Genomic DNA, 261074 nt, shown 5'->3' on the forward strand with positions numbered 1-261074 from the left:
TTAATTCACTCTATTTTAGAGCTTTTCAGAAACATCTTAGTGTCAGTGTAAATCACAATCTGACTATTGTTTATGGTGTTTGTAGGTGACTTATGTAAATAAATATTGATTTTCATACTCTGCAGTCTATACCTACACAGATCTTGTTTGAGTTCTTAAAGAATTTTTCAGATTAAGTTATTTTTATAAATCATTTTTTTGTATTGGAGACACTGTGATTAAAACCAAAAATACCTCATTAAGCCTTTAGATGACGCTAAGCATCCTAGCAATTAGCACCATCTAGTGTCCAAAGTGTCAGGGAACACCTGAACAACTGATTTAGTAAGCTAAATGGTGCTAGATGGTGCTAATTGCTAGGATACTTAGCGTCATCTAAAGGCCAAATGAGGTATTTTTGGTTTTAAATCAATGGTTGGTTTAATTCTGTGGTTTTATGTAATTTTTATCTTCAATGTTTGAAAATATATGATCTCAGGTAATTGTACAAAATTACCCCTAACATAGTAACCTAAGGGGTCTATGCAAAATATATATTGGGGGAGTGTGACAAGCATGTGTCCAGCTGTGACAAATTCTGGCCATATTTTAATAAACTCAGGGACTTCCTATAATCATCAGCTCCCTCTAGTGGCCATAATGATGTATTACTTCCAAAATACCTCAATCAGGAAAAACAGTTTAATACCGCATTATGGCCACTAGATGGAGCCAATGATCATAGGAAATCCCTGTATGAAAAGATCCCAACATGTGACATGGCTGAATGAATGCTGGTCATATAATAGTTCATCTATTCTCTAAGTGGGGTGGTATCTATTGGGCCAATCCCTTTTACAAACCACACATAATATCACCCTTCAAAGTGAAAACAGAAACAATCTGCACAAAATCAAAGAGCAGAAATATTTTCCGGTGGATCCCCTCTACCCAGACCCCATATGTAGACATAGAACAACAAGCTGTGTTCCCTCTCGTGCCAAACTCCTCCAACCACCCAAACCCACACAGAAGCCAAGGGAAATAATGAGAGGAAAGTTCCCCCCTAGTTTGGGGCGGAGTTTTCCTTCCCTCCTGTTGGGGGATGGGAGAAGGATGGACTGAAGACAGAGAGACGCTTCGGGGTCACCACTGTTCTGTAGAGCCTTGAAATGAAGGACATCAACTTCAGAAGTTCTTGTTGTCTGTGTAAAGTTCCCCGATAACGAGATCTGGGCTCTCCCGGCTTCTAGCTCTGTAACCCGCTATATCAATATCAGGAAACGCAACTCCGACACCCAAGAAGGGCTGAAGTTGTGTCCTTCATTTCCAGGATCTACTGACCACTCTGCACCCCGACATTTACTGCACTTCATCCATGTCTTTGGGGGCTTCTCATCTCCTTATCAACTGTTTCTTCCATGATGAAGATCAGCCATGGAGTATATCTGAGGTGTATATCAGGGTGTGCTTCTTCCCCACGAGAGCTGGGATGTCCAGCAACATTCATCTAGAAGACATTTCCCACACTCAAGGCGCTAATACACCTCCAGGGTTGTGTGGGACCCCTGATGTACAGGAAGACAGGACTTCAGTGAGGAACATTTCCCTCACTGAGGACAGGAAAGTGGCTTCTGCCCCGTGTGAGATCTCTGATGTTTGGAAAGATTGAAGTTACTTGAAAAACATTTCCCACACTCAGGACAGGAATACGGCTTCTCCCCTGTGTGAGATCTCTGATGTTTGGGAAGATGTGACTTGTCTGAAAAACATTTCCCGCACTCAGGACAGGAATACGGCTTTTCCCCCGTGTGACATCTCTGATGTGTGAAAAGATGGGACTTCTGTGAAAAACATTTCCCACACTCAGAACAGGAATATGGCTTCTTCCCTGTGTGAGATCTCTGATGTTTGGAAAGATGGGACTTATCTGAAAAACATTTCCCGCACTCAGGACAGGAATACGGCTTTTCCCCCGTGTGATATCTCTGATGTGTGTAAAGATGGGACTTCTGTGAAAAACATTTCCCACACTCAGGACAGGAATACGGCTTTTCCCCTGTGTGAGATCTCTGATGTGTGTTAAGATGGAACTTCACTGAAAAACATTTCCCACACTCAGTACAGGAATATGGCTTCTCCCCCGTGTGAGATCTCTGATGTCTGTAAAGACTGGACATCTCTGAAAAACATTTCCCGCACTCAGGACAGGAATACGGCTTCTCTCCCGTGTGAGATCTATGATGTTTGGAAAGATGGGACTTGTCTGAAAAACATTTCCCACACTCAGAACAGGAATATGGCTTCTTCCCCATGTGAGATCTCTGATGTCTGTAAAGACTGGACTTCTCTGAAAAACATTTCCCACACTCAGGACAGGAATACGGCTTCTCCCCTGTGTGAGATCTCTGATGTTTGTTAAGATGGGAGTTGCTTGAAAAACATTTCCCACACTCAGGGCAGGAATACGGCTTCTCCTCTGTGTGAGATCTCTGATGTGTGTAAAGACTGGACTTCTCTGAAAAACATTTCCCACACTCAGGACAGGAATACGGCTTCTCCCCCGTGTGAGATCTCTGATGTTTGGTAAGATGGGACTTCATTAAAAAACATTTCCCGCACTCAGGACAGGAATATGGCTTCTCCCCTGTGTGAGATCTCTGATGAGTATAAAGATCGCACTTAAATGAAAAACATTTTCCACACTCAGGACAGGAATACGGCTTCTCCCCCGTGTGAGATTGTTTATGCACATTAAGTTTAGAATTATAGTGGAACCCCTTCCCGCACTCAGTACAGGAGAATCTCTTCCCTGTTAGAAGGCCGGCCCGGTCCCGCACAGTCTGAGGTTCCTCAGCATACGAGGAATCCGATGGTCCATCTACACTGGGTGGTGCCGGATGGACATTGGAGGGAGCCGGGTTTTCTCCTGGACTATACTGTGTGATGTCCTCATCTTCTACTTTCCAGTCTGGAGACAAAGTGAGACAATCCTCGGAGGTTTTCCTCATCTCCCGGCCATGGACTAAAATACAAAGACAAAGAGGATTACTAGACAGGAGCTGATTGGTTCCCCCAAACCAGGACTCCACCCACATCAGGCAGCTTGGTCTCTGAGGAGCTTACAATTCCACCCTCAAGGGAACTAGGAAATGGCTCCTCTGATCTCCTACCAGGTCATTTCTTTATTCATGGACCTTAGTCAGAGAGTGAGGAAACAACCAGAACTGTCTTTTATAGGAGGGACAGTGATGAGGGGATTATAGGACGAGGGTCCCCACCCCCTCTATCACTCATCGCCATCTTCCCAACACAAGAAGTACTGCACTTCCTTATTTACTCCATGATTTAGTCATGAAGAACAGCGGGGCTGAGCCCCACCAGAGGTCAGAGAGTGAGGATGGGGGGAGAACAACCAAGATGAAGACTGGACTGATCCTGAAGACCACCATCATTGGGGTATTGACTCCTCCCTCATTATCACTTTCTGTTTAAGGGTCCAAAGTTGGAGGATGTTATCACATTATTATCACCATGTAAAAGTCTGTGCTCCAATCACATCATCCGATATAAAATGTCCAGCTGGGAGGAAATGGGGGGAACAAAAGAGAATCCATATTATGTGTATATATAGCAGTGGGGGAGGGGGGAGAGCAGAAGTCAGGACTATGGAATGTACAACATAAAGTATATAGTGCAGGGGTCAGGAGTATGTAATGTACAACATAGAGTATATAGTGCAGGGGTCAGGAGTATGTAATGTACATCATAGAGTATATAGTGCAGGGGTCAGGAGTATGTAATGTACAACATGGAGTATATAGTGCAGGGGTCAGGAGTATGTAATGTACAACATAGAGTATATAGTGCAGGGGTCAGGAGTATGTAATGTACAACATAGAGTATATGGTGCAGGGGTCAGGAGTATGTAATGTACAACATGGAGTATATAGTGCAGGGGTCAGGAGTATGTAATGTACATCATAGAGTATATAGTGCAGGGGTCAGGAGTATGTAATGTACAACAGAGTATATAGTGCAGGGGGTCAGGAGTATGTAATGTATAACATAGAGTATATAGTGCAGGGGTCAGGTGTATGTAATGTACAACATGGAGTATATAGTGAAGGGGTCAGGAGTATGTAATGGACAACATAGAGTATATAGTGCAGGGGTCAGGAGTATGTAATGTACAACAGAGAGTATATAGTGCAGGGGTCAGGAGGATGTAATGTACAACATAGAGTATATAGTGCAGGGGTCAGGAGTATGTAATGTACAACATAGAGTATATAGTGCAGGGGTCAGGAGTATGTAATGTACAACATAGAGTATATAGTGCAGGGGTCAGGAGTATGTAATGTACAACATAGAGTATACAGTGCAGGGGTCAGGAGTATGTAATGTACAAGTTATATAGTATAAGGGTCAGGACTCTCAGTATTATTATTCTGTATTCAGTGGAAGCTTAAATGTTTACTGTGGACAACATGTAGCGGTGAGATGGGATTAAACCCATCATGAAACAGATTAGATTGGAGGTGAGCAAATCCTTGGACAGAGGGGTGGAGGTGGACGTTGTGTACTGGGACAGAGGGGTGGCTGTGGATGTGGTATACTTGGACAGAGGGGTGGCTGTGGACGTGGTATACTGGGACAGAGGGGTGGCTGTGGACGTGGTATACTTGGAAAGAGGGGTGGCGGTGGACGTGGTATACTTGGACAGAGGGGTGGCTGTGGACGTGGTATACTGGGACAGAGGGGTGGCTATGGACGTGGTATACTGGGACAGAGGGGTGGCTGTGGACGTGGTATACTGGGACAGAGGGGTGGCTGTGGACGTGGTATACTTGGACAGAGGGGTGGCGGTGGACGTGGTATACTTGGACAGAGGGGTGGCGGTGGACGTGGTATACTTGGACAGAGGGGTGGCGGTGGACATGGTATACTTGGACAGAGGGGTGGCGGTGGACGTGGTATACATGGACAGAGGGGTGTCGGTGGACGTGGTATACTTGGACAGAGGGGTGGCTGTGGACGTGGTATACTGGGACAGACGGTTGGCGGTGGACGTGGTATACTTGGACAGAGGGGTGGCGGTGGACGTGGTATACTTGGACAGAGGGGTGGCTGTGGATGTGGTATACTTGGACAGAGGGGTGGCTGTGGACGTGGCATACTTGGACAGAGGGGTGGCTGTGGACGTGGCATACTTGGACAGAGGGTTGGCGGTGGACGTGGTATACTTGGACAGAGGGGTGGCGGTGGACGTGGTACACTTGGACAGAGGGGTGGTGGTGGATGTGGTATACTTGGACAGAGGGGTGGCGGTGCACGTGGTACACTTGGACAGAGGGGTGGTGGTGGATGTGGTATACTTGGACAGAGGGGTGGCGGTGGACGTGGTACACTTGGACAGAGGGGTGGTGGTGGATGTGGTATACTTGGACAGAGGGGTGGCGGTGGACGTGGTATACTTGGACAGAGGGGTGGCGGTGGATGTGGTATACTTGGACAGAGGGGTGGCGGTGGACGTGGTATACTTGGACAGAGGGGTGGCGGTGGATGTGGTATACTTGGACAGAGGGGTGGCGGTGGATGTGGTATACTTGGACAGAGGGGTGGCGGTGGACGTGGTATACTTGGACAGAGGGATGGTGGTGGACATGGTATACTTGGACAGAGGGGTGGCGGTGGACGTGGTATACTTGGACAGAGGGGTGGCGGTGGACGTGGTATACTTGGACAGAGGGGTGGCGGTGGACGTGGTATACTTGGACAGAGGGGTGGCGGTGGACGTGGTATACTTGGACAGAGGGATGGTGGTGGACATGGTATACTTGGACAGAGGGGTGGCGGTGGACGTGGTATACTTGGACAGAGGGGTGGCGGTGGACGTGGTATACTTGGACAGAGGGGTGGCGGTGGACGTGGTATACTTGGACAGAGGGATGGTGGTGGACATGGTATACTTGGACAGAGGGGTGGTGGTGGACGTGGTATACTTGGACAGAGGGGTGGCGGTGGACGTGGTATACTTGGACAGAGGGATGGCGGTGGACGTGGTATACTTGGACAGAGGGGTGGCGGTGGACGTGGTATACTTGGACAGAGGGGTGGCGGTGGACGTGGTATACTTGGACACAGTTCCCCACACACGGCTAATGTGTAAGGTAAAGTCTACAGGCTGGAATAATCTAAATGCAATTGGATAGAAAACTGGCTAAAAGATGGTATTCAGAGAGTAGTGGGTAATGATTCATACTCTGAATGGTCTGGGGGTGTCAGTGGTGTACCCCAAGGTTCAGTCTTATTAGCTGGTTCCCACCCAGCCTATGGCCAGATGGTGGCCGGGCGAGCACCTCATTCCTCTGGGTAGAAGCCATATGGCATCCTTCCAGGTAAGCGCAGTTTGCATGCCTGCAGAGCCGTGCAGCAGCGTGATCTGTCACCGGCCATGTACCTCGGACACGGCCAATGACAGATCTGTGTACCTGCCCCATTGTCAGTACCAAGTGACCTGCTGTGACAAATCACTGTAGGCCAGATATCCCCCAAATTTTAGTTTGGGCACAGTGTTGTATGATCGCGCAATTGTCATTCAAAGTGTGAGAGCGCTGAAACCTGAAAATTGGCCTGGGCAGGAAGGAGGTAAAAGTGCCCGATATGGAAGGGGTTAGTGGTGTACCCCAAGGTTCAGTGTCATTAGTGGTGTACCCCAAGGTTCAGTGTTATTAGTGGGGTACCCCAAGGTTCAGTGTTATTAGTGGGGTACCTCAAGGTTCAGTGTTATTAGTGGGGTACCCCAAGGTTCAGTGTTATTAGTGGGGTACCCCAAGGTTCAGTGTTATTAGTGGGGGACCCCAAGGTTCAGTGTTGGAGAAGGATCTGGGGGGGGGTCAATGTTGGGGGTTCTGGTAGATTAATAGCATGCAATGCAAGCTGCAGGTTCTAAAGTGAGCAAAATCCTCTCTTGTATTAGGAGAGGTATAGACTCCAGAGAGAGAGATATCACCCCCCCCCCCCCCCCCCCGGGTACAAATCATTAGTAATACCTCATCTGGAATATATAGTTCAGTTTTGGGCATCAATTTGCAAAAAGAACATTGGGGAACTGGAGAAAGTACAGAGAAGGGAAACCAAACTGATACGAGGCATGGAGGAGATCAGCTATGAGGAAAGATTAGAGGAACTGAATGTATTCTCTACTGAGAAGAGGAGATTAAGGGGGATATGATCTCCATGTATAATACATAAGGGGGGATATGATCTCCATGTATAATACATAAGGGGGGATATGATCACCATGTATAATACATAAGGGGGGATATGATCTCCATGTATAATACATAAGGGGGGATATTATCTCCATGTATAATACATAAGGGGGGATATTATCTCCATGTATAATACATAAGGGGGGATATGATTCCCATGTATAATACATAAGGGGGATATGATCTCCATGTATAATACATAAGGGGGATATGATCTCCATGTATAATACATAAGGGGGGATATGATCTCCATGTATAATACATAAGGGGGGATATGATCTCCATGTATAATACATAAGGGGGGATATGATCTCCATGTATAATACATAAGGGGGATATGATCTCCATGTATAATACATAAGGGGGATATGATCTCCATGTATAATACATAAGGGGGGATATGATCTCCATGTATAATACATAAGGGGGATATGATCTCCATGTATAATACATAAGGGGGGATATGATCACCATGTATAATACATAAGGGGGGATATGATCTCCATGTATAATACATAAGGGGGGATATGATCTCCATGTATAATACATAAGGGGGGATATGATTCCCATGTATAATACATAAGGGGGGGATATGATCTCTATGTATAATACATAAGGGGGGATATGATCTCCATGTATAATACATAAGGGGGGTATGATCTCCATGTATAATACATAAGGGGGGTATGATCTCCATGTATAATACATAAGGGGGGGATATGATCTCCATGTATAATACATAAGGGGGGATATGATCTCCATGTATAATACATAAGGGGGGATATGATCTCCATGTATAATACATAAGGGGGGGATATGATCTCCATGTATAATACATAAGGGGGATATGATCTCCATGTATAATACATAAGGGGGATATGATCTCCATGTATAATACATAAGGGGGATATGATCTCCATGTATAATACATAAGGGAGGGATGTGATCTCCATGTATAATACATAAGGGGGGGATATGATCTCCATGTATAATACATAAGGGGGATATGATCTCCATGTATAATACATAAGGGGGGATATGATCTCCATGTATAATACATAAGGGGGATATGATCTCCATGTATAATACATAAGGGGGATATGATCTCCATGTATAATACATAAGGGGGGGATATGATCTCCATGTATAATACATAAGGGGGGATATGATCACCATGTATAATACATAAGGGGGGATATGATCTCCATGTATAATACATAAGGGGGATATGATCTCCATGTATAATACATAAGGGAGGGATGTGATCTCCATGTATAATACATAAGGGGGGGATATGATCTCCATGTATAATACATAAGGGGGATATGATCTCCATGTATAATACATAAGGGGGATATGATCTCCATGTATAATACATAAGGGGGGGATATGATCTCCATGTATAATACATAAGGGGGGATATGATCTCCATGTATAATACATAAGGGGGGATATGATCTCCATGTATAATACATAAGGGGGGATATGATCTCCATGTATAATACATAAGGGGGATATGATCTCTATGTATAATACATAAGGGGGGATATGATCTCCATGTATAATACATAAGGGGGGGATATGATCTCCATGTATAATACATAAGGGGGGATATGATCTCCATGTATAATACATAAGGGAGGGATGTGATCTCCATGTATAATACATAAGGGGGATATGATCACCATATATAATACATAAGGGGGGATATGATCTCCATGTATAATACATAAGGGGGGGATATGATCTCCATGTATAATACATAAGGGGGGGATATGATCTCCATGTATAATACATAAGGGGGGATATGATCTCCATGTATAATACATAAGGGGGATATGATCTCCATGTATAATACATAAGGGGGATATGATCTCCATGTATAATACATAAGGGGGGATATGATCTCCATGTATAATACATAATGGGGATATGATCTCCATGTATAATACATAAGGGGGGGATATGATCTCCATGTATAATACATAAGGGGGGATATGATCTCCATGTATAATATATAAAGGGGGATATGATCTCCATGTATAATACATAAGGGAGGGGGGGTATGATCTCCATGTATAATATATAAGGGGGGATATGATCTCCATGTATAATACATAAGGGGGATATGATCTCCATGTATAATACATAAGGGAGGGGGGTATGATCTCCATGTATAATACATAAGGGGGGATATGATCTCCATGTATAATACATAAGGGGGGATATGATCTCCATGTATAATACATAAGGGGGGATATGATCTCCATGTATAATACATAAGGGGGGATATGATCTCCATGTATAATACATAAGGGGGGATATGATCTCCATGTATAATACATAAGGGGGGATATGATCACCATGTATAATACATAAGGGGGGGATATGATCTCCATGTATAATACATAAGGGGGGATATGATCTCCATGTATAATACATAAGGGGGGATATGATCTCCATGTATAATACATAAGTGGGGATATGATCTCTATGTATAATACATAAGGGGGGATATGATCTCCATGTATAATACATAAGGGGGGGATATGATCTCCATGTATAATACATAAGGGGGGATATGATCTCCATGTATAATACATAAGGGGGATATGATCTCCATGTATAATACATAAGGGAGGGATGTGATCTCCATGTATAATACATAAGGGGGATATGATCACCATATATAATACATAAGGGGGGATATGATCTCCATGTATAATACATAAGGGGGGATATGATCTCCATGTATAATACATAAGGGGGGATATGATCTCCATGTATAATACATAAGGGGGGGATATGATCTCCATGTATAATACATAAAGGGGGATATGATCTCCATGTATAATAAATAAGGGGGATATGATCTCCATGTAGAATACATAAGGGGGGATATGATCTCCATGTATAATACATAAGGGGGGATATGATCTCCATGTATAATATATAAAGGGGGATATGATCTCCATGTATAATACATAAGGGAGGGGGGGGTATGATCTCCATGTATAATATATAAGGGGGGATATGATCTCCATGTATAATACATAAGGGGGATATGATCTCCATGTATAATACATAAGGGAGGGGGGGTATGATCTCCATGTATAATACATAAGGGGGATATGATCTCCATGTATAATACATAAGGGGGGGATATGATCTCCATGTATAATACATAAGGGGGGTATGATCTCCATGTATAATACATAAGGGGGGTATGATCTCCATGTATAATATATAAGGGGGTGATATGATCTCCATGTATAATACATAAGGGGGGTATGATCTCCATAAGGGGGGATTGCTGTAGGAAAGTCCTGGATTCTTTCTTGGATACACAGAATATAACTGGATATAACATTTATAGGGAAAGTTGATCCAGGGAATATCTGATTGCCTCTCGGGGGGTCAGGAAGGAATTGTTTCCCCTGCAGGAGCAGATCGGATCGCGCTTTGCTGAGTTTTTGCCTTCTGGTGGATCAGCTGTGGGTGTCGGATTATAACTTTTATTTTTAATGGTACAACTAGATGGACTGTCTTTTTTCAGCCAGACTAACTATGTAACTATGTAGGTCCCACACCGCTGCCTCCCATCTCCTGAGACTGCACTCAGTGACTTGGGTCTGAGACACTACAGACATATCCCTCCACCCGGCACAGCCAGCAGATAACAGAGAAGGTCCCCTGGAGGAGTCAGGCACAAGGCAGGAGACCCCAGTCACATGTCCTGGGTGCCTACATTATGCAATGCTTAGAGTAAAAATCTACATTTTGCTGCCAGCTGAACCCCAGAACCTCCATAAATCCAGTCTAGATACATAAATTGTGTCTGCAGCACAGAGAAGGAAGATTATCCGAGAGAAATCCAGGAATACAGGACGGGGAACACAGCTCAGGAAAGTGACCAGGGGATTACAGGCTGATATCACCCAGTCCCCGCCCTACTCTGGACCAATCAGTGAGCAGTATGGGTGGAGGAATGGATTTAGTGTTCATGACCCACCTGTGCTGATCTCTGTAGGAGTGTCCTCCTCTATAAATGTCCCCGTTATTCCATCCTCCTCCATAGACTGCTGATCATCCCTCACATACGCCTCTTCTTCTTCTGCTTTCACCTCAAATTCTATATCGATTGGATCTCCACTCTAAATCAAGGAAATGAGAGAAAATATCATCTGTAAAATGTAAGTTTGCATAAAATATCCACACATTGTCTGTATGAGTCCATGTTCTAGATTCTCCATCCCACCAACCTTGCAATAGTGAGGGATGGTGTGACCTTCCTGTGTGGAATCCCGGGAATACAGAGGACGGGGACATCTCTCTGGTGGGTTCCTGGTATTAGGTGGCTCCATCATATCCTTGTGTCCTTCTGAAAACTCCTCCATCACTCCATACTCCTCATCCTCCTCTTTATACTCTTCTTTAACATCAATATTATCATCCCCGAGGATTCCACTCTGAAAGATATAATAAAACATTCATTGTAACAAACATGCTGTGTATAAATCACAACTACCAATAATTGTTCCTCATCTACCTGATGATGGTGAGGGATGGTGTGACCTTCCTGTGTGGAATCCCGGGAATACAGAGGACGGGGACATCTCTCTGGTGGGTTCCTGTAGCTGGATGACTCCACCATGGTGTCCTGGTACAGATCTTTGTGTTCTTTTAGAAGCTGTGACTCCTCCATCCCGCCATCCTCATCCTCCTCCTCTTTTATCTCTTCTTTATCCTCAACTTTAGGATCTCTCAGGTTTCCACTCAGAATATATATTAAAAATGACATCAATGGTAACAATGCAGATAATGTACAGATCCTAATGATACTATCAGTGATAGTTCCTCATCTACCTGATGATGGTGAGGGATGGTGTGACCTTCCTGTGTGGAATCCCGGGAATACAGAGGACGGGGACATCTCTCTGGTGGGTTCCCATGACTGGATCCATCTGTAGGAAACACACACACTGACTGAATCCATTGTTTCTATGTGTTTATCAGATGATGGGGGATCTAGGTGGATCCTCCGTACTGCTCTCTCCTTTACAATAAAGTCTCCTCTTACCCGGTGATGTGAGGGGCGGCTGATTGTCCATCATGACGTCCTTGTAGAGATCCTTGTGTCCTTCTAAATAGTGATGTGTATCCTCTGCTGGAGATAAAAGATGTCACAGTGACTATGGAGGAAGAGGACAGACATGACAATGGAGGAAGAGGACAGACATGACTATGGACGGAGAGGACAGACATGACTATGGACGGAGAGGACGGACAGGACTATGGAGGAAGAGGACGGACATGACTATAGAGGAAGAGGACGGACATGACGGGGGGTTACTGGGTGTAAATAGAACATAACATCGTATTACTGGTTTATGACTGTAGTCTGTGTCTGGTCTGTGTTTGAGAATCATCCCCCCCATTCATGTGATCCGTATCAGTTCCTAATTGGGGCGGAGATGAGTGCTCATTTGGCCATCTCCCTATAAATTTAGAACAGCTTATGGGGGAGATCACTGATGGGGTGCTGCATTTGAGTGAGTTCTGCGTTGATGAAGTGCTAAGAAGCAGTTGAACTAAAGCAGCAGGAAGATACAACAACAAGAAACTCTCCTGCATGCTGGACAGACTGCAAGCAAACACCCCGGGAAACATCTCCTACAAGTCTGAGTGCCACTCCGTGTACCCTTCATATGTCCCCTCTACTCCTCCTTTTCATATTACTTTCCTGCGTTCCCAAAATCTCACTTCTTTACCCCTCTGCTCCACCCCAAAACTTGTACATCTCCCCCTCACTGCTACCATCTCCCTACTACTGCTCTCATCACCTCCTGCTGATACTTCACTTCCCTGCTGACCCAAACACCAGGACTGGAAGGCATGTGCGCTCGTGTACATCCCGCTCCCATTTTACTTTCCTCACCCTCCTTCTCCGAACATCTGGGGATATCTCCCCAAACCCTGGTCCTCCACTATCTCACCCCCACACCAGGCACCCTCCTTCTCCTAACCTCTGGGGGTATCTCCCCAAACCCTGGTCCTCCACTATCTCACCCCCACACCAAGCATCCTCTTTCTTCCATGGAATAGCCACAATCCCCTCAATTTAATATCAGCCCCTGTGCTCCCAAAAACCAGGCTCCCTTTTTCATAAGCGCTCTGGAATGCCCGCTCTGTCTGTAATAAGCCTCTCTCCATGACCTTTTTGACTCTCCCTTAACCTACTAGCAATTACAGAAACCTGGCTCCAAGCAGCAGATCCTATTTCCCCCGCAGCACTTTCCTATGGAGGCCTCCTCTGGACCCACTCACCCAGACCCAGTGGTCAGAAAGGTGGTGGGGTTGGTTTGCTTCTATCCCCACTGAGCACCTTTCAAGTCCTCCCTAACCCTCCCTCTCTATCCTTCTCTTCTTTCCAGACTCACTGCATACGGCTGTTTTCTCCCATTTCTCTGAGGATTGCAGTGATCTATCGGCCTCCTGGACCCGTGTCCCGCTTTCTTGATGATTTCTCCACCTGGCTACCCTACTTTCTCTCCTCTGAACTACCCGCTATCATTCTCAGAGATTTTAACATCCCTATTAATGTCAACAACCCGGCTACATCCCAACTCTTCAACTTAACCTCATCTTTTGCATTAGCACAATGTATACCGTCCTCCACTCACTCTGATGGGAGAACATTAGACCTTGTTTTCTCCCATCTTTGCACTTTCCTCTCTCTGATCACAATCTCATCACCTTCACAGTCTCCTCGTCTTCAAACACCTATCCCTCCAAGCAGCAAACAATTACCCGCAGAAACCTTCACAACTTGAACCCGGCTCCTTTCCACTCTGCAACTGACCGACTCTATGACAGAATCTCTCCCCTGTCCTGCCCTGACCTGGCCACTGCTGTCTACAACAGTTCACTATCATCCACATTAGACTCACTTGCTCCTCTAACAACACGAAGCATCCGGCCCCGACCATTACAACCTTGGCAGACTGAAGACACCAGAAATCTTAAGTGACATAGTCGTGCGCTGGAGCGATTCTGGCGTAAAACCAAATCTCAGCAAGCATTCACCCGATGTAAATCTGCTTTCTTCATATACAATTCCTCCCTCCATGCTGCCAAACAAGACGACTTTGTCACTCTCATCAATACCTGCTCATTCAGTCCTCGTTTTCTCTTCTCTACTTTTAACTCTCTACTTTCTCCACCTCCACCCAGTACCTCACTCACTGCTCATGAGATTGCAAATCATTTAAAAAACAAGACTGATGCAATCCGTAGGGGCATCTCCACTGCACAGACATCCATCCCACTTAGCATACCTTATACTAAACCTCCCTCACCACTTTCCTCTTCTGACCTCACTACTACTGAAGAGGTCACTAAGGTCTTCTCAGAAGCCCGTCTCACCACCTGCCCCCTGGATCCTGTCCCCTCACAGCTACTATGGTCACCCTCTTCTTCCATCCTATGATCCCTCACTCACATCTTCAATCTTTCCCTCTCTACTGGTGCCTTCCCCTCCCCTCTAAAGCATGTGCATATAACTCCCATACTTAAAAAGCCCTCCCTGGACCCCATCAACCTGAACAACTTAAGACCCATCTCCCTGCTGCCATTTACCTCTAAACGCTTAGAACGCTTAGTCTACAATCACCTGAGCTCCTACCTCACTGACAACAACCTTCTCGACCCTTTACAGTCTGGCTTTCACTCACTACACGCCACTGACACCGCCCTACTAAACCTCACTAATGATCTACTAACTGCTAAGACCAATGGCCACTACTCCATACTCATCCCAACCAATGGCCACTACTTCATACTCATCCCAACTAATGGCCACTACTCCATACTAATCCCAACCGATGGCCACTACTCCATACTAATCCCAATCGATGGCCACTACTCCATACTAATCCCAACCGATGGCCACTACTCCATACTAATCCCAACCGATGGCCACTACTCCGTACTCATCCCAACCGATGGCCACTACTCCGTACTCATCCCAACCGATGGCCACTACTCCGTACTCATCCCAACCGATGGCCACTACTCCCTACTCATCCAAACCGATGGCCACTACTCCGTACTCATCCCAACCGATGGCCACTACTCCGTACTCAGCCCAACCGACGGCCACTACTCCGCACTCATCCCAACCGACGGTCACTACTCCGTACTCATCCCAACCGATGGCCACTACTCCGTACTCAGCCCAACCGACGGCCACTACTCCGTACTCAGCCCAACCGACGGCCACTACTCCGTACTCAGCCCAACCGACGGCCACTACTCCGTACTCAGCCCAACCGATGGCCACTACTCCTTACTCATCCCAACTGACGGCCACTACTCCGTACTCATCCCGACGGCCACTACTCCGTACTCATCCCAACCGACGGCCACTACTCCGTACTCATCCCAACCGACGGCCACTACTCCGTACTCAGCCCAACCGACGGCCACTACTCCTTACTCATCCCAACCGATGGTCACTACTCCGTACTCATCCCAACCAACGGCCACTACTCCGTACTCATCCTAACCAATGGCCACTACTCCGTACCCATCTCAATCAATGGCCACTACTCCGTACCTATCCCAACCAATGGCCACTACTCCATACTCATCCCAGCCACTGGCCACTACTCCCTACTCCTTCCAACCAATGGCCACTACTCCATACTCTTACTACTTGACCTCTCTGAAGCTTTTGATACTGTTGACAATCCTCTCCTGCTCAAAAAACTCCACTCTCTGAGTCTCAGAGACTCTGCTCTCTCCTGGTTCTCCTCCTACCTATCACAGCGCTCCTTAAGCATTACCTATAATGCTGCTTCCTCCTCTTCACTCCCTCTTTCTATAGGGGTGCCTCAAGGATCTGTCCTTGGACCCCTTCTCTTCTCCATCTACACCTCCTCCATTGGTCACTTGATAAACGCCCATGGCTTAAAAGTACCATCTCTATGATAATGATACACAAATCTATCTTTCTACTCCTCACCTCACCCCTTCAGTCACCTCCTCACCTCACCCCTTCATTACTAACCTACTAAGCGACATATCTGCATGGATGTCACTCCACTTCCTCTAACTCAATCTTTTCAAAACTGAGCTCTTAGTATTTCCTCCAGCCCGTGCCCCCTCCCCTGACTTCTCCATCAAGATCAATACACAATCATCAGTCCCTCCCCTCATGCCAGGGTACTAGGTGTAATCCTAGACTCCCATCTGTTCTTTCAACCCCAAATCCAATCGCTGTCCAAATCTTGTAGACTTCACCAAGACAACATCTCCAAGATACGCCCGTTCCTAACCTCGGAAACCACTAAGCAAGTTATTCCCTCCATTGTTATATCTCGCCTTGACTATTGTAACTCCCTCCTCATTGGCCGACCTCATCACAGGCTATCCCCTCTTCAGTCTATCATGAATGCTGCTGCCAGACTCATCCACCTTACTATCCATTCTGTATCTGCCACCCCTCTATGCCAATCCCTCCACTGGCCTCCACCCAGTGTGCTCCACCCCTCTCTGCCAAGCCCTCCACTGGCCTCCATTCACTGTCCTCCACCCCTCTCTGTCAATCCCTCCACTGGCCTCCATTCAGTATCCTCCACCCCCCTCTGTAAATCCCTCCACTGGCTTCCCGTTGCCCAATGGATATAATTCAAAACATTAACAATAACATATAAAGCCATTTATAACTGCCCAAAAATACATCACCAATCTTGTCTCCAAATATCACCCAAACCGTCCTCTCCGCTCCTCGCAAGACCTCCTACTCTCTAGCTCCCTTGTCTCCTCCTCCCATGCTCATCTCCAGGACTTCTCCAGAGACTCCCCCATCCTCTGGAACTTTCTACCACAATTTATCAGACTATCGCCTACTCTGCTCACTTTTAGGCGATCTCTGATAACCTCTCTCTTCAGGGAAGCCTATCCTGCCTCTTCTACTCTTCCTACCAGTCCATCCCCCACAGTTACTACCTCTTGTACCACTAGCCCCTCCCTTTTAGATTGTAAACTCCCAGGATCAGGCCCTCCTATCCCTCTTGTATTGAACTGTATTGTTGCTGTATTGTCTACCGTTATATTGTAAAGCGCTGAGAAAACTTTTGGCGCCATAAATCCTGTATAATAATTACCTCCTCTACACGTCCACCAACCTCTCCAATCTCCTTCAGACCGCATAGAACTTTGTGTCTTTATTCCAAATGACTTCTTGTCTGTTCCTGACATCACTTCCTGACTGTATTCCATAGAGAAGTCCTGTCTGGGTAGTAGAAAGGAGATCACCATCTTGTGGCATTCAGAGGAACTGCAGCCCCGAGAAATGTCCCTTAATCATCATTCCTGTATTGTATCTACCTTACAGAGATACCAGGGAAGTTCCAAAATAACTAAAAAAAGTAAGAAACAATAAACCTAACTCTTATGCAACCAACTGCTTAAAAAAGATATTTTACTACAGATAGAAAAGTCTTAAAGACACAGAACATAAGATAAAAACAAAAGGTATACATAATAAAACAGAGACCTCTAAAATCAGACAGACTACCCAGAATGTCCAATCCTTCATATCAGAGAGAGACAGACTACCCAGAATGTCCAATCCTCCATATCAGAGACCAAGACAGACTACCCAGAATGTCCCGTCCTCCATATCAGAGACCGAGACAGACTACCCAGAATGTCCCGTCCTTCATATCAGAGACCAAGACAAACTACCCAGAATGTCCCATCCTTCATATCAGAGAGAGACAGACTACCCAGAATGTCCCGTCCTTCATATCAGTGACCAAGACAAACTACCCAGAATGTCCCATCCTTCATATCAGAGAGAGACAGACTACCCAGAATGTCCCGTCCTTCATATCAGAGAGAGACAGACTACCCAGAATGTCCCGTCCTTCATATCAGAGAGAGACAGACTACCCAGAATGTCCCGTCCTCCATATCAGAGAGAGACAGACTATCCAGAATGTCCCATCCTTCATATCAGAGACCGAGACAGACTACCCAGAATATCCCGTCCTCCATATCAGAGAGAGACAGACTACCCAGAATGTCCCGTCCTCCATATCAGAGAGAGACAGACTACCCAGAATGTCTCGTCCTTCATATCAGAGAGAGACACAGACTACCCAGAATGTCCCATCCTTCATATCAGAGAGAGACAGACTACCCAGAATGTCCCATCCTTCATATCAGAGAGAGACAGACTACCCAGAATGTCCCGTCCTCCATATCAGAGAGAGACAGACTATCCAGAATGTCCCATCCTTCATATCAGAGAGAGACACAGACTACCCAGAATGTCCCATCCTTCATATCAGAGAGAGACAGACTACCCAGAATGTCCCATCCTTCATATCAGAGAGAGACAGACTACCCAGAATGTCCAATCCTTCATATCAGAGAGAGACAGACTACCCAGAATGTCCAATCCTCCATATCAGAGACCAAAACAGACTACCCAGAATGTCCCGTCCTCCATATCAGAGACCGAGACAGACTACCCAGAATGTCCCGTCCTTCATATCAGAGACCAAGACAAACTACCCAGAATGTCCCATCCTTCATATCAGAGAGAGACAGACTACCCAGAATGTCCCGTCCTTCATATCAGTGACCAAGACAAACTACCCAGAATGTCCCATCCTTCATATCAGAGAGAGACAGACTACCCAGAATGTCCCGTCCTTCATATCAGAGAGAGACAGACTACCCAGAATGTCCCGTCCTCCATATCAGAGAGAGACAGACTATCCAGAATGTCCCATCCTTCATATCAGAGAGAGACACAGACTACCCAGAATGTCCCATCCTTCATATCAGAGACCGAGACAGACTACCCAGAATGTCCTGTCCTCCATATCAGAGAGAGACAGACTACCCAGAATGTCCCATCCTTCATATCAGAGACCGAGACAGACTACCCAGAATGTCCCGTCCTTCATATCAGAGAGAGACACAGACTACCCAGAATGTCCCATCCTTCATATCAGAGAGAGACAGACTACCCAGAATGTCCCGTCCTCCATATCAGAGAGAGACAGACTACCCAGAATGTCCCGTCCTCCATATCAGAGAGAGACAGACTATCCAGAATGTCCCATCCTTCATATCAGAGAGAGACAGACTACCCAGAATGTCCAATCCTTCATATCAGAGAGAGACAGACTACCCAGAATGTCCAATCCTTCATATCAGAGAGAGACAGACTACCCAGAATGTCCAATCCTCCATATCAGAGACCGAGACAGACTACCCAGAATGTCCCGTCCTTCATATCAGAGACCAAGACAAACTACCCAGAATGTCCCATCCTTCATATCAGAGAGAGACAGACTACCCAGAATGTCCCGTCCTTCATATCAGTGACCAAGACAAACTACCCAGAATGTCCCATCCTTCATATCAGAGAGAGACAGACTACCCAGAATGTCCCGTCCTTCATATCAGAGAGAGACAGACTACCCAGAATGTCCCGTCCTCCATATCAGAGAGAGACAGACTATCCAGAATGTCCCATCCTTCATATCAGAGACCGAGACAGACTACCCAGAATGTCCCATCCTCCATATCAGAGAGAGACAGACTACCCAGAATGTCTCGTCCTTCATATCAGAGAGAGACAGACTACCCAGAATGTCCCGTCCTCCATATCAGAGATAGACAGACTACCCAGAATGTCCCGTCCTCCATATCAGAGATAGACAGACTACCCAGAATGTCCCGTCCTCCATATCAGAGAGAGACAGACTACCCAGAATGTCCCGTCCTCCATATCAGAGAGAGACAGACTATCCAGAATGTCCCATCCTTCATATCAGAGACCGAGACAGACTACCCAGAATATCCCATCCTCCATATCAGAGATAGACAGACTACCCAGAATGTCCCGTCCTCCATATCAGAGAGAGACAGACTACCCAGAATGTCTCGTCCTTCATATCAGAGAGAGACACAGACTACCCAGAATGTCCCATCCTTCATATCAGAGAGAGACAGACTACCCAGAATGTCCCATCCTTCATATCAGAGAGAGACCGACTACCCAGAATGTCCAGTCCTTCATATCAGAGACCGAGACAGACTACCCAGAATGTCCCGTCCTTCATATCAGAGAGAGACAGATTACCCAGAATGTCCCATCCTTCATATCAGAGAGAGACAGACTACCCAGAATGTCCCATCCTTCATATCAGAGACCGAGACAGACTACCCAGAATGTCCCATCCTTCATATCAGAGACCGAGACAGACTACCCAGAATGTCCCGTCCTTCATATCAGAGACCAAGACAGACTACCCAGAATGTCCCGTCCTTCATATCAGAGACCGACACAGACAACCCAGAATGTCCTGTCCTTCATATCAGAGAGAGACAGACTATCCAGAATGTCCCATCCTTCATATCAGAAGACCGAGACAGACTACCCAAAATGTCCCGTCCTTCATATCAGAGAGAGACAGACTACCCAGAATGTCCCATCCTTCATATCAGACAGCCATCCAGCTCTTGAAGGCTGGTAGGAAAGAACCCTAAGGTACCTAAGGGCTTGACTAGAAGAGGAAAAAGTGCCAAGACACCTCCACAGGGGTAAGCAGAGAGAAGAAATATGGGACAACCCATATGGGGCACAAAACACCAGCAGGTCATAAGGACGCACAGGGACCCATGTGCCTAAACACCCACCGCTGCCTCTAAGCAAAACTGCCTACATCTAATCACGGAGCATGGTCCAACAAAGCATCCTCAGCTGAGGAGAGGGGAAGGGGGAAGGGATCCTAGATTGTCTACCTGATTAGGAACAGGAGCAAGTGAAGGAGTCTGGAGGAACTGCACTTTGGTCATCAAATGAGAACTTAACCTCCAGTGACCAGGTCCTACAAAGGTCTCCAGGCAGACTCCCTATCTGCTGGGGGAACTAGCAGAAGGACCCCAGCATGATCTTCTTGCTGACAATGTGGAGAGCACAGGGCCATCCTGTAATTAAGTATTCCTGCCAGTTGGGAAATCAACAGCTTTCAGGTACTGAATCAGATATATCAGTATGGTGAAACGTAACACTCTCAGTGCAGTACAGCATAGGGACTAGGACACTAGACCTACCACAGGGAAAACTCCCAGACCGTTCCATAAGGAAGACTCTTCAATACGTGAGGGATTTCCAGTGGAGCTCAGGTCAGAGTACCAAGTCATGAATGGGATGCTTGATGAGATGGGAACTGTTCTCAGGAAACAGATTGGAGCCCCAAGACTTTCATGGTGAAGGGAAGAAAGTACCCCTTTCAGACAAAAAGGCAGACAGGTAATATCTGGAAGTACTTGGTCTAGAGAGACCATTTGGATGTTTCACCCCATGTTCAGGCTCCAAGGCATGAGGGATTGATGACAAGAACTGAGTTACAATTGAAAAAGGGAGTCTAAATTATGAGTGTAATCCCTTGGCACCCTACACACCCTGAATGATGAGGAAGGGAGAATGATCCTGACTTATAAGGGGAGGAATTAAAACCCTAAAGCACAGGTGTAAAACTGGTGACCCTCCAACTTTTGCAAAACTTCAAGTCCCATGAGGCATTGCAAGATTGACAGTTACAAGCATGACTCCCAAAGTCAGAGGCATGATGGGACTTGTAGTTTCACAACAGCTGGAGGGCCGCCAGTTTGACACCCCTGCCCTAAAGGAAATGAGCAACCTTGCCCAACAGTGACCTTTAAAAAAAAACAAGGCCTGGAACACGAGTCTGATTCTACAGATGATGGGTAGTACATCTATAAGGTTTGAAACAACCCCAGTAAATCTGTGTCCACTTCAGGAGACTGTAATGACCCCAACCAGAGGTTGACTGTTGGAATTCTCAGAGACAGTGACAAGATCAACATGGCCAGCATGAATAGAAGTTTTAGGCCAATCACAGACAATCTGCAAGGGACCATGTGGAGCCTTTGAGGGTAGAGTGCTCCGATATTTGAGCAAAAACAGCCATAAAGTCCAAAATGGAGACTGAGGCCCCTGTAGACATGGGGGATACCTTGGCGACACACGAGAGAGCTTTGGTAGACTGCAATAAAGATGATCCAGTAACAATAGGGGTCCAAGGTTCTGAATTACAGGTGACAATTCCATCTGGGAAGGAAGCACTCTAGGACTATAAGCCGTGTTCATACTTGGCAGTGGGACAGTCCTGGCTGTCTTAATGTAGACATGTTGTGTTTGCACAGTGGTAATTCAACTAGGCCCAATGTGAGGCAATGTTTTAAGTCTCATAAAACCAGGCAGCTTGGGCTCAGGGTTTTAGGTGGCCAGGGGTGACCAAGTCAGTGTAGGAAGGGAGATCCATGTGATGCTTCAAGAGCAACGGCAGAATGATGCTTCCTCCAAGCTGAATAGAGAGAAAGAGAAGTCAGAGCTCCACCCAGTGAATGCCATCAGCACTCGATTCCTCAGCCTTAACCCTTAAAGACAAATGTTATATATTTTGCTTTAATGTTTGAAGCCCATGGTCAAAATGGCTGCAGTAGCTTATGGGCATAATGGAGCCATCCTAACACATATGCCTCCTTTTTTGGCAGGAAAGGGGGCCCCTCATTCTTGTGGCCCCTGCTCCTGAGCCTTACCATTCCTCTTTCTACTCCCTACCAGTCTCCTGGGCTGTGGCTGCCAGTGTCCTATTTGTCTGGATAAACTGGAGTGAAGAACATACCAATGAGCAATCCCTCAAACCTTGGTCACAAATGTCACATCATACATACAGCCTAACTAGTATCTGTTACTAATCATCATCTTGAACTCTATTTGCAGATCATCTTTTGCCCCTGGAGGCCCCAGCTGTTGGAGTGGGAGAGGAATCTGCCTCTGATGTTGGGGTACGGGAACTGCTGTAATGGGGTGGGGGATGTACAAATATATGTTACATGTGTATTTGGGAAATGTCATTTTTTTTTTGTTTTGTGGTGCAGGGAAGTTCAGGCACTCCAAACTTGTGTGAAATGCCGTCACCTCCACCTGAGTTGCCTGAACCTCCGGTAAGAGATGCTAAAGATGTTCTCCCTAATGAGTCACCCATTTAGAGTATAACTCCGTTCCTGGCTGGGCAGGATTTGGCAACGTGATGTGTAACTTACTTTTTTCGGATCATTGCTTAGTCCGGAGCTGGAGGGAGTGGTGTGCATGTGACAAATCAGCATTTTAGCATTTCACTTTGTCTAAATCCAAATCTGATCACATTTCAGAGCAGGAAGGTATCAGTCTGGGTGAAGATGCCAAACCATTCATTTCGGTCAAATGTTCATCCAGTGTAATGTGTCAGGGAAAGGTATTCACCAATACCTGGTCCTAGGGGTGGGACAAGAACATGATCTAGTGTTTGGTGTCAGACGAGCCCCCTGTCCTACTGTACCCTTGTGCTGTGTGTTAAACACTCTTTCATTTTTTTGTTTGTTTCTCCTTGCAGCCAACATTGGATGCCGCTGGATCGGCACCCCGTCCACCTGGACTCAGCCCCCTTCTCAAGCTTGAGGAAAGGCTGGTGTTCAACATGGAGAGATTATGCGAGCAATGGAGGCTTTCTAATACATCCAGTAATATAGAAAGGTTACTGGGGCTCCAACATGAAGCCCTGCTTGGACTTGTCACCTCGGTCAGGGAGCAGACTACAGTGCTGCAGGACCTTAGTCATGATATCCGGGCCTTATGTCAAGCAGGGGCTGAACAAAATGCACCTTCGGCCAGGGGATTCCAACCCCTGTGCAGTAGTTTGGGGCCAATGCCAAGGTTACCACAGAGTTCCCCTGTAGAAAGTGCTGGGGAATCAGCAGGGGAACAAGCCTTGGAGGTGCCGATTCTGGAACGACCCACTCTGGAGCAGCCCCCTCAAGAAACCTCACCCGAAGACCAGTATGCCTCCTTCCCCATGGATCCCTCTTCTGCACCTTCTTCACACTCCACTTTGCCCCTTGACCACACCCCCACTTTCACACCCCTTCCCCTTGTTTCTACACACCCCTCCTCTCAATCCCATTTCCACCCTTACCTTCCACGTCCTGCCCACTCTCCTCAGCCCTCAAACGCCTCTCCCCACATACTCTCTCCCCATCACTCTTCCGTTCCCGCCTTTCCATCACTCCAGGTTCAACCCCTTCCCCAGCACTCCCTCCCAATCCATCTTTTCCCAGCCCTTCCCTGCATCCTCCCTGCCTTCCGTTCCCACCTTTCCTTCACCCCCCGTTCAACCCCTTCACCAGCCCTCTATTCCCACCACTCTTTCCCAGCCCCTCCACACACTGTAGCTCCCCAAACCTCACACCCACCCTCCTCTGCAGCAGCCGCCTCTTCCTCCTCCCCATTAATTTTGTATTATGTTTGTGTTTGTAATAAACATTATTTGGAAAGTAGCAGAACGTGTCTTTCAAATTGTCAAATGCATTTGGGGTAATAATGGTGGCTTGGTCATGTCGGGAATCCAACACAGGTGCTTTTCTGAGTATGGCTACCAATAATTCCAAATAGCGAACACTAAAAAAGCAGCCCTTCAGAAAGAAAACTAAAAGATGACCCTTCCAGAGGCATTGGGGGTTAGACTCTTTGGCCTTTCTGCTGCTTTCACCTGGTGGTCTGTCCTGCAAATAGTTTTAGCTGTTCCCCATCACACAAGTTCTCTGGCACATGTAGCGGTTGGCCATTATCTGCTAATATGAAACATGCACGCATCACCCCCATACTTAAAAAGCCCTTCCTGGACCCCAATGACCCGAACAACCTCAGACCCATCTCCCTGCTCCCATTTACATCCAAACTCCTCGAGCGCCTAGTCTACACCCGCCTATGCTCTCACCTCAATGACAACAACCTCCTCGACCCCCTACAGTCCAGCTTCCATCCCCTACACTCCACCAAAACTGCCTTACTCAAACTCTCCAACGACCTGCTAACCGCCAAAGCTAATGGCCACTATTCAGTGCTCCTACTCCTTGACCTCTCTGCGGCCTTCCACACAGTCGACCATAACGCTCTTTCAGCGTTACCTATAATGCTACCACCTCCGCCTCACTCCCCCTCTCTGTTGGGGTCCCTCAAGGCTCTGTCCTCGGGCCCCTTCTCTTCTCCATCTGCACCTCCTCCCTTGGCCAACTCATACACTCTCACAGCTTCAACTACCACCTCTATGCCAACGACACACAAATCTATCTCTCAACCCCCCACCTCACCACCTCAGTCTCCGCCCGAATCACACACCTACTGAGTGACATATCAGACTGGATGTCACTCCACTTCCTTAAACTGAACCTCTCCAAAACCGAGTGTCTTGTCTTCCCCCCCAGCCCGGACACCACCCCCCATTGACTTCTCCATCATGTCCAACAACACCACCATCAAACCCGCCCCACAGGTCAGAGTACTTGGTGTCATTCTGGACTCCAACCTATCCTTCCAGCCCCAAGTCCAATCACTAACAAACTCATACAGACTCCACCTCCGCAATATCGCCAAAATCTGCATGTTCCTAACCCCAGAAACCACTAAACAGCTCATCCACTCCCTCATCATATCACAACTCGATTACTGCAACTCCCTCCTCACTGGCCTGCCTCGCCGCTGGCTATCCCCGCTTCAGTCCATCCTGAATACGGCTGCCAGACTCATTCACCTTTCCAACCGCTCCATCTCTGCCACCCCCCTCTGCCAATCCCTCCACTGGCTTCCGATTGCGCAATGGATCAAATTCAAAATCCTAACACTGACATACAAAGCCGTCCACCATACTGCCCCGAACTACATCACTGACCTAATATCCAAGTACCACCCAACACGCACACTCCGCTCCTCACAAGACCTCCTTCTCTCTAGTTCCCTGGTCTCCTCCTCCCATGCCCGCCTCCAGGACTTCTCCAGGGTGTCACCCATCCTCTGGAACTCCCTGCCCCAACCCATCAGTATATCACCTACTCTCCTCTCCTTTAGGCGCACCCTGAAAACCCATCTCTTCAGGGAGGCCTACCCCACCCCCTGCTAACTTGCCGACCTCCTCCACTCTTCCTACCACTCCATCCCCCACAGCTATCTCCTCCTGTGCCACCATCCCCTCCCTCCTAGATTGTAAGCTCCAAGGAGCAGGGTCCTCCATCCCCTCATGTTTTGCATTGTATTGGTATTGTTCTGTCACATGTTCTGTCCCCCTTTGTAATGTACAGCGCTGAGCGAACTATTGGCGCTTTATAAATACTGTACAGTTGTGGCCAAAATTATTCAACCCCCACTGAAATTGAGTGTTTTGGCCAGTTTGACATTGCTTTTGATCATTCAGTCATCTTGCTTACATTTACATTAAAGAGGCACTTGTAGGTCAGACAAATATAACATAACAGTTATAATGAAATAACCACAAATGTCTTTTCTGTGCTCACAGCATTATCAGTTTTATTCAACCCCCAAGTGACATTCAATCTTAGTACTTAGTACAGCATCCTTTTACAGTTATAACAGCTTTTAAACGTGAAGCATAGCTTGACACAAGTGTCTTGCAGCGATCTACGGGTATCTTCGCCCATTCTTCATGGGCAAAGGCCTCCAGTTCAGTCACATTCTTAGGCTTGCGCACTGCAACTGCTTTCTTTAAGTCCCACCAGAGGTTCTCAATCGGATTTAAGTCTGGTGACTGCGATGGCCACTCCAAAATGTTCCAGCCTTTCCTCTGCAACCATGCTCTAGTGGACTTGGAGGTATGCTTGGGATCATTGTCCTGTTGAAAGGTCCAACGTCTCCCAAGCCTCAGGTGTGTGACGGACTGCATCACGTTTCCATCCAATATCTCCTGGTACTGAAGAGAATTCATGGTACCTTGCACACGCTGAAGCTTCCCTGTACCTGCAGAAGCAAAACAGCCCCAAAGCATGATTGACCCTCCACCATGCTTCACAGTAGGCAAGGTGTTCTTTTCATCATAGGCCTTGTTCTTCCTCCTCCAAACATAGCGTTGATCCATGGGCCCAAACAGTTCTAATTTTGTTTCATCAGTCCACAGAACACTATCCCACAACTTTTGTGGTTTGTCCACATGGCTTTTGGCATACTGCAGTCGACTCTTCTTATTCTTTGGAGACAGCAAGGGGGTACGCCTGGGAGTTCTGGCACGGAGGCCTTCATTACGCAGTGTGCGTCTTATTGTCTGGGCTGAAACTTCTGTACCCACATCTGACAAATCTTTTCTCAGTTCCTCAGCAGTCACACGGGGACTTCTCTCCACTCTACGCTTCAGGTAGCGCACAGCAGTCGAAGTCAGCATCTTCTTTCTGCCACGACCAGGTAGCGTTTCAACAGTGCCCTTTGCCTTGAATTTGCGAATGATGCTTCCTAAGGTGTCTCTTGGTATGTTTAACATCTTTGCAATCTTCTTATAGCCATTGCCCTTCCTGTGAAGAGAAATCACCTCTTCTCTTGTCTTCCTGGACCATTCTCTTGCCTTCACCATGTTTGTAACCACACCAGTAAATGTCTAGAAGGAGCTGAGTATCACAGTCATTTTAAAGCTGCCTAATTGGTGCTTATTATGCTTGATTGCTGCTCGGTGACATCCACAGGTGTTTTCAATACCTGATGGAAAGCACCTGTATGAACCTCTGTTCTTCAGAGTGGTAGTCTTTAAGGGGTTGAATAATTGTGGCAATGAAGAAACCACATAAGAACCATTTACTACTGTATTACATAAACAATTGATGTCATTTTAGTTGCATTTGGGTAGTTACAACGTCCTTGTAGGATTTGATTCTGAATACAATTCCAAATGTACACTATAGTCCCTAAACCCCTTTACAGCATTGGGGGTTGAATAATTTTGGCCACAACTGTATAATAATAACCATTTGGCTGCCCCAAGGGAGCTTAGAATTATCAGTGGACTCTGTGGGCAAGGCTAACGTTCCCCAATATGGGAACACACAATATTGCAGCTTGTTTTCTAGGTGTCGGCTAGCTTTTGTCTTTTTGGGGTGCTGATTTTGGCCAAGACTCCTGCATGGAACACTCACCTCCCCAGAGACTGACACTGCGGTCCAAATATGTTCCCTGTGCTACTTCATTGACACACACTATACAAGAAGTGTGTAATATCCAGGACACCAGGCGTGACACCAGGACACAACTTACACACAGTAAGCCTGCCAAGGAATGCTAGAGACACAGAAAAGTTGGGAGAATAAGAAGAAGGCCTTCTGTTGTTTGGACTATCATTATGCTGGACTAACTGGACCCAGACTAAGTTTGCTTTACACACCATGTAACATCTTGCCCCGAGATTGGTTGGGGAGCATAGGATCTTTAGCTGCCTGATTCTAGATGTGTGTGCCTATGGAATTTATGTGCCCAGTGGACACTTGTTCCTCACTTCATTCCCTCCCCACCTCTTGTTGTCAAAACACTGACATGTGAATGAGCAACACGTTGGATCCAAGTGGTATGTGTGGAGCAGATAGACAATTTGCCCATTAGGGCCCCTTCTTTTCTGGGGGACATTGCATGTAACTGGTCTCATCCATAACTGATAGTCCTTCCAAGAGCAGCTTTCAAGTCATGTGACTTCTGTGTAATGCCAATCCCAACTAGAGATGAGGTGATGGGAGACATCTTGACAGAGTTGGCCCACAGGATCCCCCCACACATGGTCTACTTGGCTGCACCCCCCTTTTGGCAGTCTGCACAACTCCACTCCACCAAGCTATGTAGAAGTCCCTGGATGGAATGAAGAGCTACTCCAAACGTGAACAATGTAACGTGAATGGAGTGTTCTGTGTAAACTGTTGCAGCATTTCACAAGAGGAAGCAAACCAAGATTGGGAGTAGCTGCAGACAGCAAGCAGACAACTTCAATCTTTATGTATCCCAGCTTAGGATGGAAGGAGCTGGTTTACCTCTCGGAAACATGCAATCCTATCTGCTACAGTCCTAAAGCTGGACTTGCCAGAAAACACTTCGTTTGGACATTACCAGAAATTCCAGGTAAGCAAGATTGTCCAGTGCAGCTGGAGCTAGCAGAGTCCTGCAATGCTTTAGGGACATGCAGATCAGCTCCAACTGCAATGAAGAAGATTGCCGACCTGCAAAGGCTGAAGAAGGCCACAACACAGGGCACTGTCCAAGAGAAATAGAACATTTATTACCAACAATCAATAGAAAACTATAAAACATCATAAAAAATTGTAACTAAACTAAAATTGCTGCCTGAAATAGGCTCCAAGGCTGGGCTGGTCCTCGTCTGGTTCCACCTCCAGGGCTTGCTCCAGGGCCTGGATCCAGCGGCACATCCAGCCCAGGAGGCCACGAATGTCAGGATCGGGGAACAATGTAGAAAAAGCCAAACAAAATGTATTATCTGTAATAAAAAAGGAGACAGACTTGCTTCACACAACAACAGCATGCAATGCTTGTCTACCTTTGTCCATTATCCTGAAAGCACTCTATGCTGTTGTCACCTCATAATTGGAACACAGAACTTACATTTCTTGCCTGGATGATATCATGGCCCAAGGAGTGAGCTTGGAATCCTTAGTCCTAGATTACCCGCTTCCCACCCGCAATGTACTGTGGCCAGGCGGCAGCTACAGGCAAAGCAATGTACTTGTACGTCACTCTGGCTGTACTAACACAGGAGGCACACCACACACCCGAGCCGGCACATAGCGCTCCCCTCCCCCGACTGCTGTGTCTGGTGGATACAGCGGAATGAAGATCCCAGTGATTGTGACCCAGTGATCATGTGATCTCTAGGTGATCCCAATGTAAGCAGTTATTATGAATCAATCTCATTCATAACAGCTCTGCTTCTCCTCTTAGTGAGCTGTGATTGGCCCACAGCTGTCACATGATATATGGGGCCAATCACAGCACCCTGTACCATGTGACCAGCTCCAGCCAATCACAGATCACTATCTTGAGCTGTCAAAAATCTAACTCACTGATGACAGTTGATGAATGAGTTCGGTTCTGACAGCAAGCTTTGCATTGCAGGAGAAATGACCATTATTTCTCCTGCAAAGAAAAGTGTGGAAACAAAATCCCTGATCACCCCCCTCCCCCCACAGTAGTACAATGGTTACTATGGTAACATCCTACTATTCTGATAAAAGTATTTAAAAAAAAAATGTTAAATACCATATTGAGAATTTAAAAAAAAATGTTTTTAAGGTTTTTTATTTACTTTCTTAACTACTTGCCAACCACTTACCCGCATTTTGTGGGCGAGCAGCAGCTCTTGGCAAAGTGGTGTAATCTGCATTGCTTCCTGTTTTGGGGTGTCAATGCGCCTGCACCCCCCCACTGCCCCCCCGGTCAGTCCAGGGAGAAGAGAGAACACGGCACCGAGTAATAGCACCACTACATTGTACACACACGTTAGATTAGCACATTTAACCCTTTGATTGCCCTGTCACCCAGCCAGTGCCATTAGTACAGTGTCAGTATATAGAATGTATCACTGATCTCTGTATTCCTGCCACTAGTGACATCACATAGTGTCAGGGTCAGTAAGCCCCTCCCAGCCAGGGTCAGCTGGCGTTAGATTGGCCGCACACTGTCGCACTCACGCTATAGGTCGCTGATCACCGCCATTACTAGTATAGTGTTTGTACGGATCAATATATTGATCATGAACAGAACTATACTAGTGCCGGCTTTGTATAGTGTCCCCAATACTCAGTGTTAGCCGGATCGGCCCGGTCACTGCCAGCACTAGTGTTCAGCCCCTCCACTGTTCTTCACAGAAGATTTGTACCAATTGTGGGCCAAGGCAATTTATACACCACAATACATGGCCGCCCCCCAAATTCAGCTCTTGTCACACAATTCACATGGAACTCTATCACCGTTTATGAAATTAAAACTTATTGGGCCGAACCCCCAACATGGACATTACAGAAAAGAATGAATTGCAGTCATATTGGTCCGCAGACCCGATTCATCGTATGTCCGTGTTCTCTGCTGGTACATATATGTCCAACATGGACCAGCAATGTACTGGAACGTCGCTGGACTTGGAGTGGTTATACCGGGAGGATGCTTGCAGCTACAGCCATCATTCTAGTGCTGGTTTATTAGCTGGGGGTCGGCTTTCATGTAAAAGTAATCCTAGTGGCCAATTAGCTGCAGAATTGTTTTTACAAGCAGTGAGATGGGACATCATTATAAATGATTTCCTATAGCAGCAAATCTGATGAGATGAATGAAGTGGGTGTAAAGTGGAAGCAGTGGATGTGCAGGGAGCAGCATCTTGAGCACAAAGCACTTTATGTTGTGGATGGATTTGCACACGGTTCAGTTTCCTTCATTTATTGATAAACCTCATAAGACCAATGAAGTGGGTGTAAAGTGGAAGCAGTGGATGTGCAGAGAATAGGATTTGGAGCCCCGAGCTCTTTATCTCTGAATGTCTCCACATATTTGTAGTGTATTTGTGATGATTTCTGTGCACACACAATAGGACAGCGCTGTGACACATAATGCTCTTCTAGATGACAGGGAATCCTTCCCTTTGTTACAGCAGCAGTCCGCTAGAAGGTTTTTGTAGGTTTGGAGTTGTTACACATAGCGCGGGTTTTATCCATTTATAGTGATGACATCATTGCCCAAATCTGGGGGTCACCAGCCATTTCCACCCTTTACTCCCAGCTGGGGGGCTTTGTATCCATATACCAGATGTTCTACAGGACTAAATCTGCAATCAATGTTACTGCAAAATCAAAGGGGCCAAAACCCCACCCCCGAGAAGTCATATATTTCTGTCCCCCTTGGTGGGAGTGGAGGTGACCCCTCTATAAGGATCTACAGTCCATACACACCCAGCACAAGGCCGGAGTCACACTACCAGACGCTTCTCGGGGCTGCAGTTCCTCTGAGCTCCACAAGGTGGGGATCTCACTTCTACCCAGACAAGAAGTCTCTATGGAAGACAGGAAGTGATGTCAGGTACAGACAGGAAGTCTCTATGGAAGACAGACAGGAAGTGATGTTGGGGACAGACAGGAAGTGATGTCAGGTACAAACAGGACATTCCATGCGGTACAAGGTGATATTCCTGGATGTGGCAGCGGAGGAGGTAATATGTAGATTAACCCCTTCAGGGGGAGGAGTTGATGATAATATATTTGCTCCCAAAGCTGGCCTACATGGTTCAGTTTTATCGTTCAGCCAGCGGGATGACCATAAAAACTGAAGTGATTCCCCCATCCACACATTGGAGGTGGATGGGGGAATCCTCCCCGCTGCACTCTTGTATTCTGACAATGGGGGGATTCCTCCGCTCTCAGAATACACAGATCAGCACTGAAGCTATTGGCTGCAGCTGCTGGGGGAGTGGCTTTTATCCGGCAGTGGCCACACATGGATGGAAATGTGAGCGATCCCTGCTGAACCAGCTGAATTTCCATGGATCTATGGTCACCTTCAGTGACTTCCTCCCCTCCCCCTCATCTCCTTCATGATGGAAGTCATGCTGAGATCATCTCCCATTGGCTGAGCAATATTCTCATTTGTCTCTCAGCTCCTTCTTGCTATTCCTCGTCCTGCCTGTTGTTTCCTTGGATTGATTTTCTGTGTAGTGACCCCGGCTTGGTCTCTTGGATGCGCTCGTCTGTTGCTTGCCCTGACCTTTCTCCTGATTCCTGGATCTCCTCCTCATCTCTCCTCCATATCCTCTTACACAGCTTTTCTCCACACCTGCAGTGACCCTGGGGGGTGGAAACATCACACTGACCTGACAACTCCTCCTCCCAATCTCCCTCCATCCAGAGTCAGAGAATCCTATGACATCACACTGACCTCACAGCTCCTCCTCCCAATGTCCCTCCATCCAGAGTCAGAGAATCCTATGACATCACACTGACCTCACAGCTCCTCCCCCCAATGTCCCTCCATCTGCCTTTTCTCTGATGCTCTTAGGATGTGGGGTCTCTTGGTATCCTCACATGTAAAGTGGGACTGTTTTTTTTTTTTATTAAAATTTTTATTCATTTTCCATGTATAATACATTTTTCATCATTCTCATACATACAAAAAAAAGAAAAAACACTATTTCCATATCATTAATAACATTTCTTACTATATTTATTCCCATTTACCTCCCCCCCTATATTTCCCCTCCCCCCTTAAGTGAAAACCTCCCTCCCCCCCTATGAACCCACCTACTCTGCATTATTCTATTAACTCTTTTCCCAACTAGAATATGGGGTATGTAAATCCTTTCAACTTTCTCACATTTCTACTTCATATATTTCAGCATAAATTCTTCCCATTTTCTCCACCTCCTAGAGAACAACCCCATCCTATCTTCCTGCATATAACACAGTCTCTCCATCTTGCAAATTTGATTCGTTCTTTCCACCCAGTCCTCTATCTTCGGCACCTCTGGTCTATACCAAAACTTAGGTATCAAACCCTTCGCCGCATTCAGATAGCTCCAAATACCCGAGTCCTTATATTTATTTACCGATAACTCTGTACTGTGTAGTAGACATACATCTGGGTCCAGTTCTAACTTTATCCCAGAGATATTCTCAATTAGTTGGACAATTTTTTCCTAGAAACCTTGGATCTTCGGGCACTCCCACCATATATGATATGACGTGCCTATTTTTCCGCAACCCTTCCAGCACTATTGTGAATTTTCCCCACATATCTTATACTCAACCTTCGGTGTGATGTGCCATCTCGTTAAACACTTATAATTTACCTCCACCTCTCTCATACTTATATTCTCGTGTATTAATCTATATATTTTCCTTTGTTTATCTTTATCTATCTCTATTCCCAAATCTCTTTCCCATTTTATTATATACATTGGTTTTGTGAAAGTGTCTAACTCAGTGAGGGTCTTATAAATTTTTGCCGTGCCTCGCCTCCCATCGCCTCGTGTTTCTAACAACCTCTGAAACAGGTTCCAATCCTTTCTCGATCTCAACGGTTTTGGAAGGTCTCTGATAAAATGTTTTAATTGGTGATATTTCCATTCATCTATTTTAATAAAAAGTTCCCTTTTATCTTTTTTCAAATCCTTAAGTGTTCTCAATTCCTGTCCTTCCATTATATCTCTCAGTTGGATATCTTCTTTTTTAAACCATTTTCCTGTGCTCTCCTCCTTACCTGGGGGAAAATAATCCGTGTTCCTCAGTGATATTAATTGTGAATTAAAATCCCATTTCATAAGTTTATGCAGCTTATCCCAAACCTTTAAGACATTTAATGTAAAAACACTTGTGGTATCTTTTAACCCTCTATACTGTGCTGGTGCCCATATAACTCTATTCAAGGTGACTCCACTTAATTCATTCTCAATCTGAACCCACCTTTTCCCCTCTTGGTTATGTGTCCAATCATAAATTCTCGCTAGGACTGCTGCTCTATAATACCTCTTAATATCTGGCACTCCCAAACCTCCCTTCTCCTTTTTTCGACTTAACAAGTCATATGATATTCTAGGTTTTTTATTTTTCCATATGTATTTTGTTAACATCCTTTTTATTACTTTAAAGAAAACCTCCGGGATTTTGACTGGAATCATCTGAAATTTATAGAGGATTTTTGGTACAATTATCATTTTTATCAAGTTTATACGGCCTATCCAAGACGGATTGCCTCCTCCCAATCTCCTTAGTTCCTCCTTGATCTCATTTAAGAGTGGGATATAGTTTAATTTTTTACAGGTTCGTGTATGAAGCAGAAAGTTTAACCCCCAAATACTTTATCTCTCTATTTTTCCATATAAAGGGGAATTCTTTTTGTATTTTTTCTTTTTCACTATTTGAAAGGTTTACATTTAAGATCTCGGTTTTTGTTGGATTGATTTTCAGGTTTGATAGCTCCCCATAATCCTTTAAACTCTTCATTAGATTTGGGAGTGTTATCCTAGGATTTCCTACATAAAACAACAGGTCATCCGCAAAGGCAGCTACTTTATGTTCGACTTCCCCTGTCTGCACTCCTTTTATATCTATATTCTTCCTAATAGTTGCCAATAAAGGTTCCAGTGTTAAAACATACAACAATGGGGATAATGGGCATCCCTGTCTAGTTCCATTTGACATCCCAATAGGTTCCGACCTCTCTCCATTAACCATGACCACCACTGAGGGCGCTCTATACAATTTTCCTATCCATTCTCTCATTCTTACTCCTATTCCTAGAGTTTCCAGGGTATCCATCATAAAGCCCCAATCTACTCTATCGAATGCCTTTTCAGCATCGATAGCAAGTACTACTACCGGAGTTTTCCCCTTACTAGCTTTTTGGATAAGAAACAGAGTTCTCAGCCCATTGTCTCTACCCTCCCTCCCTGGGACAAATCCCACCTGGTCTCCCTGGATCCATTCTGGCATAAAATTCTTTATCCTATTTGCTAGGACCTATGCGTATAACTTAGTGTCAATGTTCAAGAGTGATATCGGTCTATAACTAGAGCACTGAGAGACATCCTTCCCTTCCTTTTGTATCAGTACTACATGGACCTGTAAAGATTCCCATCTCATCTCCATCTCTCCTCCCAGGGCATTCATATATTTCTTCAATTTGGATATTAACAGGTCGCTGTATTTTTTATAGTATCTTGCTGTATAACCATCTGGTCCCGGGCTTTTCCCCGTCATAGTACTCTTTAATGCTCTTATTATTTCTTCCTGTGTTATTTCCAAATCAAGGGAATTCAGTTGGTCATTACTTAACTTCGGTAATCCAGCATTTTTTAAATATTCCCTCCTTTTCTCTCTTCTCTCATTCTCAATTGTATTTACTGGGTCTTGGGGGCAATATTATATAGTTTACTATAATATTCTTTAAACACCTTAATGATCTCTTTAGTAGAATAAACCAATTCCCCCTTGAGGTTTTTTATTTTCTCTATATAATTCCTATTTTTTTTTTCCTCAAGGCTCTCATTAAATATTTTCCTGGTTTATTTCCCCATCTATACCTCTCACTTGCAACTTTACTAAAGACTCTTCTCTTCTCCTCCTCCATCAGTGACTCTAGCTCTTCTTTCTTTTTTATTACCTTCTGTCTTATCTCTTCTGATCTTCTACTTTTATGTATCTGCTCAAAGTCAGATATTTCTTTTAGCAACCCAGTAAATTTTTCTCTTCTTTCCCTTTTCTTTTTTGCCTCGGCAGCGATCAGTATACCTCTTATATAGGCTTTATGGGATTCCCACACTGTAGCCACCGACACCTCCCCTGTCTCATTCTCTTGAAAAAATCTTTCAATCTCTTCTCTGATTTTTTGATCCACCTCCTGATCCAGGAGAAGAGCCTCGTTCAACTTCCAACCTATCCCACCTGTCCCTCGTCTACTCCACCTCACTTTCAGTGTTACAGGGGCATGATCTGAAAGGGACATCACCTCTATTTCTACTTTCTCCACCAATTCTATAAGTTGATGATCTACCAATATATAATCCAGTCTGGAGTACATCTCATGTGCTTTGGAGAAGAAGGTATAATCTCTCTCTTTTCCATGAATCACTCTCCAAATATCCACCAGTTGACACTCATGTATCACCCTCTTCAGGATTCTCAGAGCCCTACCTCCCTCTCGTTGCACAGAAGAGGTCGTATCCATTTGTGGGTCCATACAAAAATTCAAATCCCCTGCCACTATCAAGCGTCCCTTCTTAAAGGCCATCAATTTTCCCAAGACTCCCTTCAGGTAAGCTTCTGGTCTTTTATTTGGGCAGTAGATATTAACAATTGTACATTCCTGCTCTTGTATTCTACCCCTCAAGAACAAAAATCTCCCCTCAGGATCTACCTCTCTCTCTTCTATCTCCAACCTTATATTTTTTGCAAACCCTATTGCTACTCCCTTAGCTCTCTTGATTGGGGAATCCGCATAAAACCATGTTGGGTAATTTCTAGAGTACAACTTTATATTTAACTTAATCTCTAGGTGTGTCTCCTGCAAAAATACCACCGAAGCTTCTCTATGCTGTAGCTCTTTGAATAATTTAAATCTCTTCCCAGGACAGTTCAATCCCTTTACATTATATGATATAAATCGGAGATCTTCCATCTATTTTCTTCCTTTTTTTTCTTTTTTTTTTTTTCTATCATGCAGAGTATTGCCTCTAAAACCCATCCCTCCCTAACCCTCCCCCCCTGACACCTCCTCTCCCCCCATCCTCCCACCTCACTACCCCTCCCAGGCCTCCTTTGCCTTTGATCCCTCTATAGGAGTTTGACTCCGCCTATGACCGCTCACCTTCCCCCCCTCCTCCCCGGTGTCCCCTTATCTATTGTCTCTCTATTTCCTCTTTTAACCAACTGCCATTATCCTGACCTACCAATGTCCAACTCTCCCTCTTCCACTTCCCAACCCGGTATCACTTATCTCTGCAGTCCAAGTTTATCACAGAAATCTTCCATATCTTCCGGAAATTTTAAGATAGCTGTAATTCCATCCCTCCACCCGATTAAACTTGTATCACGGCCCCATCTGTATTTCACACTATGTTTTTTCATCACTTCTAATAGGGGTTTCAATGATCTCTTCCTTCTCAGAGTCTCTGGTGTTAAATCTGCAAAAATTTGAATATTTTTCTCTCCATATGTAATATTTGTTTTTCCTTTTATCTTTTTCCATATCTCTTCTCTATCTCCGTAGTTATGGAATTTAACAATTATATCTCTTGGTTTTTCTATCCCTTTTTCTTGTTGATACTTCCCAATCCTGTATACTCCGTCCAATTTAAACATCTCCTCATCCGCTTTATCCATTATGGAGTTCAAAATTTTGCCAGTTAGCTCTTTTAAGTCTTTTATATCTTCCCCCTGTGGCAGTTCCGGGACTCCTCTTACTCTGAGATTATTTCTCCTTTCTCTATTTTCTTGTTCTTCCATCATATAAAGCAATCTCTTTTGTTCTTTTCTATCTTCTAGTATCCATTTTTCTAATTTTGGGATGGTTTGGGTATAAGTTTGAACTTTTTCCTCCATTTCCTCCACCCTAGTTAACAATTGTCCCATTTCTTCCCGAATCATCCCCATTTCATGCTTCATTGATTTTTCCAAGCCTTTAAACATCTCCGCCATTTCTTTTTTATTAGGTATTTGCATATCTCTTTCACGATCTCTCGGGTCAATGCCTTCCATTAATTGTTGACTATTATATACCGGGCCCAGGGAAAGTCTCGGACTATTATCCATACTTATTTCCAATTCACTTTTTTCATTTATTCCCTGAGTTTTTTCTGGGGTAACATTTCCCTGTGACACATACTTCTTAATCGTACCAGTTTGGGAGTTCTTAGGCCCACTCCCTTTAGTGTTTTTACCTTTCATGTTGTTTTTAAACCTTTTACTCTTATTTCCAGCTCTCCTGGACTCTTACTCCTCCCAATCTTCAGACCCGCCCTAGGAATCCCCTATTTCTTTTATTTTCAGGCATCTGAAAAGTCTAATACGAGGAATCAATGTATATAAGGCTCCAATATACAGATCCAATATATAAAGAGTGTAGAAGAGGACCTGCAGGGAAACCCACGGTCATCACTCACCCTTCACGTTGGAATATCACTCCAGAAGCAGTCCTCTTTTGTCATTATATCTTCTTAAGGGGATTCCTGTGGGTCTAATATAGCTCAAGTCACTTATCTTCCCATCAAATATCTCCTTATTTTGGAGGTGATGTGCTGGCAAATGTTAGGTTAGAGATTGGGAGAGGTATAGAGGTTAGAGGGTTAACCGTATTGTAGCGGTGGTGTAAGGCTGTAGGGATGGTATGGTGTAGGGATGGATTAGAGGGCTCAGGAAGATGGGATGGAGATGGTGTGATGTGGAGGCAGTATACTGGTTTACCTCCCCCACTTCTCATACTTGTTTAGACGCCAGGCAAGCTCTCCCACACCCGGATCTCCCAGGACTCCTCCGCGGCTGCCCACGTGTCGGCGCCGCTCCACTGACTCATCCGTCTCACTGGTGTCTCCCTGGCAACCCCACTCCTCCTCCGAAGCCGGCTCTCTCCTGGCTCCAGGCAATCTGACCGGCAGCCCGACCATCTCCCCGGCAACTCCACTCCTCCTCCGAAGCCGCCGCAGGACGTCAGAGGAAAACCCCGAGGCGTTCCTCTCCTGGCTCTCTCCCAGCTCTCTCCCGGGTCCAGGCAGCCGACCATCTCCGGGACTCCGTGAACCCTCTCCAGCCGGGTGAGTCACCGCACACCCTCGGTGCAGCTGGTCTCTCTACCGGGGCCTCATGGGGAGGATAGACGAGGGGAGGCTAACGGAGAGTGCTTACTGCACACTCTCCCATGCCGTCATAGTCAGGCTCCACCCCCGGCTGAGTTGCTGGTAAAGTGGGACTGTTGGTCCTGCGTTGTATGTAATGACATCAGAATGCTGCAACAAGCCTATACCCTGCGTAGTGTGGGGGTCCTGTGGGGGGAATTATACCTCAGCCTGAAGTGGGGCTTTAATAAAATGGAGACCTGAATGGAGAGGTGAGGAGGATTCTGGGAATATCATTTGATGTGACTATTTGTGTTCAGATGTAGAGTTTTCCTCCTGTGAAGTCTGGAGATCATATGACATCACATTGCCTCCACCTCCCTCCCTGATAGAAGAGAGAAAGAAGAAGAAGATTCTAGAAGTCACCAGAGAGATCACTGAGCTGCTGACAGGAGAGGTGAGCGGTGCCGGGAATTCTGGGACATTCTCCAGTAACAGACAAGGGATGTGTCTGGATGGTGACTGTATCATTGTGTGTGTCAGGTTCCTATAAGGTGTCAGGGTGTCACTGTCTATTTCTCCATGGAGGAGTGGGAGTATTTAGAAGGACACAAGGATCTCTACAAGGACGTCATGATGGACAATCAGCCGCCCCTCACATCACCGGGTAAGAGGAGACTTTATTGTAAAGGAGAGAGCAGTACGGAGGATCCACCTAGATCCCCCATCATCTGATAAACACATAGAAACAATGGATTCAGTCAGTGTGTGTGTTTCCTACAGATGGATCCAGTCATGGGAACCCACCAGAGAGATGTCCCCGTCCTCTGTATTCCCGGGATTCCACACAGGAAGGTCACACCATCCCTCACCATCATCAGGTAGATGATGACAATTATTGGTAGTTGTGATTTATACACAGCATGTTTGTTACAATGAATGTTTTATTATATCTTTCAGAGTGGAATCCTCGGGGATGATAATATTGATGTTAAAGAAGAGTATAAAGAGGAGGATGAGGAGTATGGAGTGATGGAGGAGTTTTCAGAAGGACACAAGGATATGATGGAGCCACCTAATACCAGGAACCCACCAGAGAGATGTCCCCGTCCTCTGTATTCCCGGGATTCCACACAGGAAGGTCACACCATCCCTCATCATTACAAGGTTGGAAGGACAGAACATCTAGAACATGGATTCATAGAGACAATGTGTGGATTTTTATGTGAGCTTCAGATGATATTTTCTCTCATTTCCTTGATTTAGAGTGGAGATCCAATCGATATAGAATTTGAGGTGAAAGCAGAAGAAGAAGAGGCGTATGTGAGGGATGATCAGCAGTCTATGGAGGAGGATGGAAAAACGGGGACATTTATAGAGGAGGACACTCCTACAGAGATCAGCACAGGTGGGTCATGAACACTAAATCCATTCCTCCACCCATACTGCTCACTGATTGGTCCAGAGTAGGGCGGGGACTGGGTGATATCAGCCTGTAATCCCCTGGTCACTTTCCTGAGCTGTGTTCCCCATCCTGTATTCCTGGATTTCTCTCGGATAATCTTCCTTCTCTGTGCTGCAGACACAATTTATGTATCTAGACTGGATTTATGGGGTTCAGCTGGCAGCAAAATGTTGATTTTCAGCACAGGCATTACTAGACCTTATCACCTGACATAAGTGTCTACAGTCTCCTTCCCCATGCCCAGGTCTAGTAAGATCTCTGACAGAACATTTCTCCCAGGGTTCCTTGCTCTGTGGTCTGCTGGCTGTGCCGGGTGGAGGGATATGTCTTGTATCTAGACTGGATTTAAATTGATTCTGGGGTTCAGCTGGCAGCAAAGTGTTAATCTTCTTCATACGTGTTGCTCTACCTAGGCACTTGGGGCATTCGTCTTGGGGTTCTTACCAATGCCCGGATCTATCAAGGTCTGCTGGTTGTGCCAGGTGGAGGGATATGTCTGTAGTGTCTCAGACCCAAGTCACTGAGTGCAGTCTCAGGAGATGGGAGGCAGCGGTGTGGGATCTCTGCAACTTGTCTACAGTAAACATTTAGGCTTCCACTTATTACTGAATACCAATATTATGAATCCTGACCCTTACACTGTATAATTTATATTGTACATTACATACTCCTGACCCCTGCTGTCAGGGCTCCGGGTATGACCAGAGGTATGTGAACTGACACAGGGAAACGCAGGCTTCAGATATGGTATAAATAAGACAATTTATTAAGACTAACAATACAAATATAAACGCAGTGCACCAAACCCCAAGCTAACACAAATACATACAACAAGGTGAAACAAACCCAAACCTAAACTGATACAGATACTCAGGTACATACACATATAGAGCACAGCGTAGTCAGGCAGGCGATAACTATCGGGCAGGAAGGTACAGGAGGAGCAGGCGGAGAGTAGTCAGGTCACAAGCCGGGTACAGCAACTAACGGCAGGTAGGTACAGGGGGTCAGGCAGAGAATGGTCGGGGTCACAAGCCAGGGATCAAACAGGAGAAGTCAGCAGAGGTCAGGATCAGGCAGGGTCGGCAACAAGTCAGGCAGAAACAGGAACAGGAATGCAGGTTACAAGATACAGGGGCCCATGGAAAAACACACACCAAGGCCCTGACTGTGAGTCTGGCCATTCCTTAAATACAACCCCTGCAATCAGCTTCAGGTGTTTTGGCTGACTGCAGGGGTGAGTCTCTGATTGCTGAAAGCACCCGCTGGCCAGCCCTGGTATTGCAGCCCACAAGCCAGGTGAGTCCCACCGTTATTGGCAAGTCCATTCCTGACCCCTGCACTATATACTCTATGTTGTACATTCCATACTCCTGACCCCTGCACTATATACTCTATGTTGTACATTACATACTCCTGACCCCTGCACTATATACTCTATGTTGTACATTACATACTCCTGTCCCCTGCACTATATACTCCATGTTGTACATTACATACTCCTGACCCCTGCACTATATACTCTATGTTGTACATTACATACTCCTGACCCCTGCACTATATACTTTATGTTGTACATTACAGACTCCTGACCCCTGCACTGTATACTCTGTGTTGTACATTACATACTCCTGACCCCTGCACTATATACTCTATGTTGTACATTACATACTCCTGACCCCTGCACTATATACTCTATGTTGTACATTACATACTCCTGACCCCTGCACTATATACTCTATGTTGTACATTACATACTCCTGACCCCTGTACTATATACTTTACGTTGTACATTACATACTCCTGACCCCTGCACAATATACTCTATGTTGTACATTACATACTCCTGACCCCTGCACAATATACTCTATGTTGTACATTACATACTCCCGACCCCTGCACTATATACTCTATGTTGTACATTACATACTCCTGACCCCTGCACTATATACTCTATGTTGTACATTCCATAGTCCTGACTTCTGCTCTCCCCCTCCCCCCACTGCTATATATAAACATAATATGGATTCTCTTTTGTTACCCCCATTTCCTCCCAGTTGGACATTTTATATCGGATGATGTGATTGGAGCACAGACTTTTACATGGTGATAATAATGTGATAATATCCTCCAACTTTGGACCCTTAAACAGAAAGTGATAATGAGGGCGGAGTCAATACCCCAATGATGGTGGTCTTCAGGATCAGTCCAGTCTTCATCTTGGTTGTTCTCCCCCCATCCTCACTCTCTGACCTCTGGTGGGGCTCAGCCCCGCTGTTCTTCATGACTAAATCATGGACTAAATAAGGAAGTGCAGTACTTCTTGTGTTGGGAAGATGGCGATGAGTGATAGAGGGGGTGGGGACCCTCGTCCTATAATCCCCTCATCACTTTCCCTCCTATAAAAGACAGTTCTGGTTGTTTCCTCACTCTCTGACTAAGGTCCATGAATAAAGAAATGACCTGGTAGGAGATCAGAGGAGCCATTTCCTAGTTCCCTTGAGGGTGGAATTGTAAGCTCCTCAGAGACCAAGCTGCCTGATGTGGGCGGAGTCCTGGTTTGGGGGAACCAATCAGCTCCTGTCTAGTAATCCTCTTTGTCTTTGTATTTTAGTCCATGGCCGGGAGATGAGGAAAACCTCCGAGGATTGTCTCACTTTGTCTCCAGACTGGAAAGTAGAAGATGAGGACATTACACAGTATAGTCCAGGAGAAAACCCGGCTCCCTCCAATGTCCATCCGGCACCACCCAGTGTAGATGGGCCATCGGATTCCTCGTATCCTGAGGAACATCAGACTGTGCGGGTCCAGGCCGGCCTTCCAACAGGGAAGATCTTCTCCTGTCCTGAGTGCGGGAAGCGTTTCAGTTCTACATACCAGCTTAATAGGCATAAAAGATCTCACACGGGGGAGAAGCCATATTCCTGTTCTGAGTGTGGGAAATGTTTTTCAGTGAAGTCCAGTCTGAACACACATCATAGATCTCACACAGGGGAGAAGCCATATTCCTGTCCTGAGTGTGGGAAATGTTTTTCAGAGAAGTCTGCTCTTTATAAGCACCAGAAATCTCACACAGGGGAGAAGCCGTATGCCTGTGCTGAGTGTGGGAAATGTTTTTCAGAAAAGTCCAGTCTTCATACACATCAGAGATCTCACACAGGGGAGAAGCCATATTCCTGTCCTGAGTGTGGGAAATGTTTTTCAGAAAAGTCCAGTCTGCAGAAACATCAGAGATCTCACACAGGGGAGAAGCCATATTCCTGTCCTGAGTGCGTGAAATGTTTTTCAGATAAGTCCAATCTTTACAAACATCAGAGATCTCACACGGGGGAGAAGCCGTATTCCTGTCCTGAGTGCAGGAGATGTTTTTCACACAAGTCCCATCTTTCCAGACATCAGAGATCTCACACGGGGGAGAAGCCTCTCTCCTGTCCTGAGTGAGGGAAATGTTCCTCACTGAAGTCCTGTCTTCCTGTACATCAGGGGTCCCACACAACCCCTGAGGTGTATTAGTGCCTTGAGTGCGGGAAATGTCTTCTAGATGAATGTTGCTGGACATCCCAGCTCTCATGTGGGGAAGAATCACACCCTGATATACACCTCAGATATACACCATGGCTGATCTTCATCATGGAAGAAACAGTCCATAAGGAGATCAGAGGCCCCCAAAGACATGGATGAAGTGTGGGACCGGGTTGGTCATTGATATCAGGAGAAGAATATAAATGGAGTGTGAAAAGCTCTGTAATGATGGAGAACATTCCCCCGGCTCAGCAAATCTCCTAATGACATCGGTGTTTTAGCCCCATTCACAGAGAAGGAATGGACAGGAGATACAATCTCTCATACAGACAGAATGGTCATGTGACTTTATAAAGAGGAACGCCAGAAAATCCCATCAATCAAATCTTCCAATGTGTTCTGTGCAATCTGCGTACACATGGGGGGAGGGGCAGACCCAGGGGCATCCAGTGAGAACACAGAGGGGGGCTGGCTTACCATGGTAGGCAAGAAGCGTCATAGACCCGAGCACCAGCATGTCCATCGGCCACCATAAACAAGGGAGCTGGCCCAGCACAGAACTCCTGGGAAGACGTACCTGATGCCACTTTCCTGCTCCATTTTCCATCCAGCCAGTGATGGTCCTGCCGCCATTTGTTTTATTATTGGTGTATACTCTGATCAGCAGGAATCATTTCTCCTGAAGAAGTGAGCGCTGCACCACGAAACGCGTGGAGATGGATGACGCTGCTGGATCCTCCTTATGGTGCTCAGAATTCTGTCCCACGGTGATTGTTGTCCAGGAATTGTCCATTGATGGACTTTGTGAGAGATTTCATGGCCTTGTACACCTGCTGGGAGGGTTGTATGATTTCTACGCTGATTGGGAAGAAAACATTGGAAGATCTTTATTGATATGTTTTTCTGGAGTTCCTCTTTATAAAGTCCCATGAGTCCCATTGTGTCTGTATGAGAGATTTCATCTAGGGTAAGGACTGACCTACAATCCATCCATGCACACTTACCTCTCCGGATCTGCTAAGGAATGGACATGCACTTTCACCAGGTGAATGGTTCTACACATTCTATGAATAGACCCCCAAATATCAGGAGACGTTTCTATAAAGACGGGAAGTATGGAGCAGAGAAATGAATAGACCTCCCAGCAACGTTATTGTAATGTACACCAATAATAATGACTCCGCCCCCACATTCCAGACAAGGGATCATCCTGACCAATCGGATTTCTTCCTTTACTATTTCCTGATTTTTTTTTTTTTGCAATCCTGTTGAAAGTGAAATTATAATAAAAATGTATTGAATGAAAAACAAAATCCTGTGTGTGTGCAATGATGACAAAGCTGTGTATCCAGAAACGGCTGGTCGCTGACACTTCCATATACAGCCCAATGAAGTGACAAGGAAGCCCTAGAACCCTTTGGAGGAACCCTGGCTGAGAAAGGCTGGACTAGGCAGTCACATATCTCTGCCCCCCTTGCAGGGTTCCCAACCCTCCGGGACTTTTATTACTGACACAACATGAAATAGAATAGAATGGATAGATAATGTGGACATTGTAGTCAATGGAAGGTGATGAAGGGACGGGCAGAATCAAGCTCCTTGATAGTAGAGGCAGACCCGATCAGTCCTCATGGGGGTCACATACATGTATAATAGACCCTGGTGGTGTCATGGAGGACAATCCTCAGGTATCCTCATATGTAGATGATAGTCACTGAGATATCAGATAAAGCCACACGCTGCTATCTCACACTTGGCACAAAGACAGCCAGTAGATGGATGTAAAGAGATGACGGAACGGGGCACTTGTAGAGTCAAAGGAGGCAGCGGTCACCATTCACTTTCAGCACAGGAGAGTCCCTCAATCCTCAGTGAGGTCATATACATACATGGCAGACCCATATAGATCCCATAGGGGGTAATCCACGTAGTCATCCACGGATAATTGTGGTAATAGCAGTGTTGCCAGTATATGGATGGCGGGTTATAATGACAGGATAGATAGTGCAGTAGGCAGTGGGTGAGCAGAAATATGAGACTGATAGAGCCCTGTGTGCCAGCGATAGGAACAAGGACATCAGACAGGTGGAGCTCAGCCCAGCAATTTCCATGAATGGGGACTCCCGCAGTGTATTAGTGCCTTAGTCCAAAAAACAGAGTCCGCTCACCCATCCAAGTGCCGTTTGCTAATGCATTGTCCTCCCGCTGCATAGTGGAAGTGTAGAGGCACGCCGTGTAATCATCTGTGGATGAGGAGGTCTGCAAAGAGGTCTAGTGTGTCCAGAGTGGTGTGGCCAGGTGGTGAGGCTGTGTGGAGAGGCCTGGATGCCGGGGACGCGGGCGTCATGATGTTGTGATGTCAACGTGTTTCATCCACTGAGTCACGTGAGCTTCTTCAGCCCACACCGCACTGGACACACTAGACCTCTTTGCAGACCTAATCATCCACAGATGACTACACGGCATACCTCTACACTTCCACTATGCAGCGGGAAGACAAACAGCACTTGGATGGGAAGCAGAAGGAGCCTAGAGAGAATGGGGAGGAGAAGAAGCCTAGAAAGGATGGGAGGGGATGGAGCCTAGAGAGGATGGGGAGGGGAAGGAGCCTAGAGAGGATGGGGAGGGGAAGGAGCCAAAAGAGGATTAGAAAAGAGAAAGAGCCTAGAGAGAATGGGGAGGAGAAGGAGCCTAGAGAGGATGGGAGGGGAAGGAGCCTAGAAAGGATGGGGAGGGTAAGGAGCCTAGAGAGGATGGGGAGGGGAAGGAGCCTAGAGGATGGGAGGGGAAGGAGCCCAGAGAGGATGGGAGGGGAAGGAGCCCAGAGAGGATGGGAGGGGAAGGAGCCTAGAGAGATTTGGGAGGAGAAGGAGCCTAGAGAGGATGGGAGGGGGGTAGAAACCTAAGAAGAATGGGAGAGAAGAGTGGAAAAGGAAGGGAAAGAAAGTATAGAGGATGGGGAAGAAGCCTAGAGAGGATGGGGAGGGGAAGGAGCCTAACGAGGATGAGGAGTGAAAGAAGCCTAGCCTCCCCAGTGGTATTCCTGAGTGTAGCTCGGGGTAAAATTTCAGTATCAAGAGAGGTAACCCCGAGCTACACTCCAGATAACCATGCGGCGTTGCTCAGGGAGTCCCTGCAGTGCTTACCTTGTCCTTCACTCCCGCGATGTGTCCCCTGCAGCATCCCCAGCCATCTCCTCCGGCCGATACTGGCTTCCGGCTTCGGGACGTACGGGTGTCGGAACCGGCGGCAAATTTAAAAAATTTCATTTTTTTGCAAATATTACATAGTAAAACATTGCTGTTTCAAACCATTTCACATACATTTTGTCCCGAGTGCTTTGTCCGGCGCCCTGCCTGCATTTTTACTGTTCTTTCTGCCTGTAAACAGAAACGTCCATGGCGTCCAAAAAGCGTCCCTTTAGGTCAGACGCGGTTTTAGAGCGGCTAGAGAACAGCGATAGGAAATCAGAACCACTTGCAGAATTGAGTGATAATGATTCATGGGGGAAATATGTCATCAGACACTGAAAACGATTTTGCGACTTTGCTCAGCAATGTGCAAACTTGGCGCTCTATTTCAAATTTCAGTGTTTTTGGTTTGATTATATTATTGAATTACATTTATTATTATTATTGTCACGGACTGCCAGTGCCTCTCCCATCCCCCGCCATATCCCTCCACCCCTCCCTTCCCCCTGGCACATTCTGAAGTCTGCTGGGCCGGCCGTTGCCGAGGCAACCTAGCCGCGTCCCACTTGATTTTCAAAACTCTTGCACAGGAAGTAGCCTCTCTCTCTGTTCCTGGCCATGCGGCAGGAACCATCTTGCTCCCAGAAAGATGCTGGGAGGCTCAGGTGAGGTGGACTGAGCCTCCCCAGCCATCCCCCCTGTACACTCTGCAGACCCCAAAAGGTCAGGACTGTAGCCCTCTACAATACCCAGGGTTGGGAGTTTCCACAGCTCTGCATGAGCCTTCTCCTCAAAGGTCAGTGCCCACAGCTGAGACCCTGCCAGTCTGTAAGCCTGTCTACTGAGCACCCTTGCACCCTGTCTGCTGCTGAGTGCCCTGGGAGCTGCTGCTGAGGGAGCCTGCACACTGTCCGTGGCTGCGTGTCCCTGGAAGCTGTCTGCTGCTGAGTGCCCTGGGGGCTGCTGCTGAGGGAGCCTGCACACTGTCCGTGGCTGCGTGTCCCTGGAGGCTGTCTGCTGCTGAGTGCCCTGGGAGCTGCTGCTGTCTGCTGATCACTGGTTGTCCCTAGAACGCTGACCGCTGGTCGTCCCTGTCTGGAGCCGCCTGCCGCTGAGGGTCTGCAAGCTGCTTACCGTGAGTGTCCTGAACTGTCCCTGCTGTGTGCACCGACCACCCGTGTCCTGAACTGTCCCTGTTGTGCGGACTGACCACCCGTGTCCTGAACTGTTCCCGTTGTGTGCACTGACCACCCGTGTCCTGAACTGTCCCTGTTGTGTGCACTGACCACCTGTGTTCTGAACTGTCCCCGCTGTGTGCACTGACCACCTGTGTTCTGAACTGTCCCCGCTGTGTGCACCGACCACCCATGTCCTGAACTGTCCCTGTTGTGTGCACTGACCACCTGTGTTCTGAACTGTCCCGCTGTGTGCACCGACCACCGTGTCCTGAACTGTCCCTGTTGTGCGCACTGACCACCTGTGTCTTGAACTGTGCCTCCTGTGTGCACCGACCACCCGTGTTCTGAACTGTCCCCGGTGTGTGCACCGACCACTCGTGTCCTGAACTGTCTCCGCTGTGTGTGCACTGACCACCCATGTCCTGATGGCATGCCCGGAGTATAGCTACCTGTGGTGCCCCTGAGTGCTTGAGCCATCGCTACCCGTTGAGTCCCCGTGAACCCAATGACCCTAGAAAGCTGGGTGGGAGCTGTGCTGTGGCCAGTCTCCACAGCTAGAGTCCCGTTGAGTCCCCGTGAACCCAATGACCCTAGAAAGCTGGGTGGGAGCTGTGCTGTGGCCAGTCTCCACAGCTAGAGTCCCGTTGAGTCCCCGAGGCCCCTGCCCAGTGGTAGGTTGCCTTCTGTTGCCTGAGCCCCTGTCCAGGGGTAGATTGCCGTCTGTTGCCCGAGGCCCCTGTCCAGTGATAGGTTGCCCTCTGTTGCCTGAGGCCCCTGCCCAGTGGTAGGATATAAGGGAATACTTCTCTTACTGGTCACTGATATAAGGGGGTCTTTCTCCTACTGACCACTGATATAAGGGGGTCCTTCTACTGACCACTGATATAAGGGGGTCCTTCTACTGACCACTGATATAAGGGGGTCCTTCTACTGACCACTGATATAAGGGGGTCCTTCTACTGACCACTGATATAAGGGGGTCCTTCTCCTACTGACCACTGATATTAGGGGATCCTTCTCCTACTGACCACTGATATAAGGGGGTCCTTCTACTGACCACTGATATAAGGGGGTCCTTCTCCTACTGACCACTGATATAAGGGGATCCTTCTCCTACTGAACACTGATATAAGGGGATCCTTCTCCTACTGACCACTGATATAAGGGGTCCTTCTCCTACTGATCACTGATATAAGGGGGTCCTTCTACTGATCACTGATATAAGGGGGTCCTTCTCCTACTGACCACTAATATAAGTGTAGCAGGAGATATTAATCCTGTCTCATGGCTGTGATCTGCTGACTGGCCTCTCCTGTGTAACCTGACACTTGCCCTGACACAGACAAAGCAGTGAGGGATTTCAGCCCCCCCTTCTCCTCTCAGACTGTAAGAGAGAGAGAGCCAATTATGAGAGCCATTAAAGGAGCCAATGACAAGGACTCTTTCAAGCAGGAAGTGCAGCTGCAAAGCATTGTGGACGATGGAGTTTTGAACAGAAACGGCCTTATAGGCTAATATGGAGATAGAATTAAAAAAAGAACCACGAAAGCCATCATGCTTAGGGAGAGCAGAGTGAAGGAGCCATCTGGGGTTTCTCCTGAGGGAGAGGGAGATTGCATGTGGCAGGAGAGAGATTGGACCTGGCAAAGAAGTGCTGATGGGCAGTGCACTGCATGCTTGGTGATCTGCATCAGACAAAGGAACATCCAAACTGAGAGAAGTGGTCTACAGTACAGTGCCTACACTGACAGTGTGAAGTGCTCATCGTGAGGTGACCAGAGGAACCTGTCATTTCCAAGACGATCGTTTGGGCCTTTGTCACAGGATCTGGTGAGAGGGATTTCTCCCACTGTCAGATGACAGGAACATTGCACACATACAGAGACATCATACCTTGCTCATATTCACCAGGCACTGGGTTGTGTAGATGGCCCTGCTGAACAGACACCGTGTTCACTTTGCTATACAAATACTGCCACAGGATTACAATTACACTTTAAGTGTTTAAGGAGTTTAAGTGCACCAACGAAAGTGTCTCGCTGAAGATCCCAACATTCATCCAGTTACAAAGAGACTAAAGTTACTGGTGCCATACGTGCACGCGCATGCGTAGTCAGGCCTCTATATTGCATGGTGTGTGAGGGAATAGCTTTACCTTGAAAGTAGCTATTAAGCATCATTTGGGTACAGTGTTTTCCTATTGGGGTCATGGTGTCGGGGGTTGAGAAGGGAGAAGTCTGACACAACAGAGAGTCATTCTTCTGCTCTCCTCCTGCTTGGACATCATGGGGCCAAATTTATGAAGAGGAGTTAAATCCACTTTGAGGTTGCCATTTAAGTGTTTCCTCTGCTCTTGGGGTTATTCATGGTTGGAATCCCCTGAAAGCAGCCCGAGTGTAAAAGTGAGTTATATTGCTTTCCGTCACAGTATTTGTTGTTCTCTTGATTCTCCTAACATATACTGGTTGTTAATGTTTACTACTTCCCATAGAGGTCTACAGTAAAGCTGATCTCTGTGTTTTATTATAAAGTGTGTGCTTTTCATTGGTCCTTGCACTTACACTATTGCCAGGTGTGCCAGTTGGGGCTGAGACAGTTCTTGGGGTTGAAAGGAAGAGTGGCGGAGTGAACAAACTTAAGCAGCCCCTTCGGGGGTATCGCTACATAAGGGAGACCTTCCTCTACTTATCACTGATATAAGGGGTCCTCCTACTGATCACTGATATAAGGGGGTTCCTCTCCTACTGACCACTGATATAAGGGATCCTTCTACTGATCACTGATATAAGGGAGTCCTTCCCCTACTGACCACTGATATAAGGGGTCCTTTTCCCACTGATATAAGGGGGTCTTTCTCCCATTGGTCACCAGTAAGGGATTAATAAACAGACCACTTGGAATGAGCTCTGGATTTGGACTGAACCCATTGTGACAGTGTGGCGATCTGTCACCCTGGATTCTCAACAAGGCAGGTTGAGGGGCTCCAGGGTAAAGGTTTGATATGGAGGAAAGTGGCTTTTCACGTTCCTCCTTTGTTTGTAAGGTCCTTTTTGGGAGCTGGAGCCTGGAGATTTCAAAGCGATTTGGGAGGGATGAAATCTCCAATCCTGGGACCAGGTTTTGGAATAGGCCAGGAGACTGATTTCACAGGTGTGTGCAGGCCTTTAGAGAGAGTCAGGACCAGGGTTCTGGGCTCCACTGGGAAGACAGGAGGTCACTGCCTGGAAGTCAGGTGGGCTTCACCTAGGAGAGGTGGAGGCCAAAAGCAGCAAGGGGCTGCTAGAGACTAGCTGTATGCTAGTGGCCAGCGGTGTGCAAGAGCCGTGTCTTGAAGAAGTCTGCAGGAGGCAGATATCAAGCTGAGTATAAGCCAGGAGGCTGAATTTTGTTTTGTGTGATGGTGGATACCCCTGCGTGGGAACCTCTTATGTTATGGGACATTCTTTAAATAAAAGTGGGCTAAAAAGGCCCTTGAAAAAGAAAGCGAGTAGCTGTTTGCGTTTCAAAGCTCTACCACGTTGAAGCGAGTTCCCACACCATGTACAGAATTTGGATTTTTGGGGGTCGGAGAATTGCTGAACTAAAGGATATTCAGCCAAGTTTTACCTCCAGTTGCAGTATTACTATCACTGTGGCAGCTTCCCCCTCAGGCCGGTTGATAGGGAGTCAGGAGCTGTAGGTGCCCTAAGACCGGGTGATATACAACACTCTCCACCCCCCTCCTATTTAGTTGTCAACTGGGGAATCCCAACTGACTGGTGAATGTAAAATAAATGCATGGGACCCTTAATAGTTCATACAAGGCCCATCCAAGAATGCACCCTGGCTGCCCAGGATAGGGTGGGGGATGGGGAGTGAGCATTCCCCTCCTGAACCATACCAGCCTACATACCCTCAACATGGAGAGAGTATCTTGCCAAGCCCATTCCCAAGTGGTTGGAAAGTTGAACAAGTCCAATGTATGAGCTCGTATCGGGGAACACGAGGAATGTGTACAACATAAGTCATCGGGAAATGGATATCTGTCTGCAGAACAAACTCTAATACGTGGGAACTAGTGATGACTGAACTGTCCTGGGTTTGGTTTGATGTTGAACTCCAACCCCATTGAAAGCTACAGAAGCCAAATCTGTCAAATGATAAATTCCTTTTTTCTGGGCTAATAGGCAAGGGAGTGTCAAACATATCATGGGGAAGGGGAGGGCGCCCTGGAGAACATGGACCAATGCTAAATATCTGTAAACATTCCATGCAGCCGGGAGCAGTGATTATTTTAGCTCTGACATTTAGAAATCTAAAAACATTTTTACATTTCCAGCAAATGACATTTCCCTCCGGATTCTTTTATGAAAGCAGAAAACATCACATAGACCCTCCAGAGTTCCCCCACCATACATGAGGGGTCTGCAATGTATTTGGGGGTCTTCCTGTTTACTTCCTGCGTGTGTTCCATAGATCAGAAGTGATGTAGGCGGAGATGACATCACAATGAGTAGCCCCGCCCCACCATTTCCACCTACATCTGGGTCAGCGGTGGCCATCTTGGATCCATGTAGTAGAGCTGAATGCCGCCATTTGTATTATTGATGTGAGTGCGCACTTGGAAGGGATTTATTGTCACGATTCCAATAACAATGACTGCACTGTGGCTTCTATGTTCTTGTTTCTTCATGATGGACACAATGCATTTGGAGGATCAGAAGCTGGAAGGAGGTGACTTGGAAGGCTGCCTGGAAGGACAGGGCCAATCTGAGCTATTGTGAAGCCACCTATTAGTAGGGTGATGGAGGTGTGGTGAGCTCACAATGTGAGAGCGTGGGATCTGGGTTTGGGGAAGGAGGTGTTTTGTAGTCCACTACGCACGGTTGGCTGGAGCATATACTGAGATTTGGAGGAAGAAGCTCTGGAGGGTTTGGAGACATTTCTTGGTGGTGATCTCATTTATTGAAGTATAAAGGACACGTTGGATGGACTTTTATTTCACTTTCTGGTGAGGAGGGACTGATCAGGAGGGACCTTGTTGTCTACCAGTAGAGTCTGAATGACTTGTATTCCCAGATGGTGGGGACTGGACCTCCTGAATGAAGAATAGGGAATGTCATGTCTCTGAAGATCCTCCCCCAATATATAGTCCCACTTCTTCCAGCTAAAGCAACATGCTATTGATCTCCTGGGATTGGGTGACCTCCAGAAATCAGACAGATCTGATTGGTGGGGACATGATAGGAAATCAGCTGACATGTTTTTTTCTTCTGTAGTCCAGACCTTCCTGGGAAATGTTATTGTGTCAACAATCTCTCCAGGAACTTCAAGGAACTCCACAAATGAGTCAAGTTGATCAGGAAGGGGGTGGGGTGCTTCGGAAGGCTGGAGGATCTGATATCCATGAAAGAAATAGTCCCCATTCATGTTTTCATTCATCATCTACACTGCCTGACATGATAAAGGGAAATGGGTGCTAATAGAATGCAGGAGATCTGCCGACTGAAAGAAAGTAGAAATGGATACTAATAGGTTACAGGAGATTGGCTGAAGGGAAAAGGGGAAATGGGTGCTAATAGGATGCAATAAATCTGCTGGGTCAAAAAAAAATGGGTGCTAGCTGACAACATAGATCTGCTGAGACAAAGAAAGGGAACAAATGCTAATAGGATGCAAGAGATCTGAGAAGAAAAAAGGAGGGGGATGAATAGATGCAGATCTCTTTCAGCTCATTTGCACCTGCCGCTCCTTTTTTCAGAAGATCTCCTGCATCCTATTAGCATCTATTTCCTCTGCTGAGAATAAAATGGTGATGGATTTTTTCTCCCTTTATTTCATTTTATTTTTCTTACTAAGTTGTGTGTTCATGTACTAACCACCAGAACATGAGAACAGCCTCCCGGAATATTAGGACCGCCCACCAGAGCACTCTGATCACCCCTCTAATATTGGGTAGGTCCCTCTTCTGCTGCCATCAAGGCCTGGACTCCACTAGTCAAACCATCACATGGCCTCCCCTGGCTTGTCTTCATCCCATAATGCATCCTGGTGTCATCTCTTCCCCAGGTAAGTGACACCCCCCCCCGCCATCCACATGATGGAACAGAAAACGTCATTCATCAGACCAGGCCACCTCCTTCCATGGCTCCTTGGACCACTTCTGATGCTCACATACCCAATGTAGGTTCTTTTGGCTTTGACACGGGTCAGTATGGGCACCCTGATCGGTGTGCAGCTACACAGCCCCATACACAACAAACTGACCTTTTTGTTTGCTTTCAACACACCAACTTCAGGGACAACATGTTCACTTACTGCCTAATATATCCCACCCACTCTCAGATGTCATTGTAATGAGATAGTCAGTGTTATTCACTTCACTTGTCAGTGATCATAATGTTATGGCTGATCAATGTATAGTCCATACACAGCACAAGGCCGGGGTCACACTATGAGATGGATCTCAGGGCTGCAGTTCCTCTGAGCTCCACAAGGTGGTGATCTCACTTCTACCCAGACAGGAAGTCTCTATGGAAGACAAGAAGTGATGTCAGGGACAGACAGGAAGTGATGTCAGGGACAGACAGGAAGTGACCTGAATAAAGACAGAAAGCTCCATGTGGCACAAAGAAGAGGAGCCATTGGTGGAAGTAGCAGCAGAGGAGGTAATAAGATGCTATGTTCTATTTACACCCATTAACCCCCCGTCATGTCTGTCCTCTTCCTCCATAGTCACGTCCGTCCTCTTCCTCCATAGTCACTGTGATGTCTTATCTCCAGCAGATGATGATATACACATATATAGTGTGGGAACCCAGATTAACCCCTTGCCCTCCATAGGATTTACCCCCCTTAATGACCAGGTCTCTTTGCTATTCGGAGCTGCACTATTTTAGCTGTTATCAGTTGAATAACAGTTGCACGATCATGCAATACTGTACGCAAAATAAATTTGCATCCTTTTTTGCCACACAGAGCTTTCTTTCTGCTTTTTATATTTTGCGCTATAAACAAAAAAAGACCCAAAATATTGAATTAAAATTTATATTTTTTACTTTCGGCTATAAAAAATATATATCGGAAACTCGAGGTTAGACCAAAATGTATTCTGCTTCATGTTTTTGGTAAAAAAAATCCCAATAAGTGTATATTGATTGCTTTGTGTGATAGTTATAGCGTCTACAAACTATATGAGAGATAATGGAATTAACGCCATTTTTTTTTTGCTATACAGCGCTGTGCTAGTTTACCTGACAACTGTGCGGTCATGTAATATATAAATGAAATTGATGTCCTTTTTTCACACAAATAGAGCTTTATTTTAGTGGTATTTGATCACTTGTGCGCTTTCTATTTTTTGCGCTATAAACAAAAAAATTTTTGAAAAAAAATGATCTTTTCTCATTTCTGTCATAAAAAATATCCAAAAAACTAAACTTTCATCATACATTTAAGCCAAAATGTATTCTGCTCCATGTTTTTGGTTAAAAATCCCAGTAAGTGTATATTGATTGCTTTGTGTGATAGTTATATCTACAAACTATGGGATAGATAATGGAATTTACAGCTTTTACTTTCTGACTGCCCATCATATTTCTTGAGGTGCTAAAATACCAGAGGAGTACAAACACCCCCAAATGAGCCCTTTTTTTCGGAAAGTAGACACCTTAAGCTATCTGCTGAGAGGCATATTGAGATCCCCCCCCCCCCCAAGTTTTTGGAAAATAACTTTTTTTTTTTTACACAAAGTTGTCATTTAAATGATATATTTGTCACACAAGCCATGTGTATATGTGGAATTACACCCCAAAATACATTCTGCTACTTCTACCAAGTATGGGGGTACCACATGTGTGAGACTTTTTGGGAGCCTAGCCACATACAGGAGCCTGAAATCCAATGACTGCTTTGAAATCCCAAAGGTGTGGAACCTCCTCATTACACTTCCTCACTACCTATCACAGTTTTGAAGGCCCTGACATGCCAGGATAGCACCAAACCCCCCAAATGACCCCTTTCTGGAAAGTAGACACTCCAAGGAATTTAAAAAGAGGCATGGTGAGCAGAGGCATCCCTAGGGTTGGTGTCACCCAGTGCGTTAACACTTGGTGACACCCCTCCAACGATCCCCGCAGAATGGATCGGATCTGCGGATTGAGCATAATGGATCGGACTCTGATCCATTATGCTCAATTCGCAGATCCGATCCATCCTGCAGGGATCACTGGCTTGCTTTACAACTTACCTTTTTGTGGAGCGGGTCCAGTGTCACCCCATGCGGTCAGTGTCACCTGGTGCGGGCCGCACTCCCCACACCTGCCTCGGGATGCCACTGATGGTGAGTATTTTGCAGATCTCATTTTTTCTCACAAGGTTTAGCAATATAAAAAAATAAAAGGAAAAATATGTTTTTGTTTTCTTTCTTCATTTTCCAAAAACTTGTGGCAACAAATGAGATCTGCAAAATACTCACCATGCTTCTTATCAAATTCCTTGGGGTGTCTACTTTCCAAAAAGGGGTCATTTGGGGGGTTAGGTGCTATCCTGGCATTTCATGGCCTCCAAAACTGTGATAGGTAGTCTGGAAGTGTAATGAGGAAATAAAGCCCTTCAAAAGAATGAAGGTGCTTATTGGATTTTGGGGTCCTGAACTTGGCTAGACTGCCAAAACGTCTCTCACATGTGGTACCCCCATACTCGGGAGAAGTAGCAGAATGTATTTTGGGGAGTAATTCCACATATACCCATGGCATGTGTGAGCAGTAAATCATTAAGGAGACAAAAAATAATTTTGTCTATTGACTCAAGATGCCCCTCAGCAAATAGTTTGGGGTGTCTACTTTCCAAAAAGGGGTCATTTTGGGGGTTGGGGGCGTTTTATTCCCAGCAGTAGAAGTTTATGCCACACATCATTCACTGTTCTAACCACCTGAAGACCAAGCCTTCTCTGACACTTTTTGCTCACATGAAAAAAAATCAGTATCTTTTGCTAGGAAATTAATTTAAAGCCCCAAACATTATATATTTTTTTAAAGCAGACACCCTAGTGAATAAAATGGTGGGAGCTGCAATTTTTATGTCATATAGTACTCATGCAGTGATTTTAAATGGATGGCACGGGACTGCCCAAGAAGGCCATGGAAGGCAGCGGGGGAGGGGGGACATCATCTTCTGCTGCTTGTAAAAGCAATCCTGCAGATGTAGGCATCATCCTGGAATAACCATTCAAAGTCCAGTAATGTACCTGTACATCTCTGGTCCTTGTTGGGTATGTATACTATGTTCTTTTTTTTGTATGCAGCCTGTGGACTGAATGAAAAATAGAGAAGAAATCTCTGGCAGAAAAAGTGTGTGGTATGCCCACCATTGGAATATACCGCCCTGCATCCACCCACTTCTAATGGTGGGCACACATTAGGTCACACGGTGCCACATGAGCCAATTCCAAGATTGTACAAATGTCTAAATAGTGGCACGCTTGAATAAACATTGTCCACGTATAAGTGGTACCCCATATGGAGAAATGATGACACCAAGTCCCAAACTATCTTGCCACTGCTCCCCATGTAGTCTGGGCATCCGGGGGGCTCCACGTGACTATCTTTTCCCTCGTAAATCTGAAACTTATAAGTATAGCCTGATGTCCTCTCACAGGTCTTCTACATCTTGACCCCATATCTGGCACGCTTGCTGGGGAGAAATTGTTTGAATGCAAGGCGGCCAGAAAAATTAATGAGGGACTCATCAACGCAGATGTTTTGTTGGGGAGTATAGACATCTGCAAATTTTTTGTTAAGTTGATTTACGAGGGGCTGAATTTTGTGGAGCCGGTCAAATTCAGGGTCACCCCGAGGATGACAGATTGTATTGTCATTGAAATGCATAAAACGCATTATACTCTCATATCTATGCCTGGCCATGGCAGCAGAGAACACGGCATATGATGAATCGGGTCTGCGGACCAATACAACCGCAATTCATTTCTTTTAGTAATGCCCATGTTGATGGTTAGGCCCCAAAAAAATTTAATTTGGAAATTGTAATGGGTTTCCATGTGAATGGTCTGGCAAGGTTTGAATTTGGGTTGGTGGTGATAAATTGTTGTGCATATAAACTGCTTTGATCCACAATCAACGCATACAGATATTCCATGAAAAACAGCTCCAAAAATCAAGGGGAGGAGTTAAATTTGGTGTTTTCACCTTAGTTCCGGGTTGGGTAGTGAATGGGGGAAGTACGGGTGCTGATTCTGCCAACACTGCGGTTTTGTGTGCAATGTATCCTGTGACAGTGACCTACTGACACTGCACTTGCTGGGGGAGAAGGGGGGGTAAGCGTAGGGGCTAAACACAGGTGTTGGCAGGTGCCGGGGCTGATCCCGCTAACGCTGCATTTTTGGGGACACTATACTAATGTGAACGCTGGTATAGTGCTGACCTGATCAAAGATATTGACCCGTTCAGACACTATACTAGCAATGGAGGTTTATTGTACATGAGCGTGTTCCTGGAAATCAAGGGGTTAAATGTGATGACTGGTGCACTGACAGGCAATCTGCCGCCACCTGGGAGGGGCGTGAATACCACCGGAGTGGGAATTGTGTATATATATGTGATTTTGTGCACCCATGCCGCCCTGTAGCAGTATTTCTGCTATAGGGCGGTCAGGAAGCGGTTTGTGTTACGGCGCTGCGTTACTTTCACTGACAATTGCGCGGTCATGCAACGCTGCACCAAAATGAAATTTACATCCTTTTTTTCCCACAAATTAGCTTTCTTTCTCTGGTATTTGATCGCCTGTGCAGTTCTTATTTTTTGCGCTATAAAAAAAAATCTACAATTTTGAGAAAAAAACAATATTATGGATTTTTGCTATAAAACATGTCCAGTAAAAAAAAATTAAAAATAAAATTTTGTCATAAATTTAGGCCAAAATGTATTCTGTGACATTTCTTTGCTAAAAAAATCCCAATACGTGTAAATTAATTGGTTTACTTGAAAGTTATAGTGTTTGCAAATGGCGGCATAGATACTGGGATTTGTATTTTATTTCTACTAGTAATGGCAGCAATCAGTGACTTATGGTGGGACTGCGGCGGACATTCTGACACTGGGGGGGAACTGACTTAGGGTCACTGACATCCCCAGTGACACCAATACAGTGATCGGTGCAAAAAAAAAGCACGGACACTGTACTAATGGCACTGGGGAGGGAGGGGTTAACATTTTTAGGAAATCAAAGGGTTAACTGTGTGAGGGGAGTGTTTTACTAGAGGGTGGGGGTGTGTGCTTCACTGTTGCATGCTGTGCCAGAAAGCTAAGCTCTGCTCTCTGGGACAGTGTGCTGGAAACTGACAGGGAGGAGAGCTGAATTGAAAACAATGCAGCTGTGCTCTGTGTCACTGTTTGCCGGCAATCACTGGGACCTGGTGGGTAATCACCGGCCGGGACCTGATGATTGACACCCACGGCCGTGATCGGTGCCCCAGGCAGGGCAGTCATTTGCCTAGCGCACGCCCCCTACCATGTAAACAGGATGAGATTTAGAAACATGATCCTGCCTACAGGGGCCGCTTTGCCACAGTAAATTTACCACAGTGGGCCGTCCCCTAGTGGTTACACTGAAGAGGCCCAAAAATCCAAAGTGACTTCCAGGTGTCAGTTCCAGCCGGATACAATCTCCTTCCCAATAGTCAGAGTTACATTGTTTGTTTTTGTTTTTTTGCAAACAAAGCTATTTTATGGAGCTCATCTAGAACAATGGATCTCTCCCCACATGAAGTCTAGGAGATTGTCCTCTGATTGTCATGTATATAGTATCTATTGGACAAGTACAGAATTGAGGAAAGCGAGGACACCTCAGTGCAGGAACAATGGGATTCTGTCCTATCTCCTGCATCCGGAGCAAATGAACAACATGTACCAGCCTTCCCAGCCCCATCAATGTACACTGTGGAGGCATCTTGTATGTAGACTCTGGATTCAACAAACCAGCAGCCTGGCCATTCAGGAACGTACCATTGTTCAGCTCAGGGGGGGGGGAAACAAACATCTCTCATGGAAAGGAGCTCTGGGGAGTCAACAGACCAATCTTTCATCTATACATATGTTTCCATCTCTCCACATCACTCCATTCTTTTTCTGGACAAAACCATTATAAATATCAGCGACAGATTTACAAATCTAGGATTTTACAATGAGAACACAATGTCACAAGGGATCTATAAAAGATTTTATCCGGACACAAGATCCCATTGTAAGAAAGGAATTCTGAATATGAACAGCGACTGTTATGTGGGATCCCATTATATTCAGTGCGGGGAAATGTATCTGATTGTAGAAATAGTGTGTGTGTGATGTCATATCTCCCACCAATCAGGAGTGATAGAAATAGTGTGTGTGTGATGTCATATCTCCCACCAATCAGGAGTGATAGAAATAGTGTGCGTGTGTGATGTCATATCTCCCACCAATCAGGAGTGATAGAAATAGTGTGTGTGTGATGTCATATCTCCACCAATCAGGAGTGATAGAAATAGCGTGTGTGTGATGTCATATCTCCCACCAATCAGGAGTGATAGAAATAGTGTGCATGTGATGTCATATCTCCACCAATCAGGAGTGATAGAAATAGTGTGTGTGTGATGTCATATCTCCCACCAATCAGGAGCGATAGAAATAGTGTGCGTGTGATGTCATATCTCACGCCAATCAGGAGTGATAGAAATAGTGTGCGTGTGATGTCATATCTCCACCAATCAGGAGTGATAGAAATAGTGTGCGTGTGATGTCATATCTCCACCAATCAGGAGTGATAGAAATAGTGTGCGTGTGATGTCAGATTTCCCACCAATCAGGAGTGATAGAAATAGTGTGCGTGTGATGTCATATCTCCCGCCAATCAGGAGTGATAGAAATAGTGTGCGTGTGATGTCATATCTCCACCTATCATTAGCGATAGAAATAGTGTGCGTGTGATGTCATATCTCCACCAATCAGGAGCGATAGAAATAGTGTGCGTGTGATGTCATATCTCCCACCAATCAGGAGTGATAGAAATAGCGTGCGTGTGATGTCATATCTCCCACCAATCAGGAGTGATAGAAATAGTGTGCGTGTGATGTCATATCTCCACCAATCAGGAGCGATAGAAATAGTGTGTGTGGCTGTCAGTCACCGGATCCCGGCCAGTAATTACCCGCCGGCACCCAGTGATTACCGAGTATCTCCGATGGGGAGGAGGACTGTTTTGTTTACTAACAATCCTCCTCCCTGTCAGCTCGGGCACACTGCACAGCACAGCCATCCAGAACAGTGCGCTTACAATAATGCACCCCCGCCCCCTAGTAAAACACTCCCAGCACACAGTTAACCCTTTGATCACCCTTCATGTTAACCCTTTCCTGCCCAGTGCCATTAGTACAGGGTCAGTGCTTTTTTTAGTACTGATAACTGTATTGGTGTGACTGGGGATGTCAGTGACACCAAGTCAGCCCCCCCAGTGTCAGAATGTCTGCCTCAGTCTTGCAGTCCTGCAATAAGTTGCTGATCGCTGCCAATATTAGTAGAAAAAACCCCCATTATCTATACCGCCATTTGTAAACATAACTTTCACGTAAAGCAATTCATTTACACATATTAGGATTTTGTAGCAAAGACCTGTCCCAGAATACTTTTTTTGTACATTTATGATGAAATTTGACGACGAAATTTGATTTTCAAAATGTTTTTGTTTACTGCACATGTTTAACCCCTCGCCTACCAGGCACTTCTACCCCCTTCCTGCCTACCGGGCACTTCTACCCCCTTCCTGCCTACCGGGCACTTCTACCCCCTTCCTGCCTACCGGGCACTTCTGCCCCCTTCCTGCCTACAGGGCACCTCTACCCCCTTCCTGCCTACCGGGCACTTCTACCCCCTTCCTGCCTACAGGACACTTCTACCCCCTTCCTGCCTACAGGGCACCTCTACCCCCTTCCTGCCTACCGGGCACTTCTACCCCCTTCCTGCCTACAGGGCACCTCTACACCCTTCCTGCCTACCGGGCACTTCTACCCCCTTCCTGCCTACCGGGCACTTCTACCCCCTTCCCGCCTACAGGGCACCTCTACACCCTTCCTGCCTACAGGGCACTTCTACCCCCTTCCTGCCTACAGGGCACTTCTACCCCCTTCCTGCCTACAGGGCACTTCTACCCCCTTCCTGCCTACAGGGCACTTCTACCCCCTTCCCGCCTACAGGGCACTTCTACCCCCTTCCCGCCTACCGGGCACTTCTGCCCCCTTCCTGCCTACAGGGCACCTCTACCCCCTTCCTGCCTACCGGGCACTTCTACCCCCTTCCTGCCTACAGGACACTTCTACCCCCTTCCTGCCTACAGGGCACCTCTACCCCCTTCCTGCCTACCGGGCACTTCTACCCCCTTCCTGCCTACAGGGCACCTCTACACCCTTCCTGCCTACCGGGCACTTCTACCCCCTTCCTGCCTACCGGGCACTTCTACCCCCTTCCTGCCTACCGGGCACTTCTACCCCCTTCCCGCCTACAGGGCACCTCTACACCCTTCCTGCCTACAGGGCACTTCTACCCCCTTCCTGCCTACAGGGCACTTCTACCCCCTTCCTGCCTACAGGGCACTTCTACCCCCTTCCCGCCTACAGGGCACTTCTACCCCCTTCCCGCCTACAGGGCACTTCTACCCCCTTCTTGCCTACAGGGCACTTCTACCCCCTTCCTGCCTACCGGGCACTTCTACCCCCTTCCTGCCTACTGGGCACTGCTACCCCCTTCCTGCCTACTGGGCACTTCTGCCCCCTTCCTGCCTACCGGGCACTTCTACCCCCTTCCTGCCTACCGGGCACTTCTACCCCCTTCCTGCCTACCGGACACTTCTACCCCCTTCCTGCCTACAGGGCACCTCTACCCCCTTCCTGCCTACCGGGCACTTCTACCCCCTTCCTGCCTACAGGGCACCTCTACACCCTTCCTGCCTACCCGGCACTTCTACCCCCTTCCTGCCTACCGGGCACTTCTACCCCCTTCCTGCCTACCGGACACTTCTACCCCCTTCCTGCCTACAGGACACTTCTACCCCCTTCCTGCCTACAGGACACTTCTACCCCCTTCCTGCCTACAGGACACTTCTACCCCCTTCCTGCCTACAGGACACTTCTACCCCCTTCCTGCCTACAGGACACTTCTACCCCCTTCCTGCCTACCAGGCACTTCTACCCCCTTCCTGCCTACAGGGCACCTCTACACCCTTCCTGCCTACCGGGCACTTCTACCCCCTTCCTGCCTACCGGACACTTCTACCCCCTTCTTGCCTACCGGACACTTCTACCCCCTTCCCGCCTACAGGGCACTTCTACCCCCTTCCTGCCTACCGGACACTTCTACCCCCTTCCCGCCTACAGGGCACTTCTACCCCCTTCCTGCCTACAGGGCACTTCTACCCCCTTCCTGCCTACAGGGCACTTCTACCCCCTTCCTGCCTACAGGGCACTTCTACCCCCTTCCTGCCTACAGGGCACTTCTACCCCCTTCCGGCCTACAGGGCACTTCTACCCCCTTCCCGCCTACAGGGCACTTCTACCCCCTTCCCGCCTACAGGGCACTTCTACCCCCTTCTTGCCTACAGGGCACTTCTACCCCCTTCCTGCCTACCGGGCACTGCTACCCCCTTCCTGCCTACTGGGCACTCCTACCCCCTTCCTGCCTACAGGGCACTCCTACCCCCTTCCTGCCTACCGGACACTTCTACCCCCTTCCTGCCTACAGGGCACTCCTACCCCCTTCCTGCCTACAGGGCACTTCTACCCCCTTCCTGCCCACAGGGCACTTCTACCCCCTTCCTGCCTACCGGGCACTTCTACCCCCTTCCTGCCTACCGGGCACTTCTACCCCCTTCCTGCCTACCGGGCACTTCTACCCCCTTCCTGCCTACCGGACACTTCTACCCCCTTCCTGCCTACCGGGCACTTCTACCCCCTTCCTGCCTACAGGGCACTTCTACCCCCTTCCTGCCTACAGGGCACTTCTACCCCCTTCCTGCCTACCGGGCACTTCTACCCCCTTCCTGCCTACCGGGCACTTCTACCCCCTTCCTGCCTACCGGGCACTTCTACCCCCTTCCTGCCTACCGGGCACTTCTACCCCCTTCCTGCCTACCGGGCACTTCTACCCCCTTCCTGCCTACCGGGCACTTCTACCCCCTTCCTGCCTACCGGGCACTTCTACCCCCTTCCTGCCTACAGGGCACCTCTACCCCCTTCCTGCCTACCGGGCAATTCTACCCCCTTCCTGCCCACAGGGCACGTCTACCCCCTTCCTTCCTACTGGTCAATTCTACCCCCTTCCTGCCTACCGGGCACTTCTACCCCCTTCCTGCCCACAGGGCACCTCTACCCCCTTCCTGCCCACAGGGCACTTCTACCCCCTTCCTGCCTACAGGGCACTTCTACCCCCTTCCTGCCTACAGGGCACTTCTACCCCCTTCCTGCCTACCGGGCACTTCTACCCCCTTCCTGCCTACCGGGCACTTCTACCCCCTTCCTGCCTACCGGGCACTTCTACCCCCTTCCTGCCTACCGGGCACTTCTACCCCCTTCCTGCCTACCGGGCACTTCTACCCCCTTCCTGCCCACAGGGCACTTCTACCCCCTTCCTGCCTACCGGGCACCTCTACCCCCTTCCTGCCTACCGGGCACTTCTACCCCCTTCCCGCCTACAGGGCACTTCTACCCCCTTCCTGCCTACCGGGCACTTCTACCTCCTTCCTGCCTACAGGGCACTTCTACCCCCTTCTTGCCTACCGGACACTTCTACCCCCTTCCTGCCTACAGGGCACTTCTACCCCCTTCCTGCCTACAGGGCACTTCTACCCCCTTCCTGCCTACCGGACACTTCTACCCCCTTCCCGCCTACAGGGCACTTCTACCCCCTTCCCGCCTACAGGGCACTTCTACCCCCTTCCTGCCTACCGGGCACTTCTACCCCCTTCCTGCCTACCGGGCACTTCTACCCCCTTCCTGCCTACAGGGCACCTCTACCCCCTTCCTGCCTACCGGGCAATTCTACCCCCTTCCTGCCCACAGGGCACGTCTACCCCCTTCCTTCCTACTGGTCAATTCTACCCCCTTCCTGCCTACCGGGCACTTCTACCCCCTTCCTGCCCACAGGGCACCTCTACCCCCTTCCTGCCCACAGGGCACCTCTACCCCCTTCCCGCCTACAGGGCACTTCTACCCCCTTCCCGCCTACAGGGCACTTCTACCCCCTTCCTGCCTACCGGGCACTTCTACCCCCTTCCTGCCTACCGGGCACTTCTACCCCCTTCCTGCCTACCGGGCACTTCTACCCCCTTCCTGCCTACCGGGCAATTCTACCCCCTTCCTGCCTACCGGGCACTTCTACCCCCTTCCTGCCTACCGGGCACCTCTACCCCCTTCCTGCCTACCGGGCAATTCTACCCCCTTCCTGCCTACCGGGCACCTCTACCCCCTTCCTGCCTAACGGGCACCTCTACCCCCTTCCTGCCTACCGGGCAATTCTACCCCCTTCCTGCCTACCGGGCACTTCTACCCCCTTCCTGCCTACAGGACACTTCTACCCCCTTCCTTACCAGGCCAATTTTCAGCTTTCAGCGCTATTGCACTTTGACAATTGCGCGGTCATGCAAGATTGTACCCATATGAAATTTTTATAATTTGTTTCTCACAAATAAAGCTTTCTTTTGGTGTTATTTAATCACCGCTGGGCACTTTATTTTTTGTGCTATAAACAAAAAAAGTGCAAAAAATTTGAAAAAAAAAAAAGTTTTTGTTTCTATTATAAAATTTTTCAAACAGGTAATTTTTCTCCTTCACTGATGTGCGTTGATGAGGCAGCACTGATGGGCACTGATAGGCGGCACTAATGAGGTGGCACTGACAGGTGGCACTGACTGGCATCACTGCTGGGCACTGACTGGCGGCACTGCTAGGCACTGACTGGCACAACCAATGGGCACTGACTGGCACAACCAATGGGCACTGACTGGTGGCACTGACTGGCAGCACTGCTGGGCTGCACTGCTGGGCACAGGTGGGTGGCACTGCTGGGCACAGGTAAGTGGCACTTCAGGGCACAGGTGTGTGGCACTGCTGGGTGGCACAGGTGGGTGCACTGCTGGATACAGGTGGGCACACTGCTGGACACAGGTGGGTGCACTAGTGGGCACAGGTGGGCAGAACTGGTGGGTGGCACTGCTGGGCACCAATCATCAGTGCCCTGATGATCGGTGCCGATCCCCGCTCTTACAACTGCCAGTTCTCGGCAGTACTTTCCTCATGCTCTGACAGCGTGAGGAAAGTGCAGCCGAGAACCGGCACTTGCATTTCCCGGTGATCAGCGTGTCATTGGACACCGCTGATCATGTGGTAAAAGGCCGCTGTGATTGGCCTTTTACCACAGCATGTGATCAGCTGTGTCCGTAGGACAGAGTGATCATGGAGATCGCTGGGTGTGCGCCCCCTGGTGGCACGCAGGAGAGTGCGTTCTTTGCGGATGTCATATGACGCCCTCCCAGAACTGGCCGGATGCAGTGTAGCCATCATTCGGCTATCTGCGGTCAGCAATTAGTTAATAGCAAAAAGTCCAAAATATTGTTTTTTCTCAAAATTGTCAGGTTTTTTTTATAGCGAAAAAAAAACGCACAAATACCACAGAAATCTATATTTGTGGGGAAAAAAATGACATAAATTTCATTTGGGTGCAGCGTTGCATGACCGCGCAATTGTCAGTTAAAGTAACACAGCGCTGTAACACAAAAAATAGCCTAGTTAGGAAGGAGGGGGAAATCCTCAGGAGGGCGAGGGGTTAATTAATTGACTTTATCCATCCTATATATATATATATATATATATATATATATATATATATATATATCTATACATAAAAACTATTGCTATGTAAAAAATTTTGCAACATTTATGCAAATGATCTTGGTGTCTATGTGCATCACAATCGATAAATAATCATTTATTTCATAACCCGTAGTCCATATTTCCACTGATCTAATCTGTGTTTTTAAAGGATTTTGGTTGGCTCTAAATTACTCAGAATTATCAATTAAGTCAGATAAATTATTTTATAAATTATTATTATATCTGCAAGCACCTTTAGCTGACTTTATTTGCCCAGGCATTACCTGGCAGAACATACTATTTTTGGTGGCATTGCTAGATTAATTATTAAAAATTCTTCAAAGCACAACACCCCCCATGGTTCCTCTCTCCTCCCCTCTGAGTGACACCACATTGCCCCCCATGGTTCCCCTCTCTCCCTTCAAAAGCTGCTGTCACCCCAGTAGTCTCCCTCTATGGCTCCTCACATCCTGACTTCCCCAGACATTTCTCCTTCAGCTTCTTGTTTGTCTCTGGCTGCAGCTCCATGCAAGAGGGGGAGGGGGGACCTCAGTTCAGGAAAGTAGGGGGAGGTGGTCTCAGTGGAAAGAGTGTCTTGAGTGGGGGAGGGGCATCAACACTAAGGGAGAGGGGTGTCCTCAGAAGGGGAGGGGGAAGGGTGTCCCCAATGCAGGAAAGGAGGGGGAGGGGTGTCTTCAGAGGAGGAAAAGAGGGGAATGGAGTATCCTCAGTGGAGAGGGTGTCTTTAGTGGGGGAGGGGTGTCCTCTGTGGGAGGAGAAAGGGGGTATTCTTAGTGGAGGAGGGGAAGGTTTTTTGGCCAAATGACACCAGATCAAAATCCTCCTGAGAAGTTCCTAAAAAAAAAGCTGTCTTGTCTATGTAAAAATATAACTTTAGCTGAACATTAGAAAGCACAGCGTATTCTGAGAGGTCTATGGGGTAAAGTGACCCCAGCTTTGTTTGTGGACAGGGAGGAGTCCAGTGGTCTGTTTGTGGACAGGGAGGAGTCCAGTGGTCTGTTTGTGGACAGGGAGGAGTCCAGTGGTCTGTTTGTGGACAGGGAGGAGTCCAGTGGTCTGTTTGTGGACAGGGAGGAGTCCAGTGGTCTGTTTGTGGACAGGGAGGAGTCCAGTGGTCTGTTTGTGGACAGGGAGGAGTTCAATGGTCTGTTTGTGGACAGGGAGGAGTCCAGTGGTCTGGTTACACAAGTCCTAAACAAAAGCTCCATTGTTCTCGAGTTTCATTTCTCCAGAAGGAAGAAGCTGCTCTGGCTGTACAGATCACACAGGTGGAGTCTACACTGCAGTCTGCATTGTCAGCCGAGCAGCTGAAGGAGTCCAACATCTAACCGTCTACTAATCAGGCGTACTCTTGGAGCTCCACCTACACAAGACTCACCTTGTCCATCTAGACTGCTCACTAGAGCTTCTTCTACAGCCTCTGACCCATCACTTCCCTCCTCTGCTGGAGGCACTTTATTAGGATCTATAGAGGGACAACACCGGCCTCGTATTGTCCATCAGACTCAAGGAAACAGCAGAGATCCGGCCACAGGGGAGGAAACATCAACGCTGCAACAAGGGATCTCCCACTCATCCAACCATCCCAACAGATGATTCATCATCAACAGAAATAGATGGAATTGTCACCTTCTCCTCAGCTGGACTGACATTGGGTAAGATGGACCTTCTGGGGAAAGGTTTGGGCTTTAGCACTAAAGGTATCATGAAGAAGTTGTTGTTGGCACAGGACTTGTATAGATGTCTCAGGAATATTACATTGAAGGGACATTATTCTTGGAGAGGCGATATTGAGGGATCATCTGTAGTCACACCACTGAGTAGGTCTGTCTGAGGTTTACAGATAAAATGGAAGTTTCCACCACCCACTACATATGCAGCAGCAGAAATGTTTCTTCATTTGGATGATAAAGATGGTGACGTATGACAGTCTATAATCAGGAACTCTGGGGTCATATCCTAATAATGGCACCATTGAGGAGAAAGGTGCATTGCCATCATTAGCAGCAAGGGGAGATATAACACTGAAGCCAGCTGATAAGGGGGGATGGGTGGTCATTCTGGACACAGTCTATGATGACAATGAGACACTGGAGAGAGCAAAGTCTGGTGCAGCTCTGCATAGGAACCAATCAGCTTCCAGGTTTTATGTCAAAGCTTAATTGAACAAGCTGAAGTCAGAACCTGATTGGCTCCCATGCACAGCTGCCCCAGATTTTGCACACTCCAGTTTTAGTAAATCAGCCCCATTGTGTCCATCTGAGATGGTTTGTGGCAGATCCCGGGTTGTGGGTTCCATTCAGTACAATGTCTTTGGGTTCTCTTGCTAGTTGACTGCCCCCTTGTTAGTTGAGGTGTTTGTAGTCATAGAGGTGTTGGGTCATGATGGAATGATGTTGTGTCAGGTGAATGGTAGGCTCTGACCTGGTTTTATCTGCCAGCTCTGTGTTGATTCGCTGAGTTTTCTATTGTTTGTTATGTCCATCCTTGGAATTAGGGAGGACAGTATGATGTTGGAGTGAGGACATTTTTGTTGTGCGGTCTCTGTTAGTTGTAATAGTTTATTCTCAGAGGCTTCCTTTTGTCCCTGGAGGATGTTTGGGTCGGTGTGTATGATGATACGTTTGGGTCGGTGTGTATGATGATACGTTTGGGTCGGTGTGTATGATGATACGTTTGGGTCGGTGTGTATGATGATATGTTTGGGTCGGTGTGTATGATGATATGTTTGGGTCGGTGTGTATGATGATATGTTTGGGTCGGTGTGTATGATGATATGTTTGGGTCGGTGTGTATGATGATATGTTTGGGTCGGTGTGTATGATGATATGTTTGGGTCGGTGTGTATGATGATACGTTTGGGTCTGTGTGTATGATGATATGTTTGGGTCCGTGTGTATGATGATATGTTTGGGTCGGTGTGTATGATGATACGTTTGGGTCGGTGTGTATGATGATATGTTTGGGTCGGTGTGTATGATGATATGTTTGGGTCGGTGTGTATGATGATATGTTTGGGTCGGTGTGTATGATGATACGTTTGGGTCGGTGTGTATGATGATACGTTTGGGTCTGTGTGTATGATGATACGTTTGGGTCGGTGTGTATGATGATACGTTTGGGTCGGTGTGTATGATGATATGTTTGGGTCGGTGTGTATGATGATACGTTTGGGTCGGTGTGTATGATGATATGTTTGGGTCGGTGTGTATGATGATACGTTTGGGTCGGTGTGTATGATGATACGTTTGGGTCGGTGTGTATGATGATACGTTTGGGTCGGTGTGTATGATGATACGTTTGGGTCGGTGTGTATGATGATACGTTTGGGTCGGTGTGTATGATGATACGTTTGGGTCGGTGTGTATGATGATATGTTTGGGTCGGTGTGTATGATGATACGTTTGGGTCGGTGTGTATGATGATACGTTTGGGTCGGTGTGTATGATGATACGTTTGGGTCGGTGTGTATGATGATACGTTTGGGTCGGTGTGTATGATGATATGTTTGGGTCGGTGTGTATGATGATATGTTTGGGTCGGTGTGTATGATGATATGTTTGGGTCGGTGTGTATGATATGTTTGGGTTGGTGTGTATGATGATATGTTTGGGTCGGTGTGTATGATGATATGTTTGGGTCGGTGTGTATGATGATATGTTTGGGTCGGTGTGTATGATGATACGTTTGGGTCGGTGTGTATGATGATACGTTTGGGTCGGTGTGTATGATGATATGTTTGGGTCGGTGTGTATGATGATACGTTTGGGTCGGTGTGTATGATGATACGTTTGGGTCGGTGTGTATGATGATACGTTTGGGTCGGTGTGTATGATGATATGTTTGGGTCGGTGTGTATGATGATACGTTTGGGTCGGTGTGTATGATGATACGTTTGGGTCGGTGTGTATGATGATACGTTTGGGTCGGTGTGTATGATGATATGTTTGGGTCGGTGTGTATGATGATATGTTTGGGTCGGTGTGTATGATGATATGTTTGGGTCGGTGTGTATGATGATATGTTTGGGTCGGTGTGTATGATGATATGTTTGGGTCGGTGTGTATGATATGTTTGGGTTGGTGTGTATGATGATATGTTTGGGTCGGTGTGTATGATGATATGTTTGGGTCGGTGTGTATGATGATATGTTGGGGTCGGTGTGTATGATGATATGTTTGGGTCGGTGTGTATGATGATACGTTTGGGTCGGTGTGTATGATGATACGTTTGGGTCGGTGTGTATGATGATACGTTTGGGTCGGTGTGTATGATGATACGTTTGGGTCGGTGTGTATGATGATATGTTTGGGTCGGTGTGTATGATGATATGTTTGGGTCGGTGTGTATGATGATATGTTTGGGTCGGTGTGTATGATGATACGTTTGGGTCGGTGTGTATGATGATATGTTTGGGTCGGTGTGTATGATGATACGTTTGGGTCGGTGTGTATGATGATACGTTTGGGTCGGTGTGTATGATGATATGTTTGGGTCGGTGTGTATGATGATATGTTTGGGTCGGTGTGTATGATGATATGTTTGGGTCGGTGTGTATGATGATATGTTTGGGTCGGTGTGTATGATGATATGTTTGGGTCGGTGTGTATGATGATACGTTTGGGTCGGTGTGTATGATGATATGTTTGGGTCGGTGTGTATGATGATATGTTTGGGGTCGGTGTGTATGATGATATGTTTGGGTCGGTGTGTATGATGATATGTTTGGGTCGGTGTGTATGATGATATGTTTGGGTCGGTGTGTATGATGATATGTTTGGGTCGGTGTGTATGATGATATGTTTGGGTCGGTGTGTATGATGATACGTTTGGGTCGGTGTGTATGATGATACGTTTTGGTCGGTGTGTATGATGATACGTTTGGGTCGGTGTGTATGATGATATGTTTGGGTCGGTGTGTATGATGATATGTTTGGGTCGGTGTGTATGATGATATGTTTGGGGTCGGTGAAATACGGATCATTGATGACTCCTATCGCTTGTTCAGTTGTTGGACTTGAATTTTGTTGTCTCTTGTTCCTGGGAAGAGCCGTTTGGTGTTTAGATATTTCCCATTTGAGTCTATTAATAACAATAAGAATCCGGAGTTTGTTGGCTGTTCTTGTGGTTTGATGATTGTTTGTTTGTAGGGATGGGCTTTATGTTCCAGTTGAACCTAAGTTTGATTTGAACATGGGCCGTTCGTGTGTTCAGCAAACACAAAGGGTACGGGCGTTCAGTGGGCTGTTTGCCCACCATGCCCCACAATGCACTGCGCCCTGATAGTGCATTGTGATAGGACAAAGCAATGCACCTAACCACAAGTCAGGTGTAATACTTTGACCAATCACAGTGCGTGGTGATGTCACAAGGGGGCGGGGTATATAAAAACTGTTGTCACAGGTGCAGCTGTCAGACAGCCAGGAGCCAGCATAGCTTTTTTCCCCTTTTTTGGGTAGCGGTGGTGGCAGGATCGTGATTGACGTTGAATCTACTTTGGGGGACATTTTTTAAAATGTTTATTTTCAATAAAGGACTTGTTAAAGACTGTCTCCTGTCATTTTCTACACTTTTTCTGTGAATGGGTAGCAGTACCATATACCGCCTACTCATTTACATAGGCGGGGGGGCCAGGATCTTTGGGCCCCCTTGTTAAAGGGGGCTTCCAGATTCCAATAAGCCCCCCAGGTTACAGACCCCCACAACCACAGGCTACGGTTGTGGGAAAGAGGCCTTTGTCCCCATCAATATGTGGACAAGGTGCTTTGGGGGGCTCCCGACCCAAGGCACCCCACCATGTTGCGGGCATGTGGCCTGGTATGGTTCAGGAGAGGGGGTGCTCACCTCCTGATATGGATTTTTGGGGGACCCCCATGCCATTTATAAAAATATTATTGGCATAGAGGGTTCCTCTCAAAATCCATACCAGTCTCGAAGTGCTTGGTGTGGATGAGAGGGGGGACAACAAGCTGTTTTTTTTTTTAATTGATGGGCAGTGCTGACAATTCTTTTGACATTCAGCTGTCGGCAGGGAACCCCACTGACACCAGGAACATGAATGAATGTCTCACTACTAAAATACCGCGTGACTTCATCATAGAACTCATGCCGGATATTAGTAACTGAGCGGTATCTTCATACTCAGATGCGGTAAGACACCTCTCAGTCCTTCCTGTTCGACATTCACTGTAGAACATTCTGTAGGTTCGGATGTTTGACCGCGACCTGAACAGGGGGGTGTTCGGCCATCACTATTTGTGGTCTCAGGATTAGTAGAGTTGTCTTGGCTATTGCTGGTCTTTGTCTTGTTACATTTCGGAAGCTGATTGGTCTCACCGGTCTGTTGTTCCTTGATGGGTACTTTGTATAAATCATCCTCTTTGATTCTCTTTCCTGGTTGTTGAGCTCCATTTGTATCTTTGGTGTCATTATCTCTTCCCTCAGTTGAGGGTTTTCTTGTTGTAATTGTTACATTTTAGACTGAATTTCTAGGATAGATCTTTGGGGGTATTTTTAGTGTTTTTAGCTCTTCTCTCAGCTTCTCATTTACATTTTCTCACTTGTCTTTGAAGTTTTTCTTTTAATTGAACAAAGTCTCTCCCTAGTAGAGATTAAGCTTGTAATTTTTGGATTCTTAGATGTACTTTCTGAACGAACCTGCAAATCGAATCCAAGCATTCTGGTTATCAACTCATACTCCCACCAGGCATGGATTGAGCAGGTGAACTCCATATTAAGCACTTGAGCTCCTGAGGATTTACCCCCCTTAATGACCACGCCTTTTTTTGCTGTTTGGCGCTGCACTAATTCAACTGATAATTGCGCGGTCATGCAATGCTGCACCCAAACAAAATTTACGTCCTTTTTTTCACACAAATAGAGATTTCTTTTGGTGATATTTGATCACCTGTGCGCATTTTATTTTTTGCGCTATAAACAAAAAAACCACGACAAATTTGAAAAAAAGCAATATTTTCTACTTTCAGCTATAAAAAATATATCGTAAACTCAAAGTTAGTCATAAATTTAAGCCAAAATGTATTCTGCTCCATTTTTTTGTTAAAAAAAATCCCGTGCATTAGCGGGCAAACTGGCACTATCTGGGAGGGGCGCTAACACTATTGGAAGTCACCAGTGACACTAATACAGTGATCAGTAAAAATCTGTTCACTGTAATCAATGACACTGGTGACAGGGCAGTGAAGGGGTTAACTGGGGGGGGGGGGCGATCAAGGGGTTAAATGGGATTACTGGTGGACAAACTGGCACTATCTGGGAGGGGCGCTAACACTATTGGAAGTCACCAGCGACACTGATACAGTGATCAGTAAAAATCGGTTCACTGATCAGTGACACTGGTGACAGAGCAGTGAAGAGGTTAACTGGGGGGGAGCGATTAGGGGGTTAAATGTGTCCTAGAGTGTTCTAACTGTGGGTATGTGCTGTTTTACTCACAATTTGTATGTCTTCTTCTCTGTCTGGAACGGAATGCGTCCAGGCAGAGAAGAATGACATCATATCCTGTCCTGTGTAAATGTCAACACAGGACAGGATAGGACAGGGACCGATCATCTGATTTCAGCCAGACATCACTGGCTGAAATTGAATGATTGATCCCTCCGGGATCAAATGGTGTCCCCCGCGGGTCGGCGGGAGTGCGCGCCCCCTGCCCACGAAAATGTCGGGAGCGCGGAGCCCGTTTTAAAAACGTGCTTTTGCGCCCCAGTGCCGCCCTGCACACGTATATATGCAGTGGCAGGGCGGCTAGTGGTTAATACATGAAAACATAACTTCTCCTAGGAGACTTATGGCTCTCTGGCAGAACTGGCTGGATACTCCGGTACTCACTCCCCATACTTCATTTGTCATAGGTTTTTATAGGTTTAACTTTTTTAGGCCCCAAAAAATGGACCCGGCCAACTGTACCCTACTAAATGGTAACTACATTGGAGGCCGATACTTGGTGTATGATCCTGTAGACACAGGCCTACTTGAACGGTGTCAGCTATCTATGTATGTACTGGAGAGAGTTACTTGCCATGTACAGGTGAATTGTTCTACGTTGCTTCTTTTTTCTCTTTTTATTTGTTTATTGAAGGTTGCTTGAGGTGATTGTAGCCGTATTAGTGCATTTGAGACATTGAAGGTAAAAGTGACACCAGAGACAAAGCAAGTTATTGTTCTGTATGATCTGTAACATTGCCACAACTGCTTATACATTAGAATGTATGACTCCATTGTCTGGGCTGGATGTTGGATATACTGTGTGCACTTAAAAACTTAAACAATACAATTTAGTTTATGGAAAAAAAATAAAATATTTTTTTAAATTAAAGTTTATTAATAAACTCCGAGCATACAATAGGTCCAGGTAATACAAGGTATCAGTCGGAAATGCAATAGGAGGTAATACACATATAGCAAACAAAAAAATACATAGCAATACATAGGCAAAGAATCAGACGTAAGTCATCCCAGGGAAAAGAAAATGGGAAAAATGAGGACATGCAAACGCAGGAACATTAAAGGCATATCTGGTCTCAAGCCCCTATTCAGCATATTGGAATCACAGCACTGGCAGGTCCATGATATATAACCTCAGTCACCGAGCAGCAAAGAGCGGGGGCAGTGAGTCAAAGGTATGCATTGGAAATGTATACAGTAGGTGTGGAGGGGGGGGAAGGGCTTGTAGGATAGGGTCTTGTACTTTTGATGAAACTGAGGTAACCCACTACAGGTTGTCAGCACGTGGGTAAAATATTTTATATATATATATATATATATATATATATACACAAATGATAATGTACATATGCTTTCTATATATAAATAACACATGTGTCAAACACCTGTATCCAGATCCTGCCCTCTAAGTTATTTCATGTGGCCCTTGTACCTCTCCTGCAGGTACCCCCTTGTCTCCTCCCCCACCTTGTCTCAGCAGTTGGCAGCAGAGAAGAGAATAGAACTCCTCTGCCAAATCCTGCACCTCTCAGTGCAGCTGCAGCACTCCCCTCATCCTCACCTCCCTTGGTCTCAGCATTCAGCAGACTCTGGTAATTGACTCCACTCCTCCTCTGGTCCTCCTCCAGACCCTGCACTTTCTGCTTTCCAGCTCTGCCCCCAAAGGAGGTGCACGGTGATGTTAGGGTGGGTGTGGGGTTCTTGGCATCTGATGTAATGGGGGGGTGAGGTGCTCTGGAGATCTAGTCTTACAGTTACAACTGGCCCTTTGAGGACAACCATAATGCTGACACAGCCTGCGATGATATAAGATATATTTATTAATGATCATTAAAAATAAAAAACAACTTTAGACCTTTATATAGAATTCTGATTTTTTATTTTTTTTTGTACAGGTGGATTGATGAGCCACGTTTTCGGTCATGCTGGTGTTTGTGAATACAACTCAGTCACATGAAAAACCAAACATCTGGGTGTTGTAATTGACTGAAAGTTTTTATTGCAGTTCACTGGAGGAGTCACACAGGACACAAGTCATATCCGTGTTCTAAATGTCATAAGTGCTTTGGGTCCTCTTCAACACTGATCCAACCTCAGAGGACAACATGAGAAAAGTCATTTCAGTGTTCTGGATGTGACAATTGCTTTACAGTAAAGTCCAACCCATGTATACATAAGAGGAGTCATTTCAAGCTATTTCTTGTTTGGAACGTGACAAAGATTTTACAATGGAGGCAAAACATATTGCACACCAGAAGGTTCACACTGGAGAGGAGCCATATCAGTGTTCTGAATGTGACAAAGCTTTTACATGGAAGGCAAATCTTATCATACACCAGAGGATTCACACTGGAGAGAAGTCATATCAGTGTTCTAAATGTGACAAAGCTTTTACACGGAAGTCATCTCTTGTCAGACACCAGAGGATTCACACTGGAGAGAAGCCATATCAGTGTTCTGAATGTGACAAAGCTTTTACAGACAAGTCATCTCTTATCAGACACCGGAGGATGCACACTGGAGAGAAACCATATCAGTGTTCTGAATGTGACACAGCTTTTAGACATAAGTCAGATCTTATATCACACCACAGGATTCACACTGGAGAGAAGCCATATCAGTGTTCTGAATGTGATAAAGCTTTTACAAATAAGTCATATCTTATCATACACCAGAGGATTCACACTGGAGAGAAGTTATATCAGTGTTCTGAATGTGACAAAGCTTTTACAAATAAGTCATATCTTATCACACACCAGAGGATTCACACTGGAGAGAAGTCATATCAGTGTTCTGAATGTGACAAAGCTTTTACATGGAAGTCAGATCTTATCACACACCAGAGGATCCACACTGGAGAGAAACCACATCAATGTTCTGAATGTGATAAAACTTTTACACAGAAGTCAGTTCTCATAGCACACCAGAAGGTCCACACTGGAGAGCAGCCATATCAATGTTCTGAATGTGATAAAACATTTAAACAGAGGGGAAACCTTGTCATACATGAGAGGATTCACACTGGAGAGAACCCATATCAATGTTCTGAATGTGATAAAGCTTTTACACAGAAGTCACATCTTCTCAGACACGAGAAGGTTCACACTGGAGAGAAGTCATATCAGTGTTCTGAATGTGATAAAACTTTTAAACGGAGAGGAAACCTTGTCATACATGAGAGGGTTCACACTGGAGAGAAGCCATATTAATGTTCAGAATGTGACAAAGCTTTTACAGGTAATTTCAGGCTAATCTATCACCAGAGGATTCAGAAGCTTGAGCTGCATAGAGGAAACTCCAGAAGAAGGGGCAATATTAAAGAAGTCACAGCTGTCCCATTAGGCTCACAGGCCCAATGTCTTCACACAAACTAAGGAAGACATGATGCTACTTAATTAAAAAAATAAACTTTGAAGAAACAGGACTCTAATAATCGGATTCATTCGTTTTAGTGCTTATGTCCATCAGAAACACACCTAGAAGGCCTGTGAATATTTTACCTATGGACATTTTTTCAGACAAGCAGCAATGACTGAACTGTTTTCCTCATCATTCTCATCTTCATCCTTTTTTTATGGAGCATTGACTGAACATGTAATGCATTTTCATCATTCACTAACTGAGCTATGTTCCCATGTGTTTTCTTCATTGCCAGAATCTGACCAACCAATACATGACCAACAATGCCTCAGTACCAGAGTCTAGGATGGGGTCCAATGGCTTCTTGCCAAGCCTCTGAAACCTCATTAGGAGAGTCCATTCCAGGTTCTTTTGAGAATTGATACACCATAAGCTAGGCTTGAGGGTTCCAGCTAAGCCCACCTTGTCCACACCTCCCATTACATGTACCACCTCCTCTCCCATGATCAATGCCTCCTTTCCATGTTCCATCTCCTCTCATGGATGACATCTTTGCAGGCAGGTCTGTAGCTGAGATACCAGCCAGATAGAGGTCTATGTTTGGTTAGAGAGTAACTTCTTAAGCTGGTGTAGGCCTTCCAACACGGAGTTAATGCTGTTTTAGGGGACATATTCAACAGTACCACCTAATCCCAGCTGGCCACTTATGTTTCATCTGGTTTTCTCAAAAGGGATTCTATCAGGTGAAGATTGGATGTCATTATTTTTTTTCTGTCCAGCTATTGCTCATCTCCATAAACTATTCACACGGTACAACTGCAAGAGATCTGAACTTACAAAGTGCTAAGTGTGCGGTCATATTCCTACCACTTCTTCTGGGAGACTGAAATTCCTCTTATTGGGGTTCACCTTAATGACTCTGAATGGACGAGTTAAGACATCGGCGCCACAGTGTAACAATGGGCAAAATCAATAATTACATAAATGGTGCAATCTGTCATTAGCATAAACGTTTTTGTTTTTCCGAGTCTCCCCTTGTAACTTTTTTATTACCTGTTGACCCTCCCAGTTTTTTTCTGCTTCTTGTAGAAGGCCAAGCTATTTGGCAAAAATGAAAGTTGGATGGTTGGGAAACACCATATAACACTGCTGGGGGTGCTTACAACTGTCATCTTCCATTGATATGGTGGGTTGAACCTTATAGAAATCCTGTTGCTGTAACTGCTGTAGAAGCGTTAGCTGGAGTTGGACTTTACTTGTTGTGTGTCTTACTTATAATCTATCTAAGACTTCCCTGTACAGGGTGACAACGCTGCTGTGTAATGTTCCTGCAGAATGAGCAGGGTTGTCACCCTGTTACAGAAGGTGGGGAAATAACAGATCTACAGACAGGACCAACAGCTGAGACAACTATGTTGCAGAGGGAACTCTGGGAATGCTAATGACAGATTGCATTACACATTCAATTAGCAGACTTCCTGCTGTTGGTCTTCTGTTTGAATTGTGTTATGATATTTACTGTCCTGCTGTAAAAGGTGTAAATGATTGCCCACATGTTTCCTGTATAGCAGGGACTACAAACTCATATCAGGAATAGTAGGATGGGTACTTACCCAAGGGGATCACCTTTTTGGATTTGGAAGAAACATTTCACATAGTTTCTGAAATTCCAGTAATGACACCAACAAGGGGAGTCTCACTTACTTCACTAACAATAGGAGAGCCAATCACAGGCCAGTAACATTTCATGGTTTCTCAATAGAAACAATTGAGTACTGTCCGTGATCCTTTTTTTATTTATTTGCACTAACATACAATTTTGAGGACAAGCTTTCGGGGAATGTCTCCTTCTTCAAGGTCTAAGCAGTGCTACTCACAAAGTTAGCAGAATGTTAGAAGAGATGAAAGAAAAAAAAAAAGGAGGCTAGAGATAAGATGCAGTCAAAGCAAGGGGGGAGGGGGGGATACTACACTCACACAGAGGGGGTCAAGCTTCAGCTAATAGTCATAAAACTGTTGGATAATGATTGAGGAATCCCATGTCCAAGTTAAGGCCATTTTCTCTTGTGTCAAATAGAATTATCATTCTTAGTTCAAAAGTTTTTCTTTCCTGAATGGATTTGAAATTTCCTTTAAGTACTAAAACATTGAGGTCTCCCATTGTGTGGTCTGGTTGGGTGAAATGGTGTCCTACAGGTGTGCAGAGGTCATCTTCTTTATGTTCCTTGATGGTATGTCTGCAAATTCATCCTTGTTTGTAACTTCTGTCCTGTTTCACCAACATAGGATCCTTTGCTGCATTTTCTGCACTGGATAAGGTACACAACATTACTGGAGGTGCAGCTGTATGATCCGGAGATATTGAAGATCCCTTTTGAGTGTCGGACACTTTTTGATGGATTGATTTGGTTGCACAGTTTGCAGCGTTTCTTATTGCAGGGTTTGCTTCCATTATTTGTGACATCATTATCAGAAGGAAGTTTCCTACTGATTAGTTTATTTCTGAGGTTGGGGGGTTGGGGAAGTTGCAAACAAGGATGAATTTGCACAGACATACCATCAAGGAACATAAAGAAGATGACCTCTGCACACCTGTAGGACACCATTTCACCCAACCAGACCACACAATGGGAGACCTCAATGTTTTAGTACTTAAAGGAAATTTCAAATCCATTCAGGAAAGGAAAACGTTTGAACTAAGAATGATAATTCTATTTGACACCAGAGATAAGGGCCTTAACTTGGACATGGGATTCCTCAATCATTATCCGACAGTTTTATGACTATTAGCTAGCTTGACTCCTTCTGTGTGAGTGTAGTATCCCCCCCTCCCCCCTCGCTTTGACTGCATCTTATCTCTAGCCTCCTTTTTTTTCCCTTTCATCTCTTCTAACATTCTGCTAACTTTGTGAGTAGCACTGCTTAGACCTTGAAGAAGGGGACATTCCCCGAAAGCTTGTCCTCAAAATTGTATGTTAATGCAAATAAAAAAAGTATCAGACAGTACTCAATTGTTTCTGTCGCAAATGCACTAATACGGCTACAATCACCTCAAACAAAATGGTTTCTCAATGTAATTGCAGAATGTTTAATCCCCATTGGTCCAATGGATTCCTAGTCCTTCCAGATAACATTTTGCTTCTTTTGTAGAAGGAGCACCCTAAAATGGCTTCCCTTCAATTCCACTCATAGTTGTACTTGAGGTTATGTTGCCCCTCCCCCATATCTGTAAGGGAAAGCCTCAATTTCTCCCAATACTCCCCTGGCCTTCCAGTGAGAAGAAACATTTTCTCTGGATTGGAGCTGCTTTATGCAGTGAGCCCTTCATAGACGGGATGGGGAATCTAAGATAAGTAAGATGGACCGGAGTACTGGAGACATGGATCAGATAACCAATGACACCATTGATGTTATAGCAGAGCTGACAGCAGAAGTGGCTCCACCACCTAAGATGGTGTCACAGAACTGCATGGCAGCTGACTATCTCTTGGAAGACCAAGGTGGAGTCTACAAATGGTGTCAGATAGAGAGTGTTGTACATTTATATTAGATCATGAGGATCTCAGAAGGGGATATCTACACAAGGTAAAGGAGTTCCAACAGGAACCTGGGTGGGGGGAGGTGGGATCCAATGTTTTGGGTGGGTTTAGTTGGAACCTGGTTGAGTAATATGGTGGGTTTGCTTCTTAAGCCATTAGTTGCTATCATAGTTTTGGTTTTGAAATGTTATATATTGCTGTATTTTCTTTCACTGCCAGAGTTTATTTTGCTTTTGTTTTTAGTTAAATTCACATTTCAGGCCATATGATTAGTTAAAACCCCAAACATTTCTTTTATTTTCTGAAAGCAGAGACTCTGGAGAATATAATGGTGGTAGCTGCCATTTTTCATGTCACAGAATATTAGTACAGCTGTTTATCAAATTTTTTTTCTGTAAAAATCACTAAAGATAATGTTCGTGCACAAAGAACACAATATATGACCCAATTTGTTTGGTGAAATATAAAATATGGGGTTGGCATCAAGTATATAGATACCAAACATGTCAAACTTTACACATTGTGCGTACTTGTGAAATGGTGACAAACTTCAGTACCAAAAATTGTTCAAAGATGACGCTTTAAGAGCCTTTATAGGTTATCAGTTCAGATAGTTACCCGTGAACGATGGCCTCAGAATGATTGTTCTCACTCTCACTTGTGCAATGATATGTAAAATGTGTCGTGTGATTTGTTTTATGGGTTTTAAAATTTTTATAGTGTTACTTTAATTTTTTTCAACTCTTTTTTCACTTAACATGGCTTCTATCAGATAGGGGGTTGGTACATATTTCTGGTCACAGGTCCTCTTTAAAGAGACATCAGAACATTATTAGACCCCCAATGTCACCTCTGTACCCCAAGAAAGATGGTTAAGCACAGATCATGCCTAATCAGCTCCTTCCCAAACCATAGTGACTGGAGAATGACAGCGCTGAACCCAGAAATGACATAATCTCCCACCTCCCACATCCATTCACTGAAGGGGAGATCAGAGATCAGATGTTTGCTGATCTCCTTCTGCTCTCACCACTGACACCCACCATGCCTGTCTTGGGCTTGCAGGAGGGACAGCTGAGCCCGTTATACATGGTGGGGGGAGGACCTTCAGTGCAGCTGAATCACTTCCACCAGAAAGCTGACAGTTGGCCTAACAAATGTAGACAACCCCCGGGTGCTGTAGCTATAAGGCCGTGCTGCTGCTGATGGAAACCTTACATTGGCCGGAGTGAAAGGGTTCCACTAATGTACATCTGCCAAATCTGTATCTGAGGAGACCATAGAAGCAGCATTAGAAAGAAATGTGAGCATGGCTTCAGTCAGGCGATGGTCCTGGTGGTCATGGTCTTGTTCTCCTTCAGGTCCTCTCACCTTGTAGATGGTGACATGGACTTGTGTGGGAATGAGTAGGAGGGGCTCGGGGTTCTCTTGTACCCAATCAGCTTGTTATGGATAAAAGATGAAAGTGTCTTCTGGGAATTTACAGGGATTTGGATGTTTAGAGGGATACATAAACGGGTGTGGCTTGTGTTAATGAGGGGTGTGTCATATGTTAATGAGTTTCTTAGCATAGATGATATAAATGGTATAAATAGATCCTTGAAATGTAAACAATCTATCTCTTTTCTTCTGTTGTTAAAGTGTCACATATATATGATGATTAATAAAGTTGAATTATAATTTCATCACACAATACCGTGGTCTGGGTTCTTCTACAACACATCCCCCCAAAAATGTCCTCTTCCAGTTATAGGGGTCTGGTGGAATGGGACACCAGCTGATGGTATCTCTTAGGCCCCTTGTACATGGGGGGTCCAGCCCCTGTGGGTGCAATGCTGGCATTATAATACACCTGGTAGGCACAGGTACAGCGTCCAGCCCCGCTGCCTGCAGCCTGTCAAAGTCTACACTACAGCTGGACGGGGCTCAATGCTGCACCACGTTTACCTCGTGTTTAGGGAGCTCCGTGTTCAGGGAGAAATGACCGCCATCCTGATCAGACAAAGCATAAAGAAGATGTAGGCAGGTGCAGTCTGCTTCTTCTACTGTAGGGGGCACCCAACCAGAGGGACATCCCAGCCTGGAGAGGGAGTCGGGGGACACTTGGTTTCTCTGTGGTTTCCCGGTTCCTGGAGACTGTGTGGAATGAAGGGGTCCATGGAGACATTTTACATTTTTTTTGTTTACATGTTTTAAAAACCATTTATACCTTAAAATTACTTAAAACCCCCAAATATTATATATATTTCTTCACAACAGCAGACACACTAGAGGATAAATTGTTAGTAGTTCTAATGTTTTATGATTTATTATTTTACACAATATTAGTGCAATGATTTATGAAAGGTACAATTTCAGGTAAAAATACAGTAAAGTTTATTTCTGGGACATAAATGTAATTTATTATCTAAGGTTTCAGTAAAATATAAAAGATACATTTCCCCGCACTGAATATAATGGGATCCCACATAACAGTCGCTGTTCATATTCAGAATTCCTTTCTTACAATGGGATCTTGTGTCCGGATAAAATCTTTTATAGATCCCTTGTGACATTGTGTTCTCATTGTAAAATCCTAGATTTGTAAATCTGTCGCTGATATTTATAATGGTTTTGTCCAGAAAAAGAATGGAGTGATGTGGATAGATGGAAACATATGTATAGATGAGAGATTGGTCTGTTGACTCCCCAGAGCTCCTTTCCATGAGAGATGTTTGTTCCCCCCAGAGCTGAACAATGGTACGTTCCTGAATGGCCAGGCTGCTGGTTTGTTGAATCCAGAGTCTACATACAAGATGCCTCCACAGTGTACATTGATGGGGCTGGGAAGGCTGGTACATGTTGTTCATTTGCTCCGGGTGCAGGAGATAGGACAGAATCCCATTGTTGCCGGGTGTCCTCGCTTTCCTCAATTCTGTACTCACTTCATTTACAAAAGCAAACTATGTGAGTGGAGAAGGTGATTGTATCCGGCTGGAGCTCAGACCTGACAGGGACTCGGGATTTTGGGCCTCTTACGTCTAAGACAAATATAGTCTGAGTTGGAGAGAAGATAAAATATCATTTCTTCTCAGAGACATTCTGAGGGGTTTTCCACAATTTGTAATTGCTGACAATTCTTTTGTGGACATTCAGCTGTCAGTGGGGAAACCTGCCGACAGATGAGGAGTCATCGGTTAGGGGTGTGACCGCCTGATTTCCGGCCAATCATTAACAACCAGATATATTTCACACAGAATTCAGATCAGTCCATCAATTGTCAACAGATGAGAATTCTAGAGAATTCAGAGAAAGCTCCACCCTCATTCCTTCTCCACCAATCAAGGATCTCACTCCAGTTAGCCAGTCACCGTGGGCATGATTTCCTTGACATCCATCATTGGTGTCAGTGAGATAAAATAAGCCCCATTGTTGGTGTCAGTGAGATAAAATAAGCCCCATTGTTGGTGTCAGTGAGAACAAATAAGCTCCATTGTTGGTGTCAGTGAGATAAAATAAGCTCCATTGTTGGTGTCAGTGAGATAAAATAAGCTCCATTGTTGGTGTCAGTGAGATAAAATAAGCCCCATTGTTGGTGTCAGTGAGATAATATAAGCTCTATTATTGGTGTCAGTGAGAATAAAGTGTACCCCCAGCCCAGCATTGGTGGTCAGTGGTGGTACTTACCTGACCCCACCCTCCCACTACCTCTCTGCTGATGTCACAATTATACTTTCACTGTAGGAAAGGAGATGCCGGCTCCCAGCAGTCGGGTATAATTGCACTGCCTGGTGATGGAACCCAGAGAGTGTTCCGGAGTCATCACCTCACTGCCACTCTGAAGAGTCCTGGAACCTGCCAGACATGGACATGATCATTCCAGAACACTTAGAAACAACAAGAAGGTTCAAACTACGAGACATTTCTTGGAGCTGCAGTTCCTCTGAGCTCCACCAGGTGGTGAGTGCCCTTCTACCCAGAGAGAAAGTGATGTTAGATACAGACAGGAAGTGATGTCAGGTACATACAAGACGTGATGTCAGGTACACATGGGAAGTCATATCAGGTACATACAGGAAGTGATGTCAGGTATAGACAGGAAGTGATGTCAGGTACAGACAGGAAGCTCTGGGTGAGAGGTGAGTCAGGAGGAAGTAAAGAGGAGACATTGCGGTGTCTCTCAGCAGACAGAAGGTGTCAGTAATGAGGCTCCACCTGATGCTGGCTGCTGGGAAGGTATATAATCCCCCCGTAGTTTTCATCAGTGCCTCAGTGTTCTGCCTGTGAGCCGCTTCCCTGCTGGATCCTGCGTCCTGTATCTTGTATACTTTCCCCTGATTCTGGTTTCCTGCATTCTGTTCCCCATCTCTGCTCCCCTGATTCCCAGTCCTGGGTCTGCCCGGTGTATGTCAGCTTCCCTCCATTGTACACAGTGTATTATAGTCAGGTTGTTGGGTTGGTTATTTGCTGTCACATTTATTTGTCACTTTTGCTTTGTTTATGGTCTGAGGGTGTCGTGTCCATTAGTAAACTCCATTTAAAGCGATTGTAAAAGCAACATTTTTTTTTCTTTTAAAACAAACATGTCATACTTACTGCTGTGTGTGATGGTTTGCACAGAGCAGCCCGGATCCTCCTCTTCTCAGGTTCCCACAGGCGCTCCTGGCTCCTCCCTCCTGTTGAGTGCCCCCACAGCAAGCAGCTTGTTATGGGGGCATCCAAGCAGGCTCGGGAGTGAGCTGCTGCTCTGTGTGTCCACAAAGTCCCCTCTCCCTCCTCATTGGCTCACTGGCTGTGATTGACAGCAGCAGAAGCCAATGGCCCCTGCTCCTGTCTCAGCCAATGAGGATGGAGAGTCCCCAGACTGCCGAGGATCTTGTGCACATTGCTGGATCAGGATGGGGCTCAGGTGAGTATTGAGGGGGCTGATGTACAGAGAAGGGTATTTACCTTCATATATAGAATGCATGGAGGTAACAAACCTCCTGACTTTACACCCCCTGTAATCACACTCCTCCTACTCCATCTTATTCCACATTTCTTAGGCATAGCCCACCGATCTGGTCATCCCGGCTGTCGCTGGATACCTGCATTCCTTACAAGGGTTTATATTCTTCACCAGTGTACTCTGTATACCGGGCTGTATACCACAACATCCTGACCATTGTACTATGCATGCTGGGCAGTATATGATATACTCCTGACCACTGCGCTCTGTACACAAAGCTGTATATGATATACTCCTGACCACTGCACTCTGTACACAGGGATGTATATGATATACTCATGGCCACTGCGCTCTGTACATAGAGCTGTATATAATATAGTCATGACCACTGCACTCTGTAAACAGGCCTAAGATATTATCCTGACCACTGCACTCTATACAGGGGACTGTATATGACATATTCCTGACCACTGCACTCTGTACACAGGCCTAAGATATAAACCTGACCACTGCACTCTATACATAGGTCTGCATATGATATGTTCCTGACCACTGTACACAGGCCTAAGATATAATCCTGAGCACTGCACTCTATACACAGGTCTAAGATATAATCCTGACCACTGCACTCTGTACACAGGGCTGTATATGACATACTCCTGACCACCACACTCTATACACAGAGCTGTATGTGATGTTCCTAACCACTGCACTCTTTTTGCTGCGCCGTGTATGACATGCTCCTGACCAATGGCCACATCTAAATGCTGGGCTGTATAAGACATGAGCTTACCCACTGTGCGCTGTACATGAAATACTACTTCTGACTACTTCACTCTGTATGGGGATTGTATATCATATACTCTTGACCACTGCACTCTGGGATGTAAATCACATACTGCTGACCACTGCACTCTGGGATGTAAATCACATAATCCTGATCACAACACTCTGTACTCTGGGATGTAAATCACATACTCCTGACCACCACACTCTGTACTCTGGAATGTAAATCACATGCTGCTGACCACTACACTCTGTACTCTGGGATGGAAATCACATACTCCTGACCACTGCACTCTGTACTCTGGGATGTAAATCACATACTCCTGACCACTACATTCTATACTCTGGGATGGAAATGACATACACCTGACCACTGCACTCTGTACTCTGGGATGTAAATCACATAGTCCTGACCACTACATTCTATACTCTGGGATGTAAATGACATACTCCTGACCACTACATTCTGTACTCTGGGATGTAAATCACATACTCCTGACCACTACACTCTGTACTCTGGGATGTAAATCACATACTCCTGACCACTGCACTCTGTACTCTGGGATGTAAATCACATACTCCTGACCACTACACTCTGTACTCTGGGATGTAAATCACATACTCCTGACCACTACACTCTACTCTGGGATGTAAATCACATACTCCTGACCACTACACTCTGTACTCTGGGATGTAAATCACATACTCTTGACCACTACATTCTGTACTCTGGGATGTAAATCACATACTCCTGACCACTACACTCTGTACTCTGTGATGGAAATCACATACTCCTGACCACTACATTCTGTACTCTGGGATGGAAATGACATACTCCTGACCACTGCACTCTGGGATGTAAATCACATACTCCTGACCACTACATTCTATACTCTGGGATGGAAATGACATACACCTGACCACTGCACTCTGTACTCTGGGATGTAAATCACATAGTCCTGACCACTACATTCTATACTCTGGGATGTAAATCACATACTCCTGACCACTACACTCTGTACTCTGGGATGTAAATCACATACTCCTGACCACTACATTCTATACTCTGGGATGTAAATCACATACTCCTGACCACTACATTCTATACTCTGGGATGTAAATCACATAGTCCTGACCACTACATTCTATACTCTGGGATGTAAATCACATACTCCTGACCACTACATTCTATACTCTGGGATGTAAATCACATACTCCTGACCACTACATTCTGTACTCTGGGATGTAAATGACATACTCCTTACCACTGCACTCTGTACTCTGGGATGTAAATGACATAGTCCTGACCACTACATTCTATACTCTGGGGTGTAAATCACATACTCCTGGCCACTACATTCTGTACTCTGGGATGTAAATGACATACTCCTGACCATTGCACTCTGTACTCTGGGATGTAAATGACATAGTCCTGACCACTACATTCTGTACTCTGGGATGTAAATCACATACTCCTGACCACTACACTCTGTACTCTGGGATGTAAATCACATACTCCTGACCACTACACTCTGTACTCTGGGATGTAAATCACATACTCTTGACCACTACATTCTGTACTCTGGGATGTAAATCACATACTCCTGACCACTACACTCTGTACTCTGGGATGTAAATCACATACTCCTGACCACTACACTCTGTACTCTGTGATGGAAATCACATACTCCTGACCACTACATTCTGTACTCTGGGATGTAAATCACATACTCCTGACCACTACATTCTGTACTCTGGGATGGAAATGACATACTCCTGACCACTGCACTCTACTCTGGGATGTAAATCACATACTCCTGACCACTACACTCTGTACTCTGGGATGTAAATCACATAGTCCTGACCACTACATTCTATACTCTGGGATGTAAATCACATACTCCTGACCACTACACTCTGTACTCTGGGATGTAAATGACATACTCCTGACCACTACACTCTGTACTCTGGGATGTAAATCACATACTCCTGACCACTACACTCTGTACTCTGGGATGGAAATGACATACTCCTGACCACTACACTCTGTACTCTGGGGTGTAAATCACATACTCCTGACCACTGCACTCTTTACTCTGGGATGTAACTCCTGACCACTGCACGTTGTTTGCAGGGCTGTATGAAGTAGTCTCCTGACCCCTGCACTCTGGGCCATTATTCATGGTGAACAAGAAACTGGAAGACCTGCAAAGGCTTGTAAAGTGTCTCCTGTGAGAAATGTTTGGGCCCCAGAGATCCCCATCATGGCCCCGACACACACAATTCTTTTCACTCAATAAATTCTTTATTATAGTTTTACTTCTAACAAAATTGTAATCATAGAATCAGGAAATAACAAAGGGAGGAATCTGATTGGCCAGGAAGATCCCTTTTCTGGAATGTGGGGGGCGGAGTCATTATTATTGGTGTACAATACAATACACAACGTGTTCCATTATTATAACAAAGTATTGTAGAAAAGATCCCAACATGTGACATGGCTGAATGAATGCTGGTCATATTAGTTCATCTATTCTCTAAGTGGGGTGGTATCTATTGGGCCAATCCCTTTTACAAACCACACATAATATCGCCCTTCAAAGTGAAAACAGAAACGATTTGCACAAAATCAAAGAGTAGAACTATTTTCCGGTGGATCCCCTCTACCCAGACCCCATATGTAGACATAGAACAACAAGCTGTGTTCCCTCTCGTGCCGCACTCCTCCAACCACCCAAACCCACACAGAAGCCAAGGGAAATAATGAGAGGAAAGTTCCCCCCTAGTTTGGGGCGGAGTTCTCCTTCCCTCCTGTTGGGGGATGGGAGAAGGATGGACTGAAGACAGAGAGACGCTTCGGGGTCACCACTGTTCTGTAGAGCCTTGAAATGAAGGACATCAACTTCAGAAGTTCTTGTTGTCTGTGTAAAGTTCCCCGATAACGAGATCTGGGCTCTCCCGGCTTCTAGCTCTGTAACCCGCTATATCATTATCAGGAAACGCAACTCCGACACCCAAGAAGGGCTGAAGTTGTGTCCTTCATTTCCAGGATCTACTGACCACTCTGCACCCCGACATTTACTGCACTTCATCCATGTCTTTGGGGGCCTCTCATCTCCTTATCAACTGTTTCTTCCATGATGAAGATCAGCCATGGAGTATATCTGAGGTGTATATCAGGGTGTGCTTCTTCCCCACCTGAGAGCTGGGATGTCCAGCAACATTCATCTAGAAGACATTTCCCACACTCAAGGCACTAATACACCTCCAGGGTTGTGGGGAACCCCTGATGTACAGGAAGACAGGACTTCAGTGAGGAACATTTCCCTCACTCAGGACAGGAAAGTGGCTTCTCCCCCATGTGAGATCTCTGATGTCTGGAAAGATGGGACTTCCGTGAAAAACATTTCCCACACACAGGACAGGAAAACGGCTTCTCTCCCGTGTGAAATCTCTGATGTGTGCAAAGATGTGACTTCTGTGAAAAACATTTTCCACACTCAGGACAGGAATATGGCTTATCCCCTGTGTGAGATCTTTGATGTGTGTAAAGACTGGACTTCTGTGAAAAACATTTCCCACACTCAGGACAGGAATATGGCTTCTCCCCTGTGTGAGATCTCTGATGTTTGTAAAGATCGGACTTAATTGAAAAACATTTCCCACACTCAGGACAGGAATATGGCTTCTCCCCTGTGTGAGATCTCTGATGTTTGCAAAGATCGAACTTCATTGAAAAACATTTCCCACACTCAGAACAGGAATATGGCTTCTCCCCTGTATGAGATCTCTGATGTTTGTAAAGACTGGACTTCTTTGAAAAACATTTCCTACACTCAGGACAGGAATATGGCTTCTCCCCTGTGTGAGATCTTTGATGTGTGTAAAGATTGGACTTAATTGAAAAACATTTCCCACACTCAGGACAGGAATATGGCTTCTCCCCTGTGTGAGATCTCTGATGTTTGTAAAGACTGGAATTTGAAAAACATTTCCCACACTCAGGAAAGGAATACGGCTTCTCCCCCGTGTGAGACATTTTATGCCTATTAACAAGGAATTTTGAGTGGAAACCTTTCCCGCACTCAGTACAGGAGAAGTTCTTCCCTGTTGGAAGGCCGGCCCGGTCCCGTACAGTCTGAGGTTCCTCAGGATACGAGGAAACCGATGGTCCATCTACATTGGGTGGTGCCGGATGGACATTGGAGGGAGCCGGGTTTTCTCCTGGACTATACTGTGTGATGTCCTCATCTTCTACTTTCCAGTCTGGAGACAAAGTGAGACAATCCTCGGAGGTTTTCCTCATCTCCCGGCCATGGACTAAAATACAAAGACAAAGAGGATTACTAGACAGGAGCTGATTGGTTCCCCCAAACCAGGACTCCGTCCACATCAGGCAGCTTGGTCTCTGAGGAGCTTACAATTCCACCCTCAAGGGAACTAGGAAATGGCTCCTCTGATCTCCTACCAGGTCATTTCTTTATTCATGGACCTTAGTCAGAGAGTGAGGAAACAACCAGAACTGTCTTTTATAGGAGGGACAGTGATGAGGGGATTATAGGATGAGGGTCCCCACCCCCTCTATCACTCATCGCCATCTTCCCAACACAAGAAGTACTGCACTTCCTTATTTAGTCCATGATTTAGTCATGAAGAACAGCGGGGCTGAGCCCCACCAGAGGTCAGAGAGTGAGGATGGGGGGAGAACAACCAAGATGAAGACTGGACTGATCCTGAAGAACACCATCATTGGGGTATTGACTCCTCCCTCATTATCACTTTCTGTTTAAGGGTCCAAAGTTGGAGGATGTTATCACATTATTATCACCATGTAAAAGTCTGTGCTCCAATCACATCATCCGATATAAAATGTCCAGCTGGGAGGAAATGGTTATAACAAAAGAGAATCCATATTATGTGTATATATAGCAGTGGGGGGAGGGGGAGAGCAGAAGTCAGGACTATGGAATTTACAACATAGAGTATATAGTGCAGGGGTCAGGAGTATGTAATGTACAACATAGAGTATATAGTGCAGGGGTCAGGAGTATGTAATGTACAACATAGAGTATATAGTGCAGGGGTCAGGAGTATGTAATGTACAACATAGAGTATATAGTACAGGGGTCAGGAGTATGTAATGTACAACATGGAGTATATAGTGCAGGGGTCAGGAGGATGTAATGTACAACATAGAGTATATAGTGCAGGGGTCAGGAGTATGTAATGTACAACATAGAGTATATAGTGCAGGGGTCAGGAGTATGTAATGTACAACATGGAGTATATAGTGCAGGGGTCAGGAGTATGTAATGTACAACATAGAGTATATAGTGCAGGGGTCAGGAGTATATAATGTACAACAGAGTATATAGTGCAGGGGTGTCTGTGGACGTGGTATACTTGGACAGAGGGGTGATTGATTTGAAGATAGGCTGCACAGGATGAGGGGGTCACCTCACCCCTCTGCCCCTTGTCACCTCCTCACATCTTGACGTGGGCTTTGAAGGCAGGCCATGCAGGATGGGGGGAAGTGACCGCTGCGATGGCCCTCACACCCCAAGGGCCGCATAAGCGAGGAGGGGTGACACACCGCTGAGAGATTCCAGAGTGGGGCCGCCAACCAGTCGACGCGCGCCCCCTGGCAGGTACAGTGTGGGCCCGAGACTTTTCTGTGCTCTGCGCCCACCAGGAGACAAAGGCCCGAGTCAAGGGGGCATGACACTTTGCCCTGGCAACGTGACGCTGGGCTGGACGTTGCCGGGGCAACTGGGAAGCATCCTGGCTGTTGCCAGGCCAGTGCAGGAACCAGTTATATGTCTTCTGTCTCCGCCGCTGCTGGACTCGCAAGCCATTGGGAGGTCCAGGTGGGGACTGGACCTCCAAAGTCATTCCCGCTGAGCACTCTGCAGGAGACCCCCCCAAAGGTAAGGACTATTATCCACTGCCACTCTGCAGAATACTCCAGGGTTGGGAGTACCCGCTGCCCCTCTACTAAATACTCCAGGGTTGGGAGTACCCGCTGCCCCTCTACTAATACTCCAGGGCTGGGAGTATCTGCTGCCTCCCCGCTAATACTCCAGGGCTGGGAGTACCCACTGTTACTCTGCTAATTCTCTGGGCTAGAACTGCTTTGCTGTTGGCCCCACGATACTCTGCCTAATACTCTGGGGCCTGGATTACCCGCTCTGCTGTGTGCTGAGGAGATTTGCCTTCCCTGCTGTCACCTGCTGTGAGCCAGGACATCCCTGCCAGAACCATGAGTGTCTGCAAGCTGCCTACCTTTCTGGAAGCCACCTGCTGCAGAGTGCCTGCAAGCCACCTATCGTGAGTGTCCCTAGAAGCCATGAACTGCCTTTATTGTGTGCTCAGACCCCCCTTGTCATGAACTGCCCCTATTGTGTGCTCAGACTACCCTTGTCATGAACTGCCCCTATTGAGCGCTCAGACCGCCCTTGTCATGAACTGCCCCTATTGTGTGCTCAGACCACCCTTGTCATGAACTGCCCCTATTGTGCGCTCAGACCACCCTTGTCATGATCTGCCCCTATTGTGTGCTCAGACCACCCTTGTCATGATCTGCCCCTATTGTGCGCTCAGACCACCCTTGTCATGAACTGCCCCTATTGTGCGCTCAGACCCCCCTTGTCATGATCTGCCCCTATTGTGCGCTCAGACCACCCTTGTCATGAACTGCCCCTATTGTGCGCTCAGACCACCCTTGTCATGAACTGCCCCTATTGTGTGCTCAGACCACCCTTGTCATGAACTGCCCCTATTGTGTGCTCAGACCACCCTTGTCATGATCTGCCCCTATTGTGCGCTCAGACCACCTTTGTCATGAACTGCCCCTATTGTGCGCTCAGACTACCCTTGTCATGATCTGCCCCTATTGTGTGCTCAGACCACCCTTGTCATAAACTGCCCCATTGCGTGCTCAGACCACCCTTGTCATGAACTGCCCCTATTGTGTGCTCAGACCACCCTTGTCATGAACTGCCCCTATTGTGTGCTCAGACCACCCTTGTCATGAACTGCCCCTATTGTGTGCTCAGACTACCCTTGTCATGAACCGCCCCTATTGTGTGCTCAGAACCCCCTTGTCATGAACTGCCCCTATTGTGTGCTCAGACCACCCTTGTCATGAACTGTCCCTATTGTGTGCTCAGACCGCCCTTGTCATGATCTGCCCCTATTGTGTGCTCAGACTACCCTTGTCATGATCTGCCCCTATTGTGTGCTCAGACTACCCTTGTCATGATCTGCCCCTATTGTGTGCTCAGACCGCCCTTGTCATGATCTGCCCCTATTGTGTGCTCAGACCGCCCTTGTCATGATCTGCCCCTATTGTGTGCTCAGAACCCCCTTGTCATGAACTGACCCTATTGTGTGCTCAGACCACCCTTGTCATGAACTGCCCCTATTGTGTGCTCAGACCACCCTTGTCATGAACTGCCCCCTATTGTGTGCTCAGACCGCCCTTGTCATGATCTGCCCCTATTGTGTGCTCAGACCGCCCTTGTCATGATCTGCCCCTATTGTGTGCTCAGAACCCCCTTGTCATGAACTGACCCTATTGTGTGCTCAGACCACCCTTGTCATGAACTGCCCCTATTGTGTGCTCAGACCGCCCTTGTCATGATCTGCCCCTATTGTGTGCTCAGACCGCCCTTGTCATGAACTGACCCTATTGTGTGCTCAGACCGCCCTTGTCATGATCTGCCCCTATTGTGTGCTCAGACCACCCTTGTCATGAACTGCCCCTATTGTGTGCTCAGACCGCCCTTGTCATGAACTGCCCCTATTGTGTGCTCAGAACCCCCTTGTCATGAACTGCCCCTATTGTGTGCTCAGACCGCCCTTGTCATGAACTGCCCCTATTGTGTGCTCAGAACCCCCTTGTCATGAACTGCCCCTATTGTGTGCTCAGACCCCCCTTGTCATGAACTGCCCCTATTGTGTGCTCAGACCGCCCTTGTCATGAACTGCCCCTATTGTGTGCTCAGACCGCCCTTGTCATGAACTGACCATATTGTGTGCTCAGACCACCCTTGTCATGAACTGCCCCTATTGTGTGCTCAGAACCCCCTTGTCATGATCTGCCCCTATTGTGTGCTCAGAACCCCCTTGTCATGAACTGCCCCTATTGTGTGCTCAGACCGCCCTTGTCATGATCTGCCCCTATTGTGTGCTCAGACTACCCTTGTCATGATCTGCCCCTATTGTGTGCTCAGACCCCCCTTGTCATGATCTGCCCCTATTGTGTGCTCAGACCGCCCTTGTCATGAACTGACCATATTGTGTGCTCAGACCGCCCTTGTCATGAACTGACCCTATTGTGTGCTCAGACCACCCTTGTCATGAACTGTCCCTATTGTGTGCTCAGAACCCCCTTGTCATGAACTGCCCCTATTGTGTGCTCAGACTACCCTTGCTTGAACTGCCCCATTGCGTGCCTGGATTATAGCTACCTGGACTGTCCCCCTGAGTTCTTGAGCCATCGCTACCCAAATCAAGCCCCACAGCCAAAGTCCCGCTGAGTCCCTGTGAGACTGATGTTGTCCCTAGAGAGCTGTGTGGGAGTTGTGCTGCTGTCAGACCCCACAGCCAAGACCCCGCTGAGCCCCTGTGAGACTGATGTTGTCCCTAGAGAGCTGTGTGGGAGTTGTGCTGCTGTCAGACCCCACAGCCAAGACCCCGCTGAGCCCCTGTGAGACTGGTGTTGTCCCTAGAGAGCTGTGTGAGGGCTGTGCTGAGGTCAGACCCCACAGCCAAGGTCCCACTGAGTCCCCGTTAGCCTTCTTATCATGAGTGTCTCTACAAGCCGCATGTTGCGGAGTGCCTTGAACTGCCCTGACTGAGTGCCTTCCATAGTTCAATAAAGCTTTGTCTGTTTACCACTGTGGATGTGGTATACTTGGACAGAGGGGTGGCGGTGGATGTGGTATACTTGGACAGAGGGGTGGCGGTGGACGTGGTATACTTGGACAGAGGGGTGGCGGTGGATGTGGCATACTTGGACAGAGGGGTAGCGGTGGATGTGGTGTACTTGGACAGAAGGGTGGCGGTGGATGTGTTGTACTTGGACAGAGGGGTGGCGGTGGATGTGGTATACTTGGACAGAGGGGTAGCGGTGGATGTGGTGTACTTGGACAGAAGGGTGGCGGTGGACGTGGTATACTTGGACAGAGGGGTGGTGGTGGATGTGGTATACTTGGAAAGAGGGGTGGCGGGGGATGTGGTATACTTGGACAGAGGGGTGGCGGTGGATGTGGTGTACTTGGACAGAAGGATGGCAGTGGACGTGGTACACTTGGACAGAGGGGTGGTGGTGGACGTGGTATACTTGGACAGAGGGGTGGCGGTGGACATGGTATACTTGGACAGAGGGGTGGCGGGGGACGTGGTATACTTGGACAGAGGGGTGGCGGTGGATGTGGTGTACTTAGACAGAAGGATGGCAGTGGACGTGGTATACTTGGACACAGTTCCCCACACATGGCTAACGTGTAAGGTAAAGTCTATGGGCTGGAAAAATCTGAATGTAAATGGATAGAAAACTGGCTAAAAGATCGTATTCAGAGAGTAGTGGTTAATGATTCATACTCTGAATGGTCTAGGGGTGTCAGTGGGGTACCCCAGGGATCAGTGTTATTAGTGGGGTACCCCAAGGTTCAGTGTTATTAGTGGGGTACCCCAAGGTTCAGTGTTATTAGTGGTGTACCCCAAGGCTCAGTGTTATTAGTGGTGTACCCCAAGGTTCAGTGTTATAAGTGGGGTACCCCAAGCTTCAGTGTTATTAGTGGGGTACCCCAAGCTTCAGTGTTATTAGTGGGGTACACCAAGGTTCAGTGTTAGTGGGATACCCCAAGATTCAGTGTTGTTAGTGGGGTACCCCAAGGTTCAGTGTTAGTGGGGTATCCCAAGGTTCAGTGTTGTTAGTGGGGTACCCCAAGGTTCAGTGTTGTTAGTGGGGTACCCCAAGGTTCAGTGTTGTTAGTGGGGTATGTAGCAAGTGAGCATACAGAGATGGACGCGATCATCCATCTTGCTTAGGATCCTCCATCTTGTATCATTTCTATTCCCAAATCAGCTTCCCTCCAATTCCCCCCCCCCCTCTCAGGAATGTGGTGTGTATGATACCAGAGATCACAGGCACAGTGGGAGAGCTCCAGGGTTATAAATCCCAACCTAGCTGGAGCCCGGATGTCTGTTAGCTTCTCAATCTGAGATATTGTAAAACCATAAACCAGTCCTTCACTGAGCTTCAAAGACTTTCCAGCTAGCTATAAAACGGACTCACATTTAAAAATCCCCTTTTCCATATAATTTTATATCTGGAGATATGAAAGACTTACATAAAAACCAGGAATATATTCAGATCGGTCACTTCAATACAAGTCGTCTGATACCTTACACCCCCTAGTTGGAATCTACAGGAGAGCAGAAAACGATATCTACTTAACCGTCCCAAGCAGGTATGTCATATTTCATATCTAAACGTTCAGCAGATCATTCTGCACATTAATCTACTAGTGGCTAGGCTGCTACATGCACCGAGGGTAAATTATTGATCATGATATTAATTGGGAGGGATTTTGGTTCTAGCTTGGGTCTCCGCCTGCAACACCCTCCCCAAATGAGGCGATTGGTTCTCTGCTTCAAGGAGACACCCTGCTGAGTTCCTAGAAAGGCTGTTATGCTTGGAGCAGAAAATTAAGTTGAGTAGGTTGGGTTGAAGTTGAAGAATCCTCCCTTTTAACATCGGAACTAACTTTGGGAGATAAGGCACCCTTTTGGCTCAGGACCTTAAATCTGCTTAACCCAGGACTTTTGGCAAGTACTCTACCTCCCCAAACTTCTTTCTGTTATCTATTTGCTGTGTTATTGCTCTCTGTATTTATATATATAAACCTCTATATATCTCTGTCTGCAGTGACCATGGTATATAGACGATTATCCAATCATCATAGTGTTATAGCTGATATTGCCGAGTTTCCTCATTCTCTGTACAAAAGGAGGTGGTGGCAGTGTGAAGGGTTAATTGTGTAATTAACCTGACCCAGTAACAATCACTCTCAGGCTGCAGGTACACAGATTGTGGTCCATTAGCTAGAAAATCTTTGTGCAGGGTGCAGCTGGGCGTGGAATTGTTATGCACGTGACAGCGTGGATTTAGATTGGCCAGTCCTTCGGTCACGATTTTAATGAGAAGGGCTGGGGTCTGATGCGATTGTTACAGGCTACTCCAAGGTTAGAAGGGGGACTCCAAGGTTCAGTGTTAGTGGGGTACCCTGAGGTTCAATGTTATTAGTGGGGGATGCCAAAGTTCAGCGTTATTAGTGGGGTACCCTAAGATTCAGTGTTATTAGTGGGGTACCCCAAGGTTAAGTGTTATTAGTGGGGTACCCCAAGGTTCAGTGTTATTAGTGGGGGACCCCAAGGTTCAGTGTTATTAGTTGGGTACCTCAAGGCTCAGTGTTATTAGTGGGGTACCCCAGGGGTCAGTGTTATTCGTGGGGTACTCAAGGGTTCAGTGTTATTAGTGGGGTACCCCAAGGTTCAGTGTTATTAGTGGAGTACCCCAGGGTTCAGTGTTATTAGTGGGGTACCCCAAGGTTCAGTGTTATTAGTGGGGGACTACAAGGTTTAGTGTTATTAGTGGGGTACCCCAAGGTTCAGTGTCATTAGTGGGGTACACTAGGGTTCAGTGTTATTAGTGGCGTACCCCAGGGTCCAGTGTTATTAGTGGGGTACCCCAAGGGTCAGTGTTATTAGTGGGGTACCCCAAGGTTCAGTGTTATTAGTGGTGTACCCCAAGGGTCAGTATTATTAGTGGGGTACCCCAAGGTTCAGTGTTATTAGTGGTGTACCCCAAGGTTCAGTGTTATTAGTGGGGTACCCCAAGGTTCAGTGTTATTAGTGGGGTACCCCAGGGTTCAGTGTTATTTGTGGGGTACTCCAAGGTTCAGTATTATTAGTGGGGTACCCCAAGGTTCAGTGTTATTAGTGGGGTTCCCCAAGGTTCAGTGTTATTAGTGGGGTACCCCAAGGTTCAGTGTTATTAGTGGTGTACCCCAGGGTTCAGTGTTATTTGTGGGGTACTCCAGGGTTCAGTGTTATTAGTGGGGTACCCCAAGGTTCAGTGTTATTAGTGGGATACCCCAAGGTTCAGTGTTATTAGTGGGGTACCCCAAGGTTCAGTGTTGGGACCCTTACTTATTAATATATATATAAACAATATGGGGTGTGAGATTATAAATCCCATTCCAGTCTTTGCAGATGACACCAAGCTGTGCCGGGGAATAACGTCCTTACAGGATGTCTCCAACTTACAAGCCGACCTCAATGCTCTGTGTAATTGGGGGACTATGGGGCCAATGAGGGCTAATGGTGAAAAATGTAAGGCTCTGCACTTGGGGGCTAAGAATACACATGCATCATACATACTAGGGGGGTACAACTGGGGGGGTCAATGGTGGAGAAGGATCGGGGGGGTAAAGGGTGGAAAATGATTTGGTGGTCAATGGTGGATACAGATCTGGTGGGGTCAATGGTGGATACAGATCTGGGGAGGGTCAATGGTAGAGAGGGATCTGGGGGGGATCAATGGTAGAGAATGATCTGGGGGGGATCAATGGTAGAGAAGGATCTGGGGGGTCAAAGGAGAAAAATCTGGGGGGGATCAATGGTGGAGAAGGATCTGGGGGGAATGAGAAGTATCTGGAGGGGTAGGGGTCTGGGGGGGTCAATGTTGGAGAAGGATCTGGGGGTTCTAGTAGATCACAAGCTTAACCACTTGAGCACCTAAGGATTTACCCCCCTTAATGACCACGCCTTTTTTTGCTGTTTGGCGCTGCACTAATTCAAATGATAATTGCGCGGTCATGCAATGCTGCACCCAAACAAAATTTACGTCCTTTTTTTCACACAAATAGAGCTTTCTTTTGGTGGTATTTTATCACCTGTGTGCTTTTTATTTTTTGCGCTATAAACAAAAAAAACACGAAAAGTTTGAAAAAAAACAATATTTTCTACTTTCAGCTATAAAAAATATATCGTAAACTCAAAGTTAGTCATAAATTTAAGCCAAAATGTATTCTGCTACATGTTTTTGGTAAAAAAAATCCCGTGCATTAGCAGGCAAACTGGCGCTATCTGGGAGGGGCACTAACACTATCGGAAGTCACCAGCGACACTGATACAGTGATCAGTAAAAATCGGTTCACTGATCAGTGACACTGGTGACAGGGCAGTGAAGGGGTTAACGGGGGGGGGGGGGGCGATCAAGGGGTTAAATGTGTCCTAGGTGTGTTCTGTTAGTGTAGTGCTGTTTTACTCACTTTTACTGTGTCTTCTTCTCTGTCTGGAACGGAATGTGTCCAGGCAGAGAAGAATGACATCATATCCTGCCCTGTGTAAATGTCAGAACAGGACAGGATAGGACAGGGACCGATCATGTGATTTCAGCCAGAAATCACTGGCTGAAATCTAATGATTGATCCTTCCTGGATCGAATCGTGTCACCCGCGGGTCGGCGGGAGCGCGCACCCCCTACCCACAAAAGTGTTGGGAGCGCGGAGCCCATTTTAAAACGTGCTTTTGCGCTCCACTGCCGCCCTGCACACGTATATATACAGTGGCAGGGCGGCAAGTGGTTAATAATGGCAGCAATGCAAAGCTGTGGGTTCTAAAGCGAGAAAAATCCTCTCTTGTATTAGGAGAGGTATAGACTCCAGAGAGAGAGATACCATCCCCCCCCTCCCCCCGAGTACAAATCATTAGTAAGACCTCATCTGGAATATGCAGTTCAGTTTTGGGCTCCAATTCACAAAAAGAACATTGGGGAACTGGAGAAAGTACAGAGAAGGGCAACCAAACTGATACGAGGCATGGAGGAGATCAGCTATGAGGAGAAATTAGAGGAACTGAATGTATTCTCTACTGAGAAGAGGAGATTAAGGGGGATATGATCTCCATGTATAATATATAAGGGGGGGTATGATCTCCATGTATAATACATAAGGGGGGGTATGATCTCCATGTATAATACATAAGGAGGGATATGATCTCCATGTATAATACATAAGGGGAGATATGATCTCCATGTATAATACATAAGGGGGGATATGATCTCCATGTATAATACATAAGGGGGGATATGATCTCCATGTATAATACATAAGGGGGATATGATCTCCATGTATAATACATAAGGGGGGATATGATCTCCATGTATAATACATAAGGGGGGATATGATCTCCATGTATAATACATAAGGGGGGATATGATCTCCATGTATAATACATAAGGGGGGATATGATCACCATGTATAATACATAAGGGGGGATATGATCTCCATGTATAATACATAAGGGGGGGATATGATCTCCATGTATAATACATGAGGGGGTATATGATCACCATGTATAATACATAAGGGGGGATATGATCTCCATGTATAATACATAAGGGGGATATGATCACCATGTATAATACATAAGGGGGGATATGATCTCCATGTATAATACATAAGGGGGATATGATCTCCATGTATAATACATAAGGGGGGATATGATCTCCATGTATAATACATAAGGGGGGATATGATCTCCATATATAATGCATAAGGGGGGGATATGATCTCCATGTATAATACATGAGGGGGTATATGATCACCATGTATAATACATAAGGGGGGATATGATCTCCATGTATAATACATAAGGGGGATATGATCACCATGTATAATACATAAGGGGGGATATGATCTCCATGTATAATACATAAGGGGGATATGATCTCCATGTATAATACATAAGGGGGGATATGATCTCCATGTATAATACATAAGGGGGGATATGATCTCCATATATAATGCATAAGGGGGGGATATGATCTCCATGTATAATACATTAGGGGGGATATGATCTCCATGTATAATACATAAGGGGGGATATGATCTCCATGTATAATACATAAGGGGGGATATGATCTCCATGTATAATACATAAGGGGGATATGATCGCCATGTATAATACATAAGGGGGATACGATCTCCATGTATAATACATAAGGGGGGATATGATCTCCATGTATAATACATAAGGGGGGATACGATCTCCATGTATAATACATAAGGGGGGATATGATCTCCATGTATAATACATAAGGGGGGATATGATCTCCATGTATAATACATAAGGGGGGATATGATCTCCATGTATAATACATACGGGGGGATATGATCTCCATGTATAATACATAAGGGGGATATGATCTCCATGTATAATACATAAGGGGGGATATGATCACCATGTATAATACATAGGGGGGGGGATATGATCTCCATGTATAATACATAAGGGGGATATGATCTCCATGTATAATACATAAGGGGGGGTATATGATCTCCATATATAATACATAAGGGGGATATGATCTCCATGTATAATACATAAGGGGGGGTATATGATCTCCATATATAATACATAAGGGGGGGATATGATCTCCATGTAAAATACATAAGGGGGGATATGATCTCCATGTATAATACATAAGGGGGGATATGATCACCATGTATAATACATAAGGGGGATAGGAACTCCATGTATAATACATAAGGGGGGGATATGATCTCCATGTATAATACATAAGGGGGGATATGATCTCCATGTATAATACATACGGGGGGGATATGATCTCCATGTATAATACATAAGGGGGGATATGATCACCATGTATAATACATAAGGGGGGATATGATCACCATGAATAATACATAAGGGGGATATGATCTCCATGTATAATACATAAGGGGGGATATGATCACCATGTATAATACATAAGGGGGATATGATCTCCATGTATAATACATAAGGGGGGATATGATCTCCATGTATAATACATAAGGGGGGATATGATCTCCATGTATAATACATAAGGGGGGATATGATCACCATGTATAATACATAAGGGGGATATGATCTCCATGTATAATACATAAGGGGGATATGATCTCCATGTATAATACATAAGGGGGGGATATGATCTCCATGTATAATACATAAGGGGGATATGATCTCCATGTATAATACATACGGGGGGGATATGATCTCCATGTATAATACATAAGGGGGGATATGATCACCATGTATAATACATAAGGGGGGATATGATCACCATGTATAATACATAAGGGGGATATGATCTCCATGTATAATACATAAGGGGGGATATGATCACCATGTATAATACATAAGGGGGATATGATCTCCATGTATAATACATAAGGGGGATATGATCTCCATGTATAATACATAAGGGGGGATATGATCTGCATGTATAATACATAAGGGGGTGACATGATCTCCATGTATAATATATAAGGGGGGATATGATCTCCATGTATAATACATAGGGGGGGGGGGGGTATGATCTCCATGTATATCGCATAAGGGTGATATGATCTCCATGTATAATACATAAGGGGGGGATATGATCTCCATGTTTAATACATAAGGGGGGATATGATCTCCATGCATAATACATAAGGGAGATATGATCTCCATGTATAATACATAAGGGAGGGATATGATCTCCATGTTTAATACATAAGGGGGGATATGATCTCCATGCATAATACATAAGGGAGATATGATCTCCATGTATAATACATAAGGGGGGATATGATCTGCATGTATAATACATAAGGGGGTGACATGATCTCCATGTATAATACATAAGGGGGGGATATGATCTCCATGTTTAATACATAAGGGGGGATATGATCTCCATGCATAATACATAAGGGAGATATGATCTCCATGTATAATACATAAGGGGGGATATGATCTGCATGTATAATACATAAGGGGGTGACATGATCTCCATGTATAATATATAAGGGGGGATATGATCTCCATGTATAATACATAGGGGGGGGGGGGTATGATCTCCATGTATATCGCATAAGGGTGATATGATCTCCATGTATAATACATAAGGGGGGGATATGATCTCCATGTATAATACATAAGGGGGGGATATGATCTCCATGTATAATACATAAGGGGGATATGATCTCCATGTATAATACATAAGGGGGGATATGATCTCCATGTTTAATACATAAGGGGGGATATGATCTCCATGCATAATACATAAGGGAGATATGATCTCCATGTATAATACATAAGGGGGATATGATCTCCATGTATAATACATAAGGGGGGATATGATCTCCATGTATAATACATAAGGGGGGATATGATCTCCATGTATAATACATAAGGGGGATATGATCACCATGTATAATACATAAGGGGGGATATGATCTCCATGAATATCACATAAGGGGGGATATGATCTCAATGTATAATACATAAGGGGGTATATGATCTCCATGTATAATACATAAGGGGGATATGATCTCCATTTAGAATACATAAGGGGGGATATGATCTCCATGAATATCACATAAGGAGGGGATATGATCTCCATGTATAATACATAAGGGGGTGATATGATCTCCATGTATAATACATAAGGGGGATAATATTTCCATTTAGAATACATAAGGGGGGATATGATCTCCATGTATAATACATAAGGGGGGGATATGATCTCCATGTATAATGCATAAGGGGGGATATGATCTCCATGTAGAAAACGTAAGGGGGATATGATCACCATGTATAATACATAAGGGGGGGGGGATATGATCTCCATGTATAATACATAAGGGGGATATGATCTCCATGTATAATACATAAGGGGGGATATGATCTCCATGTATAATACATAAGGGGGGTATATGATCTCCATGTATAATACATAAGGGGGGATATGATCACCATGTATAATACATAAGGGGGATATGATCTCCATGTATTATACATAAGGGGGGATATGATCACCATGTATAATACATAAGGGGGGATATGATCTCCATGTATAATACATAAGGGGGGGATATGATCTCCATGTATAATACATAAGGGGGGATATGATCACCATGTATAATACATAAGGGGGATATGATCTCCATGTATAATACATAAGGGGGGATATGATCTCCATGTATAATACATAAGGGGGATATGATCTCCATGTATAATACATAAGGGGGGTATGATCTCCATGTATAATACATAAGGGGGGATATGATCTCCATGTATAATACATAAGGGGGATATGATCTCCATGTATAATACATAAGGGGGATATGATCTCCATGTATAATACATAAGGGGGTATATGATCACCATGTATAATACATAAGGGGGGGATATGATCTCCATGTATAATACATAAGGGGGGATATGATCTCCATGTATAATACATAAGGGGGGATATGATCTCCATGTATAATACATAAAGGGGGGATATGATCACCATGTATAATACATAAGGGGGGATATGATCTCCATGTATAATACATAAGGGGGATATGATCTCCATGTATAATACATAAGGGGGGATATGATCTCCATGTATAATACATAAGGGGGGATATGATCTCCATGTATAATACATAAGGGGGGATATGATCTCCATGTATAATACATAAGGGGGATATGATCTCCATGTATAATACATAAGGGGGGATATGATCTCCATGTATAATACATAAGGGGGGATATGATCTCCATGTATAATACATAAGGGGGGATATGATCTCCATGTATAATACATAAGGGGGATATGATCTCCATGTATAATACATAAGGGGGATATGATCTCCATGTATAATACATAAGGGGGAAATGATCTCCATGTATAATACATAAGGGGGATATGATCTCCATGTATAATACATAAGGGGGATATGATCTCCATGTATAATACATAAGGGGGGATATGATCTCCATGTATAATACATAAGGGGGGATATGATCCCTGTGTATAATACATAAGGGGGGGATATGATCTCCATGTATAATACATAAGGGGGGATATGATCTCCATGTATAATACATAAGGGGGGATATGATCTCCATGTATAATACATAAGGGGGGGATATGATCTCCATGTATAATACATAAGGGGGGATATGATCTCCATGTATAATACATAAGGGGGGATATGATCTCCATGTATAATACATAAGGGGGATATGATCTCCATGTATAATACATAAGGGGGGGATATGATCTCCATGTATAATACATAAGGGGGGATATGATCTCCATGTATAATACATAAGGGGGATATGATCTCCATGTATAATACATAAGGGGGGATATGATCACCATGTATAATACATAAGGGGGGATATGATCACCATGTATAATACATAAGGGGGATATGATCTCCATGTATAATACATAAGGGGGGATATGATCTCCATGTATAATACATAAGGGGGGATATGATCTCCATGTATAATACATAAGGGGGGATATGATCTCCATGTATAATACATAAGGGGGGATATGATCTCCATGTATAATACATAAGGGGGGGATATGATCTCCATGTATAATACATAAGGGGGGATATGATCTCCATGTATAATACATAAGGGGGATATGATCTCCATGTATAATACATAAGGGGGGGGATATGATCTCCATGTATAATACATAAGGGGGGGATATGATCTCCATGTATAATACATAAGGGGGGATATGATCTCCATGTATAATACATAAGGGGGGATATGATCTCCATGTATAATACATAAGGGGGATATGATCTCCATGTATAATACATAAGGGGGGATATGATCTCCATGTATAATACATAAGGGGGGGTTGCTGTAGGAAAGTCCTGGATTCTTTCTTGGATACACAGAATATAACTGGATATAACATTTATAGGGAAAGTTGATCCAGGGAATATCCGATTGCCTCTCGGGGGGTCAGGAAGGAAGGTTTTCCCCTGCAGGAGCAGATTGGATCGTGCTTTGCTGGGTTTTTGCCTTCTGGTGGATCAGCTGTGGGTGTCGGATTATAATTTTTATTTTTAATGGTACAACTAGATGGAATGTCTTTTTTCAGCCAGACTAACTATGTAACTATGTAGGTCCCACACCGCTGCCTCCCATCTCCTGAGACTGCACTCAGTGACTTGGGTCTGAGACACTACAGACATATCCCTCCACCCGGCACAGCCAGCAGATAACAGAGAAGGTCCCCTGGAGGAGTCAGGCACAAGGCAGGAGACCCCAGTCACATGTCCTGGGTGCCTACATTATGCAATGCTTATAGTAACAATCAACATTTTGCTGCCAGCTGAACCCCAGAACCTCCATAAATCCAGTCTAGAGACATAAATTGTGTCTGCAGCACAGAGAAGGAAGATTATCCGAGAGAAATCCAGGAATACAGGACGGGGAACACAGCTCAGGAAAGTGACCAGGGGATTACAGGCTGATATCACCCAGTCCCTGCCCTACTCGGGACCAATCAGTGAGCAGTATGGGTGGAGGAATGGATTTAGTGTTCATGACCCACCTGTGCTGATCTCTGTAGGAGTGTCCTCCTCTATAAATGTCCCCGTTATTCCATCCTCCTCCATAGACTGCTGATCATCCCTCACATACGCCTCTTCTTCTTCTGCTTTCACCTCAACTTTTATATCTATCAGATCTTCAACCTAAACCAACGGAAGAAAAGAAAATATCATCTGTACGACAGAAGCATTAATATTGTTGCATCACATAAAAAATCCACACATGTCTCTAGGAGTCCATGTTCTAGATTCTCCATCCCACCAACCTTGTAATGGTGAGGGATGGTGTGACCTTCCTGTGTGGAATCCCGGGAATACAGAGGACGGGGACATCTCTCTGGGGGGTTCCTGGTATTAGGTGGCTCCATCATATCCTTGTGTCCTTCTGAAAACTCCTCCATCACTCCATACTCCTCATCCTCCTCTTTATACTCTTCTTTAACATCAATATTCTCATCCCCGAGGATTCCACTCTGAAAGATATAATAAAACATTCATTGTAACAAACATGCTGTGTATAAATCACAACTACCAATAATTGTCAGTCATCTACCTGATGATGGTGAGGGATGGTGTGACCTTCCTGTGTGGAATCCCGGGAATACAGAGGACGGGGACATCTCTCTGGTGGGTTCCTGTAGCTGGATGACTCCACCATGGTGTCCTGGTACAGATCTTTGTGTTCTCTTAGAAGCTCTGACTCCTCCATCCCCCCATCCTCATCCTCCTCCTCTTTTATCTCTTCTTTAAGCTCAACTTTAGGATCTCTCAGGTTTCCACTCTGAATATATAATAAAAATGACATCAATGGTAACAATGCAGATAATGTACAGATCCTAATGATACTATCAGTGATTGTTCCTCATCTACCTGATGATGGTGAGGGATGGTGTGACCTTCCTGTGTGGAATCCCGGGAATACAGAGGACGGGGACATCTCTCTGGTGGGTTCCCATGACTGGATCCATCTGTAGGAAACACACACACTGACTGAATCCATTGTTTCTATGTGTTTATCAGATGATGGGGGATCTAGGTGGATCCTCCGTACTGCTCTCTCCTTTACAATAAAGTCTCCTCTTACCCGGTGATGTGAGGGGCGGCTGATTGTCCATCATGACGTCCTTGTAGAGATCCTTGTGTCCTTCTAAATACTCCCACTCCTCCATGGAGAAATAGACAGTGACACCCTGACACCTTATAGGAACCTGACACACACAATGATACAGTCACCATCCAGACACATCCCTTGTCTGTTACTGGAGAATGTCCCAGAATTCCCGGCACCGCTCACCTCTCCTGTCAGCAGCTCAGTGATCTCTCTGGTGACTTCTAGAATCTTCTTCTTCTTTCTCTCTTCTATCAGGGAGGGAGGTGGAGGCAATGTGATGTCATATGATCTCCAGACTTCACAGGAGGAAAACTCTACATCTGAACACAAATAGTCACATCAAATGATATTCCCAGAATCCTCCTCACCTCTCCATTCAGGTCTCCATTTTATTAAAGCCCCACTTCAGGCTGAGGTATAATTTCCCCCCACAGGACCCCCACACTACGCAGGGTATAAGGAATTCTGATGTAATTATACACAACGCAGTTCTTTTTTGCTTATGAGGATGCCAAGGGTTCTCCCACATCCTAATACCATAGAATAAAAAGAAAGGAGCCAAACAAAGGGACATTGGGAGGAGGAGCTGTGAGGTCAGTGTGATGTCATAGGATTCTCTGACTCTGGATGGAGGGACATTGGGAGGAGGAGCTGTGAGGTCAGTGTGATGTCATAGGATTCTCTGACTCTGGATGGAGGGACATTGGGGGGAGGAGCTGTGAGGTCAGTGTGATGTCATAGGATTCTCTGACTCTGGATGGAGGGACATTGGGAGGAGGAGCTGTGAGGTCAGTGTGATGTCATAGGATTCTCTGACTCTAGATGGAGGGACATTGGGAGGAGGAGCTGTGAGGTCAGTGTGATGTCATAGGATTCTCTGACTCTGGATGGAGGGATATTGGAAGGAGGAGCTGTGAGGTCAATGTGATGTCATAGGATTCTCTGACTCTGGATGGACGGACATTGGGAGGAGGAGCTGCGAGGTCAGTGTGATGTCATAGGATTCTCTGACTCTGGATGGAGGGACATTGGGGGGAGGGGCTGTGAGGTCAGTGTGATGTCATAGGATTCTCTGACTCTGGATGGAGGGACATTGGGAGGAGGAGCTGTGAGGTCAGTGTGATGTCATAGGATTCTCCATCCCCCACCACTTATAAAAGTGGTATAATCCTTTGATATAGACTGATGAGGTAAGAAAGTGATTGGTGGGAAAGGTGACACAGCTCCACAATGAGGAGAATGTTCCGGCCCCGGAAGTGGGGGAATGTTGTGCCCCTGAAGGGGTTAATCTGGGTTCCCACACTATATATGTGTGTATCATCATCTGCTGGAGATAAAAGATGTCACAGTGACTATTGAGGAAGAGGATGGACATGACTATGGAGGAAGAGAATGGAAGTGACTATGGAGGAAAAGAATGGACATGACTATGGAGGAAGAGGACGGACATGACGGGGGGTTACTGGGTGTAAATAGGAAATAACATCTTATTACCTCCTCTGCTGCCACTTCCAGCAACGTTTCCTCTCTGCTTCCTCCCAACTCACCTCTCGCCCAAAACTTCCTGTCTGTACCTAACATCACTTCCTGTCTTCCATAGAGACTTCCTGTGTGGGTAGAAGTGAGATCCCCACCTTGTGGAGCTCAGAGGAACTGCAGCCCCGAGAAGCGTCTGGTAGTGTGACCCCGGCCTTGTGCTGGGTGTGTATGGACTGTAGATCCTTGTGTAGCGGAGGAAATGACTCCTATCTGTGACTGCTGTAACCTGCTGACTGGCATCTCCTGTGAAATCTGACACTTGCACTGGATACACACAAGGCAGTCAGGGATTTCAGCCCCTCCCTTCTCCTCTCAGACTGTAATACAGAGAGAGCCAATCAGAAGAGGTATTAAAGGAGCCAATGACAGGGACTTTCTCAAGCAGGAGGTGCAGCTGCAAAGCATTGTGGGATATGCAGTCCTGAACAGAAATGGCCTGATAGGCTGATATGAGGGATGGAACTACAGAGACCAGCATGCTTAGTGAGAGCAGAGTGAAGGACTCCATCTTGTTTTTCCTGAGGGGAGGCAGTCTGCATGTGGCAGGAGACAGTCTGGACCTGGCAGAGAAGTGCTCAGGGTCAGTTCACTCCATGTTTAGGTATCTGCATCAGTCAGGGAACATCCAACCTGAGAGATGTGGCCTACAGTACAGTGCCTACACCGACAGTGTGAAGGGCTCATCGTGAGGTGACCACAGGAGCCGGTCATTTCCAGGACCATGGTTTGGGCCTTAGTCCCAGGATCTGGTGAGAGGGATTTTGCCCCCTGGCAGATGACAGGAACACGGCACACAGAGACATGACACTTCTCCCATACTCACCAGGCACTGGGTTGTGTAGATGGCTCTGCTATACAGACACAGTGTTTGCTTTGCTATACAAATCCTGCCACGGGATTACAATGATACTTTACCATAGGAGTGTAAGTGCACCAATGAAAGTGTCTCGCTGAAGACCCCAACATTCATCCTGTTACCAAGAGACTGAAGTTACTGGTGCCATACGGGCACGCGCATGCGTATTCAGGCCTCTATATTGCATGGTGTGGGAGGGAATAGCTCTACCTTGGAAAGTAGCTATGAAGCATCAGTTGGGCGCAGTGTTTGCCTATTGGGCTTGTGGTGTCGGGGGTTAGAAGGGAGAAGTCTGACACCACAGAGAGTCATCCTTCTGCTCTCCTCCTGCTTGGACATCATAGAGCTGAGTTTATGTAAAGGGGTTTAGACCCACTTTGAGGGCGCCATGTAAGTGTTTCCTCTGCTCTTGGGGTTATTCACGGTTGGAATCCCCTGAAAGCAGCCTGAGTGTAAAAGTGAGTTATATTGCTTCCGGTCTCAGGATTTGCTGTTCTCTGGAATCACCGAACGTATACCTGTTGTTCATGTTTATTACTTCCCATAGAGGTCTTACAGTAAAGCTGATCTCTGTGTTTATTATACCGTGTGTGCTTTTCATTGGTCCTTGTACTTCACTATTGTCAGGGGTGTCAGTTGGGGCTGAGACAGTTCTTGGGGTTGGGAGGCAGAGTGCTGGAGTGAACAAACTTACCCCCTTTGGGGGGATCACTACACTTATAGAGGGGTCACCTCCACTCCCACCAAGGGGGCAGAGATATATGACTGCCTAGTCCAGCCTTTCTCAGTCAGGGGTCCTCCAAAGGTTTCTCGGGGCTCCTTCAGCAATGAACAATTCCTGTGTGAATCTGTCAGATTACAAGTCCCCATTATCTGGGTAAGGGGGTGTCAATCATCGCACGTCCCTGACATTTACAAATCTAGAGAAGAGTTTTAAATTGCCAACAAATTACATTTCCCTCCCAGATTCACACTCAGCCGATGCGGGGCCGCTGCATTTTTCGAAGTCCTGCTTGTCACATTTTTAGTGCAGGTTTGGTGTGGTAAAAAAAAAAGCCACACAAAAAATGCACCTCCCCATTGAAATCAATGGAAAACATGGCAAACCACATAAAAAATGCACCTCCCCATTGAAATCAATGGAAAACATGGCAAACCACATCAAAAATGCACTTGCCTTGTGTTTTTTGTGCAGTTTGTGAGTCACATGCATTGCCTGCACTTGTTGGGGTCAAAGAACAGCCTCATTCACTTCAATGGGTCACATTCAGCAGGAGCTACACCCATCAAAAGTGACATCTTGGGGATAATTCCTGCTGTGACTGCGAAGACAACCATCACTACTGGGATATGTGTAGACACTGCCCACTGCCTCTGCAGATATAGGGGGCAGTAAAAGTTCAGCTCAACTGTGAGGTCTAACAATATAAAGGAAAACTCTGCTTCAAAACTAAATAAGTGTGGGGTTCCCCTTTAATATCCATACCAGACCCTCATCCAGCATTAGGAGAAGTATGAAGATGAAGGGGAACTCCACTTAAAAATGAACTAATGATAACACGGTGTTATCTTATTGACAAATGGTGGGTCCCCATATACCCCAGTAATGGTTGGCTCCCCCGAACTCCATTGTAATGGTGGGTTCCCCCACACACCCCAGCAATGGTGCCCCCCCGTGCACACACCCTGGTAATGGTGAGCCCTCTCGCACACACCCAGGTTATGATGGATTCCTCCATACACATAAGTAATGGTAGGTCCCCCTGCATAGCCCAGCAATGGGGGTTTTCCCCACACACCCTGGTAAAGTTAGGTCCCCCCACACACCCCTGCCATGGGCCCATTAGCACACCTAGGATTGACACACGGGGTGATGCCAGTTAGAGGGGTGGGAGATTAGTGAACATTCTCTCCTGGAATCCCCCCTTCCTTCATTGAACATTTACTCCTGGATTTCCACTTCCCATGGTGAACATTAACTCCTGGATTTCTCCCTCCTGGAGTGAGCATTCGCTCCTGGATCTCCCCTTCTTTCAGTGAATGTTCACTCCTGGATCCCCCTTCCTTCAGTGAACATTGACTGGTGGATATCAGAGGATGGGGAGACATCAGAGGTCCATCATATGACAGAAGAGACATCAGAGGTCCATCAGCTTCATCTGCGAATGGGGAGACATCAAAATGTCCATCAGTTTCATTGTAGAACAAGGGAGTCATCAGAGGTTCATCAGAGGATAGGCATACATCAGAGGTCCATTAGCCTCATTGGAGATGGGAGACATCAGAGGTCCATTAGCTTCATCAGAGGACAGAGGAGACATCAGAGGTCCATCAGCTTCATTAGAGACAGGGGAGACATCAGAGTTCCATTAGCTTTATCAGAGGACAGAGGAGAAATCAGAGGTCCATCAGCTTCATCGTAGGACTAGGGAGACATCAGAGTTCCATCAGCTTCATCAGAGGATAGGCAGACATCAGAGGTCCATCAGCTTCATTAGAGACAGGGGAGACATCAGAGTTCCATTAGCTTTATCAGAGGACAGAGGAGAAATCAGAGGTCTATCAGCTTCATCAGAGGACAGGGGAGACATCAGAGGTCCATCAGCTTCATCGTAGGACTAGGGAGACATCAGAGTTCCATCAGCTTTATTGGAGGACAGGGGAGTCATCAGAGGTCCATCAACTTCATCAGAGGATAGGCAGACATCAGAGGTCCATCAGCTTCATCGTAGGACAAGGAAGACATCAGAGGTCCATCAGCTTTATTGGATGACAGAGGAGTCATCAGAGGCTGTCACAGATCCCACCCACATGCACACGCCCACAGCGACTTGCTAACCGAGGCGTGCATGTCTGGCCATGACTTGGTGTAAAGAGGGAATGAGGGGGACTTATTTTGTCACAGCCCGCACTACCTCTCCTCTCATATTAGGACTCATGCAGTTTACGTTGTCTATATGGAGGAGGTGTAGGGTTAGATTCATCCTAGGCTCTAAGTGTTCCCCCTTGACCAACATCATTTTTAATCCAAGTCCTCGGGGCTGCAGTTCCTCTGAACTCCACAAGGTGCTGATCTCACCTATACTCACACAGGAAGTCTATGGAATGCAGACAGGAAGTGATGTCAGGCACAGACAGGAAGTGATGTCAGGTACAGACAGGAAGTGATGTCAGGTACAGACAGGAAGTTCCAGATCAGAGGTGACGTGGGAAGAAGTATAGAGAAGACGTTGGTGGAAGTGGCAGCAGAGGAGGTAATAAGATGTTATTTCCTATTTACAACAATATATATAAATCTGAGGCTCTTTTAGGAATGTTGGGGGCTTTAAAAAAATTAAAAGAGTTTTATAGCAATTTAAATGTGTAATATGTGTAACATTGTTCTGTTTATCTCCTCCTCCCCTCCCCCGCCTGTCTCCAGCACTGCACCCGGGGACTAGCAGAGAGGGGAGAGATCTTGCAGTGTAATGAGTACCGATTGGCTACTCCTCAGGAAAGGGGAGTGTCCGGCTTATCCTTTCTCCCTTTCACGCCCAGAGCCATTTTTTGCACACGTTTAGAAAATCATTTTAGGCCTGAAGATGACATAAAACTCCCAAAATATCGATTTTCTGAAAGTAGAGACTTTAGAGAATAAAATAGCGGCAGTTCTAATTTTTTATGTCAGAAAATATTATCACAAAGTCTAGGAAATGCCAAATTTCAGTAAAAAATATACTTAAGTTAATTTCAGGGCACAAAAAAGCAATAAATGACCCATTTATGTGTAAAAATATAAAAGCCGAGGTTGCAGCGAGTAAATAGATATCCAACATGTCAAACCTTAAGTTGTGTGTGCTGAAATGGTGACAACCTTTAGTCCCCGGTATTATCTATAGGTGACACATTTATAGCCCCTTCTAGGTCATCAGTATAGAGTACGGAGGAGGTCTGCTCCTAGAATTATCCTCTCATTCTGGTGTGACCGGCGATATGTAACGTGTATCACAATCAATGTTATCACGTGTAGGCGCTCCAGCGTGTGCTCTTACATTTGGGCGTGCATATATGTGGGGGTGGGGGGCCTCAACATTTTTTAAAGGGAGGAGTTATGTACTTGGGTGTAACTTTTAATTCTTTACAATTAAAAAAAAAATTTACTTAAGGGGACAAAGTCCTCTATGTGATGACTTTTGATGACAGGTTCTCTTTATTGAGACATCCAGGGTCTAAAAGACCCCCAATGTCTCCCCTGTACTCCACTGGATGTAATGTAGTGCACATCGCACCGCATTACATTCTTTGCCGGCCTCGATGGTTGGGAAATCTGTCATAACATCACTTCTGGGTCAGGACAAGAAGGGAGTGAACATGTCCGCTCTCTCCGACACCCGCTGACCCGGGCCCACAGATGGGCAAGAGGAGCCGGGGAAGCATAGTAGGTACAGGAGAGGATCACACACACGGGGTGGCAGAGGCTGGCACCTGAAAGGAGAGCCCTGCGGCTTGCCCTCAGCAGGGATAAAGATTAAAAACAATACTTGCCCGGCCCCCAGAACTACATGTCCCGGGCGTCGGGTGATGTAAAGTGACCATCCCTGCATGATGAGCCGACATTGACCTCACAGCACTGCCTCAGAGCAAACTAGTCATAGGAAGGATCAGATTTATCATTCCTTGTCTGCAGATCTAAAACTCATCAAAACCAGTTCAGAGACCAAACAAACCCAACAGAGAAAAGGGGATTTCTGATCTGGATGGACAAGAGGGTCCCGGGACCTCCAAAGTGTAGCAAATACTAAACAGTCCAAACTAAATGTCTTCCCATGGGGGGAGTAGTTCTTCAGTGTCCAGCAACCCTCCTATTCCCCCCTCACATCCACATCCTATTATTGTGTGACCAATACCATCCAAATCATTCTTACTTTCATTTCCCAAAGTTATCCGTCTACAAGGAGACCTGTATAGATCACATGATGGCACCAATGAGGATGGAGGAGGACCGGAGTCACATGACTGAGAAGATACTAAACCTCACCCTGGAGATCATCTACCTGCTGACCGGAGAGGTGAGGAGGATTCTGGGAGGTCACATGACATCACTCTTATCTCTATTAATAACACACAGACATGACCGGAGAGGTGAGGAGGATTCTGGGAGGTCACATGACATCACTCTTATCTCTATTAATAAAACACAGACCTGACCAGAGAGGTGAGGAGGATTCAGGGAGGTCACATGACGTCACTCTTATCTCTATTAATAAAACACATACCTGACCGGAGAGATGAGGAGGATTCTGGGAGGTCACATGACATCACTCTTATCTCTATTAATAAAACACATACCTGATCGGAGAGGTGAGGAGGATTCTGGGAGGTAACATGACATCACTTTTATCTCTATGAATAAAACACAGACCTGACCAGAGAGGTGAAGAGGATTCTGGGAGGTCACATGACATCACTCTTCTCTATTAAAAAAACACAGACCTGACCTTAGAGGTGAGGAGGATTCTGGGAGGTCACATGACATCGCTCTTATCTCTATTAATAAAACACAGACCTGACCGGAGAGGTGAGGAGGATTCTGGGAGGTCACATGACATCACTCTTGTCTATTCTGGTCAATAGACCATTTTATCTTTGCACACATTTAGATGATGTCAGGTGGTTGATATTGTTTTGTTTGTCTCCTGATCTGTAGGATTATGTTGTAAAGAAGAAGTCTAGTGGGGAGCCAATCTCAGGACGATGGAGCAGAACCCGGAGCCTCACCATGGTGCCTCCATCTCATTCTCTGATACCTGAGAGGGAGAAAGAGCAGAAGATTCTGGAACTGACCACCATGATGGTCCATCAGCTGACAGGAAAGGTGAGCGGTGCCGGGAATTCTGGGACATTCTCCAGTAACAGACAAGGGATGTGTCTGGATGGTGACTGTATCATTGTGTGTGTCAGGTTCCTATAAGGTGTCAGGATGTCACTGTCTATTTCTCCATGGAGGAGTGGGAGTATTTAGAAGGACACAAGGATCTCTACAAGGACGTCATGATGGACAATCAGCAGACTTTGGGTTTTGTGAAGATTGTAAGGAAGGAATTTCCCCGGAATGAGACGATATTGAAGCTCACCCTGGAGATCCTCAGCCTGCTGACTGCAGAGGTGAGTGTAATGAAGGGGTTAAATCTGACTCGGCTGTACACTGGGAGGGATTCAGAGTCACTTGAAGTCTTCTGATGTTCTGTAATCAATAACGACATCCACACAAGTACTATGAATACATACCACTGACCACTAAATCCATGGGTGACATTTCCTGGTGGGTCAGTGAGCCTTACTAGTAAACCATTAGTGACTCTATTATATGTGTCCGGACTCTATGAGATTTGGTTATAGCACAAGATGGCGGCATTGGTTATAGAAGAGAACAATCTCAGCTTTAGTCCAATCAGAGAGACCCATGATTATCAGCATGCCACGCCCACTGACCACTAAATCCATGGGTGACATTTCCTGGTGGGTCAGTGAGCCTTACTAGTAAACCATTAGTGACTCTATTATATGACTTCTAGAAGGAGCTATAAATCTGACCCCATTGTCATCATATCATTGGATGGAGATGTCTGTCCTTTGCTGAGTCGGCACATTGTGGCCAATCCCTGGAGAATAAATCTAGAGCTGACCATAGAAGTGAGGGATTATGGGAGAGTGAGATTTATCTTTGTATCACACAGAACTGTACAGGAGTCATGAAGAAATCTACCGACAATGACACCAGAAGGAGATCTCATCGTATGACCACAAGATCCTCGAGAATCCAGAATCCCATCACCATCCCCCCACCTCCATCCCTGATCCCTACAAGACAGAAGACACAGAAGATTCTAGAAGTCACCAAGAAGATGATGGAGCTGCTGACAGGAGAGGTGAGCGGTGCCGGGAATTCTGGGACATTCTCCAGTAACAGACAAGGGATGTGTCTGGATGGTGACTGTATCATTGTGTGTGTCAGGTTCCTATAAGGTGTCAGGGTGTCACTGTCTATTTCTCCATGGAGGAGTGGGAGTATTTAGAAGGACACAAGGATCTCTACAAGGACGTCATGATGGACAATCAGCCGCCCCTCACATCACCGGGTAAGAGGAGACTTTATTGTAAAGGAGAGAGCAGTACGGAGGATCCACCTAGATCCCCCATCATCTGATAAACACATAGAAACAATGGATTCAGTCAGTGTGTGTGTTTCCTACAGATGGATCCAGTCATGGGAACCCACCAGAGAGATGTCCCCGTCCTCTGTATTCCCGGGATTCCACACAAGAAGGTCACATCATCCCTCCCCATTGCAAGGTTGGTGGGATGGAGCATCTAGAACATGGACTTGTGGAGACAATGGATTTTGTGTGTGATGTCACAATCATAAATCTTACATTTTACAGATGATATTCTCTCTCATTTCCTTGATTTAGAGTGGAGATCCAATCGATATAGAATTTGAGGTGAAAGCAGAAGAAGAAGAGGCGTATGTGAGGGATGATCAGCAGTCTATGGAGGAGGATGGAATAACGGGGACATTTATAGAGGAGGACACTCCTACAGAGATCAGCACAGGTGGGTCATGAACACTAAATCCATTCCTCCACCCATACTGCTCACTGATTGGTCCCGAGTAGGGCGGGGACTGGGTGATATCAGCCTGTAATCCCCTGGTCACTTTCCTGAGCTGTGTTCCCCGTCCTGTATTCCTGGATTTCTCTCGGATAATCTTCCTTCTCTGTGCTGCAGACAAAAGAATCCAGGACTTTCCTACAGCAATCCACCCTTATCCCCCCCATCATGTATTATACATGGAGATCATATCCCCCTTATGTATTATACATGGAGATCATACCCCCCCCTTATGTATTATACATGGTGATCATATCCCCCCTTATGTATTATACATGGAGATCATATCCCCCCCTTATGTATTATACATGGAGATCATATCCCCCCTTATGTATTATACATGGAGATCATATCCCCCCTTATGTATTATACATGGTGATCATATCCCCCCTTATGTATTATACATGGAGATCATATCCCCCTTATGTATTATACATGGTGATCATATCCCCCTTATGTATTATACATGGAGATCATATCCCCCCCTTATGTATTATACATGGAGATCATATCCCCCCCTTATGTATTATACATGGAGATCATATCCCCCCCTTATGTATTATACATGGAGATCATATCCCCCCTTATGTATTATACATGGAGATCATATCCCCCCTTATGTATTATACATGGAGATCATATCCCCCCTTATGTATTATACATGGAGATCATACCCCCCTTATGTATTATACATGGAGATCATATCCCCCCTTATGTATTATACATGGAGATCATATCCCCCCTTATGTATTATACATGGAGATCATATCCCCCTTATGTATTATACATGGAGATCATATCCCCCTTATGTATTATACATGGAGATCATATCCCCCCTTATGTATTATACATGGAGATCATATCCCCCCTTATGTATTATACATGGAGATCATATCCCCCCTTATGTATTATACATGGAGATCATATCCCCCCTTATGTATTATACATGGAGATCATATCCCCCTTATGTATTATACATGGAGATCATATCCCCCTTATGTATTATACATGGAGATCATATCCCCCCTTATGTATTATACATGGAGATCATATCCCCCTTATGTATTATACATGGTGATCATATCCCCCCTTATGTATTATACATGGAGATCATATCCCCCCTTATGTATTATACATGGAGATCATATCCCCCCTTATGTATTATACATGGAGATCATATCCCCCTTATGTATTATACATGGAGATCATATCCCCCCTTATGTATTATACATGGAGATCATATCCCCCTTATGTATTATACATGGAGATCATATCCCCCTTATGTATTATACATGGTGATCATATCCCCCCTTATGTATTATACATGGAGATCATATCCCCCCTTATGTATTATACATGGAGATCATACCCCCCTTATGTATTATACATGGAGATCATATCCCCCTTATGTATTATACATGGAGATCATATCCCCCCTTATGTATTATACATGGAGATCATATCCCCCTTATGTATTATACATGGAGATCATATCCCCCTTATGTATTATACATGGAGATCATATCCCCCCTTATGTATTATACATGGAGATCATATCCCCCCTTATGTATTATACATGGAGATCATATCCCCCCTTATGTATTATACATGGAGATCATATCCCCCCTTATGTATTATACATGGAGATCATATCCCCCTTATGTATCATACATGGTGATCATATCCCCCTTATGTATTATACATGGAGATCATATCCCCCCTTATGTATTATACATGGAGATCATATCCCCCCTTATGTATTATACATGGAGATCATATCCCCCCTTATGTATTATACATGGAGATCATATCCCCCCTTATGTATTATACATGGAGATCATATCCCCCCCTTATGTATTATACATGGAGATCATATCCCCCCCTTATGTATTATACATGGAGATCATATCCCCCCTTATGTATTATACATGGTGATCATATCCCCCCCTTATGTATTATACATGGAGATCATATCCCCCCTTATGTATTATACATGGTGATCATATCCCCCCCTTATGTATTATACATGGAGATCATATCCCCCTTATGTATCATACATGGTGATCATATCCCCCTTATGTATCATACATGGAGATCATATCCCCCTTGGGATTTTTAATATCAGACCCGATATTGTTTATAAATATATTAATAAGTCGGGGTCCCAAAACTGAACCTTGGGGTACCCCACTAACCCCTTCCATTGAAGACACTGAACCTTGGGGTATCCCGCTAATTACACTGAACCTTGGGGTACCCGACTAATCACACTGAACCTTGGGGTACCCCACTAATCACACTGGACCTTGGGGTACCCCACTAATCACACTGAACCTTGGGGTATCCCACTAATTACACTGAACCTTGGGGTATCCCACTAATTACACTGAACCTTGGGGTATCCCACTAACAATAAACTTTGGGATACACCACTGATGACACTGAACCTTGGGGTACTCTACTAACACTGAACCTTGGGGTACTCCCACTAAGAACAGTGAACTTTGCGGTACCCAACTGGCACCCCCAGACCATTCAGAGTATGAATCATTACCCACTACTCTCTGAATACCATCTTTTAGCCAGTTTTCTATCCATTTACATTCAGATTTTTCCAGCCCATAGACTTTACCTTACACATTAGCCGTGTGTGGGGAACTGTGTCCAAGTATACCACATCCACCGCCACCCCTCTGTCCAAGTATACCACGTCCACCATCACCCCTCTGTCCAAGTATACCACGTCCACCGCCACCCCTCTGTCCAAGTATACCACGTCCACCGCCACCCCTCTGTCCAAGTATACCACGTCCACCGCCACCCCTCTGTCCAAGTATACCACGTCCACCGCCACCATTCTGTCCAAGGATTTGCTCACCTCCAATCTAACCTGTTTCATGATGGTTTAATCCCAGCTCACCTCTACAGTAAACATTTAAGCTTCCACTGATTACAGAATACTAATACTGAGAGTCCTGACCCTTATACTATATAACTTGTACATTACATACTCCTGACCCCTGCACTATATATTCTATGTTGTACATTACATACTCCTGACCCCTGCACTATACACTCTATGTTGTACATTACATACTCCTGACCCCTGCATTATATACTCTATGTTGTACATTACATACACCTGACCCCTGCACTATATACTCTATGTTGTACATTAAATACTCCTGACCCCTGCACTATATACTCTATGTTGTACATTACATCCTCCTGACCCCTGCACTATATACTCTATGTTGTACATTACATACTCCTGACCCCTGCACTATATACTTTATGTTGTACATTACATACTCCTGACCCCTGCACTATATACTCTGTGTTGTATATTACATCCTCCTGACCCCTACACTATATACTCTATGTTGTACATTACATACTGCTGACCCCTGCACTATATACTCTGTGTTGTATATTACATCCTCCTGACCCCTACACTATATACTCTATGTTGTACATTACATACTGCTGACCCCTACACTATATACTCTATGTTGTACATTACATACTGCTGACCCCTACACTATATACTCTATGTTGTACATTACATACACCTGACCCCTGCACTATATCCTCTATGTTGTACATTACATACTGCTGACCCCTGCACTATATACTCTGTGTTGTACATTACATACCCCTGACCCCTGCACTATATACTCTATGTTGTACATTACATACTCCTGACCCCTGCACTATATACTTTATGTTGTACATTACATACTCCTGACCCCTGCACTATATACTCTGTGTTGTATATTACATCCTCCTGACCCCTGCACTAAATCCTCTATGTTGTACATTACATACTCCTGACCCCTGCACTATGTACTCTATGTTGTACATTACATACTCCTGACCCTGCACTATATACTCCATGTTGTACATTACATACTCCTGACCCCTGTAGTATATACTTTATGTTGTATGTTACATCCTCCTGACCCCTGCACTATATACTCTATGTTGTACATTACATACTTCTGACCCCTGCACTATATACTTTATGTTGTACATTACATACTCCTGGCCCTCCCCGCACTATACACTCTATGTTGTACATTACATACTCCTGACCCTCCCCGCACTATACACTCTATATTGTACATTACATACTCCTGACCCCTGCACTATATACTCTATGTTGTACATTACATACTCCTGACCCCTGCACTATATATTCTATGTTGTACATTACATACTCCTGACCCCTGCACTATACACTCTATGTTGTACATTACATACTCCTGACCCCTGCATTATATACTCTATGTTGTACATTACATACACCTGACCCCTGCACTATATACTCTATGTTGTACATTAAATACTCCTGACCCCTGCACTATATACTCTATGTTGTACATTACATCCTCCTGACCCCTGCACTATATACTCTATGTTGTACATTACATACTCCTGACCCCTGCACTATATACTTTATGTTGTACATTACATACTCCTGACCCCTGCACTATATACTCTGTGTTGTATATTACATCCTCCTGACCCCTGCACTATATCCTCTATGTTGTACATTACATACTGCTGACCCCTGCACTATATACTCTGTGTTGTACATTACATACCCCTGACCCCTGCACTATATACTCTATGTTGTACATTACATACTCCTGACCCCTGCACTATATACTTTATGTTGTACATTACATACTCCTGACCCCTGCACTATATACTCTGTGTTGTATATTACATCCTCCTGACCCCTGCACTAAATCCTCTATGTTGTACATTACATACTCCTGACCCCTGCACTATGTACTCTATGTTGTACATTACATACTCCTGACCCTGCACTATATACTCCATGTTGTACATTACATACTCCTGACCCCTGTAGTATATACTTTATGTTGTATGTTACATCCTCCTGACCCCTGCACTATATACTCTATGTTGTACATTACATACTTCTGACCCCTGCACTATATACTTTATGTTGTACATTACATACTCCTGGCCCTCCCCGCACTATACACTCTATGTTGTACATTACATACTCCTGACCCTCCCCGCACTATACACTCTATATTGTACATTACATACTCCTGACCCCTGCACTATATACTCTATGTTGTACATTACATCCTCCTGACCCCTGCACTATATACTCTATGTTGTACATTACATACTCCTGACCCCTGCACTATATACTCTATGTTGTACATTACATCCTCCTGACCCCTGCACTATATACTTTAAAGGCAAATTTGTCTTTTTTAGATTTTTGATCAAATCAAACATTACATAACAGGAAAATTATAAGAATATCAACAATAAAATGGGCAAGAATAAAGCACAATATAGGTAGTAGTATGATTCATGGGGATGGAGAAATACGTATCCAACCAGAGCTACAAAAGAGGTGTCGCCAAACAGGTGATATTCAACAATAACAAAATCATACCATAAAGCCTAGAAAATATACCCAATCAGAGAGCAAGGGAGAAAAGGGGGGGTGGGAAGGAGAATGGAGACATCAGATGGAAAGATATTGAAGGAAGAGAGGAAAGTAAAGGGAGAGAGTCAGGAGACAGGCATGGTGACAAGTGCAGACAAGGGGGGAGGGAAGGAGAAGGGAGACATCAGATGGAAAGATATTGAAGGAAGAGAGGAAAGTAAAGGGAGAGAGTCAGGAGACAGGCATGGTGACAAGGGCAGACAAGGGGGTATTGAAGGAGAAGGGAGACATCAGATGGAAAAATATTGAAGGAAGAGAGGAAAGTAAAGGGAGAGGGTCGTCAGGAGACAGGCATGGTGACAAGTGCAGACAAGGAGGGGAGGGAAGGAGAAGGGAGACATCAGATGGAAAGATATTGAAGGAAGAGAGGAAAGTAAAGGGAGAGAGTCAGGAGACAGGCATGGTGACAAGTGCAGACAAGGTGACCATCCATCGGTATCCCAGCAGGGTGATCCCACTGGTTGTACCCCAGCATGGACTACAGAGCCTCACCGAGGAACACACCAGGGGGAGTGGGGCACGACTCCATTAAAGCACAACAGGGGAACACACGTCTCGGAGTAATAAAGAGGAGGAGAAATGGGGCCAGACTGACCACAACAACTTGTGTTTATCGTAGGTATCATTAGCAAATGCCAGCATTTCCTCCATACACATGGTATCATGAAGTACCGAGACCCACAGGGAGAGAGGCGGGGGAGTAGCCGATTTCCAAAAGAGAGGTATCAATTGGCAGGTCGCGGATAGAAAGTAACACAGCAAATATTTCTTCTGCAAAGCCAGTGAACCCGGTAAGATAGAGAGGAGAGCAATTTCCGGGGAGGGGGTCAAGGACTCACCATAAATCTTGTCATATAGAGCAAAGACCTGTCACCAGAAGGGGTGTATTAGGTCGCAGTCCCACCAGATATGGGGCTTTGGTACAGCCCCAGCATAGATTGGATGTACAAGGAACTATTCTGTGTAAAGAGACGGGGTCTCTGTACCATCGAGAAAGGGGCTTAACCATTTCCATACCGGGCAATTTTACACCTTCCTGCCCAGGCCAGTTTTCACGTTTCAGCGCTCTCACACTTTGAATGACAATTGCGCGGTCATACAACACTGTACCCAAACTAAAATTGTATCATTTTCTTCACACAACTAGAGCTTTCTTTTGGTGGTATTTAATCACCGCTGGGGTTTTTATTTTTTGCTAAATTAACAAAAAAATCTAAACATTTTGAAAAAAACACACGTTTTTCTTTGTTTCTGTTATAAAAGTTTGCAAATAAATAATTGTTCTTCATAAATTTAGGCCGAGATGTATTCTGCTACATGTCTTTGGTGAAAATAACCCAAATTAGGATGTATTATTTAGTTTGTAGGAAAGTTATAGAGTTCACAAACTATGGTATAGATCTGAATATTGATCAATCCTGAAGTACTGACAGCCAATCTAATTTCTTGAGGTCCAAGAATGTCAGAACAGTACAGATATCCCCCAAATGTCAGGACGGTACAGATATCCCCCAAATGTCAGGACGGTACAGATATCCCCCAAATGTCAGGACGGTACAGATATCCCCCAAATGTCAGAACAGGACAGATATCCCCCATATGTCAGAACGGTACAGATATCCCCCATATGTCAGAACGGTACAGATATCCCCCAAATGTCAGGACAGTACAGGTATCCCCCAAATGTCAGGACAGTACAGGTATCCCCCAAATGTCAGGACAGTACAGATATCCCCCAAATGTCAGGACGGTACAGATATCCCCCAAATGTCAGGACGGTACAGATATCCCCCAAATGTCAGGACGGTACAGATATCCCCCAAATGTCAGAACAGTACAGATATCCCCCCAAATGTCAGGACGGTACAGATATCCCCCAAATGTCAGGACAGTACAGATATCCCCAAATGTCAGGACAGTACAGATATCCCCCAAATGTCAGAACAGTACAGATATCCCCCATATGTCAGAACGGTACAGATATCCCCCAAATGTCAGGACAGTACAGGTATCCCCCAAATGTCAGGACAGTACAGATATCCCCCAAATGTCAGTACAGGACAGATATCCCCCAAATGTCAGGACAGTACAGATATCCCCCAAATGTCAGAACAGTACAGTACAGATATCCCCCAAATGTCAGGACGGTACAGATATCCCCCAAATGTCAGAACGGTACAGATATCCCCCAAATGTCAGGACAGTACAGGTATCCCCCAAATGTCAGGACAGTACAGATATCCCCCAAATGTCAGGACGGTACAGATATCCCCCAAATGTCAGGACGGTACAGATATCCCCCAAATGTCAGGACGGTACAGATATCCCCCAAATTTCAGAACAGTACAGATATCCCCCAAATGTCAGAACGGTACAGATATCCCCCAAATGTCAGGACGGTACAGATATCCCCCAAATGTCAGGACAGTAAAGATATCCCCCAAATGACCCCTTTTTGCAGAGTAGACAGTCTGACGTACTTCATAAGAGGCATAGCGAGTTTTTTGAAGTTGTATTTTTTTTGTCATTTTTCAGAAAATTAAAAAAATTAGTTTCACTATTTTTTTTTACATACTGTCACCAGTGCAGTACAGCGTCATCATATAACTGGCATGGCGGTGATCAGGGACACTGACTGGTGACAGTATGAAAAAAAATATATATTTTTTTTTTATTTATTTTTTTTTAAATTTTCATATTTCACTATGTGAAGTGATCAGTATTTTTTTTTTTTTTTTTTTTACACAATTTGCTTATAGCAAAGAATTACTTTGCTATAAGCAAGCATTTACCTGAATGACATTGATTTCAGTCAGGTTTTTTTTTTGTGCTTAGCTGTGATTTGGCCACAGCTAATCACATGACATGTGCATGTGACCTGCTGTGACCATTCACAGCTAGACACTAGTATACAATGGATGGCATGAATGAAGCCACCCATTGTATAAAACTGTCATGTGACCTGCTGTGATTGGTCACAGCAGGTCACATGGTATCGGCAATGGGGTCCGATACTCAGATCTGTCATCAGCTGTGTCTGAGGTACATGGCCGGTGACAGATTGTGCCGCTGCGTGGCTCTGCAGGAGTGCAATCTGCGCCTGTGCGGGATGACGCCATATGGCGTCCACCCAGAACGCTGATGACATTTGCCGGCTGCCATTCGGCCATAGGGCGGGGGGCAAATGGTTAAAGTTCTTTTCTTGGGAATAACAAGAAATAGAGGTGAAATAGAATGACGTGGACCAGTCAGCAGCCAAGATGTCTTTATCGAGATCTCGCGCCCACGCCTTGGTGTAGGGAGGGAGATCGGAATAAAGAGCATTGTGTAGACCTTTATATAAGGAGGTTAGGGTATGTCTAGGCAGATTAGAGAGGGAGCATAGCCGCTCAAACTCAGTAAGCGGACGATGAATGTCGGAAGAAGAGTGTAGGAGTTTGCAAAATGTGGATAAATGTAAAGTGGTCAACCAATCCCGAGATCCGCCCCGCAGGAGCGGAAGACCTGATTGAGGGCAGATAAAGTCTCGGGCTACGGGCCATAAGGTGTGTGTAAAGGGACCAATGACAGAAGAGCCCAAGCCCTGAGGGAGAGCAGGGTTGTCAAACGGGTGATAAAGGAGAGGGATCAGACGATAAAAGAGCAACAATGTCCTGTTGGTACCACAATCACATTACAGCCACAGTCAATGGGGATAGGCCGAGAAAACGCCTGTGGTCTCGACTATAACCCCACGGCAAAGCCCGAAGATCGACCGGAGACAAATCTTGTTCAATCATACAAGAGGCTTTAAGGAAGGGCCTGGGAAACCAGTCAAGGATCCGGGCCAGCAGTATGGCTCTGTAGTGTAGTTCAAAGTCCGGTAAACCTACTCCGCCTCCGGACTTCGGGTATGAAAGCACCCTATATTTTAATCGTGAGAAACCTTGGCGCCAAATAAATCTAATTGAAAGGGAATGTAGGGAGAGGAAGAAACTCTTAGGTACAGTAATTGGTACAGTCTGGAAAACGTATAGTAATTTCAGTAAGGTGTCCATTTTGAGGGTGTTGATGCAGCCGAACCAGGGCAACGCCAAAGCACCCCAGGACGCCAGATCCTTTCGGATATGAGAAAGCAAGGGTAAGTGTGATGGAAGCGTAAGAAGGACAGAACACACAAGGCAGATGGCAAACACTTAAAGCTTTATTAAAACCGACAACAGTCACTCAATGGGGAGTAGTGCAGGGAGAGAGAGTCCAAAATACTTGTAATCCAGCCCCGGTGGGCAAAGTTAAAGTCTCCACAGCAATTTGTAATCCAAGAGGCAGTTCATAAGCAGTCAGATAGCACAAGGGAAGCATACACTCACACAGGGCTGATGCGGTGGTCTCAGGCAGAGCTGATGTGGTGGTCTCAGGAAAAGCTGACAGCATTTCAGGCAGGGCTGATGTAGCTTCAGGGGTCCCCCTTCCTTCAATGGGGCTCAGGCAGAGCCAGGGGGCCACTATAGTCCAGCCGCAGCTGGACCCCTCAGTAGTTGCACAGCAGAAATTGCACACAGGAGAGACCAGCACTGACCTCTTAAACCCCCTGAGCAGGACGAGAGGTGGAGGGGGGTCATTAGCAGGATGGCAATGGAGGGACTGGCTTCATTGAGTTTAGGGACATTTTGGATGACACTGGAAAGAATGGACAGGAATGGAACTACAGTAATTTAATTTCTAGCTGTAAACAGAAAAGACTGGTTGGACAGGATGGACACTGAAACACAATAATTGAATTTTCAGCTGTAAACAGAAAGGACTGGTTGGTCAGGATGGACACAATAATTGAGTTTGCAGTTGTAAACAGTGTAACAGTGGGGAAAATACATTAATACAAAAGTAAGGCACTAATTAGTGGGGAAGATATTATAATTAGGCAAACGACTGGTTGGACAGGATGGACACAATGTAGGACATCTGGGCACAACACAATTAGATTTGTAGCTGTAAATAGGATAACAATGGGGGAGGATACACTAATTTATTTTGGGACCTTTGTGGAGGGGCGCGAGCCCAAACCTATCTGTTCTAAAGTAAGACACGCCAATCAGTGCGATCGAACGCTTTCTCAGCATCAAGTGAGAGGAGGCAAGCCTTTAAGCCATGTCGCTTGATATAAGAGATGAGATGGATAGTTTTAGAGGTGTTATCCCTAGCCTCACGACCTGGGACAAAACCAACCTGATCACAATGAACCAAAGTTGGTAAAAAAGGTGAGAGGCAGTTCGCTAAAAGCTTTGCAAAGAGCTGAACATCTAGGTTAAGTAGAGAGATTGGGTGGTAGCTACTGCAGAGAGATGGGTCTTTATCTGGCTTTGGGATAACCGAAATGTTGGCCAACAAAAAGGCCAAAGAAGGCACATTCAGATCGTCGATGGTATTAAAAGCTTGGGCTAAAAGTGGGGCCAGTGAGGCGGCAAAAAATTTGTAAAAGCGAGGGGTAAACCTGTCCAAGCCCGGGCACTTACCTGCCTTCAGGGCCTTGATCGCCCCAAGGACTTCCACAGTCGAGAAGGGCTCTTCCAGAGCCAATGCATCCTGAGTATCTAAGACAGGCAGTGCCATCTCCGTAATGTATTGAGACATAGCCGTAAGAGAAGAAGCAGGAAGAGTATCAGGATGCACTGCGGATAGGTTATAACGTTGAGAATAGTAACGCTCAAACGTGGATGAAATTCCTCGATTATGGTAGTTTAGTATTGTCGGGCGCCTTGATGTGCTGGATCGGACGATGGTATGGCCGGGGGTGGAGTACTCGTGCTAAGTGTTGACCACATTTATTTGTTAGGAAGTAGTAAGTGTTGCGTGCTTTGTCTCGTGCAATAAGAAAAGAAGAATCTAACAGTTGGAGTAAATCTCTGCGAGCATTAGTTATGTCCACCGCAACCCTCGGGTCTATCGTGCTCTTATGAGAAGATTCCAGGCACACAATGAGTAAGAACAAGCGATGCATTTCTGCCGTTCAAGACTTTTTTAAACGAGCCATGCTTAGTAAGAACTCTAATAACACATTTAAGAGTCTCCTATTGATTAAGAGATACGGTTGTGTCTGAGGAGTGATCAAGAACAAAATGTTGTATAGTCTGCAAAGCCTCTGTGGTACACAAAGAATCCTTGAGCAGAGTATCATTCAAGCGCCAAGAAAAGTGGTGCAAAGATGATGATCGGTCCTGAATCGTAAGATGTATTGGGGCATGGTCAGAGCACAGGAAATGACCGATGGAGGAAGAAGTCGGACAATCAAGGAGAGACTGCGTCACAAAGAAATAGTCAATACAACTGTATGACGTGTGAGCCACAGAATAATAACTATATTCGTGCTCTGAAGGGTGTTGGGTTCACCAAACATCCACAAGGTGTAGGTCATGCAGGCGCGACTTAATAAGGGATAAGATCGATGAAAGGAGAGAAGATTTACCCATGGAAGAATCCAGGTCTGGAGAAAGCGCTACGTTAAAGTCCCCTCCAACAATGTAACAGGGACCCCCAAAATCGGACAGCTTAGAGAGGACCTTTGCAAGAAATGGAGCTTGATCTTGGTTGGGAGCGTATACATTCGCCACTGTGAAAACAAAATCTTGGAACTTTAATTTGAGGAAGAGGTACCGACCCACTGGGTCTATTAGTGAGTCCAAGACCTCCGGGCCAAAGGTATGATGAAAAGCAATCGACACCCCTCGAGACCTAGCCAGCGGGTTAGTACTATGATACCATTTAGTATCATAATGATTGCGGAGGACTGAGATACCATCGGAGCGGAAATGAGTTTCCTGAAGGAGCAGTATCTGCAAGCCATATTTGTGAAAATGATAGAGCATCTGACCCCGCATCTCCGGAGTGTTGAAGCCCCTACAATTAATAGAGGAACATTTAATTTGGAGTCATAGTCATTGGCAGTGGAGCAAATAGGAAAAAGACGCATCACAAACAACGCTGCGCAAAACCTCTCCTGAGCTCTGAGGAAAAGAAGAAGAGAAAGGATAAAAAGAGGAGAAGGGAAAAGAAGAAAAAAAGGGGGGGGGGGAGCAGAAAAAGAATGAAAAGCAGAAGACAAAAACTAACAGACAGACAAGCTGTCTGAAAAAACATACAGTGTGGTACAACACAGTACACTGAAGACCTAGGTGGGGAACGTCAAAGGTGCATGAATCCGATCCCGACCCAGGCCTCCCACAGGCAATTAATAACTTCAGGGAGGGTCCCCCTCAGACAAGAATGACCCCCCTTATAAAACATATTCAATGAACCCTCAAACAGGCATGAAAAAATAGACACCTCCCTCAATAGATAAACATATACACATAACCAGGTGCAGATGAGGTGAATAGAGGGAGGGCCCAAGGCCCCTGAGACCATGGCTGGAGGCACCCCAGTCCACCACAGCAAACGGCGACGGTGTCACCCGAGAACAATCCTTGAGCCATGGCCCCAGGGCCCGGAAGGCAACAAGCACAAATATAAAAGTCACTGAACCAACAGGAGCAACCAAAAGAGGCAATCAACCCATAAAAAATAGGAAAAAGGGTGCAAACGTCTCAAATTACTTGGACAGTAGATCATCTTTCTGGGAAGAGGACCTGGAATGCTTCTTTTGGACGGACCACTGCCAGGGAGAGGGAAATGGGAGACCTGGTGTCGGGAGCTGAAAGGACCAGTCCGGGAGGGACACCTGAGGTAGCTCGAGCACACCTAGGAATGTGGGACAGTCTCCAAGAGTGCAGAATTGAGCGGATTTACCATGCTGTGAAGCTTGAAGTTGAAACGGAAATCGCCAATGATAGCGGATATGCCTTTCCTGCAACATCTGAGTGAGAGGATGCAGAGCCCTGCGCATGGCCAGAGTCTGGCGGGAGAAGTCAGGAAATAGCATCACCGGCACTTCATTGAATACAATGGTATCCTGCAAGCTGGCTGCACACATGATGGCATCTTTGATCTTGAAGTAGTGAACCCTGCACAAGGTGTCATGAACAAAAGATGGATCAGGATTCCTGGTGCCCAGCGTGCGATGTACTCGATCCAGCTCTATAGGAGTGTCTTTAGGTCGCTGTAAGAGTTGATTGAAGATAGCGGTAACCACCGTGTCTAAATCTTTAGATTCAATGGATTCTGGGTGCCCCTAATCTGCATCTTGTTACGGCGGTTTCTGTTCTCAATGTCATCTTGTTGGTACATGAGATGTTGTATAGAGACCGTGTGGGAGTTAAGGGTCTCTTTGTGGGTTTGTAAGGCGTTAGTTACGCCATCAGCGGTACTTTCAATCCTTTCCAGACACGTACAAACGTCTTGTTTAAGAGCAGAAATTTCCCGTTTGTACGCTCAATATGTTTCACACACTGCTCAAAATCCGTCTTCATAGGGAGAGATTTGATGTAAGTGTGTAAGGATCGCATGTGGGACTGCAGATCCCAGCTATCCTCAGAACAAAGAGAAGCCGGAGAAGGGCTGCAGGACCCCTGTGTGTCCTGTGGTCTTAGTGTAGAAGAGGGGCTGTGGGACCCCTGTGTGTCCTGTGGTCTTTGTGTAGAAGAGTTGTGGGACCCCTGTGTGTCCTGTGGTCTTAGTATAGAAGAGGGGCTGTGGGACCCCTGTGTGTCCTGTGGTCTTAGTGTAGAAGAGGGGCTGTGGGACCCCTGTGTGTCCTGTGGTCTTAGTGTAGAAGAGGGGCTGTGGGACCCCTGTGTGTCCTGTGGTCTTAGTGTAGAAGAGGGGTTGTGGGACCCCTGTGTGTCCTGTGGTCTTAGTGTAGAAGAGGGGCTGTGGGACCCCTGTGTGTCCTGTGGTCTTAGTGTAGAAGAGGGGTTGTGGGACCCCTGTGTGTCCTGTGGTCTTAGTGTAGAAGAGGGGCTGTGGGACCCCTGTGTGTCCTGTGGTCTTGGTGTAGAAGAGGGGCTGTGGGACCCCTGTGTGTCCTGTGGTCTTAGTGTAGAAGAGGGGCTGCGGGACCCCTGTGTGTCCTGTGGTCTTAGTGTAGAAGAGGGGCTGCGGGACCCCTGTGTGTCCTGTGGTCTTAGTGTACAAGAGGGGCTGTGGGACCCCTGTGTGTCCTGTGGTCTCAATGGTGAAGAGGGGCTGTGGGACCCCTGTGTGTCCTGTGGTCTTAGTGTAGAAGAGGGGCTGCGGGACCCCTGTGTGTCCTGTGGTCTCAATGGTGAAGAGGGGCTGTGGGACTCCTGTGTGTCCTGTGGTCTTAGTGTACAAGAGGGGCTGTGGGACCCCTGTGTGTCCTGTGGTCTTAGTGTAGAAGAGGGGCTGTGGGACCCCTGTGTGTCCTGTGGTCTTAGTGTAGAAGAGGGGCTGTGGGACTCTTGTGTGTCCTGTGGTCTCAATGGTGAAGAAGAGGGGCTGCGGGACCCCTGTGTGTCCTGTGGTCTCAATGGTGAAGAGGGGCTGTGGGACTCCTGTGTGTCCTGTGGTCTTAGTGTAGAAGAGGGGCTGTGGGACCCCTGTGTGTCCTGTGGTCTTAGTGTAGAAGAGGGGCTGTGGGACTCTTGTGTGTCCTGTGGTCTCAATGGTGAAGAAGAGGGGCTGCGGGACCCCTGTGTGTCCTGTGGTCTTAGTGTAGAAGAGGGGCTGTGGGACCCCTGTGTGTCCTGTAATCTCATAGCAGAAGAGGGGCTGTGGGACCCCTGTGTGTCCTGTAATCTCATAGCAGAAGAGGGGCTGCGGGAACCCTGTGTGTCTCGTAATCTCCGCATAGGAGAGGGGCTGCAGGACTCCTGCAAGTCCTGTGGTATCAGTACAGGAGAAGGTGGTTTTGCAGGATCCCCAGGGAAAGAGAGATAGAGCCCCGTGGGCTTACCTGCCCATCTTCCGGCAGCCCTGTGTATAAGAGGGATGAGGAGGGGAGAGCCATCAGTGCCATCTTTGAGGCCGGGGTGCCCAAGGCCTCGGCCGTGGATTGGGCCAGGAACCGGATTATTATGCCACCAGACCGGTCCCCCGTTGCTCCCTGGGGGTCCAGTGTTGTTTCTTGCACATAAGGATGAATGTGGAGAGCCTGGGAGGAAGATAGGAGCCTGTGAAGGAGGTCCAGGCCAGGAGCTGTGCAGAAATGCTGCATAGATGGTCATGCGCCAAGCCACGCACCCCGCTCTATATACTTTATTTTGTACATTACATCCTCCTGACCCCTGCACTATATACTCTGTTGTACATTACATACTCCTGACCCCTGCACTATATACTCTGTTGTACATTACATACTCCTGACCCCTGCACTATATACTCTATGTTGTACATTACATACTCCTGACCCCTGCACTATATACTCTGTTGTACATTACATACTCCTGACCCCTGCACTATATAATCTTTGATGTACATTGCATCCTCCTGACCCCTGCACTATATACTCTGTTGTACATTACATACTCCTGACCCCTGCACTATATACTCTGTTGTGCATTACATACTCCTGACCCCTGCACTATATACTGGCTGTTGTACATTACATACTCCTGACCCCTGCACTATATACTCTATGTTGCACATTACATACTCCTGACCCCTGCACTATTTACTCTATGTTGTACATTCGATACGCCTGACCCCTGCACTATATACTCTATTGTACATTATATACTCCTGACCCCTGTACTATATACTCTGTTGTATGTTACATACTCCTGACCCTTGCACTATATAATCTTTGTTGTACATTACATACTCCTGACCCCTGCACTATATACTCTGTTGTACATTACATACTCCTGACCCCTGCACTATATACTGGCTGTTGTACATTACATACTCCTGACCCCCGCACTATATACTCTATGTTGTACATTACATACTCCTGACCCCTGCACTATATACTCTATGTTGTACATTACATACTCCTGACCCCTGCACTATATACTCATGTTGTACATTACATACTGCTGACCCCTGCACTATATACTGTATGTTGTACATTACATACTCCTGACCCCTGCACTATATACTCTGTTGTACATTACATACTCCTGACCCCTGCACTATATACTGGCTGTTGTACATTACATACTCCTGACCCCTGCACTATATACTCTATGTTGTACATTACATACTCCTGACCCCTGCACTATATACTCTATGTTGTACATTACATACTCCTGACCCCTGCACTATATACTCTATGTTGTACATTACATACTCCTGACCCCTGCACTATATACTCTGTGTTGTACATTATATCCTCCTGACCCCTGCACTATATACTCTATGTTGTACATTATATCCTCCTGACCCCTGCACTATATACTCTATGTTGTACATTCCATACTCCTGACTTCTTCTCTCCCCCCTCCCCCCACTGCTATATATACACATAATATGGATTCTCTTTTGTTCCCCCCATTTCCTCCCAGCTGGACATTTTATATCGGATGATGTGATTGGAGCACAGACTTTTACATGGTGATAATAATGTGATCACATCCTCCAACTTTGGACCCTTAAACAGAAAGTGATAATGAGGGAGGAGTCAATACCCCAATGATGGTGGTCTTCAGGATCAGTCCAGTCTTCATCTTGGTTGTTCTCCCCCCATCCTCACTCTCTGACCTCTGGTGGGGCTCAGCCCCGCTGTTCTTCATGACTAAATCATGGAGTAAATAAGGAAGTGCAGTACTTCTTGTGTTGGGAAGATGGCGATGAGTGATAGAGGGGGTGGGGACCCTCGTCCTATAATCCCCTCATCACTGTCCCTCCTATAAAAGACAGTTCTGGTTGTTTCCTCACTCTCTGACTAAGGTCCATGAATAAAGAAATGACCTGGTAGGAGATCAGAGGAGCCATTTCCTAGTTCCCTTGAGGGTGGAATTGTAAGCTCCTCAGAGACCAAGCTGCCTGATGTGGGTGGAGTCCTGGTTTGGAGGAACCAATCAGCTCCTGTCTAGTAATCCTCTTTGTCTTTGTATTTTAGTCCATGGCCGGGAGATGAGGAAAACCTCCGAGGATTGTCTCACTTTGTCTCCAGACTGGAAAGTAGAAGATGAGGACATCACACAGTATAGTCCAGGAGAAAACCCGGCTCCCTCCAATGTCCATCCGGCACCACCCAGTGTAGATGGACCATCGGATTCCTTGTATCCTGAGGAACCTCAGACTGTGCGGGACCGGGCCGGCCTTCCAACAGGGAAGAGATTCTCCTGTACTGAGTGCGGGAAGGGTTTCCAATATAAATCCGGTCTTAATGTGCATAAAAGGTCTTGCACAGGAAAGAAGCCGTATTCCTGTCCTGAGTGCGGGAAATGTTACCATTCTAAATCCAAACTTAATGTGCATAAAAGATCTCACACAGGGGAGAAGTCCTATTCTTGTACTGTGTGCGGGAAATGCTTTTCAGACAAGTCCAATCTTTCTGCCCATCAGAGATTGCATACTGGGAAAAAGACATTTTCCTGTCCCGAGTGCGGGAAATGTTTTTCAGTCAAGTCCAGTCTTTGCATACATCAAAGATCTCACACGGGGGAGAAGCCATATTCATGTCCTGAGTGTGGGAAGGATTTCCAGCGTAAATCAGATCTTAATGTGCATAAAAGATCTCATACGGGGGAGAAGCCATATTCCTGTCCTGAGTGCGGGAAATGTTTTTCACAGATATCCAGTCTGCATAAACATCAGAGATCTCATACAGGGGAGAAGCCGTATTCCTGTCCTGAGTGCGGGAAATGTTTTTCACAGACATCCCATCTTTACAGTCATCAGAGATTTCATACGGGGGAGAAGCCGTATTCCTGTCCTGAGTGCGGGAAATGTTTTTCAAATAAGTCCAGTCTTCATAAACATCAAAGATCTCACACGGGGGAGAAGCCTTATTCCTGTCCTGAGTGCGGGAAATGTTTTGTAGAAAAATCAAAACTTGACACACATCAGAGATCTCACACGGGGGAGAAGCCTTATTCCTGTCCTGAGTGCGGGAAATGTTTTGTAGAAAAATCAAAACTTGACACACATCAGAGATCTCACACGGGGGAGAAGCCGTATTCCTGTCCTGAGTGCGGGAAATGTTTTTCAGATTCGTCCAGTCTTCATAAACATCAGAGATCTCACACGGGGGAAAAGCCTTATTCCTGTCCTGAGTGTGGGAAATGTTTTGTAGAAAAATCAAAACTTGACACACATCAGAGATCTCACACGGGGGAGAAGCCTTATTCCTGTCCTGAGTGCGGGAAACATTTTTCACAGAAGTCCCATCTTTCCAGACATCAGAGATCCCACACGGGGGAGAAGCCATATTCCTGCCCTGAATGCTGGAAATGTTTTTCACTGAAGTCCAATCTTTACACACATCAGAGATCTCACACGGGGGAGAAGCTATTTTTCTGTTCTGAGTGTGGGAAGGGTTTCCGGCATAAATCAGAGCTTAATGTGCATGAAAGATCTCACAGGGGGGAGAAGCCGTATTCCTGTCCTGAGTGCGGGAAATGTTTTTCAGTGAATTCCAAACTTCATAGTCATCAGAGATCTCACACGGGGGAGAAGCCGTATTCCTGTCCTGTGTGTGGGAAATGTTTTTCAGTGAAGTTCAATCTTTACACACATCAAAGATCCCACAAGGGGGAGAAGCCGTATTCCTGTCCTGAGTGTGGGAAGGGTTTTTGGCATAAATCAGAGCTTAATGTGCATGAAAGATCTCACACAGGGGAGAAGCCGTATTCCTGTCCTGAGTGCGGGAAATGTTTTTCAGTGAAGTCCAATCTTTACACACATCAAAGATCTCACACGGGGGAAAAGCCACATTCCTGTTCTGAGTGTGGGAAGGGTTTCTGGCATAAATCAGTGCTTAATGTGCATGAAAGATCTCACACGGGGGAGAAGCCGTATTCTTGTCCTGAGTGCGGGAAATGTTTTTCAGTGAAGTCCAGTCTTTGCAGACATCAGAGATCTCACACGGGGGAGAAGTTATTTTTCTGTTCTGAGTGTGGGAAATGTTTTTTAGAGAAGTACAAACTTCATAATCATCAGAGATCTCACACGGGGGAGAAGCCGTATTCCTGTCCTGAGTGCAGGAAATGTTTTTCACAGATATCCAATCTTCACACACATCAGAGATCACACACAGTGGAGAAGCCATATTCCTGTCCTGAGTGTGGGAAATGTTTTGTGCGGCAGTCCCTTCTTCATAAACATGAGAGATCTCACAAGCGGGAGAAGCTCTATTCCTGTCCTGAGTGTGGGCAATGTTTTTCAGTGAAGTCCAGTCTTCACATACATCAGAGATCTCACACAGGGGAGAAGCCATATTCCTGTTCTGAGTGCGGGAAATGTTTTTCACAGAAGGGCAATCTTTACAAACATCAGAGATGTCACACAGGGGAGAAGCCATATTCCTGTTCTGAGTGTGGGAAATGTTTTTCACAGAATTCCAATCTTTACAGACATCAGATGTTTCACACGGATGAGAAGCCACTCTGCTGTCCTGAGTGAGGGAAATGTTCCTCTCTGAAGTCCTGTCTTCCTGTACATCAGGGGATCCCACACAACCCTGGAGGTGTATTAGTGCCTTGAGTGCGGGAAATGTCTTCTAGATGAATGTTGCTGGACATCCCAGCTCTCATGTGGGGAAGAAGCACACCCTGATATACACCTCAGATATACTCCATGGCTGATCTTCATCATGGAAGAAACAGTTCAAGGAGATCAGAGGCCCCCAAAGACATGGATGAAGTGTGGGACCGGGTTGGTCATTGATGGCAGGAGAAGATGTTTTCAATGTATTTTCCATCAATGGAAGACATTCCAGCAGCTCAGATGTGATCCTAATAACATTGGTTCCCCCATTCACACAGGAGGAATGGACATGAATTCTCACTGAGGGAATTGCTATACAAACATTCTATGAATAGACCCCCAAATGTCAGGAGACGTTTCTATAAAGACGGGAAGTATGGAGCAGAGAAATGAAGAGACCTCCCAGCAATGTTATTACCAGGCTGCAGCTAGGGGGAGCTCTAATGTCACCCCAGCAGAGTGATCCCATCTAGCCCACATTAACCCTCTCACTGCCAGAGCTGTTTCTGCATGATTTTGCACACATGGGAAAATGCAGATTTTGGTCCTGAAGATGAGATAAACCCCCAAACATCTATTCTGTGACATCAGAGGCCCTGGAGAATAAAATGGTGGTGATTGTTAAGGTGTTCCCCGTACACAGATTCCCCTTCATATCCGCCTTTATTTCCTCCTTTCCCCCATTTTCTATGTTGGGATCTTTTCTACAATACTTTGTTATAATAATGGAACACGTTGTGTATTGTATTGTACACCAATAATAATGACTCCGCCCCCACATTCCAGACAAGGGATCTTCTTGACCAATCAGATTCCTTCCTTTGTTATTTGCTGATTCTATGATTACAATCTTGTTAAAAATATAATTACAATAAAAAGTTTATTGAATGAAAAAACAAAATTGTGTTGTGAGTGACAAACGTCTTCATCATAAATTGTTCATAGATGACACATTGAGAGCCTTCCCAGGTCATCAGCCTAGAGTGCAGTGGTCAGGAGTATGTCATATACAGCCCTGTGTATAGAGTGCAGTGGTCAGGAGTATGTCATATACAGCCCTGTGTATGGAGTGCAGTGGTCAGGAGTATGTCATATACAGCCCTGTGTATAGAGTGCAGTGGTCAGGAGTATATCATATACAGCCCTGTGTATAGAGTGCAGTGGTCAGGAGTATGTCCTATACAGCCCTGTGTATAGAGTGCAGTGGTCAGGAGTATGTCCTATACAGCCCTGTGTATAGAGTGCAGTGGTCAGGAATATGTCATATACAGCCCTGTGTATAGAGTGCAGTGGTCAGGAGTATGTCCTATACAGCCCTGTGTATAGAGTGCAGTGGTCAGGAATATATCATATACAGCCCTGTGTACAGAGTGCAGTGGTCAGGAGTATATCATATACAGCCCTGAGTACAGAGTGCAGTGGTCAGGAGTATATCATATACAGCCCTGTGTATAGAGTGCAGTGGTCAGGAGTATGTCATATACAGCCCTGTGTATAGAGTGCAGTGGTCAGGAGTATATCATATACAGCCCTGTGTAAAGAGTGCAGTGGTCAGGAGTATGTCTTATACAGCCCTGTGTATAGAGTGCAGTGGTCAGGAGTATGTCCTATACAGCCCTGTGTATAGAGTGCAGGGGTTAGGAGTATATCATATACAGCCCTGTGTATAGAGTGCAGTGATCAGGAGTATGTCATATACCAAGGCCTTCCTCTCTGCCTGGCAGTCAAGGAACTTTAGGTATGCCCCAGGAACTGTCTCCATGATGCATTTCAGGGCTTCCTGCATCTGAGGAGAATCTCTACTGGTTACAGGCTCTCTGGTGCTGGCCCACTCAGGTAGTGGTGTGAAGATAATATTTGATGATACTCCAGTGTCAGTCTCTGTATGCCCATCCTGCGAGGCCATCTCTGAGCCCCTGGGATCTGAGGAGGTGGGAACCCCATCATGGTCAGGTTCCCTCGAGTTCTGGTCTGCTCGGCTATCATGCTCCTGTAGGTGCCAAATCAAATCTTTACGAGTTTTGCAACCGATGTCCATTCCTCATGAGGCACATTCAGCACTCAAATTACTTTTGCTCATTTTCTTGCATTCTGCGTCACCAGGCATAATTGCAAGCAAAGATAGAATAGGAAGCAGAAAAAGGAAGGAGCTGTTGCTATATGTCTTTCTATATACAGTTGTGTTCAAAATAATAGCAGTGTGGAGTTCTATTAGTGACGTCATTCATTCTTTGAAAAACAGGTGGCAATTATTGCCCTTATTTAAGGAAGGAAGGCAGCAAATGTTGTACATGGTGGTTACAGTGCATTTCTCTCTGAAATTCTGAGGAAAATGGGTCGTTCCAGACATTGTTCAGAAGAACAGTGTACCTTGATTAAAAAGTTGATAGGAGAGGGGAAAACATATAAAGAAGTGCAGAAAATGATCGGCTGCTCAGCTAAAATTATCACAAATGCTTTAAAATGGCAACCAAAACCTGAAAGACGTGGAAGAAAGCGAAAAACTACCATTGGAATGGATAGAAGAAGAGCCAAAATGGCGCGGACTCAGCCAACAATCAGCTCCAGGAAGATGAAAGAAGGTGTGACGTTCCCTGTGAGGACTGTTACAACTAGAAGACGCCTATGTGAAGCCAAGCTATCTGCAAGAAGCCCCCGCAAAGTCCCACTGTTGGGAAAAAGACGTGCTGAAGAGGTTACAATCTGCCAAAGAGCACATTGACCGGCCTAAAGAGAAATGACGCAACAGTTTGTGGACTGATGAAAGTAAGATTGTTCTTTTTGGGTCTAGTGGGCGGAGACAGTTTGTCAGACGACCCCCAAACCCTGAATTCAAGCCACAGTACACTGTGAAGACTGTGAAGCATGGTGGTGCAAGCATCATGATATGGGGATGTTTCTCATACTACGGTGTTGGGCCTATTTATCGCATACCAGGGATCATGGATCAGTTTGAATCCATCAGAATACTTGAAGAGGTCATGCTGCCTTATGCTGAAGAGGAAATGCCCTTGAAATGGGTGTTCCAACAAGACAACGACCCCAAACACACCAGTAAAGGTGTAACATCTTGGTTCCAGACCAACAAGATGGACGTTATGGAGTGGCCAGCCCAATCCCCGGATCTTCATCCAATAGAAAACTTGTGGGGTGACATCAAAAATGCCGTTTCTGAGGCAAAACCAAGAAATAGAGAAGAACTGTGGAATGTGGTCCAATCATCCTGGGCTGGAATACCTGATCACAGGGGCCAGAAGTTGGGGGACTCCATGCAACACAGATGTACAGCAGTTCTCAGAAACAGTGCGACTACAACCAAATATTCATGAAGTCATTCAAAGGAAAGCAAAATCTTCAAACATTTCTCAGTTTATATAGTGAATGTTGGAGTTTGTAAAGAAGAATACAAACACTGCGATTTTTTTGAACCGTCTAATATTCACTTTTCTTTAAATTTTTTAGAGGAACAACACAAATTTGATGTATTTTTCTTCATGTTGTGATTTGGAATAGAATGTGTCGTGTTCCCAATGCATTCGTGTGGATGGAAATAAAAGCTATTAGAAGGATTTTCAGCTTTATTCACTTTTTTCAACACACTGATATTATTTTGAACACAACTGTATATGAAACATATGCACCGCTTGTCTCTAAGGACTGTTTCCACAAAGGTTACAATCCTTCAGTGCAGAGCTAATTCCTAACACTTCACCGAAGCTCTTAATGCAACTATCCCACATACGCTGCCATCCAATATGTGACTGGCGCGGCGTCAGACCCCTGACCTTCTCACCAAACTCATGACCAAAGGACTAGCCAATCTAAAACCGCGCTGTCATGTGCGTAACAATGTCATGCACAGCTGCACCCTGCACAATGATTTTCCAGCTCACTGGACCACAATCGATGTACCGGAAGCCTGAGCGATTGTTACTGGGTCAGGTTAATTACACAATTAACCATTCACACTGCCACCACTGCCTTTTTGTACAGAGAAAGAGAAAACTCGGCAATATCAGCAATAACACTAGGATGGTTGAATAATTGTCTGTACACCACTGTCACCGCAGGCAGGTTATACAGAGGGTTAAACACACACAGTAGCGCTCTTCAGAGGCAGGAATACATAGTTTGCATTAAAGAGCTTTAGAAACAGTTCAACACTTTCAGAAAGTAAGATTTATTACTAAAAGGTCAAAAGGGTGCAATAAAAATATTTACAGAAAAAGATGTAGCCAATATATATAAAAATATACAGAGAACAATAACACAGCAAAGAGATAACGGAAAGGAGTTTAGAGGGATAAAGTACTTGTCAAAAGCCTTGGGTTAAGCAGCTTCAAGTTTTCTGAGCAAAAGGGCGTTTTTCCCAAAGTTGGTTCCAATGTTAAAGGGAGAATCTTCAACGCTCACCCACCTCAACTCAGCCTAGCTTAGCTTTTTCTAGCAACTCCACAGGGTGTCTGACTGGAGCAGTAAACCAATCGCCTCATTTGGGGAGGGAGTTGTAGGTGGAGACCTCAGGCTATGACCAAAGCCTGCAAAAATTATATTATGGTTCATAACTTATTCTGGATACATATCCACGAGTAGATTATTACGCAGAATCTTTGGCTGAACGGATAGATATGAAATATGAAATATCCACTGGAATGGTTAAGAAGATGTAATTTTCAGCTCTCCTGTATATGCCAGCTAGGGGTTGTAATATACCTGGAGAATGGTCTTAAATTAAGCTGTCCGAATATGGGCTCCATGTTTAGGTAATTATGTTCTATTTGAAGATATAAACTTATATGAAAAGTGAGTTTTTAAATGTAAGTCTGTTTTTACAACCCCTTGGAATGTGTTTTGAACTCAGTGAAGGACTTGGTTTATGGCTTTACGAGCCGAGATTGCAAAGTTAACAGACATCTAGGCCCCAGCTCAGTTGTGGGATTTATAGCCATGACGCCCTCCCATGGAGTTTGCTGCCTGTGATCTGCATCAAACAGACCACATGTCACTCAACAGAGAGGGAGCGGGGATGAGGAAAGCTGATTTGGGAGTAGAGATGATACAGCTTGGAAGATTCTTAACAAGATGGATGACCGTGTCCATCTCGGTGTGCACAATTGCTACAATGTGAAGTCATTTTACCTGCAGTATAAATTATTTTCGTTTCACTCTTCTGGGGAAGATTTATTTTAACCACCTCCCGCCCGCCATATAGTCCAATGATGGGCGCAAAGTGGTTCTCTCATTCTGGGAGGACATCATATGATGTCCTCCCATTCTCACCAAGCATGTGTGGCTCTGGGAGCGTGCAGCACGGCGATCGGCGGTGCGCTGTGTCCCTTGGAAAGAGCTGAAGATGTCGGCTTGGTCATGTGATCAGCTGTGTTCAATCACAGATGATCACATGTAAACAGGGAAATGCCGGTTATCGGCATTTCTCTCCTCACGAGCTGTCACACTGACAGAGCAGAGGAGAGCCAGTAATCGTCATTCTGCAGAGGGGACATGTACACTGATCATCAGGGCACTGATGATCAGTGTCCCCTGATGATCAGTGTGGCCCCAGAAGTACCACCTGCCAGTGTCCATCAGTGCCAGCTGTCAGTGCTGAACAGTGCCACATTCCAGTGCCCATCAGTGCCACATATTTGCCTACCAGTGCACATCAATGCCACATATCAGTGCCCATTTGAGCTGCCTTTCAGTGTCACCAATCAGTGCCAGTCAGTGCCACTTATCAATCCAATCAGTGCCGCCTATCAATGCCAGTCAGTGCTGCCTATCAGTGTTCATCAGTGCCACCTATCAGTGCCAGTCAGTGCTGCCTATCAGTGCTATATATGAGTGCTGCCTTTCAGTGCCCATCAGTGCCACCTACCAGTGCCTCCTCATCAGTGCCCATCAGTGCAGCCTCATTAGCACACATCAGTGAAGGAGAAAAATCACTTACTTACAACATTTTATAACAAAAACTAAGAAAAAAAATTTTTTTTTCAAAATGTTCAGTAGTTTTTGGTTTGTTTAAGAAAAAATAAAAAACCCCGAGGTGATTAAATACCACCAAAATAAAGCTCTATCTATCAGAAAAAATGTCATATGGGTACAGTGTTGCATGACCGCTCAATTGTCAAAGTGTGACAGCGCTGAAAGCTAGAAATTGGCCTGGGCAGGAAGGGGGTAGAAGTGCCCGGTAGGCTGATTCTGGCTTCTAGTCAATGGTTTATCCGGATGTATACAGTATATATATGACAAGGTAGACTACTTCATGTAACATTACATCTTCATCTCAGATTGTAAGCGGATTGGATTGGCCTGTGTATGGGATTCCAGATCAAGTCATGGCAAGGTACACGTTGAGCGTTGAATATCTGGTGTAGAGAGATCACGGGGGGATTTGTATATCTGTTGTCACATGTTGCTGAGTTACTGATTTCTTACACGACATTTCCAGACAGTTGGATGTAATTCATTAATATTTGGAAGTAATTGCTGGCTTGTATTTCTCCCCATTATTGTGGATTAGATCATTGTACTGTTATCTTGTATTGTTTATTATTTATCATCACCTATTATATTTCATCCCCATTTTGTACTGATTTATATTATTAATAAATATATATTTTTGCACATTATTGCGTTTTATTTTGTCTTCCAATTATCACAAATACAGAACTGGGATGTCGGTTACTTTGTGAGAATTAGTAGGGAATCTCCTTCATTCCAGATCCCGCCTGTTTCCATGAATTGTATACGGATTATTTCCTCACAGATAAAGTTCTGACAATTTGTACCGTTCTGGTGTTTTTGATCCTCAGAAATGAGATCTGCCGTCATCAGACATGATGGATTTTCAGACATCTATCCCATAGTTTGTAGACTCTATAACTCTCCTACACACTGAATCATAGACACTGATTGGGGTTATTGTACCCAAGAAATGGCGCAGAATACACCTTTGTCTACATTTATAAGGAAAGACGATTTATTTGTAAAAACAAGAAACAAGAAAAATGGTAACAAGTGGTGTTTAATACCACCAAAATAAATATTTATTTGTGTGAAAAAATTACAAAAATATAATTTGGGTACAATGTTGCATGACGGTGTAATTGTCATTCAAAGTGTGAGAGCGCTGATAGTTACCAGTCAGCCTGGGCAGGAAGGGGGTGGAAGTGTCCGATATACAGGAGGTAGAAATATTTATTTTTAAAAAGACCTCCAAGTGTTTGTGAAATCTCCCACCACAAAATGTACTGAGCCAATCACAGGGAAGGACTCCATTTTTATTCTTCTCCTGCCATCAATGGCCAACCCGGTCCCACACTTCATCCATGTCTTTGGGGACCTCTGATCTCCTTATGAACTGTTTCTTCCATGATGAAGATCAGCCATGGAGTATATCTGAGGTGTATATCTGGGTGTGCTTCTTCCCCACATGAGAGCTGGGATGTCCAGCAACATTCATCTAGAAGACATTTCCCACACTCAAGGCACTAATACACCTCCAGGGTTGTGTGGGATCCATGATGTACAGGAAGACAGGACTTCAGTGAGGAACATTTCCATCACTGATGACAAGAAAGTGGTTTTTCGGGGCATGTCCAAAATGGCGACCGGAGCGGCCACCTAATCCAGAGCTCCGGAGCCCAGGATTGTAATCCGCTGTCATCCGGGCAGCGGGGGCATCGTACGGGGTGCCGGAGGCTGCTGCACAGTCCCCTGCATCTGGAGGAGGGGATCCGGGCTGTATTGCCCATCTCCGTGATCGCGGACATCCACGGCCTAGTGCGGCTGCGGAGCCTTGGCCTCATCTCCGCTGCCATCTGGCGACCGCGGACCCATCCGAGTCACAGGGGGGCTCCCTCACTATCCTCTGCATTTGGGAGAGGGGATCCAGACTGAATTACCCCTCTCCACAACCGTGGAGGTCCGAGGCCTGGTGCGACTGCGGAGCCCCAGCACAGAATCTGCGGCCATCTGGGTGGAGGTGGACCCATCCGGGGCATCGGAGGCACCTGGACCATTCCCTATATCTGGGGGGGGGGCGGCGGACCTTATTTCCCTCCTCTGAGGCGGTGGAGGCCTGCGGCCTAGTGTGACCTGCTCCATCCAGCCCTGATCCTGTCCCATCTGGATCGCAGTGAGTACAAGCAGCATAGTGGGGGCGGGTGCTGGTTTTCTGATCCCCCTCCAACGTTTGGTGGTCCGTGGCTCCCACTATCTGGTCCACGTGCTCCTCCCCCTGTGAATGTGACCCCTGCTGGGCCCAAAGGCCTCCTGTGGTGGGAATTGGAGCCAGCTCTTGGATCCTTGGTCTCGTTGGGGGGCCTGTTGCAGCCTATGTCCACTCTGCATTTCTGCGGCTTAACCACTTGCCTACCAGGCACTTATACCCCCTTATTTACCAGGCCAATTTTCAGCTTTCAGCGCTGCCGCACTTTGATTGACAATTGAGCGGTCATGCAACATTGTACCCATATGAAATTTTGATCATTTTTTTCTCACAAATAAAGCTTTCTTTTGGTGGTATTTAATCGCCACTGGGTGCTTTACTTTTTGCGCTATAAATTAAAAAAGTGCAAAAAATTAAAAAAAAAAAAAAAAGTTTCTTTGTTTCTATTATAAAATTTTTCAAACAGGTAATTTTTCTCCTTCACTGATGTGCGTTGATGAGGCAGCACTGATGGGCACTGATAGGCGGCACTGATGGGCACTGATAGGCAGCACTAAAGGGCACTGATAGGCAGTACTTATGAGGTGGCACGGATAGGCGGCACTGATAGGCAGCACTAATGAGGTGTCACGGATAGGCGGCACTAATATGCAGCACTGATAGGCGGCACTGATAGGTGACACTGATGATGGGTACTGATAGATGGCACTGACTGGCATCACTGCTGGGCACTGACTGGCGGCACTGACTGGCACAACCGCTGGGCACTGACTGGTGGCACTGACTGGCAGCACTGCTGGGCTGCACTGGTGGGTGGCACTGGTGGGCAGCACTGGTGGGTGGGCACAGGTGAGTGACACTGGTGGGCACAGGTGGGTGGCACTGGTGGGCACAGGTGGGTGGCACTGCTGGGCACAGGTAGGTGGCACTTCTGGGCACAGGTGTGTGACACTGCAGAGTGGCACAGGTGGGTGCACTGCTGGCACAGGTGGGTGCACTGCTGGGCACAGGTGGGTGATCTGCTGGGCACAGGTGGGCGGAGCTAGTGGGCGCACTGCTGGGCACAGGTGGGTGGAACTTGTGGGTGGCACTGCTGGGCACCGATCATCAGGGCACTGATCATCAGTGCCCTGATGATCGGTGCCGATCCTCGCTCTGACAACTGCCGGTTCTCGGCAGTACTTTCCTCACGATCTGACAGCGTGAGGAAAGTGCAGCCGAGAACCGGCACTTGCATTTCCCTGTGATCAGCGTGTCATTGGACACCGCTGATCACGTGGTAAAAGGCCGGTATGATTGGCCTTTTACCACATCTCGTGATCAGCTGTGTCCGTAGGACACAGCGATCACGGAGATCGCCGGGTGCGCGCCCCCTGGGGCGCGCAGGAGAGCGCGTTCTGGGGGGATGTCATATGACGTCCACCCAGAACTGGCCGGCCGCAGTGCAGCCGTCATTCGGCTATCTGCGGTTGGCAACTAGTTAATAATAATTTTTACAATATATCGATTCTGCTGATGTGCCTGACCGCATCCATGTGACTATCATCGTACCTGCTTAGGGCGTTATAGGTCTCCTGGGGTATCTTCCTTGGCCATCTAATTTTCAATTGATCACCCCCAAGGGACTTCCTATATGCCATCCACCAAGAAAAAGAAGGGACAAGCTCAAAAGTCCTTTACGACATACCTACTTAAAACGCATGAGATAAGCAACATGTCTCAAGATAATACAGAACGAGCATCTCCATCCGGTCCCACACAGAATACCGTAGTTCCTCCATTAACTCAGGACACTGAATGTGCACAGCAACTTACCAAGAGGGACTTGGAATCTTGCCTGGAAACTATGTACACTAAGCTAGCTGCTAAATTCCAATCAGAACTCCACAAGAGCACGAATGTTCTATCCCAGGAAATAGCGGCATTGGGCTCCAGAACCGACCGCTTGGAAACCAAACATGATGAACTCAGTCTGGCTCATGGTGAGCTTTCCAGGGATCACGATCATTTACAGACAGCCTTTGCACAATTGCAGGCATAGGTTGAGGATCTTGATAATCGTAACCGCAGGAATAATTTGCGAGTCAGAGGAGTCCCGGAGTCTGTGAATGATCTTTCAAAAGCCATGACCAAGCTATTCCAATCACTCCTCCCGGACCATGACACCGGGTCCTTTGCTTGTGACCGCATTCACAGAGCCCTGCGCCCAAAGCCTCCTAATGATAAACCACCTCGTGACATTGTCCTTTGTATGAAGGATTTCCTGATTAAAGAAAACTCAGGGCTGCCCGCAATATCCCAACAATCATTTTTGAAAGCTCCGCTTTGCAAATATTCCCAGATGTCTCTACGGCTACGTTGGAGAGACGCAGAAAAATGAAGGAAATTACGTCCACCCTTTTTTCAGCTCGGATCCGCTATAAATGGGGCTTCCCCTTTAAGTTGATAGTCCCCCACAATGGAAGCACATACACAGCTACCTCTCTCCCTGAGGGCCAGGATATTTTGGCCGAATTGGGCTTGGTTGATCCTCCTTCTCGTCGACGTCCTCCTTCCACTCCTCGGGTATCTCCAATATGGCACACTCCATCTCCAAGAAGAGAACGGAGGAGAGTCAGACAAGAACCAGGATGAACCGTTATTGATGGATTTTGCTCGTTTGTGTCTCATACATCCTTTGGATGTTTTTCTTGGTCACTATTGAGATGTCTCTATATCCCTGCATATTATGTTTGCGTTTTTGATACTTATATCTGGATGTGTTAAAGTTTAACTAAGGTCTTCGGACCTATATTACACCGCCCGTATGTTCATGATCTTAAGACTCTTGGACACGTGACCCCCCCTGCCGCCTGGCATGGCCGGAGATGTCACCTCCCGATTGTGGAATGGCGGCTCTGGTTTCCATGCTTTACAGAGTCAGGGTTTGGGCCTGATTGGTCCTTTGATGTTTGATTTTTCTGTTTTTTCAGGTATGGCAAAAGGCCCACCTGATCCATGTTTTCTAGCTAACCTTTTAATTGTAGAAGTTCTTAAAACCTCACCTCTATTGCTTTCTATCTTTCTTCTTTATAAAGCCTTAGTACATGATAATGGTTTTGTGCTGATTTGTGGATGTCTTGGCGCCCACACCGGGGTCTGGATGTTCCTTAAATTGTCACTACAGATTATTGCTTTGTTGTGGATCTGCTGATTCTAATGTCTAGCCAAATAGTTTTTTAGAGATTTCCTGTCAATATGTACTTTTATGCCGATAGCTATTATTTCCGTGTTGCCATGGTTATTCAATGTATTTCGCATAATGTCCAGGGTTTCAATTCACCAAACAAGCGAAAAACATCCTTTCTTCAATATAAGCGATTAGGGGCTAAAATTATTTTACTACAGGAGACCCACTTTGCAGCCGCAAAACACCCGACATATTTTCATAAATCCTATAGGCAGGGGTATTATACCTTACATTCCTCTAAAAGCAGAGGTGTAGCCATTTTTGTTGCATAATTCATTCCCTTTTGAGGTTCAACATGTGTACCGTGATCCAGACAGTAGGTTTATCATTCTTAAAGGCATCCTTTCGGGTCATGAACTTACGATCGCTAATATCTATGCACCTAATTCGGCACATGCTTCCTTTTTTTCTCAATTTTTTAGCATTCTTGATAGGTTTTTGTCCCCCCATCTATTGGTGGGTGGTGATTTTAACCTGGTAGCAAACCCACTTTTGGACCATAGCTCTCCCTCGCAATCTTCCCAAACTTTCCCAAAATCCCTCACTAAAAAACTGGATGCCCTCCAGTTGGTTGATACCTGGAGGGCACATAATGTGGGAGCCAGGGACTACTCATTTTATTCTCACCCACATGACTCTTATGCTAGATTATATTATATCTACTGCACCCCCATTTTACTAGCTAATTCTAGGACAGCTTGTATTCACCGGAGCCCCTGGTCAGATCACAATATAATGGCCTTATCTATCACATTTATAGGATTGGCACCTACTCCCTACTCTTGGAGACTTAATGACTCTATGCTCACTGATATTAACTCTAGAGGTGGTTACATCTATTCAAGAATATTTTCAGTCTAATTCTACTCCTGATATATCTCCAGCCACACTATGGGTAGCCCATAAGGTGGTCCTACGTGGCCGCCTTATCTCCATGGCTTCTTCCAGAAATAGAAAACGATGGCAGCAAATTCTGCAACTTACCCGAGAATTAGAAACACATATTGCTAATCCATCTCTTCTTAATAAACGGTTACTATCTCAGAAGCGTTTAGAATTGAATACTCTGCTTTCTCAAAAGACTGAAAAAGCTCTCCGCTGGTCGAAGGCCTCGTTCTTGTTACATAGCAACTCAGCATCCATTATGTTTGCAAGGAAATTGAATCACTCTCTGCGCCCCCCACATGTCTATAAGTTACGCACTAACTCGGGCGCTATCTCATCTCTACCTCAAGAAGTTTTGGGTGTTTTTGAAAAATGTTATTCTAACCTACTAGCTCCTCCACAGTCATTTCGTTGGTGGTATGATCGATCTTTTATTAGATTATCTGATTTTCAAAGAGGAGGATCTTCTATTACTTTTGATATGCTGCGTGTGTTTTTTGATGTTCCTCTTCGTGAGTACCATCGTTACCGACAGATTAGACATTTGTTTAATTCACATTTTGGCCTTATACCCTCTTCTCCGATTTCATTTTTTGAACGTGTCAGCCGTGACTCTCCTAGGGGCAAGGGTCTTATTTCTGATCTTTATCACCAATTTTTGATCTGTTTTCTCCTACACCCCCTTTGTATAGACGAAGATGGGAGGAGGATGGTGGTATCACTTTTTCGGAGGAGGATTGGGATTCCATGGTGGATAACATATGTAAGTGTTCTAGATCTCTTTCTGTCTGTGAGATGGCCCTTAAGGTTTCAACCAGATGGTATTATACCCCATCAAGACTACATGTATTGTTCCCTCAGGTGTCCCCTTTATGTTTTGGGGCTGTGGTCTCACAGGTACTTTGGTTCATATATTCTGGGATTGCCCAACCATATCTTTGATTTGGCGTAAGATATCTGAGGTGGCTACCTCACTGGCGGGTATCCCGGTACGATTGTCTATACAGACCTGTTTATTGGGGGCTCATATCCTGGGGGTCTCTGATGCCACTATGAGACTGATACATACTATTTGTATTGCCACTTTATGGGCTAATGCCTTACATTGGAGGTCCAATGCCGTACCCTTGGCCTCTGTTTTACGCAGGGTTGATGCTGTGATGCTCATGGAACGTATTCATTATACCTTACTGGATGGGATGCACTTATTTGATAAAAAATGGGAATCATGGAGGGATTATAGACATTGATTGCATGATTAACAACATTCCCAGTGAAGGTTGACTGGCATATACTGTTGACAGATGTATCATTCAACTTACTTTATCTTCTACATATTTCATGTACTTGCAATCTATTCTTTTCTATTTCTTCTCTTTCTTATGTTAATATACTTTTCTGTATTGTATTTTTCAAAAGTGCCTTGTTTTTGCTGTAAGTATCATTTGAAAATGTATTGTTTTACAGTCTACTTTTGCAAAATAAAACCATTTGTAAACAAAAAAATAAATAAATTTAGGCCAACATGTATTCTGCTCCATGTTTTTGGTGAAAAAATCCCAATAAGTGTATATTGATTGCTTTGTGTGATAGTTATAGCGTCTACAAACTATGGGATAGATAATGGAATTTACGCCATTTTTTTGCTATACAGCGCTGCGCTAGTTTAACGGACAATTGTGCGGTCATGCAATATGGTACATAATGAAATTTATGTCCTTTTTTCACACAAATAGAGCTTTCTTTTGCTGATATTTGATCACCTGTGCGCTTTTTATTTTTGGCGCTATAAACAAAAAAATTTTGAGAAAAAAATGTTTTTTGGAAAAAAACAATATTTTCTTGTTTCTGTCACAAAAAATATCTAAAAAAACTAAAATTGCTTCATAAATTTAGGCCAAAATGTATTCCGCTCCATGTTTTTGGTGAAAAATCCCAATAAGTGTATATTGATTGCTTTGTGTGATAGTTATATCATCTACAAACTATGGGAGAGATAATGGAATTTACAGCTTTTACTTTCTGACCACTCATCACATTTCTTGAGGTGCTAAAATACCAGGACAATACAAACACCCCCAAATACCAGGATAGTACAAACACCCCCAAATACCAGGATAGTACAAACACCCCCAAATACCAGGACAGTACAAACACCCCCAAATGACCCCTTTTCAGAAAGTAGACACCCTAAGCTATCTGCTGAGAGGCATATTGAGTCCATGGAAGAAGCCATGGGTATATGTGGAATTACACCCCAAAATACATTCTGCTACTTCTACTGAGTATGGGGGTACCACATGTGTGAGACTTTTTGGGAGCCTAGCCACATACAGGAGCCTGAAATCCAATGACCACTTTGAAAGCCTGAAGGTGCGTAACTTCCTCATTTCACTTCCTGACTACCTATCACAGTTTTGGAGGCCCTGAAATGCCAGGATAAAACCAACCCCTCCAAATGACCCCTTTTTGGAAAGTAGACACCCTAAGGAATTTAAAAAGAGGCATGGTGAACATTTTGCAGATCTAATTTTTTCTCACAAGGTTTTGAAATATAAAAAAAGAAAAGAAAAAATATTTTTTTTTCTTAAATTTTCAAAAACTTGTGGCAAAAAATGAGATCTACACTACCAGACGCTTCTCGGGGATGCAGTTCCTCTGAGCTCCACAAGGTGGTGATCTCATTTCTACCCAGTCAGGAAGTCTCTATGGAAGACAGATAGGAAGTGATGTCAGGTACAGACAGGAAGTGATGTCAGGTACAGACAGGAAGTGATGTCAGGTACAGACAGGAAGTGACCTGGAATAAAGACAAAGTTCCATGTGGCACAAAGAAAAAGAGAGATCGGTGGAAGTAGCAGAAGAGGAGGTAATAAGATGTTATTTCCTATTTACACCCAGTAACCCCCCCGTCATGTCCGTCCTCTTCCTCCATAGTCACGTCCGTCCTCTTCCTCCATAGTCACGTCCGTCCTCTGCCTCCATAGTCACGTCCGTCCTCTGCCTCCATAGTCACGTCCGTCCTCTGCCTCCATAGTCACGTCCGTCCTCTTCCTCCATAGTCACGTCCGTCCTCTTCCTCCATAGTCACGTCCGTCCTCTTCCTCCATAGTCACGTCCGTCCTCTTCCTCCATAGTCACGTCCGTCCTCTTCCTCCATAGTCACGTCCGTCCTCTTCCTCCATAGTCACGTCCGTCCTCTTCCTCCATAGTCACGTCCGTCCTCTGCCTCCATAGTCACGTCCGTCCTCTGCCTCCATAGTCACGTCCGTCCTCTGCCTCCATAGTCACGTCCGTCCTCTGCCTCCATAGTCACGTCCGTCCTCTTCCTCCATAGTCACGTCCGTCCTCTTCCTCCATAGTCACGTCCGTCCTCTTCCTCCATAGTCACGTCCGTCCTCTTCCTCCATAGTCACGTCCGTCCTCTTCCTCCATAGTCACGTCCGTCCTCTGCCTCCATAGTCACGTCCGTCCTCTGCCTCCATAGTCACGTCCGTCCTCTGCCTCCATAGTCACGTCCGTCCTCTGCCTCCATAGTCACGTCCGTCCTGTGCCTCCATAGTCACGTCCGTCCTCTTCCTCCATAGTCACGTCCGTCCTCTTCCTCCATAGTCATATCCGTCCTCTTCCTCCATAGTCACTGTGACGTCTTTTATCTCCAGCAGATGATGATACACACATATATAGTGTGGGAACCCAGATTAACCCCTTCAGGGGGAGGAGTTGATGATAATATATGTTGCTCCCAAAGCTGGCCTAAATGGTTCAGTTTTATCGTTCAGCCAGCGGGATGAGAGAAAAAAATATTATTATTATTATACAGGATTTATGGCACCAACAGTTTGCTCAGCACTTTACAATATAACAGGAGACAATACAGCAACAATACAGTTAAATACAAGAGGGATAGGAGGGCCCTGATCCTGGGAGCTTACAATCTAAGAGGGAGGGGCTAGTAGTACAAAAGGTAGTAACTGTGGGGGATGGACTGGTTGGAAGAGTAGAAGATTCCATTATTAGCTGAGGGTAGGATAGGCTTCCCTGAAGAGAGAGGATTTCAGAGATCGCCTAAAAGTGAGCAGAGTAGGTGATAGTCTGATAAATTGGGGTAGAGAGTTCCAGAGGATGTGAGAAGCTCTGGATAAGTCCTGGAGATGAACATGGGAGGAGGAGACAAGGGAGCTAGAGAGCAGGAGGTCATATGCGGAGTGGAGAGTACGGTTTGGGTGATATTTAGAGATAAGATCTGTGATGTAATTTGGGGCGGAGTTATAAATGGCTTTATATGTTATTAATGTTTTGAATTTTATCCGTTGGGCAACGGGAAGCCAGTGGAGGGATTGGCAGAGAGGGGTGGAGGACACTGAATGGAGGCCAGTGGAGGGATTGGCAGAGAGGGGTGGAGGACACTGAATGGAGGCCAGTGGAGGGATTGGCAGAGAGGGGTAGCAGATACAGAATGGTTAGTAAGGTAGATGAGTCTGGCAGCAGCCTTCATGATAGACTGAAGAGGGGATAGCCTGTGATGAGGTAGGCCAATGAGGAGGGAGTTACAATAGTCAAGGCGGGATATAACAAGGGAGTGAATAAGTTGCTTAGTGGTTTCCGAGGTTAGGAACAGGCATATCTTGGAGATGTTGTGGAGGTGAAGTCTACATGATTTGGACAGTGATTGGATTTGGGGCTGAAAGGACAGATGGGAGTCTAGGATTACACCTAGTACCCTGGCATGAGGGGAGGGACTGATGGTTGTATTATTGATCTTGATGGAGAAGTCAGGGGAGGGGACACGGGCTGGAGGGAATACTAAGTGCTCAGTTTTGGAGAGATTGAGTTTGAGGAAGTAGAGTGACATCCATGCCGATATGTCACTTAGTAGGTTATTAATGTGAGAGGAGACTGAAGGGGTGAGGAGGAGACTGAAGGGGTGAGGTGAGGAGGAGACTGAAGGGGTGAGGTGAGGAGTAGAAAGATAGATTTATGTGTCATCAGCATAGAGATGATACATGAAGCCATGGGAGTTTATCAAGTGACCAAGGGAGGAGGTGTAGATGGAGAAGAGAAGGGGTCCAAGGACAGAACCTTGAGGGACCCCTACAGAAAGAGGGAGTGAAGAGGAGGAGGCAGCGTTATAGGTAACACTGAAGGAGTGCTGCGATAGGTAGGAGGAGAACCAAGAGAGAGCAGAGTCTCTAAGGCCAAGAGAGTGGAGTCTTTTGAGGAGGAGGGGTGGTCAACAGTATTAAAAGCCGAAGAGAGGTCAAGTAGTAAGAGTACAGAGTAGTGTCCATTGGTTGGGATTAGTATGGATTATTGGTCATTGGTTGGGATGAGTACGGAGTAGTGGCCATTGGTTGGGATGAGTATGGAGTAGTGGCCATTGATTGGGAGGAGTACGAAGTAGTGGCCATTGGTTGGGAGGAGTACGGAGTAGTGGCCATTGGTTGGGATGAGTACGGAGTAGTGGCCATTGGTTAGGATTAGTATGGATTAGTGGCTATTGGTTGGGATTAGTATGGAGTAGTGGTCATTGGTTGGGATTAGTACGGAGTAGTGGCCATTGGATGGGATTAGTACAGAGTAGTGGCCATTGGTTGGGATGAGTACGGAGTAGTGACCATTGGTTGGGATTAGTATGGAGTAGTGGCCATTGGTTGGGATTAGTACGGAGTAGTGGCCATTGGTTGGGATGAGTATGGAGTAGCGACCATTGGTTGGGATGAGTACGGAATAGCGACCATTGGTTGGGATGAGTATGGAATAGTGGCCATCGGTTGGGAGGAGTACGGAGTAGTGGCCATTGGTTGGGATGAGTACGGAGTAGTGGCCATTGGTTGGGATGAGTATGGAGTAGTGGCCATTGGTTGGGATGAGTACGGAGTAGTGGCCATTGGTTGGGATGAGTACGGAGTAGTGGCCATTGGTTGGGATGAGTATGGAGAAGTGGCCATTGGTTGGGATGAGTATGGAGTAGTGGTCATTGGTTGGGATTAGTATGGAGTAGTGACCATTGGTTGGGATGAGTACGGAGTAGTGGCCATTGGTTGGGATGAGTACGGAGTAGTGGCCATTGGTTGGGATGAGTATGGAGAAGTGGCCATTGGTTGGGATGAGTATGGAGTAGTGGTCATTGGTTGGGATTAGTATGGAGTAGTGACCATTGGTTGGGATGAGTAGGGAGTAGTGGCCATTGGTTGGGATGAGTAGGGAGTAGTGGCCATTGGTTGGGATGAGTACGGAGTAGTGGCCATTGGTTGGGATTAGTATGGAGTAGTGGCCATTGGTTGGGATGAGTATGGAGTAGTGGCCATTGGTTGGGATGAGTATGGAGAAGTGGCCATTGGTTGGGATGAGTATGGAGTAGTGGTCATTGGTTGGGATTAGTATGGAGTAGTGACCATTGGTTGGGATGAGTAGGGAGTAGTGGCCATTGGTTGGGATGAGTAGGGAGTAGTGGCCATTGGTTGGGATGAGTACGGAGTAGTGGCCATTGGTTGGGATTAGTATGGAGTAGTGGCCATTGGTTGGGATGAGTATGGAGTAGTGGCCATTGGTTGGGATGAGTACGGAGTAGTGGCCATTGGTTGGGATGAGTATGGAATAGTGGCCATCGGTTGGGAGGAGTACGGAGTAGTGGCCATTGGTTGGGATGAGTACGGAGTAGTGGCCATTGGTTGGGATGAGTATGGAGTAGTGGCCATTGGTTGGGATGAGTACGGAGTAGTGGCCATTGGTTGGGCTGAGTACGGAGTAGTGACCATTGGTTGGGATGAGTACGGAGTAGTGGCCATTGGTTGGGATGAGTACGGAGAAGTGGCCATTGGTTGGGATGAGTATGGAGTAGTGGTCATTGGTTGGGATTAGTATGGAGTAGTGACCATTGGTTGGGATGAGTAAGGAGTAGTGGCCATTGGTTGGGATGAGTAGGGAGTAGTGGCCATTGGTTGGGATGAGTACGGAGTAGTGGCCATTGGTTGGGATTAGTATGGAGTAGTGGCCATTGGTTGGGATGAGTATGGAGTAGTGGCCATTGGTTGGGATGAGTACGGAGTAGTGGCCATTGGTTTTAGCAGTTAGTAGATCATTAGTGAGGTTTAGTAGGGCAGTTTCAGTGGAGTGTAGTGAGCAAAATCCAGACTGTAAAGGGTGAAGAAGGTTGTTGTCGGTGAGGTGGGAGCTCAGGCGATTGTAGACTAAGTGTTCTAGGAGTTTAGAGGTAAATGGCAGCAGGGAGATGGGTCTTAAGTTGTTCAGGTTGGTGGGGTCCAAGGAGGGCTTATTAAGTATGGGAGTGATGTGCGCATGCTTTAGAGGGGAGGGGAAGGCACCAGTAGAGAGGGAGAGATTGAAGATGTGAGTGAGGGAGCATAGGATGGAAGAAGAGGGTGACCGTAGTAGTTGTGAGGGGACAGGATCCAGGGGGCAGGTAGTGAGATGGGCTTCTGAGAAAACCTTAGTGACCTCTTCAATAGTAGCGAGGTCAGAAGAGGAAAGTGTTGAGGGAGGCTTAGTATAAGGTATGCTAAGTGGGATGGATGTCTGTGCAGTGGTGATGTCCCTACGAATTGAGTCAATTTTGTTTTTGAAATGATTTGCAATCTCATGAGCAGTGAGTGAGGTACTGGGTGGAGGTGGAGAAAGTAGAGAGTTAAAAGTAGAGAAGAGCTGACAAGGACTGGATGACAAGGTATTGAGGAGAGTGACAAAGTAGGCTTGTTTGGCAGCATGGAGGGAGGAATTGTATGTGAAGAAAGCAGATTTATATCGGGTGAATGCTTGCTGGGATTTGGTTTTACGTAACAATCGCTCCAGCGCACGACTATGTCATTTAAGATGTCTGGTGTGGTCAGTCTGTCACGGATGTAATAGTTGGGGCCTAATGCTTCGTGTTGTTAGAGGAGCAAGTGAGTCCAGTGTGGATGATAGTGAACTGTTGTAGACAGCAGTGGCCAGGTCAGGACAGGACAGGGGAGAGATTCTGTCATAGAGTTGGTCAGTTGCAGAGTGGAAAGGAGCCGGGTTCAAGTTGTGTAGGTTTCTGCGGGTAATTGTTGGCTGCTTGGAGGGATAGGTGTTTGAAGACGAGGAGACTGTGAAGGTGATGAGATTGTGATCAGAGAGAGGGAAGGGGGTGTTTGTGAGGTTGTAGGGAGTGCAAAGATGGGAGAAAACAATGTATTCCCATCAGAGTGAGTGGAGGACGGTATACATTGTGCTAATGCAAAAGATGAGGTTATGTTGAAGAGTTGGGATGTAGCCGGGTTGTTGACATTAATAGGAATGGTAAAATCTCTGAGAATGATAGTTTGTAGCTCAGAGGAGAGAAAGTAGGGCAGCCAGGTGGAGAAATCATCAAGAAAGCGGGAGACGGGTCCAGGAGGCCGATAGATCACTGCAATCCTCAGAGAAATGGGAGAAAACAGCCGGATGCAGTGAGTCTGGGAAGAAGAGAAGGATAGAGAGGGAGGGTTAGGGGGGACTTGAAAGGTGCTCAGTGAGGATAGAAGCAAACCAACCCCACCACCTTTCTGACCACTGGGTCTGGGTGAGTGGGTCCAGAGGAGGCCTCCATAGGGAAGTGCTGCGGGGGAAGCAGAATCTGCTGCTTGGAGTCAGGTTTCTGTAATTGCTAGTAGGTTAAGGGAGCCGGAGACAAAAAGGTCATGGAAGGAAATAGAAGGGATCCCCCATCCACACATTGGAGGTGGATGGGGGAATCCTCCCCGCTGCACTCTTGTATTCTGACAATGGGGGGACTCCTCCGCTCTCAGAATACACAGATCAGCACTGAAGCTATTGGCTGCAGCTGCTGGGGGAGTGGCTTTTATCCGGCAGTGGCCACACATGGATGGAAATGTGAGCGATCCCTGCTGAACCAGCTGAATTTCCATGGATCTATGGTCACCTTCAGTGACTTCCTCCCCTCCCCCTCATCTCCTTCATGATGGAAGTCATGCTGAGATCATCTCCCATTGGCTGAGCAATATTCTCATTTGTCTCTCAGCTCCTTCTTGCTATTCCTCGTCCTGCCTGTTGTTTCCTTGGATTGATTTTCTGTGTAGTGACCCCGGCTTGGTCTCTTGGATGCGCTCGTCTGTTGCTTGCCCTGACCTTTCTCCTGATTCCTGGATCTCCTCCTCATCTCTCCTCCATATCCTCTTACACAGCTTTTCTCCACACCTGCAGTGACCCTGGGGGGAGGAAACTTGGCACCAGCACGCCGCCAAATCCATCCCCACCATTAGGGGCTCTGGAGACAATTGTCTGCTATTTACACTCCGTTCCTCCGCACGTCACCTGATCACATGACAGCTTACTTCCACAGATTCCGGACAGATTTCTGGATGGTAAAGGTCAAAGGTCACTCTTCAGTTTAGGAGAGGTAGGACGCACCCAGGAGCAAGGATTTGGTTTGCAAGGGAGCATCTTATAGAGGACCCCTCAAATCTCCCCATCCAAATGTCTCTCTATCCAGAGTCTATATGTCCTATGACATCACAGTGACCTCACAGCTCCTCCTCCCAATGTCCCTCCATCCAGAGTCAGAGAATCCTATGACATCACATTGCCTCCACCTCCCTCCCTGATAGAAGAGAGAAAGAAGAAGAAGATTCTAGAAGTCACCAGAGAGATCACTGAGCTGCTGACAGGAGAGGTGAGCGGTGCCGGGAATTCTGGGACATTCTCCAGTAACAGACAAGGGATGTGTCTGGATGGTGACTGTATCATTGTGTGTGTCAGGTTCCTATAAGGTGTCAGGGTGTCACTGTCTATTTCTCCATGGAGGAGTGGGAGTATTTAGAAGGACACAAGGATCTCTACAAGGACGTCATGATGGACAATCAGCCGCCCCTCACATCACCGGGTAAGAGGAGACTTTATTGTAAAGGAGAGAGCAGTACGGAGGATCCACCTAGATCCCCCATCATCTGATAAACACATAGAAACAATGGATTCAGTCAGTGTGTGTGTTTCCTACAGATGGATCCAGTCATGGGAACCCACCAGAGAGATGTCCCCGTCCTCTGTATTCCCGGGATTCCACACAGGAAGGTCACACCATCCCTCACCATCATCAGGTAGATGATGACAATTATTGGTAGTTGTGATTTATACACAGCATGTTTGTTACAATGAATGTTTTATTATATCTTTCAGAGTGGAATCCTCGGGGATGAGAATATTGATGTTAAAGAAGAGTATAAAGAGGAGGATGAGGAGTATGGAGTGATGGAGGAGTTTTCAGAAGGACACAAGGATATGATGGAGCCACCTAATACCAGGAACCCACCAGAGAGATGTCCCCGTCCTCTGTATTCCCGGGATTCCACACAGGAAGGTCACACCATTCCTCCCCATTGCAAGGTTGGTGGGATGGAGCATTCAGAACATGGACTCATAGAAGTGATTTTTTTTTTATGTGATGCTACAATATTGGAGTTTATGTTTTACAGATGAGCTCTTCTATTATTATTTTATTAGGGTGAAGATCCAATCGATATAGAATTTGAGGTGAAAGCAGAAGAAGAAGAGGCGTATGTGAGGGATGATCAGCAGTCTATGGAGGAGGATGGAATAACGGGGACATTTATAGAGGAGGACACTCCTACAGAGATCAGCACAGGTGGGTCATGAACACTAAATCCATTCCTCCACCCATACTGCTCACTGATTGGTCCAGAGTAGGGCGGGGACTGGGTGATATCAGCCTGTAATCCCCTGGTCACTTTCCTGAGCTGTGTTCCCCGTCCTGTATTCCTGGATTTCTCTCGGATAATCTTCCTTCTCTGTGCTGCAGACACAATTTATGTCTCTAGACTGGATTTATGGAGGTTCTGGGGTTCAGCTGGAAGCTAAATATTAATTCATTGCCTCTGATCAACGTAGACACCTGTCAGAGCCTAGACTTGAACCCACGGCCTCTACTGTGTCTGGTAGTAACTCTTCTCACTGAGTTACCTGATATAATGGACGGCACTTTGCTTAATCCATGGCTTTGTTTTCTGCTGAGCCTTGAACTCTTTGCTCCTCCCATGAACTTCCTGATTTAAGCCATGTCTCTGCACTTCCTGGTTGGCAGATTATTGTTCCTTCTCCATCCAATATCTTGCCCTTGTCTCTCCTGCTACCTTCTGTACCTTCACTACTGACCTGGAACCACTTGTTACTGACCCTTGGCTTGTTTATTGACTACTACTACTGTGACCTGGTACTAACACGCAGCAAAACCCATACCCACCATCTGGAGCTCTGGTGATACTGGTTAGTGCTTAGACCCCGCACCTCAGGTGAGCCCATGTCATCTGTCAGGGTGACCTGCCTGTATATCTATCCTGTTGGTTGGTCTTCTGCTATAACTACTTGTCTCTGAGCCTGACCTCTGACCAGCACAGAAAAATCTGACCCAAACATGGAGGCCGCTATAGCCTACCAAGAAAAATGTTCCGAACTGGAAAGTGTAGTAAAGGGGCAACAGGAGAAAATCCATGACTGTAATGACGATTGCTGGGCATATGTTCCCATGATGTTGCTAACACAGGCATGCCACTGTCATGATGAGTGATAGAGGGGGTGGGGACCCTCATCCTATAATCCCCTCATCCTATAAAAGACAGTTCTGGTTGTTTCCTCACTCTCTGACTAAGGTCCATGAATAAAGAAATGACCTGGTAGGAGATCAGAGGAGCCATTTCCTAGTTCCCTTGAGGGTGGAATTGTAAGCTCCTCAGAGACCAAGCTGCCTGATTGGGGCGGAGTCCTGGTTTGGGGGAACCAATCAGCTCCTGTCTAGTAATCCTCTTTGTCTTTGTATTTTAGTCCATGGCCGGGAGATGAGGAAAACCTCCGAGGATTGTCTCACTTTGTCTCCAGACTGGAAAGTAGAAGATGAGGACATCACACAGTATAGTCCAGGAGAAAACCCAGCTCCCTCCAGTGTCCATCCGGCACCACCCAGTGTAGATGGACCATCGGATTCCTCGTATCCTGAGGAACCTCAGACTGTGCGTGACCGGGCCGGCCTTCCAACAGGAAAGAGGTTCTCCTGTACTGAGTGTGGGAAGGGTTTTTGTTCTAAATCCAAACTTAATGTGCATAAAAGATCTCACACGGGGGAGAAGCCGTATTCCTGTCCTGAGTGCGGGAAATGTTTTTCAAGGAAGTCCCATCTTTACAGACATCAGAGATCTCACACGGAGGAGAAGCCGTATTCCTGTCCTGAGTGTGGGAAATGTTTTTCAAGGAAGTCCCTTCTTTACACACATCAGAGATCTCACACGGGAGAGAAGCCGTATTCCTGTCCTGAGTGCGGGAAATGTTTTTCACAGAAGTCCAGTTTTTACACACATCAGAGAACTCATACGGGGAAGAAGCCGTATTCCTGTCCTGAGTGCGGGAAATGTTTTTCAAGGAAGTCCCATCTTTACACACATCAGAGATCTCACACAGGAGAAAAGCTGCATTCCTGTCCTGAGTGCGGGAAAAATTTTTCACAGAAGTCCAGTCTTTACACACATCAGAGATCTCACACAGGGGAGAAGCCGTATTCCTGTCCTGAGTGTGGGAAATGTTTTTCACAGAAGTCCAGTCTTTACACACATCAGAGATCTCACACGGGGGAGAAGCCACATTCCTGTCATGTGTGTGGGAAATGTTTTTCAGAGAAGCCCAGTCTTTACACACATCAAAGATCTCACACTGGGGAGAAGCCATATTCCTGTCCTGAGTGTGCAAAGTGTTTTTCAGATAAGTCCAGTCTTTACACACATCAGAGATCTCACACGGGGGAGAAGCCATATTCCTGTCCTGAGTGTGGAAAATGTTTTTCACATAAGTCCAATCTTTACAGACATCAGAGATCTCACACAGGAGAGAAGCCGTATTCTTGTCCTGAGTGCGGGAAATGTTTTTCAGTGAAGTCCCATCTTTACACACATCAGAGATCTCACACAGGAGAGAAGCCTTATTCCTGTCCTGAGTGCGGGAAATGTTTTACAAAGACTTCCAATCTTTACACACATCAGCGATCTCACACAGGGGAGAAGCCGTATTGCTGTCCTGAGTGTGGGAAATGTTTTTCACAGAAGTCCAGTCTTCATAAACATCAAAGATCTCACACGGGAGAGAAGCAAGTTTCATGTCCTGAGTGAGGGAAATGTTCCTCACTGAAGTCCTGTCTTCCTGTACATCAGGGGTCCCACACAACCCTGGAGGTATATTAGTGCCTTGAGTGCGGGAAATGTCTTCTAGATGAATGTTGCTGGACATCCCAGCTCTCATGTGGGGAAGAAGCACACCCTGATATACACCTCAGATATACTCCATGTCTGATCTTCATCATGGAAGAAACAGTTCATAAGGAGATCAGAGGCCCCCAAAGACATGGATGAAGTGTGGGACCGGGTTGGCCATTGATAGAAGGAGGAGAATAAAAATGGAGTCCTGCCCTGTGATTGGCTGAGTACATTTTGTGGTGGGAGATTTCACAAACACTTAGAGGTCTGTTTAAAAATAAATATTTCTACCTCCTGTATACCGGACACTTCCCCCCCTCCTGCCCAGGCCGACTGGTAACTATCAGCACTCTCACACTTTGAATGACAATTACACAGTCATGCAACATTGTACCCAAATTATATTTTTGCAATTTTTTCACACAGATATTTATTTTGGTGGTATTAAACACCACTTTTTACCATTTTTGCTTGTTTCTTGTTTTTACAAATAAATCGTCTTTCCTTCTAAATGTAGACAAAGGTGTATTCTGCGCCATTTCTTGGGTACAATAACCCCAATCAGTGTCTATGATTCAGTGTGTAGGAGAGTTATAGAGTCTACAAACTATGGGAGAGATGTCTGAAAATCCATCATGTCTGATGACGGCAGATCTCATTTCTGAGGACCAAAAACACCAGAACGGTACAAATTGTCAGAACTTTATCTGTGAGGAAATAATCCGTATACAATTCATGGAAACAGGCGGGATCTGGAATGAAGGAGATTCCCTACTAATTCTCACAAAGTAACCGACATCCCAGTTCTGTATTTGTGATAATTGGAAGACGAAATAAAACACAATAATGTGCAAAAATATATATTTATTAATAATATAAATCAGTACAAACTGGGGATGAAATATAATAGGTGATGATAAATAATAAACAATACAAGATAACAGTACAATGATCTAATCCACAATAATGGGGAGAAATACAAGCCAGCAATTACTGCCAAATATTAATGAATTACATCCAACTGTCTGGAAATGTCGTGTAAGAAATCAGTAACTCAGCAACATGTGACAACAGATATACAAATCCCCCCCGTGATCTCTCTACAGCCAGATATTCAACGCTCAACGTGTACCTTGCCATGACTTGATCTGGAATCCCATACACAGGCCAATCCAATCCGCTTACAATCTGAGATGAAGATGTAATGTTACATGAAGTAGTCTGCCTTGTCATATATATACTGTATACATCCGGATAAACCATTTTGAGTCTAGACCTACTAGCCAGGCACAATCCTTACTCTCCACCAGTTGCCCCACCCAACCTTGCCCAGGTCCACCTCCACCCCCAGCCCATCCCCCAATGCTGTCCCTAGCCCTGCCCCCAACCACACCCCTTTAAAGCTTATGAAATTACATTTTTCTTTAGAATAAAGAGTCCAAAATATAAAAAACTGCAATTATAACTTTATTATGTCAATTTAAACATCACAGCAATAGCTTAATAGCAATCGGGTGCAATCAAAACATCAAGTTTTACAGCTTTAAACCTGCAGTGAACATTTTGTATTTGTTTTGTTTATCTCCTGCATCTTTAGTAACTGCAGTAAAGTCTCTTTTAAAGGATGTAAGTTTAGTTTAAGTATAGCATAAGAAAAAGTGCTTATTTTGATGCCAAAAACATGGAATAATAATTACTGTAAACATGTTGTATTTCTTATCTCCAGCAGAGACCTTAGAGAAGTGCGGCATTAAGAAAAAAGAAAAAAGTGCCTCTTTTGATGGCCAAAAAACATGGCATAACAATAGTAAACATTTTGCATTTTTTATCTTCAGCATCTTATTAAAAGAGAGCTTAGAGAAGTAGTGCATTAAGAATAAACAAAGAAGTGCTTATTTAGATGCCAAAAAACATGGCATAACAATAGTAACCATTGTAACATAGAGCAGCCATGGTTTGTGTTGTACAGCAGGACCAAGACTTGTGTAATACCCTTTTTCTGATGCAAAATACCACTTCAGTGGCTGTGTGCGGATTGAATTCTATTCAATTAAGAAAATAAAACACCAAAAAATAATTATTTGGATGCCAAAAAGCAGTAGGAAGCCAGTTTTACATCAAGATTTGCTATGGTTTTCATTGTACAGCAGGACCAAGACTTGTGTAACGTCCCCTTTCTGATACAAAATACCACTCCAATGGCTGTGTGTGGATTGTAATCTTTTAGTGGTGGTCCATTAACAGCAATCATCAGAAGATCATCCAAAGTCTCCCGTGTCAGTGATGAACGATAGACCGTCTTTATTCTGATTTGGTAGCTATAGCCACGTTCACATGAGACGGTTGTTGGGGAAGTACGGCACAGAAATTGAACAGAGGGAGTATGTTGCTGAATCTGCTGATTCAATCTTTTCAGAGTCTCATTAAAAGAGTCCATTTGGAATGGAGAGTTTGAGGTCAGCCCACTCTGCTTCTAACAGCTCAATTTTGTCTTCAAACTGATTATCAAAAACATGTTTTGCAATTCTGTGCAACTCAGTCCATCCAAAGTTGGGGATGTGAGCTTTGTCTGGCCAAGACACGCTGTTCAATATATGGACAGATTGTACAATATCTGAGGAGAACAAGGAAAGCCTCAAAATGAAATCTCTTTCTGCTTTGGCCAATACAGATTGGCCTATAGACTGAAATTCTGTCACCAGCTTGAAGGTTGGTCAGCTGCAGCCCGTGTCGTTTTCCATCTTCTGTAAACTTACTAAGAAATTCAAGTTCGTTTTTTTCTTTCCCATCAGAAAGATTCTGAAGAGTTTTAGCTGCTTGTTCTAGTTTGTTTTTTACCTGACAGATCATAAGTTCCTTGTTCTGAAGACCCTCTGACAAAGGGTTCAGCTTGCTAGAAAATCGAATAGGAAATGTAAAAGTTTCACAAACTTCATCTGTTTCAGGTCTTTCAGGATGCCTTTAACTTTAGCAGATTCACATGATCCCTCAGATGATATCTGCTCAGAATGGCTCCCTACTGTCTTCCAGTGTTGCAGAAAAGCACACAAGGCCTCAACTTTGCTGCATAACCAGCGCACTGTGTGTACATCTTTCATTTTCAAGATTTCCTCAAAGTGTCTGCGAGATCTTTACTGGTTGGCAACCCTTCTTGATCCACGTTACAAGGGTCAAGGTGCAGAGCTCATCCAGTCTTCCCAGAGGGAGCAGAGGATGAAACATCCTGAGGACACCTTGAAATTGTGCAACACCTTTCCAGATACTGGGAGGTCACCATTTCCTGGACAACGTGTTTCTGAGGCTTCATTCTGTTAAAGGAAGAGCGGTGGAGAAGGCGGCCAGCTGACCGATTAAACAGTTCTTTAGTCCTCAGCACCCAGGGCTGTTAGGTTTAAGCACCCATCGGCAGGGTCTGCATCATATGGTGCAGGATTATCTAGGGGCAAGAACAGACTTGGAGACCTTTCCAACTGAGCATCCACTGGGTTACTGGGTCTTGAGGATGGAACACTGGCCAGAACTTGCTCAATATGCCATCAAGCTACTGGCCTGTCCTGCACCCAGCGTGCTTTCTGAACGGACATTCAGTGCTGCTGGAGGTTTTGTGATGGATAAAAGAGTGCGTCTGTCCACAGACTCCGCTGACCAACTGACATTTATCAACATGAATCAATCCTGGATAATTTTTCTATAATTTTTAACAGTTCTCAACTGCAGGGCCCATGTCTGCACCCAGCAATAGTAACTGTGAGGGGACACAGTGTTCAGGCACCATCAACACTGAAGGCCACATTGTTCTACACCTGTATGAGAGGTGCATTACATATAATTTGAATTTTTAGAGCCGGGTCCAATCCTGCACTTGTCAAGAATAACTCTGAAGGGTTACAGTGTGAGTCCTGCTGCAGCAGGTTCTATACATTGTACAGATGTGCAACTTTGCAGGTAGTTTAAGGGACCCCCAGGCATGATATTTAAATGAATATTTTTTTTTTTTTACTTTAAGCCAGTGCTTCTCAAATAGTGGGGCGCGCCCCCCAGGGGGGGCGCGAGGCTCCATCAAGGGGGGTGCGTACAGGGGTGGGCAGAGGGCTGCTGTCTCTTACCTGGCTCCCACGATGATCCATCCAGGAAGCGCTGCTCCTTCCGTCACTCCGGCCACTCCCTCACTCCTGCCGCTCGGCTCTGCCTCCTCACCGGTGATTGGCCGCCAGAACTGTAGCTCAGGAAAGGTACACAGGCGGCCAATCACGGGCGAGGAGGCGGAGCTGAGCGGACCCACGAAAATCGAGTGAGGGAAAAGCCGGTAAGTGTGCAGTGCAGAGGTGCTGCTGCAACCACATATGCTGGCTGCAGCAGCACCGTACTGCAACAGGGGTCAGCAAGTGTCATTGGTGTCAGTGGGAGGAATAGTGCCGCATCATTGGTGTCACTGATACTAATGATGGGGCATTATTCCTCCCACTGACACCAACGATGGGGCACTATTCCTCCCACTGACACCAACGATGGGGCACTATTCCTCCCACTGACACCAATGATGGGGCACTATTCCTCCCACTGACACCAACGATGGGGCACTATTCCTCCCACTGACACCAATGATGGGGCACTATTCCTCCCACTGATACTAATGATGGGGCATTATTCCTCCCACTGACACCAATGATGGGGCACTATTCCTCCCACTGACACCAATGATGGGGCACTATTCCACTGACACCAATGATGGGGCACTATTCCTCCCACTGACACCAATGATGGGGCACTATTCCTCCCACTGACACCAATGATGGGGCACTATTCCTCCCACTGATACCAATGATGGGGCACTATTCCTCCCACTGACACCAATGATGGGGCACTATTCCTCCCACTGACACCAATGATGGGGCATTATTCCTCCCACTGACACCAATGATGGGGCACTATTCCTCCCACTGATACTAATGATGGGGCACTATTCCTCCCACTGACACCAATGATGGGGCACTATTCCTCCCACTGACACTAATGATGGGGCACTATTCCTCCCACTGACACCAATGATGGGGCACTATTCCTACTTATAACAATTTTATAGACAAATGATACTATTTACAGTCGCGCGGGGGGGCGCAAAATGTTTTCTTCTTCCTAGGGGGGGCATGACAGAAAATAATTGAGAAGCACTGCTTTAAGCAATGAAAAATAACTGCCCCTTTAAAAACTGTACTATTAGAATTTATTTTCCACTGATTCATGTCCATCAGGGCAGTTCCCGAGTCCCCATACCACTTTTATTGCTGACACCTAGCATATAATCCTTCTAAATGGGCACTTTTGAATTTTCAAGTTTGAGTCCCATAGGTTCGATGTTGGCGGCAAACGTTTGGTCTGTTCGAATGTTCTACCATGAACTGAACCGGAGGGTGTTCAGCCCATCACTAGTGATAAACTAGAAGTGCAGAGAGAGAGCACACAGAGCAGATCACACAAAACCCAACATATGGGGGTATATTGGGGAATGTGAGGCACAGTACGGATAACAAGACAAAGCACAACAAAATAGTCCACCAGGTAGCAATGTAATACCACATAGATAGTCCATGTAGGATGGCCAAGCAAAATGGAGAACCAGTACACCAGGCCACCAGACGGTATGGCAAGGGGAATGTACCCAGCCCACAGGGTGAATACAGCGTAGCAGTGGTTAAGTCCAGCACACTAGGCAGGGATCTAGGCGGACCAGGGTAGGATGTAGCAAGGGTCAAATCCAGCTGATACAGCAGGGATCCGGGCAGACAAGTGGTTGAGTCCAGCACAGGGCAGGGATCTGGGCAGACAAGTGGTTGAGTCCAGCACAGGGCAGGGATCTGGGCAGACATGTGGTTGAGTCCAGCACAGGGCAGGGATCTGGGCAGACAAGTGGTTGAGTCCAGCACATGGCAGGGATCTGGGCAGACAAGTGGTTGAGTCCAGCACAGGGCAGGGATCTGGGCAGACATGTGGTTGAGTCCAGCACAGGGCAGGGATCTGGGCAGACAAGTGGTTGAGTCCAGCACAGGGCAGGGATCTGGGCAGACAAGTGGTTGAGTCCAGCACAGGGCAGGGATCTGGGCAGACATGTGGTTGAGTCCAGCACAGGGCAGGGATCTGGGCAGACAAGTGGTTTAGTCCAGCACAGGGCAGGGATCTGGGCAGACAAGTGGTTGAGTCCAGCACAGGGCAGGGATCTGGGCAGACAAGTGGTTGAGTCCAGCACAGGGCAGGGATCTGGGCAGACATGTGGTTGAGTCCAGCACAGGGCAGGGATCTGGGCAGACAAGTGGTTGAGTCCAGCACAGGGCAGGGATCTGGACAGACATGTGGTTGAGTCCAGCACAGGGCAGGGATCTGGGCAGACAAGTGGTTGAGTCCAGCACAGGGCATGGATCTGGACAGACAAGTGGTTTAGTCCAGCACAGGGCAGGGATCTGGGCAGACAAGTGGTTGAGTCCAGCACAGGGCAGGGATCTGGGCAGACATGTGGTTGAGTCCAGCACAGGGCAGGGATCTGGGCAGGCAAGTTGTTGAGTCCAGCACAGGGCAGGGATCTGGGCAGACAAGTGGTTTAGTCCAGCACAGGGCAGGGATCTGGGCAGACAAGTGGTTTAGTCCAGCACAGGGCTGGGATCTGGGCAGACATGTGGTTGAGTCCAGCACAGGACAGGGATCTGGACAGACAAGGGGCTAAGTCAGCACAGTATAGGGAACTGGACAGAAAAGTGGGGTGATTCAAGCACAGGGCAGAGACCAGGGCAGCATGGTATGGCACATCAAGGGTATAGACTGGCAAACTGCAGCAATCGGATCCAGCAGCCACTTAGTCCAGAGTCCAGGCACTATGAGGGATGAGCAGCAATAGACACAACATAGGTTCAGGGACTCACCAGTCAACAGAAGTCCAGGCAGCTTGGCAGGGAACAGGAGGTCTGGTGGGCAGAGGTTCTTCATATGCACATCACGGGTCCTCAGAAGGCTGTGTGTCCTGCCGCAGCATCTGGGCCACACAGACAGACGCTGCCAGAAGATCAGAGAGTAGAGCAGAGTCCCAGTGTCCAGGAAGCTATCTGTCTCAGCAATTCTGTGCACCAGGTAACCTCTTTCTAGGAAGACATGCAGCCCTCAGTCCGGTGTGTCCATCACAGAAGTAAACTCAGAAACGTCTGACCCTTTCTGCCAGCATAGGGTTATTATATTGTCCTTTGAGTTCAGCCAAGCCTTAAGCATCCAAACCTGCTGCTGGCCCATCTGGCTTTATCCAGCTACAGGACACAATGCTGTCTGTGCTTCAACAAACAACACACAAAAAAATATATATTTCTTCCCTCCGCTACAACCCCTGCCCCTTCCAAACATGTACCAGCAAGAGGCCTCAACATGCCTCTGCAAGGTACATGTCCCAGTTCAGCAGCAAAACTACAAAAGTATCCATGGGATGGCTTTTCATCTGAGGGCCACATGGTTATTAAAGCTCTTTCCAGCAGGACATCACTTTGGGGTATGGAAGCGGTTGGCTTAGGGACACACTTGAAGTGCTGGGAGGATAATTTGATCCACTAACATTATCTCTACAGAGAGACTCTGGCTGCGGACAAACCGGTCACTGCCAGGCCAGCTGCCCTGTTAGAAAAAGACTCTCAGGTCCACCTCTCCCAAGCTGGTGCACTATGTGGATATGTACCAAGCTTCTGAAGAAATTCCACTCCAACCCCAGCCCTCTGGTCACCCTTGGACCACCCATGCTACAGATGTGGATAACCCAGGCATCTCCAGGCTAGATGCCCAAGGAACTTCACCCTCCCCAGAATCAAAACACCTGCCCTGATCCCAGTGTATTTCTGGTGCCAGAAGGAAAGAGCCTTTCACCATCTTAAAGTGAATTGATGCTTCCAACAACAACTGGTGCCCTTCTAGTTTATGGAGTCCAGCCACTTACCCCAAGATAAGGCAGCAGCAGTTACAGGAGCTCTGCATAGATGTACAAAAAGTCGTTGGTTTCTGTGATACAGGCGCTTTCCTGACCATCATTGATCCCTGTGTGGTGAATTCTACAGGGAATTTCTTCTGTTGGGGTAATGGCAGGACTTTCTTTTGACATTCTCCAAGGGAATGACCTGTGAGAATTTAATAGTCTGTTTCTAAGGAGTGTGACCCAGAGCGCTAGGAGTAGAACACAAATCTGGGACAGGCGTGATGCAAGATGCAAATTCATCAAGGATCTACCCTATTAACTATGTAAAGGCTCAGGTCAATCCCACCAACACCCCAAGATTTAGGGGAGGACCTCTTGGTTTGGAAAACAGGTGGACACATAAAGGAAGAGCACCCCAGACTTGATGCTGTAGATGGAGACAGCGAGGTCACATGCAGGCTAATTGTCCCAAGAGTTGTAGGTAGAGGTCCAACTTTACAGTCACGGCTGGAAAACATCTCACAGCCGTCCTTCCGGGATGTCCGGAGTGCACTCCACTAGGTAAATGATAAGCTGACTTTGGCTTGCATGTGCGATAGCCCGTCGGAGGCCCATCTCCATGACTACTCCAGCATGCTGTCGCCTCACTGCGGATGTGCGATAGCCCGTCGGAGGCCCATCTCCATGACTACTCCAGCATGCCGTCGCCTCACTGCGCATGTGCGATAGCCCGTCGGAGGCCCATCTCCATGACTACTCCAGCCTGCCGCCGCCTCACTGCGCATGTGCGATAGCCCGTCGGAGGCCCATCTCCATGACTACTCCAGCGTGCCACCGCCTCATTGCGCATGCGCCCCCACAGCCACGCACCTATTGGTGTGCATTCCAATTCACCTCCAGAAGCCATATTTGGCAATGGCAGCACTTGATCTCCCCCTGCTGCCAGTATAGTAACATTACTCATGAATACTCCATACATCTAAAGACAAAGATCTGCCCAATGACCCCACTGACAGCCCACACAAAGCAAGGACATTCTGGCTGCCATTGAAATGTATGTGTATACCTACTTTGTGTTCACATTTATCTCCATGGAAAGAAGCCAACAATTGAGGAACCAGCAGGCTTTATCCAAAGGAATTATGGATTCAATTCATTCATTTTTACTTTTTATACATTGTGCTGATCCAACAATATTATCCCCATGAACCCCAATGCAGCATTCCCAATATGTCATTATTTATTATATGGGGATATATATATATACACAGACTATATGACCTCCTCATGTATATATTACACTGCCCTGCGTTTCTTACAGCTTTAATGCCGGTGAATGTTTCTAATGTCTCTTACTATACCTCTTGATGTGTAATGTATTGTTGCTTGTGTGAGCATGTTGTGATGTCACCTTTGTCCCGCCTCCTTTCCCGGGACTGCCCAACCCAAGTGGGAGGGTCCAACCTCTGTCCCAGGGTATATATAGAAGAGGATTGTCATTGCCAAGTCAGCTCTGATGAAGAAGGGACTCCCTTCGAAACGCGTCAGCCTGACTCTGAGAACCTTCCCTCGTGTTTAGACTCGCGCTGGTCTCTGATTGGTCAAGTCTCACTAAGGACTTTACACGCTTGTTATACTTCTCTGTTTGTGAGGATATTTTCACATCCAATAAAATCACATTTTACTGAGGTAATGCACAAGGTTGGTGCGCTTTTTGTTTCGCTTTTCAGTATTGGTGGGGCTTCCCCAGCCTTGTTTAGAGCCGCACAACCTTTGATGCCTTGGTGGGGAATTTCTTCAAGTTCCGGGTCCATCTATCCACCCTTGTTCTGGGCCATAGAGGGCAGGAGGGGTTGTTTTGTGTTTACACCCGCAGTACCATTACTCCAGTCACTTTCTGGGTCGTTACCATCCCCCATTATTATCACTGTCCCAGCCCTTGCAGCCCTTTCCATCTGTGGGAGGAGCTGAGTCTCCACCTCCTCATTAACACTGGGAGGCCTATAACAAACTCCAATGATGACCTTTGTAGTACCGCCCCCCATGTGCAGTTCCACCCCTAATACTTCAGCCTCATCACACTCTCCTTCAACTAGGTCCTCTTTCACACTCGCTCTGAGATCACTTCTCACATAGAGACAGACTCCACCACCTTTCCTATTTCCCCCGTCTCTCCGAAAGAGAACCTAGCCAGGAATATGAATGGCCCAGTCATGTGAGGAATGAAGCCAAGATTCAGCAATACCAATTCAATCCTAGTTCTCTTCATGCACCAAACCTTCCAACTCACCTATTGTGCTGGGCACACTTCTGGCATTGGGGAACAAACACTTTCATTCACTGACACCTTGTTCATTCACTGACACCTTCTTCATTCACTGACACCTTCTCCATTCACTGACACCTCCTTCATTCACTGCCACCTTGTCCATTCACCGACACCTCGTTCATTCACTGACACCTCGTCAATTCACCGACACCTTGTCCATTCACCGACACCTTGTCCATTCACCGACACCTTGTCCATTCACTTACACCTTGTTCACACGGATTTTGAGTATTTTTTATTTTCATACAAATGGTACCAATTCCACTGGTTGTTTGTAACTCCAACAAGTACTGACCCGTCTGATCTGTCTACCCATTAAAACTGAATTCTCCCTCCCCCCTCCATCCTAGTTTATATACTCCTCCAGCCTTCCCATAAACCCCTCCCCCAGCACAGCAGACCCCTTCCATTTATATGCAGACCATCTCTAGCATATACAGTGCAGGAAATGTGTATTTGCTCCCCGGCTGATGTTTAATGTTCGCCCCTCACACAGAAATGATCGGTCTAACAATGGAATGTTCGGTGTAACACAGAGACAGAATACAACAACAAATTCAGCAGAAATGCGTCTAACAAATGATGACTGATCTGCATGTTCATGAGGGAAAGAAGGATTTGATCCCCTTCACAAAACATGACTTAGTACTTGGTGGCCAATCCCTTGTTGGCAATCAGGTCAGATGTATCCTGGAGTTGGCCCCCAGGTTTGCACACATCTCAGGAGGGATTTTGGCCCACTCCTCTTGGCAGATCCTCTCCAAGTCATTAAGGTTTGGTGGCTGATGTTTGGCAACTCAAACTTTCAGCTCCCTCCACAGATTTTCAATCGGATGAAGGTCTGGAGACTGGCTAGGCCACTCCAGGACCTTAATGTGCTTCTTCTTGAGCCGCTCCTTTGTTGCCTTGGCCGTGTGTTTTGGGTCATTGTCATGCTGGAACACTCATCCACGACCCATTTTCAATGCCTTGGCTGAGGGAAGAAGGTTCTCACCCAAGATTTGAGGGTACATTGCCCCGTCCATCGTCCCTTTGATGCGGTGCAGTTGTTCTGTCCCCTTAGCAGAAAAACACCCCCAAAGCAGAATGTTTCCACCACCATGTTTCACAGTTGGGATGGTGTTCTTGGGCTCATAGGCAGCATTCCTCCTCCTCCAAACACGGCGAGTTGAGTTGATGCCAAAGAGCTGGATGTTGGTCTCCTCTGACCACAACACTTTCCACCAGTCCTCCTCTGCATCATTCAGATGTTCAGTGGCAGACTTCAGACGGGCCAGGACATGGGCTTTCTTGAGCAGAGGGACCTTGCGGGCACTGCAGGATTTCAGTCCTTGTCGGCGTAGTGTGTTACCAATTGTTTTCTTGGTGACTGTGGTCCCAGCTGCCTGGAGATCATTGACAAGATCCTCACGTGTAGTTCTGGGGTGATTCCTCACTGTTCTCATGATCACTGACACTCCACGAGGTGAGATCTTGCATGGTGCACCAGACCTAGGGAGACTGACACTTGTTTTGTGTTTCTTCCATTTGTGAATGATTGCACCGACTGTTGTCACCTTCTCACCAAGCTGCTTGGCCATAGTTTAGTAGCCCAGTCCAGCCTTGTGTAGGTCTACAATCTTGTCCCTGACATCCTTGGACAGCTCTTTGGTCTTTGCCATGGTGGAGAGTTTGGAATCCGATGGTTTGATTGCTCCTGAGGACAGGTGTCTTTTATACAGGTAACACAATGAGATTAGCAGAACTCCCTTTAAGAGACTGCTTCTAATCTCAGCTTGTTACCTGTATGAAAGACACCTGGGAGCCAGAAATCCTGCTGAATGATAGGGGATCAAATCCTTCTTTCCCTCATGAACATGCAGATCAGTCATCATTTGTTAGATGCATTTCTGCTGAATTTGTTGTTGTATTCTGTCTCTCAGTGTTACACCGAACATTCCATTGTTAGACCGATCATTTCTGTGTGAGGGGCGAACATTCCATTGTTAGACCGATCATTTCTGTGTGAGGGGCAAACATTCAACATCAGCAGGGGAGCAAATACACATTTCCTTCACTGTAGGCTGCACCCCAAAAGTCAGCCCAGTGCTCTAGGTCAGGACTACATTTTTATTCTTCTCCTGCAATCAATGGCCAACCCGGTCCCACACTTCATCCATGTCTTTGGGGGCCTCTGATCTCCTTATGAACTGTTTCTTCCATGATGAAGATCAGCCATGGAGTATATCTGAGGTGTATATCAGGGTGTGCTTCTTCCCCACATGAGAGCTGGGATGTCCAGCAACATTCATCTAGAAGACATTTCCCGCACTCAAGGCACTAATATACCTCCAGGGTTTTGTGGGACCCCTGATGTACAGGAAGACAGGACTTCAGTGAGGAACATTTCCCTCACTCAGGACAGGAAAATGGCTTCTCCCCGTGTGTAATCTCTCATGTCTGTGAAGATTGGACTTATCTGAAAAACATTTTCCACACTCAGGACAGGAATACGGCTTCTCCCCCGTGTGAGATCTCTGATGTTTACGAAGACTGGACTTCTGTGAAAAACATTTCCCGCACTCAGGACAAAAATACGGCTTCTCCCCCGTGTGAGATCTCTGATGTTTATGAAGACTGGACTTCTCTGAAAAACATTGTCCGCACTCAAGACAGGAATATGGCTTCTCCCCCGTGTGAGATCTCTGATGTTTATGAAGACCAGACTTCTCTGAAAAACATTTCCCGCACTCAGGACAGGAATACGGCTTCTCGCCCGTGTGAGATCTTTGATGTGTGTAAAGATTGGACTTCACTGAAAAACATTTCCAACACTCTGGACAGGAATATGACTTTTCCCCCGTGTGAGATCTCTGATGTGTGTGAAGATTGGACTTCCGTGAAAAACATTTCCCACACTCAGGACAGGAATATGGCTTCTCTCCCGTGTGAGATCTTTTATGCACATTAAGATCAGATTTAGATTGGAAACATTTCCCGCACTCAGTACAGGAGAACCTCTTCCCTGTTGGAAGGCCGACCCGGTCCCGCACAGTCTGAGGTTCCTCAGGATACGAGGAATCCGATGGTCCATCTACACTGGGTGGTGCCGGATAGACATTGGAGGGAGCCGGGTTTTCTCCTGGACTATACTGTGTGATGTCCTCATCTTCTACTTTCCAGTCTGGAGACAAAGTGAGACAATCCTCGGAGGTTTTCCTCATCTCCCGGCCATGGACTAAAATACAAAGACAAAGAGGATTACTAGACAGGAGCTGATTGGTTCCCCCAAACCAGGACTCCGCCCACATCAGGCAGCTTGGGCTCTGAGGAGCTTACAATTCCACCCACAAGAGAACTAGGAAATGGCTCCTCTGATCTCCTACCAGGTCATTTCTTTATTCATGGACCTTAGTCAGAGAGTGAGGAAACAACCAGAACTGTCTTTTATAGGAGGGACAGTGATGAGGGGATTATAAGACGAGGGTCCCCACCCCCTCTATCACTCATTGCCATCTTCCCAACACAAGAAGTACTGCACTTCCTTATTTACTCCATGATTTAGTCATGAAGAACAGCGGGGCTGAGCCCCACCAAAGGTCAGAGAGTGAGGAAGGGGGTAGAAAAACCAAGATGAAGACTGGACTGATCCTGAAGACCACCATCATTGGGGTATTGACTCCTCCCTCATTATCACTTTCTGTTTAAGGGTCCAAAGTTGGAGGATGTTATCACATTATTATCACCATGTAAAAGTCTGTGCTCCAATCACATCATCCGATATAAAATGTCCAGCTGGGAGGAAATGGGTGTAACAAAAGAGAATCCATATTATGTGTATATATAGCAGTGGGGGGAGGGGGGAAAGCAGGAGTCTGGACTATGGAATGTACAACATGGAGTATATAGTGCAGGGGTCAGGAGTATGTAATGTACAACATGGAGTATATAGTGCAGGGGTCAGGAGTATGTAATGTACAACATGGAGTATATAGTGCAGGGGTCAGGAGTATGTAATGTACAACATAGAGTATATAGTGCAGGGGTCAGGAGTATGTAATGTACAACAGAGTATATAGTGCAGGGGTCAGGAGTATGTAATGTACAACATAGAGTATATAGTGCAGGGGTCAGGAGTATGTAATGTACAACATAGAGTATATAGTGCAGGGGTCAGAAGTATGTAATGTACAACATAGAGTATATAGTGTATTTTGTGTTCATGACCCACCTGTGCTGATCTCTGTAGGAGTGTCCTCCTCTATAAATGTCCCCGTTATTCCATCCTCCTCCATAGACTGCTGATCATCCCTCACATACGCCTCTTCTTCTTCTGCTTTAATCTCAACTTTTATATCTATCAGATCTTCACCCTAAACCAAGAAAATTAGAAATTTCACATAATATATAAATATAAGCTAACATGAAAAATCCAAATATTATCTCCACAAGTCCATGTTCTAGATGCTCCATCCCACCAACCTTGTAATGGTGAGGGATGGTGTGATCTTCCTGTGTGGAATCCCGGGAATACAGAGGACGGGGACATCTCTCTGGTGGGTTCCTGGTATTAGGTGGCTCCATCATATCCTTGTGTCCTTCTGAAAACTCCTCCATCACTCCATACTCCTCATCCTCCTCTTTATACTCTTCTTTAACATCAATATTATCATCCCCGAGGATTCCACTCTAAATGCATAATACAAATCCCATCAATGGTAACAATGCAGATAATGTACAGATCCTAATGATACTATCAGTGATTGTTCCTCATCTACCTGATGATGGTGAGGGATGGTGTGACCTTCCTGTGTGGAATCCCGGGAATACAGAGGACGGGGACATCTCTCTGGTGGGTTCCTATAGCTGGATGACTCCACCATGGTGTCCTCGTACAGATCTTTGTGTTCTCTTAGAAGCTCTGACTCCTCCATCCCCCCATCCTCATCCTCATCCTCTTTTATCTCTTCTTTAACCTCAACTTTAGGATCTCTCAGGTTTCCACTCTGAATATATAATAAAATGACATCAATGGTAACAATGCAGAGAATGTACAGATCCTAATGATACTGATAATGATCAGTGATTGGAGAATATCCCAGAATTCCCAGCACCGCTCACCTCTCCTGTCAGCAGCTCCATCATCTTCTTGGTGACTTCTAGAATCTTCTGCATGTTGTGTCTCTCAGGGTTTAGGGAGTCACATGGAGGCACTGTGATGGTCATATGATCACCTGACTTCAGAAGAGGAAATCTCTGTATTGAGGAACCAATAGGAATATTATGTTAGACTCCCAGAATCCTCCTCACCTCTCCAGTCAGGTCTGTGTTTTATTAATAGAGATGAGAGTGATGTCATGTGACCTCCCAGAATCCTCCTCACCTCTCCGGTCAGGTCTGTGTTTTATTAATAGAGATGAGAGTGATGTCATGTGACCTCCCAGAATCCTCCTCACCTCTCCGATCAGGTCTGTGTTTATTAATAGAGATAAGAGTGATGTCATGTGACCTCCCAGAATCCTCCTCACCTCTCCGGTCAGGTCTGTGTTTTATTAATAGAGATAAGAGTGATGTCATGTGACCTCCCAGAATCCTCCTCACCTCTCCGGTCAGGTCTGTGTATTATTAATAGAGATAAGAGTGATGTCATGTGACCTCCCAGAATCCTCCTCACCTCTCCGGTCAGCAGGTAGATGATCTCCAGGGTGAGGTTTAGTATCTTCTCAGTCATGTGACTCCGGTCCTCCTCCATCCTCATTGGTGCCATCATGTGATCTATACAGGTCTCCTTGTAGACGGATAACTTTGGGAAATGAAAGTAAGAATGATTTGGATGGTATTGGTCACACAATAATAGGATGTGGATGTGAGGGGGGAATAGGAGGGTTGCTGGACAGTGAAGAACTACTCCCCCCATGGGAACACATTTTGTTTGGACTGTTTAGTGTTTACTACAATTTTGAGGTCCGGGGCCCCTTTTCTCTGTTGGGTTTGTTTGGTCTCTGAACTGGTTTTGATGAGCTTTGGATCTGCAGACAAGGAATGATAAATCTGATCCTTCCTATGACTAGTTTGCTCTGAGGCAGTGCTGTGAGGTCAATGTCGGCTCATCATGCAGGGATGGTCACTTTACATCACCCGACGCCCGGGACATGTAGTTCTGGGGGCCGGGCAAGTATTGTTTTTAATCTTTATCCCTGCTGAGGGCAAGCCGCAGGGCTCTCCTTTCAGGTGCCAGCCTCTGCCACCCCATCTGTGTGAACCTCCCCTGTACCTACTATGCTTCTCTGGCTCTGCTTGCCCATCTGTGGGCACAGTTCAGCGGGTGCCAGAGGGTAGAGGGGACAGATGTCAGGGCTCTGTCCTTGGCAGAGGTGTTAGGAGACCTGGCAACCCTGCCAGTACCTTGCATGGCCGCAGAAGTTCACATTGGCTCAAATTTGGTGGCAAACTACCTTTATAAGGAAGCCCTACACTACTCTCAAGTGCTGGTTGATCTTTGGCTCCCCAGTACCTTGTTCCTGTTCTACTGTTATTTCCTGTTCCTGTGCTACTGTGATTTCCTGTTACCGACTCGGCTTGCTCCTGGACCTGTCTTCTCTGCTTAAACCCTGACTTGACCTCTGCTGGCTAACGGATATTCTCTCTTGCTCCTCTGTGCCTGACCTTGGCTATCCCATCTGACTATGTCTGTTCTGATCTCCACCCAGTACCAGACCTTGGCTTTCAACCGGCTATCCAGTAATCCTGTTCCCCGGAAGGGCTTTCATACCTCACACAGGCACCACCTGTCTGCAGACCTCATCTCAGTGCATCAGCTGTGCTCCTGGGTGGACCACCAATAAGCACTCCTACAGGTGACCTGTGCCACTTTGGTCCTGACTCCTTGCTGTCCCACTCTCAAAGGAGTCTGGAACTTAGCCGCAAGGGAAGCCCTCTCTCCATTGGCATCTCTCACCAGGTACGTGACAGTATCAATCAGCCATTATGTCTGAGGCCGAGAGAGGTGCTTCTGCATTAGAGGCCTTGTGCCAACAGATGACGGCACTTACGCAAGTGGTCAAGGATCTGCAGGAGGAATATTTTCAGCTGGAGGGACATCTTCATTCGCTCACTACTGCTGCGACTTCTGCAGACCAGAATCCATTGCCTAGTCCTATCCCTACAGTGGCACCAGCCAGTTCGCTTTCCACTGTTACACCCGCTGTGGTACTACTCAGGGTTACCATTCCGGAACGCTTCCTGGGGACCGACGTAAATTCCGAGCCTTCAAGAATGCTTGTGAGTTGTATTTTGCACTGCAACCCAGGACCTTCTCACTTGAGGCAGTTAAAGTGGGGTTCATCATTTCTGTCATATCTGACGAACCTCAATCATGGGCACACAGCTTACTGGAACAAAAAGAACCAGCGCTAAACTCAGTGATCACATTCGTTGAAGCCATGGCAGCTCTTTATGATGGCCCCCAGAGGACCTCTACTGCTGAATCCACCCTTCATGCTCTACAACAAGGCCGACGGCATGTGGAGGACTACATTGTGGAATTCCGCAAATGGTCCGCCAATACCGGGTGGAATGACACAGCCCTAAAATACCAGTTCCATCTAGGTCTGTCTGAGTCCCTCAAGGACGAATTAGCTAGGGTGGAGGCTCCCTCCTCCTTGGAGAATCTAATTCAACTCGCTACCTAATTGGATCAACGGCTACAGGAGAGACATTCTGAACATACCCAGACCCTTTGCCAAGGGTTTTGCCAAGGGTTCCAAGACCAGTGGATTCTGTCCCTATTTCTCCGCCTATCAGCACTCCGGAAGTAAAACCCATGCTAATTGGCCTTCTCTGACCTGCCTTATCTGCAGAGGAAAGATTACGCAGACGGCAAGGCAACCTATGCCTTTACTGCGGGGCTATCATGGGTCCACACCGCACACACATGCCCACGGTGCCTAGCTAACCGAGGTGTGGACGTCCGGCCATGACTTGGGGTAAAGAGGGAATGAGGGGTCTTACTTTGAGCATATAAGACTGGCCATGATACGCACTGCATCTGGCCACTACTAGAGGGAGACTCCACTCCAATCCAGCTGGCTGACCACACACAGGCAGATACAAATCTTATACACAATCTGGTGCAATCTAAGGGTTGGGGAGCAGTCTAGCAATTGGCAAACACTTCTAGCATTCCTCCAGCTATCCTACAAGCTAGAACCCCGGAGTGAATGACGATTCCACTGTCCACACCCCCCCACACCAGTCACACAACAAACGGTAGCTTGCCACCATCCAACAGTTTGTCGGCAGACTGGTCTGCTGGGCCACCACACACACAGATCTCTGTCTAGCAGATCTGCTACTTTACAATCTGCATGCAATTTGCCAACACACAGTGCAATTGCATACAGATTGGCAATGAACTTAGACCGAGCATATATAGACACTGTAATACAATAATCTCTCTGGAGATATGAGCCGGAGCTTAAGTATCCAGAAGTCACTTATTAACTTTATGATTTAATATCCCGAAAGTGGGCTGTGCATAGAATATGTACAAAGTATAAAAAGTTACAAATAATACAGAAAATACAAAAAGACACACAATTGGCTATTGACTATAAAATAAAAGGTAATAAAAACAGAAATAAAACTTTTGCTAAGAGTTATCCTGTGACTGGAGCAAGTTAGAGAAAGTCCGCGATTCGCCAGTAAAATAGAAATGGCTCTGTACGAATCACCCCATCCATATCTCAGGGTCCTCAATTTATTGAAATATGGACATAGGCTGGACATTAGCCCTTGGCCAATCAACCCTGTACCAGCCCACAGGACGTTCTGGGTACTGAAGTACCCAAAGTCGATTGGACCAGGAACAGTTTTAATCACCAAGTCAGGGATAGAATTTCCGACGCCAGCGCATCAATCTGATCGCGACAGTACCAATCACTGTTCAGCTGTTGCAATCAGGTGCCATATAACTGTTTTCTGCATTTCTCTGGGATTCTACAGAGGCTATAAATACAGTTTTACATGCAGATGTAGCTTACAGTGTGTCCAATCAGAAGGAAGTATTTTCATCTCTCTGCAACTAATATTGTATCTTTTATGAGAGAAGAAATATATTCCTCTGATCTGTGGATATAAATCAAAGCTAGCAGACAAAGTGGAGCCCTCTCCTGGTCTCCTGCTGCTTCCCGAAGCTGAAATGGTTGGATCTCTTCTTTTAGATTTCAAGAAGGTGGCAATCTCTGGCTACATAGGTGACAAAGTTTTTTTGACATGCTCTGTCCTTTCAGATGCTAATTGGTGAACATATGTCTCTGACTGAATTCGGAACACTTATCTTTAATAACATGGACTGAAACTAAATTTACAATGACATATTTCTACTGATCACATCTCAACTACTCAAATCTTACATTTATGTCACAGGGCCATGGGCCATTTCTTATGCAACTGCCCAGTACGACCAAGTAAGTCCAGCCAGCCTCATCCTTCATATCTCCAGTTATCCAGAACCTTGACCACCCATGTCGTTCTACCCATGTCATTACAGGTGGCTGGAAAGGAAGTCAAGTTGTGGGCAATCATTGATTCGGGAGCCTGTAGTTGTTTCTCGGACATCCACCTTGCCCAGAACCTAGGTATTCCTCTTTGTCCTAAAACACAAAGGCTTGATGTACTCCTAGCAGATGGCACCGCTCCTAGCTCAGGACGCATTACCCAAGAAACCATTCCCATCCTAGCCACAACTGACTCTGTCCATCAGGAATTCATTTGCTTCAACGTCCTGAGATCTCCCATGTTTCCAGCCATCCTAGGAATACCTTGGTTGCAAGCTCACAATCCTTAAATCAACTGGCTCAAGAAAGAAGTCACCTCCACATCAAATTACTGCCTTCAGCACTGCGGCACTTGCACACCCACCAATTTCCCTGTGTACCTCTCAGTTCAGCCTACATCAGATGCCAGTCAATCTGTTCCCCCTGCCTACCACCATTTCCTTGATGTATTTGATAAAGGGAAAGCTGACACTTTACCATCTCATCGATCCCATGATTGCCCTATTGAGCTGCTTCCAGGGGCAGAAATACCCTTTGGGCAAAGCCTCCCACTATCCAAAATAGAACTGAAAGCTCTCCAGCAATATATTGACGAGAACCTTGCCAAAGGATTCATCCGTCCCTCTTCCTCACCTGCCAGGGCAGGTATTTTTTTCATTGAAAAAAAGCACTAGTCTCTCTGTCCCTGTACAGATTATAGGGAACTCAACAAGACCACCATTAAAAATTGGTACCCACTCCCTCTTGTTCCTGAGTAATTTCAGAGGTTTCGGACAGCCCGAGTGTTCACCAAGCTAGATTTATGAGGATCCTACAATTTAGTCAGATTAGGGAGGGCAATGGGTGGAAGACCAGTTTCAGAACACGCCTTGGGCACTTTGAGTACCTAGTGATGTCGTTTGGATTGTGCAACACCCTTGCAACATTCCAACACTTTGTGGATGATATCTTCAGGGAATACCTCAATCTCTTCTTGATCGCCTACCTGGACGATATCCTGATTTTCTCCAACTCATTGGAACTCCACTGAGACCATGTTAAAAGGGTACTGACTACACTAAGGATGCATGGTCTGTATGCTAAGGCGGGAAAGTGCAAATTCGAGAAGCAGTCCATCCAGGTCCTTGGGCTCATAATCTCTACTGAAGGAATCTCTATGGATCCTCAGAAAATCTAAGCCATATTGGATTGGCTTGCACCTAGTGACAAAAAAGTGGTCCAAAGATTTGTGGGCTTTGCCAACATTTATCGGAAGTTCATCAAGGGCTTCTCTAGCATTATAGCCCCCATTTCCCAACTCACTCGCCAGCATGCAAGTTTTCTCTGGAGCCAGGAAGCACAGACAGCCTTTGAGCAGCTAAAAAAGCAGTTCACTTCTGCTCCTGTATTACAACACCCAGAGCCAACACTTCCCTTCATCCTGGAGGTGGACGCATCAGAGGTGGCTACAGGAGCCAAGGCCCAAAAGCTCTGCTCCATCTGGTAGCTCTTTGCTCTAATAAACTAAGCCAAGCTGAAAGGCACTACGACATAGGCAACAGGGAACGTTTGGCGATCAAAATGGCATTCAAAGAATGGAGGTACCTTTTGGAAGGAGCTAGTCACCCAATCATGATCTTCACAAATCATAATTATCTAGAATATTTAAGATCTGCCAAGCGCCTAAGATTACGGCAAGCTAGATGGACCCTATATTTCTCCAGGTTCAATTTTCACATCACCTACCGCCTCCTGATACCATCCTGTCGGCCCAACATTTTTTGTTGATCCAGCCCAGTCTGAAGCTTTTGATTGAACAGGCATCTGCATGGTGCGCCGAACCTGAGCAGAACTTGTTAAGAAGGCAGGATGGCTTTCTGTGGTACCAGGATAAGATCTTTGCACCCCATGAGGTAAGATCCCAAGTTTTCAAGACATTCCATGACCATCAACTGGCTGGTCACTTTGGAGCCCAAAAAAAAATGGATCTGATCCAGCAATCGTTTTGGTGGCCCAACTTAAGTCAGGACTGCAGAACCTATGTAAAATCCTGCACAGTATGTTTACGTAGCAAGGGAGACAAAGCCAAGGCATGGGGGTTTCTGAGGCCCCTATCCATTCCTAATCGTCCCTGGGAAATGATCGCAATGGACTTTATTGTAGACTTGCCATCTTCTGAGGGGTTTACTACCATCCTAGTAGTGATATATTGGCTATCCAAGATTACCCTTTTTCTGCCAATGATAGGAACTCCTTTGGTGCCTGAGATGGCACATATCTTTATTAAGGAAATCGTTAGGCTACACGAACTGCCCAGCAATATCGTGTCTGACCGAGGGGTTCAATTTACCTCCAGGTTCTGGAGAGCCTTATGTAAAACTCTGAAAGTTGAACTCTGCCTATCATTGGCCTACCACCCTCAAAGTAATGGGCAAACAAACTGAACAAACTAACCAAATGTTGGAACAATATCTACAATGTTTCTCGCCTTTTCCCAGGATGATTGGACATCTCTACTCCCATTAGCATAATTTGCATACAATAATTCCATCCATTCCGCTACGAATCAGTCACAATTTTGGGCCAATTACGGATTCCACCCTTCTTGCCTGCTGGATACCATACTCAAAACCTCGGTACCTGCAGTTCAGGACAAAATCAGCAGGATACAGGACAACTATTGAGCTCTCCAGGAATCCATACAAAGATTGCAAACTGACTACAAAAGATACTATGACAAGAAATGGAGGGGAAATCCTTCTCTGCAGGTTGGAGACCAGGCTTGGTTATCAACAGCCAACCTAAAACTTCCTTGCCCATCGTGGAAGTTAAGACCAAGATACATTGGGCCCTTTCGGATCAAACGAGTAATCAATCCAGTGGCATATGAGTTATCTCTTCCCGAATCATATGGGATTCACCCAGTCTTCCATGTTTTTCTGCTCAAGCCAGCAGTTCATGATCCATTTCTGGGAAGAGTGGAACCTCCTCCGCCACCAATTACAGTTGGGGAGGATGCAGAATACAAGATAGAATCAATCCTGGACTGCAAGAAGTGAGGAAGGCAGATCCAGTACTTGATGAAATGGAAGGGGTAACTCCTGAAGAAGGCTCCTGGGAACCAAAAGACAACATACAGGACATGCCCCCAGACTTCTCCAGGAGTTCTACTCCAAATATCCAGACAAGATGGCTCAAATAGGCATCCGGAGGCTGCCCTTTAGGGGGGGCACTGTCAGGGCTTTGTCCTTGGCAGAGGTGTTAGGAGACCTGACACCCCTGCCAGTACCTTGCATGGCCGCAGAAGTTCACATCGGCTCAAATTTGGCAGCAAACAGACTTTATAAGGAAGCCTTGCACTACTCTCTTGCTCCCCAGTACCTTGTTCCTGTACTACTGTGATCTGTGATTTCCTGTTACTGACTCGGCTAGACCTGTCTTCTCTGCTTAAACCCTGACCTGACCTCAGCTTGGCTAATGGATATTCTCTCTTGCTCCTCTGTGTATGACCTTGGCTATCACATCTGACTATGTCTGTTCTGATCTCCACCTGGTACGGAACCTTGGCTTTGAACCGGCTATCCAGTAATCCTCTGTTCCCCGGAAGGGCTTCCATACCTCACACAGGTGCCACCTGTCTGCATCTCAGTGCATCAGCTGTGCTCCTGGGTGGACCACCAACAAGCACTCCTACAGGTGACCTGTGCCACTTTGGTCCTGACTCCTGCTGTCCCACTCTCAGGGGAGTCTGGAACTTAGCTGCAAGGGAAGCCCTCTCTCCATTGGCCTCTCACACCAGGTAAGTGACAACGGAGGAGAGCGGACACGTTCACTCCCTTCTTGTCCTGACCCAGAAGTGACGTTATGACAGATTTCCCGACCATCGAGGCCGGCAAAGAATGTAATGCGATGCGATGTGCACTACATTACATCCAATGGAATACAGGGGAGACATTGGGGGTCTTTTAGACCCTGGATGTCTCAATAAAGAGAACCTGTCATCAAAAGTCATCTCATAGAGGACTTTGTCCCCTTAAGTAAAATGTGTTTTTTTTAATTGTAAAGAATGAAAGTTACACCCAAGTACATAACTTCTTCCCTTAAAAATTTTTGAGGCTCCCCACCCCCACATATATGCACGCCCAAATGTAAGAGCACATGCTGGAGCTCCTACACGTGATAACATTGATTGTGATACACGTTACATATCGCCGGTCACACCAGAATGAGAGGATAATTCTAGGAGCAGACCTCCTCCGTACTCTATACTGATGACCTAGAAGGGGCTATAAATGTGTCACCTATAGATAATACCGGGACTAAAGGTTGTCACCATTTCAGCACACACAACTTAAGGTTTGACATGTTGGATATCTATTTACTCGCTGCAACCTCGGCTTTTATATTGTTACACATAAATGGGTCATTTATTGCTTTTTTGTGCCCTGAAATTAACTTAAGTGTATTTTTTACTGAAATTTTGCATTTCCTAGACTTTGTGATAATATTTTGTGACATAAAACATTAGAACTGCCACTATTTTATTCTCTAAAGTCTCTACTTTAAGAAAATCGATATTTTGGGGGTTTTGTGTCATCTTCAGGATAAAATGATTTTTTAAACGTGTGCAAAAAATGCAAAAACGGCTCTGGGAGTGAAAGGGAGAAAGGATAAGCAGGACACTCCCCTTTCCTGAGAAGCTGCCAATCGGTTCTCATTACACTGCAAGGTCTCTCCCCTCCCTGCTAGTCCCCGGGTGCGGTGCTGGAGACAGGCGGGGGAGGGGAGGAGGAGATAAACAGCGCAATGTTACACATATGAAATGTTTTAGTCGCTATAAAGCCCCTTTCATTTTTGAAACCCCAGATATTCCTAAAAGAGCCTCAGATTTATATACATTTTCTGTTACAAAGGAATGTTTCCTTCCTCCTGAGCAGCAATGTAAGGGGCTCTATGCTCCATACTCCTGACCCCGGCACTCCATCATTGTGTTGGCTGCATAGTGTAATGATTGCCCATTGGCTGCCTGTGTAGTGTCATCATTGCCCTTTGTAGGCCATGTATGGTCAGGATGGTCCTTGTCTTGTCTATTTATTGTCAGTGCTGTTTGTTTAGAGGACCATATTACTAGAATTTATCTCCACAATGAGGAGAATGTTCCGGCCCCGGAAGTGGGGGAATGTTCTGCCCCTGAAGGGGTTCATCTGGGTTCCCACACTATATATGTGTGTATCATCATCTGCTGGAGATAAAAGACGTCACAGTGACTATGGAGGAAGAGGACGGACATGACTATGGAGGAAGAGGACGGACATGACTATGAAGGAAGAGGACGGACGTGACTATGGAGGAAGAGGACGGACGTGACTATGGAGGAAGAGGACGGATGTGACTATGGAGGAAGAGGACGGACGTGACTATGGAGGAAGAGGACGGATGTGACTATGGAGGAAGAGGACGGATGTGACTATGGAGGAAGAGGACGGACGTGACTGTGGAGGAAGAGGACGGACGTGACTGTGGAGGAAGAGGACGGACGTGACTGTGGAGGAAGAGGACGGACGTGACTATGGAGGAAAAGGACCGACGTGACTATGGAGGAAGAGGACCGACGTGACTATGGAGGAAGAGGACCGACGTGACTATGGAGGAAGAGGACCGACGTGACTATGGAGGAAGAGGACCGACGTGACTATGGAGGAAGAGGACGGACGTGACTATGGAGGAAGAGGATGGACGTGACTATGGAGGAAGAGGACGGACGTGACTATGGAGGAAGACGACGGACGTGACTATGGAGGAAGACGACGGACGTGACTATGGAGTAACAGGACAGACGTGACTATGGAGGAAGAGGACGGACGTGACTATGGAGGAAGAGGACGGACGTGACTATGGAGGAAGAGGACGGACGTGACTATGGAGGAAGAGGACAGACGTAAACGTGGAGGAAGAGGACGGATGTGACTATGGAGGAAGAGGACCGACGTGACTATGGAGGAAGAGGACGGACGTGACTATGGAGGAAGAGGACCGACATGACTATAGAGGAAGAGGACGGACGTGACTATGGAGGAAGAGGACCGACGTGACTATGGAGGAAAAGGACCGACGTGACTATGGAGGAAGAGGACCGACGTGACTATGGAGGAAGAGGACCGACGTGACTATGGAGGAAGAGGACCGACGTGACTATGGAGGAAGAGGACCGACGTGACTATGGAGCAAGAGGACTGACGTGACTATGGAGGAAGAGGACTGACATGACGGGGGGTTACTGGGTGTAAATAAAACATAACATCTTATTACCTCCTCTGCTGCCATGTCCACCAATGTCTCCTCTCTGCTTCCTGTCTGTTCCTGACATCACTTCCTGTCTGTCCCTGACATCCCTTCCTGTCTGTCCCTGACATCACTTCCTGTCTGCATTCCATAGAGACTTCCTGTGTGAGTATAGGTGAGATCCCCACCTTTTGGAGTTCAGAGGAACTGCAGCCCCGAGATCCATCCCATAATCCCCCTTCCTGTATAATATGTACCTTACAGGGATACTACGGGAGATGAAACATTACTGAATAAAGGAAGAAGAAATAAATGTAACTCTTATGTAACCAACTGTTCAACAAACATCTCTTATTACATATAGAAAAGTCTTACAAACACAGAACACAAAATACAAATGTATAGCTAATGAGAGCGATCCCGCCAAACCTGATCCTTCTGGGGGGGACAATGCAAAAATATATATCAATCCACTCATAATGACATCATCTTCTGGGAGTGTCTGCACAGCCATCCATTTCACACACATTTCATTGTCTCAGCAGATCTCCTGCAGCCTATTAGCGCCCATTTCCCTTTCTATGTCTCAGCGGATCTCCCGCAGCCTATTAGCACCCATTTCCCTTTCTATGTCTCAGCAGATCTCCTGCAGCCTGACTGCTCGGGGGACACATTTTGGCCCCTCTGATTTTGCAGTAAATGTGATCGCATTAGTCCCATTGATTTTCGTATTTCCATGTAATAAAAGGTGTCACATGATGTCGGGTTCCCCTTTCTCTCCTCCCTGAGTGTGTATTTAGAGGCGGAGCTCCTGCTGGAAAGGCGGTCGGAGGCGGAGTCTAGGAGGGAGACTGACAGAACCCGCAGCAGACTTGCAGGAGTGAGCGAGGAGGATCCGGTTCCTTTACCATCGGAGATGAGGAGAGTGTGAAGGATGTTTGTGACTCTGGGAGCTGAAAAGCTGGGAGTCCTATTGGTGTGGTGAGGGGGAAGCACTACTAGGGGGCGCCCTCACCATCCCGTGTACAAGAGGTGGAAGAAGGCGTGGCTACACTACAGCTGACACAGTTTGGAGGGCGGAGCACTTTCACACCTTATCAACTTTTCACTGATTGGTGGATTTTTGTAGTAAAATAAGTGGATTGAAGTAGATGCAAAGTGGAAGCGGTGGACTTGCAGAGAACACTATACTGAGCACACAATATTGTCTGTCTCCATGGATTTGCACAGGATTTGAGATGATTTCCTATAGCAGCAAATCTGATGAGATGAATGAAGTGGGTGTAAAGTGGAAGCAGTGGATGTGCAGGGAGCAGCATCTTGAGCACAAAGCACTTTATGTTGTGGATGGATTTGCACACGGTTCAGTTTCCTTCATTTATTGATAAACCCCATAAGACCAATGAAGTGGGTGTAAAGTGGAAGCAGTGGATGTGCAGAGAATAGGATTTGGAGCCCCGAGCTCTTTATCTCTGAATGTCTCCACATATTTGTAGTGTATTTGTGATGATTTCTGTGCACACACAATAGGACAGCGCTGTGACACATAATGCTCTTCTAGATGACAGGGAATCCTTCCCTTTGTTACAGCAGCAGTCCGCTAGAAGGTTTTTGTAGGTTTGGAGTTGTTACACATAGCGCGGGTTTTATCCATTTATAGTGATGACATCATTGCCCAAATCTGGGGGTCACCAGCCATTTCCACCCTTTACTCCCAGCTGGGGGGCTTTGTATCCATATACCAGATGTTCTACAGGACTAAATCTGCAATCAATGTTACTGCAAAATCAAAGGGGCCAAAACCCCTCCCCCGAGCAGTCATATATTTCTGTCCCCCTTGGTGGGAGTGGAGGTGACCCCTCTATAAGGATCTACAGTCCATACACACCCAGCACAAGGCCGGGGTCACACTACCAGACGCTTCTCGGGGCTGCAGTTCCTCTGAGCTCCACAAGGTGGGGATCTCACTTCTACCCAGACAGGAAGTCTCTATGGAAGAAAGACAGGAAGGGATGTCAGGAACAGACAGGAAGTGATGTCAGGAACAGACAGGAAGTTCCATGAATGAGGAAGTAAAGAGAAGTCATTCCTGGATCTGGCAGCAGAGGAGGTAATACGTAGATGAACCCCTTCAGGGGGAGGAGTTGATGATAATATATTTGCTCCCAAAGCTGGCCTACATGGTTCAGTTTTATCGTTCAGCCAGCGGGATGACCATAAAAATTGAAGTGATTCCCCCATCCACACATTGGAGGTGGATGGGGGAATCCTCCCCGCTGCACTCTTGTATTCTGACAATGGGGGGACTCCTCCGCTTTCAGAATACACGGATCAGCACTGAAGCTATTGGCTGCAGCCGCTGGGGGAGTGGCTTTTATCCGGCAGTGGCCACACATGGATGGAAATGTGAGCGATCCCTGCTGAACCAGCTGAATTTCCATGGATCTATGGTCACCTTCAGTGACTTCCTCCCCTCCCCCTCATCTCCTTCATGATGGAAGTCATGCTGAGATCATCTCCCATTGGCTGAGCAATATTCTCATTTGTCTCTCAGCTCCTTCTTGCTATTCCTCGTCCTGCCTGTTGTTTCCTTGGATTGATTTTCTGTGTAGTGACCCCGGCTTGGTCTCTTGGATGCGCTCGTCTGTTGCTTGCCCTGACCTTTCTCCTGATTCCTGGATCTCCTCCTCATCTCTCCTCCATATCCTCTTACACAGCTTTTCTCCACACCTGCAGTGACCCTGGGGGGAGGAAACTTGGCACCAGCATGCCGCCAAATCCATCCCCACCATTAGGGGCTCTGGAGACAAATGTCTGCTATTTACACTCCGTTCCTCCGCACGTCACCTGATCACATGACAGCTTACTTCCACAGATTCCGGACAGATTTCTGGATGGTAAAGGTCAAAGGTCACTCTTCAGTTTAGGAGAGGTAGGACGCACCCAGGAACTAGGATTTGGTTTATACAGGAGCCTCATATAGAGGACCCCTCAAATCTCCCCATCCAAATGTCCCTCATCCAGAGTCTATATGTCCTATGACATCACACTGACCTCACAGCTCCTCCTCCCAATGTCCCTCCATCCAGAGTCAGAGAATCCTATGACATCACACTGATCTCACAGCTCCTCCTCCAAATGTCCCTCCATCCAGAGTCAGAGAATCCTATGACATCACACTGACCTCACAGCTCCTCCTCCAAATGTCCCTCCACCCAGAGTCAGAGAATCCTATGACATCACACTGACCTCACAGCTCCTCCAAATGTCCCTCCATCCAGAGTCAGAGAATCCTATGACATCACACTGACCTCACAGCTCCTCCTCTCGATGTCCCTCTATCTGGATTTTTTATTCTGCTGTTCTTAGGATGGCTATTCTCACTAACAAAGTGGGGCTGTTGGTCCTGCGTTGTATGTAATGACATCAGAATGCTGCAACAAGCCTATACCCTGCGTAGTGTGGGGGTCCTGTGGGGGGAAAATATACCTCAGCCTGAAGTGGGGCTTTAATAAAATGGAGACCTGAATGGAGAGGTGAGGAGGATTCTGGGAATATCATTTGATGTGACTATTTGTGTTCAGATGTAGAGTTTTCCTCCTGTGAAGTCTGGAGATCATATGACATCACATTGCCTCCACCTCCCTCCCTGATAGAAGAGAGAAAGAAGAAGAAGATTCTAGAAGTCACCAGAGAGATCACTGAGCTGCTGACAGGAGAGGTGAGCGGTGCCGGGAATTCTGGGACATTCTCCAGTAACAGACAAGGGATGTGTCTGGATGGTGACTGTATCATTGTGTGTGTCAGGTTCCTATAAGGTGTCAGGGTGTCACTGTCTATTTCTCCATGGAGGAGTGGGAGTATTTAGAAGGACACAAGGATCTCTACAAGGACGTCATGATGGACAATCAGCCGCCCCTCACATCACCGGGTAAGAGGAGACTTTATTGTAAAGGAGAGAGCAGTACGGAGGATCCACCTAGATCCCCCATCATCTGATAAACACATAGAAACAATGGATTCAGTCAGTGTGTGTGTTTCCTACAGATGGATCCAGTCATGGGAACCCACCAGAGAGATGTCCCCGTCCTCTGTATTCCCGGGATTCCACACAGGAAGGTCACACCATCCCTCACCATCATCAGGTAGATGATGACAATTATTGGTAGTTGTGATTTATACACAGCATGTTTGTTACAATGAATGTTTTATTATATCTTTCAGAGTGGAATCCTCGGGGATGATAATATTGATGTTAAAGAAGAGTATAAAGAGGAGGATGAGGAGTATGGAGTGATGGAGGAGTTTTCAGAAGGACACAAGGATATGATGGAGCCACCTAATACCAGGAACCCACCAGAGAGATGTCCCCGTCCTCTGTATTCCCGGGATTCCACACAGGAAGGTCACACCATCCCTCACCATCATCAGGTAGATGAGGAACAATCACTGATAGTATCATTAGGATCTGTACATTATAAAAAAAATGTACAAAGCGAGTGCTATCCAGTCAGCAGCTAAGCACTGAAGGTAACCAACAAAAACCTTACAATAGAATAAATAAAATAGTGCAGCGCTAAAATAATGATTCAGATAAAAGGGAGGTAAAAATAAACAATAAATAATAACATTTTTTGTAAATAAACAATATATGTGAACTCACTTAAAAAATTCAAATGGAGACTAGTTAGCAGCTTAGCACAAAGGTAACTAGATAAAACCTTTAGATGTACATAAAGTATATAAGTGCAGAGCTCACACTAAATAAATAAATATGACATATAGTTTGTATCAGTGACTGAAAATATATGGGGCAAATAATTTGTGTCAGTGACTAGATAGTGCCCATATAGTCCCAAAAGCTTCAATTGGTGCTTGTGCTCGTGGAAACAGAAGAAATGCACACTCACCAGATGCGCAATATTAGTGCGTGTTATATCTTATATCCTGGTGTCATCAAGGTAGTCATCTGAGCCAGTTGTGGAAAAAGGCTTCCTCTCAAGGTGGATGAGTCCTGGGACTTTAAATGTTGATGATCCAGGGGTGTCCAGAGTTCCCCTTAAGGGATAGGTGGGTGCAGCTCACAAGGGTTAACTGGAGGCTCCCTCTCTGGAGGTAATGAACTGGTACTGGGTGTCGTCCCCGAATAAAGATGGCCACCGGAGCTCCATGATGCTTCAATGGCGTGACATCACGGCGTGACTTGGCTCCTCCTTACACGTTACATGTGCACGCACATCATCAGACGAAGATACCATTGGCGCCATGACGTGACATAAGGCTTTAAATAGGCAGAATGGCGCATGCGTATCAAGCCGGCACCATTTTGCTGAAGCCTAAAGAGATTGCTTACTCTCGTGCGCTGATGCGCCATTTTACTAGAGGTTTTTTATATAGATAGAAAGAGTAAGTACATTCGTTCGCTTATGCGGTATATTACCTTCAATTCTAAATGTCAAAAGAGTATAATACTGTATATTAAAAACTCCTAACATGGGGGCGCATGCGCGGCCGGCTCGGGGATGGACGCACTATAGCCGCTGCTCCGTCCACCCGCCAGCACTGAAGCGGCACACTACGGCCCCAGGGAAAACAAACCCCACACAGCTGATCACGGAGGGTGCCCGCAGCCCACTAGACATGCCCCGCAGGAAAAAAAGCCCGGGGCAACCAGGGAAGTTAACAAATTTCTTCCCGGCCGTTCAGCCGGGAATCCAAGATGGCGGCCACCATGCGGAGATGCAGGGAGTCGGCAGAAGCCAGGAGGGGGACTACAGCTCCCAGCCTGTGGATCCCAGGCTGCAGCACCAGCTCTATCCAGGGGACCCGGGTGAGTTGTCTCCCCCATTGTCTCCCACGTCCTGCAGCCCTGTAAAATCAAAGCTGCGGCTTGATAGAGACCCTGAGGACGCATGCCAGGCCCTAAACTTTACACCTCAACCACCACTTCCCAATCTGCCTGACTTAGACGCATTCCTAGCATCTGACCAACCGCTAACCGAAATCTGTATGAAGAATATGCTGACACTATTGCGCCAAACTTTGCATAATGATATTTCTGCACCACTGACCCAAATTACTACTCTGGTGCAAAGACAGGAACGCAGGATCCGCCATGTTGAAACCAACATAACGGACATAGTGGAAGCGCACAATGATTTGATTGATGCTCATGCGGATCACACGTCCGATATCGAACAAATCAACCTCAAATTGGCCGATATGGAGGATCGATCACGCCGTAATAACATCAAATTTAGAGGAATTCCCGAAACGGTGTCTAACGAGGCATTACTACCATATCTACATCACTTCTTTAAGCTGCTTATCCCCACACTCTCTGAGGTAGAGGCCATAATCGATCGAGCACATCGACTGCCTGAGCCTTCATTCTTGTCCGCAACCATTCCTAGAGAAATGCTCGTCAGAATACACTTCTACCATATTAAGGAGAGAATTATGATGGCGGCCAGGAATCCACCTCCACTACCGTCCTCACACGCAACTTTGCGTCTTTATGCGGATTTATCTAAAGCCACACTAGCCAACAGGAAAAAAATGATACCAATCACGAAAGCGCTTAGAAATCACAATATGGCCTATCAATGGGGATTCCCCACTAAAATAATAGTGCGTCATCAAGACAGAATCTATACTTTTAAAAATCTAGAGGCCGGTCTGGACTTCCTTAAGGCCTGGAGCATTTTACCTGCTGACCCACAGAAGAACAACCCTGGTTCTGTGCAAAACATGGAAGCAACCTGAAGGGCTAAGCGGCACTAGCCGTGGTTATATTTCCTCTCCTCTTTCCCTGGAGGCGTTCTCTGAACTCTCATATTGCTGGCGATCGGCCTGAACCCAATGATCTGTAATTTCACAGTTGTGTTTAGATATGACCCTATCGGGGGTCATATCCTGTTTGATTCCCCCACCTTTGATGTAGCAATCCTGGCTACACCGTTTACTTGCTTTTATGTGCAAGTGTTTTTTTAGTGTTATTTTTCCCTCTTCACTTACCCCTTCCAATGGCACCAACAAATGTTCATTTTTGACGCAAAACTTCTTCCCCGTGACCATGACTACCACTAGAATAAAAAACACCACGAATATGTCCGAGACCCCATTTACAAATGATTATCATCAAATCCTTTAATGTGCGAGGCCTCAACTCCCCTTTTAAGAGATCAATGCTAGCAAGAGAAGTCCGAAAGTTTCAAACAGATTTACTCTTCATACAGGAATCGCACTTTGCCACGGATAAAATTCCTAAGCTGTATCTACCTCGCTTCTCTCAACTATTCATGGCAACGAACGGGAAAAAAAAAGAATGGAGTTATTATCGCTGTTAAGGATGCCCTTTCTTTCAAACTTACCTCTACTGTAATTGACCCGCAAGGTCGTTATATTATTATGATATGCCAAATTAATGAGATTTCGCACACCTTAGTGAACGTTTATGGCCCTAACAGTAAACAACTTAAATTTCATCGGAAACTCCAGAATCTTATCTCCCAACATCAGCAAGGCAGACTTATTATTGGTGGAGACTTTAATGTTCTCAGTGACTCACTCCTAGACTCTTCTAATAAAAAACCCAGCAACCTCAACTTTAACCGTTTTCTGCACGACCATGACCTATATGACATCTGGAGATGTCAGCATGGTGCGGAAAGAGACTACACCTACTTTTCACCGCCACATCTGTCATACTCTAGAATCGATATGTTCATCACGGACAAATGGACTCTACAACACGTGATGTCCTCTCACATTGGTACTATAACCTGGTCTGACCATGCACCGATCACCGTATCCTTGGAGGACACCCAGCGGTCGGCGATCCCACCTATTTGGAGACTCAACTCTACAATTTTGAATACACCAGAAAACCAGAAATCCATATTAGAAGCACATGACCTTTTTTTTTAAACTAACCTTACCCCGGAAATGTCTATTACCACACTTTGGTTAACATATAAGGCTTATATGAGAGGTATCCTCATCCAATTAACTTCTCGCATTAAAAAACAGCGGTCTCAGCAAATTGACCTACTCCTTGCTTCTATTCGTAGAAACGAGGATATTAATAAACAACATCCAAACGCTACCACAACCGCGGCTTTAAACCGAGATAGGGACAAACTCCGCACTGCTCTTTTACACGTTTATGATACGAACCTCCAAAAACTCCTAATATATTGAAATATATTGGTTATGCAGGTGTGTTAATGCTTTATATGATTAGATAAACCATTTCAGATGTCAAAAGTATTGCACTTATATGAGTGTTGGAAGTGATTGCTCTACATTAAAAATTATTGATCAACTGTTGTATATTAATATCGATAAAGGATATTAATATTTAATAAGTAAAAGAAAAAAAAAGTTGTATAAGAATATCAGCAAAATCATAATAAAAAAATAATAAAGTCAAATAATGATACCATTAAAACACCTTTTGTATTCAAATAATAAAATAAGTAAAATATATACTGGTGTCCATTATAGTAAAATTATAAATAATTATATTATATAAAAAAAAAATTTAGAACAAAAAATGGACATCAGAAGGATTTGGCAAAAGATCCGATGATCGTTAACGAATGTACTAAAACTGAAATCGCATATGATATGAATATAACAGTATTGTAAGAATAATACATAAAAATTTAAATATTTATGCTAAAAGTACACATTAAAAAATGTTCAAATGAAATTAACTATTATCGATAAAACAATTAACATCTAACTCAATATTGAGTCCTGCCGGGTGCAGGGTACCTAACTCGTAAATTTGTTTGGTCTCCAGTTGGGATACTGCCCGAGTCTTATATGTCCCTCTCCAGTGCGGGATGATAGTATCTATCCCTATAAACATAAGTGAGGAGGGATCTCTCTTCTGATATCACCTATAATGTAAGGAGACGGAATGCTCCTTATATCCTTTTTTAATATTATAAATGTGCTCCGGAGACGGTCCCTCAACCTTCTCGTGGTACGACCCACATACTGTTTGGAGCATTCTAATAGATAGACTACATATTTCCTATTACAGCCGATGAATTTGTCTATATTATATGTCTTATTAGTTTGATTAGAAAGGTATCTGGTTATTTTTTTCTTTCTAGTATCATTAGGATCTGTACATTATCTGCATTGTTACCATTGATGGCATTTTTATTATATATTCAGAGTGGAAACCTGAGAGATCCTAAAGTTGAGGTTAAAGAAGAGATAAAAGAGGAGGAGGATGAGGATGGGGGGATGGAGGAGTCAGAGCTTCTAGAAGAACACAAAGATCTGTACCAGGACACCATGGTGGAGTCATCCAGCTACAGGAACCCACCAGAGAGATGTCCCCGTCCTCTGTATTCCCGGGATTCCACACAGGAAGGTCGCACCATCCCTCACCATCATCAGGTAAATGAGGAACAATCACTGATAGTATCATTAGGATCTGTACATTATCTGCATTGTTACCATTGATGTCATTTTTATTATATATTCAGAGTGGAGACCTGAGAGATCCTAAAGTTGAGGTTAAAGAAGAGATAAAAGAGGAGGATGAGGATGGGGGGATGGAGGAGTCAGAGATTCTAAAGAAACACAAAGATCTGTACCAGGACACCATGGTGGAGTCATCCAGCTACAGGAACCCACCAGAGAGATGTCCCCGTCCTCTGTATTCCCGGGATTCCACACAGGAAGGTCACACCATCCCTCACCATCATCAGGTAGATGATGACAATTATTGGTAGTTGTGATTTATACACAGCATGTTTGTTACAATGAATGTTTTATTATATCTTTCAGAGTGGAATCCTCGGGGATGATAATATTGATGTTAAAGAAGAGTATAAAGAGGAGGATGAGGAGTATGGAGTGATGGAGGAATTTTCAGAAGGACACAAGGATATGATGGAGCCACCTAATACCAGGAACCCACCAGAGAGATGTCCCCGTCCTCTGTATTCCCGGGATTCCACACAGGAAGGTCACACCATCCCTCACCATTACAAGGTTGGTGGGATGGAGAATCTAGAACATGAACTTGTGGAGACAATGTGTGGATTTTGTGTGTGATGTCACAATCATAAATCTTACATTTTACAGATGATATTTTCTCTCATTTCCTTGATTTAGAGTGGAGATCCAATCGATATAGAATTTGAGGTGAAAGCAGAAGAAGAAGAGGCGTATGTGAGGGATGATCAGCAGTCTATGGAGGAGGATGGAATAACGGGGACATTTATAGAGGAGGACACTCCTACAGAGATCAGCACAGGTGGGTCATGAACACTAAATCCATTCCTCCACCCATACTGCTCACTGATTGGTCCAGAGTAGGGCGGGGACTGGGTGATATCAGCCTGTAATCCCCTGGTCACTTTCCTGAGCTGTGTTCCCCGTCCTGTATTCCTGGATTTCTCTCGGATAATCTTCCTTCTCTGTGCTGCAGACACAATTTATGTCTCTAGACTGGATTTATGGAGGTTCTGGGGTTCAGCTGGCAGCAAAATGTTCATTTTCACCAAAAATTATACTAGACCTAGGCACCTGGGGTGTGTGATTCGGGTCTTCTGTCCCATGTCCGGGTCTAGTAAGATCTCTGACAGAACATTTCTCCCAGGGTTCCTTGCTCTGTGGTCTGCTGGCTGTGCCGGGTGGAGGGATATGTCTGTATAGTCTCAGACCCAAGTCACTGAGTGCAGTCTCAGGAGATGGGAGGCAGCGGTGTGGGATCTCTGCAACTTGTCTACAGGAAACATTTAATCTTCCACTGATTACTGAATACCAATATTATGAGTCCTGACCCTTACACTGTATAATTTATATTGTACATTACATCCTCCTGACCCCTGCACTATATACTCTATGTTGTACATTACATCCTCCTGACCCCTGCACTATATACTCTATGTTGTACATTACATACTCCTGACCCCTGCACTATATACTCTATGTTGTACATTACATACTCCTGACCCCTGCACTATATACTCTATGTTGTACATTACATCCTCCTGACCCCTGCACTATATACTCTGTTGTACATTACATCCTCCTGACCCCTGCACTATATACTCTATGTTGTACATTATATACTCCTGACCCCTGCACTATATACTCTATGTTGTACATTACCTCCTCCTGACCCCTGCACTATATACTCTATGTTGTACATTACATACTCCTGACCCCTGCACTATATACTCTGTTGTACATTACATACTCCTGACCCCTGCACTATATACTCTATGTTGTACATTACATACTCCTGACCCCTGCACTATATACTCTGTTGTACATTACATACTCCTGACCCCTGCACTATATACTCTGTTGTACATTACATACTCCTGACCCCTGCACTATATACTCTGTTGTACATTACCTCCTCCTGACCCCTGCACTATATACTCTATGTTGTACATTACATCCTCCTGACCCCTGCACTATATACTCTATGTTGTACATTACATACTCCTGACCCCTGCACTATATACTCTATGTTGTACATTACATACTCCTGACCCCTGCACTATATACTCTATGTTGTACATTACATCCTCCTGACCCCTGCACTATATACTCTATGTTGTACATTACATACTCCTGACCCCTGCGCTATATACTCTATGTTGTACATTCCATAGTCCTGACTTCTGCTCTCCCCCTCCCCCCACTGCTATATATACACATAATATGGATTCTCTTTTGTTACACCCATTTCCTCCCAGCTGGACATTTTATATCGGATGATGTGATTGGAGCACAGACTTTTACATGGTGATAATAATGTGATAACATCCTCCAACTTTGGACCCTTAAACAGGAAGTGATAATGAGGGAGGAGTCAATACCCCAATGATGGTGGTCTTCAGGATCAGTCCAGTCTTCATCTTGGTTGTTCTCCCCCCCATCCTCACTCTCTGACCTCTGGTGGGGCTCAGCCCAGCTGTTCTTCATGACTAAATCATGGACTAAATAAGGAAGTGCAGTACTTCTTGTGTTGGGAAGATGGCGATGAGTGATAGAGGGGGTGGGGACCCTCGTCCTATAATCCCCTCATCACTGTCCCTCCTATAAAAGACAGTTCTGGTTGTTTCCTCACTCTCTGACTAAGGTCCATGAATAAAGAAATGACCTGGTAGGAGATCAGAGGAGCCATTTCCTAGTTCCCTTGAGGGTGGAATTGAGACCAAGCTGCCTGATGTGGGCGGAGTCCTAGTTTGGGGGAACCAATCAGCTCCTGTCTAGTAATCTTTGTCTTTGTCTTTTAGTCCATGGCCGGGAGATGAGGAAAACCTCCGAGGATTGTCTCACTTTGTCTCCAGACTGGAAAGTAGAAGATGAGGACATCACACAGTATAGTCCAGGAGAAAACCCGGCTCCCTCCAATGTCCATCCGGCACCACTCAGTGTAGATGGACCATCGGATTCCTCGTATCCTGAGGAACCTCAGACTGTGCGGGACCGGGCCGGCCTTCCAATAGGGAAGAGCTTCTCCTGTACTGAGTGCGGGAAATGTTTCCATTGTAATTCCAATCTTAATAGGCATAAAAGATCTCACACAGGAGAGAAGCCGTATTCCTGTCTTGAGTGTGGGAAATGTTTCCATTCTAAATCCCATCTTAATTTGCATAAAAGATCTCACACAAGGGAGAAGCCGTATTCCTGTCCTGAGTGTGGGAAATGTTTTTCACAAAAATCCAGTCTTAACACACATCAGAGATCTCACACGGGGGAGAAGCCGTATTCCTGTCCTGAGTGCGGGAAATGTTTTTCACAAAAATCCAGTCTTTACACACATCAGAGATCTCACACGGGGGAGAAGCCGTATTCCTGTCCTGAGTGCGGGAAATGTTTTTCAGTGAAGTCCAGTCTTTACACACATCAGAGATCTCACACGGGGGAAAAGCCACATTCCTGCTCTGAATGTGGTAAATGTTTTACACTGAAGTATTATCTTTACATACACCAGAGATCTCACACGGGGGAGAAGCCATATTCCTGTCCTGACTGTGGGAAATGTTTTTCAGTGATGTCCAGGCTTTACAAACATCAGAGATCTCACAAGGGGGTGAAGCCATTTTCCTGTCCGGAGTGTGGAAAATGTTTTTCAGATAAGTCGAATCTACAAAGACATCAGAGATGTCACAATTTGGAAAAGCCATATTCCTGTCCTGAGTGCCGGAAATGCTTTTCAGCTAAGTCCATTCTTCATAAACATCAGAGATCTCACATGGGGCAGAAGCTGTATTTTTGTCCTGAGTGCGGGAAATGTTTTTCACGGAAGTCTAGTCTTCACACACATCAGAAATCTCACACGGGGTGAAAGCCGTATTACTGTTCTGAGTGTGGGAAATATTTTTCAGAGAATTCCAATCTTCATAAACATCAGAGATCTCACACAGGGGAGAAGCAGTTTTCTTGTCCTGAGTGCGGGGAATGTTTTTCATGTAAGTCCTGTCTTCACACACATCAGAGATCTCACATGGGGGAGAAGCGGTTTTCTTGTCCTGAGTGTGGGGAATGTTTTTCATGTAAGTCCAGTCTTCACATACATCAGAGATCTCACACGGGGGAGAAGCCGTATTCCTGTCCTGAGTGCGGGAAATGTTTTTCAGTGAAGTCCCAACTTAAACTACATCAGAGATTGCACACAGGGGAAAAGCCATATTCCTGTTCTGAGTGTGGAAAATGTTTTTCACAGAAGTCTAGTCTTTACAGACATCAAAGATCTCACATGCGGGAGAAGCCACTTTCCTGTCCTGAGTGAGGAAATGTTCCTCACTGAAGTCCTGTCTTCCTGTACATCAGGGATCAAGCATGTGTCATGGGTCACTCGGATGATGTCCCCAGGTGGCTCCGCCTCTTACATATTTGAGAGCTGTCAACCAGGCTTAGAACACAGGTCTGGGCAGCCATTGTCGGGAACAAAACCTTTTTTCTTTTTGTGGGTCGCCGGTGGTGGGCTTTGTGATTGACGTTGGATCTACTTCGGGGGACATTCTTTTAGATTCTTCTTTTATTAAAGGACTTCTCAAAGACCATGTTCTGTCTTTTTTTATGCTACACTTTTTGCTTTTTTTGTGAATGAGTAGCAGTACCATGTACCCCATACTCATTCACAAAGGGGGGACTGGAATCTGGTGGCCCCCTTGATAAAGGGGGCTTCCAGATTCTGATAAGCCCCCTGCCCGCAGACCCCAAAAACCGCCGGCCAGGGTTATCAGGAAGAGGCTCTTGTCCCCATCAACATGGAGATAAGGTGCTTTGGGGGGAGCCCCCCTACCCCAGAGCACCCCCCCATGTTGAGGGCATGTGGCCTGGTATGGTTCAGGAGGGGCGGAGCGCTTGCTCAACTCCCCTTTTCCTGACCTGCCGGGCTGCTTGCTCGGATAAGGGTCTGGTATGGATTTGGGGGGGTCCATGCCATTTTTTTTGTTTTGTCATGAGGTTATCCTTTAAGATCTATACCAAACCTGAGTGGCTTGGTGTGGATGGAAGGGGGGACCCCTGAAGGACTTGGTGTGGATGGGAGGGGGGACCCCACACCATTTTTTATTTATTATGGTGCTGGTTTTTGAATGTAATTCTCCCTTTTATTTTCTTCACTATAGCTCAGAAATTCACCTGTCACTTCCCCCAGCTAAAAGAGAAAGTTTTCTTGGAGTTTATGTCCCTAAAGGAAACAATGTTTACTTTGAGTTTATTAAAAGATACAAAGTTTTCTGTAACTTCGGGGAAAGTGACTTCTAAGCTTGTGAACTATAGTGAAGAAAAAAAAAAGGCGGCATTTGCATTTAAAAATCAGCGCCGACATACACTTTGTATTGTGTAAACTGACGCATTATTTTCAATGGATTTTCATTCGTAAACCGAAAATTCCGTTAACCGAGGCGTTGGTAAACCGAGGTACACCTGTATTAGTATTGCAATCCTTTGTATTGGGATACATAGAACCAACATACATCTGAATTGGCAACATAGCACAACATTTGTGTCACATTGGAGATATCTGGCTAGTTACACTGACCTTGCCCAGGGACTTAGGATTGATTCACACCACAGAAATACAGGCAGGATTAGTGTTCAACAGCTCCGTGGATTAGTGGTTAGCACTAGAGATGAGCGAATCGAACTAGGCGAACCGGAATTCGAGTCGAATTTCAGGAAATATTCGATTCGTGTCGAAACCGAAATTTTGCCTACTTCGGGTGCGCGAATCGAACATTTCCCGATCAGCCGGCAAAAGTGTCCCTGCAGTGAGCTCCGCTATTTCTGACAGTTCTCTGACAGAAGGAACACATGTTTAGCGGTTGAAACATTGTATCTATTAGTTTACATTTAGGATACAGATGTTTCAACCACTGTACATGTGAAGAAGTTGTGAGAGAACTGTCAGAAATAGAGGAACTCTGCACATACACTTTTTGCCGGCTTGGAATTATTCTTCTTTTCATCCTACTTCTTCTTCTTCTTCATCCTCAGAAGAAGAGGATGAGGATGAGGATGAAGAAGAAGAAGAAGAAGAAGAAGAAGAAGAAGAAGAAGTAGGATGAAAAGAAGAATAATTCCAAGCCGGCAAAAAGTGTATGTGCAGAGTTCCTCTATTTCTGACAGTTCTCTCACAGCTTCTTCACATGTACAGCGGTTGAAACATCTGTATCCTAAATGGAAACTAATAGATACAATTTGTATCTATTAGTTTCCATTTAGGATACAGATATTTCAACCGCTGTACATGTGAAGAAGCTGTGAGAGAACTGTCAGAAATAGAGGAACTCTGCACATACACTTTTTGCCGGCTTGGAATTATTCTTCTTTTCATTCTTCTTCTTCTTCCTCATCCTCATCCTCATCCTCTTCTTCTGAGGATGAGGATGATGAAGAAGAAGAAGAAGAAGTAGGATGAAAAGAAGAATAATTCCAAGCCGGCAAAAAGTGTATGTGCAGAGTTCCTCTATTCTGCAGATACACTTAGAGGAGCTCTGCAGATACACTTAGAGGAGCTCTGCACATACACTTTTTGCCGGCTTGGAATTAATCTTATTTTCATCCTACTTCTTCTTCTTCTTCTTCTTCATCCTCATCCTCAGAAGAAGAAGAGGATGAGGATGAGGATGAAGAAGAAGAAGAAGTAGGATGAAAATAAGAATAATTCCAAACCAGAAAAAAGTGTATGTGCAGAGCTCCTCTAAGTGTATCTGCAGAGCTCCTCTAAGTGTATCTGCAGAATAGAGGAACTCTGCACATACACTTTTTGCCGGAAACCGCTGTATGGAGTGAATGTCCCAGAACTGTCAGAAATAGACTATTTATGACAGTTCTGGGACATTCACTGCATACAGCTGTTTTAACCGCTGTATGGAGGGAATGTCATGGAACTGTCAGAAATAGACTATTAATGACAGTTCTGGGACTGTCCTTCAATGCAGCGGTTGAAACATTGTATGTATTTGTTTCCATAAATGGATCCATTTATGGAAACAAATACATACAATGTTTCAACCGCTGTATGGAAGGACAGTCCCACAACTGTCATTAATAGTCTATTTCTGACAGTTCTATGACATTCCCTCCATACAGCGGTTGAAACCGCTGTATGGAGTGAATGTCCCAGAACTGTCAGAAATAGACAGAAACTGTCACAGAACTGTCCTTCTCATCCTTCTCCTTCTTCTCATCCTTCTTCTCATCCTTCTTCTCATCCTTCTCCTTCTTCTCATCCTTCTCCTTCTTCTCATCCTTCTCCTTCTGCTCATCCTTCTTCTCATCCTTCTCCTTCTTCTCATCCTTCTCCTTCTTCTCATCCTTCTCCTTCTCCTTCTTCTCATCCTTCTCCTTCTCATCCTTCTCCTTCTCCTTCTCATCCTTCTCCTTCTTCTCATCCTTCTCCTTCTTCTCATCCTTCTCCTTCTCCTTCTTCTCATCCTTCTCCTTCTCCTTCTCATCCTTCTCCTTCTTCTCATCCTTCTCCTTCTCCTCATCCTTTTTCTTCTCATCCTTCTCCTTCTCCTTCTTCTCATCCTTCTCCTTCTTCTCATCCTTCTCCTTCTTCTCATCCTTCTCCTTCTTCTCATCCTTCTCCTTCTTCTCATCATTCTCCTTCTTCTCATCCTTCTCCTTCTTCTCATCCTTCTCATCCTTCTTCTCATCCTTCTTCTTCTCATCCTTCTCCTTCTTCTCATCCTTCTCCTTCTCCTTCTTCTCATCCTTCTCCTTCTTCTCATCCTTCTCCTTCTTCTCATCCTTCTCCTTCTCATCCTTCTCCTTCTCCTTCTTCTCTTCCTTCTCCTTCTTCTCATCCTTCTCCTTCTTCTCATCCTTCTTCTTCTCATCCTTCTCCTCCTTCTTCTCATCCTTCTTCTCATCCTTCTTCTTCTCATCCTTCTCCTTCTTCTCATCCTTCTCCTTCTTCTCATCCTTCTCCTTCTTCTCATCCTTCTCCTTCTTCTCATCCTTCTCCTTCTTCTCATCCTTCTCCTTCTCCTTCTTCTCTTCCTTCTCCTTCTTATCATCCTTCTCCTTCTTCTCATCATTCTCCTTCTTCTCATCCTTCTCCTTCTTCTCATCCTTCTTCTTCTCATCCTTTTCCTTCTTCTCATCCTTCTTCTTCTCATCCTTCTTCTTCTCATCCTTCTCCTTCTCATCCTTCTCTTTCTTCTCATCCTTCTCCTTCTCCTTCTTCTCATCCTTCTCCTTCTTCTCATCCTTCTCCTTCTCCTTCTTCTCATCCTTCTCCTTATTCTCAGCCTTCTTCTTCTCATCCTTCTCCTTCTCATCCTTCTCCTTCTCATCCTTCTCCTTCTTCTCATCCTTCTCCTTCTTCTCATCCTTCTCCTTCTCCTTCTTCTCATCCTTCTCCTTCTCCTTCTTCTCATCCTTCTCCTTCTCCTTCTTCTCATCCTTCTCCTTCTTCTCATCCTTCTCCTTCTTCTCATCCTTCTCCTTCTCCTTCTTCTCATCCTTCTCCTTCTCCTCATCCTTTTTCTTCTCATCCTTCTCCTTCTCCTTCTTCTCATCCTTCTCCTTCTTCTCATCCTTCTCCTTCTTCTCATCCTTCTCCTTCTTCTCCTTCTTCTCATCATTCTCCTTCTTCTCATCCTTCTCCTTCTTCTCATCCTTCTCATCCTTCTTCTCATCCTTCTTCTTCTCATCCTTCTCCTTCTTCTCATCCTTCTCCTTCTCCTTCTTCTCATCCTTCTCCTTCTTCTCATCCTTCTCCTTCTCATCCTTCTCCTTCTCCTTCTTCTCTTCCTTCTCCTTCTTCTCATCCTTCTCCTTCTTCTCATCCTTCTTCTTCTCATCCTTCTCCTCCTTCTTCTCATCCTTCTTCTCATCCTTCTTCTTCTCATCCTTCTCCTTCTTCTCATCCTTCTCCTTCTCCTTCTTCTCATCCTTCTCCTTCTTCTCATCCTTCTCCTTCTTCTCATCCTTCTCCTTCTTCTCATCCTTCTCCTTCTTCTCATCCTTCTCCTTCTCCTTCTTCTCTTCCTTCTCCTTCTTATCATCCTTCTCCTTCTTCTCATCATTCTCCTTCTTCTCATCCTTCTCCTTCTTCTCATCCTTCTTCTTCTCATCCTTTTCCTTCTTCTCATCCTTCTTCTTCTCATCCTTCTTCTTCTCATCCTTCTCCTTCTCATCCTTCTCTTTCTTCTCATCCTTCTCCTTCTCCTTCTTCTCATCCTTCTCCTTCTTCTCATCCTTCTCCTTCTCCTTCTTCTCATCCTTCTCCTTATTCTCAGCCTTCTTCTTCTCATCCTTCTCCTTCTCATCCTTCTCCTTCTCATCCTTCTCCTTCTTCTCATCCTTCTCCTTCTCCTTCTTCTCATCCTTCTCCTTCTCCTTCTTCTCATCCTTCTCCTTCTCCTTCTTCTCATCCTTCTCCTTCTTCTCATCCTTCTCCTTCTTCTCATCCTTCTCCTTCTCCTTCTTCTCATCCTTCTCCTTCTCCTTCCTCTTCTCCTTCTCCTTCTCCTTCTCCTTCCTCATCTCCAAGGGCATTTAAATTAAAGGTACAGTGTTCTGCACTAATTTAAAGGCTCTCTGAAGCCTAGAAACCCTTTAAATAAGTCATCTTCGTAGCGGAGAAATTCGCATCGAATCGAATTTCACACTGGAATTCGCCGAATCAGCCGAATCGAATTTTTCATTTCTTCGCTCATCTCTAGTTAGCACTACTGTCTCACAACGCTAGGGTTGTCAGTTTGAATCCCAACCACAGCAATGAATTTGCATGATCTTCGTGTGACTACCCTAACATACATGTGCTGGTGGCAGCATCTTTGCTTTCTGTCTAAATGATCCCTAGAATGTGAATTAGAATGAGGCCTTGACTGTTCAAACACCTTTAAAGTAGCACCTTATGTGAATGTCAAACAATGGGATGAGATAAGGGCCTGGACTAATGATTGATTGGATAATGCTGGTTTGCACTCCACTCCCTTTTGGGAAGGTTTGTCAAACCATGAGAAGAGTGAGCGAGAGAGAAAAGGATTAAAAAAATTAATAAAATAATGGCATGGAGTCCCCCCCCAATCTATAACAGACCCTTATCTGAGCATGCAGATACCGCATGCCTTCAAAGATTTATTTCGTTTGTTGAATTGCCTGCTTGGTTCACACTAGATGTGATTTAAAATTGTGCTTTTTGTTGGCAATTTCACCGTGTTTTCTGTAGATTTACCAATGAGTTATTGCGTTTTCAATTGTGTTTTGCACTGCGATTTCTATTGTAGTCTATATGTAAAATCACTACAAAATGCTGAAAAAGTTAGACGAGAACTACTTTTGAAATTGTGCTGCAGCAAATCGCTTACGTTAAGACACTCAGATCCACATTCATTAGATCGGATATCAGGTACAATTTCAATTCCAAAATCGCACCTGAAATTGTGCACCCTGGATGCGACTTGGCATGCAATTTGCATGACATGCGACTTGGAAATCGTGCAAATCGTATGCCAAGTCGCACCCTTTTGTCTGCTATTAGAGCAGTCACATGGGTGCGTTTCGGAACACTGATTTCTAAAGTAGTACATGTACTACTTTTGTGGTAATTTGCATAGATATCTGTGTCAGATGTCTTGCAAATCGCAGGGAAATTAGCATCTTAAATCGGCTTTGATGTGACCGCGGTGTAAGGCCTTTTTATGTTTGATTTCCTGAGTGTTTTCCGATTTATGGGAAATGCCGCATACTAGCAAAAGTGAATTGACATTTTCAGTATTGCATGCAAGATGTGGTCATGTGACTGCCTTAACTCATGCGATAATCTGCAGTGAATTGTGCCCATAGGGCCAAGAAATATTACCAATAGGGTTACCTTTCACATCCCTGTTCAATGTTCTGTTGTATGCTGCACAGGTACACGTCACTGTGGCTTTCTTTCTGACTCTGATTTCTGGGGCCTGTATACCAAGGGTTACCGCAGGTGGGAAGAGGATTCATCAGGTGCAAACACTTTCTCTGACCAAATGAATGACAGTGGTGGGTGTGGCCTACCTTATATAAAGAGATGCAGTTGTGTGCTGATTTTTGCCTTGTACAGGCACATTATTTTCTGCAAGTCCTTGTCTGTGGTGGTTTGAGGAGGAAGAGATATTGTAGTGAATTGCCCCAGGCCACACTCACGCTGTGTTGGGGGGGGAGAGATATTGTAGTGAATTGCCCCAGGCCACACTCACGCTGTGTTGGGGAGGAAGAGATATTGTGGTGAATTGCCCCAGGCCACACTCACGCTGTGTTTTGATGTGGGCTGTAAATGTTTTGCATGTTCTTCCTTCTAAGGTGTGTTTGTGTGTTATTGTACAATGATTGTGTTTATTATCTTTGCATTGTAATCCTAACACACGTCCATTGCTCTGCTCTTCCAAGTTTTCTTTATTTAGAATGAAATGCAGTTTTCAGACAAACATGGTGAGAAATGTATGTGTGGGGGATTTGGGGAGGTGTTTTTATTTTGGCACGTATGTATTTTTATGTTGATATTTCAATCTGCAGCTTGTTTTGTGAATAAGGCCAAGTGATTCATATTAACCGTTTGTTTCCTGCTGTAACCTGTGAAAGCACAGTTCATTAGAAGTATAATCTTTTAGATTGTAAGCTCTTATGAGCAGGACCGTTCTATTTTAGCAACATCAATCCTGTGGGGTTTTTTTTATCACAAAGATATTGAATGTAGCTTTTTGTTGCTGTCCAAATAAATGTGGAATGTGTATTTGATCAATAAACATTTGGACTATGTATTTTTGGGGGGGGATTATTTCATGTTCTAGTTGAATGTTGCACAGTGGCTAAATGGTTAGCACTTCCACCTGGCAGTACTAGGGTCATTGGTTTGAATCCCAGCCATGGCACCTTCTGCCTGGAGTTTGCATGTTCTCCTTGTGCCTGTGTGGGTTTCCTCCGGGTACTCTGGTTTCCTCCTACACTCCAAACACATGCTGGTAGGTTAATTGGCTCTTGTCTAAATTGTTCCTTAGTATGTGTATGTATGAATGTAAGTTAGGGACCATAGATTGTACGCCCCTTGAGTACCCCGTTTTCCTTCCACACTCTAAAGACATGCTGGTAAGTTAATTGGATCCTGTAAAAATTGGCCCTAGTATATGTATGAATGTAAGTTAGGGCTCTTAGTACGCCCCTTGAGGGTTAGGGACTGATGTGAATTTACCACATCTATATGTAAAGCGCTGTGTAAATTACCAGCGCTATATAAGTATCTGAAATGTACTAGCAGCCATAACACTTATTTTTGCTACCTATATAATATGCCCAAATCTTCCTTGTTAGAGCGCACATGTGCAAGTATGTCCAAACTAACAAACCAAAAGCCCTCTATTGCACGACAAGACCATGTTATGTACCAATGAATAGGTCCTGTTCAATGTGCAGCTAGCTATTCTTTTTCTACAATCCTCTTAACAGTAATAAATTGGGCCCCCAATTTATGTTGACTTTGGGCCTTTACTGGCAAATATATATTCACCAATGTCATATACACAGTAGAGCTGCAAGCATACATTCACCAATGTCATATACACAGTATAGCTGCAAGCATACGTTCACCAATGTCATATACACAGTATAGCTGCAAGCATACGTTCACCAATGTCATATACACAGTATAGCTGCAAGCATACATTCACCAATGTCATATACACAGTAGAGCTGCAAGCATACATTCACCAATGTCATATACACAGTATAGCTGCAAGCATACGTTCACCAATGTCATATACACAGTATAGCTGCAAGCATACATTCACCAATGTCATATACACAGTATAGCTGCAAGCATACATTCACCAATGCCAAATCCACAATAGAACTGCAAACATATATTTGTGAATGTCATATACACAATGGAGCCGCATGTAAAATTGCTATGGTGCACAAATAAACGCCAAGACGGCTGTTGGAGAAGGCGCTAGAGCAGCTGTCATACTGGAAATACGTCATGACGTTGGCGGAAGGACGTTTGCACACACCCGGAAGTGGTAGTGGGGAGTGTTAGTGGATGGGAGTGTAGTTAGGAGAGTTTAGTGGTAATTTACAAGTCTATGTTTTAGTTTTGTGAATTGTTCTTTTGTTGAATTCCAGACCACATCTGGACATGGCAAGATCGCTGTTCTCCACCAAGGAGCTGATCCTCATTTGCTGGGGAAACATTACTAATAATTGTATTTTCAGTTGAAAACATGTCCAATTCCTAGATCCATTGAGGTACATAGCAGAGGTTCAAGGTTCTTCCTAACTATACAGGTGGCTCCAGCCACATGAACAACCCACTCATTCATGCTGTACAGGACAGAGGACCTGTGTGAATGGGGCATTTTTTACTTTTTTTCCTCAGCTCATTAATTTCAATGGGCTGCCTGACGTGTGGGAACATGCAGGAATAATGCAGGCATGTTATTGTAAAAGTGTGTTGCACCTAACCGCACAGTAGTGTGGTGCCATGCGTTTTGGTGGCTGTTAATGCCTCTGTGTTTACTAGGCATGTGGAGGTGCAATTACATTTTCATCATGATACCTGCGCAGATCTGCAGAGGGCATTGCATTTCTTTGCTGTGCTGGACAATGTGTGCTTTTGCATGCGTTTCTGCACCACCAAATGGTGTGAACAAGTCCTAAGGGTTAGTTCACACTATAGAAACAGTCTAGATGTGTTCCAGATGCGTGTTTGCATGCACTTTTTTGATGCATGTTTAGCGTGTTCCAGTGCAGTTTGGATGCGTTTTTGACGTGTTCCAGTGCATTTTTTTATGCATTCCAGTTAATTTTTTCCCCTCTTTTTTTCTTAAACTTAATTAGGGACATGTGCGTTTTACCGTGTTCCAGTACAGTTCCATGCATAAACAATGCAGCCTGTTTGACTTTTTTGACAGCACCTCCAACGCACTGGAACTGCAAGCGCTGATGTGAACTATGACATTGACAACCATATAACCTTCTTTCTGTGCGTTTTGGATGAAAAAAAGCAACTGAAACACATGTAGTGTGAACTGACCCTAAAGGTTATTAGAGGTCAGGGAACGGGACTGACCAGGAATTGTGAATTCAATCAGACTAGTGGGGGAGGGGAACAGGTGATGATGGGGGGAGGGGAACAGGTGATGACGGGGGGGACAGGTGATGACAGGGGGTGGGGGAGGGGAACAGGTGATGATGGGGGGAGGGGAACAGGTGATGATGGGGGGGAGGGGGAATAGGTGATGACAGGGGGGTGGGGGAGATGAACAGGTGATGACAGGGGGGTGGGGGAGGGGAACAGGTGATGACAGGGGGGTGGGGGAGGGAACAGGTGATGACAGGAGGGTGGGGGAGGGAACAGGTGATGACAGGGGGGGTGGGGGAGGGAACAGGTGATGACGGGGGTGTGGGGGAGGGAACAGGTGATGACGGGGGGGTGGGGGGGAACAGGTGATGACGGGGGGTGGGGTAGGGAACAGGTGATGACTGGGGGGGTGGGGGAGGGAACAGGTGATGACGGGGAGGTGGGGGAGGGAACAGGTGATGACGGGGGTGGGGGAGATGAACAGGTGATGACAGGGGGGTGGGGGAGGGGAACAGGTGATGACAGGAGGGTGGGGGAGGGAACAGGTGATGACGGGGGGTGGGGGAGGGAACAGGTGATGACATGGGGGGTGGGGGAGGGAACAGGTGATGACAGGGGGGGTGGGGGAGGGAACAGGTGATGACTGGGAGGGTGGGGGAGGGAACAGGTGATGACTGGGGGGGTGGGGGAGGGAACAGGTGATGACAGGGGGGGTGGGGGAGGGGACAAGTTGTATAAGGAGAGAGGTTTAAGCGCTCGTTCACACGTGACTTTATTTCTAACTCTTGCCATACGCCCCTATAGCATTGGACAGGTGTCTGGGAAGCGTTTTTTATGCTCCTCAAATGCTCCCCAAACGCCCTATGTGCGGTTTTGAGGCATGTGATAAGCAATTACCAAGAGTTAAAACTGCACCACAAATGCCTGTAATGAAGTTAAATGGTATTGACGCTCCGAAAACACCTCGCAACCGCACCGCAAACGTCTGCCAGGCATTTGAGGAGCTGCACCATAGACTTAAATGCGAGGCTTCAACTCCTCCTGACTCGACATGAGGCGCCAGTTTTGCCGCGACGCAATGCTAACGCTTCAGTGTGAACAGCGCTGTGTGCTGCCATGTGCAGAATTTTCATAGGCGTTTGAGAAGCGTAAAAAATGCTTCCCAAACACCTGTCTGATGCCTGCTGACAAAGCCAGTGTGAACGTAGCCTTAGAGAAGATAAAGTTGTAATGAAATATAAACAGAAGGAAAATTGAAAGTTTTAAACTTGTCAGAAGAACAGGACACAGCGGATTTTGACTTGCCCGATTTTCCCGGCAATGATGGGGAAATCGGCCGATCGTTTTACCGATAAAAAAATCTGCGCATGAGCCATGTCATGCAAGACGAAGAAAAAGAAGAAGAATTCTAGTCCGCTATTATATTTTATATGTACCATTGGTGCTAATGTTGGCCTATTGAACGATCGATTTTTCGTTTTAAAAAAACAGCTGGTTTTTGACCCGTCTATGGCCTGCATAAGACCAGAAACTCTGACATATACTAGGCCCAATTAACCTAACAGCATGTCTTTGGAGTGTTGGCAGAAACACACCCACGCAGAGAAAGCATGCAAACTGAGATGCAGACAGGTGCAGCCATGACTGGGATTAGAACCCATGACCCCAGTGCAGTAAGTTCTGAGTTCTAACCACTCAGCCACTGAGGGATATGGAGTTTGAGCTGCAATGTAGAATAGTTACATTGTTTACAAATAATGATAAAGCGAGCGCTGGTAACATTATCTACAGGTGAAACTCGAAAAATTAGAATATGGTGCAAAAGTTGATTTATTTCAGCAATGCAACTTAAAAGGTGAAACTAATATATGAGACTCATTCCATGCAAAGCAAGATAGTTCAAGCCGTGATTTGTCATCATTGTGATGATTATGGCTTACAGCTCATGAAAACCCCAAATCCACAATCTCAGAAAATGAGAATATTCCATGCAATCAATAAAACACGGATTGTACATAGAACAATATCGCACCTCTGAAAAGTAGAAGCTGCATATGTACTCAGTACTTGGTTTGGGCCCCTTTTGCAGCAATTACTGCCTCAATGCGGCGTGGCATGGAAGCTATCAGCCTGTGGCACTGCTGAGGTGTTATGGAAGACCAGGATGCTTCAATAGCGGCCTTCAGCTCTTCTGCATTGTTCGGTCTCATGTCTCTCATCTTTCTCTTGGCAATGCCCCATAGATTCTCTATGGGGTTCAGGTCAGGCAAGTTTGCTGGCCAATCAAGCACAGTAATCCCACGGTCATTGAACCAGGTATTGGTGCTTTTGGCAGTGTGGGCGGAGCCAAGTCCTGCTGGAAAATGAAGTCAGCATCCCCATAAAGCTGGTCTGCGGAAGGAAGCACGAAGTGCTCCAAAATCTCCTGGTAGACGGCTGCGTTGACCCTGGACTTAATGAAGCACAGTGGACCAACACCAGCAGATGACATGGATCCCCAAATCAACACAGACTGTGGAAACTTCACACTGGGCTTCAAGCATCTTGCAGTGAGTTTCACCTGTAGACTACTAAAATGGTATTACACAAGATGAATATAAATCTAGGTATAGATATGAAGGTAGCAGCTAGCACTCAGGGTATTGGCAACAGTCCCAGAATAGAAATATGTTAAAGTAATGGTGTATTGCTATAAATGCATGTTATCAATCATCAACGCATGGAAAATCAAAAAAATGCAATAATGATGTAAACTGGTAAATGGTGCTAAAAACGTTCATCTAATCATTCCTGAATAATGGAATGTCCTTGGTGTGAGAGTACCAACTCAGAGAGTGCCTATGAATGGCACGTGTGGTACTTATTTGCATGTTTTGGATTTTACATGCGTTTATGATTGATAACATGCATTTATAGCGCTGCACCATTACTTTAACATAGAATAGTTACATGATTACAGAGAAGGAAGATATATCATTATATTGGGAAATTAGAACTAGACATTCCCAATTATTTGAGATATAAGTGTGAAAATGTTTGACGTTTGAAAATAGATTGTATGACATTCATTAGTAAATGCATTAGTTGTCTCATCATTTTGGAGAAACAGCAAAAAAAAAAAAATATATATATATATAGGTGTACTTTTACGTTAAATTATAAGTATTCTCATATGCAAAAACAAAAACGCGAACGGGACAAAGCCTGCGGTTGTGCGCCACCTAACAAACATATTTGCACCTAAAAATGTGCCAGACACGATTCCACATTTACTAACAGGAAAGAGTCTACAAAGTAGATGCTTTTCAATGAGATTGCGAGACGCCTTTCAGAAGACTGACAGGTCTAGAGTGTTTGAATTGAGTCTGCCTGAATGTTCAGCGTCTGCTGGTAGACTCAATTCTTAGTAAATCACGGCCTCTCTGTCCAAGGCACTTCTTATATATGTTTAAAAAGAGCCAACCCACTAAACAGTTTCTTCCTAATTCAGTGTGAGCTAAATAAGTAAAAGCCTTTTTTGTAAATCTTCTTTACTTGTAACTCTTACTGTGACGTTATCTTCAAACCTCTTAGATGACAGAATACATGATACTGTTACAATGGACTGTTATGTGAGCTACACATACATGAGCTACACATGCATGAGCTACACCTGCATGAGCTACACATACATGAGCTACACCTACATGAGCTACACCTACATGAGCTACACCTGCATGAGCTACACATGCATGAGCTACACATGCATGAGCTACACCTGCATGAGCTACACCTACATGAGCTACACAAACATGAGCTACACCTACATGAGCTACACCTACATGAGCTACACCTACATGAGCTACACATACATGAGCTACACCTACACCTACATGAGCTACACATACATGAGCTACACCTACACCTACAAGAGCTACACATACATGAGCTACACCTACACCTACATGAGCTACACATACATGAGCTACACATACATGAGCTACACCTACATGAGCTACACAAACATGAGCTACACCTACATGAGCTACACCTACATGAGCTACACCTACATGAGCTACACATACATGAGCTACACCTACACCTACATGAGCTACACATACATGAGCTACACCTACACCTACAAGAGCTACACATACATGAGCTACACCTACACCTACATGAGCTACACATACATGAGCTACACATACATGAGCTACACCTACATGAGCTACACAAACATGAGCTACACCTACATGAGCTACACAAACATGAGCTACACCTACATGAGCTACACCTACATGAGCTACACCTGCATGAGCTACACATGCATGAGCTACACATGCATGAGCTACACCTGCATGAGCTACACCTACACCTACATGAGCTACACATACATGAGCTACACCTACACCTACATGAGCTACACATACATGAGCTACACCTACACCTACATGAGCTACACATACATGAGCTACACATACATGAGCTACACCTGCATGAGCTACACATACATGAGCTACACCTACCTGAGCTACACATGCATGAGCTACACCTGTATGAGCTATACATGCATGAGCTACACCTACATGAGCTACACCTACATGAGCTACACATGCATGAGCTACACATGCATGAGCTACACCTACATGAGCTACACCTACATGAGCTACACATAACTTACTCTTTTACAACTTTCAACATAAAGACAATAATCACCCACTATACGTATCACACACGATTGTTAACTGATTAATGAACTATATGAAATAATTATCTATCTATATTATGGATCAGACATGATTTTCTTTATAAAGACATATTCTCTCTTTGCTTCTACTGCATTCCAATATCGTATTACATTCCGGTATCTATTCCTAACAGCAGCTTATGACCTGCTGCCCCTTAGACATGGACATTTCATGGTTCATATGACCTGCTGCCCCTTAGACATGGACATTTCATGGTTCATATGACCTGCTGCCTCTTAGACATGGACATGCCATGGTTCATATGACCTGCTGCCTCTTAGACATGGACATACCATGGTTCATATGACCTGCTGCCTCTTAGACATGGACATGCCATGGTTCATATGACCTGCTGCCTCTTAGACATGGACATACCATGGTTCATATGACCTGCTGCCTCTTAGACATGGACATACCATGGTTCATATGACCTGCTGCCTCTTAGACATGGACATACCATGGTTCATATGACCTGCTGCCTCTTAGACATGGACATACCATGGTTCATATGACCTGCTGCCTCTTAGACATGGACATTTCATGGTTCATATGACCTGCTGCCTCTTAGACATGGACATTTCATGGTTCATATGACCTGCTGCCTCTTAGACATGGACATACCATGGTTCATATGACCTGCTGCCTCTTAGACATGGACATACCATGGTTCATATGACCTGCTACCTCTTAGACATGGACATTTCATGGTTCATATGACCTGCTGCCTCTTAGACATGGACATACCATGGTTCATATGACCTGCTGCCTCTTAGACATGGACATTTCATGGTTCATATGACCTGCTACCTCTTAGACATGGACATTTCATGGTTCATATGACCTGCTGCCTCTTAGACATGGACATACCATGGTTCATATGACCTGCTGCCTCTTAGACATGGACATACCATGGTTCATATCACCTGCTACCTCTTAGACATGGACATTTCATGGTTCATATGACCTGCTGCCTCTTAGACATGGACATACCATGGTTCATATGACCTGCTGCCTCTTAGACATGGACATTTCATGGTTCATATGACCTGCTACCTCTTAGACATGGACATTTCATGGTTCATATGACCTGCTGCCTCTTAGACATGGACATACCATGGTTCATATGACCTGCTGCCTCTTAGACATGGACATACCATGGTTCATATGACCTGCTACCTCTTAGACATGGACATACCATGGTTCATCTTGAACACCTGTTTTTCAAAGCCTTTCACACACGCAAAGTTAAACTTACACTAGCTGAGTGACTTTCCTTGTCATGTAGGGGAGACAGAGATATGAAAGAATACAGACGTCTGTTATAGCTGAATTAATTGTTCTACAAGGGGGAGGGCGCGGCTGGTCCAGACTCTGATGTCGGGATCTTTCTCCAGCCTGGACCGGCTGAGTGACGTCAGCTGACAGCGGGCTTCACCTGAAAATGGGTCACAGGAGATCAGAATGAACTGCACTCCTCTGATCCACAGGAGAAGTACAGACAAAAGAGCTTTGCCTGAACTTCTCCTTCAAAGAATATGTTCCTCCAACATGTCCTATTCCTGATCTGTGCCGGCTGTCCCATGTCCTGGTATGAAGACGTCTCCTCTTCTCCCTGTATTGCCTCCTTTGTGTGAGATCCCCGGAGATCCTGCCAGTCCCTCTGATTTCTTATTAAAACTCAGCGTGGTCAGTTCTGTAGCTGTGCTGGGAGCTCAGTCTGCTCTCCTCCAATCATCAGACTTGTCCTGACATCCCCTTCCCTGCACAGCCATTCACAGGGAAGACCAGTGAACTGAAGACAAGTGATCACATGAACAGTAGTAAGGAAGATGTCACTTCCTGATATCATTGCTTACTACTAGTGAAATCTGTGAATGATCACGGAGGTCACATGGTACAGGGTTATTCCCAACAGACTTGTACCATGTGACAAGCTGTGACCAATCAAAGCTCTCATAGTATTTCTCAATGGCTGCAGAAATGCAGCTGGAGAGAAGGAGAAATTATTGCTTTTACAGCCTTTATGGGTATAAAAAACATAAATAATATGATAAAAACATAAAAATGTAAAAAAAATTTTGAAAAATTATAATTTTTGGTTATAAACTAATTTTTTTTTTTTTTTACTAAAAAGATATCTGAATACATTCTGGCCAAGATTTTTGAAGAAAGATTATTTATTTGCAAAATTTTATAAGAAACATTTTTTTGGACATTTTCATTTATATATCAAAAAAATAAAAATTCCAGCAGTGAATAAATACCACCAAAATAAAGTTTTATGGGTCTCAGAGTGCGGGAGTGTGACCTCAGAGTGGCGGAGTGTGACCTCAGAGTGCAGGAGTGTGACCTCAGAGTGGCGGAGTGTGACCTCAGAGTGGCGGAGTGTGACCTCAGAGTGGCGGAGTGTGACCTCAGAGTGGCGGAGTGTGACCTCAGAGTGGCGGAGCGTGACCTCAGAGTGCCGGAGCGTGACCTCAGAGTGCCGGAGCGTGACCTCAGAGTGCCGGAGCATGACCTCAGAGTGCCGGAGTATGACCTCAGAGTGCCGGAGTATGACCTCAGAGTGCTGGAGTATGACCTCAGGTCAGGGGCGGACTGACCATTTGGAAACTCAGGCATTGCCCGAGGGCCCGGGGTCAGTAGGGGGCCCCAGGAGATGCCTCTGGTACCTTTTTCATAGGCTTTTTTGAGTTTGGGCAAGGACACAGGGGCCCCATGATCCCCTATTGCCCAGGGGCCCCATGAGTTGTCAGTCCACCCCTGTCTCAGGGATTAGTATGGAGCTGTGTCTGACGAAGGAAACCAAGGCTCTATTTAGAGAACATTCATTGGACCAATGAGACAATCATTCCTCCAGCTGTGACAACATCCGGCCCTATGTTAAGTAACACAGTGATTTCCTATGATCGCCGGCTCCATCTAGTGACCATAATGGGGATTTTTTCTGAAATTTCTCAATCAGCAAAAACTAGTGCAATACCACATTATGACCACTAGATGGAGCTAAAAAATTGATGTATGAAAAAATATGGCCAATATTCATCATGGCTTGGCGACCGTTGGTCACATTTATTCAATTATCTTTTTCTTAAAACAGACCTCCAAGTGTTTGTGAAATCTCCCACCACAAAATGTACTCACAATGTGCCAATCACAGGGCAGGACTCCATTTTTATTCTTCTCCTGCCATCAATAGCCAACCGGGTCCCACACTTCATCCATGTCTTTGGATGATCTCTGATCTCTGATCTCCTTATCAACTGTTTCTTCCATGATGAAGATCAGCCATGGAGTATATCTGAGGTGTATATCAGGGTGTGCTTCTTCCCCACATGAGAGCTGGGATGTCCAGCAACATTCATCTAGAAGACATTTCCCGCACTCAAGGCACTAATACACCTCCAGGGTTGTGTGGGATCCCTTATGTACAGGAAGACAGGACTTCAGTGAGGAACATTTTCCTCACTCAGGACAGGAAAGTGGCTTCTTCCCCGTGTGAGTTCTCTGATGTCTGGAAAGATGGGACTTCTGGGAAAAACATTTCCCGCACTCAGGACAGGAAAACGGCTTCTCCCCTGTGTGAGATCTCTGATGTGTGGAAAGATCAGACTTCTGGGAAAAACATTTCCCGCACACAGAACAGGAATACGGCTTCTCCCCCGTGTGAGATCTCTGATGTCTGTGAAGACTGAACTTTCCTGAAAAACATTTCCCGCACTCATGACAGAAATACAGCTTCTCTCCCGTGTGAGTTCTCTGATGTGTGTAAAGATAGGACTTGTCTAAAAAACATTTCCCGCACTCAGGACAGGAATGTGACTTCTCCCCCATGTGAGTTCTTTGATGTGTGTAAAGTGTGGACTTGACTGAAAAACATTTCCCGCATTCAGGACAAGAATATGGCTTCTCCCCCGTATGAGTTCTTTTATGCCTATTAAAATTGTTTTTAGAACTGAAACATTTCCTGCACTCAGGACAGGAATACGACTTCTCCCCCGTGTGAGATCTCTGATGTGTGTGCAGACTGGACTTGTCTGAAAAACATTTCCCACACTCAAGACAGGAATATGGCTTCTCCCCCGTGTGAGTTCTTTTATGCCTATTAAGACTGTTTTTAGAACTGAAACATTTCCCGCACTCAGTACAGGAATATGGCTTCTCCCCCGTGTGAGATTTCTGATGTTTGTAAAGAATGGACTTGACTGCATACCATTTCCCACACTCAGTACAGGAGAAGCTCTTCCCTGTTGGAAGGCCGGCCCGGTCCCGCACAGTCTGAGGTTCCTCACGATGCGAGGAATCCGATGGTCCATCTACACTGGGTGGTGCCGGATGGACATTGGAGGGAGCCGGGTTTTCTCCTGGACTATACTGTGTCATGTCCTCATCTTCTACTTTCCAGTCTGGAGACAAAGTGAGACAATCCTCGGAGGTTTTCCTCATCTCCCGGCCATGGACTAAAATACAAAGACAAAGAGGATTACTAGACAGGAGCTGATTGGTTCCCCCAAACCAGGACTCCGCCCACATCAGGCAACTTGGTGTCTGAGGAGCTTACAATTCCACCCTCAAGGGAACTAGGAAATGGCTCCTCTGATCTCCTACCAGGTCATTTCTTTATTCATGGACCTTAGTCAGAGAGTGAGGAAACAACCAGAACTGTCTTTTATAGGAGGGACAGTGATGAGGGGATTATAGGACGAGGGGCCCCACCCCCTCTATCACTCATCGCCATCTTCCCAACACAAGAAGTACTGCACTTCCTTATTTACTCCATGATTTAGTCATGAAGAACAGCGGGGCTGAGCCCCACCAGAGGTCAGAGAGTGAGGATGGGGGGAGAACAACCAAGATGAAGACTGGACTGATCCTGAAGACCACCATCATTGGGGTATTGACTCCTCCCTCATTATCACTTTCTGTTTAAGGGTCCAAAGTTAGAGAATGTTATCATATTATTATCACCATGTAAAAGTCTGTGCTCCAATCACATCATCCGATATAAAATGTCCAGCTGGGAGGAAATGGAGGCAACAAAAGAGAATCCATATTATGTGTATATATAGCAGTGGGGGGAGGGGGAGAGCAGAAGTCAGGAGTATGTAATGTACAACACAGAGTATATAGTGCAGGGGTCAGGAGTATGTAATGTACAACATAGTATATAGTGCAGGGGTCAGGAGTATGTAATGTACAACATAGAGTATATAATGCAGGGGTCAGGAGTATGTAATGTACAACATAGAGTATATAGTGCAGGGGTCAGGACTATGGAATGTACAACATAGAGTATATAGTGCAGGGGTCAGGACTATGGAATGTACAACATAGAGTATATAGTGCAGGGGACAGGAGTATGTAATGTACAACAGAGTATATAGTGCAGGGGTCAGGAGTATGTAATGTACAACATGGAGTATATAGTGCAGGGGTCAGGAGTATGTAATGTACAACATAGAGTATATAGTGCAGGGGTCAGGAGTATGTAATGTACAACATAGAGTATATAGTGCAGGGGTCAGGAGGAGTATGTCATGCACAACATAGAGTATATAGTGCAGGGGTCAGGAGGAGTATGTCATGCACAACATAGAGTATAGTGCAGGGGTCAGGAGTATGTAATGTACAACATAGAGTATATAGTGCAGGGGTCAGGAGTATGTAATGTACAACAAAATATATAGTGCAGGTGTCAGGTACCGACTGGCGGTAACTCTAGAGATCCACAGGCTGGGATTCCCCAGGGCGTGGAGTCTAAGCCTCAGTCTGCTTGTTCACCAGAGCCCCTGATGGTGGGAATGGACTTGGAGCAGGCTGAGACCCGGTCGTGGCCCCTGAGTACACCCAGCTGTGGTAGAGGTAAATGCCAGTGGTATGTAGCGGATAAGAGCCTGCTGTGAAGGGGCAGAGCAGAACCGGGCAATAGCGGATGGATCCGTGCAGGATGGATGGACGGATGACACTGTGGAGAGATAGCGAACTCAGGCATGCCAGGTCAGTAACAGTGAAGGCGAAACAGTACAGAGCAGTAGGCAGAGAGTAATCGGGTCACAAGCCAGGTTCAGCAGCAGGAGGTCAGGTTATCAGGAACAGGCAGAAGAGAAGTCAAGACGGGTCAGGGCAGGAGACGGTCAACAGCAATTAGGGCCAGGCTAGGTTGGCAACAAGGCAATCTCAGGAACAGAATGAGCAGGAACAACAGGAAGACCATACGGCAATTTGAGCATTGCAAGGGATCGGCTTAAATAGTGCGCCCTGCACTGTCATTGGTGCCAGGCGCACGTCCGTGTGTGCGAATGCGCATGCGCGACCGTGATTGTTGCCACGGTCGTCTATGATCTAGCGCCCGCATGCTGGTGCGCATTGAGATCCCTGACAGCAGGGGTCAGGAGTATGTAATGTACAACAAAGAGAATATAGTGCAGGGGTCAGGAGTATGTAATGTACAACGAAGAGAATATAGTGCAGGGGTCAGGAGTGTGTAATGTACAACATAGAGTATATAGTGCAGGGGTCAGGAGTGTGTAATGTACAACATAGATTATATAGTGCAGGGGTCAGGAGTATGTAATGTACAACATAGACTATATAGTGAAGGGGTAAGGAGGATGTAATGTACAACATAGAGTATATAGTGCAGGGGTCAGGAGTATGTAATGTACAATGAAGAGAATATAGTGCAGGGGTCAGGAGTATGTAATGTACAACATAGATTATATAGTGCAGGGGTCAGGAGTATGTAATGTACAACAGACTATATAGTGAAGGGGTAAGGAGGATGTAATGTACAACATAGAGTATGTAGTGCAGGGGTCAGGAGTATATAATGTACAACAGAGTATATAGTGCAAGGGTCAGGAGTATATAATGTACAACATAGAGTATATAGTGCAGGGGTCAGGAGTATGTAATGTACAATATAGAGTATATAGTGCAGGGGTCAGGAGGATGTAATGTACAACATAGAGTATATAGTGCAGGGGTCAGGAGTATGTAATGTACAACATAGAGTACATAGTGCAGGGGTCAGGAGTATGTAATGTACAAGTTATATAGTATAAGGGTCAGGACTCTCAGTATTAGTATTCTGTAATCAGTGGAAGCTTAAATTTGTACTGTAGACAACATGTAGAGGTGAGTTGGGATTAAACCATCATGAAAAAGGTTAGATTGGAGGTTACCAAATCCTTGGACAGAGGGGTGGCGTTGGACGTGGTATACTTGGACAGAGGGGTGGCGGTAAACGTGGTATACTTGGACAGAGGGGTGGCTGTGGTCGAGGTATACTTGAACACAACGGTGGTGGTAGACGTGGTATACTTGGACACAGGGGTGGAGATGGACGTGGTATACTTGGACACAGGGGTGGAGGCGGGCGTGGTATACTTGGACACAGGGGTGGCGGCGGGCGTGGTATACTTGGACACAGGGGTGGCGGCGGGCGTGGTATACTTGGACACAGGGGTGGCGGCGGGCGTGGTATACTTGGACACAGGGGTGGCGGCGGGCGTGGTATACTTGGACACAGGGGTGGCGGTGGGCGTGGTATACTTGGACACAGGGGTGGCGGCGGGCGTGGTATACTTGGACACAGGGGTGGCGGTGGGCATGGTATACTTGGACACAGGGGTGGCGGTGGACATTGTATACTTGGACAGAGGGGTGGCGGTGGACATGGTATACTTGGACAGAGGGGTGGCGGTGAACGTGGTATACTTGGACAGAGGGGTGGAGGTGGACGTGGTATACTTGGACAGAGGAGTGGCGGTGGACGTGGTATACTTGGACAGAGGGGTGGTGGGGGATGTGGTATACTTGGACAGAGGGGTGGCAGTGGACGTGGTATTGTCAGTAACCCGGATATGAGCAGAGATGTGTGGACTGACATAGGGAACACCAGGCTTCAGGAGTAATGAAAACAATACAATTTATTTGTGAGACACCAATATACAACGCACAGTGCAAGAACAATTAGATACCAAACACTTCACCCAATATAAACATGAACAGCAACAAGAGTAGTCAGGCCAGCCGGGGTCATACACAGGAGATCAACCATGGGATGCAGAGGAAGACGGGACACAGAGCAGGTAATAGGTAGCAGGGCAACGGTTTATCAGGTAACGGGGTAGCAGAGGGAAACAGAAAAAAAACCCAAAGGCACTGATCGCAGGCCTGGTTGCTGTTTAAATACGCCTCCTGCAACCAGCCTCAGGTGATGACTTGATTGCAGGAGGTAAGATCCTGGCTGCTGAAAAGGCACCTGCTGGTACGTCCTGGTACTGCAACCAGCGGTGAGTCCTTTCCTGACAGGTATACTTGGACAAAGGGGTGGCAGTGGACGTGGTATGCTTGGACAGGGGTGGGCGGTGGTATACTTGGACAGAGGGGTGGCGGTAAACGTGGTATACTTGGACAGAGGGGTGGCTGTGGACGTGGTATACTTGAACACAACGGTGGTGGTAGACGTGGTATACTTGGACACAGGGGTGGAGATGGACGTGGTATACTTGGACACAGGGGTGGAGGCGGGCGTGGTATACTTGGACACAGGGGTGGTGGTGGACGTGGTATGCTTGGACAGAGGGGTGGTGGTGGATGTGGTACGCTTGGACAGAGGGGTGGCGGTGGACGTGGTATACTTGGACAGAGGGGTGGCGGTGGACGTGGTATACTTGGACAGAGGGGTGGCGGTGGACGTGGTATACTTGGACAGAGGGGTGGCGGTGGACGTGGTATACTTGGACAGAGGGGTGGCGGTGGACGTGGTATACTTGGACAGAGGGGTGGCGGTGGACGTGGTATACTTGGACAGAGGGGTGGCGGTGGACGTGGTATACTTGGACAGAGGGGTGGCGGTGGACGTGGTATACTTGGACACAGTTCCCCACACATGGCTAATGTGTAAGGTAAAGTCTACGGGCTGGAAAAATCTGAATGGTCTGGGGGTGTCAGTGGGGTACCCCAAGGTTCAGTGTTATTAGTGGGGTACCCCAAGGGTCAGTGTTATTAGTGGGGTACCCCAAGGTTCAGTGTTATTAGTGGTGTACCCCAAGGTTCAGTGTTATTAGTGGGGTACCCCAAGGTTCAGTGTTATCAGTGGGGTACTCCAAGGGTCAGCGTTATTAGTGGGGTACACCAGGGTTCAGTGTTATTAGTGGGGTACCCCAAGGTTCAGGGTTATTAGTGGGGTACCCCAGGGTTCAGTGTTATTAGTGGGGTACCCCAAGGGTCAGTGTCATTAGTGGGGTACCCCAAGGTTCAGTGTCATTAGTGGGGTACCCCAAGGGTCAGTGTTATTAGTGGGGTACCCCAAGGGTCAGTGTTATTAGTGGGGTACCCCAAGGTTCAGTGTTGGGACCCTTACTTATTAATATATATATTATGGGGTGTGAGATTATAAATCCCATTCCAGTCTTTGCAGATGACACCAAGCTGTGCCGGGGAATAACGTCCTTACAGGATGTCTCCAACTTACAAGCCGACCTCAATGCTCTGTGTAATTGGGGGGCTATGGAGCCCAATGAGGGCTAATGGTGATAAATGTAAGGTTCTGCACTTGGGGGCTAAGAATATGCATCATACATACTAGGGGGGTACAACTGGGGGGTCAATGGTGGAGAAGGATCTCTGGGGGTCAATGGTGAAGAAGGATATGGGGGACAATGGTGGAGAAAGATTTGGGGGGTCAATGGTGGAGAAGGATCTGGGGGCAATTGTGGAGAAGGATCTGGATGGGTCAATGGTAAAGGATCGGGGGGGGTCAATGGTGGAGAAGGATCTGGGGTTCTGGTAAATTACCAGCCTAATAATGGAATGCAATGTAAAGCTGCGTGTTCTAAAGTGAGCAAAATCCTCTCTTCTATTAGGAGAGGTATAGACTCAAGAGAGAGATATCACCCCCCTCCCCCCCCCCCCCGGTACAAATCATTACTAATACCTCATCTGGAATATGCAGTTCAGTTTTGGGCTACAATTCACAAAAAGAACATTGGGGAACTGGAGGAAGTACAGAGAAGGGCAACCAAACTGATACGAGGCATGGAGGAGATCAGCTATGAGGAGAGATTAGAGGAACTGAATGTATTCTCTACTGAGAAGAGGAGATTAAGGGGGGATATGATCTCCATATATAATACATAAGGGGGGGATATGATCTCCATGTATAATACATAAGGGGGGGATATGATCTCCATGTATAATACATAAGGGGGGGATATGATCTCCATGTATAATACATAAGGGGGGATATGATCTCCATGTATAATACATAAGGGGGGATATGATCTCCATGTATAATACATAAGGGGGGATATGATCTCCATATATAATACATAAGTGGGGGATATGATCTCCATGTATAATACATAAGGGGGGGATATGATCTCCATGTATAATACATAAGGGGGTATATGATCTCCATGTATAATACATAAGGGGGATATGATCTCCATGTATAATACATAAGGGGGATATGATCTCCACGTATAATACATAAGGGGGATATGATCTCCACGTATAATACATAAGGGGGGGGGATATGATCTCCACGTATAATACATAAGGGGGGGATATGATCTCCACGTATAATACATAAGGGGGGATATGATCTCCACGTATAATACATAAGGGGGGATATGATCTCCACGTATAATACATAAGGGGGATATGATCTCCATGTATAATACATAAGGGGGGGATATGATCTCCATGTATAATACATAAGGGGGATATGATCACCATGTATAATACATAAGGGGGATATGATCTCCATGTATAATACATAAGGGGGGATATGATCTCCATGTATAATACATAAGGGGGGATATGATCTCCATGTATAATACATAAGGGGGGATATGATCTCCATGTATAATACATAAGGGGGGATATGATCTCCATGTATAATACATAAGGGGGGATATGATCTCCATGTATAATACATAAGGGGGGATATGATCTCCATGTATAATACATAAGGGGAATATGATCTCCATGTATAATACATAAGGGGGATATGATCTCCATGTATAATACATAAGGGGGGGATATGATCTCCATGTATAATACATAAGGGGGATATGATCTCCATGTATAATACATAAGGGGGGATTGCTGTAGGAAAGTCCTGGACTCTTTCTTGGATACACAGAATATAACTGGATATAACATTTATAGGTAACGTTGATCCAGGGAATATCCGATTGCCTCTCGGGGGGTCAGGAAGGAATTTTTTCCCCTGCAGGAGCAGATTGGATCGCGCTTTGCTTGGTTTTTGCTTTCTGGTGGATCAGCTGTGGGTGTCAGATTATAACTTTTATTTTTAATGGTACAACTAGATGGATGTCTTTTTTCAGCCAGACTAACTATGTAACTATGTAGGTCCCACACCGCTGCCTCCCATCTCCTGAGACTGCACTCAGTGACTTGGGTCTGAGACACTACAGACATATCCCTCCACCCGGCACAGCCAGCAGATCACAGAGAAGGTCCCCTGGAAGAGTCAGGCACAAGGCAGGAGACCCCAGTCACATGTCCTGGGTGCCTACATTATGCAATGCTTAGAGTAAAAATCAACATTTTTCTGCCAGCTGAACCCCAGAATCTCCATAAATCCAGTCTAGATACATAAATTGTGTCTGCAGCACAGAGAAGGAAGATTATCCGAGAGAAATCCAGGAATACAGGACGGGGAACACAGCTCAGGAAAGTGACCAGGGGATTACAGGCTGATATCACCCAGTCCCCGCCCTACTCTGGACCAATCAGTGAGCAGTATGGGTGGAGGAATGGATTTAGTGTTCATGACCCACCTGTGCTGATCTCTGTAGGAGTGTCCTCCTCTATAAATGTCCCCGTTATTCCATCCTCCTCCATAGACTGCTGATCATCCCTCACATACGCCTCTTCTTCTTCTGCTTTCACCTCAAATTCTATATCGATTGGATCTCCACTCTAAATCAAGGAAATGAGAGAGAATATCATCTGTAAAATGTAAGGTCACATAAAAAACTCCACACATAGTCTCTATGAATCCATGTTCTAGATGCTCCATCACACCAACCTTGCAATAGTGAGGGATGGTGTGACCTTCCTGCGTGGAATCCCAGGAATACAGAGGACGGGGACATCTCTCTGGGGGGTTCCTGGTATTAGGTGGCTCCATCATATCCTTGTGTCCTTCTGAAAACTCCTCCATCACTCCATACTCCTCATCCTCCTCTTTATACTCTTCTTTAACATCAATATTATCATCCCCGAGGATTCCACTCTGAAAGATATAATAAAACATTCATTGTAACAAACATGCTGTGTATAAATCACAACTACCAATAATTGTCATCATCTACCTGATGATGGTGAGGGATGGTGTGACCTTCCTGTGTGGAATCCCGGGAATACAGAGGACGGGGACATCTCTCTGGTGGGTTCCCATGACTGGATCCATCTGTAGGAAACACACACACTGACTGAATCCATTGTTTCTATGTGTTTATCAGATGATGGGGGATCTAGGTGGATCCTCCGTACTGCTCTCTCCTTTACAATAAAGTCTCCTCTTACCCGGTGATGTGAGGGGCGGCTGATTGTCCATCATGACGTCCTTGTAGAGGTCCTTGTGTCCTTCTAAATATTGATGTGTATCATCATCTGCTGGAGATAAAAGACGTCACAGTGACTATGGAGGAAGAGGACGGACATGACTATGGAGGAAGAGGACAGACATGATGGGGGTTACTGGGTGTAAATAGAACATAACATTACCTCCTCTGCTGCCACGTCTCCAATCTCCTTCACACAGCATGAAACTTCCTGTCTTTATTCCAGATGACTTCCTGTCTGTACCTGGCATCACTTCCTGTCTGTACCTGACATCACTTCCTGTCTGTATTCCATAGAGAAGTCCTTTCTGGGGAGAAATGAGATCACCATCTTGTGGAGTTCAGAGGAACTGCAGCCCTGAGACATGTCCCCTAATAACCATTCCTGCATTGTATCTACCTTACAGAGATACCAGGGGAGTTCTAAAATAACTAAAAAAGTAAGAAACAATAAACCTAACTCTTATGCAACAAACTGTTTAAATAATATATTTTACTACAGATAGAAACGTCTTAAAGACACAGAACACAAGATACAAACAAAATATATATAATAACAGATACCTCCAAAACAAATCAATTTTCTTCCCAGGTATCTTCACTGCCCCAATAGAAGGCAGGTACGTCTTTAGTGCCATCTTGACTGGCTACAAAGATGAAAAGATTGAAGCTGTGTTCTCCAAATCCAACTTGGGCATTGCCAGGGTGGACTCTGAGGGCTACCAACCAGAAGGCTTGGAGAAGAAGCCCCTCATAGAAAACAAGACCACCAGCAGCTCACTTGGGGTCCTTAATATTTTTCTACAGCTGAGTGCGGGTGACACCGTCTGCATTGTCCTGGTGACCGGAAAGTTGGCCCATTCTGATGAGCCTCTGACAGTGTTCAGTGGCATCTTCCTGTACGAGGGGGAAGTGGACTTCTAGGGGGACTCAAACTACTTAACCTGTTGATTTTTTTGTACAATAAGAAGGGCGAAACCTCTCTATGGTGAATTTTGAGTCATTTTTCTGTTGTTAGTATTATCTGGGGCCAGAAGAGTAATGAGTGAGTGTCTGAGGACAATCCTGGAAGATAAGAAAATATTTACCCGCCAAGGGACATCTTCCTGGATGAGGGGCTTGGCAGCCATCTTGTATAAACATCTGCTCAGCAAGCCTATGAATGCACCTCACAGATCCAGCTATCCCCATTATAAAACCGCTTAGCTTTTCAACAGTACCAAGGCTATCCCAGCACAAAGTCACCGGCACAAATAAACAATCTTTATTGTATAAGACAAGATATATCAATGATGTGACTGGACAGACGAGTTACAGGGAGTCAGTTGTGTTGTGTTTATTAAATGGGGTCAGATCAGACCTCCGTCCACAATCAAAGGTGTCTGTTCCATTTTAACACACAATACATGACAATGATTTGTATCCTGGTTAATGGGTGTGTGTGTGTGGGGGGGGGGGGTTCCGGCGTTGTGGCCAGCTTACTACTCAGGGTGTAACCATAGAGGTAGGCTGGGCCAAGCAGATTTAAATTACAAATGGAAACCAAAACATTAATTGTGGATGGAGTGGTGAAGGATTAGAACTCCTATCAGGTTTTTACTATCTGGGGCTCTTTTGAGAGATTTTCCTACACTTCCTGTCCTCCTGACAACAATCTACCAATCAGGAAGTCAGGGGAGCTCTACAAGGAGCAGACAGGAATAAAAATCTGACAGGGGCTCTAGCTTTCTTCTAAGCTACTAATGTATTTTCCTTTCTTGTCCATTGTGGGACACAGGAGGCAGGTTATACTACCACCTATGGGCAGGGTCATCTTTGCCCTGCTTGGTTTTGGGTGGAGCATGTTCATCGATGTCCGGAGACCAGGTGGAGATTGCAGTCATGTGAAAAGTCAAACACTAAGGCAGTTCCCCGACTTGGAGATGAACCTTCACTGAGTGCAGTACTTAAAGCGCAGAGTTCCTCTGAAAAGTGACTTTTCTTATGACACTATATTCTGTATCTTGGATGTTGCGTTAGGAGGGACGTGCTGAGCCTGTGCCCACTCCACCAGTCCAGTGTACCTCTGTTACCTCACTCCCAGTAACAGAATGGAGTCCCACCATGTACCTAGCATGGACCTCATGCATGCTCCTTCCTTCCCATACCTCATGACCAGGTCATAGATCTCTGTAATGTGGGTTTGGATCTTGTTTCTATTAGATGCTAATCGCTAGAGAGGGAGCCAAACAATGACCCCCTCGCTACCAGAGGACATGTCACCTCACCAGGTGTCGCAAATGTGCGCACCAGAGACTGACGCAGTCTGCCATTTTGTTAAGAGTAGCCATGTTATTCCCTCATTCTTCCCCCCCTCACTCTAAGAGGCACAGTGACAGATGTGTGTGTGTTAAAAGTGTCACAGGCCAGATCCCAGCAGGGAGCCACAAGGCGCCCCACTGTCCCAAGAACCTGTGCCATTTCCCACCTTGGAAGAGATAAGACAAGCTTTCTCAGGAGTTGAAAGAGATTCTGACCTAATGAACCTAATGCAGTGTAGGTGAAAGAATCAGATAACACTCAAAATCCATTTTTCCCCTATGTCTCATATCTTGAAATATAAGAAACTTACATAAAAACCAGACATACCGTCAGATTGGTTAGGAGGAGCCGAACAGTTTGATGGGTCACTCGACACATCTCGCATACACAGGAAAGCAGAAAAATAGATCTTGTGAACCGTTCAGCATAGAATTACTTAATTCATATCTAATCAATCCTCAGACTTATCTGCATAATAATCTACCCATGGGTTGAATGTCACTTGGGAAGTTATGGGAAGCTATGGGCCAAAATATGAGTTATGAAAGATTTTGGCTCTGGCTTAGGCCTACGCCCAGATGTTCCCTCCCAAACAGGGTATTGGTCCTTTGACTTCAGCAACACCCCCTGCTGGGAACTACAAATTAGGCTGTCAGGCCTAAGATTAGTTAAGTGGAAGAAGTCTCCCATCAATGCCATCTGGGGAGACACATGCCCTCTTGCTCTGAAACTTGTATCTGCTAACCCAGGACTTTGGCAAGTACCTTAACCCTTTCGCCTTTCTCTGATATCTTTTTGCTGTGCTATGGTTCTTTGTATATGTATATATATATATATATATATATATATATATATATATATCTTAGTTACTTCTTGTTTCTGTAAATATTTTTTATTGCGCCCGTTTGACCTTTTAGTAATAAATCTTTCTTTCTGAAAGTGTTGAACTGTTTCTATAGCTCTGTATTGCACTTTACGAATCCCTGCCTCTAAAGAGAATGCTACTGTTTGTTTAACCCTCTGTATAACAGGCCTGTGTTATGATCATTTTATACAGACAATTCTCTCAATCATTATAGTGTTTTAGCTGAGATCACCCAGTTTCCTCTTTCTCTGACAAAATGGAGGTGGTGGCAGAGTGAAGGGTTAATTGCGTAATTAACCTGACCCAGTAACAATCACTCAGGCTGCCGGTACATCGATCTGTGATCTATTAGCTGTAAAATAGTTGTGCAGGGTGCAGTTGGGTGTGGCATTGTTACGCATGTCACATTGCGGTTTTAGATTGGCTAGTCCTTTGCTCACGAGTTTGGGTGAGAAGGTCTGGGGTCTGATGCCACGATCGTGACATATTGTACGTCGTGATCGTGGGATTGTCGCATGTTGGTGGCGGCGATCTTGCGATTGTGACACCAGGTACCACACCTAACAATTGGTTGCTTGTAGCTTGTTCCTTCACTTGGTTACCTATAGCAACTACACTCCTCTCCTGGTCTTGCCAAGTTAACCCTTTTATAACAATGTTACTTTATAACCCACAGTGCAATACAATTTAGATGCACCAAAACCAACATTATTCACCCCTTTGAATACCTTCAGAGCAGGATCCTTCACTGAATGGGTTGCAGTGTACAGTTCAATATGAACAACATTTTTCCCCTAGCTATAACTATAGTAATGTGGCTGCCCAGGCATACCTCTGTGAGGCAAGAGTCCATGGTGTTGTTCATGGCTTGATGTCTCCAAAAGTCCCTGTGTCTTCAATGGGCTGCAGGGCTTGCACCAAAATGCCTGGGAACTGAGTTACAATAGTATTTGACACGAGCAAACAGAAAATCTATAAGCCAGTCTCTGTGTAACCCCTTCTGCTCCCAGCAAGCTTCAGTTATTTGTTATTATCTTAAGTGGTTGGATGCTTCAGCTCTGAAGAAAAAAGTCTACTTATTTCTTTGCTAGCTTTCTAACTTTGTGGAATTTTCTTCTTGGTGACAGCAATCAAGGTTCCTTAGTGAGCTCAATCAAGGTTCCTTGGTGACATCAATCATTCAAGTTTTCTTGGTGACACCAATCAAGGTTTCTTGGTAACATCAATCAAGGTTCCTTGGTGACATCAGTCACTCAAGGTTCCTTGGTGACTTCAACCAATCAAGGATCCTTGGTGCCATCAATAAATCAAGGTTCTTTGGTGATCTTAGTCAATCAAGGTTCCTTGGTGACACCAATCAAGGTTCCTTGGTGACCTCAATCAAGGTTCCTTGGTGACATCAATCAAGGTTCCTTGGTGACATCAATCAATCAAGGTTCCTTGGTGACCTCAATTAAGATTTCTTGCTGACCTTAATCAAGGTTATTATTTTTTTATTATTATACAGGATTTATATAGCGCCAACAGTTTGCTCAGCACTGTACATTATAATGGGAGACAGTGCATGAGACAACACAGTAACAATACGATTCAATACACGAGGGGTTCGGATTGGGGTAGGAAGTTCCAGAGGATGGTGGAAGCCCTGGAGAAGTCCTGGAGATGAGCATGGGAAGAGGAGACCAGGGAACTAGAGAGTAGGAGGTCTTTTGAGGAGCAGAGAATATGTTTTGGGTGGTATTTGGATACCAGATCAGTGATGTTGTTTGGGGCAGTATTATGAACAGCTTTATACGTCAATGTTAGCATTTTGAATTTTATCCGTTGGGCAATCGAGAGGCAGTAGAGGGATTGGCAGAGAGGGGTGGCGGATACTGAGCGGTTAGTAAGGTGGATGAGTCTGGCCGCAGCATTCAAGATAGACTGAAGTGGGGATAGCCTGTGGTGAGGTACGCCAATGAGGAGGGAGTTACAGTAGTCAAGTTGTGATATAATAAGGGAGTGAATGAGTTGCTTAGTGGTTTCCGGGGTTAGGAATGGATGTATTTTGGAAATGTTGAGGAGGTGAAGCCTACATGAGTTTGTCAGCGATTGGACCTGGGGCTGGAAGGACAGATTGGAGTCTAGGATGACACCTAGTGCTCTGGCTTGAGGGGTGGGACTGATGGTGGTGATGTTGGACTTTATGGAGAAGTCGGGGGGGTGTGAGCTGGGGTGAAAACTAGGAGCTCAGTTTTGGAAAGATTTAGTTTGAGGAAGTGGAGTGACATCCAATCTGATATGTCGCTCAGTAGGCTTGTGATACGGGCGGAGACTGAAGGGGTGAGGCAAGGGGTAGAGAGATAGATTTGCATGCCATCAGCATAGAGATGGTAGTTGAAGCCGTGAGAATGTATAAATTGGCCAAGGGAGGAGGTGTAGATGGAGAAGAGAAGGGGCCCAAGGACAGAACCTTGAGGGACCCCAACAGAGAGGGGGAGTGAAGAGGAGATGGCAGCATTATAGGTAACACTGAAGGAGCACTGTGATAGATAGGAAGAGAGCCAGGAGGCAGCGGAGTCTCTGAGGCCCAGAGAGTGGAGTTTTTTTTTTGAGGAGGGGGTGGTCAACCGTGTCGAAAGCCATAGAGAGGTTGAGGAGTAGGAGCACTAAATAGTGGCCATTAGTTTTGGCAGTTAGCAGGTCATTGGTGACTTTGAGTAGGGCAGTTTCGGTGGAGTGTAGGGGGCAGAAGCCAGACTGTAGAGGATCAAGGAGGTTGTTGTCGGTGAGGTGGGAACTCAGGAAATTATAGACTAAGTGCTCTAGGAATTTGGATGTAAATGGCAGCAGGGAGATGGGTCTAAGGTTGTTTAGGTCGATGGGATCCAGGGAGGGTGTTTTAAGTATGGGAGTGATGTGCGCATGCTTTAGAGGGGAGGGGAAGGCACCAGTAGAGAGGGAAAGATTAAAGATGTGAGTGAAGGAGCGTAGGATGGAGGAAGAGGATGATCATAGAAGTTGTGAGGGTCAAGGGGGCAGGTGGGGAGGTGGGCTTCTGAGAAGACCTTAGTGACCTCTTCAGTAGTAGTGAGGTTGAAGGAGTGGAGTGTAGAGGGGGTTTTAGTGTGAGGAATGCTAGGTGGGTGTCAAGGTCCTACCTTTCCTCAGAGGTTATGCTGCTCCATGTGCTGGCATCCATCTTAGGTTTCTGCAAAGCATGGTGGGAGCCTTTTATGCTTTCAGGCCTCTGCGGTCCATCCCCCAGAGGGGTGTGGTTGATCACATTTAAGCCTGTTGTCTGCACTTGCTCTTTGCATTTGTGTCCTGTATGATTGTGTTGCAGCAAGCTCTTGTTCTACTCTCGTGGCTCTCCTGGAAACCAACTCGGCTTTGACTAAGACTATTCTCAGCCTTATCCCTTTATCTGACCTCCCATTGCTGAACCCGGCTCATGACTGAAAGGATCTAGAGAACCTCCATTGTGTTGATGTACGCCATTTTAAGTATTAAGTTAGGTTTTTGCAGATATATTTGAAGTTTAATGGAACTGTTTTAGTTGGCTCAAGGTTGTATCAACAAAAGATAACATGACCCTGAAGCTTCCTCTGTTCGACTATTTCTCAGAAAGCTAGCAAAAACAATTTGTACCAAGAAATGTATATGTCATGTTTCATGTAGTCAGCTCATGATGGAAACTTACAAGTTACAGTTCCAGAACTCGCTCCCCCCCCCTTATTATTTCTGTATCCTATATAATCTTAGTAATGTCTAATAAACTTTCAACATCTCTGAACATAAGCTGCCGTTATTTCCATGTTCCGGGGTGTTCCCAGAATTCTGCTGATAAACCAGGAATCTCTGCACAGACCGGGGGTCTCTGAGGGGACAAGAAAATCAATCCTTTCACTTACCTGACCTAAATCCAACAGAACACCTCTAGGATATCATGTTTTGGTCCATCCGACGCCACCAGGTTGCAACCAAACCGGATATCGTATGTACTCTCCAGCGCCTCAGGATATGCACAGCCAAAAGGGAAGCCAAGGGAACCAGGACAGCGACAACCAAAGCAAATGCTTCAGGGGTGCAGCCCTCCTCAGACGGGGAGATCAGCCACTAGATAGAGAATAAACAGGTGCGCACACACCTTGTGCATTATCCAAGGTTTATTGGAAGGAGTGAAAAATAAAACCATACTCACAGGTGAAGCATGTATCTAAAAAGCATTTGCATAATGACGATGGCCACAACGGCAAGCAAGGTGTTCCAAGTGTCAGTGCGGTCAAATGGCTGACGCGTTTCAGGGATGAATCCCTTTCCTCAGAGCTCCTGACCAGCCTCTGATGCAGATGTGTAGTGGATGGATGATGGGAGTCTTGCTGGTGATATCTTATTACGACCCTCCCCCGACGTTGTCAGGCATGAATACAAGCACATGGGGGCCATACAGACTACTGAGGACCATTCTGAGTTGCTGCAATGACATTTCAGCACAATGGATGACAGGCGGTGCCACCTGTGAGACTCGGCATGTGAAGGTAAAATTGCTGCACTGTGAAGCTAAGCATGGAGGTCACAGCAATGTGTACTCACCCAATCAGCTGCTTTCTTCATTTAGAGGTAGGTGATCAGGGGGCGGGTCTGTGACATCATCCTCTTCTAAGCCCCTCCCATCCGACCGTGCCCATTACTCTCCATGACATGCCGAGCAGAACTTGGTTTTCATGTGTCTGCGTTGGGCTGATTTGTGGTCACCATGGATTGAATTATTAGGTGTAAACCAGGCAGATGGCTTGTTCTGGGGATTGTCAGTGATCACATGTCCTGTTATATGGATTCAATATCCATCGTCTGACATCCTAACAGGAGTTCTGTCATTTTTCAGGATGTCAGGAAAAACATGTCCTCCGTCAGTAAATGTTCATGTTGTGTCAGTAATAAAAGTCACGGAGGGTTGGGAACCCTGCAAGGGGGGCAGAGATATGTGACTGCCTAGTCCAGCCTTTCTCAGCCAGGGTTCCTCCAAAGGGTTCTAGGGCTTCCTTGTCACTTCATTGGGCTGTATATGGAAGTGTCACCGACCAGCCGTTTCTGGATACACAGCTTTGTCATCATTGCACACACACACCATTTTGTTTTTCATTCAATACATTTTTTATTATAATTTCACTTTTAACAAGATTGCAGAAAAAATTCAGGGAACAGTAAAATAAGGAATCCGATTGGTCAGGAAGATCCCTTGTCTGGAATGTGAGGGCGGAGTCATTATTATTGGTGTACAATACAATACACAACGTGTTCCATTATTATAACAAAGTATTGTAGAAAAGATCCCAACATGTGACATGGCTGAATGAATGCTGGTCATATTAGTTCATCTATTCTCTAAGTGGGGCGGTATCTATTGGGCCAATCCCTTTTACAAACCACACATAATATCGCCCTTCAAAGTGAAAACAGAAACGATTTGCAGAAAATCAAAGAGTAGAAATATTTTCCGGTGGATCCCCTCTACCCAGACCCCATATGTAGACATAGAACAACAAGCTGTGTTCCCTCTCGTGCCGCACTCCTCCAACCACCCAAACCCACACAGAAGCCAAGGGAAATAATGAGAGGAAAGTTCCCCCCTAGTTTGGGGCGGAGTTCTCCTTCCCTCCTGTTGGGGGATGGGAGAAGGATGGACTGAAGACAGAGAGATGCTTCGGGGTCACCACTGTTCTGTAGAGCCTTGAAATGAAGGACATCAACTTCAGAAGTTCTTGTTGTCTGTGTAAAGTTCCCCGATAACGAGATCTGGGCTCTCCCGGCTTCTAGCTCTGTAACCCGCTATATCAATATCAGGAAACCCAACTCCGACACCCAAGAAGGGCTGAAGTTGTGTCCTTCATTTCCAGGATCTACTGACCACTCTGCACCCCGACATTTACTGCACTTCATCCATGTCTTTGGGGGCCTCTCATCTCCTTATGAACTGTTTCTTCCATGATGAAGATCAGCCATGGAGTATATCTGAGGTGTATATCAGGGTGTGCTTCTTCCCCACATGAGAGCTGGGATGTCCAGCAACATTCATCTAGAAGACATTTCCCGCACGGAAGACACTAATACACCTCCAGGGTTGTGTAGGACCCCTGATATACAGGAAGACAGGACTTCAGTGAGGAACACTTCCCTCACTCAGGACAGGAAAGTGGATTCTTCCCCACATGAGATCTCTGATGTCTGTAAAGAGTGGACTTCTGTGAAAAACATTTCCCACACTCAGAACAGGAATACGGCTTCTCCCCCGTGTGAGATCTCTGATGTTGATGAAGACTGAACTTCTGTGAAAAACATTTCCCGCACTCAGAACAGGAATACGGCTTCTCCCCAGTGTGAGATCTCTGATGTTTATGAAGACCGGACATCTCTGAAAAACGTTTTCCACACTCAGAACAGGAAACTGGCTTCTCCCCCGTGTGAGATCTCTGGTGCATGTAAAGATTGGACTTCCTTGTAAAACATTTCCCACACTCAGGACATAAATATGGCTTCTCCCCCGTGTGAGATCTCTGGTGTGTGTAAAGATTGGACTTCAGTGAAAAACATTTCCCACACTCGGGACAGGAATATGCCTTCTCCCCCGTGTGAGATCTCTGATGTGTGTAAAGTTGGGACTTCAGTGAAAAACATTTCCCACACTCAGGACAGGAATATGGCTTCTCCCCCGTGTGAGATCTCTGATGTCTGTAAAGACTGGACTTGTCTGAAAAACATTTCCCGCACTCAGGACAAGAATATGGCTTCTCCCCCCTGTGAGATCTTTTATGCACATTAAGATGGGATTTATGACTGAAGCATTTTACACACTCAGCACAGGAATATGGCTTCTCCCCCGTGTGAGACCTTTTATGCACATTAAGACGGCATTCATAAAGGAAACCCTTCCCGCACTCAGTACAGGAGAATGTCTTCCCTGTTGGAAGGCCGGCCCGGTCCCGTACAGTCTGAGGATCCTCAGGATACGAGGAATCCGATGGTCCATCTACACTGGGTGGTACCGGATGGACATTGGAGGGAGCCGGGTTTTCTCCTGGATTATACTGTGTGATGTCCTCATCTTCTACTTTCCAGTCTGGAGACAAAGTGAGACAATCCTCGGAGGTTTTCCTCATCTCCCGGCCATGGACTAAAATACAAAGACAAAGAGGATTACTAGACAGGAGCTGATTGGTTCCCCCAAACCAGGACTCCGCCCACATCAGGCAGCTTGGTCTCTGAGGAGCTTACAATTCCACCCTCAAGGGAACTAGGAAATGGCTCCTCTGATCTCCTACCAGGTCATTTCTTTATTCATGGACCTTAGTCAGAGAGTGAGGAAACAGCCAGAACTTTCTTTTATAGGAGGGACAGTGATGAGGGGATTATAGGACGAGGGTCCCCACCCCCTCTATCACTCATCGCCATCTTCCCAACATAAGAAGAACTGCACTTCTTTATTTAGTCCATGATTTAGTCATGAAGAACAGCGGGGCTGAGCCCCACCAGAGGTCAGAGAGTGAGGATGGGGGGAGAACAACCAAGATGAAGACTGGACTGATCCTGAAGACCACCATCATTGGGGTATTGACTCCTCCCTCATTATCACTTTCTGTTTAAGGGTCCAAAGTTGGAAAATGTCCAGCTGGTAGGAAATGGGTGTAACAAAGAGAATCCATATTATGTGTATATATAGCAATGGGGGGAGGAGGGAGAGCAGAAGTCAGGACTATGGAATGTACAACATGGAGTATATAGTGCAGGGGTCAGGAGTATGTAATGTACAACATAGAGTATATAGTGCAGGGGTCAGGATTATGTAATGTACAACAGAGTATATAGTGCAGGGGTCAGGAGTATGTAATGTACAACATAGAGTATACAGTGCAGGGGTCAGGAGTATGTAATGTACAACACAGAGTATATAGTGCAGGGGTCAGGAGTATGTAATGTACAACATAGAGTATATAGTGCAGGGATCAGGAGTATGTAATGTACAACATAGAGTATATAGTGCAGGGATCAGGAGTATGTAATGTACAACATAGAGTATATAGTGCAGGGGTCAGGAGTATGTAATGTACAACATAGAGTATATAGTGCAGGGGTCAGGAGTATGTAATGTACAACACAGAGTATATAGTGCAGGGGTCAGGAGTATGTAATGTACAACATAGAGTATATAGTGCAGGGATCAGGAGTATGTAATGTACAACATAGAGTATATAGTGCAGGGGTCAGGAGGATGTAATGTACAGCATAGAGTATATAGTGCAGGGGTCAGGAGGATGTAATGTACAACATAGAGTATATAGTGCAGGGGTCAGGAGTATGTAATGTACAACACAGAGTATATAGTGCAGGGGTCAGGAGTATGTAATGTACAACATAGAGTATATAGTGCAGGGATCAGGAGTATGTAATGTACAACATAGAGTATATAGTGCAGGGGTCAGGAGGATGTAATGTACAACATAGAGTATATAGTGCAGGGATCAGGAGTATGTAATGTACAACATAGAGTATATAGTGCAGGGGTCAGGAGTATGTAATGTACAACACAGAGTATATAGTGCAGGGGTCAGGAGTATGTAATGTACAACATAGAGTATATAGTGCAGGGATCAGGAGTATGTAATGTACAACATAGAGTATATAGTGCAGGGGTCAGGAGGATGTAATGTACAGCATAGAGTATATAGTGCAGGGGTCAGGAGGATGTAATGTACAACATAGAGTATATAGTGCAGGGGTCAGGACTATGTAATGTACAACACAGAGTATATAGTGCAGGGGTCAGGAGTATGTAATGTACAACAGAGTATATAGTGCAGGGGTCAGGAGTATGTAATGTACAACATAGAGTATATAGTGCAGGGGTCAGGAGTATGTAATGTACGACCTAGAGTATATAGTGCAGGGGTCAGGAGTATGTAATGTACAACACAGAGTATAAAGTGCAGGGGTCAGGAGTATGTAATGTACAATATAAGTTATATAGTGTAATGGTCAGGACTGATAATATTGTTATTCAGTAATTAAAGGTCCTTAACCTCCTTGGCGGTATGATTCTTTCCGATTTTTGGTGCTGAAAGCGGTACCATTTTTTTGCATGGAAATATGTATTTTTTTTATTGTAGGCCTGTAATTCTTAGGAATAACTCACTGAAATCTGTCCGGACAAGAGTCTAGTAAACATCCCGGGGATGATAAAATTTGAAACACGAAATCATAAATTATAATTTAATAAATAATCATAAAAAATAATAATATAATAATAATACATTTAATTCAATAATATAATCAAACCAAAAACACTGAAATGTGAAATATAGCGCCAAGTTAGCACATTGCTGAGCAAAGTTGCAAAATCGTTTTCAGTGTCTGATGACGATTTTCCCCACAAATCATTATCACTCAATTCTGCAAGTGGTTCTGATTTACTATCGCTGTTCTCTAGCCGGTCTAAAACCGCGTCTGACCTAAAGGGACGCTTTTTGGACGCCATGGATGTTTCTCAGTTTCCAGGCAGAAAGAACAGTAAAAATGCAGGCAGGGCGCCGGACAAAGCACTCGGGACAAGATGTATGTGAAATGGGTTGAAACAGCAATGTTTTACTATGTAAAATGTAAAAAAAAAAAAAAGACATTTTTTAAAATTTTTAAATTTCCCGCCGCCAGCGGCGCCCGTACGTCCCGACGTCACAGGGACAGGACACAGAAGCCGGATGCCGGCATCGGCCGGAGGAGATGGCCAGGGACGCTGCAGGGGACACATCGTGGGAGCGCAGGGTAAGGTAAGTGAAGAACAAATGCCGGAGCAGTGACGCATGGTATTCCCGAGTGTAGCTCGGGGTTACCGTTTGTGGTACTGAAATGTTACCCCGAGCTACAATCGGGAATACCGCCAAGGAGGTTAAAGGGTTGCTTGTCTCCCATCTCCTGAGACTGCACTCAGTGACTTGGGTCTGAGACACTACAGACATATCCCTCCACCCGGCACAGCCAGCAGATAACAGAGAAGGTCCCCTGGAGGAGTCAGGCACAAGGCAGGAGACCCCAGTCACATGTCCTGGGTGCCTACATTATGCAATGCTTATAGGAAAAATCAACATTTTGCTGCCAGCTGAACCCCAGAACTTCCATAAATCCAGTCTAGATACATAAATTGTGTCTGCAGCACAGAGAAGGAAGATTATCCGAGAGAAATCCAGGAATACAGGACGGGGAACACAGCTCAGGAAAGTGACCAGGGGATTACAGGCTGATATCACCCAGTCCCCGCCCTACTCTGGACCAATCAGTGAGCAGTATGGGTGGAGGAATGGATTTAGTGTTCATGACCCACCTGTGCTGATCTCTGTAGGAGTGTCCTCCTCTATAAATGTCCCCGTTATTCCATCCTCCTCCATAGACTGCTGATCATCCCTCACATACGCCTCTTCTTCTTCTGCTTTCACCTCAAATTCTATATCGATTGGATCTCCACTCTAAATCAAGGAAATGAGAGAAATTATCATCTGTAAAATGTAAGATTTATGATTGTGACATCACACACAAAATCCACACATTGTCTCCCTTCACAGAAGCAGATCACATGTGATATGTGGGTACATTTCCCCTAAATACCGCATGCCATCCTGAAACTGTCCATTTCCTATCCCGTGTTGCGGTATTGACCACAAACACTGAACACGCTCAGTAAATACCGCATGAACAGGCGTTACATTCACAGAAGGAAATAAAGAATGAAATGCATGCGGTCATTAATTAGTGGTGGAGACATGCGGCATTCAGGAAATGTGTACTGCTTGGTAAAGAGTCCTAACCAAATGATGAATCTAAAAAAAAGAATTACAGGCAAGGAACAATTAAGAAAATGGCGTGCAGTCCCACCTCGGGTCTGGTATGGATTTTGAGGGGGACCCCTTGCCAAAATGAAAGAAATACATACCAGACCCCTATCTGAGCATGCAGCTCGGCAGGTCAGTAAACGGGGGGATGAGAAAGCGACCCCCCCTCCTGAAACATACTAGGTCACATGCCCTTAACATGGAGTGGATGTTCTGTTGCAGGGGGGGGCTTTGTCCATATTGATGAAGACAACGGACTCCTCCCTACAACCCAGGCTAGTGGCTGTGGGGGTTTGCAGGCAGAGGACTTAAAACATTTAACAAAGAGGCCCTCAGATCCCTCACCCCATGTGAATGAGTATGGGGTACATGGTGCCCCTAATTAGACACCACAAAAAAGTATTCTGTTAAATACAGCAGGCAGTTTTTGACAAGTCCTTTATTAAAAAAACAAAAATAAAGCAAAATGTGTTGTTCTTTATTTGTGTTTTGCACAACACTTTTTTTGGGGAATGAATAGGGGTGCTATGTACAGGTGTAACTCAAAAAATGAGAATATGGTGCAAAAGTTCATTTATTTCAGTGCAGCAACTTAAAAGGTGAAACTAATATATGAGACTCATTCCATGCAAAGCAAGATAGTTCAAGCCGTGATTTGTCATCATTGTGATGATTATGGCTTACAGCTCATGAAAACCCCAAATCCACAATCTCAGAAAATGAGAATATTCCATGCAATCAATAAAACACGGATTGTACATAGAACAATATCGCACCTCTGAAAAGTAGAAGCTGCATATGTACTCAGTACTTGGTTTGGGCCCCTTTTGCAGCAATTACTGCCTCAATGCGGCGTGGCATGGAAGCTATCAGCCTGTGGCACTGCTGAGGTGTTATGGAAGACCAGGATGCTTCAATAGCGGCCTTCAGCTCTTCTGCATTGTTCGGTCTCATGTCTCTCATCTTTCTCTTGGCAATGCCCCATAGATTCTCTATGGGGTTAAGGTCAGGCGAGTTTGCTGGCCAATCAAGCACAGTAATCCCACGGTCAGTGAACCAATGAAGCACAGTGGACCAACACCAGCAGATGACATGGCTCCCCAAATCAACAGACTGTAGAAACTTCACACTGGACTTCAAGCATCTTGCAGTGTGTGCCTCTCCATTCTTCCTCCATACTCGGGGTCCTTGTGCCTCTCCATTATTCCTCCATACTCGGGGTCCTTGGGCCTCTCCATTCTTCCTCCATACTCGGGGTCCTTGGGCCTCTCCATTCTTCCTCCATACTCGGGGTCCTTGGGCCTCTCCATTCTTCCTCCATACTCGGGGTCCTTGGGCCTCTCCATTCTTCCTCCATACTCCGGGTCCTTGGGCCTCTCCATTCTTCCTCCATACTCGGGGGTCCTTGGGCCTCTCCATTCTTCCTCCATACTCGGGGTCCTTGTGCCTCTCCATTCTTCCTCCATACTCTGGGTCCTTGTGCCTCTCCATTCTTCCTCCATACTCGGGGTCCTTGTGCCTCTCCATTCTTCCTCCATACACGGTGTCCTTGGGCCTCTCCATTCTTCCTCCATTCTCGGGGTCCTTGGGCCTCTCCATTCTTCCTCCATACACGGTGTCCTTGGGCCTCTCCATTCTTCCTCCATTCTCGGGGTCCTTGGGCCTCTCCATTCTTCCTCCATACTCGGGGGCCTTGGGCCTCTCCATTCTTCCTCCATACTCGGGGTCCTTGGGCCTCTCCATTCTTCCTCCATACTCGGAGTCCTTGGGCCTCTCCATTCTTCCTCCATACTCGGGGTTCTTGGTTTCCAAATGACATGCAAAAGTTGCTCTCATCAGAAAAGAGGACTTTGGACCACTGATCAGCAGGCCAGGTCTGTTTTTCTTTAGCCCAGGTAAGACGCTTCTGACGTTTGTTGTTCAGGAGCGGCTTGACAAGAGGAATACGACATTTGAAGCCCATGTCCAGGATCCGTCTGTGTGTGGTGGCTCTTGATGCACTGACTCCAGCCTCAGTCCACTCCTTGTGAAAGTCCCCAACACTTTTGAATGGCCTTTTCCTGACAATCCTCTCCAGGCTGCGGTCATCCCTGCTGCTTGTGCACCTTTTTCTTCCACACTTTTCCCTTCCACATAACTTTCTATTAATGTGCTTTGATACAACACTTTGGGAACATCCAACTTCTTCTGCAATTCCCTTTTGAGGCTTTCCCTCCTTATGGAGGGTGTCAATGATGGTGTCAGGTCAGCAGTCTTTCCCATGATTGTGATTCCTACTGAACCAGACTGAGAGACCATTTAAAGGCTCAGGAACCCTTTGCAGGTGTTATGGCTGAATTATCTGATTAGAGTGGAACACTTTGAGCCGAGAATATTCCACCTTTTCACAATATTCTAATTTTCTGAGATTGTGGATTTGGGGTTTTCATGAGCTGTAAGCCATAATCATCACAATGATGACAAATCACGGCTTGAACTATCTTGCTTTGCATGGAATGAGTCTCATATATTAGTTTCACCTTTTAAGTTGCTGCACTGAAATAAATCAACTTTTGCACCAGATTCTCATTTTTGTGAGTTTCACCTGTACTCTATACTCATTCACATTGTGGGGGGGGCTGGGATCTGGGGGCCTCCTTGCTAAAGATGGCTTCCAGATTCCAACAAGCCCCCCACCCACAGCCCCCCACAACCACTGCCCAGGGTTGTGGGAAAGGGACCCTTGTCCCCATTGACACGGGGATAAGGTGCTTTTGAGGTGGCAGAGCGCCCCTGCCCTGAAGCACCCACCCCATGTTGAGGGTATGTGGCCTGGTATGGTTCAGGAGGAAGGTGGGCACTCACTAAGGGTCTGGTATTGATTTTGAAGGGGAACCCACGCCTTTTTTTTTTTATTATTTTGGCATCGGGGTTCTCAACAAAATCCATACCAGACCTGTCACAGCTGTCAGCGGGGAACTTGGTGGCCGTCCACTCCTTGTTTACTGGTTGTTGGGGACACTGGCGGCTGCCCTCTCCTTAACAACAAGCAATTTACAAGTGTTGCTATGGACACCAGTGGTAAATTCCCCGCAGGCTTCACTACTAAAAAACAGAATGCAGCATCTTACTACATACTGGGATACGGGAAGATACCGCTTTGTGATTGGAGCCCATAGTCTCTACAAGTCCATGTTCTAGATTCTCCATCCCACCAACCTTGTAATAGTGAGGGATGGTGTGACCTTCCTGTGTGGAATCCCGGGAATACAGAGGACGGGGACATCTCTCTGGTGGGTTCCTGGTATTAGGTGGCTCCATCATATCCTTGTGTCCTTCTGAAAACTCCTCCATCACTCCATACTCCTCATCCTCCTCTTTATACTCTTCTTTAACATCAATATTATCATCCCCGAGGATTCCACTCTGAAAGATATAATAAAACATTCATTGTAACAAACATGCTGTGTATAAATCACAACTACCAATAATTGTCATCATCTACCTGATGATGGTGAGGGATGGTGTGACCTTCCTGTGTGGAATCCCGGGAATACAGAGGACGGGGACATCTCTCTGGTGGGTTCCTGTAGCTGGATGACTCCACCATGGTGTCCTGGTACAGATCTTTGTGTTTCTTTAGAAGCTCTGACTCCTCCATCCCCCCATCCTCATCCTCTTTTATCTCTTCTTTAACCTCAACTTTAGGATCTCTCAGGTTTCCACTCTGAATATATAATAAAAATGACATCAATGGTAACAATGCAGATAATGTACAGATCCTAATGATACTATCAGTGATTGTTCCTCATCTACCTGATGATGGTGAGGGATGGTGTGACCTTCCTGTGTGGAATCCCGGGAATACAGAGGACGGGGACATCTCTCTGGTGGGTTCCCATGACTGGATCCATCTGTAGGAAACACACACACTGACTGAATCCATTGTTTCTATGTGTTTATCAGATGATGGGGGATCTAGGTGGATCCTCCGTACTGCTCTCTCCTTTACAATAAAGTCTCCTCTTACCCGGTGATGTGAGGGGCGGCTGATTGTCCATCATGACGTCCTTGTAGAGATCCTTGTGTCCTTCTAAATACTCCCACTCCTCCATGGAGAAATAGACAGTGACACCCTGACACCTTATAGGAACCTGACACACACAATGATACAGTCACCATCCAGACACATCCCTTGTCTGTTACTGGAGAATGTCCCAGAATTCCCGGCACCGCTCACCTCTCCTGTCAGCAGCTCAGTGATCTCTCTGGTGACTTCTAGAATCTTCTTCTTCTTTCTCTCTTCTATCAGGGAGGGAGGTGGAGGCAATGTGATGTCATATGATCTCCAGACTTCACAGGAGGAAAACTCTACATCTGAACACAAATAGTCACATCAAATGATATTCCCAGAATCCTCCTCACCTCTCCATTCAGGTCTCCATTTTAATAAAGCCCCACTTCAAAATGAAGTATAATTCCCCCCCACAGGACCCCCACACTACGCAGGGTATAGGCTTGTTCTGACTATTGAGAATACCAAGGGACACCCACATTCTAAGAGCATCAGAAAAAAAAGCCAGCCGGAGGGACATTTTGAGGAGAAGCTGTGAGATCAGTGTGATGTCATAGGATTATCTGACTGTGGATGGAGGGACATGGGGAGAAGGAGCTGTGAGGTCAGTGTGATGTCATAGGATTCTCTGACTGTGGATGGAGGGACATGGGGAGAAGGAGCTGTGAGGTCAGTGTGATGTCATAGGATTCTCTGACTGTGGATGGAGGGACATGGGGAGAAGGAGCTGTGAGGTCAGTGTGATGTCATAGGATTCTGACTCTGGATGGAGGGACATTGGGAGGAGGAGCTGTGAGGTCAGTGTGATGTCATAGGATTCTCTGACTCTGGTTGGAAGGACATTGGGAGGAGAACTGTGTGGTCAGTATGATGCAGGGGTGGACTGACAACTCATGGGGCCCCCGGGCAATAGGGGATCATGGGGCCCCTGTGTCCTTGCCCAAACTCAAAAAAGCCTATGAAAAAGGTACAATGGGCATCTCATGGGGCCCCCAACTGACCCTGGGCCCTCGGGCAGTGCACGAGTTTCCGAATGGTCAGTCCACCCCTGGTATGATGTGATAGGATTCTCTGACTCTGGTTGGAGGGACATTGGGAGGAGGAGCTGTGAGGTCAATGCGATGTCATAGGATTCTCTGACTCTGGATGGAGGGACATTGGGAGGAGGAGCTGTGAGGTCATTGTGATGTCATAGGACATATAGACTCTGGATGGAGGGACATTTGGATGGGGAGATTTGAGGGGTCCTTTATATGAGGCTCCCATATAAACCAAATCCTTGTTCCTGGGTGCGTCCTACCTCTCCTAAACTGAAGAGTGACCTTTGACCTTTACCATCCAGAAATCTGTCCGGAATCTGTGGAAGTAAGCTGTCATGTGATCAGGTGACGTGCGGAGGAACGGAGTGTAAATAGCAGACAATTGTCTCCAGAGCCCCTAATGGTGGGGATGGATTTGGCGGCGTGCTGGTGCCAAGTTTCCTCCCCCCAGGGTCACTGCAGGTGTGGAGAAAAGCTGTGTAAGAGGATATGGAGGAGAGATGAGGAGGAGATCCAGGAATCAGGAGAAAGGTCAGGGCAAGCAACAGACGAGCGCATCCAAGAGACCAAGCCGGGGTCACTACACAGAAAATCAATCCAAGGAAACAACAGGCAGGACGAGGAATAGCAAGAAGGAGCTGAGAGACAAATGAGAATATTGCTCAGCCAATGGGAGATGATCTCAGCATGACTTCCATCATGAAGGAGATGAGGGGGAGGGGAGGAAGTCACTGAAGGTGACCATAGATCCATGGAAATTCAGCTGGTTCAGCAGGGATCGCTCACATTTCCATCCATGTGTGGTCACTGCCGGATAAAAGCCACTCCCCCAGCGGCTACAGCCAATAGCTTCAGTGCTGATCTGTGTATTCTGAGAGCGGAGGAGTCCCCCATTGTCAGAATACAAGAGTGCAGTGGGGAGGATTCCCCCATCCACCTCCAATGTGTGGATGGGGGAATCACTTCAGTTTTAATGCTCATCTTGCTGGCTAAACGATAAAACTGAACCATGTAGGCCAGCTTTGGGAGCAAATATATTATCATCAACTCCTCCCCCTGAAGGGGTTCATCTACGTATTACCTCCTCTGCTGCCAGATCCAGGAATGTCTCCTCTCTGCTTCCTCATTCATAGAACGTCCTGTCTGTACCTGACATCACTTCCTGTCTGTACCTGACATCACTTCCTGTCTGTCTTCCATAGAGACTTCCTGTCTGGGTAGAAGTGAGATCCCCACCTTGTGGAGCTCAGAGGAACTGCAGCCCCGAGAAGCGTCTGGTAGTGTGACCCCGGCCTTGTGCTGGGTGTGTATGGACTGTAGATCCTTATAGAGGGGTCACCTCCACTCCCACCAAGGGGGACAGAAATATATGACTGCTCGGGGGAGGGGTTTTGGCCCATTTGATTTTGCAGTAACATTGATTGCAGATTTAGTCCTGTAGAACATCTGGTATATGGATACAAAGCCCCCCAGCTGGGAGTAAAGGGTGGAAATGGCTGGTGACCCCCAGATTTGGGCAATGATGTCATCACTATAAATGGATAAAACCCGCGCTATGTGTAACAACTCCAAACCTACAAAAACCTTCTAGCGGACTGCTGCTGTAACAAAGGGAAGGATTCCCCGTCATCTAGAAGAGCATTATGTGTCACAGCGCTGTCCTATTGTGTGTGCACAGAAATCATCACAAATACACTACAAATATGTGGAGACATTCAGAGATAAAGAGCTCGGGGCTCCAAATCCTATTCTCTGCACATCCACTGCTTCCACTTTACACCCACTTCATTGGTCTTATGGGGTTTATCGATAAATGAAGGAAACTGAACCGTGTGCAAATCCATCCACAACATAAAGTGCTTTGTGCTCAAGATGCTGCTCCCTGCAGATCCACTGCTTCCACTTTACACCACTTCATTCATCTCATCAGATTTGCTGCTATAGGAAATCATGTAAAATGATGGTAAAAACATTTCTGCAGCTAATTGGCCACTAGGATTACTTTTACATGAAAGCCGCCCACCAGCTAATAAACCAGCACTAGAATGATGCCTGTAGCTGCAAGCATCCTCCCGGTATAACCACTCCAAGTCCAGTGATGTTCCAGTACATTGCTGGTCCATGTTGGACATATATGTACCAGCAGAGAACACGGACATACCATGAATCGGGTCTGCGGACCAATATGACTGCAATTCATTCTTTTCTGTAATGTCCATGTTGAGGGTTTCGGCCCAAAAAAGTTTTCATTTCATAAACGGTGATAGAGTTCCATGTGAATTGTGTGACAAGAGCTGAATTTGGGTGTCGCCATGTATTGTGGGGTATAAATTGCCTTGGCCCACAATTGGTACAAATCTTCTGTGAAGAACAGTGGAGGGGCTGAACACTAGTGCTGGCAGTGACCGGGCCGATCCGGCTAACACTGAGTATTGGGGACACTATACAAAGCCGGCACTAGTATAGTTCTGTTCATGATCAATATATTGATCCGTACAAACACTATACTAGTAATGGCGGTGATCAGCGACCTATAGCGTGAGTGCGACAGTGTGCGGCCAATCTAACGCCAGCTGACCCTGGCTGGGAGGGGCTTACTGACCCTGACACTGTGTGATGTCACTAGTGGCAGGAATACAGAGATCAGTGATACATTCTATATACTGACACTGTACTAATGGCACTGGCTGGGTGATAAGGTGTGGTCATGGTTCCCTACCTACACGGGATGGGGAATAAGGTGTGGTCATGGTTCCCTACCTACACGGGATGGGTGATAAGGTGTGGTCATGGTTCCCTACCTACACGGGATGGGTGATAAGGTGTGGTCATGGTTCCCTACCTGCACTGGCTGGGTGATAAGGTGTGGTCATGGTTCCCTACCTACACGGGATGGGTGATAAGGTGTGGTCATGGTTCCCTACCTACACGGGATGGGGAATAAGGTGTGGTCATGGTTCCCTACCTACACGGGATGGGTGATAAGGTGTGGTCATGGTTCCCTACCTGCACTGGCTGGGTGATAAGGTGTGGTCATGGTTCCCTACCTACACGGGATGGGTGATAAGGTGTGGTCATGGTTCCCTACCTACACGGGATGGGGAATAAGGTGTGGTCATGGTTCCCTACCTACACGGGATGGGTGATAAGGTGTGGTCATGGTTCCCTACCTACACGGGATGGGTGATAAGGTGTGGTCATGGTTCCCTACCTACACGGGATGGGGAATAAGGTGTGGTCATGGTTCCCTACCTACACGGGATGGGTGATAAGGTGTGGTCATGGTTCCCTACCTACACGGGATGGGGAATAAGGTGTGGTCATGGTTCCCTACCTACACGGGATGGGGAATAAGGTGTGGTCATGGTTCCCTACCTACACGGGATGGGGAATAAGGTGTGGTCATGGTTCCCTACCTACACGGGATGGGGAATAAGGTGTGGTCATGGTTCCCTACCTACACGGGATGGGTGATAAGGTGTGGTCATGGTTCCCTACCTACACGGGATGGGGAATAAGGTGTGGTCATGGTTCCCTACCTACACGGGATGGGGAATAAGGTGTGGTCATGGTTCCCTACCTACACGGGATGGGGAATAAGGTGTGGTCATGGTTCCCTACCTACACGGGATGGGTGATAAGGTGTGGTCATGGTTCCCTACCTACACGGGATGGGGAATAACACTCATGATAAATAATGACACAAACATTATTGATGATATACTGGAGAGAACTCTAAGGACATGGGGCTGCTAAATACCGAGACCAGAGCTATTAGAGAACAGCTGGAGATGCCAGAATTAGCTATGGAAAGCATGAGTGCTGCTCTGACAGGTCTGTGTGAGATGACAGAGGACAACTATCAGTCAGCGATACGCCAGTAGGAGGAGCTCGAGCGGCAGCGCAATGACGTCATATCCAGCGTTGACGCCATCTTGGTGCACCCGGATATATCCACACATGCAGTACACCCATGCTGTAGTGGAACTAATGCTGTGAAAACATCTACAGATGTGAGTAGATCCAAGTCTTTATATTTTAACAATAAAAGGTTTCACACTATATCGGATTTTCTTACTTCATTGGGGACGAGTTTGGAAGGTCATTGGCCCTGAGAAGCAGGAGAGTTCAGGGGAGACCCCGGTACAGAGGAGGAGAGAGTCCCAACATTACTACTAACAAGGAAGCTTTCCTGTGGAACAGCAATACTGCAAGGCTCATTGGCCCTGTGGGGCCGGGGCAGGAAGGTGAGGGGGCACCCCAGCCACTGAGGACTGTCACTGATTGGTTGCACATCTGCATGAAGATCATAATTATTATCATGAATTAATTGTTTCCATTAAGGACACTTTATTATTGTGTTGTGCATGCCACACACTATGAAGGGGTTTATGCCCCCATGTAGCATGTATTGAGGGACACAAGGACTATTGCACTTTATAGGCCATCTGGAATATTGGGGTTCTATTTACTTCTATACACTTATGTGTTTCTATCACATCCTTGTAAGAGTTTTCTATATGTGCTCACATCAGTTTATTTGTATTATTCCATTATATTTGTCTATGTGATATTATTGTCTAGCGCTGCACTACCTATATATTCATCTCAGCCCCCCTGACCACATTGTGACCCCTCTGGCTATCACACCTGAGCTGCTAAGCAGCTTCTGACCAACCATTAGGGTCTAGATCCCCCTGGCTGAACTAGGAGGGCGCTACAATGTATAATCTTCTACCTCAAAAGTCCAATTTTACTAGACATACAAAAAGTATATGTGAGCTAGAAGGAATCACTCTCCTGTGGGAACACTTCAAACATTAGAGCTCCCCCTAGCTGCAGCCTGGTAATGACATTACTAGGAGGTCTGTTCATTTATCTGCTCCATACTTCCCGTCTTTATATAATTTAACATAACATAATACAATACAATATATTATATCTCCTGACATTTAGGGGTCTATTCATAAAAACCTTTGTCTAGCAGTGCGCTCAGTGACAAAACATGTACATTCCTTCTGTGTGAATGGGGAACAATTTAAAATGAATTTTGACTTAAAATGGAAAATGTTGCCTTTTGTTAGAATTTCTATGAGGAAGATCATATTTTCATCGTTTCCCCAGGTTGAACCATGGGAGTTATTATACCAAATAATAGACAAGGGTCATTTTCAGGTCTCCAGTCCCGCAAGGGACACACTTTTCCCCAACTGAAGTATTTAGTTCTGTGTATAGAGAAGGAATGGAAGCCGGGACCCCTCAGTGCAGGAACAAGGGGGGAGGGGATTACAAACACCAAATAATCCCGTGGTGGTCCCCACATCCTCTAGTCTAGCTGAGATGTCATTGTTCTGCCAACGAGAAGGATGAACAAGATGAAGAGACGCGGTATATGGAAGTATTCTCTACGTTTCTGCAGACACAGGGACCATTATTCCAAGCTGAGGGATTCTGGGAGAGCTCGGGAATAAATGTCACAATGGAAGAGTTTCTGTACTCCAATGTAATGAGGACAAGAGAAGTCCCACATCATGGATTATACACTGTGTCATGGATAAAATGCACGCCCATGATGACTAGCTAACCAAAGCGTGGTCCGCCCGTGACTTGGGGTAAAGAGGGAATGAGGGGGACTTTGAGCATATAAGACTGGTCAGGATACCCTTTCACAGCCCACACTACCTCTGGCCACCACTAGAGGGAGACTCCACTCCAGCTGGCTGACCACACACAGGCAGATATGAATCTTATATACAATCTGGTGCATGCTAAGGATTGAGGAGCAGTCTAGCAATTGGCACACCCTTCTAGGATTCCTCCAGCTATCCTACAAGCTAGAACCCCGGTGTTAATCACTCTTCAACTGTCCACAGACCCCCACATTAGATACACAACACACGGTAGCTTGCCACCACCCAACAGTTTGTCCACAGACTGGTCTACTGGGCCACCACACACACACAGATCTCTGTCTGGCAGATCTGCTATGTTACAATCTGCAGGCAATCTGCCAACACACAGTACAATTGCATACAGATTGGCAATGAACTTAGACCGAGCACATAGACTCTACAATACAACAATCTCTCCGGAGATATGAGCCCGAGCTTAGTACACAGAAGTCACTTATTCATTTTATGATTTAATATCCGAAAAGTGGGCAGTGTATTAAATATGTACAAAGAAAAAAAGTTGCAGAAAATACAAAAAGACACACAATTGGCTATTCACTATAAAATAAAAGGGAATAAAAACAGAAATAAAACTTTTACCAAGATTTGTCCTGAGACTGGAGCAAGTCAGAGAAAGTCCACGATTCACCAGTCACATGGAACCGGCTCTGTACAAATCACTCCGTCCATATCTCAGGGTACTCAATTTATTGAAATATGGATGTGGGCTGCACATTAGCCCTTGGCCAATCAACCCTGGGGGGTGTTCCTGTAGCAGCCCATTGGATGTTCTGGGTTCTGAAGTGCCCAGAGCTGAATGGGCCAGGAATAGTTTGGATCACTTGATCAGGGATAGAATTTCCGACACCAGTGTGTTAGTCTGAACACAACAATACCAATCGCTGTTCAGCTGTTGCAATCAGGCACCATAGAACCGTTTCCTGTGTTTCTCTGGGATTCCACAGGGGCTACAAATACAGTTTTACATGCAGATGTAGCCTACAGTGTGTCCAATCAGAAGGAAGTATTTTCATCTCTCTGCAACAAATATTTTAGCTTTTATGAGATGAAATACATTCCTTTGATTTGTGGATATAAATCAAAGCTGACAGACACTTCGGAGCCTTCTCAAGGTCTCCTGCTGACTCTTGTAGCCGAAATGACTAGGATTCTTCTTCTAGGTTCAAGAAGGTGGCAAACTCTGGCTACATAGGTGACAACATTGTATTGGCATCCAGGTGTCACCTCCAGCCTAGAAGCTGCTCTGTCCTTTCAGATGCTAATTGGTGAACATATGTCTCTGACCGAATACTGAACACTTATCTGTAATAACATGGAATAAAACTAGATTCACAATTACATATTTCTACTGATCACCTCACATCTCAGCTACCCAACCCTTACATTTATGTTACACACTGCTCCAAAAAATGAAAGGAACACTTTGAAAACCCATCAGATCTCAATGAGGAAAAATCTCCTGCTGGATCTCTATACTGACATGGACTGGGTAATGTGTTAGGAATGTAAGGATGCCCCATTGTTTTATGGAAATGAAAATGATCAACCTACAGAGAACTGAATTCAAAGGCACCCCAAAAATCAAGAAAAAATGATGCAGCAGGCGAGTCCATTTTACCAAAATTTAATTGCAACTCAGAATGGTCCTCGGTAGATTGTATGGCCCCCATATGCTTGCATGCATTCCTGACAATGTTGGGGCATGCTCCTAATGAGACCACGGATGGTGTCCTGGGGGATTTCATCACTGTGCTCCTGGACAGTCTAAAGTGCAACCAGGCAGCTTGGATGAATCTAAACATGACATCCCAGAGGTGTTCTATTGGATTTAGGTCAGGCCAGCATGGGGGCCATTCAGTGGTATTAATTCCTTCATCCTTCAGAAACTGCCTGCACACATTTGCCACATGAGGCCGGGTATTGTCGTGCACCAGGAGGAACCCAGGACCCACTGCACCAGGAGGAACCCAGGACCCACTGCACCAGTGTAGGGTCTGAAAATGGGTCCAAAGATTTCATCCCAATACCTAATGGCAGTCAGGGTGCCATTGTCTAGCCTGTAGAGGTCTGTGCGTCCCTCCATGAATATGCCTCCCCAGACCATCACTGACCCACCACCAAAACAGTCATGCTGAATGATGTTAAAGGCAGCAGAACATTCTCCATGGCTTCTCCAGACCCTTTCATGTCTGTCACATGTGCTCAGGGGGAACCTGCTCTCATCTGTGAAAAGTGCAGGGCACCAGTGTTGGACCTGCCAATTCTGGGGTTCAATGGCAAATGCCAATCCAGCTCTATGGTGCCAGGCAGTGAGCACAGGGCCCACTAGAGGATGTTGGGCCCTCAGGCCACCCTCATGAAGTTCCTCCTTGCACAAAGGAGTAGATACGGTTCTGCTGGTGGGTTAAGGAACTTCTACGGCCCTTTCCAGCTCTCCTAGAGTAACTGCCTGTCTCCTGGAATCACCTCCATGCTCTTGTCTCCTGGAATCTCCTCCATGCTCATCTCCTGGAATCTCCTCCATGCTCTTGTCTCCTGGAATCTCCTCCATGCTCTTGTCTCCTGGAATCTCCTCCATGCTCTTGTCTCCTGGAATCCCCTCCATGCTCTTGCTGGGAGACACAGCAAACCTTCTTGCAATGGCTAGTGTTGAAGTGCCATCGTGGAGGAGTTGGACTACCTGTGCAACCTCTGTATGGTCCAGGTATGACCTCATGCTACCAGTAGTGACACTGACCCTAGCCAAAAGAAAAACTAGTGAAGAACAGTCAGTAAAGATGAGTAGGGAAAAAAATGTCAGTGGCTTCCACCTGTAAATTCCTGTTTTGAGGGTTGTCTCATTGTTGCCCATCTAGTGCACCTGTTGTTAATTTCATTAACACCAAAGCAGCTGAAACTGATTAACAGCCCCCTCTGCGACTTCACTGACCAGATCAATATCTCAGGAGTCTCATTGACTTGATGCTAGACTTTGATTAATAAGTCTTTCTTTCATTTTTTGAGCCGTGTATTATGAATGCTAACTCTACAAAGCTGCAGATCTGTGAGAGTTCTTTTCTGGATTCTTCTGTTTATAGATTACTGAGACCTTTACAGTAAGATGTGCATTTCCTCATGTAATGTTCTATTTGTGTGTTTTGTTTTTTCTGTTGGTTGGACTGGATGGAATGGTGTCTTTTTTCCATCCAGATGAACTCTGTAAATATGTAACAAGGTGACTCCAGTAACACTGCTGAGACTCATTTCGTTTTAGTGAAAAGGTACAAAAAGGAACCTCCCTGTTTCAATATATTTCAGATTATACAAAAAGACGTGATGGGGATAAAATACCAGATTGTCTCATAAGAATGTAGGACGTATATTATGGTATGTTTGCTGATTTGTAATCCCATGATATATATTTAGTGTGTTGGAGTTTATCGGTATTGTTAGGAATATTGTATGCATGATACCAAAGCCGTAATCAATCAGTAGATCAGAATACAAATTATTCTTTTTATTATCTCTCCTCTGTGTGTACAACTATTATTCTAATCGTTTTATGTAATCCAACCTCCTGATAGTTACAATTCTCCATTTAATCACTGTTACACCAAAATGTAATGATTGTAAATGAGGAATAATATCTACTCTCCAAGGCATTCTATAGATTTCACAAGGGACAACTTGTTATAGTGAAATATTCATTCTTCCCGATCACAGATTAGTTACTTCCCACCCAAAAAAACTCAGACCAGACAATTCTTATCCAAGGATGACACCCAGTGGCCATGGGAGGTAATGCTTGAGTAAACATGGGTTAGAGAATCAGATTCCCCAATCACAGAGAAGGTTCCACCTCCTGGCCAGGTTTTTTCAGATTTGATGAGTGTATAAGTCATAACTAGATAAAACCGGCAGGAACACTCACAGAGGGAGGACCATCTACACAGCCATCTGGAAGGTAGACATCATCTCACACTCAGATCATCTAAAGACACTCATCAACTGAAGAAGAGACACCATTTTGTGGAAGCTCAATCCCAACCGTTAATTGGCAGCCATCTTTGCGTCTGATCATCAGTTCTCCAAAAAGATGACCTGATACTTGGTGGGTAATTATATATTTTCTGTTGATTTTGCTTGCTTAGATTACTAAGTCCTTTGCCACATTCCTTTGTAACCTAATAACTCTCCCCATGATAACATCATTTCAAGTTAAGTCATTTATAAAAATGTTCCTGTTCTTAGGCCATACTGGTGGACTATTCTGCAGTTTATTCCTTCTGCAGGAGACAGATTATTGTCCGTTTTTATTGGTTATGATGTTTACAGGGAGACTA

At 45.8% G+C, this 261074-nt stretch overlaps 3 protein-coding genes and 1 pseudogene across 3 annotated transcripts; 3 read left to right on the plus strand and 1 right to left on the minus strand.

The window, feature by feature from the left end:
* Positions 1-334: 334 nt before the first annotated feature.
* LOC149443979 (uncharacterized) lies at positions 335-2990 on the minus strand. Its single transcript, XM_089655106.1, has one exon. It carries the CDS (start codon positions 2988-2990, stop codon positions 1590-1592), a length of 1401 nt encoding a protein of 466 aa, XP_089511232.1. The 3' UTR covers positions 335-1589.
* Positions 2991-43567: 40577 nt separating this feature from the next.
* LOC149443980 (uncharacterized) lies at positions 43568-78585 on the plus strand (annotated as a pseudogene).
* Positions 78586-85953: 7368 nt separating this feature from the next.
* LOC149443981 (uncharacterized) lies at positions 85954-124788 on the plus strand. The gene is made up of 4 exons (XM_089655098.1): positions 85954-86049; positions 117729-117932; positions 118505-118696; positions 124732-124788. The coding sequence occupies exons 1-4, from the start codon at positions 85954-85956 to the stop codon at positions 124786-124788; spliced, it is 549 nt and encodes a 182-aa protein (XP_089511224.1).
* A 5277-nt stretch (positions 124789-130065) lies between these two features.
* On the plus strand, positions 130066-205091 carry LOC149443982 (uncharacterized). Its single transcript, XM_089655099.1, is given in 4 exon segments — positions 130066-130162; positions 136871-139337; positions 163846-164875; positions 203626-205091. Coding segments are annotated over 4 exon segments (4791 nt in total). The 3' UTR covers positions 204823-205091.
* The last annotated feature ends 55983 nt before the right edge of the window (positions 205092-261074 follow it).

Source organism: Staurois parvus, unplaced genomic scaffold (genome assembly GCF_062004578.1).
Source record: "Staurois parvus isolate SC_StPar_1 unplaced genomic scaffold, SC_StPar_1.0 ptg000819l, whole genome shotgun sequence".
Lineage (NCBI taxonomy): Eukaryota > Metazoa > Chordata > Amphibia > Anura > Ranidae > Staurois > Staurois parvus.

Excerpts from the sequence above, each read along its gene's own strand:
- LOC149443979 (XM_089655106.1), bottom strand. The coding sequence starts at position 2,990 with ATGAGGAAAACCTCCGAGGATTGTCTCACTTTGTCTCCAGACTGGAAA.
- LOC149443981 (XM_089655098.1), top strand. The coding sequence starts at position 85,954 with ATGGACATGATCATTCCAGAACACTTAGAAACAACAAGAAGGTTCAAA. Across the intron at positions 86,050-117,728 it reads CCTCTGAGCTCCACCAGGTG|GTTCCTATAAGGTGTCAGGA; the intron begins GTGAGTGCCCTT and ends TGTGTGTGTCAG. Across the intron at positions 118,697-124,731 it reads TGGAGCTGCTGACAGGAGAG|GAAAATTATAAGAATATCAA; the intron begins GTGAGCGGTGCC and ends ATTACATAACAG.